We start from the raw sequence: 240,923 nt of genomic DNA on the forward strand, positions 1-240,923 counted from the left end.
CAAACACTGATTTACTGGCAGTTACATCATTTCAAAAGGTACACGATTTCTCAGGCCCTTCTGCACTCAAGAAAGGACATTCCTCAAGGCAGGTGTCTGGGATGTCAGTGTGCACATGTTTCAAGAGTACCCAGTGCGTGATCAAGCAATAAAATGGAGTCACCTGTTATGTCACTATCAGTTCCCATAGGTGCTTTACAAATTCCCTCACATCTGCCATGGCTAGTGGATATTACTGCCGAAGTAAATCCCATGCCTTGCAATGACCCACAGCTGACCAATCAGAAGTCACCACACCACCATCCCTATCATTGACTGTATGATCTGCAGAGAACACAGGCTCAGCACAGCCAACTGTCAGCCCAATGTGCCACCGTGGGGCTGGTCATCAATCTGAGGTTTCCTGTGTGGAAAGCCTTCGGGTCATGTCCAAGCCCTTCAGTCTGAGATGCCACACAAAAACTATTTGTTCTGTAAATACTGTGGATATAGGCTGCACCTTGGATTAGTAAGACCTGATAAATGATCTCATTTTAATAATGGCTGCCTGCCATTTTCAAGTCAGTTAATAAACCCAAGAATCATGAATGAGCAAAACAATTTTTCATTCTAAGGGACTGGCTCACCTGGTAGGATATTTAGAATCCGTGGTCCCCTCCCTTAAATGCCTCTCTGGCATGTATACACACACATTTCTGAACACCCCCTGGGTGGGTAGAGGTGCTGCGCTGGTTAGAACCACTGGCCTATACATACTGTTGCTTGTCACCATCCTGGGGGCACATGGTATAGCGAATGAACCCTTCAATACTAGTCGATCACAAAAGTGGCTCTGACGATTGCCACATTCCATCCACGGTCTCCTCTATGATTGTCTCCTGTGGTCCCCACAAAATTCTCAGATCGTTCCAGTCATTTAAGAAACTCTGGTGGCTGGAGCTTCATCTTTAAGACATAAAGACCATTACATGCAGAAGAGTGACTTCCTGTCTTTCAACTCTCTTGAGAAGGCCAGAGGACATGCATGTATAGCTCAGCAAGAGAAGCTTGGATTTTACATAAAGCAGAAATAATACCTTGGCAATGTGCATTTGAGCAGGTTCCAGAGAGAAAGGCTGGATTCTAGAGCCACAACAGGACCTTCCCCTTGGCAACCTCGCTGAGAAAAAGCTCTGTAAAAATAGGTGGCCGTGCAGCTGCTTCTTTCCATAGCTGGACCCAAACATGTGCTCTGCTTGATATTTATAACACTGTGGCTTCTCCAACCTCTCATCCATGCCACCCTCTCACTAGACCCAGTGCAAGCCTCATCTCCAGCCATCCTACCTCTCAATTCCTAGTCTTTGGTCTGGCTACATTGACCCCTGGTAAAATAATGTAAATGATTACAAGTCCCAGGAAACTCCACTTGTTGGGAAACCCATCAAGTGCCTAGTGTCCTGCCATTTCAGAGTCAATACCTCTGTGTGTTCCCATAATATGTTGTTCATGCCTCTACAGTAACATTCATGTCCTCCTGCTTCTTTGAGTATGTTATAGTCTCCTGTTCCCAAATTACAAACTCCTAGGAGCAGGAATAGTGTTTTATACATCTCCTCGCTACACCAAAAACAGGACTCTGCATAGAGTAGTTGTTAAATCAGTGTTTGTTAAATGCATGCATGCATGCATGAATGAATGAATGAATGAATGAAGGTATACTCGGGCTGCTGGATGCACATGCTGGAAATAAAAAACAGAGTTTTTAAATGAGGATTACCTTATATTTGACCTTTGAAGTTAGAGGTGATTAAAAGTTCAGCAATTTAAGAAAAAAAATTCATATTTTCTGACTGAGAGCTAAGCCTGATAACGCATCCAGCTGTGTGGACCCACATAGAACCGAGTAGTGAAGGGATGGCTATCACAGACCACCACTTAAAGGTGTTGAGAACCAAAGCTTTAAGGAAAATTACATTCGTTGCTGATAAATTCCATGACTTTAGAATCTCTGCTCAAAGCCACCCTCTATGATTAGGAAACAAAGATACTTACGATCAAAGACCAGATGCCAATTTAGTTTCTGCTGACTCTCAAAGGCAGTTGTGAGTAATCTGCCTTTTCTGGTTCCATTTATATAATAAATTCCCAGGTCCTAACAACGAAAGCCAGCCCTTGCAAGTGTTCTGAAAGACAGACTTATCAAAATGTGACCACTAATGGCAAAACAATCAAACAAAAATCCACAGTCCATGCGTAGGGTTGAAATCAGGAATTTCTTTTTTATTGGCTACTACATATCCTAGTAAGTTTCTGACAGAAGCAGAGATAGAGAGTGGACACAGATTCCTTCCTGGGAACATCTCCCTGCTTGCGCTCATCCTGACTACAGCAGTACCACCTTGCTTCACAAAGAGCACCACGTCATCTGTGCTAACAACAGGGTAAGTGAGAGTGTCGTTCCCAAGGAAGCAAAACATACACAAACAGGTCCCACACCGAGTGTCCCGGCTGAGTGCAGATAAAGGCTGCTAGAGCTGCAGTATCCTTCTCCTGGGCAAAGAAAGCCAGTTGTGACCTTCTAGTTTCTCACAGGGGTCCCACCCTCCCTTCCCTCTTATCAAGCCCTTAACTACCACCAATAAGGTCTTCTTCCAACAAGTACTCTATTTTTCCAGCATTTCATCATCTCCTTCTACAGCCACTGCTATTAAGATCTGAACTGTGTCCAAATGATTACTTTAAACTTGGCCCTTACTGGGAGATAAGAGAGTGGAGAGAAAGTCAGAGAGACAGCAGATATGGTGGTATTTTGTCTTCGAGGGAGGAATTAATATAAACCCCTGTATCACCCTCCATGATGTCGTCAAGGGAGGGCTGCTGAAATGGGAGGCATTCATCTGCAGAGTCCTGCCAAGAAACTGCTTCCCACCTGTGCCCTGAATGGCTGAATCTGAAGGAATGCAGCCAGCTTAAGAGCTAAAATAATATTATTTACAAAATAAGAGAGGAAAACACCCTTTGATATGTTTCATTGAAAGTGTGCCATGGTGATCTGCAGAATGCTTCCAAAGATGTGAGGGAAGGTGGCACAGGGACTCCCAAGAGGTCAGAAGGTGGGGGAGTGGGCCCTCCAGTGGCTAGCAGCCATGAGGTGCGCCCTTAGGAGTTGCACAGCCTTCCCCCCCGGGACACCTGACCCAGGATGAAAAGCTAGGTCCTCCACCATGCCGAGGAGGACAGTCTTCCTTGGTCTGCCCAGCAGCACCCGTGGCTTGGGGTAAGCTTAATTCTGGTGCTGCGCTCTGTGCGTGAGTTCAGAACCTTTCTCACCTAATGCCAGCGATGCGCAGATGCCATGATGGACATGTTCCTGGCCTACTTACTCTTTCTCAAAAGGTGAGGTTCCATTGTGTGATAGAATATAGATACCAAATGATAGTGCAGCTTTAACAGGCAACTGAACACCCTGTTGCATTTGGAGGAATTGACCCAAACCTAAGAAAACAGATTTTTTTGTTCTCTTCCCTCCCCCCACCCACCACCAGCAAATTATCGTGTGTGTGTGTGTGTGTGTGTGTGTGTGTGTGTGTGTGTGTTTCAAAGTCATAAAAGGCACAAAAAGGTAGCAAGAAGGCATGGGTGAAGTGTCTCCCGCCAAGCGCTCTCTTTTGGCCCTGGTGACTGATCTTTCCTCCATTCAAGTGATGACGGTGGGGCCCCTCCGGCCAGTTCTCTCATGAATCTGGGATATTTTCAGCGCGATGGCAATAAGAGGACTCAGCACAGCCTGGAAAAGGAAGGGAAAAGTCTGTGAACAACTCACATCAGTCACAGGAGGGCCACTGGGATTGGTTTCTGTTGCAGTCATCTGGATTCAACTCCAATTTGCAGCTGAAAGGCAGAGTTACTGCTGGTGAGACACCTGTTCCCTAGACCCTGGTTCCTCATCCATAAAAGGAGAGAGAAATGGGTAGGGTGGGGTGGGGGGTGGTTAGGGGAGGAGATGGTCTCTGGAGGTTGTCCAGCAACCCCAAAACACTGATCTCAGATAGGAATCTAGCAACCCCGGCTGCCAGAGCATCGGGGCATTTCATGAACAAAGCTTTATGAACTAAGGAAGTCCAGAGAACCCCACAGGCTTCCTCTGCTACTCTACCCCCACAGTATGTACACCCCACCCACACATGTATATGCACAAGAACTTAAGGAAACACACTCATTCTCCAGCCTAGGACCAGAGGCCTGCAGAACCTACTATCTTGACTTTCAGAGAAAACAGACCAACCCATTGGCTAATGCTCAGAAATATCTACTCATTTCTTCCCATCAAATAACATTAGTGTTCCCCAGAAGGAGGGCAGTTTAGAGGCCTAAGGAGTAGATTCTCAAAAAAGCAAAGGACATGGAAAGAATAATTTCTTGCCCTCCAGTTGCTTCTCATTTCATGAGAGTAAAGCATTGTTTTTCAAAGTGTGGAACACATACACATACAAATTAATGATACAGGAGATTATTTTAGATGGTTCATGGACCTGGCATTACCTACAAAAGAATGAGAACGTCACCCCATTTTCCATTCTTCTTTCACCCTCCTAATTTCATCAAGGAGAAACTCTGTTGGTGGCCAATCTTTAACATATGAACCGGGGATCCCTGGGTGGCGCAGCGGTTTAGCGCCTGCCTTTGGCCCAGGGCGCGATCCTGGAGACCCGGGATTGAATCCCACGTCGGGCTCCCGGTGCATGGAGCCTGCTTCTCCCTCTGCCTATGTCTCTGCCTCTCTCTCTCTCTGTGACTATCATAAATAAATAAAAATTAAAAAAAATAAATAACACATGAACCAACACAGAGCATGCCACAGGCAAGCATCACCTAGCTAGAAGGTAATATCATTGTATATCTTATTGAATTCATTTTTTGTCGTGAGCTTTTATTTATCAAGGGATATCACGGTTTTTTTTTTTTCATGTACGTGCAGGCTTTCTATAATAAATAAATAGATTTAAGTGAAAACAATGTAAGTCCATTTAAAGACAAGGATACTGATGGAAGAGAAGTTTGGGAAATATAGCATAAGGGAAGAAACAAAGATATCATGTTGAGGAAAAGAAAGCCTGTTATTTTTGGAAGGGAGGGCGGGAGTGGAGTGTAGATACACGGCAGTCCTGAGTAATAAGTGAGCAAGCCTTGTCTGGAGAGATAGAAATGCCAGTGCAAAGCGTAAGGATTTAACTCATTAGGCAAGGAGAGATGCTGGAGTTTTCAGAGTTAAAAGGTGACACTGTGAGACCTGTGCTTTGGATAGATTGTTCTAGAGGCAAGCCCAGTAGTTTCACACATTAATGGCTAAATGTATGAAATCATCTTACTCTATGAAGATGACTAGATGGAGGAACTTGAATATAATCTTGGAAGCTAGAAGGGAGATGAGAATCTTGAGCCATTTCATTACAAGTGCACAAGCAAACTGTATTTCCCTCTGGTTCTGCATCCATGAACAGTATATACAGAAACAGAAAGTTTTATTTTCTTTTAATAACCCTCCTGGTGCCCAGAAAAATTTCCTATACACATTTTGCAAGGCCATATTCCATGTGATGCCTACATAGGGGCATCTGGATTCTTTAGGAGCCAAGCACTCATTGGGTGTGGAAATCAGATTATTGGCTTTCGTTCCCCATCCTCTCTTCTCTTCACCACCCCTGCCCCAGCTTTTGGGGGAGCTATATAACTCTTCATTAACATCTATAAAAGAGGTTAAATGAGGATGGAGAATGAGAATGAAGTTAAAAACCAATCACTTTAACTGAAGTTCTGGAGGGCAAATAAAAAGATGAACTTTATCCCATCTATTTAAGAAAATGCAATGAAATCGAACTTGAAACTTCAAGAACTGAAAATTAAGACACAATTTGTTTCACATCATTGTGTGTTTCAAGATCAAAGACTTTAAGTGGCGGTATCCATTGGCAAGAGGGTAAGGAAGCACAGTTTTTTTTTTTTTTTTAAAGATTTTATTTATTTATTTATGAGAGAGAGAGAGAGAGAGAGAGGCAGAGACACAGGCAGAGGGAGAAGCAGGCTCCATGCCAGGAGCCTAATGCGGGACTCAATCCCAGGACTTCAGAATCATGCCCTGGGCCAAAGGCAGGTGCTAAACCGCTGAGCCACCCAGGGATCCCCCTGGAAGCACAGTTAGTTAGTTAGTTAGTTAATTATTTACTTACTTACTTACTTACTTACTTACTTACTTACTTACTTACTTACTTATTATTTATTTATTTATTTATTTATTTATTTATTTATTTATTTATTTATTTATATTTTTTGGAAGCACAGTTTTAAACAATGTTGTAAACCCTGCAGAAGTTCTCTTAAAGGATTTCCACTGAACTTGGTAGATAAACCTCTGCTTTTCATTTCTTCTGTAAAACATCCTGATTGATGTCCACAGCACAGGAGCTGTCTGTGAACCAGTACATCACTTTCTAATACGCTCACCTACTTTTGCCTCCAGCAGTTATGTGCTTTCCAGGAGTCAGTTAAGTTTGTGCCTAAATATGTTAACACCTGTTACACTAGTTATTCAGAATATGTAATTAAATGATACATAAACCAATGAGATGTGAGTATACATAGGAAGAGTTCTTTCTATGGAAATTAAGTCGAATGTTCTGAAAAGAATCTAGATAATGGCAATTAGCTAATCCTGTGAAATTAATGTGAGATACAGTGAAATATTGAGGAGGAATAAAAAAATGTCTAGAAAATTCTTTCTTCAGATGACTTCCCAAATGTCTTTAAATTACCCACTCACTATAAAGACATTAAAGGTGAACATGACTGATGAAATATGAGTGGGAATCTATTCAAGAAAGACAATCACAATACCAAATAGTGTGCTCATATTCAAAGAAAAGGTCTTGGGTCAACATTAAAAGACTGACAAATAAGTATACATTTATATATGTTTTGTGCTGAAAATACAATGATCAAAATAGGCACTTAGTTACCTCTTTTAACTCTTTCTGGATTCATGAATCAAGCACTTGTCCTTTGCCCTGATCATGTCAGAGAAAAAGGTTTGGGTGGGACTTACGTCCATATGAGAAAGACTGAACATGGAACTTCTACTCTGAGCACAGAGCTCCAGGCCAACACAGCACAGAAGCTGTGGTGCCATCTGCCCTCCAGGGACCATGAGGGATTGAGAAGAAGGACATCATTGATGATCACCATGGAATGAACACTAGTGAGGTCTTTTCACCATTATCCAGCAACCTAGAAAGTCTTCAGATATTTGTTTGACCCTAAGGAGTTCTGGGACAGGTCCCTAAAAATGCCCAAGATTAAAATTTTCATCAGCCTTGTGGAATGGAAACTTCGAGTTAGAATTAAGTTAAGGATCATTAATCAATGTCTTTTTTTTTCTTGCCTGAGTATATAAAGTAAATACTAGAATATTTGCAAATGTATATAAATGCTAGAGTAAGTGGTTATGCCACCAGGGCAGGAATTTTGTTTAATTCAGGCCTTAGAAAGGTGCCTGCTACTTAGGAGGTATTCAATGGATATTGGTTGAATAAACGAATGCTATTTCAGCTTGGTAAAAAGAAGCTGAGGAGGCAGACAGAGACTTCTGTGACCATGCATGCAGGGTGTGCTGGGCAAGTGGAAGGGTCACTGGATTTTTGCTGTCCTGTTTTTCTTTAGAAATCACAGCTTTGGCGATCCCTGGGTGGCGCAGTGGTTTGGCGCCTGCCTTTGGCCCAGGGTGCGATCCTGGAGACCCGGGATCGAATCCCACGTCGGGCTCCCGGTGCATGGAGCCTACTTCTCCCTCTGCCTGTGTGTCTCTGCCTGTCTCTCTCTCTCTCTCTGTGTGACTATCATAAATAAATAATATAAAAAAAATAAAATCTTAAAAAAAAAAAAGAAATCACAGCTTTGGGGGCACCTGGGTGGTTCAGTGGTTGAGCATCTGCCTTTGGCTCAGGTCATGATCCCAGGGTCCTGGGACTGAGTCCCACATTGGGCTCCCAGCAGGGAGCCTGCTTCTCCCTCTGCCTATGTCTCTACCTCTCTCTCTCTCTGTGTCTCTCATGAATAAATAAATAAAATCTTAAAAAAAGAAATCACAGCTTTGAGTACACGTGAATCCCAGATGCTCCTTTCCTATCATTCACTACGCACCATGGAAAAAAGTGAGAGGAGATTAATTTCCCTGAAACAACTGGAAAGGCCCTCAGAATCCGGAGTGAGATGAGGAGCTAAAAATTAGAAACCCGTGGAAGTGAGCTTTCTGAGGTGGAACCGGAAGCACAGATCTTGAGAAGCAGAGAGGAAGCATGGGATGATCTAGTTTTGAGTTCTTCTTGTCACAGATGAGGAAACCGAAGCACCAAGAGTCATGATGAGCCCAGGACCACACGTCTGCTTGGCAGCTGAGCTCAGAACACACTATTACCTCCTCTACTGCTCTTTCCATCCCACAATCCTGAACTCGAGGAATGTCAGGACAAACAGAGTGGATAAAAGGAGCCAAGGAGGAGAAATGACAGAACAGTGGGATTGTCACCTGGGACACCAGGCAGGTCCCACCTCAGACAAGGGGTTAGACAGGACTGATTAAGAACAGAAGGACAGGAGGAAGGAGTGCATTCCTGGTTATGTGAATGTATTAGAAGTCCCAAGATGATTCTTCACAAATTAGGAGAATACACTAATAGAGACTTTAATCAATTAGGAATATAGCATCTTTTTTCTAGGAAGTACTTGACCTAGTTTTTCTACACTCAAGAGTAGGAAACAGTGAGCACCCCTCTTGGGGCAAACTGAGTTGGCAACGTATCCATCTGGCACTGTGCCTCTGATGTCCTTCCTCTGTCTTGGAGAGTCGGGTGGATATTTATTGTCATTTCAACTTAACAAGCCTAGCAGTCTGAATGAAGAGGGAATTGGAGCCTGCCTCTGTTTAAAATTTGGATACTTTGTTTATCATAGCTTTTAATTGTATGGATTTTGATTTTGATTTTATTTTAGTTTTTAAAGATTCTATTCATTCGAGAGAGAGAGAGAGAGAGAGAGAGAGAGGCAGAGACACAGGCAGAGGGAGAAGCAGGCTCCATGCAGGGAGCCCGATGTGGGACTCGATCCCGGGACTCCAGGATCACGCCCTGGGCCGAAGGCGACACTAAACCGCTGAACCACCCAGGCATCCCTGGATTTTGATTTTTTAATGGCAATACTTGTTTTGATTGCTGAGATTTTTTTTGGTGCCTCATTAAATTTTGTACCTAGCTGACCTCACCCTAAGCTCTGTCCTGTATTAGGTTTTAACCTGTTCCTGCTCCCTGGAAGGACAGAAAGAGTTCTTCCTTTCACTTTTTCTCCCATCTCCTCATACTTTATGTTGCTGTGGTGGTGGTTTTGATGCATGTGCATGTAAATTAGGGCCATAAAAACAAACTCCTAACCAACTGAACTTCTTCCCCTAATGGGCAATAGACAAGAGAGGTGTAAATGATCTGAATGTCACAAGACTCAAAGTCAATAGTTAACTGATTTTTTTTTTTTTTTGAGAAAAACAAAACCCTAACTGGAAACACAAAACACAATCACTTATTAAGCCAGATTTGTCAGAATTCGTGGAGGGAGCCCAGGGCTGGGCTGGTCTTGAGGAAGGATGACCATTTGGACAATCAAGGAAGTAAGGGTGTGGGGAGGCGGGCATGGGGATAACAGCACTTATCCCAGTTCCTTGTTTGGGGTAGGTAATACAAGCGAAGAGAATGCAGATCATTCACCAATAGAAGACATGAATCTCCTAGTATCAATAAAATAGGAATTTATAACAAATGCCACTTTCTTTAGATTCTTAGGGGCAGCTGGCATCAACACCCTTACAGAATGGGCTGACCTCCTCTAATGATTTCACTCCAACATTTGGTTTTAGTCCCTGTGCTATTTGCTTAGTTTAAGGCAATGGTTCTTGAACTTGAATGTGCATCAGAATCACTAGGAGGGTCTGTGAAAACCCAGACTGCTGGTCCCCTCCTCAAGTTCCTGATCCAAGAGGTCTGAGGTCGGGGCCCCAAAATGTGCATTTCTAACAAGTTGCAGGTGATGCTGTGTTGGGGGTATTGGGAACACACTTCGCAAACCCTGCTCTAAGGTGTGCTGATTCTTGTACCTGTCAAGCCCTTTGCTCCAGCTCAAGGCTTGGTTTTCTTGCTTGCATCACACACCCCCTTGCCCCTGCTGACTGGACCAGAAGTGGGTTCCTGACCTTCAGGCAGCCATCAAAGTCTGGCCAGCAACCTGCCAGACAGCCTGGGACAAAACCTGAACCAGCTGATCAGATTCTTTCCCTCAGGGATTAAACTGATAGGTAATGAAAGAACGAGCCAGTTAGCAGTGGGAAATTAACCACAAGGTTATAATTAATTAACCATGAGGGTATAAGGGGCCACGGTAATCCAGGGGTTGTAAGAAAGATCACAAAAAGTTACAAGAAACTATGAAAAATAAAAAATAAAGAGACCAGAGGGAAATAATAAAGAGTTGGTAGAGAGAAAAGAATGATGTGAATCCCAATAATCTCTCAAGTAACTATTCACTCACTCCTGCCAGGGGGGCCTGAATCTATAACTCTGCTCAAGGTCTGGTCTCTAGGACCTGGCCCTAAGACAGGACCCTCCCTTGGATTTCTTGAGCTAACCCCAGTCTCTTTGTGCTCTAAAATAAATCAAAATTTTAAAACAAATCAAGACAAAATTACATTAATCCAATAAACTTAGCCCAAATGATGTTTTTCTTGGACCATTTTGAGGGACTATGGCTCAGCTTTTACCACCAGTGAGAAAAAGCATCTTTCCTTATAAAACAAAACTTCTTGTGAACTAAAATTAATTTCCTCACCAACTCAGCTCACAGCTGCACCAGCACATCCTACTAATCTCTCCAATGGCTGGGCCAGAAGTGCTCTTCGGTGAGTCTTTCTGTCTCTCCCCCACATTCAAGCAGTGGCCAAACCCATCGGTCATATTTCCACAGTGGCTCCCCATCCATTCACTGCTCCTCTTCTCGTTGCTCCCTCCTTAACACAGTCACCTGCCATCTCTGACTAGCAGGAGACTCCTACCTGTTCCCAGTCTCACTACACTAAGCTTTTCAGACCAGACTCATTCATCTGGTGCCCTGATGTAAAAGTCTCAGAAGATTGTGATGCCTGGGTTGCTTGGTGGTTGAGTGTCTGCCTTTGGCTCAGCGCATGATCCTGGGGTCCGGATATCGAGTCCCACATCGGGCTCCCTGCATGGAACCTGCTTCTCCCTCTGCCTGTGTCTCTGCCTTTCTCTGTGTGTCTCTCATGAATAAATAAAATCTTAAAAAAAAAAAAAAGTCCCAGAAGATCCCTCCAAGGCTATTCTCAGGCCCTCTTGGCATGGCTGTCAGACTCTTGATGGTTGGGTCTCCCTCTCTGTGGTGGGCAAAATAACAGCCCCCCAAGATGTCAGGCCTTAGTTCCTGGAGTCTATACATGTGACCTTTGAGGGAAAAGAAAAGGTTCTTTGCAGATGTGATTAAGTTAAAGATCTTGAGATGAGATTTTCCTGGATTCTCCAGCTGGACCCTAAGTGCAATCACAGCTGTCCTCTTAAGAGAGTGCAAGATCACATACCCACACACAAGAGGATCAGAGAGAAGAGGAGCCAGAGGTGGGAGTAACACAACCACAAACCAGACAGTGTCAGCAGCTGCCAGAAAATGGAAGAGGCAAGAAGGTGTTCTCTCCTAGGGCCTTCAGAGGGAGTGTGGGTTGCCAGCACCGGGATTTCAGAACGCTAGCCCCCCAAACCAAGAGAGAGCCGTTGCTACTGTTGGAAGCCACCTGGTGTGTGGGACTGTTAGAGAAGCCACAGGAAATGATGACACCCTTCCCTCCCTCCTGAATCTGCTCTCTGCTCCTGTCTCACACTGCTGCACCCCTGAAACTGTGACGCCTTGGCCTGAGGCAGCCCACCTACCTCTCTTCTCCACTTGCACATGTGTTGTTCTATCAGTTTAGAACCATGTTGCAATCTCACCCATCTCTTGAGGCTTCCTTCCTGAGATCTTCTGACCATCCCACCTGCCCAGGTAGGCTCTTTCCAGTCTCCAGACACTCACTTGCTTCTTTGATGATTCCTTTTATCTTGATTTACAGGAATTTGTAGACTTTGTTTCCCCCTCTCTCTTTCTCTCCACACTTCCACTAAACTCTAAGCTCTTTACAAGAAGGCAAAGCTTTTCTTACATATGTCTGTTTCCTCCACAATATGTATTTTGCTCATAAGAGTTGCTGAAGAAAATAGCAGGTTTGGGAAATTAGGTAGTCAGGTGAGTTGTCCAGTGTTTAATGCAGTGAGTGATTACTGAGAAACCACCTCATGCTTTGTGTCCCCTTCATTAGGAAGATTCACCAGGAAAAAATGAGACTGTCCATCTATCCCCCCACCTGCCTCCTCCTCAACCCAAAGAAGAGTCCAGGCTTCATGTTTCTTAGGCTGGGAACCCCTCCCCATTTGGGAAGGGTTACTAGGTTCTTGGGGGATTCTAATTAGCACTAAGTACTAATGTAGAGCAAGGGCTGGGGTGACGGCATCATCATCCAGAGTTGAAAGGAAAGGAAAGCTGTCCAATCCAGGGAATGGCCTCTGTATTCTGAAAATGGTGGGAACCTAAATCTTGGATGCAGCAATGCTGAGGAGGGAGGGAGGCCTGTGGGCAGTGGCAAGGACCATCAAGGAAAAGAACCTGTGCCCCTGACCAGAGCAGTGCCCCAGATAGATGGCAGGAACAACACACAGACATGGTGCACAGAGCAGCAGAGGTACGGCCAACCACACAAATCTGCATTCCCCCCAGGATAGCATGCACCTCTCCATGCCTCTGTCCCTCCTGTGTGGTCTTTGATGCTCAGGAAAAGGGAGGGAGCTCCAAATAGGCACTATGGAGCTTTCTGGCAACTCAGGCTGAGATGACCAACTTAAAGATAGCCTGATCCATGCAATACAGAAATGCAACATTTCTTATGCATCCCAGGAGTCATAGAGCAACCCATACCTGTCAGGATTATAAACTCAGAGTCATCCTCTGACTTTGTTTCCAATATGTCTGGGCATTGGAGACAGTATCTGATTACAGTGCCCTTCAAATCCTGAACATGCACACAATGAACAGAGAGAGTTAAGTCAAGGACAAGGACCTGTCGCCCTCAAGTCCACTTTATAAGGGCTCCTGCCCAAAGCGGTGAGGGGAGTGGAAACCCATTCCAAGCCCATCTCAGAAGATGGCAAGGGGTGGCATCTTCCTAGAAGAAGGGGTGCCTGGTCTTCCCACAAAGATGCTGTCCACCAGCCTCATCATCCTGCCCATTCCCCAGACACTTTTTCCAGTTCTCACAAGGGTGCCCTATAGGCTAGATGCCACTCTGGTTACCATAAGCCACATTTTAGGTAAGAAGGATGACTGACTATTTTAAACGCATTTGGGAAGCATCTAGAATAGGAATTATTACTGAAAACAAAGTCAAATACTTTTTTGCTAATAAAAATTAAGTGAAAATGCTAAACGCTGCAGGATTCTACTCTTTATTACAATCCATACAACCACAGCCTTGACTTTTAAGTCCCTTTTCATGTGACACATATACCTGTCTTGACCTACAATATAACTAAAATTAGACAAAATGGAGACTATGAAAAATGACCACATAAATCTGAATTTTGAGCCCGCACTGAGGGAACCATCCATCTTGTCACTATCAGAAGCCCGGCCTCCAGAAAAGCTCTCTTCTGAGGGGTGGAGAGCCATCCCAATATATAAGCTGATGAAACGCTTCCAAAGAAGCTCAATCAAAACAAAAACTACTCCCAAAAACTTTGGGATGACAGCGACAAGCCTATTAAAAACCACACTGACCAGACAGGCCAGGCCCAGTTCTCCACCACCCTCCCCACTCCTGCCATTGACCAGGGACTTTAGGAGGTGAAAGGTAGTCCCTAGATTGCAAGTGCAAGATAGAACAGAAGTGTCATGAAGCCAATTTTCCTATTTGTTCAAATGTGAGCTCCTTTTGGGTCCACACTCAAAAATATCCTGGAAAGATGGGGAAGGGGACAGAGCAACTCCACTGGCCAGCACCTGCGGGCACCACTGATGGGCATCGGGCAGAGTCCCAGTGCCCTGTCATTGTCCTGTGGTGCAAACACAGACCAACCTGCAAGATGTGACAGCTTACTTTCATAGAACTGCCCCCTGGTCACTCTTTCCCTCCTCCTCTTCCCTCTCCTGTTCCTTTCTGGCCTTCCTTCTGTTGTCAAAAACATTGTAACAGGATGGGCAATGACTAGCTGGGTTCAGATCACCATAATTTCCGCCCACCCTCCTCAAATGTCCCTACTGTGTCTTCCACATTTCTCTTCATGGGTAGATTCACAGCAAACTTCAGAAGTTTCCTTGATGTGGAACACATCTGCCAATTCAGAGGGAAAGTATGGTCACCCACCCTGCTACCACCACTCGCAGAATTGTTAGCAGAAATACAACTGCACAATTGAAAGCAGAGGCTACAAAAAAGGACCACTGTCCAGGTGGTGTGGCTCAAAGGACTCTCCTTGAAAACATTGACCTCCTCTCTTTTTCCCTCTGTTCCAACCACTTCCAAAAGCCATGGTCTAGGGAATCAGTTACTTTTTAAAAACATGTTTCCTAGAGTTGGAACAATAATGAGATTCAGTTTGGCTTTCTGCATGTGGATCCCAGGAAACCTTGCTTCTTAAAAACAGGTTAAAAGCTTCAAAAGAACAATAGCCAAAACTGTGGAAGGAGCTTTGGTGTCCATCGAAAGATGAATGGATAAAGAAGATGTGGTTTATGTATACAATGGAATATTACTCAGCCATTAGAAACGACAAATACCCACCATTTGCTTCAACGTGGATGGAACTGGAGGGTATTATGCTGAGTGAAGTAAGTCAATCGGAGAAGGACAAACATTATATGTTCTCATTCATTTGGGGAATATAAATAATAGTGAAAGGGAATATAAGGGAAGGGGGAAGAAATGTGTGGGAAATATCAGAAAGGGAGACAGAATGTAAAGACTGCTAACTCTGGGAAACGAACTAGGGGTGGTGGAAGGGGAGGAGGGCGGGGGGTGGGGGTGAATGGGTGACGGGCACTGAGGGGGGCACTTGACGGGATGAGCACTGGGTGGTATTCTGTATGTTGGCAAATTGAACACCAATAAAAAATAAATTTATTATTAAAAAAATAATAAGATTTGAAAAAAAAAAAAAAGCTCCAAAAGAAATTTCCGAAAGGGTGGTCAGAAGACTGCTACCCTAAGGTTGAGGGAAGAATCGGAAGGATGTGACTGCAGGCTCCTGTCATGGTGATGCCGTTTCGGTGAATCTGGGGGAGCAGTCAGGGAGGGGATAGCCCTGACAAGCTCCCAGAGTGATTCTGATCCAGTTCAGGTATGAGAATCACACTTGCAAAGTACCATGCTACTTATTCTAGAAGCAGTGGTTCTAGAAGAGTAGTTACAAGCTTGGACTCTGAAGCTAAACTGCCAGGCCCTGTCCCTTGTGAGCTGTGTAAGCTTGGGTAAGCCACCTACCCTCCATGAGCCTTAATGCTCCCTACACAAAATAGGGGGACCTGACCTCATAGAGCCCCTGTGAGGATGAAATGAACTAACGAACAGGAAACATTCACAACATGCATGGCACACAGTGGGGGTGGGGGTGTGCAAGCACAGCTGTCATCCTACAAACCAGGAACTGAATGGAATTAACACTGAAGCACCTTCAATGCCTCTCACAAGGCTATATTGGGGTATGCAAAGTGGAGATCCATGGCCACCCAATCTACTCTGTCATCGCCTATTTTTGCTGGCACAGAATTTATTTATGTATTTTAAGGATTTTATGTATTTATTCATGAGAGACACAGAGAGAGAGAGAGGCACAGACATAGGTAGAGGGAGAAGCAGGTTCCATGCAGGGAGCCCGACATGGGACTTGATCCAGGGTCTCCAGGATCACACCCTGGGCTGAAGGCGGAGCTAAACCACTGAGCCACTGGGGCTGCCCACTGGCACAGAATTTAGATAGATAGATAGATAGATAGATAGATAGATAGATAGATAGATAGATAGATAGAATAGATAATTTTATTAAAAAAATATGAATTGAATGCCTTTAGATGGCACATCAGTTCTAATCAACAACTTCTGTTTTTGTTTTTATTTTTTAAGATTTTATTTGAGAGAGAGACAGAGACAGAGAAAGCACAAGCAGGGGGAGGGACAGAGGGAGATAGAGAAGGAGACTTCCTGCTGAGCAGGGAGTCTGATGTGGGGTTCAATCCCAAGACCCTGAGATCATGACCTGAACTGAAGGCAGACACTTTGAGCTATCCAGGTGCCCCAACTTCCCTCTGTTTTATGACTGGCTGTCCATTCACCTTGGTGAATGATTTGCCTGTCATTTGAATTTCTGACTCCAGGGTTCTTCTTTGCCATGGGGTGCATGCTCTGCAGTCATCTATGTTTTGTCACAGGAAGCTGGCTGCTATAAGTGATGTGGTGGGTGGTTGGTAGGTGTGTAGGTGTGAGGGTGAGGCACACCCACAAGGCTGCTTCTGAGCCTGGCTTTTGTTCCAGAGTGTGTCTTTACATGGAGAAGAGACCTATGGGTGCAAAAAAATTTACTTTTTTTGCAGAAAGCTTCCAACTGTGCTTCAAGGTACACTCCACCCAGATCTTATACCCTCTCCACCCTGCGTTTTATGGCTATACAACCTAAGGCCCAATATGGAACCTCTACCAGGACTATGAGAGTCTCCCTGAAAACCAGTGATTTCCTAGGGAAAGGCAGTCATGGGTTTTTCCTCAAGGTGCACTTTAGGATCATGAAAACCCAGCCAGCTGGGAACCCCACCTGGCCTCCCCACATCTCTTCAAATGTGTGGTGTTCGGTGGACTTTCAAATTTGGTTTATATAATAGAATCTGAACACATTCACATACTGGTTCATATTCATCCAAACTAGCTCACATTTATATGCTTCAAAAAGATTAGTTAACAAATATTTGGTTTCAAAGTCTTCACAGGTCTAGGCTCAGAAAAATTATTCAAAATAACAAATGTAAGCTCTTTTTCTTTCATGGCATTAATCAGACTTTGGTAGCCATTAATGCCACACACTAGTTCCTAGCATTCTTCTCCTCCCTGACCAGAAGGCTGAGCTTCCAGGTCCTTCTATGGCCAGGTGGGGCCTTTTGACAATTTCCAGTCATTGGGTTAAAAGTGGAGAAGATGTGGTCACTTTCAGCCAAAGCTCTTCTGATTGGAGTAACCAGCAATGTTCCAGATGCCTGGACACTAGAGGACAAGCAACATGGAGGAGAGCACCCAGCCAAGGTGTGGCACATATATAATGTGAATAAGAAATGAACCTTAGGGTTTTAAGACACTGAGATTTTCAAGTTACTGGTTATCATGACATTATCTAGCCCATTCTGACTGATAAAAACACTAGTCACTAATACGAAGTGGGGAATGCATTTCAAAAACAATTTCCAAATTAGAAGGTAGGAAGAAGCTGAGTGAAGTAAGTCAATCGGAGAAGGACAAACATTATATGTTCTCATTCATTTGGGGAATATAAATAATAGTGAAAGGGAATAGAAGGGAAGGGAGAAGAAATGTGTGGGAAATATCAGAAAGGGAGACAGAACGTAAAGACTGCTAACTCTGGGAAACGAACTAGGGGTGGTAGAAGGGGAGGAGGGCGGGGGGTGGGAGTGAATGGGTGACGGGCACTGGGGGTTATTCTGTATGTTGGTAAATTGAATACCAATAAAAATAAATTAAAAAAAAAGAGTGAGTGCTGAAGAATAAAAAAAAAAAAAAGAAGGTAGGAAGAAAAATAATATGCCTTGGAAACTCTATGCTGCTGAACCATCTTTAGCTTTTAGGTGTGAGACCATCTTCATTATATCTGATATCCTGAAGCCAATTAGGGTAAGAATGAGGTAGTGGTTTTAAACTATGACTGCAAATCCTTTGAAATTCTCTCCATTAATAGGTGGCAGGGTGGGGGCAGGGGGTCTAGTCCCTCTTCCCTTGAAACTTTGGCAGCCTTGTTCAGCCAATAGAATTTGCAGAAGGGCTAGTATGTGACTTCTGTGCGTGGATCACAGAAAGCCCTGCAGCTTTCCCGTACTGCCAGGAGTAACCCTATGTACAAGAAGTCTGACTCTTGTGGCCAAAAGGTGAAGAGGCCTCTAAAAGATTCCAGATCCCAGATATCTGTGTTCCTCTCAATCCTTCTAGCCTTCCCACGGAAGACCCCAGACATCACGGAGCAGGGGTAAGCATCCCACTATGCCATGTCCAAATTGCTGACCTATAGGGACTGTGAATGGGCTGAAATCAGTGTTGTAGGGTGCTGCTAAGTTTGGAGGTCATTTGTTTTTTTTTGTTTTTTTAATTTTTATTTACTTATGATAGTCACACACAGAGAGAGAGAGGCAGAGACACAGGCAGAGGGAGAAGCAGGCTCCATGCACCGGGAGCCCGATGTGGGATTTGATCCCAGGTCTCCAGGATCGCGCCCTGGGCCAAAGGCAGGCGCTAAACCGCTGTGCCACCCAGGGATCCCTGGAGGTCATTTGTTAAGCAATAACAGGTGACCAGAGCAAAAAGGGAACAGCCTAAACAGTGCTTCAGGCTGATTCGTTGCTTGACTATTCATTAAGTGGGGAAAGAAGCTCAGGTGTAAGTGAAAGGAGGCCCCACACAGCATGTGGGTTGGATGCATGAATATCAGGCTTGGGTTTAGTCCATTTCTGGCACTTACTAGACAAGGTTCTTTGTCTCTCTGTGCCTCCTGTTGGACATTGAGATGCTAATACCAATTCCTGATCCACAGGGTTGTAAGTAACCATGGAAGAGGATACCACACGGCCCTCGGCAGCATCCTCAGCCCTGCCTTCACAGCTCTGTCACCAAGGGTGGCCATGAGACCTCGCCTGCAAAGTACGCAGCTTGTACATGGGAACATCAAATCCATGCCTGCTCTTGCTTCAGCAGTCTTGGAAGCCAGAAAATCTTATGTTTCCCAGCTGGGTTTAGGTCACAGGCAATAGAATTGGCTGGACAGCCAGATGGAGAATTGAGTCAGTGGCTTTGCCTAAATCTTGGGAAGAGGAAATGTCTCCTTTTGCCTGCATCTATCTATAGTTTGTGTCTTGGGTTCTAAAGTTTTGATTCTTCTTCAGCAATTTTTTTTTTTTTTTTTTTTTTTTGGTAAGTAGGCTTCATGCCCAGCCTGGAGCCCCACACGGGGCTGAGGACCCTGAGATCATGACCTGAGCTGAGATCAAGAGTTGGACATTTAGCCAACTGAGCCATCAAGGCACCCCTAAGAGATTTTTCATAGCTGGCACTGAGTACCCACTACGTGCCGACCACGACTCCAATTCATGTTTTGAGTTAATTTTCTTTAAAGTCTATGAGGTAAGTGGTATGATCCCCATTTTACAGATGAGGAAACAGAGGCTCAGAGGCATTACATAATGTGCTCGAAGTCACAGAGCAGACAAGGGGCAGAGCTGAGATCTGAACCAAGTCAGTGCCTTGATTTTAACTGCAAAGGTGTGCTGTATCTCACTACCCTAGACTGAGCTTCTCATTTTCAAAACAATTTGTCTTTATGCCTTTAAAGTTTTCTCTTTACAGGTACACTATCTGAAAACTGCCTTTCTAAATCTTTGTTTTTTTTTTTTTAAGATTTTATTTATTTATTCATGAGAGACACACACAGAGAGAGGCAGAGACACAGGCAGAGGGAGAAGCAGGCTCCATGCAGGGAGCCTGATGTAGGATTCAATCCTGATCCCGACCTAAGCCAAAGGCAGATGCTCAACCACTGAGCCACCTTGGTGTCCCTGGAAACGGCCTTTTTAAAGAACAATGAAACATAACAGTCACAGGGAAGCACACACACAAATTATATGTAAAGCTAATGCTTGTATTTCTGGTGCCACAGCCTCTCTGAGCTCTAAGTGAATTCATCAAATTCACCATGCTTAGCGCACCTCCAAGATTTTTCTTTAGTTAAAGGACTCTCTCTGGATTCCTCTCTGCAAAATTTTTATCATGAATAGATGATTTAAAAGTGCATACTACCAAATGCCTTCTGCTATTTTAATTTTTTCCTGCTTTCTCATTTTAATTGCCCTTGTGATAGCACTCTGTATTATTTCATTCCTAGGCATATAGCTAATTTTTAGATGTGTTCTGCGGCATGCAAAAAATGTATGTGGTGATGCTGTTTGGTGTAGTATCTACATATGCCCATTAAGTTTGTAAACTATGCTGTCCAAATAGTCTATAGTTTTACCAATTTTTTTTAACCTACTTGTTCAGTAATGGCTAAGAGGAGTGTTAAAAATATTCCAGAGTGATTGTAGATTTCTCTATTTCTTCTTATGGTTTTGTTAATTTTTTGCTTTGGATTTTAAGATTGTAAGGTCTAACTGGGAGAATTAAATCTGGGTCATTATAACGAGTCCTTCTTTATCTTTATTTATTTATTTTTTTACGTTCTTTATCTTTAGCAATACTTTTGACCTTTATCAGGAACAAACAAAGCTAAGTTTTTGGTTATCATGCGTATATGCCTTATATTAAAGCACGGGGACAGGACCCATGGGCAGAAAGAGCTGCCCATTTGTATGTATCTTTTAACATGTTTTTGAACTTTCAAATTTTCTATTTTTTTAAGATGCATCTCTTATAATGAGCTTTTAGTTGTCTTTTTAAAAAATCCACACCCCATTTTTTTCCCTTGGGCATTTATTTCCTCTACATTTAAAGAAATAATTAATATAAAATCATTTAAATCTACCATCTTACATGCCTTTTGGGCCACCTGGTTTTCTTTCTTCTCTTGGACTGATTTTTTTTTACTGTTTTTTTTTTTGTGATTTCCTCTCTTAGGTTGGAAGTTAAGCCCTTCTCTTTTTATATTTTATGGATGGTTACCTAGAAATTGCAAGATGAATCCTTGACTTATCAAAGTCTAATGATCATCTGTGCCTTCACTTCCTCCCAGATAAGCAAATCCTCAACCAGGATTACTTCCATGATGCTTATAGCTATTCTGGTTCTATATTTTACTTCTCTATAATAGAACATGATAAATATTTTCAGCACCAGAAGGCATTATTATTAATGTTTTCTACAGCCAATGTTTATACAAATCAACCCGTCTATACAAATCAATTCAATCTTTTAAGATTGAATATTTGGACAACCCTATATGAACCCTTCTTTTGTATAAATCCTGTTTATACAATCAGCCTCTCTTTGCTTTTCACTCTTCCAACTGAAGGGTGTCCTTGAGAACTTGCTTTTGTGTGGGCCCGCTGGCAATTTTCTCAATTTTTCTTTGTCTGAGTGTCTTTATTTTGCTCTCACGTTAGAAAGACCATTTCTAATTGTCAGCTCTTTCTATCTTCTGATTTTCAGTGTTGCTGTTGAAAAATTAGTTGTCATACAACTGTGTCTTTGATTTTTCTACAGTTTTAGTCTGACATGTCTAGATGTGAATTGACATCTATTCATCCAGCTTGGGCTTCTAGAACCAGTGGGTTGATTTCTTTAACTGGTTCTGGAAATCTTTAGCCATGATCTTTTCCAGTTTTACCAACATCCCAGTCTCTCCTCTCTTTTTGAGCTTCCTTACCACATCCTTCAGGTGGCTTACCCTCTCTTCTGAATTTTCTATTGATTCTAGCACACATCACTTTGTCTCTTCAAGTGCCTAGTTGTCTGGCCATTTTGTTCAAACAATTACTTCTAGAAATAACGTGAAACTTAGAATAGCTTCCTTCATCTTCTGAGGGAGGTAGTAGTTCAGAGTTGTGGATTTATAACCCTCTGGACTGTGGTCTGCACGCTATGTACGGTTTTGGAATGATTCCTTTTGAGTTTGCAATGTAAAACAGGGCTTGGTGTGCTGGGATCTCTGCCATTGGTGAGTTTTTAACACTAACCATTTTTCCTTTAGCCACATGAATCTGCCACACGGGTGTGCCTCTTAGCTGGTTAAGTCCTTTGTGCAGAAGAGGCAGGTGGCAATAGACCAGGTTTTCCACCCGAACCTGAGGCCTGTCACCCACACCTTATCTAATTTGCCAAAAGCAGCTGTTCTTAGCACTTCTCCTAGATAGACAAATACCTTAGCATAGAAAGTGCTCTGGCTCATTTCCCAGAGCTCCAACCTCTTCTCTGTTCGTCTTACTAATTTATTAGGTCATTGGTCACTGATGCTTTTCACAAAATGCTTTTATCTATTTCTTTCAGCATCTTTTTTTTTCTACCCCAGAGGGAGGGTAAGATTGAATCACCTAGCTCACAAGTACTAGGAGCCCTTCACACAGGGTTTTTTGTTTTGTAATCATTTTCCTGCCAGTACTTAAAAGTCAAATTTCATCTGAAAACCCAGACTTCTAAAAATCCAGAAAATCTGGCCACCCCAGACTTATATATTAATAAGGCAATACCCAGAGAGAGCAGAGCATCATCAAAGTTCCTACTGTGCTCTGAGGTCTTAAACTAGCCCTAAACTAAGATTTGCTGCCTATTCTGGTAGCATCTGAATTTGCTACCCCTGAACAAGCAATAATGGAGCAGAAGCAGTGAAACTATTTTGATATCCATGAGTATACGTTTTACCTGGATAGTTACATATCCAGGAATCTAGAACATTCTAATTTAAATTTTCTCTTTTTCTGAAATAGAGATTCTCATGGTGAGGAGCTTGAAGATGGTGAGGGAAGGCTGGCAGATTTGCACGAGAAGCCCAGGAAACTTATGGGGAGTGAAGGGGCTGAGGTCCCCTCACCACCACTCCTCCTTACTCCTTGAGACTAGGTTATTCAAATTCTCAGCATGGACTGTACTGATCAGGGCTAAGATGAAGGAACTGTCTATAATCTAGGAACTGTCTCCTCTCAAGCCAGTCCTCACAGGCTACCCCAGGGCCTGGCAAAGCAGCCGTGTGAAGGAAGCTACAGAGCAGAGCCGCTGAGACGCCAGGCTGATTTGGGCAGGAAGAACTCCCAGATGAGGGAGCCTGGAAAGGATGAGTTCTTGTCCTCTCCCTGCTGGGGAGCCGCCATGGCCTAGGAAGCTAGATGGTGGAGCCCAGTGCCACCCCAACTTCCAGGCCCACCCATGCCCACAGTGAGGCCCACCCTGAGGTGATGATACTGTTTCTCCTGGGAAAAGTGAAAGTCTCTCTGCACTTTCCATAGCTGCCACTGCACACCCCACTGGATGAAACTGGTTCCAGGTATTCCTTAGCTTCTAGAAGGTAAGCCTTCTAAGAGAGGACTAGCCCCTTGGAAAGGATTTGGGGACATTATACGGGATAGGAAGTCGGAAAGAGAGACCAGACTTCCCACTACTCTGGAGCTGTGAGACTCAAGGATTGCATTTGAGAACTCTCAGAGGACACACTGGGCCGGGGGGTGGGGTGGGGTGGGCAGGGACATTGAGGGTATGCCAGACCAAGGATGGGTGCCCTGGTTACTCTATTTTACATAGATGGGTGTGCATCCCCAAAGTTTTGGACAGCACATAGTATAGCACCCCAGTGAAGACTGTGGTCTCGGGGGACAGAGTCTAGGTTCAAATACCAGCCATACTCCTTAGAAATAGTAGGTTATTCAAATTCTCGGGGCTAAAGTCTTCTCATTTGTAAGACATGGATGAATGAGTACCCATCACATTGGATTATGGTGAGAATAAGACATCAGATACACCAATACATACCTTTCTACCTAACCTTTGTATGTGATACACGGGATACATATAATGAGTGCTATTATTATTTCTGAAGCAGGAAGCCTGGCTTGCTAGAACAAGATGGAAGTGAGTGAGTGGACCAGCATCTAGCCCCAAAAGGTTGACCTCTGGTAGGAAGACAATCATCTCTCTGACTTCTGCTTCCTTGCCCATAAAATGAAATTCATATTATCTTTCCTGATGGAAGATCAGATTAAAAACAAAGGATTAAGAATATCAGAAGTGTCCTCAGCTCTTTGAAAGAAAGGCACCCAAAGTCACTCCAGTCAGAAGTAATATTTCTCTGCCTTAGGGAGCCAGCCCAGCCCCAGGAAAGCTTGCCTTGCCTGTGTTTGTGTCCTCCATGGCCCCATCTATGCAGCCAGGGGGAAGGCAATCAGCCTGCAGTTGGACAAGATGATGCTGAAAGCAGAAGGAACAGACGTCACTGTGCTTGGAACATACTCCTCAAGGGTGTATTGGTTTCCAAAGCAGCTAGTTTGCAAGGACTGCCACACTGAGCGTGAACAGCAGAAGTAAAGTGGAAAGAAAATTTCTATGAGGCTGCCTGAGTCATATAGTAGAGGCAGTATAGAAGAAAAACCAATGCCAAGCACTAAAAAACTAGGAATGACCCTCTAGAGACACCTGGGTGGCTCAGTGGGTTAAGCGTCTGTCTTTAGCTCAGGTCATGATCACAAGGTCCTGGTATCGAGCCCCACATCAGGCTCCCTGCTCAGCAGGGAACCTACTTCTCTCTCTGCCCCTCCCCCTGTTCATGCTCTCTCTCTTGCTCTCAAATAACTAAATAAAATCATTAAAAAAAAGACCCACTAACTTAAGATTCTTTTTCGTGTTATAAAGACTTCTCAGTGGAATTTATGGACAGCTAATATACATTTTATGAGCTCAGTGACTGAGCATTTCTTCTACTTTTGACAAAAGAACATGTTCTTTTGGACTTTGCCTGCAAGACATAGCTGCCATATAACCCTTAAGTATTTTAAGTACATTATTGACCTTTACCTAGTAATTGAAATGGTGCTAGACTGTCTACCCACACTTTTAGCAAGTCTCCCTATCTTGGTAAAATCAAATTAGAACTTTCTTTAGTTCAGCCCTGGGTTATTTTGAATCGTTCAGTTCCACTGGTATAACTGTGTGAAGAAAACATAGTCTAACACTGTGGAGTTGATACTGAGGCAGTGTTTCTATGGAGATGCAAAGCGAAACTGATTTTCTTAGTTCTCTTTTTTGTTAATTATCTGAGGAGCAGAAACAGGTCTTCAAAGGTCTTGGGATATTTATCTGAGTTCTATTCTGTACTTTTTGTAACTTTCTAGAAGGAGGAGAGAAAAGCAGAGGTGAGTCACTCTGCTTCCTAGTAGTTCGGCATGAGGGATCTTTCTGCTCTAGCAGAGGTGGAAATAAGCATCATGAAGGTCTTCCTAGCAGGACTTCTAAAACTTGACTGTGCACCGGATTACCTGGGAAGCTTGTTAAAATGCAGAACCAGATTCAGCAGGTGTGGCGGAGGGTAGAGGGTGGGCAGTGAGTCTGCATTTTAAGAAGCAACCAAGTGATACTGATGCGGCTGGTCCTTTGGGTAGCAAGAGTTTGAAATGCTGATAGAAACAGTCTACATTATAGCTGCTTTTAAGCTTTTTATCAAATCTTGTCCATTAAAAGGATGATGACTGCAAATTCTGAGCAATATCGGAATGAAACATACCATGTGACTGTAAGTCGAAATTGGGGGTTTGGATTCACCAATATCAAAATGCCCACATGGCTAAACATAGTATAAAATATACAGTTGGAAAATCGTAGTAAATCATCCAAGCATCTTAAGTTTTGTTGAACACCCATACCTGCCATCCTAAATGTAATTTCTAGAGATGTAACTAACAGCAAACAAAGAATAAAAAGTAACAATAGACTGGTTGCTTCCTATGGGATGTGGGACTTCTTTGGAGAGTGGATTGGAGGATCACTGATAAAGCACCTCAAGTGCAAGAGCACCTCTGACCAACTCCTGGAAGCCCGTTCAGCCCCAGGATACAAAGTCCAAGCTCTCCTGGCTTTGTGCACCTGTGGAAATGCTTCTCGTATGTTCCAGCTATTCACCAGGGCTCTCTCTTGTGCTTTTCTTTTTTATCCCATTTCTCCACAAGTTCTTCCTTTATATTTTTCCTTTTTCTTCCAAAATATAATGCTGCTCATCTGAAAATCATTTGTAAGCAACTGCTTTTAATAGGAAAAAGAAACTTCCTTCAAAAAAATCAAAATCCTAAAAAAAAGGAATTTAATTTCATGAACACAAACATGTTCTAAGTAAGACATTTTCCTCTCATGTTTCACTGCAACCAAAAGCCAGGGAGTTCAATCTCAGTACGTCAAATTGGGGGATTTCCAGAGATACTTGATACTTTTTCTGAAAACTTGAAAATTCATCTCCACATATAAGCAAACACACACAGGAATATAAATGTAACTTTACTTTTTACAACATGTATTGTTTAGCCAAACTCATTTTGATGTATGCTTCACTGAATGTAATCAGAAATCATGCGTAATGTTTTAAAACCTCTAAGGCAAGGGTCAGCAAACTATCGTCCTTGTCTGGCCCATGACCTGTTTTTTTTCAGCCTGTGAACATGAATGGTTTTTGTGTTTTTAAACAGTTGGAAAATATCAGAATATTTTGTGACATGTGAAAGTTACATGAAATTCAAATTTCAGTTTATGAATAAATTTACTAAATGATTTACACATCGTCTAGGCTGCTTTTGTGCTACAATGGCAGTTGAGAAATTGCAACACCGACTAATATATTATGACTAATGTTATGAGTTTGTGACCCCCTCTCAAAATTCATATGTTGGAGTCCTGAATCCCCCAGTCCCTCAGTAAGTGATCTTCTTTGGAGATAGGGTCTTTACAAAGGCAATCAGGTTAAAATAAGGTCATCGGTGTGCACCCTAATCCAATATGACTGGTGTCCTTCTAAGAAGGAATAGTTCGGACACAGACATGTATGGAGGGAAGATGATGTGAAGAGATAGAGTAGATGGCCATCCACAAACCAAGAAGCAAAGTCACAGATCTTTCTCTCTCAGCTCGCAGAAGGAATCAACTCTGCTCACACCTGGTTCTTGGACTTCTAGCCTCCAGAACTGGAAGAGAGTCACTTTCTATTGATTAAGCCACCCAGTCTTTGATACTTTGTAATGTCAGCCCTAGCAAACACATAAAACGGGGAAACTTAAAAGTACTTACTACCTAGCCTCTGATAGAAAAAAGCTTGTTAACACCTCTTCCATAGGACTAATGTTTCTCATTTAATACCTTGAAGCCAATAAGCACCTCATAACCAGCAACAGAGATTCCAGAATCTTCTCTCCAATAAGCCTACACTTTGTCTCACACTTGTTCTTGTCTTTAAATCATTTCTCTCTGGAAAATGAGCTGGGAACAGCCAGCCAGTTGTATACCATCTTGGATAAAATAGGATTAATAAATAACTCCAACTCAGTATCTTGTTTCAAACCAGGAGGACAGCAAATTTTTTCCATGAGCCCCATCAGGGTAGGGATTCTAAAGAATGGGAGGAGTAAGAGGAGGGATTAGAAAGACAGGTAGAGAATCTCAACTTCATTTTTTAACCTTTCTAGAAAGTATGGCATATCTAAAATACCATGTCATAAGGGCCTGGGAACCCTCTTATAAGACCAAGTCTTTAGAAGCTGACATTTCTCTTAAGACATCATCTCCCAGCAATACAGGTGGCCTTCAGAGAATTTAATGGGAAAAGATAGGACAAGACAGGTTAATTCCATTATAAAACAAGTTACTAATTAGTCTGAGACTTTTTGATCCTCAGGTGATTAGAAAATTGGTCTACACTGCGAGTAATAAAAATAATGACAAGAACAATGGTATTAATAACAACTAACATTGAGCACTTTGTATGTGCCAGGCGTTGTCCAAAACACTTTGTATGAATGATCTCATTTAATCATCACAACGATTCTATGAAATAAAAAGTATTTTGATCTCCATATAATTGGAGAGTAACTGAAACTTACAGAAGTTGTCCAAGATCACAGAATACCTAGGGCCCAAGACCAAGGATGTAGGATACCAAAGCCTAACCTTTGAACAATTGGACATCGTGCCAAAATCTTGGAGCAATTTTATCCACCTGAGAAAGTGACTACAGTTTTCTTTTTTCCTCTCCATATTATGCATGTCTTTTATTGTGATGCTTTGACATCTTAGGGCCTTGCTGATACTGCAAGGAACTGCCCTGTCCAGAGTTAGCTAATTTCTAGAGATAGCAAATAAGTACCCTAGGAACATGCCTTTCATGTGCAGACCAACCAATCCAAAGTCCAATCTCCAACCATCTCCCCATGGGGCCCTCACATTCTAGGCCACTCTCCACCATCCCTAATCACTCATGGGCCAGGTATCAGATAACCAGGGACAGCCTCTCTGCCCCAGAGCCTGCTGAAATTATTCAAACTAATTAATCCTAAACCTAATTACACTGTCTCATGTGTTCCTCTCTATATAAACCACAATAAAATCTCTTGCCCACATTTCCCCCCACTCTTCCAGCCTCAAAACTAATCACAGTGTTTCCCATGTGGCCCTGCATAGAGTGGCATGCCTCTCCTCTTGGGAACAGTGACTAACAAGCTATCCTTTCAAGCCCAATCGTCTCCTGTTCTGTTGGCCTCACCATACCTGAATAATAACAAAACCTACGTATTAAAATACTCCCATGGCCTCCTTACGTCCCATACCGCTATGATTAAGTCTAGAAACACAGGCCCCAACAAATATCTCACACGATGATTTCTTTCTTTTTTCATTTTAAGATTTTATTTATTTGAGACAGAGAGACAAAACAGGAGAAGAGAGAACACAGAGGGAGAGGCAGACTCCCTGCTGAGCCGGGAGTCAGACATGCGGCTCAATCCCAGGATCCTGGAATCATGACCTGAGCCAAAGGCAGACAGACACCTAATAAACTTAGCCACCCAGGTGCCCCTCAATATGATGATTTATATGAACCAAAATGTTTGGAAATAAAACCCAAGGCAAAAACAAACAAACAAAAACCCATAAAGCAATTTCATAAAATCTTTCACTGTTTTTTCTCCTGCCTAAGATCTAAGCATTCTGTACTGAAATGCTGCCCTTCTGGAGGTTGCCATACCTCCTAGCTTTCCTGGAAGGCAAAAAACAAAGGAACGGGGAACTCCCTCACCTGCGTCTGAAACAGGGTTTCTCTTCCTGGGATCAGGAAGTCAAACTTAGGGACACCTGGGTGGCTCAGCAGTTGAGTGTCTGTCTTTAGCTCAGGGCATGGTCTAAGAGTCCTGGGATCGAGTCCCACATGGGACTCCCCTTGAGGAGCCTGCTTCTCCCTCTGCCTGTGTCTCTGCCTCTCTCTCCATGTCTCTCAAGAATAAATAAAATCTTTTTTTTAAAAAAGGGATGTCAAAATTATCCAAGAACAGACAGGAAAGCTAAAACAGCCACATTCCTTCCCTCAACCACCCAGATCGTATGTTCCCCAGGAAAAATGCATGAACCATGGTGGCCAGCCTAGGCAGTGTCTCCTCCTGATGCTGCTTGAGTGCATGGTCTAGTCTAGAGCCTTCTCCTGAAGGTCACAGCCAGTCTCCATCTTCACCATCAGTATTCATTTACCAAGATACACTCTTATTTATGAGCAAAGGAAATGATTTACTCTCCACCAGAGAAGGGCACTGCTTCAAAGGAAGCCTGAATCACCGCCAGCTGATGAGCTTTGAGGAGCTTTCTGCTGAAGGGCATGGAAACGTGGTCGGGCTGTGTTTCTGGGGTGGAACAAAGAGGATGCTGGGAAAGCCAGACTGTGCTTGCCACAGTTGTCAAACCCATTCATCTGGTGAGAGGAGTTATGGCCAGTGACCCTCTGTACTTGTGTGACCAAGGCAAATTCATTCATGCTCCCTTTTCAGGCTGAGTAAACAAGATCCAGCAAGACTCTGTGATTTGTGGACATAAACAGTGCCAGGTTAACCAGTAGCTGGTTAGGCATGTGCTTTGGGCACAGCAAAATAAACAGCATCATAAGGAAAAAAACAAGAATTGTGTTGGATTTCTTTACCTTTATTAACAAAGTTAATTTTGTTTTTTTGGGGGGCACCTGGGTGGCTCAGTCGGTTGAGCTGTCTGCCTTCAGCTGGGGTCATGATCCCTGGTCCTGGGATTGAGTCCCATGAGGCTCCCTGCTCAGTGGGGAGCCTGCTTCTCTGTCTCCCTCTGCTGTTCCCCAGCTTGTGTTCTCTGTGTGTGTTGTGTGTGTGAAATAAATAAAATCTTTTTTAAGTTTTTGTTTATATTTTTAATTATGTATAGGGAAGTAGGGAGGGGAAATATACATTTTTTCAGAGTTTGGGGTCTCTAAACCTTAATTTAAAATTTACTCAAAGCCAGGATCAAGGCACAACTTTTAGTTCTTCTGCTTCTTAGGGCCACCAGCTTCTTGGGATAAATTGGTAATGTCAGATAGCCTTAAAATATTTGGAGTAAGGGTCTCTTTTGTGCTTACTGCCAAAAAGAGGGATTTGAACTAAACTCTATGGGTTCAACATGAGTGGTTTATAGCAGCAGTCAGATCTCATCAGGCACACACTTTCCCACAAATGCTAGAACACCCACTCAGGACCGTGAAGGGAGTTCTGATCCCAGCAGAGGCAGGGAAAGGCCCATTGTCATCAAAACCCTAATCATCCCTGTACCATGACAGACACTAGCCCCTGCGAAACACCTGCCAAACTTCCAGTCCAAGGGAGTTTTTTCACACACCAACAGATGATCATCCCCAGTTCTCAGTTCCAAGGAAAAAACAATCCATAGTAATAGACCGTGAGTCCAGATTGCAATAGCTAAGGGAGAAAAAGAAGAATTGTTCTGCTCACCCTTTTTAGGAGGCTAGTCACCTAGGTGAGCAGAAATAAAGAAAATCCCTACATCTTTGCTTCTTTCTCAAGTTTCATCCCGCTCCAAGTGACACTGATTTGTGAACACACAGCTGTACTAAATTCCTTTCTACGCCACTAGAGGGAAATCTAACCCACCTGACCAGACCTGTTCTGTTTGCACAGAACCCAATTTTAAGATTCTAGAAAATGTTGAGACATTACCTTGTTCCATTCTTTCCATGCCTGCCTATATTTAAAAATTATTTGAATCTATGTGATCATAGAGACTTGTAGAAAAGCACAGACCAGCCATCTTAATTGGGCAGGCGCCCTCACAGTTGAGAAATTGTCCTAACAGTCAATCTGAATCCCTTCCAGTTCAGCTTGAGTTTATTTCATCAAATTACATATTCATTAGTTATGGAGAACAGCTGGTCATCTTTCTCAGCATATTATTCTTTAAATTCCTCAAGACCTCCAGGTCATGCCTCTCTTACAAGCAAAATGAGCCAGCTCTTTAACTTGTCCAGAGAGTGTACATCCCAACCTTTTAACCACGTGTTTCTTTTCTAAATTCTCTCTACATCACTCCACCCTCCGCCATGTTTTAAAATTACAGCAAATACAGACTAAACTCTGAGGCGAAAAAAAATGAACTATTTCCTCATCTTTTTTGTGTATGGCTATTAATAAAATCTCTGTGCAGATTTTCTTTTTAAATAACAGCATAATGTTTTATATATATATTTAGTATGAATCCAAAATCATGTGTGTATATACATATGTGTGTATATACAGACACATGTACATATGTAAGTATATGTAAGTATATATATATACATATATACATTTTCATCTGGTCATGAGAATTGAATACCTGAGTATCCAGTTATGTGTCATTTTTGAATTCCATTATTTCTAGCTCTTCTCCATTACATATATGATTTCAATTTCTAATTTTATTCTCCTAGTTAACTACTAACTTTAGAATCCCTGTTGAGTATAAATCCTAATAAGTATGTATTTAGAAAATTGTTTTTAAAATAACTTTTAAAACCCATTCACTGTTAAGGGAGAGAGAAATAGTTATTTTCAAAGCACTCACATGTATCTACATCCGTAAGTGTGCTCTAAAAAAACCTATATATTTTTGGTCTTTCTGTCTGGTTCCAGGCACAGAGCTCCCCAAATCCTTTGAACTTCCTAAGTGATAGGAGTGGATTCATTCATCATAAGTCCCTTTCAACCACACCTGATTTTATGCTGATGAGGTGACTCTTGTGAACCTCTAGTGGCTTCAAAATGAGGGCTGTAGCCTGAGGAACCAATCAGGGGATTGGAGGGCTGGAAATCCCCACTTCCCAGGAAGGGAGAAGGTCTGGAGGTTGGGTTCAATCACCAATGCCCAGTGATTGAATCAATCATAGCTATGCGCTGAAACCTCAAAAGAAAACTCCTAAATGGGGTTCAGAGAGCTTCTGAGTTGGTGAAGACTTTAACATGCTGGAAGGGTGGCTGGCATGCCAGGAGAAGCCATGGGAGCCCTGAGCGCTCTTCCCTCTATACTTTGTGCTATGAATCTCTTCCATTTGGCCATTCTTGAATAGTATCTTTTATAATAAACTACCAATAATAAGGAAAGTACTTTCCTGGGTTCTTTAAGTCATTCCAGCTAATTACCAAACCTGAGGAGATCATGGGAACCCCTACATTTGTATTCTAATGGGTAGAAATGTGGGGAGCCTGGACGCTCCATCTTCCACTGGTATCTTCTTTATTTTAAGATTTTTAAAAATTTATTTATTCATGAGACACAGAGAGAGAGAGAGAGAGAGAGAGAGGCAGAGACACAGGTGGAGGGAGAAGCAGGCTCCTGCAGGGAGCCCGACATGGGACTCGATCCTGGGTCTCCAGGATCAGTGCCTGGGCTGAAGGTGGCGCTAAACCACTGAGCCACCCGGGCTGCCCCTTTTTTTATTTTCTTTATTTTTAATTCCACTAGTATCTTAGGTGGGAGTAGTCTTGTGGGACTGAGCCCTTCATCTGTGGGGCCTGTGCTAACGCCAGGTAGTTAGTGTCAGAACCGAATTTAACTGTTTGTTATCCAGTGGTATATAGAATGAGGAAGTTGGTTGATGTGAGAAAATATATATCTCAATAAGTAAACACTGAACTAAGGCTCCAGGGTTCAAGCACAGGTAAGAGGAAATCCTCTCTCCTTGGACCTCAAGGATTAGCAGGTTTTATTAAGACCTAATTTGACTCTCCAATCTAGAAATTACCTGCTCTCTGAGTATTAATGGCTCCCCAAATCAGTTTACTCACCTGCCAAAGCAGGATGGTAAACCTACTGGATGGGGGGTGGTATTAGAATGATAAGCACAATAATGATGCATCAAAAAGAATCTAGAATGGTGCCTGGCACAGAACCTTACAAATGACAACAGATTTTATTCAAACTCTCAAGCATAGGAGAAAACCCAATAGTAACCAAGGTTCATACTGAGTACAGAATATTTCAGTCTCCCATGTGATATAATCAGTCTGAGATATTCCAAAGTAATTAACACTGAATATTTTACTCATTTGGCAAAATTATATTGGGCATTTACCATCTGCCAGGTAGTACTGTATGTACTAGGGATACAGTGAAAAATACTAAGAAAGTCCTAGCCTCCTGGTGTTTACATTCTACTGGGAGAGACACAATAAAACAAGTAAATATATGTGTGAGGCAGGGATAAGCACTATGGGGAAAGTAAACCTGGGTGAGAAAGATAAGTGCTACTTGAGTGTCAGGGTTATTTTATGCAGGGTGAAAAGGGGAGTCCTCACTGAGAAGTGGGAGGGCAAGCCATGCAGATATTGCAGGGAAAGGCATTCCGGGCAGGGGAAATAGACATTGTAAGTGTCCTGAGGCAGAGTGTTCTTGGCACATACACAGAACAATGGCTGAAGCACAGAAATAGGACAAGAGATAGGAGATGTGGTCAGAAAGAGAAGGGGGCCATTTCCAGTTGGGGGCTTGATACCACGGTAAGAGTTCTGGCTCTTCTCTGAGTGAGCTGGGGAGCCACTAAAGGATTTTAGCAGAGCAATGAAGGGAATCTATCTTTTTTTAAAAAAAGAATCATTCCGGTTGCTGTGCTAAGACTAGGGTATGGGCAGGGAGTGGGCAAGTGTGGAAGGAGAGAAACCAGGTAGGACACCAAGGCAATAATCTGGAGGCCAGAACACTAGCTTGGCCCTGGATAAAAACAGTAGGGGTGGCAAGGTGGGGCCAGGCTCTGGTCGTGCTTTGAAGGTCATGTTGGTAGGCTTTGCGGTTGGGGGTGGGATGTGAGATAAGGGAAAAAAAAAAAAAAGAATAATGATGATTCTTAGCTTTTCAGCCACTTACTGAGTTGAGGATGCTGAAAGAGGCAGGGGTCTTCTGGAGGGAGTAGGAACAAGGGGGAGGCTGACAGGCGATCACTTTTACACAAGTCAAGTTGGGTGAGCTACCAGAGAGAGATCCAGAGGATAGAGGCCCATGCACGCAAGGGCTCTAAATACAGGTGTTGCTTTTACAATTTTAGATTAATTCAATGACGTGTCATTAGGGGTTAGCAATTCATCTAACTCTTTGCTATTCCAAGTATGGCTCCAAGGAGTCTATTAGAAATGCAGACTCCTCTGGCCTTCCCCAGTCATAATCTGCATTTTTTAGCAAGATCCCCAGGCAAAGTAAATAAACACTAAAGTTTATGAGCACTCACCTAATTAGAATCATCTGGGAAGCTGTTCAAAAATGCAGTCCCTACCCCAGAATAATTAAGGTAGACTCTGGGAGTGAGGCCCAGGCCCAGATATCTTTACCAAAGCCCCCAAGTGGTCCTGGTATGTAGCCTGGGTTAGAACCACAGATCCAACTCTTCATTCCTGGCATTCCCTCTGTACTACTAGACTTATACTACTAGTGCTCTCGGAAGCCCATCTCTAAAGAAATGGGAAGATCTAGCATAGCATGAGGTATGTAAGTAGAATAACCCAATGTTCTGGTTTACTGGGGACAGTCTCAACATAATTATTATTGGTGCCCCCCTTTCACTCTCAGATGTATCCTGGTTTAGGTGAGAAATTATGTTCTCCCAGCATAACACAAAATGGCTCTGTACTTAACATTTCTGGATTATAAAGTCATAATAAGAACAAGTAGAGCAAGATGGCCACCAGCCCTTGGTTGGATAGATGAATTCCATATATGACTCTCGGTGCTGAGATATTGGTCCTTAAAGTATTCTATATACAGCTTATCAGAAATACATAAATTCCCTCAACTGTAAGGAGGGTTGGGGAAAACTGGTCTCCTTCCAAAGCTTGGGGTGAGATAGGGTGTGGCTTTATTCTGCAATTAAAGTACCAAAGCCAACTGTTGATTAGCCATGAGCTGATTATCAGGCTGTGATTATCCAGCCCTTAACAAAACTTCTCCTTCCTTTTCCTTTTGGATCTTTTATTGTTCATTAGCTACTCCACCCTCAGGTTCAAAAGGAAAAGGAGACAAGGTAAATAAAAAGTTAATTGAGCAGTCCTGCTAATAAGCTTGGTGGGAAAGAAAGTTGAAAACAAATAGACTATTTCTGGTCACCGGTGAACTTAAATCCTTTGGCTCATCCCTTTTTCCAAATTATTACCAGCTGGTTTGAGGGCTGTTGAAGGAAGGCCTACTGATTGCCAGTAAAATTAAAGTAATCTTGTATTTTCAAAACTATGTGATCCTCCTGAAACAGGCCTTGAAGGCTTTCCTTCCTGATTAACCAAGGACCAGAGCAAGGGCAAGGCAAGTACCTTCTCCCCTGTCTAGGGCCCCCATCTTCTTCCTCCCCTCACCACCCAGTCCTAGGTCTAGATGGATAGAATTCTTAAAAAACATTTTTGATGTAATTAAGAAATTATTTTACATCATTTAAAACAAATAGCATAGTAAATATTGTAAAAATGGACTCAAATCCACAGGCAGGAGCAGGGATTTTTATGGATATGGATTATACTACAGGTTTTCCTAGGTACATCCCTAGGATGGTTACAAATGCTTTTACAAAGCTACCACAGTATTAATGCTTAAAATATGTTCACATATCTTTAAAATGTCTGGACAAGGGATGCCTGGGTAGCTAAGCGGGTGAGCGGCTGCCTTTGGCTCAGGTTGTGATCTCAGGTCTGGGGGATCAAGTCCCACATCGGGCTTCCTGCATGGAGCCTGCTTCTCCCTCTGCCTACGTCTCTGCCTCCCTCTTCCTGTGTATCTCATGAATAAATAAATAAAACATTTTTAAAATGTTAGGACAAAAGTGTCCATCAATTGATGAATGGATAAAGAAGATGTGGTGTATATATAGACACACCGAACACTACTCAGCCATCAAAAATAATGAAATCTTGCCATTTGCAATGACTGGATGGAGCTAGTGAGTATCATGCTAAGTGAAATAAGTCAGGGAAAGACAAATACCGTATGATTTCACTCATATGAATTTAAGAAATAAAGTAGCAAAGGGATAAAAGAAAGAGAGAGGAGAGGCGAACCAAGAAACAGGCTCTTAACTATAAATAACAAATTGATGATCACCAGAAGAGAGAGAGGGGGGAGGGGGGGAGGGGGGAATAGGTGATGGGGATTAAGGGGAGGACTTGGATGAACCCCAGGTGATGTATGGATTTGTTGAATCACTATATTGCTTAATCACTATATATTTGTTGAATCACTAATATAACACTCCATGTTAACTAACTAGAACTTAAATAAAAACTTTTAAAAAGATATATAGACAAGGAACTACCCATCCAAAGTAAAATAGCCAGATGCTGAGAAGCCAGTTGAAGAGAACTCTCTACTCCTCTTGCTATTAACTGGAATGCAGTGGGTCTCAAGTTAAGGCAAGTTAAACATTAATATCTGTTGAATTGGATAAATTTATCAATGGAATCTCTAGACATTCGAGAAGTACTTGACTGGGTGTCTGAGTGTGTGGGGTCGGGGGAGATGGGTATTTGTTCCTGCTTTCTGGGCTGCAAATCAGAACAAGCTAGAATGGAGGAAGAGGTCTCTGCAGCTGAGGAAGCAACATAGCTGGTCTTTTGCCATCAGGCCCCGGATTATTAATACCCTGAGGAGCAAGCATGCCTTATCTTTGATCTCTGTTAACAGTTGGCCAAAGGCTTTTTCTTCCAGAGCTCTTCAAAGGCAGAAGCTGGGGTCCTGGGAAGCAAGGCAATAAGGAGGCCCCAACAGTCAAACTTAAGTTCCTAGGAATGATTCAGCAGTATTGAGACAGGTGAGCCTGCTGAGCATCTTCTTCTTCCTTAGGGGTATAGATGTCTTTTAAAACCTCATTCTAAATGATACCTTGACTTAAATGTATTATGCAATAGGCTGTCAGTTGGTGAGTCAATGATACAAGCTATTTCAATGAAGAGTTCTATTTTAATGTAACATTATGAGCTGGATCATGAGCTAAATATGGCAAGGCCCACCCAGCCAGGTTTGGGAAGACCCTCGCTCATGATTAAAAATGGAGGGCCAATTACTGATCAGAAGAACAAGATCAATGAAAGGATTCCCCAACCATTCAAAATGGCAAATTCTTTAAGCCAACAGGATGGAAAATACCCCGTATGGGCTGCTGAAACAAGCATTACTTATGTTTTCTTCACCCACAGATTGAAGTATATACTTAACACACAATCCTCTAGCAGGAGGCCTATGGAGGTTTTCAGCTTCAAAGGAAGCTTTGGGGGAAAAAAAAAGTGGTACCACTTGGCTTTTGCGGAACATAGATCGTTTTCATACGTGTCTAAAGGCCTGGACATCATATGCCTGCAGTCAGTGTGGAAGGTAAATAAAAATAAGCAAATAATCATAACCACTTACCCTGTGCAAATAGGGAAAAGAATGTTGAGAAAAAATAGCCTCAAGTCAGAGTGAGTCAGAGTTGGTGAGGCCAGGAATATCATTCCTCACCCTGTATGTAGCTCTGGACTTTTAGGCTCTTGCTTCAATCTGGTTTCCCAACATGAGAAGTAGAAGGGTTTTTATATGGAAAGAGAGGGTAAGCCTCCAATTCTTACATGATTTGGTACTATCTTGGGTGAAATGTACTCACTGACAAATTATGTTGGCAGAGCATGGCCCGTCCTTGCATGGAAAGCCTGTGATTCTGATGGGGAAGGGCTGAGGACTTTATACTAGCCTCATGCTCTGCTGCTTCATGCTCTTGGTGACACTGACAATAGCTCTCAGCCTCCCAGGCCTCTCCTTCTGCATCTAAGATGATGTGACTTCAAATGGATCTTCTGGTTACAGCATCAGCTGTAAGGATCAATGGCACCCTATCTGTCAAGTTCTTTGCGATGCTCCCAAGAAAGATACCATTTTAAGAAAAACACACTAAACCACTGACAAAGAAAACCCTTACTTATATCATTCTAGGGCACAAGGATGGCAGATTATTATTGGAACTCTAAAATGAGCAGCAGCGAGTTTTTCTTTGCTTCTCTACTTCTCCACAAAAGAAGCATTGCATATAGAACTACTGGTTTCACCTCAAGAAATCACTTCATCAAGGACTGTGCTTCAAACCCCAGGGTGAAGTAGAGACCAGGGGGCCAGGGTCAGCCAGCAGTGTAGTTTGGTGGGTCCTTTCTGCTATTAATTAACGTTGCCTGCAGCTTTAATGAATGTGAGAGTGGGGATGCTTACGGTTGAGCTATTTATAATTTTTTTCTGAGTTCTTAATTAGCTCTATTGTTGACAACATAAGGGGCTTTGCCAAACACAAGGCAGCCCGGCCTTGGCTGGTCTACCTCAGCCTCCCTTAAATTTAAATACAGACCAGCCGTCGCCCCTCAAGAGAAGCTGGGCTCTGCAGTGATCTCAGACAGGAGGCCCATCCACGTTCACACCTCAAGGTCATGATCCAACTCAGAGTCTGCCAAACACCTGGAGATTCATTATCTACAAGCGCAGAGTCAAGGCTCTGAGGAATTGGACCAGCTTGGCTCTCACCAGAAATTTCTTTATCTGTACAAGGTGCTTTTTCTTGATGTCACCCCGATTAACAAACTGCAAAACCATCAAGAAGGGAAAGTCATTTGGGAAATGCTGGTCTACACTCATCAAAGAATCCAGAGCCGAACTTTTCTGTTCCAAACACTGTAATGAATGAATGAATACAATCTGCCTGGAGTTACTGCAAGCTTGTCCTTCAGCTGGATCTATCAGTACAGAACTTACTTTCCAGAACTTAACTACGAGCTCACAAGAGCTCCCTAAATTTTCCAGAAGTGATAGGACACACAGGGCTGAAGATACCTGGGGCTCCTGGTCATGACCGCTGGGGTCCCTCTCATAGCTCTCTGCATACAGTCTGATGGTGGCCCGCATGCCGCTGGAGGAGCTGAGCCGGAAGATGAGCCGTGATGCGTCCGAGAAAATGATCCTCAGGCCCTGGAACACCCAGAATGGATCAGTGAGCCAATGAACACATAGGGAGTCACAATGAATACCTACTTGTGGTTAATGCTGGGGGAGACCTAGGGGCCAAACTATGAGCAGGTGCTCAAGTTTCTTTGGTCTGGAGATGTGGGAGCCAGAAAGAGGTGGAGGGACAAGGAGTAGATGATATTTAATAAATGTCCCTTAGAAGCCTACTGGATGCAATGGGAGTAGGCAGTTTCTCTATTACAGTAAAGCAAATTACCTGTGATAAGCTTACCCCCATGTGACCTTAGGCTTAGCAAAGTTAAGTTCATCTGTTCTGATTCACCTGACGCCCACATTCAACTGAAGCCTACAATGAAAGGCTCAGGTCTGGAGCCTCAGCTGGGTTCTGGGGTTCCTGGGTACAACCTCATCCCCTTGGCTCTGTCCTTCCTTCTTGCTCTATGACCTGGCCACCAGGGTGGCATGGGGGCAGAGCTGTGGCAGCATTAATTTGCTTTTGGCTCACAGTATCTCCATTCTCTACGGATCTGTTTTCATCAGTGGTGGGGATATTTGAAAAATAAAACGACCATAAGATCATATTGTAACATTTGTTGAAGGAAATGTGTTTTCTTAAGTCAACTGATAAAGCCCTTGTTATAAATAAGCATACTGGCAGGGGCCAGAGGAAAGAAGAGGAGGAAACAAAATAATTAAGCCTGGCCACTTATTTCTGAAAAAGGAGAAGTCTCAGGCAGCTCTGACATCAGACATTTTCCCTAAGAAATTTGCCCTTGAAACTTGTCTGGCCTTAAATCTTGGTTGTTAAGAATAAGCCATGATTAAAAATATACCTGCCATATAAATCTGACTGCCAGTCCCTTACCCTACTCCCATATCTGCTGGGGTGGGGTGGGGGCCACTGTGATTCTATCTGAATGGTTTTCTGCTTTTTACATCTTGTAGACATATTTTGTTCCAATCCCAAAACAATAGCCTTAGTCTCTTTTGGAGTGATTCAATGTCTGCCACGATTTGTGTAACAAAAAAAGGAGCCAGCTCCCTTCCTGGCAGCTCCTCTCTCTAGGATACTAGCTTTGCAAACAGGATGATACTGACCAGGATTCATTCACTGGGCAAACATTTTAGAGCAGCCCCTGGGGATTGGGTCCTGGGTTAAGCCCTGGGGATAGGGAGATAAAGACACAGTCCTTGCTCTCCATAAGCCTGGACTAGTCATTGCAATATATTACAAGCAGCAACCATTTTCCTAACCACTTCCTGCTGCTGGAGGAGTGAACAGTTAGGAAATTCCAAATGGAGTAAATGCCCCAATTCCCTACTACTCAGGAAGGGTTCTAGACCAAATTATGTTCAGACGACGAGGTCCCAAAGGTTCCACAACTATACCCACAGTCATGTTTTTGCAAACTCTTTCGAAGCTGTGTCTTCTTAATAAGCTTCCACTCACCTTGTCACCATATATGGGACACATGAGTAGGTAATTGGTCGCTCAGGACTATGGTTTATGCATAAGTTGGTTAAAGCAATATTGAAGGCTAAAGTCCTGAGCCACCTGTTCTTGTAGATTCCAAACCACTTGAGGCCCCCTTTTTCTGATGACCTCTCAAACTCAACCCTTTCCTGTAGCTCCCATGACACCTATTAATGTAATTAACCAAGAATTAATTAATAATCCCAGATTTGTATACACCCAGTGGGAGGTATTCCAGAATTCAGGCCATAACAAACTGTCAACATGTATTATTAGGGACACCTGGGTGGCTCAGTCATTAAAGGGTCTGCCTTTGGCTCAGGTCATGATCCCAGGGTCCTGGGATTGAGCCCCACATTGGGCTCCCTGTTCTACTTTTCCCTCTTCCTCTGTTACTCCCTCTGCTTGTGCTCTCCCTCTGGTGTGCACTCTCTCTCAAATAAATAAACAATATGTATTATCAGCTCACAACTAAGCTTTTTTATACAGCAAAATCATGTTATTTTTTTCCCTTGTGGGTCACCATATCTTTGGCTGTACTTCTAGAAGACTAGTTGGAATCTACATGTAGTAGCCTGGAACAGATTTTGCGCTTGAACAGCCGATAAAGGCACACATGAGGTGCTGCTGATAATTCCACCTCTCCCCTTCTTAAGAAACCACCCCTAAGATCTTACCAGAGAAATCCTGTTGCTTTGTGAGACCTCCACGTGAGAACCACCCCATGTCTCCTCCACATGAGAGGACAAAAGTTCTAGACTCAGTTCTGTGCTGCAGAACTGTGCCCCAGATCCATGCCTGTTGAGTGTCACTCTGATGTATGAAGTTGTATTGGATTGCTTTGGCATCTGCATGTTCCTTCAATGAATTTAATGAACTTCAATGAACTACAATTAATACGTACCCTGAAAGGGAGCCATATTCTTGCCAGCGTGCATAATCACCTACTTTCAATTAAATTACGAGGTCAGAGTCACCACTGGCCAAGACCTGCCAAGTTTCTCAATGTTCTGTGATTCCAACAAAAGCATCCCAAGAATCCATTTTGCTTTTTTTTAGTTTTCAGGTTAAATCAGGGGTTGGCAATATAGTTTGTCAGCCAAATTTGACCTGCCACCTATTTTTATAAATCAGGTGTTACCAGAACCCAGCCAGCCCTGTTCACTTATGTTTTCTCCACGTCTGCTTTTGTGTTATAACCGAAGAGCTGAATCATTAGGACAAAGACAGTCTGGCTCATAGGGGCTAAAATATTTACTATTTATTATCTTTTATGGGAAATGTTAGCTAACCCCTGTAATAAACCATTACATTATCCACAACACAAAATACTTACCCTTCAACTCTACCCCAGGAAAATATTTTATCTATGTGACTTACCAAAATCCCAATTAGAGAAAAATAATGAAGAGTATCCAATCCATGCACTTCTCTGGGTATTTTAGCCATAGATTCATCTGGACCTATATGTGACCTGATTCAACTTACTTCTGACCAACCACTCATGACAAAAAATAGATTTATTAAATTGCATTTTCATTTCACATCCTCCCTTTCCTTGTAGGGCCTACAAGGTACTGCCTTATTCCTACAGTGACTGCAAAAACAGGTTTTATATTATTGGAGATTGTATAAAATTCCACATGAGACATTTCCTTAAGAGCCAAGTGTTAGGAAAGCCTTTCCTTCCCTGAGGAGCTGGCATTTTTTGTCTTTCTGACAATAATAATTAACCATAGTTCCCCTTTCCAATATGGCTGCCAGAACACTTAATGCCAAATTTGAGGTTCAGCCCAAGCGGATCCTTATGATTTGCATAACTATGAATTTTTCTTCTGTTCTTGACTTTCTACTCTTATTTATATTTTCTCTAGTCTTGATTTCTGTTTCTTATTTACATCCTAACAACTTCATTATGTGTGTTTTTGCTGCCACAAATCCTCCTCAAGAAACAAGGCCCAGTTAAAAATGAATAAAATAAGTTCCCATCTCAGCCTTAACCCTAAAGTGTTGGAATTGCTGAATTATGTCTTTGGGTCCTTCATTAGCTGATAAGCTCTGGTAGGGCAAAGCCTTCTGTTCCTTGTTCACCATTTATCCCCACAGCCCAGGAAAATGCCTGGCACACAATAGGCCCCCTGCAAACACTTGAGTGAATGTCACTGTGTGTTTACAACTAGAGTGAGCATTCACTGGAATGAATGCCTCCTTCCACATTTAAGGAGGGGCCACAGGCCAAATGAAAACATACTTATGTTCTCTGTCTGTGAACTGGGGTAAACATATTACCCTGAAGTGTAGTCATGAATGATGCTGTATCTACTCATCCTTCATTTTTAAGGCAAGGGTTAGTTTTGGCTAAAAACAATGGAGTTTAACCATTGTAGGTTCCTGTCCCCACTTGTGTGATGTTAGATAAATCATAAGCCCATTAGTTGCAAAAGGTGCAATGCACTGGAATCAGCTGGGGTCTTTAAAAAATATTGCTATCTGACTCTTAGCCCCAACACTGTAATTTAATTTGAATAGGTTATGACTTGGGCACTGGGATCGTAAAAGCTCTCCAGGTGATTCTACTGTGTAGCCATATGTGGACACCCTAGTAGTAGCCACTTTTGTCTGGGTCATCTGCCTCATGTATCAAGTGACTGACTATAGTACATGTCAGTCTTAAGGAAGATCCCTTTGAGATTTAAGGTTTCACCCATATACTCCCAATGGACTGGAACCTCAGGAGAGCCATAACACAGTGAGGGGGTGCCAATAAAACACCTTGCTGCTGTGTCCTGAAAGCCTCCTCCTACCACCTTGCCAATAGCAGAACTATTACAAGAATCTCCTCTTGAACCATTTGACACTAAGAACCTTTAGCACAAGTCTCCTAGGGAATTCCTAAAGCAACTGTAAAGGAATCCATGGCACCTCTGTAGTCACTGCAGCAAGAGTGGCCTGAATGTCCAGGATGACACAACAGCCACAAACCCAAAGAAGGGCTTCGAAGAGATGCCCTCTTCTGTGCTAAGATAATGTTAATCACAGAGTAGGGTATCAAAGGGGCACTTTCAGTTCCAGCCTAGCATTTTCTTCCCATTGGGTGCCTGTTGTTGTATGCCTCAAAGATAAGAGCTCTGTTTTGCTCACCCTAGCCTCGTCCCAGTGCTGTTAAAAGGCCACATTTTTTGCAGGTATCTCCACCCCAAAATCCACCAATGTGCTTCCATTTATCACTAGATCTTTTCTTTTTATCCCCACATTTGCCCCTCTTTGCTTTGGACATGATAAAAGGATAACAACTGGAGAACCCCGGGCTGGCGTTCTGGCTCAACTAATCAGGAGGGGTCTTGAGCAAGTCACTTTGAGCTCTATAAGTCTTAGTTTCCTAAAAAGGGATGAAAAACAATGCAGCCTGGCTTACTTGGTTGTTGTGAGCATCAGATCAGAGAATATATGTGAAAAGTGCTTTGAAAATAATAAATCAGGGCAGCCCCCGTGGCGCAGCGGTTTAGCACCACCTGCAGCGCAGGGTGTGATCCTGGAGACCCTGGATCAAGTCCCACATCAGGCTCTCTGTATGATGTCTGCTTCTCCCTCTGCCTGTGTCTCTGCCTCTCTCTCTCTGTCTCTATGAATAAATAAATAAAATCTTAAAAAAAAAGAAAATCATAAATCAGTCTATAAATACTATTCGTATGTTAAGCTTTTAATGAAAATGGTACTATGCTCTAAGGCATCCAGCCTTCCAGATTTTTCAGAAGACTGCCAAAGAAAGCCTAAATGGTGATGGTTTATGGCATATTTATTTTTAAATTAGGTGGAATTAAGATTAACTTTATTTTAAGGACTATGCCACGTTCTCTGAAATCACTACTAAACTCACAGATCTGTTACCATTTATCTTCTCCACGACTCCCACTGAACTGGCTTCTTTGACCATGAAATGTCCCTTCTAATTTGGTCTATTTAGACCATTAGGTCCTGAATGAAGGACCTCAGAGTCATCCTGGCCACTTTCTCCCTTTGCTGGAAAGAAAGGGAAGAGTTAAAAACCACTTAAGGTAATAGCTGGTCACAAGAGGAGCCAGAACTTTAGGTCTTCTGACCCCAGGTTTGTAATTTTAGGTTCAACCATATGAGACTGCTGATTGTCACACACTGCTTCTCATGAACTCTTTAAACAATATCTCATATGCCTTGTATGGTGCCCCAAATGGGTACAGGGCCTTTTGTACAGCAGGTATTTGATAAATGTTGGATAAATACATGTTGGGTTATTTTTTTAAGCCCTTGTGTAAATCGATGCAGGGAAATCTGCAAGTTGCTAAATACACACAGAGCTGCCAGATGTTCATTTGGAGACTATAGGACATGTTGCAGCCAGGCGGGGAAGGAGGAACTGTACATTACCAACAGTTATTTGGCAGCACCCAATCCAGTCAAATAAGAACTTAGGATGAATTCCAGGGGGAAAACGGCATGTGGCCCCAAAATCTAGTAGAATGTCACATATACAGTCAGTTGGCCACACCAGGTATGTGAACCTAGAGACAAGATAGGCACGGAAGAGAGAGACTCGAAGCCTAACTCACAACTTATCTCCCATAGGAGATCCCAATGATTTATGGAAAGCTTCAAGGTGAAAATACTGCTGTGTAACATCTGAACCATATTTTGTGGAAGAAAGCATGCAGCATATAAAGCAGAGGATTTGGATTGGACAGACATCTCTCTCCATAAAAAAAAATTAACTAGAATTACCCATTTTTCTTTGTTTAAGTCATAGAGTTAGCTGCAAGCATGAGTTCAAAAGAGGTTGAGCAGGGCAGCAGCTAACTAGTCCATACTGTGCCCTTATAGAGATTACGAGCAGGAAGACAAATTAGAGAAAAGTATCTTTTCTCTTGGCTAGCCTGGACTTGAGTTTCTCCTCCCCCATTAGGCCGGGTGCCTTTGTGCAGTGCACTGACTGCACAGCCACGACTGCCTTACTTTGGGGAGCAAATTCTCATCTAGTCTTTTTCACAACCAACCCAGCTCGCTTGGAGACCAATAACTGCAAATAATTATTTGGGGGGAATCAAGATCCAATGGCTTCCTAAGTGCTCTTTTAAAAACACATATCCAGCAAAAGCCACATTAGGTGTTGAGAGTGCTGCTTAGAGAGTGAAGGCTTAAAAATTATCCGGATTCCAACTATCAAATTTGGAACAATGGAACTAGGTCACACATGTTCCATTTTCCCTCATCTTTGGCCAAAATGGCTGTTGATCCCCATTCACTCAACACCAGCCCCAGTTCTGGGATATTTTGGAATCAGACACACTTTACCCAGACAACAGGGGTGGCTTCCTCCCTCAGTTCCTGTGATAGTCCACAGTTTTTTCCTTTAATATTTATTTTTCCTGGTGACGGTCACCCTCCTGACTATACACAGACATTAGTAGTTCAGTAGGAAGTACCTGTGATGTCATTCATTCCAGAATGCTTAGATTCTTATCACACATCTTAGCAGGATTCAACTACCAGCATTTTAGAAAATAGTCCCAAAGCCTTCATATGATGCCTCCAGAAACAAGGGCTAAGGATACTTCTATCTGTTGACCAGGAGTTAGTAGCACTGCAGTATATATTAAAGCATTAATTTCAAGATTGCCAATTTACTTGCTTCATTATTTCTGAATACTGAAATTAAAAAGGTCAGACACCTTCCTATATATTAAAACAACAACTCCAAAAGCCTAATTGACTTTGCAATCAGTCTTCAAAGTGTGCTTTTTCTCTGAACTAATTTCAAATGGTTCTTTTTTCCAGGTTGAGGACAACATCAAAATGTTTCCACACAGCCTGCATAACTTGAAGAGGTATTAATAAGCTCAGAGTTAGCCTGACATAATCAAATTGGATTTGGTTTTCCACATCAGCTAACTGGTATGCTTTTATTTACATCAGGTTTTTTAATATCAGCTGAACTGTTACTGGCAAATGACTTCAGCACTGGTGGAATTTCACGATTTTTTATCCTGTTAAATAGAAATACAGGCATGGGACGAATCATGAGGAGAGACTCAGTTCCTTAAATTTTGCTCCTGGTGTCAAGATTTCATTCATTTGAGAAATATAAAAAATAGTGAAAGGGGAATAAAGGGGAAAGGAGAAAAAATGAGTGGGAAATATCAGAAAGGGAGACAGAATGTGAGAGACTCCTAACTCTGGGAAACAAACAAGTGGTGGTAGAAAGGGAGGTGGGTGGGGCATGGGGGTGACTGGGCGATGGGCACTGAGGGGGGCACTTGGTGGGATGAGCACTGGGTGTTATTCTATATGTTGGCAAATTGAACACCAATAAAAAATAAATTTAAAAAAAAGAAAGCTAATTTTCAAAATACAAGTCATGGTTCTGGATCGATGCCCATCCTAGTGGCAATATGCCATCCCTTGATGCTGGTACCATCTGTCATATCATCCTTCTTTCACACCACCAGGATTGGAGTATTCCTTCTATCAGAGCTGGGAGAGTCTCATAATCAAGGTGTACTGACTCCAGGAGATTTGGGCTACAAGGAGATGGGGACGATAATGCTAAGGGGTAATCTGGTGCTGATGATGTTCCTTGGGATGCTAATGGTTAAGGAAGAGACAGAGCACCTTGCACCATGGAAAATCTTCATGTTTGTACAAGGAACTCGTCCTTGAGAAAGAGTGGTCCACCAAGTGAAGCCTTAAGGAACTGCCTACCTTTCCCTCATCTTTCCCATATCCTTGCAAGGCATAAAGTGAGAACATCTTAAATTAGTCAGCAACTGGATCAAACTGCTTCCTACTCTCAGAGGAGCTACTGGCTTATTTTTCCCACTCATATTTGAAGAAGCCATCATCATTCATTCATGTGACTAGACTTTTACCTGAAAATAACAGTGACATACCCTCATGGGACAAGGATGAGAGGATGAACTGCAATTGTTGAACTGTGCCTCACTAAATTGGTATTTCTAAATCAGAGTTTCTCTTAGGTCCTGTTTAACAGAAGACACACATCAACTTTTCTCTTGGTACCTGACACCACAAAAGTATCAGCCACTTGGAGGCAGCCACAGTAAATTCCATGAGACCTGGACAGGCATGGGAAGGCCAGTGAGGTCCTTGGGAATTCACGTCAGGGACTGAATACTTCAGGGTCCTTAAATGACCTTCACAGGGTCTCACAGGCAGGACCGACTTTGCTGAACACTTCCACAGCCGTGAAGGGGATGGGGGTGGGGTTTATCACCAGAATAGGATTTTAATTTCATTTTGGATGGACGAGCATTTCTTCTTTATCTCTAGAGATATATGTGAAACTGCTTTTTTTTTTTTTTCCAGTCTGTTTCCTGACTCTGACCCCAAATCAAGGACAAAAAAGGAGATGGAGTTGCCTTAAAAAACCTTTTCCTTTCTGAAGCAAAGTGGGATGGAAGAGATGGGGGAGGAGGAGACTTAGGGAAGGCAGAGAAATGTGACTTTGAATCAACTCAGGAACTGAAGAGGCCTTCCTGTGTCTCCACATGACACCCTGCAAAGTTGTATGCCATTCAGCATTGTGTTCCTTGCTTTTCTCATCATATAGAGTTCGTTAAATGTCAAAATCCTTCTTTCCAAAGGATGCTCTTTTAACATAACTTCTTTTAGCTAACCATTTATTAGTGGTTATTACATGTCAGGATTTTATGTGTAAGTGAATTCTCCCAATAGCTGTATGAGGTTGCCACAATGATTATTCCTATTTTCACAGATAAGGAAAGCCACAGGGAAGTTGAGTAACTTCCTAAGATCACCCATCAATGAGAGAGTAATGCTGATTCAAACCCAAGACTTTCTGGTCTCAAGCCTGTACACTTGAACACCACTCACACTGTTTCCTCAAACTGATATGCAGTCAGGTTGAGGATTCTGGTAAGGGAGAAACAACCGATATTTCTTGAATATCAGATGGATACCAGCCATTGTGCCTGACACTTTATAGGACTTTCTCCTCAAACCTCTGTAACCCTACATGATGATTATTACCAACATGCCACCTGCCTGACCCAATAAGTTGAGAAAAGAGGAGTTAAGTAATATGCCCAAAGTCACAAATCTAGGCAGTGACAAAGCCAGCCTTCAAATCTATGTCTGCTTGACTCCAACATAATACAACACTTAAGAGGCCATAGCAATCTGCTTCCCACAGCAAACAGAGACGTTGCCTTGTTATGTTTCCTTTGGGTTTTGCTAGGCAAGGCGTACTTTGTTTGTCCTTATAGATCAAATCTCTTCCATCTTAATTTTAAAATGACACATAATTTAGTAGATTATTTTAAATTACAGTGTTCTCTAACCAAAAAGACAGATAATAACAAAGGTTGGCAAAAGTGTGCAGAAATTGGAACCCTCCTACACTGCCGGTGGGAATGCAAAACAGTGCAATTGCTTTTGAAGACCATGTGGCCATTTCTTTAAAGATTAAACCTAGAGTTACCATTTGACCTAGCAACCCCTCGCCTAGCTACACACCCAAGATAACTGGAAATCTATGTCTGTAAAAGAAAACTTTATGTGAATATGCACAGCAGCGCTGTTCATAATAATCAAAGACTGGAAACAGCATGAGGCTCCTGGGTGGCTCAGTTGGTTAATTGGCCAACTCTTGATTTCTGCTCAGGTCATGATCTCAGGGTCCTGTGATGGAGCCCTGCATCAGGCTCCCTGCTCAGTGGAGAGGTCTACTTTAGGATTCTCTCTCTCCCTTTCCCTCTGCCCTTCCCCCTACTCATGCACACTCTCTTTCTCTAAAGATATATATATATCTTTTTTTTTTTTAAGTAGAAACAGTGCAAATGTCCACCAACTGAAGAATGGATAAACAAAATGTGGTCTAGCCACTGATGAGACATTATTCATCAGTAAGAAAGAAAGAAATATCGATATGTGGTATCACATGGATGAACTCTAAAAACACTCTGCTTAGTGAAAGAAGCCAGTCACAAAAGACAACATAGTGTATGGTTCCATTTATGTGAAATACCCAGAATAGGCAAATCCTGTGAAATACCCAGAATAGGCAAATCCAGAGAAACAGAAAGTAGGTCAGGGATTGCTGGGAAATGGAGATTATAGCTAACAAGTACAAGTTGCTTTTGGGGGGTGACAAAAATGTTTTGCAATTGATTGTGGTAATGATGGCACAACTTTATAAATATACTACAAACCATTGAATTGTACACTTGACATGGTGAATTATATGGTGTGTGAATGATATCTTGGTAAAGCTGTTATACATTTATATTTGAAAACTGTTCCAGGGCACCTGGGTGGCTCAATCAGTTAATTTCAGCTCAGGTTGTGATCTCAGGGTCATGAGATCGAGCCCCATGTCGGGCCCATGCTGGGAATGGAGACTGCTTAAGATTCTCTCCCTCAGCCCCTGACCCCCCTTCTCCCTCTCAAAAAAACAAACAAAACTTCATGACAAAAACCAATTACACATTTGGCATGCTCTTCAGAAATATCTGTTGAGGGACATCTGGGTGGCTCAGTGGTTGAGCTTCTGCCTTTGGCTCAGGTTGTGATCCCGGGATCCTGGGATTGAGTACTGTACCAGGCTCCTCACAGGGAGCCCACTTCTCCTTCTGCCTATGTCTCTGTCTCTCTCTCTCTCTCTGTGTCTTTCATGAATAAATAAGTAAAAATCTTTAAAAAAGAAATATCTATTGAATGAAGTGCCAAAGTACTTTATGGCTATTTAAAAATAATACATGTTCATTTAAATTCAAATATATCTTTCAGGAGTAGATGGTGCTTGCTTTGCAACAGTATCACATGAAATGTGCCCAGACTCAACCATCCCTGGAACAGAATGCTGATGACTACTGACTTCATAGGAGTGCTGAGATGTGGGCCTCGGTGGTGGAAGTTTACCAGCAGCCCCACGATGCAGGAACTCCCTACTCTGCACTGACAGGGCCAATGGTGGTACAAAAACCATCCATGACTCGCTGACAATGTGGATGCCACTGAATGTCAACTGTCTCCCCAAACCCTCAGTGAGCCAAACCGAGTGTATGGAAAAGTTCTGGGGTGACTCAGGACCACCAGCTAATAAACTGTCACTTGGGTCCTGGGATCTGGGAAGATGAATGACAACCTTCCTTTCTTTCTAGAGAAGCTCCCCAGAACAGCTTCTGGCAGCATTTACTATTTATGGCCACATTGGAGCTAATATGAAAGAATATGGAAAGAAAAAAATAATAAGTTCCAGAGTAAAAATGGAAACCAATATTCAGGGTTGCAGGGGAGTGGACATGGAATAAATAGATGTCTGAACTTGAGATCTAGCTGAGGAATTAGCGTGATGTGAACTATTAAAAGAGCCAAGAAAAAGGGATACAAATGGTGAATGCTTTGGGGAAGAAACAAGGTAAGGTATTAGTGGATTTAACAGCAAAACAAATTAGCTCAACAGACAAGCTTCTTTTGAGCAAATAAAGTCCAGAACCTAGCATCGACTAGATAATCTTTTCAGGGAATGGTTTTCAAGCCTTCCCCACCAGGGAACAAAAACCTCCCAAGAATAATTTAGAAAGCACATATTTTATGAGACTTGGATTTGCAAAATGTTTGTTCTGCGGTTCCTTTGCAAAATGGAAGTAGGAATATGGGACCCAATTGGAAAAGATTCATCTAAGGCCCTGAGGCTCTAAGATGCCATGTGCTGAGCTACCGACTTCATATCTCCGGAGATCACTAGTGTAATTTTGGAAAGGATTCAATCTCATCTACCAAGAAAAAAAAAAAAAAAAAAAAAAAAATCCTCATGTGAAACAAAACACAACTACCAAAAACGTAGTGTATACTCTCTGTGTAAAGGATAGCTGGGCTTCTGTATCTTTTATTTCATTGCCTTTCTAAAACAGTTCTGTGAAAAAAATTAAAAATAAAAATAAATAAAACAGTTCTGTGAGATTTTTACAAACAAGGAAGAAATCAGGCAACTTTCCTGAAGTCATATAACTGGCAAGTGAGACAGGGAGAGGATTTGATTCTGGGTCTTCAAAATTATTTTTAACTTTTAAAAAAAAATATTTATTTGGGAGAGAGAAAGCATGAGCAGGGGGAAGGGGAGAGGCAGAGGGAGAAGAAGAATCTCTGCTGAGCAGGGAGCCCAACATGGGCCTCGATCCCAGGACCCCAAGATCATGACCTGAGCTGAAGGCAGACCCTTCACTGACTGAGCTACCCAGACACCCTTGCATCTTTATTTTTTTTTAATTTTTTTTTTTACCCTTGCATCTTTAAACTTCTTAACCACTCTTATCTCCAGTACCCCACATCTTCCCAAAGTAAAACAGTAATCAATTTGTCCAGCCATAGAAGGCCTTCTATAATGAAAGAATAATGACATTTTGACAGAGATTCCAGATCACCATGAAACTCAGCAGACAAGGAGAATACTAAGAAAATAATAGGGCTTCAGGCTTTGGAACATCTGCAAGTCAGGGACCCTAGGATAAGGACAGTGTGTGAAATATTAGTCAAAATAAAAATATCAGTAACTACCACTATATCTAGTCTACCAAACCCTATAGCTTATGATTTATTTTGTTGTCTGTTCTTGGTGAAGAATGTCTATGAAGGGGGATCCCTGGGTGGCGCGGCAGTTTGGCGCCTGCCTTTGGCCCAGGGCGCAATCCTGGAGACCCGGGATCGAATCCCACGTTGGGCTCCCAGTGCATGGAGCCTGTTTCTCCCTCTGCCTATGTCTCTGCCTCTCTCTCTCTCTCTGTGACTATCATAAACAAATAAAAAATTTTTAAAAATGTGTATGAAGATAAGAATTTGGGTATTTTAGAATGGAACTTTTCTTAATATTACTCAGTGTCTTATTTGAACTATAAATGTTGAATTGTGCTCCTAGAGTGGTCAATTTTTGCCATAGTCAATAAATATACAAAATCAAAAAGATAAATGAATGTAATAGGTTCCAACCTCTCTTGCACAATTCACAAAGATGAGACTGTGATAGAAATTGTTAAACTTGTCACTTACCTTTTGTAATAATTCTCAACCATAAATCTTCCTTTTGGGTTTTGTGGGACATATTTTCTAACTGTTTTTTCCCCCATAACCCATCTGGTTAAGCTCCTATCATTCTCAATTACATAAGGTAAGAAAAGGTGAAACATGCCTGCACCTGAGGGGGGTGCCAAGGAAAAGGGATATTTTGCCCTTGGAACCTTTTCTGAATCTGTAATGACCACCATGCAGAGGGCCTGCAGGTTGCAAACATTTCAGAAGGAAATACTGGTTTATATGTAGTATTGGCCTGTCAGTTACAAGTATAAAGAATGCTGGACAGACAGTCAGGGCCCTGTGTTCAAATGCATCCTCTACCATTAGTTAACTAGGTAGGCAACCTTCACCAAGGGCTTTCTTCTCTCCTGGCTGCAAGGCTCTCATCTGTATGATGAAGCCCTCAGAGTAGATCATCCCTAAAGACCTCTCCAACTGCTGGATACTTCAGCCCCTGGCTTTGCCTGTTCTGGTGATTTCCTAGCCAAGTACCTGTTTCTTGGTCACTGTGCCATCCACAGGGTCCACATACTCAAAGCAGTCTGTCTTTGCCACACTGTAGACATGGTTTCCCACGGCGAACTGCTGGCCGATGAAGGACTTGTCTGTAACCAGGGCCTCCAGGTCCCTCATGATGTAATATGTTGTCTTGGGCTCTAGTCCTTCGTAGTCAAACCTGGGGAGGGAAGGCAGGACACAGGGTGAAGACAAACCTAATCAGAGAGCCAGTAACTGGGTGCCCCCTCAAGATCATCGAATCATCGGTTTGGTTTTCATGGAAGAACTGCACAGAAAAGCACTGGTCCCTACTCTCTCCTACCTGGCCCATATAAGCCAGGTCCTGCACAGGAGCCAGAGTGAACTTGTAAAAATCGTATCAAATCATATACTTTCTTTTAAATCCCTCCCCAAGGGCCCATCACATTGAGAACAAGACTCTAGACCCAGGCCATAAGGCACCATGGGATCCTGGCCCCACCCACCCCCTTCAACTTTGTCCCTCTCTCACCCTTATTCCCTATGCTCCAGCCACATGGGCCTCCTGTCCAGTCCTCAAAGACAGTTTGCCCTGTCCTGCCTTTGAGCCTTTGGCATTGCTGTCTCTACCCTCAACCTGGGATACTCTTCCCTCTGACTACTCAATACCTGGCACAGTCTCTTCCATCACCTTTCAAACTTAGTGTCACCTCCAGAAAGTGCTCTTCTCTGACCATCCATTCAAGATACTTCCCTCTGTCTGCCCCTCTCTCACACCACTCTTAATATTTTGTTTGTGTATTTGTTTACTTATTTCTTATCTGCCTTTGTCCACAAGAACCATGAGCTCCAGGAGGGCAGAGACCTTATCTGTTTTGTTCTCTGCTGCTTCTAGTAAGTGATTTCTAAGCAGAGGGATGAAAGATGGGAGGAAGGAAGGAGAGAGAGGAATCAAGGGAGGTGAAGAGAGAAGGAGGAAGGGAACTCAGTGTATCATAAATCTCTCTTGGAAACTTGGAAGAAATACCACCATTGTTCCATTTTAAAAAGGTCCTTCCAGCCAAGATCATCAAATGTAACAATGGGGCTGGGAGGTGATTAGAAAAAAAAAGACTAAAAATAACACCTATCTCATTTGTTGTTGTAGGGTTAAAACACCATAATGCATATCAAGTAGTCAGTCCAGTTCCAGACACCGTTGCTTAAACCTATTAATTGATTTTATTCTTAGTCACAACCACAAAGAAATTGTAGAGTCTTTCCCAATGTCAGAGAGTCTTGACCAAGACCTAATAGCACACTTGGGCAGGGTGGGGTGCTCCTCGAGAAGGAAGTCCTCAAGGGGTATCTGTGCCCAAATGGCTACAGTGGGATCTCACACTGGGCTCCATGTAACCCAAGGACAAGATGTGGGTTCCCAGCAAACTGGAAGAAGGAAGACTTGCATCATTGTTACTACTTTCTCTTCACCCAAGATCTCTTAAGACTTTTAGTAAACATCAGGGTGTTAGCCAAAATGGGAAACATGGAATGATGCCATTTCTAGCAGTGGGTCCCCTGTCTCTGTATCGTTTAACCTCTCCCTCCTACCCAGATGTGCCCTCTTCAGCCTCAGGAACAAAATAACCAAGAATTCTCTCAGAACATTCTCCGTAGTGGATGTGTTCTGAGCCTAAATTCTCTTTAACACTAGTCTTTTGGGGGAAGATAAAGACCCAACCAAGCCAAGAGGGGGAGGAGGCTAGGATAAGAGGATTTATTAGGATACAGAGAGGTCCTGAAAGAGAACAAGAAGTTGAGGAAATCCACTAACGTGACAGATCACATTTGGTCTCTGGCTGATGGTCATCAGACCAGCCTGCCCAAATGCTCATCTTCATATACAAGCAGACTCGGGCATTTCTACCCCTTTCCTACCATGAACCACATCCCCTGACCCACCACCACAATACACTTTCAAGAAATCTTTCAATGGAGAGTTCCTTCTGGGGTCCACTCATACAAGGAAAATCATCTGGGTTCCCAGCTATGACTTTAGGCTCAGAAATAGTTAAACCAAAACTGTTTTATTATCTCTTCCTCCCCACCCCCAAAAAAACTGGATAGGAGGCATTTTATTTCACAAGGATCTCTCAACTTGTATCTGCTGGAGACTGAAAAAAAGTATTTACCTTTCATTCTACCTATTCCCTCCTCCCTTTTTATCTCTGTGATCTTTTTGGACAGAAATCTGAAACATTAGTCAATGTTCTACAAGAATTTAAATCTCCATTGCATTATATTCTCTAATATGGTATTTGTTATGAACAAAGTAATTATCATGTAAGCTCTTGGCCACAAAAAAAATGAACTATATTATAAATACACTTATCATAACACCATGTCTTCAAAACACTGGCAGAAAGCTAGATAATCATTGCACACATTATGAGGAACACATCCCTAACTCAAAGTGATCTCACTAAGCCAGAGATTGGCAATCATAACATATTTTATCAGGTTGGACTTTTTTGGAACTGCTTTGTGCAATAGAAAGGTTTGTTGTGCCAATTAGTTCCCTGGTATGCCAAAAAGGCCCACAAGAATCAGGATTTTTTTGGCACTTGTTAGAAATACTAGTACGTAAAACAAATTCCCACCTGCCTTGAGAGTATTTTATGATACAAGGAATAAGTTGAGGTGGTTTTCAGGCTATTACAACCTTTGTCTTCTTGACAAATGAGGAGCAAAGAACATGATGGCACTGTCAGCATTTCCTAGAGTACTGCAAACTGTTTTGAGCCCTATCACAGGCTTTCTTATTCTCTGATATTTATCTAAGTAAATGAGTTTTTTTAAGAGAAGAAACAATCACCTTATAAGGGAAGTCTAAAACATTCTTTCTGTGTCTTAAGCTCTTGAAATATAACCAAACATCCAAAGTAGTTAGCTGTTCATAAACAAAAGGAGGCACAATTTCTGTTTTCAATATGTAGAGAGTCTCTGAGAATACTCAAGAATTCCTTTGTCCCATAGCTATTTTCTCTACAGTTGACATCCTTTCCTACTATTGCTTCCCTCACAATCGTGGCTTGGTACTAGGAACACAAACCTAGCATATCTAGGTATATGTTTCTAGCAGGCAACCATGCCCCCCTCCCTTACTTCAAAAACAGGAAAGTGATATAAACCCCCAACGTTGAGCTCTTAGCCAATAAGCTTTTCCCTTCCTCCCTCCCAGGATAACAATTCCTTATTCTAGTCTCCTTTCACAGGGACAAATCTTTAGCAAAATCTGGGGCTCTTGAACCATGTGGCCCCTTCAGAGGGCACCTTAGACATTGCTGGGCCATTAGTGGGAAAGTAAAACAGAGGTAAGGAGAGGATGACAAAAGCAGACTGACCTGTCACAGCTTTGTCTCTGCCTCTCTTCCTTGATAATTATGGGTGCAGAACTAATAAGCAAAGCCTCTGGTTGGACTATACAACTCTCAGGGGCACCAAAGGGCTTTTAAGGTTCTTCAGTTCAGATTCCCTCTTGGAATGGCTGCCCACCTTACAGTCACTGATGAAAATATTACAGAGGAATGTCGCTAGGGGAGGGGAAATTGATGCCTTCTGGTTTGGACGTCCTTCACAGGACCCCCAACCACATCTCAGGGGTTCCAGCCTCTCTGTTCCTCAGATCGTTCTGAATGATGCCTCCTTCTGAAGGTTCTAGTCTGCCAGTTTTCTCTAAGAGCAGTTCCCCAGGGTCCTCACCCTTCTCACCTGCAATAATAGTGGCGGCCAAATTTGGCCCAGTGATCTCGGACGATTTCCTCCACACTCTGCTTCCGGGCAGCCAGAATGGAAAGCCAGACCAAGACAGCCCAGAGGCCATCTTTTTCACGAAGGTGATCAGAGCCTAAGAAAGAAAAAAATATTCTTGTATTCTTCTGAGGATCTGTTTTCTGGGTGAAAAGTAAAAGCTAAATGAACTATGAAGACCAGTTAGCAATTGAATGTTGAAATGGTTGGATATATTTATCCGTTGTGATAAATATATGTCCCATAATATGCTTGCATTTCCAAAAATTTCCAACTAAAATTCAAATAACACAAAATTACATCAAAAAATAAAATCCTGGAGGTTGTTGAAAGTACCAAAGAGCCAAGCTGACATCACATTTGCCCAGTGGTATCATTCATTCAGTCAGTATTTGGGGATCCTTAAAATATTCCAAGTGTTGGTCTAGGTGCTAGGAATACAGCACAGTGAACAAGAGAGCTCTTTATTTGTAAAGCTTGAATGCAAGTAGGTAGGGATAGGCAACAGAAAAGTACACAAGAGGAAAAGATGCATTAAATAATAACAAAGGCTGTGAAAAAAAATAAACTAGGTGATAGTGTCACAGAGTATGACAGCAGCAAAAACTATTACCTAGAGTAGTGTAGTTTATCTACAGCAGGGCTGGTGGTGGCTTTCCCAAAAGACATGTTCACCCACAACCTGTGAATGTGACCTTTTTTGGAGAAATAGTCTTGTAGATATAATTAAGGATCTTGAGATGAGATCATCCTGGATTATCAAGGTGGACCTTAAATCCAATGACAAGTGTTCCCCAAAGGATAAGAGAAGACACAGAGAAGAGAAATACAAAGGATTGGCTTATGTAAAGACAGAGATGAAGATTGGAATTATGCTGCCACTAGCCAGGGAACGTATGCAGCCACCAGAAGTTGAAAGAGGCAAGTAGGTCTTCTCCCCTAGAGTTTTTAGAGGAAGAATGACCCCACCAACACCGTTACTTTTGGATTTCTAGCCTCTAGAACTATGGGAGAATAAATTTCTGTTGTTTTAAGCCACCCAGTTTATGGTAATTTGCTATGGTAGCCTTAGGAAATGAATACAGGTAGTCGTGGTCAGCTCCACTGTGATGATGACATCTGAGCTGACAAGTGAGAGTCAGCCATGCTGAGATGTAGGGACAAAGCATTCCAAGCCAAGGAACAGCAACTGCAAAGTCCTTGATGCAGGTAAAATTGGGAAACTTAATCCTATAGCTACTCTATAGAAAGAGAGGCAGTTTATATTGTGACATTCAAACGAATGATGAGTGCCAGCTGGACAGGTAGGTTTCTGTGCAAAAAGAACCAGAAGAAAGTATGGGAGGCCCACTTAAGCACCTGTCTGTTGGCCAACTCTAAGCTCTCTTAGAAGTGAAGAAGGCCCTGAATACAAGGCACTTGCAGCAGTGTGGGGAATATGGTGCAATGGGAAAGCATGGGAAGGCTTTGGAACGAGGGTTTGAAACCAAGCTCTGCTACTTCCCACCTGTGTGAGAAGTTGTTGCAAAGTTATTAACCTTTCTGAGCCTCGACTTCTCATCTGTAAAATGAGGATATGATCAACAATCTTGTGGAGTTGTCCTACCAATTTAACCCAGTTCAGAGGGCAGGCTCGTGAGTCAGTTTGCTTATGTTCAAGTTCTAGCTCAACTACTTCCCTTTGTGTGACTTTTGCCATTCTCATTAGCAACACAGAGACGATGATGGCTCCTACCCCACAGAGTCACTGTCTGGATGAAGAGATAAAACATGATTATGTATTTAGAACACTGACTGGGTTGTCACGAGTGGTTGTTGTTGCTGTTAATCTTCTCTTTGGTAATTCACACAATAGGCCAACATGGTGCTGATTCCTTAATGCACACTGTAAAGCAGATTATTCTCCGTTATTCATATAATTTTATCCTGTGACACTAGCAATAACCATTAACATGAGAAAGGGGACTGGGACCAGGCGGTGGACCATCTCTTCTTGCAATAGAGCAATGAGAATGGACAAGAGCACTCTTCAGCTTCGGGTCTATGAAACACATATAGAAAATCAAAACGGGAGATGTGATGTCACAAAGCTGTTTAAACCTTGGAAATGGGATGAAATAACACATTCGTTAAGTTAAACATTTTTGACAACCACTCAGTGAAGCTATGAACCACTTACTCCTCTTGTAACATTGACAGTATTAAATGTTAAATGCTTTTCCTTGAAAACGAAAACACATACAACCTTGACAGGGCAGTGAAGATATTTAAAAGGAAAAATGATCAGTTTTTGGTTCTTCCTATATGCTGATCAATGATCTGCTGACGACACTTTTAGATGTCTGGTTGCAGCTGCCTCTAGGTTGAGAGGACCCTAGGCATTAATCATCACACCATGGGGTGACTCTCATCTTATCCAGCGAACTTTTCACACTGCTACAAAAATGGAAGAAGTTTGGAAGATGCTAGGTTGGCTCCATGGCTAAGTGCCAAAAAAACAAGTCTAGGAAACCCTGCCCAGTGGGATAATTTCAAAACCTTTTGTCCTTTTATAGCTAAAAAATCACTTTTATTTACTGGCTAGAGAAAAATACTCTTTTGTTTCAAAACATGGGCTTCACATACCTTGCATTTCCAGCTGGATTACATTACCTGGAGATAGAACCATTAGGTGCTATTAACTCTGTGAGATAAGATGTCATAATTCAGTGGTAGAAGAGACATAAAGTTCTTTTAGCAGGATTTAAAAAAATCTCAACCATTTGTAGCCAACTTCATAGTAGATTTGTGAGTTGGCTTGGATATACTTGCCTACAAGTTAAACATTTGCCAAAATTCATAAGGACCAATGGTCTAATAAAATGAATTGTGAAAAAGAAAAAGAAAAATAAATAAAATGAATTGTGCTCTTCACAGCTCTTGGAGGTAAGGATAGAAACACTGAGGATATAGCATTTAGATACATTTCCATCAGATGCTTATAGTATGTTGTAGAGAGAGTTTGGAGGATACAACCTTCCTTTCAATAATTCTTTAAAGCAAATGAACTATAATGCTATATCAGTGACAGGTAAATTAAATAAGAAATGCAGAAAACACAAAGGTATCAAATGAATAAACCTCACCATAAACAGTAAAAACAGAGGGGAGAGATGTTCACATTATATATTACAGGCTAATATATTTCATATTTACAAATATTTTATGAGCCAATAAGAAAAAGAGACACCCCCACAGAAAATCGTGGAAGGGCACAAATGGATAATTTTCAAGAGAAAAATATTAATAATTAAAAACATGAACAAATCTTCAGTCTGTGGTCAAAATTCATAAAATGGGGTAATATTTAGAGACTGCCAAATTAGCAAAGATCAGTTAGGAGAAGGGGAATACCTAGTACCAGTAAAGTATTAGTATAATTGTGTAGAATTTGATAACATAATCTGGCAGTAATAATCAATAGTCTTTAAAATGCCACTCAGCTTTGGTCCGAGCTCTTCTATTTTTTTAACCTTTTAGCCATAAAGACTGAAGTAGCTAAGGGAAGAGAGGAAAATTGGAAAAATAAAGGCTAATCGTTAAACATCAGGATAATTGTGGAAAATCCATCCAAAATCTTGTTTAGATGCTCATCCAATTTTCACAAATGGAATAAATCAGTTTTCCAAGGAGGAATTTTCAGTATGTTTTTGTAGCAAAATATATGTAGGTATGTCTATCTGTATGTGCACAGGTGAACAAGAGGAGGACCACCTAACCACTACCAATAGTTATCTCTGAAATGATAGAATCACAGGAGTTTTCTTCTTCTTTTGATCTATTTCCAGAAGACACATGTATTTTTTCACTATAAGACAAAAAGTTGGAGATCCTTGGGTGGCTCAGCGGTTTAGTACCTGCCTTCAGCCCAGAGTGTGATCCTGGAGACCTGGGATCGAGTCCTGCATCGGGCTCCCTGCATGGAGCCTGCTTCTCCCTCTGCCTGTGTCTCTGCCTCTCTCTCTCTCTTTCTCTCTTTGTCTCTCTCTCTCTCTCTGTCTCTCATGAATAAATAAATAAAATCTTTAAAAAAAAGACAAAAAGTTTTCAGTGGTGGGTAGAAGTTCCCATTTGAGGCCATTCAATTCCATTTATCAAAGAGCTAGTTGGGATATTAAAAGGATCGCTACCACTTATAAACAGGTGATGAACTTTGAATCTATCAATCATCTCATTTCTTCCACTGAGTAATAGCTTTTTAGAGCATAGAGACTGAATATGACCCCCATCCTTGTGGGTCTCACAGGACTTGCGATTAGGATCAGGAATGTCCTGTAAGGTTTTAGTAACTAACAAAAGGTGAGAAAAGGAAGAAGATGTGCAGCTGAACTGTCAACTTTGGCCTTGGGGGAAGCTTATTTTGTAGCCTACCTTTAGCTTCACAGCAAAATGGAATGAAAAGTATGGGGAGTCCCTGATACTCCGTGTCGTCACACAAATACAACTTCCCCCACCATCAACATTCCCCACTGGAGTGGGACATTTGTTATAACTGCTGAACCTACACTGACGCATGATTAATTCCTGAAGTCCATAGTTTATGCTAGGGTTCGCTCTTGGTGTACATGCAATGATTTTGACAAACATGACAAACTACTCTACTTTTTCCATCTTCATAGTTATGCCTTTTCCAAATTATTATATAGTTGGACTCACACAGTATGGAGCCTTTGCAGTCTGGCATCTTTCACTTAGTAATACGCATTCGAGTTTCTTCCATGAATTTTCATGGCTTGATAGCTTATTTATTTTTAGCACTGAGTAATACCAGTACAATTTTTGAAGCTTGTTCCTCTGGAAACCTGGCCACCTGGTTGAGGACCTCGCCAGGAGCTTTTAGCCATATTCCCAAAGCTCAGAAGTACCACTCTCCTTGCCTTCCTCCATCCAGGCCAGCCCAGCCCAAAGATTGGAGAAGTTGCCATCCCCACCCAGATACTAGAAAGAGGGCACTCAGGTCTATTTTTTTCTCATCAGAAATATCCCTATCCTCTCCTCCACTCCACTCAAATTCAACTTTGAATTTTCTCATTTTAAAACCATACTGCTACTTTCAGGTAGGCAGACACCAGTAAGACTAGTGGCTTCATGAAAGACAAGGGGGAACTAAAGAGCATACTCAGTCTTAAAGGGATTGTCTTTGAATGGAAATCCCAGCATAGGCAAATCAACTCAATAAAACGTCACACAAGTTCCTAACAGATTAAGTCATCTCAGCTGAGACTCAGATCAGGAACGTCCGAACTTGTCAATTAGGAAAATAGATATCATTTGCAATTTGCTGCAGGCCCCAAGCTAAAACGGCTGTTATGATTCTTAATCCAGGCTGCAAATTAGAATCACCTAACTTAAAAAAAAAAAAAAAAAAACCAAGTACCAATGCACAGGCGTCGTTCCTGACCACTAAAATGAGAATTTTTGGCAATGGGACCCAGGCATCAGTATTTTTTTTAAAGTTCCTCAAGTGATTCTCATGGGTGGCTGGGATTGAGAGCCACTATTTTAGGAGAAGAATAGTCAAAATAGGACCATGTTAGGGGCAGATTGCTTAGGGGTAGTGGATTAGGCCTCTTCCTCTATTTGTTCAAATTTGGTCCTAAATGAAAGTGACCACTGGTCTGTAGTTTGGCGGGTACCACAGGCCTTGCTCGGGTGGGTGGCTCTTGCTGAAGCATGTCAGGGATTTTCGTTTCTCCCTGCCCTTTTTGTCTGGAAAACATGTGAGGGTTTTGCCAATTTTGGGGTAACCAACTCGTCCCAGTTTGCCCAAGATCTTTTATAGCAGTAAATGTCCCACTCCCCAGAAAACCTCTCAGTCCCAGGCACGCCAGGATGGGTGGTCATCTCCTAAGAAGGGCCACTCACTTAAATAGGTCCCTGATGGTTTTTAGGATTTGTGCAGGTTCAGTACATGCACCGTTCCCGGAATCATAAATGACAGGAGGTATATGCCCTTGCTCTTGAAGGAGGATTATGAAGCACGATAAATTCCAAAATGGAATAGCAGCAAGGCACCAGACACTACTAAGTATCTCACACATCTATCATCCAATTTTCACAACTGCATAACTCCTTTTATACAAATAAGAGATGGTAGTTAGACCATTTGTATGAGGTCACACAGCAACTAGTGGCCAACCCTGTGCAGTTTGACTCTGACACCTGATGGACTTCGCTACAATCAGCAAGCCCAGGTACGATGGTGGTTCTCAGGGCTGCAGTACGCCAGAGAAAACACCCCATGTGGCCAAACTCAGGCAACCATCCTGAGGATGTGGGTCATGAATGTGCACTTCCTCCTTCTCACACAGTCAGGAAAAGTTGCCAATTTCCCTTTGCTTCTTTTCTCAGATCAATTCATCCTTCCCATTTACAAACAAAGTTTCCACTAGTTTGCCATGAAATTCTTCCCATCCTCTTTTCAGCCACTCAAGACAAGGATTTGTCTTTTTTTTTTTTTTTAAATAGTGGAGTTATAAGGGAAAATTGGGAGACACTGCCTAAAGGTGAATCTGAGATTTGAAAACCTGCTGTTGAATTGTGATGGGTTGGTTTTGGGGTTTTGCTTTTCTTCATGTCTCAAATCGCTTACTTTCAGCTTTTTAAATCTTGCCCAAAAGCAAGTCTCATGGAAAAATATCACTTTCCAATGCTTAAAAAATAAATGCTTTCAAAAAACAAATGCTCTAAAATTTTCACCAGGTGGAGAACAAAATAATTCTGTATATAAGCAGGCCAGGATATGTATATCCAGTAACAGGCCAGCTGTCTGCTCAAAAATGTAGGATGGCAGTAACTGACAAGTATAGCTCATCTTGTGCTGTGGCCAACATAGATCCCAATGACTAATACTATGTGGCAATAAATTGGATGATGATGATGATGGTGGTGGTGGTGGTGATGACAACAATGACAGTCTTTGACACAAATATACTGCAGGGCATTTGACTAATACCCTAACCATGGCAATACTCAATAAGCTCCATGAGGGAAAAGACTGTGTCTGAAATTATTCATCATTCTCTCCCTTGCCCTGGCTCATAGAAGGCATCCGATAAATATCCGCTGAATGAACAAATCAATGACTGAGTGAAACTCTAGTATGTAGCTAGATCTAATTCATCAGATTCACTTCTCACTAAAAGTAGCTAGCTAACTAGAAGCAACCTGGAAGGTTATATTGGGAAAAAAAAGTGACAGATCATCTGACTGAACACTCATGTTATAAATGAGGAAACTGAGGTCCAGAAAAGTTAAACAATCTAAGGTGGCTCAACCACATATAGAGGGGGTCAAGGTTGGAGCTAGGCTTGTCAAGTCCTAGGATTGTGCTGTTCACATGACACCATTCTCCCAAGTTCCTCGGTATTCATCCCATTCCCATCTAAAAGAATAACCTCAGGGGAGTAAATGATCCCTCTGCCTGTCTTCAAACAGGGGTAGCAGGGTCTGTGGAGCCAGTGAGATTGGGCTTGAATCCTGACTTTGTTACCTTGATCATTGGCTTGATCTTCTTCCCTAAGCCTCAGTAAGCTTTTCTGGAAAATGAAAGACCATAATGGTCCTTACTTCACTGTTGAGAAGTCTCCATGGAATAATATATAGGAGGGGTATCTATCACTTGGGAGGTGCTCAATAAATCATACATACCAGCAATATTTCATTAACATGTGCCCCCAGGGCAATCAAGCCATTCATCCGGACAAGGTGAAAGTGTAAACAATATGGTGGCCAGCCAGCTGACACAACTCCCTCACATGAGCACACCAGCACTGGAAGGTAAGGGACAATGGGACCTCCTAACTCATACATCCCACCTGTTTTTTTGTCACCGGCGCTGATGAAAACAACATGACTCCCTGAGAACTGCTCCTTGACAGGTCATAAGTTGAACCAGAAATCTCTCCAGTGGATTTAAGGTTGGCACCATATCACTCCAGGTGAGTGAGGACCTGTCACTCCAGAGTCATTACACTTTGTTTCCGTGGGGTTACCTAGTAACTAGGAGATAGCAGTTGGGGAAGCCTCCAAACACAAGTCTAAGAATTGCATCTTAAATGCCAACGGATGGGCCCCCTTGTAAGAAGTCCTTTGTAGACCTTGTGGACAAAGAAACTTGGAGTCTGTCTGTGATCCTTCATCTGTGGCTAAGTACCAGGATTTCCCGAGGATTCTCGGTCTCAAAGTGCCCTCGTTTAAGCATGCACACAGCCTCCGAGGCCCACTCTGCAGACTCAGGCATTCACACGCACCCTCTCTCACCACTTTTCAACAGCTTGGAGGATGAATTGAAGGGTCAGTGCAACTAAAACTGAGGAGGCCCCAAGAAAAGGATTTTATGTGCTGGAGACATTCTTCCCACTCCAGGTGGAGCTCTGTTTTTCCAGCACAGGGATAAGATAGTTTGTGGAGGGCCCAGAAGGGAATCTCAGTTTTCAGACTTTATGAGGAGGCTCTTGGGGATGCCAATCATGGCACCTCTGCACTCTGGCCTAGCCTAGATTGAATTGCACATGTGCACATAGCCTGTCTCAACTAGCTGGGCAGAGAAACTGCTCTCCCAGCACTGATAATGCTGTCACCACAGCCTTCTCACATCACATCTGCTACCCAGACAAATTTACACAAATTGGCCATGAATAGGAGAAAGAAATGTGATAGAACCTCAATAATCTGCAATTCACATGTCCATGGGCCTCTTTCTCTGCCCTAGAGAACAAATGTAGAGTTAGTGATCATCTAGATAGGGAATTGGCTAAAGTTTTCCTTTATTTCATCTTTTTAAAAATATACAATATTTAGTGAAATCATTATATAAAAAAGGGACAGTTAAATCTATTCAATATTTGCTCAACAGCAGTCCTGTGAACCCAATCTTGAGTTAGGAGGTACGTGGGTCACATGTAAAATATAAACAAAGGAAAAAGCATGGCTGTGAAAAATGTTATAAATTATATAACTATTAGGGGAAATAAAATGTCCTTTCATAAAGCAACTGGAGAATAAGTCAATAATATAAAACATAAGACTATACAGCAGAGAATGCCTATGTTGAAGGCTGTACGAATTTAGTACACACAAAAGATCCCTAAAGCTAGAATCTGGCCCACTATTGAACATGTGGCTCTTTACAGGTAATTGTCAGAAACTACACACACAGGAAATGAACAGGTAAATAAAACAAATTACAAATCCTTAACAGTACTTAAAATTTAAAATCTGCTCATTAACACAGACTTTGGGAAGGAATCTTCCTAGAAGCACTTTGTTAGCTATTTTTTTAATATTTTATCTATTTATTCATGAGAGATACACAGAGAGACAGGCAGAGACACAGGCAGAGGGAGAAGCAGGCCTCCTGTGGGGAGCCTGATGCGGGACTGGATCCCAGGACCCCAGGATTGTGACCTGAGCCAAAGTCAGATGCTCAACCACTGAACCACTCAGGTGCCCCAACTTTGTCAGCTATTAATTTTTTTTTGTTAGCTATTAGTTTGAGCTAGTAACTGCATGATGACTGAAAATATTAAAACTTTAGTTTAAATTTTATGTAACTCTGATTTTACTATAATTCATAACATCCCTCCTCACTCCCTTCCAATTGGTCTATATTTGTGTGGGTGGGTTTGTCTTTATAAATCCTCCCAAATCCTGGGATAGAAATATCCAGATCTCCAGAAATATATCGACTCAAAAATGCCAAAAATATAACTACTAATAATGCAAAGAAGAAATAGCAAAATGGAAATTCTTTGTTTCTTCCTTACTTTCCTTCTATCCATCCACTTTCCATCTTTCCAGCCTTCCTTCATTTCCTCTTCTACCTTAACTTACCTCCATTCTACCATCCCTCCCTCTCTCCTTCCATCTATCCAGCAAATAGTTACTCAAGACCTGCCATATATCAAAGAAACAAAGCTGAACAAAATAGTCATGGCTCTTGTCCTCAGGGCATTGATGATTTCTGCACAGCAAGCAGAAAGATCTAACCAATCTCAAAAATTTGAAATTTCTTGTGACATGGAATGCATGCATACACTTGGTCTCTCCCTTTTGTACTAGAGACTGGGCAGATGTAAAAATAGCCAGCTTCAAGAGTACCAGGCTGTGCTCCAAAGTTGACAGTGGAAAAAGTTGGTGTGACAATGATGGACAAGTCATGTTGGTGCCAGGAGACGTGGATTCAATTCCAAATCTTCAGAGAGAGATGGACATATACAGAAGGTTTAGCAATGCCCTGGCACATACTAAGTACTCATTCAAAGAGATTATTATTGTGAAAAACTCAGCAGGGAGTACTTTCTTGTCATGTTGCTTGATTTTATTCAACACATTTGTATGGCTATTAACATGAGCTTTTTAAGAATACGTGATAAAAGTAATAGTAATACTCAAGGTGATGGTCAAGCTTAGAGTTCATCCAGGCTTTCACAAACACGCCAATTCTTCAGTGTTGCCTGTAAAGGAAGACTCTTTGGGCTGTGACAATTCATACAGTCCCAAAATGGTATGACTTAGAAAACTGATGTCAATAATGGAAACCAGAAGAGCGTCATCCACCAATGTCAAACTGCCTCCCCCCCACCCCCCCCAAAAAAGGAACTTCAACATTTTTGGTTTATAGATCTAAGGTTTAGCTGTTTCATATATCCTCTTTTGTGTATGGGAACAAGTCCAGATCCCTTCAAATTTGGAACCTTAGAAAAGTAGCCAGAATGCCATTTAGATGACCAGTTTTCTTCTTTTTATATCTGAGAATTTATAAAACCTTCTTCTTTCTCTCTGTAAGGTAGTTTTCCAAGGCTCTTCCCAGGAAGTAGGTGAATACCTGGTCCTAGCACAAAAGATGATCTGGCTTCTTAAGTGATTTTGGTTCTTTGACAGAACCATAAATACAGGTTTCCTATTGTTCAGGATCTGAACCTTTCCTAGGAGAGAAGTCTGAACTCTGATCCTATAACTGGCTTATTACCTTGGAAAGTTCTAGGAGCTCAAGAAGCTGGCAAGGGAAACTTCCACTCAGGATATATCTTGCCTGTCTTGGAAAAAAAGCTTGACATTTTTAGGCCTGAGTCAGATCCATATTTTCAAGCTTTCTTGGCACTCAACAATGCATTCCTAGTTGGTACACAGCTTCATGCCCTAGGGATGCGGGAAAAGGCCTCCACTCAAGAAGCTTGGGTACATTTTAGGAGCACTTCCCCAGTTTCAGATCTAAAACCTTCCTATCTGTCCTTTCCACTTTCTCTTCCCTTAGTGAGCTCACTTGCCTCTGAAAATCATATTTCAAGATAGATAGGGAGCTCCTATAATCAGCTGACTTTTACAGATTGGAACTGGGGGTCACAGAGGTCATGAGGCTTGACCTTGAAGCTGGCAGTTAAGAATTTTGTACATACTCATCAGCCTCACGTTTCTAGGCCTCTGGACTTCCCATACCATATCCCATGGCACCTCAAGGATACTCTCTTTACCACTTTCTTTTTTTTTTTTTATTTCTTAAAGATTTTATCTATTTATTCATGAGAGACACACAGAGAGAGGCAGAGACACGGACAGATGGAGAAGAAGGCTCCCTGCAGGGAGCCCAATGTGGGACTTGATCCCAGGACCCCAGGATCACACCCTGAGCCAAAGGCAGACACTCAACCACTGAGCCCAGGTGCCCCTCTCTACCACTCTCAATGAAAAAAAATTAGAAATGACAAATACCCACCATTTGCTTCAACGTGGATGGAACTGGAGGGTATTATGCTGAGTGAAGTAAGTCAGTCGGAGAAGGACAAACATTATATGTTCTCATTCATTTGGGGAATATAAATAATAGTGAAAGGGAAAATAAGGGAAGGGAGAAGAAATGTGTGGGAAATATCAGAAAGGGAGACAGAACGTAAAGACTGCTAACTCTGGGAAACGAACTAGGGGTGGTAGAAGGGGAGGAGGGCGGGGGGTGGGAGTGAATGGGTGACGGGCACTGGGTGTTATACTGTATGTTAGTAAATTGAACACCAATAAAAAAAAATGAATATAAAAAAAAAAAAATACCTGGTTTTCACCAGAGCAATATTTCCTACTTCTGAATGCACATCAAAATCACACAGGGGGACCCTGGGTAGCACAATCGGTTGAGTGTCTGAATCTTGGTTTTGGCTTGGGTTGTGATCTGAGTCATGAGATCAAGCCCTGCATGGGGCTCCAAGCTCAGTGAGGAGTCTGCTAAAGTTTCTCTCTCCCTCTCCCTCTGCCCCTTTTTGTGCTTGCTCACACTTTCTCTCAAATAAATAAATAAATAAATAAATAAATAAATAAATAAATAAATAATTTTTTTTTAAAAAATCACACAATCCTTATATAAAATGCAGATTTTTCAGGCTGGGCCCTTCCAGAGATTCCAAGTAAGGATAGGATAGAAAACATGTATATTTTTAGCAAGTTTCCCAGGCGATTCTGACACACCAGCTCAGCACTACTCAGGAACTGGCACTAAAGCCCAGAATAAGAGCAGGATGAAGCTACTTTTCTCTTTGCAAGACTGAGTGGTCCAGCTTTGCTGGCCTTCTAACAGTCCCTTACTATTGAATGTCTGAAAGATGGAGTTAATCACTTCTTTCATTGGAAAAGACTGATGATCAGCATGGTGGAAAAACAGCACACAGTGTAAGGCAGGAGACCAGTCTTTAAGTTCAATGGTAAGGTAATTCAAGTGGGGACCTTTGCTAAGCCGTGAGGCCCTGCGTGAGTCACTCAACTACTTCTTGGGCTCAGGAGCTTCATCTGTCAAATCAGGCTAATAAAGCAAATGTTACCTGAACCAGAAGAACAGTGAAAGACATTACCTGGTACTCCTTTAAAGGAAAATGATAAACAAGTAAAAATGGTGAGACTTAAAATTTCCACCTAGGCCAACCTACAAGTTGCCATTAGCATCACTGTCTGAGAGCAAAGTTTGCTGAAAGGTGTTTGCGAGCAGACCTCCCTCCAGTGCAGACTATGGTCCCCTAGGTCCCCGTGAATCATATACCCATGTCAAAGCTAGACAGGTGAAGGGCTTCACAAACTGTCCCCTGCTCACTTATATCTCTGGCACTGCTTCTTGATAATCCCTCCTCTAACTTACCCTATATGTTAGTAAACTTTGGCCCATGGACCAAATTTGGACTTAGGTTTATTTTTGTAAATAAATTTTTATTGAGGGACTCCTGGGTGGCTCCGTGGTTAAGCATCTGCCTTTGGCTCAGGTCATAATCCCAGGGTCCTGGGATTGAGTCCCACATCAGGCTCCCATCTGGGAGCCTGCTCCTCCCTATGCCCATGTCTCTGCCTCTCTCTGTGTGTGTCTCTCATATATCAATTAAACAATCAATATTTTTAAAAATAAAAATAAATTTTTATTCAAACACTGCCATTCTCATTCACTGACATATTATCTATGGCTGCATTTGTGCTACAGTGGCAGAACTGAGTGTGAAGGAGACAGTACATATTCTCTTGGTCTGCAAAACCCAAAGTATTTATTATCCAACCCTTTACAGAAAAAGTTTGCTGACCTCTGTCTGCTTTTTCAGACATTTTTGGCCATCACCCACAATAAACACACTTGACAATGAGACCTAGTACACACATAGATACTTGTGTGCACATTTATATGTACATATTTCTCAGAAACATTACCTTTACTAAACACAATGCATTCTAAGAGGTTTCCGGTCTAATCAATTTGTTTTTCAAAAGTTGCTCATGACATTTAATTAATCTCATGACTCCAGAGGAGTCTTGATTTAGAAAATACTGCTTTAGACAAACTGAACAACTGGCTACTTGCAACACATGTCCCCTGCTCTCCAACCTCTATTTCTTTCTTGGCATTGTTCCCTCCATCTGGCATGGTCCAGTCCTTTCATCTCTTATGAGATGTTTTATGTTTATGTGTCATAAAACACATAAACATTTTTTTCTTTTCTTTTCTTTATGTTTCTGTGTCATAAAACAGTCATCTATGCATCTTTCTAATGATGTATCCAGAGATCTTGAGTTCCTTAAGAGTACATCATAGCATTTTGTATTCTAAGTATCATGCAGTATAATATCCTGTACTCTGTAAATACTGAATAAGTGTTTATTAAATTGAAGTAAGCAAATATTTGTTACTAATGGTATAATATGGTTTATGCATGTAATATTTTATCCTGCAATGTTAAAGCCTATAAATATATGACATATTGTAATGCTCAATAAATGCTTCTAAAGACAAAGAGAGAGGGAGGGATAACCTGAGCTCACCACTTTCCATTCCACTTGTTAGATCTGTGTTATTTTAATAACCAGAAGAATTACTATAAATTAAATATAATCCCTGATTTTTTGAGTCACAGTCACTGGTTTAGACATGTAGAATACCAAAAAGGCAAGAGCCTGTTGTATGTGTTAGGGCCTCAACAGGAAGAAGGTATCACACTGGACTGACTCTGGACTGACCTTAGCACAACTACCAGCCATACATTCTGAGTCTAAACAGTAGCACTTGAGAGAGCTTGATATGGTCTCTCCTTTCCCAAGGAAACAAAAATACACACCATCTACCCACTAGAGGGAGTAAGGAAGAAAATTCTCCAGAATGAAATTTCTTCAGGAATCCTGAAATATCTCGAAATGCTATCTTATAACCAGTTAAAGTGGTTTTACTATATTCTGTTTAAGCATAGCCAAACAGGACTCATTTTCAGGAATTCAAGGATGGTTTGATATCAGCAAATCAATCATATTTCATTACATTCATAATAAAAGAGAAAAAAAAGACTACCATATCACCTGATTCTGAAAGGACACCTGATAAATCCAGCAATGGTTTCTAACAAGGTTCTGAGTAAAATGAAAATAGGAAAAAAATACATAGACCTGATAAAGATTTCACCAACAGTAAAAAGCAATCACCGGGGCGCCTGGTTAGCTCAGTGGGTTGAGTGTCTGTCTGACTCTTTCTCAATTTCTCTCAGGTCATGATCGCAGTGTCATGAGATCAAGCCCAGGATAGGGCTCCTTATTCAGCATGGAATCTGCTTGAAATTCCCTCTCCTTTTACCCCTCTCCCTCCCAAATGAATAAAATATTTTTAAAATTTTTTGAAAAGCAATCACCAAAACAGACAGTAAAATATTAAGTCCATTTCCATTAAAATCATGAATTATAACAATTATTGTTATACCTAATGCAATAAGAATATGACATAAAGGGTGTAAATATTAGAAAAGGAAACATAAAAAATCTTTTAGTCACAAATCATATGACCATTTACCTTTTAAAAATCACAAGAGATTATAATTTTTAAAAAAGAAAATGCTGTAATTAATACTAGAATGTGCTAAGGTGGTTGCAAAGAAGAGAAAAGGCATATTAATCAATAGCTTCACCTGATGTAAGCACCAAATATTTTAGAAAGAAAAATGGAAATATCAACATTAAAATCAAAGCTTTATAGGACATATGACCCAATTTCCTTAGTTAATAAATTAGAAAAAGAACATGTAAAAGGGAGATTTGCAGGTAAAAAGATACTTAGGAGACATCAACCAGTTATAAAGTAAAATCTTTTGGATCCCAAATGGAAAAAAACTATCAAGGATGGAGTGAGAATAGGAGAAATTATTTAAAAATTACTCTTGGAATTCTACTTCTGCATTTCTCTTTAGGGTATGGAAATCTATAAGAGAATACCATTCCTTTCCCAGTAATAAGCAAAGGCCAGGAAACTTACAAAATCATAGCTTTTCTTGAACTCATTAGAAATATGAAGTCATAAGGCAATAAAGTAAGTAAATTCCAAAAAGTGACAGGCCTCTTCAAGGAGAAACAGGACACAAAACCATCTCCCCTTTGGTAGATCAGAGAAAAAGAGGATGCTTCCATACAAGTAAAAAATAAGTTGCTTAAAAGTTTCAAAAATTGTTAAAGGCCAAGTATAGCTTATCATATTAGTCTAAAATTGCTTAGAGTCCTGAATATAAGGAACACATTTCCAAGTTATTTCCCACAAACCTTCACTGGGTGCTTATAGAAAAGATCGGAAAACAGAGAAGGAGACTTTCTGGTGCTGGCATGCAGGCAATGATCAGTTGCTGAAAGACAAGCATGAAGCCCTTCCAGCTCCCCAAATCCTTCTTTGATAGAAAACAAAAGGCTTAAACTTTTGGATGTATGACTTGCAAACTTTCTCATCCTAAGAGCCCATGCAAAAATCCATTGCTAATGAAATAGGGATTGAAGTAAAAACCCTCTGCCCTTGGAAATAGCATAGGTAGCAAACACCAATACTAAGCAGATGTCTGCTGCCATTGGAGAAGGGTCAAGCACCTGACCATAGAGGTCTATCTTGTATCACAGACATGCAGTAACTTTGAAAGCTGCAGATGAAACAGACACACTGAAAAATCTCTTCTAGCACCCTTTGCTTTTGGCACACAGTAAAAATATACCACTTCTGGAAGAATTTGAACCCTATGCAACACTAAAAATTATAATAGAAACAATAAAATCCAAGCCCAGTTCAACTTCTAACTACATTAATTTAACCTTGCACAGTAGTGGCCTGATAAAAGAGGTGTGCCCATTTCTGTGTATAAATATTGCTTACCTGAGTCTCTACTATTCTTATATACATACTGTCCAGCATTCAATGAAAAATCGTGAGATGCATAAAAAGCAAGAAAGAGTAAGCCACTGCTTTATCAAGAAATAAAACAATCAAGAGAACCAGAATCAGAGATAAACCAGATTTTAGAAATAACAGGGAGGGAGTTTGGAATAACTATGTTTGAATGTTAAAATGATCCAATAGAAAAGATAAGCAACATATATAAACATATGGAGAATTTTTTCACCAAGATAAAAATTATAGGAAGAGTTAAAGAGAAATGCTAGAAATAAAAAAGAATATCAGAGATGAAGAATTCCTTCATTAGGCTCACCAGAAGATTGAACATAGCTAAGGAAAGAATGATTTAAAGACAATGACAATAGACACTATCTAAACTGAAACACAAAAGAAAAAGGAAAACAAAACAAACAGAACGTGTAAAGAGCTCTGAGACAGCCTATGGTCACAAATCAACTAACGTGTATAATCAAAACCCCAGAAGAAGAGAGAGACAATGGGGAAGGAGAAATATTTAAAAAGGTAATGGTTGAGAATTTTCTAAAATTAATGAAAGACAATAAGCAATATATCCAAGAATCCCTAAAACCCCAAGCAAGGTTAAAAAAAAAAAAAACTAGATATATTATCATTAAACTGTTGAAAACAAAACATAAAAAGAAAATATTGAAGGCAGCTGGAGGTAGAGGTTGGGAAGAGTTTAAACATAGAGGAACAAGGACATGAACTGAAGCATCCTTCTTGGAAAATATGCAAGCCAGAAGACAATGAAATAACATCTTTAAAATACTGAAAAAAGAATAATTCTTAACATCTTAGGTGTGACAATGGTAATGTGGTATTATATATTTTTTTCTCAATAGCTTGTATACTTAATGATTCACACTAGGGCTTGTTTCACACACTAGAGAGGGGCACTCACCTTGCAGATGAAGGTAAAGATAAAGTAAGACTGATCATGAGTTGATGAAGATTGAAACTAGGTGATAGGCCCATGGGAATTCAATATGATATAGTCTCTACTATCATAACATTTTTTTAAGGGGCACCTGTGTGGTTCAGTGGTTGAGCGTCTGTCTTCAACTCAGGGCATTATCCTGGGGTCCTGGGATCGAGTCCTGCATTGGGCTCCCTGCACAGAGCCTTCTTCTCCCTCTGCCTATGCCTCTGCCTCTCTCGTTGTATCTCTCATAAATAAATACCTCTCTCGTTGTATCTCTCATAAATAAATAAATAAAATCTTAGAAGAAAAAAATTTTTAATTGCCATAATAGATAAAGAAATGGAAACTTTAAAATATTTTTTATTTGAGTACAGTTGACACACAATGTTACATTAGTTGCAGGTATACAACATAGTGATTCAACTTCTCTATACATAATGTAATGCTCACCACAAGTGTAGCTACTATCTGTCACCATATAACACTAGCACAATACCATTGACTACATTCCCTGTGCTATGCCTTTCATTCCCATGACTTATTCATTCCATAACTAGAAACTTGGATCTCCTACTCCTCTTCACTTATTTTGCCTATCTCTCCCCCGACCCCCATTGGCAACCATCAGTTTTTTTCTTTGTATTTAAGAGCCGATTTTTGTTTGTCTCTTTTTTCTTTGTTCATTTTGTTGTTGTTGTTCCTTAAATTCCACATATGAGTGAAATCATATATTACCTGTTCTTCTCTACTGATCTATTTGACTTAATGCTCTACCCTCTGGGTCCATCCATATTGCTGCAAATGGCGAGATCTCATTCTTATTATGGCTGAGTAATATTCCACTGTGTATATATACCACATTTTTAATTTTAAAAAAATTTTTTATTGGAGTTCAATTTGCCAACATATAGCATAACACCCAGTGCTCATCCCGCCAAGTGCTCCCCTCAGTGCCAATCACCCAGTGACCCCCATCCCCCACCCACCTCCCTTTCCACTACCTCTTGTTCGTTTCCCAGAGTTAGGTATCTCTCGTGTTTTGTCACCTTCACTGATATTTTCACTCATTTTCTCTCATTTCCCCTTTATTCCCTTTCACTAATTCTTATATTCCCCAAATGAATGAGACCATATAATGTTTGTCCTTCTCCGATTGACTTATTTCACTCAGCATAATACCCTCCAGTTCCATCCACGTCGAAGCAAATGGTGGGTATTTGTCGTTTCTAATGGCTGAGTAATATTCCATTGTATACATAGACCACATCTTCTTTATCCATTCATCTTTCGATGGACACCGAGGCTCCTTCCACAGTTTGGCTATTGTGGACATTGCTGCTATAAACATCGGGGTGCAGGTATCCCGGTGTTTCACTGCATCTGTATCTTTGGGGTAAATCCCCAGCAGTGCAATTGCTGGGTCATAGAGAAGTTCTATTTTTAACTCTTTGAGGAACCTCCACACCGTTTTCCAGAGTGGCTGCACCAGTTCACATTCCCACCACCAACAGCGCAAGAGGGTTCCCCTTTCTCCACACCCTCCACACCTTTATTGAAGAGACTGTGGATAGTCTTTCCTGCTTTGTCTAATATTAGTTGACCATAAAGTTGAGGGTTCACTTCTGGATTCTCTATTCTGTTCCAGTGGATAGGCTTTCCTGCTTTGTCTAATATTAGTTGACCATAAAGTTGAGGGTCCATTTCTGGATTCTCTATTCTGTTCCATTGATCTATGTGTCTGTTTTTGTGCCAGTACCACACTGTCTTGATGACCACAACTTTGTAGTACAACCTGAAATCTGGCATTGTGATGCCCCCGGCTCTGGTTTTCTTCTTTATTTTATTTTATTTTTTTTTAATATTTTTTTTTTCAATTTTTATTTATTTATGATAGTCACAGAGAGAGAGAGAGAGAGGCAGAGACACAGGCAGAGTGAGAAGCAGGCTCCATGCACCGGGAGCCCGATGTGGGATTCGATCCTGGGTCTCCAGGATCGCGCCCTGGGCCAAAGGCAGGCACCAAACCGCTGCGCCACCCAGGGATCCCTGGTTTTCTTCTTTAATATTCCCTTGGCTATTTGGGGTCTTTTCTGATTCCACACAAATCTTAAGATGATTTGTTCCAACTCTCTGAAGAAAATCCATGGTATTTTGATAGGGATTGCATGAAATGTGTAAATTGCCCTGGGTAGCATTGATATTTCACAATATTAATTCTTTCAGTCCATAAGCATGGAGTATTTTTCCATCTCTTTGTGTCTTCCTCTATTTCTTTCAGAAGTGTTCTGTAGTTTTTAGAGTATAGGTCCTTTACCTCTTTGGTTAGGTTTATTCCTAGGTATCTTATGCTTTTGGGTGCAATTGTAAATGGGATTAACTCCTTAATTTCTCTTTCTTCAGTCTCATTGTTAGTGTATAGAAATGTCACTAATTTCTGGGCATTGATTTTGTATCCTGCCACACTGCCGAATTGCTGTGTGAGTTCTAGCAATCTTGGGGTGGAGTTTTTTGGGTTTTCTATGTACAGTATCATGTCATCTGGGAAGAGGGAGAGTTTGACTTCTTCTTCGCCAGTTTGAATGCCTTTTATTTCTTTTTGTTGCCTGATTGCTAAGGCTAGGACTCTAAGGACCTCTAGTACTATGTTGAATAGCAGTGTATACCACATTTTCTTTATCCATTCATCTATGGATAGATGTTTGGGTGATTTTGCTTTTTGTCTATTCATTTGTTTTTTATATTCTACATATGAATTAAATCATATTTATTTATGTTTCTCAGTCTGACATTTCACTTAGCATAATGCTCTTTAATTCTGTCCATGTTGTTGCACATAGAATAATTTCATCCTTTTTATGGCTGTGTAATATTCCAACACACACACACACACACACACACACACACACCTGATATCTTCCTTATCCATTCATCTGTCAATGGTCACTTAGTTGCTTCCATATCTTAGCTATTGTAAATAATGCTGCAATGAACATAGAGGTGCATATATCTTTTCAAATTAGCATTTTCATCTTCTTAGGGTAAATACCCACCATGGACAAAAATAAACTTCAAATGGATTAAAGAACTGAAACCATAAAAATGTGACATTGGCTACAGCAACATTTTTCTAGATATGTCTCCTAATGCAAGGGAAACAAACACAAAAATAAGCTATTGAGGCTACATAAAAATAAAAAGTGTTTGCACAGGAAAGGAAACCATGAACAAAATGAAAAAGGCAACCTACTGAATGGGAGAAGATATTTGCAAATAATATGTCTAATAAGGGGTTAATATCCAAAATATATAAAGAACTTACGCAACTCAACACCAAAAAACCCCCAAACAATCTGATTTTAAAATGGGCAGAGGACCTAAATAGACATTTTCCAAAGAAGTACAGATGGCCAACAGACACATGAAAGAATACTCAACATCACCAATCATCAGGGAAATGCAAATCAAAACCACAATGAGATACCACCTCACACCAGTCAGAATGACTAAAATCAACAACATTCAAAAAAACAGGTGTTGGTGAAGATGTGGAGAAAGGGGAACCCTTGTGCAATGTTGGTAGAAATGTAAACTGGTAGAGTCATTATGGAAAATAGTGTAGAGGTTCAACAAAAAATTCAAAACAGAATTACCATATGATCCAAAACTGGAATTTTTTTTAAAAAAAAGAAAAAAATGGACATAAGAGATAAATGTATGATAGCACATATCCCACCAGGTTTCTCTGATTTTTTCCTCTAATTATCTCTTCCTGTAGCCTTTGATTCACGGTGGGGTCATAGGCCTCCAAACTGGGGCCACTCAGTGCTGCAGCCACAGCCACCCTCTCCAGTGACATCACCCCAGCAAAACCTACCAGTGCCAAAACTCTCTTCTCCACACAGAGAGCATCGTCCCGAGTCCATCAGATTTGAGAAAAATCTCCATCCCGCTGGGGTCTCATATACAGGGACCTTCATTGATTTGGCCACTCTGAAAAATTAAATTCAAAGCAACAGTCAACTCATGTATCTCTTTTCCTTTCTTTTATCAGCACAGAAGGAAATCTTTAGAACTTAATAACTCCATAACTAGATTTCAGAACATTCTGGACAGTGTTGACATTTTTCAGGATGTTAAGCCATAGGCAGAAAATGGTATATAGTCTATTCCAGTGGTTCTTAGTTTTGCTCTCCCCATAATATAGAAAATATTAAGTTAATATATAGGATATTCTCACATATCTGTTTCCCTTCTATTAATGTTCCTTTATCTTCATGGTAAGATCCTACTTGGGGATCTCAGAATCTTTTTTTTTTTAAGATTTTATTTATTTATTCATGAGAGACACACAGAGAGTGAGAGAGAGAGAGAGAGAGAGAGAGAGAGAGAGGCAGAGACACAGGCAGAGGGAGAAGCAGGCCCCATGCAGGGAGCCTGACGCAGGACTTGATCCTGGGACTCCAGGATCACTCCCTGGGCCGAGAGCAGGTGCTAAACCACTGAGCCACCCAGAGATCCCCTCTCAGAATCTAAATTAAGAGGGAGTTTGGGTACAAACGCTTTGGAATATTGTTTGACAATATCTATTAAAGATGAATATGCACATATCTCATGAATCAGCAATTCACCTCCTAGAAATTACTATTAACATGTAGTAGACACTGAGGTGCACATCTCTGCTTCACTGTCAACACGCACACACACAGTAGGACTTTTAGGATTGGAATACTCATTCTACCAGTTCCTAGAAATGTTGATGGCTAACAGTTCACAGATGTGGCCTGCACTCTCTGCCAAAGAGAGATGTCATACTCAAAATCATGCTTTCTTTCCTGGGTCAATCCACATCCAATGACTGGTAAATGAAGGGTGTATAAAGGTCTAGCTTCCTTGCCCCTATTTGGCACAACTCTGTGGGACCATTTCAGCTCTAAAGCTCCCTACAGGTTGGCTGAGTCCTTTGCTGTGACTGTACTGCAGTTCAATTTCTCTCTGTGTGTCCAATTCCTCCTTTGCGTCCATATAGGTGCTGCTCTTGAGGACAACTTCGGCCTTGATGGCAAAAAAGGAACAAATTTCTTGCAAACAAAATCTCTCTGACGGCTGATACCTGGGAACCCAGTGTGTGACATTACTCAACAGAGAATGTACACAAGATTTTACAAAAATGATCATAGCATCACAATTCATAAGAACTGAACAAAGCAAACATCCACTGAGTAGAAAAGGACAGATGATTTGTGACATACAATGCACTCTCATAAATTTTATTGAACAAACTATTGCTACATGCAACAACTTGGATGAATCTCACAAACATTATAGCAAGTAAAAGAAAGTGGGAACAAGAAAATATACACTGTAGGGGCACCTGGATGGTTCAGCTGGTTAAACATCTGCCTTTGGCAGGTCATGATCCCAGAGTCCTGGGACAGAGCCCCACATCAGGCTCCCTGCTCAGTGGGGAGTCTGCTTCTCCCTCTCCATCTGCCTCTTCCCCACTCATGCTTTCTCTTTCTCTCTCTCTGTCTCTCTCAAATAAATAAATAAATAAAATCTTAAGGAAAATAAATACTGCATTGTGCCACTGAGATAAACTTCAGGAACAGCTAAAACTAATCAGTGCTGTCTCCTTTCAGGCTCAGAGGATCAGAGAGGTCAAGTGTTCCGTTTACGGTTTCACAGAGGTAAGAGGCAAAGCTAGAATTTGGACACAAATCTGCTTAATTGCTGCTCATGTTCCACTCCACTATACCATGTTGTCTCCCCAAACGTTGTAAGAGGTATGTAGATCTCAGGGAGTATGTTGGGGAACAATCTAGTACTGTACCATTGACCTAAAGAGCTTCCTCTTCTCCACATGCAAGCAGCCAAAACGCAAAACACCAAATGCCTGCCACCAGCAAAATTTAGTTTTTCCAAGGCTGTAAGTGCAGCTGATGGCCAGGGAGAGGAACCAATGAGGGTACCTTGGTGAAGAAGAGGAAAAAAAGTATACAGAGGACAAAGGACACAATGAAATAATGATTTCTTTAGCTTTGCTTAGTGGCCAGCTAGAGAAAAAAAAATACCAAGAAACTCTTGCCACAGGAAAGCGAACACCTTCCTTTCCATAATATCCAAATATAGCCAATGTGTTCAGGACTTTGAAAAATTATATACTAAATCTCTTTCAAGTTTGCTTTGAAAAGAAGCACTTTTTAGATATTCGGATATTATATCAAAGGCTTTGTTGTTGTTGTTGTTTAATGGTCTAAGAAATATATGCAATCATACTTATATCCTGGTAGGAACAATGAAAGAAATCCTTCCCAAATTTTAGATCAAAGGTGCATTTTCATAGCCATCAATTTCATAGTCAGAAGCTGAGGGAAAGAGGATTAATTCACACAGAAACTTCCAGAGTCAGCAGATAGTGAAGCCTAGGTCAAAACTAATTTAGCAAATATGAATGCATATTATTAGAATGTGCAACATGGAGCAGATGTAAGGGTAAGAAAAAGGGTAGAGAGTGTGGGGACACATATTTTCTGGCTAAAACATTCTTGTAGGTTCAAAGCCAAGTTGGCAGATCTGAAGGGAGGGGAAAGGATTTCCCTCGCTCCCACCCTTCTCCATTAATCACTGTCAGGAGGTCACTGGGCTGAGGGTTGAGGCTGGATTTTAAAGGACCGGATACTTCTATAACTATAAGCCACAGTTGCAGCTATGCAAGCTAAGAAAACAATGTGGGTAATTAAGTTCAGGGATCCTGAGCATGAGTCGATTGTGCCCTAGAGTCAGAAAGGAATTCCCCTCCCTCCTCCCTCTACTGAACTTGGGATCCATCCCAAACACAGCACTCAGCAGATACCATGCTCTAGACTGGTTTTTGGCAGGAGATCCCCTGGAGAGTTTCTGAAAGCTTAAAATGAAGCTGCTCATGCTGAGGGTCTTCACCTCTCTTAACCACTGCCACCATGTGCTGGAGACAAACAGAAACTCACTTTCTAGGGAAGACTAGAGTATAAAGAAAAAGAAAGAAAACAAGTCTCAACAACCATTTTCCAGCAAGTGGGGGGTTGAGATCTGGAGTTAAAAAAAGAAAAAAGAACAGGGATGCCTGGACAGTACCCTCATTAAGTCTCCAAATTTTGGTTTCAGCTTAGGTGTCAGGGTCTGCACACAGCATGGAGTCTGCTTAAGACTCTCCCTTGGCAGGATCCCTGGGTGGTGCAGCGGTGTGGCGCCTGCCTTTGGCCCAGGGTGCGATCCTGGAGACCCGGGATCGAATCCCACATCGGGCTCCCGGTGCATGGAGCCTGCTTCTCCCTCTGCCTATGTCTCTGCCTCTCTCTCTCTGTGACTATCATAAATAAATAAAAATTTGAAAAAAAAAAAAAAAGACTCTCCCTTGGCCCCTCTCCTTATGTGCACATGCACATGCACACTCTCTCTCACACATAAACAAATCTTTAAAAAAGAAACAAAAAAACCCCATAGTGGATGTAAGCTTCTCAGTTTGATTTTTAAAACCTCTAAAAATGTGCTTCAGGTTGGAAACAGCCTCAACCTATCTTTCCAACAATTTCTCTCATGAAAGTCACTATAAGTTCCTAATATCTGGACCATCTCTTATTTTCCAAATTTGCTCTTTCATTTTTGCTGTTGTTGACTGCTCCTGAGTCCTTCTTCATGCTTTTCATTTTACCTGGATTAATCCTTTCCAATCTCTGTCAAAATACTTCATGTTGTTTCAAGACCTTTCTTTCTTTCTTCTTTCTTTCTTTCTTTTTTCTTTTGTTTTCTTTTGTTTTCTTTTCTTTCCTTCCTTCCTTCCTTCCTTCCTTCCTTCCTTCCTTCCTTTCTTTTAGATTTTATTTATTTATTTGAGAGAGAGAGACTGTGTGTGTGTGTGTATGAGAGAGAGAGAGAGAAAGAGAGCACAAGCACGGGGAGGGGCAGAGGAAGAGGGAGAAGCAGGCTCCCTGGGGAGCATGGAGCCTGACATGGGGCTCAATCCCAGGACCCTGGGATCATGACCTGAGCCAAAGACAGATGCTTAACTGACTGAGCTGCCCAGGAGCCCTGTTTAGACCTATCTCAAATGCCCTGCCACCATGAAGCCTGTGGCAAAGGCTGCTAGGTGACCAACAAATCCATCTCTTCTCCTGGACACACGGTGGACTACACTTCCCACCCTCCCTCCCAGTCAGCTATGGCCACATGGTGGAGTTCCAGCCAGTGGAACTTGAGTGGAAATGACATATACCCTTTTTAGATCTGGCTATGAAAACTTCCCATCCCCCATGTTCTTTCTTCTTCTGCCAGCTTCAAGTGGACAAGCCCAGCAAACCTGGAAGCTATACACTGAAGACAGCAGACTCACAATGTGGAAGAATCTAGGTCTCTAAATTGCCAGTTGGAGCAGAATCAACCATCAATCAGGAACACCTATTTTTAACTTTTGATGACTGAGAATATTGTATTGTAGTAGCAGCTCTATTTTCTTAATCAATATGACCCTTCCTCATTATTACAATCAAACCAAAGTAACCCTTCCTGCTATTATGTTTCCTTTCACTTAGCATAGGTCTTTATGTTCATGTTGTCATTGATGTTGTCACATCCTTAACACTTTTCTTCTACACACAGATGCACACTACCATCACTACCAATGTATTAGACGTTCTTTGATGCAGAAACTAAATCTTACATACTTTTATAGCTCTTCAGTGTTTAAAATAATATAACAGCTTATCAGATCTGCCCTTAATAAATTCTGTATGATTTCAGTTGACTAATTCCTATTATTTAATGGCTGTTATTGGATAGCAGGGAATAAAGTATCTCTATTTTATGGTCTTTTTATCTTGTAGTTTCCTAAAAATAAAAATATAAAAAAATGTCATTTCTGCATGTTTCATTTATTTTAAAAGATTATTTATTTATTTATTTTTCAGAGAGAGTGTGAGAAGGGGAAGGGGCAGAGAGAGAGGGAGAGAGAATTCCAAGCAGACTCTGTGCTGAGTGCAGAGCCCCACGTGAGGCTCAATCTCATAACCCTGAGATCATGACCTGAACCAAAATCAAGAGTCAGAGACTCACCAACTGAGCCACTCTAGGTGCCCCATTGCATGTTTTATTTAAAGTAATCATTTTAAGAAAGAGAATTTCACAAGATATTAATTAGTAGGGTTATCAAGATGAGACAAAGGCATTTCTTAGAAATAAAGATCTCATATAATTAAGGCAGTGACTGACTGAAAACCAAAGGTTTGAGGATCAGGAGAATATCTTTTTCTATTTCATCTGGTCATCACCCTACCCACATATGATCAAACAAGATAACAGATACAAAAGCATCCTAACAGTGCCCTACAAGCTCACCAAATTAAGTGGTGCTGACATATCCATCTTTGTGTCTCCAACACAGTGCATGGCCAGAGTAGTTATTCAAATATCTATTAACTCAATTATACAGTATTACATCATTATGTGTGATATACTCTACTGGAATATCAATGATTAATGACTCCCTTTTAGCACGTGAGAGAACAGCCAAATAAACAATGATTGATTATATCAAGCATATGAAGCATATTCAGCTGCTCTTAGAATTCTACTTCAAGAAAGCTACAGTAGACTTAAAGAGAACAAGATCCAGATTCCTCTTCCTTCGATTTCCCTTCAAATGTTCACTTTCTTGAGAGCCTAGTAGGGCTCATGATCCTATTTTCTACACTCTGAATTCTCAGCTCCCTTTTTAAAAGCCCCCAACAGCATGGAGTAGAAGATATTTGCCTTCCATATATCCAACAAAAGGCTTACATGCAGTTTACATTTTATTTTATTATTTTTATTTTTTAAATATTTTATTTATTTATCCACAAGAGACACAGAGAGAGGCAGAGACATAGACAGAGGGAGGAGAAGCAGGCTTCATGCAGGGAGCCCGATGTGGGACTTGATCCCTTGACTCCAGGATCAGGCGATGTTCAGTCACTCTGCCACCTAGGCATCCCTGCAGTTTACATTTTAAAACTCTAAACCAAAATGAGATACCACCTCACACCAGTGAGAATGGGGGAAAATTAACAAGGCAGGAAACCACAATTGTTGGAGAGGATGCGGAGAAAAGGGAACCCTCTTACACTGTTGGTGGGAATGTGAACTGGTGCAGCCACTCTGGAAAACTGTGTGGAGGTTCCTCAAAGAGTTAAAAATAGAACTGCCTTACAACCCAGCAGTTGCACTGCTGGGGATTTACCCCAAAGATACAGATGCAATGAAACGCCGGGACACCTGCACCCCAATGTTTCTAGCAGCAATGTCCACAATAGCCAAACTGTGGAAGGAGCCTCGGTGTCCATCGAAAGATGAATGGATAAAGAAGCTGTGGTCTATGTATACAATGGAATATTACTCAGCCATTAGAAACGACAAATACCCACCATTTGCTTCAACATGGATGGAACTGGAGGGTATTATGCTGAGTGAAATAAGTCAATCGGAGAAGGACAAACATTATATGGTCTCATTCATTTAGGGAATATAAAAATTAGTGAAAGGGAATAAAGGGGAAAGGAGAAAAAAATAAGTGGGAAATATCAGAAAGGGAGACAGAACATGAAAGACTCCTAACTCTGGGAAACGAACTAGGGGTGGTGGAAGGGGAGGTGGGCAGGGGTGGGGGGGTGACTGGGTGGCGGGCACTGAGGTGGGCACTTGATGGGATGAGCACTGGGTGTTATTCTACATGTTGACAAATTGAACACCAATAAAAAATAAATTTATTTAAAAAAAACTCATACAAAAAAAAACCTCATACATCAGTTAAAAAGGCAGATAACCTTTTTAAAAGTCTTGAGCAAAAATTTTGAACAAGCACTTTATAAAAAAGGATATCCGGGATCCCTGGGTGGCGCAGCGGTTTGGCGCCTGCCTTTGGCCCAGGGCGCGATCCTGGAGACCCGGGATCGAATCCCACGTCGGGCTCCCGGTGCATGGAGCCTGCTTCTCCCTCTGCCTGTGTCTCTGCCTCTCTCTCTCTTTCTGTGTGTGTGTGTGTGACTATCATAAATAAATAAAAAATTAAAAAAAAAAAGAATGTAAAAAAAAAAAAAAAAAAAAAAAAAGGATATCCAATTGACCAATTAGCATATGAAAGGATGTTCAGGATCAGTAGAGATATTTAACTGCAAATTAAAAACACAATGAGATAATACTACACACCCATAAGATTAGCTGAAAAGAGTGGTATTGCCAAGTGCTGGTGAAGATAGGGAATTCATGTATTGCTAAAGGAATGCAAATCAGTACTGACAATGGTATATTTATTTATGTGACATATTTCCACAAAACAGAAGCATAGAAAAGAGAAAATGAACAAACTATCACTACACAGAAAAATATGAATGCATCACATAAATATAACATTGAGTTAAAAAAGTCAGCATAGATGAATATATACTGTATGATTCAATTTTACATGTAGTTCAAAATAGACAAAACTAACCATTGACATTGGTCTAGGCAATTTTTTTAATATAACACTAAAAGTACAGGCAACAAAACCCAAAATAAACAAGTGGGACTACATAAACCAAAGAGTTACTGCACAGCAAAGGAAACTACCAACAAAATGAAAAGACAACCTCAGAACAGGAGAAAATATTCACACACCCTATATCCAATGAAGGATTAATATTCAAAATACATAAGGAACTCTTACAACTCAACAACCAGAAAACAAACAATCCAATAAAAAAAAATATGTGAAGGATCTAAATAGACATTTTTCTGAAGAACACATACAAATGGCCAACAGATATACTGAAAGATACTCAATATTACTAATTATCTGGGAAATGCAAATGAAAACCACAATGAGATATCACCTCACATCTGTTAGAATGGCTATTATTAAAAAAGACAATAGACACTGGGGGTTATTCTGTATGTTAGTAAATTGAACACCAATAAAAAATAAATTAAAAAATAAAAGACAATAGATAAGAGCTGGCAAGGAGGTAGAGAGAAGGGAATCCTTGTGCACTGTTGATGGGAATGTAAATTGGTACAGCCCCCATGGAAAATAGTATGAAAGTTCCTCAAAAAATTAAAAAATAGTTAACTACCATATGATCTATCAATCTGACTTCTGGGTATATACCCAAAAGCAATGAAAATAGGATCTCAAAAAGATATCTGCATGTCCATGTTCATTACACGATTGTTTACAACAGTCAAAATATGGAAACAACCTACATGTCTGTCAATGGATAAACGGATAAAGAAGATGCAGTATATATGAATATGTATATATACAATGAATATTATTCGGCCACAAATAAAAGGAAATCCTGCCATTTGTGACAACATACATGAACCTAGAGGGCATTCTGCTAAGTGAAATAAGCCAGGCAGAAAACAAAAACTCCCTTATACATGGAGTCTAAAAAAAAAGCAGACTGATAGAGAATAGATTAGTGGTTGCCAGGGCCTAGGGGATGGGGATAATGGGAAGACATTGGCCAAAGGGCACAAATTTTCAGTCAAGATGAGTAAGTTCTGAGGATCTAAGGTACAGCACGGTGATTATAGTTAGGAATACATACGGTATACTGGAAATCTGCTGACAGTAGCATTCTCATAAAAAAAAAAAAAGCAATTATGTGCTGTGGTGAATGAGTTAATTAACTATGGTAATGTTTGTGATCATCATCGGTGACAGAAGTCAGGATAGCAGTTGTCTCTGGGGAGGGAGGGAGGAAGTAGTACTTGACACAGAAAACAGGCTTCAGGAGGGCTGCTCGGCTACTTGATCTAGATATGAGTTACGTGGGAATGTTCCCTTTGTGAAAAGTCCTTGGGTGACTTAAAAGCTGTCCTTTTCTTTATATACATTTATACTTCAACAAACATTTATTTAAAAGAAAAAGCCCGCTGTAGTAGTTATGACTAAATACATGTTTGAGTCAGCCATGTTTACACAATCCCAAGAAATAAACTACTGAAGATGGAGTTTAATAGCATTCTGGATACCTTGGGTAACGTCTAGCAGACATTTAACAAAACTACCCTAGAATTAGCCCTTTAGTATTTTCACATCGATGAGTTCACTCCCAGATCCCTTCTTTGATGTCTGGCACTGCTGGCTGGAGCTGCTCTGAGGTAAAAAGCTTATGTGAAGTTTGCATTTTAAAAGCATTTCTATTTCATGATTGGACAAACAATCCAATCATGAAATGGGCAAAAGACATGAACAGAAATCTCACAGAGAAAGACATAGACATGGCCAACATGCACATGAGAAAATGCTCCACATCATTTGCCTTCAGGGAAATACACATCAAAACCACAATGAGATATCACCTCACACCAGTGAGAATGGGGAAAATTAACAAGGCAGGAAACAACAAATGCTGGAGAGGATGTGGAGAAAGGGGAACCCTCTTGCACTGTTGGTGGGAATGTGAACTGGTGCAGCCACTCTGGAAAACTGTGTGGAGGTTCCTCAAAGAGTTAAAAATAGATCTGCCCTATGACCCAGCAATTGCACTGCTGAGGATTTACCCCAAAGATACAGATGCAATGAAATGCCGAGACACCTGCACCCCAATGTTTCTAGCAGCAATGTCCACAATAGCCAAACTGTGGAAGGAGCCTCGGTGTCCATCGAAAGATGAATGGATAAAGAAGATGTGGTTTATGTATACGATGGAATATTACTCAGCCATTAGAAACGACAAATACCCACCATTTGCTTCAACATGGATGGAACTGGAGGGTATTATGCTGAGTGAAATAAGTCAATCGGAGAAGGACAAACATTATATGGTCTCATTCATTTAGGGAATATAAGAATTAGTGAAAGGGAATAAAGGGGAGAGGAGGAAAAAAATGAGTGGGAAATATCAGAAAGGGAGACAGAACATGAAAGACTCCTAACTCTGGGAAACGAACAAGAGGTGGTGGAAAGGGAGGTGGGCGGGGGGTGGGGGTGACTGGGTGATGGGCACTGAGGGGGGCACTTGATGGGATGAGCAATGGGTGTTATGCTATATGTTGGCAAATTGAACTCCAATTAAAAAAATATGTTTAAAAAAAAGGCATTTCTAAGGCAGCCTACTCAACTCACAAATACGAATTAGTCAGAATTCAGCTAGGCCTGGTTTTCTAATAACCATCTTAAAGTCTACACTTTTTTTTTGTTGTCTGTTTAGTAAATCTTGATTGATTGTTCTTAAGCTACTATGCCAAGCCCTAGGGACAGAGTGATAAGTCAAACACGCGTGGCCCCTGCCTTATGTGGCTTATGGTCAAAGACTAACCAATGTATATAAAGTTGTTATTGGAATGTTCTATGAAGGAAAGGCTCTCACCAAGTGAAATGGAAGGAGAACTTTCCATAGTTAGGAATTCCTAAGAAGTGACATTTGACCTGAGATCTAGAGAATGAGGACTAGCAGTCTAGGTGTCTTAGATGGGAATTCCTTAGAGGCGGCTCTGAGACACAGATTCCTCTACTAGAGATTTAACAAGGAGAGATGGGTAAGGGCTAGGAGGGTAGCATGGAGAAGGGGAGGAAGCCAAGCCATGGTGTGATCTCAGGCTCCACTGTGCAGACAGTAGTTGCAGCCAGACCCTTCCCTGGGACTTTGGATTATAATCCTTGCCTCAGAGTTGTCCTGATCTATGACAAGTTTGCTGGTCTTTCAAATTCTCACTTAGAGCTATTGGTTAAAAGCCCCTGTGGGAGAAGAGCTGAAACTCATGGGCATTAAAGTCTACTCTTAAACTCATCTTTTGGATGGAGCAACTCACACTTTCAGGTAAAATAAATATTAAGTGGGAGGCTGTCATAGTAAGAGGACCATAAAAAGGTTTCCGACTATATATAAACTTGAGCAAAATGCTGCTTGTCCCTGAGCCCTGCAATTTCTCAGCCTGGTCTAAACCCCAAAACTCACTTATTAAATAACACCTTTCTTGCTTATCCTATGAGGGAGGTTGTAAAGATCAAATAAGATGGTCAATGATGAAAAGAAGGGGCTCTAACAACCAAAAAATGCCCTACAGAGCTACCACATGATCACTGTTCTTCATATGGGATCTTTCATTTAATTCAAAGGGAAATGGACGTTTCATTTAAAGAATATTTATAGGGAAAAAAACCCAAAAGATATCTACATGTCTCATGTTCCCTTTAAACTTCTAGATTTTGGCCAACTATAAAACAAACAAAGGTGGAACCCAAACCCAAGGGCCTTTGCTGCTTTATCTAGAAGCTTCTGCACTTTGATTTTAGGTTAAATGTTACAGTGGAAGAATAGACTCTTAATTAGATTTTAAATTTTGTTAAGAAACATAAGGCAGGCATATTTCTGAGGATCTTGACATCGTTTAAAAGAAAAAATTTTGGCTTTGAGAAATTGACCAAAGATCCAAGAGAAAAATATGTAAAACTGAAAAAATCACAGGTTCACTCTCCTAAGCTAGGAAATTATCTGGAACCCTATGTCTGGGAATTAACAAGTGTCTGTTTACAATCTTGATGCTTGAGCACTTTGATGTAAACTGCTTCTGGTTCTAATTATTTTCAAAGAAGAAAAATTGTTGAAAGGCAAGGGCTGGTGAATTTTAAGCCCCAAGAGTTCCAGCTAAGCTGAGGGATAAAGAGACAATTGTCAGCAGTCCTTCAGATTCCCATGAGATTGTTCCCCGAACACCAAAAAGTGAATTATCTCGTCTTTTTGTTTTGCTTTGAATTTTTGGTTATGTAGACACCTTCCTGAAGCATTTTAAAATGTCTATATAATACACTTGGAAGATTTAGAATCAATCCACTCACTCCTATAGATAAACAGTAATAAGAAATGATGTGACAGCTCAAACGCAGGAGATAACATATCTCAGTAAACAAAACTTGTTCTCTTTCTCAAAGCCTTTTCTTTCTTTTCTCTTCTGGATTCAACTAGTATCTTTTCCTGGAGGATATTATACAAATCTTATCGATCCCATGTCATAAAACAGGAGAGAAGAGATATCTGGATTTTGGACATTAAATAAATACACAGTGACTGTAAATGGATAGTCATTCCAAAGGGAGACCAAAACCTAGAGTAAACTAGTATTTGTACAATGCTGCATCACCATTCTGTGGATAATGCCATGAGCACAGGTAAACACTGAAATAGGAAGGCATTATCAGTTTTCTCAAAGCAAACAACCTATTCCTTGCTCTGGTATTTCATGCTGGATTCACTTTCAGCAACACCACTGGGACCTCAGTGCTTGTCCCCAGTGTCCTATGAGCCTATTTTGACCCTAAGATGGTTAATTTAAACCTTTTCAGTCTAACTTTGACAGAAGAGTTTTGGCAATCTATCCCCATAGGTAATATCCCCATTCTTCATAAGAATGAGCAGAATATTCCATGTGTTGGGGCTAAATACAAGGAAAAGATTAATAAACTTAATTGCATTAAAATCCATAAAAATTTCTATTAGTCAAGGACACCAAAAAAAGGAGGCAAGCCTTAGACTGAGATAAGATATTCGCAATACATAACACTGAAAGATCAGTAGCCAACCTAAATAAAGAAGTCGTGTAAACCAATATGAAAAACTCAACTGACCTAAGCCATTCACAGAAAAGGAAGATTAATTGGCCAGTATGAAAATATACAGTAGGTACGCCTGGGTGGCTCCACGGTTGAGCATCTGCCTTTGGCTTAGGGTGTGATCCCGGGGTCCTAAGATCGAGTCTCGCATCAGGTTCCCTGCAGAGGATCCTGCTTCTCCCTCTGCCTATGTCTCTGCCTCTCTCTTTCTGTGTTTCTAACGAATGAATAAATAAAACCTTTTAAAAGAAAGAAAATACACAGCAGGGAAATGAAAATTTTAAAACAGCCAGACATAAAATCAAGCTCATTGTGTAAAAAAAGAAAAAGATCTTATAATACCAAGTGTTGGTGGGAATGTTACAGGAAAATGGAAACCTACACATTGATGGCAGAATTATAAATTAGTACACTCACTTTATAGGGGAATTGAGATATCCTAGTGGGAGTTAATCATACTCCAAGACCCAGCAAGCCCATCTCTTGGTATCTATTTTAGAGAAACTGGTATAAGTACGCACAAGGAGACATGGTTCAAGGATGTCTATCACAGCACTGTTGGTGAGAGAGAAAAAGAGCAAAACCAGAAGCTACTCAGTGGTCCATCAGTAGGGGACCTTGACAAGCTGTGGCTTGTTTATACAGCAGCAAATAAACAGCTGTGATTCAAGGGTCCCAATGCATAGGTTGCAAAAACATCACAAAGTAGGAATTAAATGTGTATTTCTGCCTTGCAATATTATCTTGGATCCCTAGTATTCCAATTACTATTTCTCCCTCACTAGTTCTAATTGAAAACCTAATGGGATAGCATTCCTACTTCTAATAATAGGTTTCAGATATTTGTAACCAGGAAGAATGAATGGAACTGAATTACTAAATGAAGAGCCCCTACATCATCAGGTTCAGAGAATCATCCAGAACCTGCCAATGCTACCAGAGCACGGCATAACTAGGAAGATCTTCCTTGACCCATAACTATGCCTCTGAAGGCAGAGAGCAAGTCCACATACACCAGCAGCAGCCTGCCATAATTAAGTGGCTTGCACATTTCCCAAGATTCTTATTCAGAGCTTTCCACTTGCGTGGATAGAACACAGAACCAAGCCAACTTCCTTTCTCCCTCCTTTTTTTTCTTCCTTTTTAATTAAGAGATGGGGCTTATATTCTGTGTAGTATAAGCATTTCCCCCTCCCTTTTCGCTTGCTAACCCATCCATCAACATCACAGAGAAGATTCTACTGGTTCTGCATGTGTTTCTTAATAGAGATTGCCATTTTCAGCTCCCTGTAGGGACTTAGTTCTTGGTTCTTTGACAGAAGGAAGACAAAGAACCTTCTGGACCACAGCACTCAAAGTTCCAAGAGGCAATGCCTGCTCTGAAACACAAAGACCTTTAGATTTGGTGGGTTTCCCTTTGGGAATGTGAGCTGCAGCTGCCCATGCTGGTTTTAAAATATAATAGACCACACAAGACATTCCTCTGGTGTGTTAGCCCATGGGGAACTCTGACCTGTGGATAATGGATGACCCAGGTTGAAGTTTCCTGGGAAGCCAGAACAAGTCATGGGACAGCCCTCTCTAAATGGGCTCTGAGAAAATAAGCACTCATCAAAGGACACATAGGCAGCCACCCACCTAACGAGTACCCCGTATTGGAGACTGTGCTTATCCTTCCAGCATTTCCATCCTTTCCTCAGGACTGAGTTTAATTTTGCCAATAAGTATAAGGCAAGTCCATGCCATGTTCATTCTGCTCTAACACTAATTTGTCCTTAAAAATGTTTTTGGCTTAATGAGAAATGGTCATGAGGAAAGAAATGACTGAAAAAGTTCCTTTTGTGGGAAATAAGTTTCATGGCATGGGGTAAAACTGAGTAGACATGAAAGGTAGGCAAACACGTGCTGCCTATGTGATCAAGTCCAAACACCTTCCCAGGGATGAGAGGTGGGCTCTGAGTTGTGACTGCCTGGGTCCCCACCCAGCTCCATCCTTCTTGGTCCTGTGACCATGGCCAACTTACCATAATTCCACAAGCCCAGCTCTTTCACCTATGAAATGGAGTAACAGTAAAACTCCTTACTTAGAGAGGCCTGAATGGGGTGATGTTTGGGAAGCCCCAAACATCCAAAGGAGTGCATGGACATCAGCAACAGCTTCTAGCCTTGTAAGCTCTACAGCTGCTGCTTCTCCCTCCCCCCTCATCTTCCTGCCATACCAAACTAGTATTCTGCTAGTGCCTCCCAAAAATACCTTGCAGCTTTGGATCCTTGCATACATCCCTCACTTGGGTGCAGATACTCTTTGTATCAGTCAGAGTCCCAACAGGAACAGATGACCCACTCACGTGGCATACAGGAACTATTTACACAGGTGTGGGAAGTGGAGAGGGGGAACATAATGAACAGTACAGCACCCCCAGGGCAAGTAACACAGCATTGCCCCACCCTCAGATCCATTCCTGGAATCCAGACCCAGAGACAGAGCTGGATGGACAGGACTGCTTGACAGGAGCCATGACCTTCAGAAGAGGCACGTTGCCAGCACACAGACTCCTTGTGCACTCTCTTACTCTCTCTCTCTCTCTCTCTCTGTCAAACAAATAATAAATTTTTAAGAAGGTTCGGGATAAGATTAAGTCATAGTGGATGAATTTCCAAAGGGAATTGCATATGGAGGGTTGGCTGAAAAGACTGATTATCTTACTTCTAATCAAATGTCTGTTAGTTTAGCAAGTCCAAAGCTCTAAGTGTACTGTGAACAGGTAGGAGATTATAGTAAAAGTGGCCAGTCTTTCCTTTTGTGGGATTTCTCAGAACTAAAGCCTTATTTTACTGTGACACTTCAAAGAGGGAGTAGGATACCCATTTCTCATGTTTACAAGGAGCACCTCATGGGGCTGATGTCTCATTTAGCATCTGTTGGAAAACACTAGTTGAGATGAACCAAGAAATATATTCCTTACATGACGGTCACAGGGCTGTCTTTCAAAAGCATATACTCCCACTGAACACTTTTGAAGAGCAAAGGAGAAGGAACATGTCAAACGGCCTTGAGTCATGTCAAGGATCCGCAGCAAGATGCCTTTCCCAAAGAAGCCTGAGAGATGAGAAGTTGGAGAGGCATCCAGGGAAGCAGAGACACTGGTTCTCTAGGTCTTGGATTACAAAAAGCTTGGAGCTGGGCAGAGAGAGGTAGCCCAGGGGCATGGCTAGTGCATGTGGTTGACAGCAGGGATCATGGGGATCTCAGGGAGTCCTGGGCTCATCCCCTGAGCAGTCAGTCCCAGGGAGCCAGTGGGGGAAGAGGAAGGAGGAAGGAAAAGCAGCTGTTAGCATTCAGGGTGTCCCATGCAGTGCCGGCTGTAGCTGAGATGAACTCTCCCCTCAGAGAGTTGTCTCTAGGGGGCAGAGACCAAAATAGGTTGGCGAGAACACACAGTTCCTGAAATTAATTGGAAAAGCAGAGACTACCCCAGGGAAACAAGGAGGCCAGTCAACTTCTCCCGAAGGGGGGCCTTGTCCCCGCCACTTCTCTGAGTTCAAGTCGCGGGCATATTTACTGTTGATGTGTGTGGATCCGTTCTGTATGAAGGCCCCTGCTGGGCCTACCTGGGGGCTTCGAAACTTCATCACAGAGGAAGGGCAGGGTCAAGAGAAGACAGGATGGCTTCTGGGCACTGAAACCACTGCAGGGGCACAATCTTGTGGGAGAGGAACAGTTCTCTTCGGGTCAAGATCCCACAACCTACGGCAAAGGGATGACAAAGATGAATGGAGCAGTAGGAGCACCACTCTCTGTGTCAGCCCAGAGCCATAGCCCAGGAAGTGCCCTTGTGCTAAAAACACACCCCCTTAAAAATACAATCATTTCCAGCTGTCAAAAGTGTTGTAGTACACTGCTTTTCTTAGAAAAGAGCACTTTAGGGATCCCTGGGTGGCGCAGCGGTTTGGCGCCTGCCTTTGGCCCAGGGCGTGATCCTGGAGACCCGGGATCGAATCCCACGTCGGGCTCCCGGTGCGTGGAGCCTGCTTCTCCCTCTGCCTGTGTCTCTGCCTCTCTCTCTCTCTCTCTCTCTCTCTCTGTGCAAATATCATAAATAATAAAATTAAAAAAAAGAGCACTTTAATGCCATCTGCTGAAACACTGTCATAACATATATTCAAAAGGAGGTATCCTCAATATGAACACTGCTGCCTCGGACTGTGGAGTCCTTACACAGTGCACATCTTGTGCAACTGTATGCAGCAGCTGTCCATCAACCTCACCTGAATTTAGGCAGAGTAGAAGCAACTGTTATTAAGTCCCTTAAACCACGTTCCTGGTGTAGCAGGAGGGCGAGGAGTACATCATACCCTGATCAATGGTCATATGACTGGGAGTAGACCTAAAAGCCTTTCACAGTCTTGGCATAGTTGAAGACACAGCTTTGAATGGCACATTTTATTTGTCTCCAACCATATGGCCTGCCCAATAGCATTTGATGTGAGGAACTCTGGGAATGTATATGTGTGTATGAGGCCTCACTCCATATAATACCAAACATATTAACATACACCCACATCTCATATAAAAATCTTTTTGCTCCGAAAGAATCTTGAAAGGATTTTTCTAATTCTGTTTTTGAAATGATGAGGCAACAAGTCACTCATTTAATTAGCTATTGACAATCCTTTCTCATTGATCATGCACATTCAGGAATCCTTTCAAAAGGAGAAGATACACTCTACAAATGATTCTTCAAGCATTAGGATGATTTCTTGGATACTGAGTTTGATGACAAAGTGACAATATGTCGCATTTTCTACACGTTACACTAGGCAGTTAATCATGTTGATGCAGCAGTTTTCTTGATTTTGGAGCTAATAATTGCTTTCAGGTCTGTAACTTTAGGCTCACAAAGGCTGAAGGCCTGAGGACTGGGACTGGGACTGAGAATGCTGGGACTGAGAATGCTGAAGAGGGATGACATGACCCTGGGGTACGTGGGCATGTGTGTGTATGTGAGCGTGTATAGGCATGTATACTGTGTGTATGTGTGCAAGTGTGTATGAGTGTGTGTATGCATACATGTGCGTATGTGTGTATGCATGTGTGTGTGTGTGTATGTGTGTGTGTTAGGAGTAAGGGATCTGGAAAACTGTGTGGAGGTTCCTCAAAGAGTTAAAAATAGATCTGCCCTATGACCCAGCAGTTGCACTGCTGGGGATTTACCCCAAAGATACAGATGCAGTGAAACACCGGGACACCTGCACCCCGATGTTTCTAGCAGCAATGTCCACAATAGCCAAACTGTGGAAGGAGCCTCGGTGTCCATCAAAAGATGAATGGATAAAGAAGATGTGGTTTATGTATACAATGGAATATTACTCAGCCATTAGAAACGACAAATACCCACCATCTGCTTTGACGTGGATGGAACTGGAGGGTATTATGCTGAGTGAAATAAGTCAATCAGACTTATTACAATTATATGGTCTCATTCATTTGGGGAATATAAAAAGTAGTGAAAGGGAATAAAGGGGAAAAGATAAAAAATGAGTGGGAAATATCAGAGAGGGAGACAGAACATGAGAGACTTCTAACTCTGGGAAATGAACTAGGGGTGGTGGAAGGGGAGGTGGGTGGGGGGTTGGGTGACTGGGTGATGGGCACTGAGGGGGGCACTTGATGAGATGAGCACTGGGTGTTATTCTATATGTTGGAAAATTGAACACCAATAAAAAATAAATGTATAAAAAAAAGAATAAAAAAATAGGAGTAAGGGAGGGCACTGTAACTTATCAGAACCATAGGTAGTTTCCTGCATAATAAGGTTTCAAGAACAATCCTTCATCTTGTCTTCCACTCAACCCCTACAACAGTCTGTAACCCCAAGGGTCCCAGCCAGTTGCCTCCTAATTGTCCTTCAAGTCTCAGCTCCTGGGAAACACCTGCATGGCCCCTGGAGGAGGAAAGTCCCCTCCTGAGGCTCCTTAAGGGCAGCATGAGCACCCACCATGGAAGTCCTCTTGTGCTCTCCCATCCTGCCAGGTAACCCCTCCCTCACAGCCCTCTCCACAAAGTGGTCTGTGTCTGTTTCCTCCATGGACAAGGGCTGTGTCTTTCTCTGAATTTCGACTCCTAGCATAAGACCACATATGATTATCAGAAACTCAGGGGAACCTGGGTGGCTCAGTGGTTGAGTATCTGCCTTTGCCTCAGGTCGTGATCCTGGGGTCCTGGGATGGAGTTCCACATCAGACTCCCCAGAGGAAACCTGCTTCTCCCTCTGCCTATGACTCTGCCTCTCTCTCTCTGTGTCTCTCATGAATAAATAAATAAAATCTTTTTTTAAAAAAGGAAACTCCGAAGTGGGGAGATTCTAATATGCAGACCCCCACCTGCTTTGAGAATCCCTGCAGGTAGCAGCAGATGTTCCTCATGGAGAGGGCTATGCCTATGAACAGGAAAACACTTTGAGAACCCATGACCTTACCAAGACAAAGAGGGAAGTCCCAACCGACACAGGTGTCTTAATGAAATCACTGGGAGGCTCCTGGGTGCCAGGTGGAAACCGTGAGTGAGACCAGGGCTCTACCTGAAGGTGTGGGGACCTGGAGGAAGGTCACATACAAACTTCCCTAAGGGTCTCCCCCAAGTCTTCTTGGCCTAGAGGATTCAGCAGCACGGCTGCTGCTGGACCTGCCAGAACAGAAGGACAGGACTCATTCTGACCTGTCGTGCAGGACTTTTGTCTTGTTCACTGGGAAATAAAGCTCAAGAAGGTGGAATTCAAAGAAGGGAGTGAGTGTAGGATAAGAAGTCACTAGAGGAGACAACCTCCGTACCTATAGGGAGAAGCCCCTTCACCCTTCGAAGCCTTTCCTTTTCCCTATTCCCCAGCTCAGCTGTCCCTCTCCCTTTGGATTTTAACCCAGAATTGACAACAATGCTCTCTTTCTGCTCCCCCTTTCTGGTGCTATAGCTCTAGGAGGGGATATTCACTCTCAAGGAAGGGAGAAGAGAAGGAACATGACTCAGGTTTGGTGAGCATCTACCTAGTGCCAGGCACGGGCTGGGTGTGTTCCCACATTGATGCATGCATGGACACGTCCCGGCCAGGCCCCCAGGTCAGCTTTACTATAATCCTCCTGGGGCTCTATTCCTGTTGCCCAGCCCAGGGAAGTACCCCTGCCCAGAGGCCCCACGACAGGGAAGGATCTGAAGGCTAGATGGGGGTGTCCTCCAGGGAAACTGAGCCATACCAGACCTGAGAGAGCACAAGGGCTGCTATGTCACTCATGGATGGCACTGAGCAGCCTTAGAACCACAGGTCATGTCCATGGACCCTCTACAGGTTTGCAATAAACCCTTTGTTTGCCTTTGCTCTAACGTGATTCATTTCCACCCCTGGCAACCAAAATGCCTGGTTTTACTTTATTTTGTTAATATTTAATTTATTTGAGAGAGAGAGAGAGCACAAGTAGGCAGAATGGCAGACAGAGGAAGAGGGAGAAGCAGACTCCCCACTGAGCAGGGAGCCTGACATAGGGCTCGATTCCAGGATCCTGAGATCATGACCTAAGCCGAAGGCAGACGCTGAACGAACTGAGCCACCCAAAATGCCTGGTTTTAAACAGCCATTATCACCAGACTACAGACTACAAAACTGAGGTACCAACAGATTAAGCAGTTCATCCAAAATGCCGTAAACTGATAAATGGCCAGTCAGGGATTCAGGCCCCGACTTGCCTGATTCCAGAACCCATTCCCTATACAATGAATTGTGCCAAGACATTCTTCGGGGCCTTCTGGATGTGTTTTGCCTATTGAAGAAAATCTGTTCATAAAGCCTACTGGATTCAGAGCAGCGGGAATCATTGAAATGCCGCAAAGAGCAAAAGTATAGCGCTCTTCTGACAGTAACAGTAATGATCGCAACAGCTAACATTTAGTAAGTGTTTACTATGTGCCAAGTACTGTGCTAAACACTTTAAGGTGGATTTGATCCCACTGATGTTGCCTGTTTTTGGATGAAGACATTGGGGCTCTGAGAGGCTATGTCACTTGTCCAAGATCTCAAAGCTAGGAAGAGAAAGCCCTGTGGTTCCAAGCCAGCTCTCTCCAGACTCGAGACCTCCCACAGTACCAAGCCAAATGCTACAGCCAGACAAGACTCATCTGAAAACTTCAGGAGGCCGTGGTCACCTCGCTGCAGCCATCGTAAGTATTTATAACCAGGAGGGGGGCTAGGCAGGTGAACACCAAGGTGCTTTAGTGGTGAAGTTCTCATTATAAGTCTGCAGGCCAAGCTGTGAGATGGGCTTTTAGGGAAAACAAAGATGCCAACAGCTCTAGGCAGCAAGCATGGTTGTCTGAGGCTTCCTCCCTCAAGCTCGGTGCCAGCAACCCCCTGTGATTTATGCTTCCCAGTGACACGCAGCTTGCAGGCACCGAGTCTGCAGTAGCAGAGAAAATGGATGGGCTGCCTGGGGATGTTTTCACTGCACGCACCATGTTCCCTTAAAAGGCCTGGAGTGTATATACAGTTCTGATATGCGGGCAAAACCACATAACGGCGGGGCCTCTCTTCCCCTTATATGGTCAAGTATTACAATGGCACCCTCCCTGCTAATTTATGAAGCACAAGAGTGGAGGAATGTCGATCAGGAGATGTGGGGATGTTTCAGCAGGGAGTAAAATCTAAAGCTCATCTCACTGGCAAAAGACTTACAAGAGCAAGTGGAATAGAATGCATACTTGCTGAGGGTTTTTTGTTTTTTGTTTTTTAACTCTGAAGAATAAACATTTTTGTTCCTCTCTCAAATATCAACACGTTTTGAAGCCAAGAGTATGCAGAGCCCTACCGCCCCCCCTCCAAGTATTGGAGAAAGAGAAAAAGAAAGCAAGAATAAAAACATGTAGAATTTATCCTTCATACATTTGCCCTCTCTCCTGGCCTAGGCTTTGTTTCCCCAGTACACACACACACACACACACACACACACACACACACACACATACACCCATACTGCATATACACAACCAGTTGAGCATCTGAGAAGAAAGGACAATTTCGTTTGAAATATAATGTAGAAATAGGACAGAGGACCAGTCAGCTATGATGAGTTCCTATCTCCTATCTATAAAAGGACTTAGCCATGTTGTTAGAAGCCACAGATCAGTTTTTCCCATCAGGCCTCTGTCCTGAGCCTGGAACCAGCAAGGACAAGAGGGTGTATCAGATTAGAATGTACAGGAAAATGCTTTGTACATTATAAATCATACGTTTACAGTTAAACACTATGGTAATGTCCTCTTAGACTGGTTGTTTTTAAGTTACATTTTTTAATTTATTTATTACACGGGTAAGTTTCTTGGATATATCCAAGTATAAGTTATATCACTACTTAAACTATGTTCACCCTTGCTATAATTCACTTCATTGGGTCAGGACTGTGAATTTATCCAAAGTGCATGCTGGTCCAAATGACCGAATTCCTCTATCCAGCCTCAGAATGCCAAGGAATGCTTGAGTGGCCACTATGGTTTTTATTTTTTTTTTATTTTTAAAGATTTATTTATTTATGATAGACAGAGAGAGAGAGAGAAGCAGAGACACAGGAGGAGGGAGAAGCAGGCTCCATGTCGGGAGCCTGACGTGGGACTCGATCCCGGGACTCCAGGATCACGCCCTGGGCCAAAGGCAGGCGCCAAACCGCCAAGCCACCCAGAGATCCCCACCACTATGGTTTTTAATGGCACATTATACAAGCTAGTAGAGAAAGATTCAGGCTCATCATGCAAGCACGTAGACCTTCACGATTTACAAAATGCACATGTGCATGGAGATCCCTGAGTGAAACGAAATACTTTAAAAAAGCAGTAAGATGAATCAGGAAGGGAAACAAACCATAGGAGACTCTTAACTCCAGAAAACACTGAGGGTTGCTAGAGGGGACAGGGGTGGGGAAATGGGGTAACTGAGTGATGGGCATTAAGGAGGGACATGATGTGATGAGCACTGGGTGTTGTATGCAACTGATGAATCACTGAACTCTACTTCTGAAACTAATAATACACTGTATGTTAATAAATTGAATTTAAGCTTTGCGCAGTGGCAGTATCGTAGCCAATGAGGTTTATCCGAGGCACGATTATTGCTAATAAATTGAATTTAAATTAAAAAAAGAAAAACACTTGGAGATCCCAGACAGAAAGTGCAGTACAAATAACACTCCAGAAAACAGTGGACCACACTTCCTTCAACATAACTCCCCAGATGAGATGTATTTAATGTGAAAGTGTAGCCCAGAGGTTCAACTTCTTGAAACCAGAAATTTAGAAACCACACCCTACTGATACCAAGTATGTGTACTCACCTGAAAAGGTTCTATTTAAGATCCTCATGTAGCTCACATAATAAAGGAAAGCTGTCAAGGTACACATGGCAGTCTCTCTACCCCACAGCTTTGTCACATGGCCACATTTGAGGCAGAAAGAGTAAGCAGAGATGAGGAGAAAATGCAAGAGTCCTGGGGTGTTGTGTCTTTGTGTGTGTGTGTGTGTGTCTTAATACATGGGCAAACAAGCACCTGGCTACCATAGCGTCCAGTGTCTCCCTAGCATCTCCACATTGCCTATGGGGCTGAAGCGGGAGCTTTTAGAAGCATGCGGATTACCCAACTTTACACATTTCTAAGTACCTGTGGCTTCCACTGAAGAAGTTCCCTTCAGAGATTGAGAACCAAACAGGTAAGCAAGTCTGTAGGCTTGACCACCTGCAGCAGAATTACCTGGCCATTTTGTTTGAAATGCAGATTCTTGGGCTCCCTTTAGCCTAACTAAATCCAAATCTGGGGATGATGCCATGGAATCTGCATTTTAACAAGGACCTCTCTACCCACCCAACCCCCATAAGATTCCTATGCACATTTGAGAACCAATGCTATAAAAACTCAAAAAATAAAATAAAATAAAATCCTGATGTCCTGAACACTACCTTATACCCAAGTAAAAAATATAATCCCAAAGTATACTTCTCCTAACGTTTGTAACAAAAGGGGATCTTAGGCTACAGTTAGTACAACTTCATTCTTTAAAAAAAGCAAGCAGAGCTCCTGGAAGAGTAACTGACTTGCCCTGGGGTCTCAATACCAGCTGATGGCAGGGCCCTCAGGGACCTCCTGTCCAGGCTCTGCCGTCACACCCAACATCTTTCTCCACCTCTCCCTGCATCACACCCATACCCACCCACACATTCTCCAGGGGTGATCTGGAAACTGCTGTTTCTACCCGTCCAATATCCAGCCCCTTTTCAAGGAAACAGAACTTTGCTTTTGCAGAACCACCCCCTTCTCCACTGCATGGTCACTCAAGGTGATAGATCCCCACTTCCCTGGCCAAAGAGCAAGCATGTGACTGAACAAAGAATGAGCACAGGCTGAATCTTACTAATGTGAAAATGGGGACAATGGATTGAGTTTCTTCCTTAATCCAGAGAGAAATTCTCTGAAAGAGATTGCCCATACATAATTCCCACCACCCAGGTTCCTATTATTTTTAAGACTAGTTCTTCCTCGGATTCTGATAATTACCCCTTATCCTTCCAGGGCATTCTTTTTCAGTAACCTAAAATTGGTTTTTTTACTTATATGCCAAGAACCCTTCTTGACCTCTGCTTCCTTAACCCCAAACCTTGCATGTGTAAGCATTTGATTCAATTTGATAGAAAGGGAAGCTGGGGTTAAGTATCTCCTTTTCGGGAGCAGAGAATTTGTTTGACTTTGCAGTTGGATGCGTGGGGATACGTTTCCAAAAACCCGGTCTCCATCAATACCCACCACTCTACTCGTTCCAAAAAGCCAAGTATTTTGCTTTTGATCCCCAAACACCTCATCCCCAAACTAAAAGGCTTAAGATACTATCTGTGCAGCTGAAAACAGAAATAGTCATGAACCCACAACAGCAAAGTAATCCAAACGACGCTTCTAAGTAGTGTACGCAATCTCAAGATCCAGTGCCAAGAAGTTATTGGGCTCACCCCCTCTGCACAAGTAGACAGATTCGCCTCCTTGTCAGTCTGGGTTTTATCTTTAATGTCCTCTCCCCTAGGCAGCACTGTGGTCCCTGACATGCAGTACATCTGTGTGCAATTTCCACATAATAGAAGCAAGGCTCAGTTATTTTAAAGCCACAAGTGCCATTAAGAGGTCTTTCTGCCAAAACACATATGGCTCTTTTGTTACAAAGCTATACAAATATTTGTGTTTTCTATTTGACTTGGCAGCCATGCAACATTTAAGACCCTTTACTTCTCTTGCTTTGAAACCATTGCCTATCTCCTGCTGCAAGTTATTTACTCCTTATTGTGATTCTTCAAAATAAGTTCTTTTTGGAGGGGTGTTCCAGAACTCTGTTCCTTAAGAGGCCTACCATTGGGTAGTTGCTGCAGAGATGTGGTATGCAGCCCAGACAGCACCTTAATGGTAAGGGTGAAATTTTAAAATGTGTTTTAATGTTCTAAAAACTTACAGTAAAATGGGACGTTTTTGGTATGTTCTGTTCTATGAATTTTAATTTATGTATAAATTCATGTAAACTAGCTTCACAATCAGGAGACAAACATTTCCATCACTCTCAAGAAACTCACACAGACACACTTAATACACGGGCAAATCAGCACCTGGCCACCGAGGCATCCACGTAGTCCCCCACTCCCAGCCCTGAGTAGCCACTGCTCTGGTTTCATCTCTAGACTTTTGTCTTTTTGAGTACCGTATAAATGGAGTCACACAGTTATATGACATTTTGAGGCAGGCACCTTTCACTCAGAATAATCCCTTGAGATTCATGCAAGTTGTGTATAGTAGGGGTTCCATTTTATTGTCAAGTAGTATTTCATTGTAGAGGTATATCACACTTTGTTTATCCATTCACCTGTTGAAGGACTTTGGGGTGTTTCCTGTTTGGTCAATATTATGAATAGAGCTGCGATAAATATCTGTGTCCAGGTTTTTGTGTGAACCTAAGGTTTCATTCTCTAGGGTAAATACATAGCAGTGGGATTATAGAATCATATGCTAATAATCTCTTTAATAAGCAACTTACAAACTGTTTTCCAGAGTGGCAGTACGTCCCATTTTGCATTCCCACCAGCAGTATATGAGATGCTGCTCCAAATGATGTACATCTTCATCAGCACTTGGTATTTGCAGTATGTTTTATTTTAGCCATTCATTCAAATTATTATGTAGTTATAGCTCATTCTGGTTTCAGTTGGCAGCTCCGAAAAGCTAATGATGTTGAATATCATTTCATGTCCTTATCTGACATCCATATATCCTCTTTGGATCCAATTTTTAATTGTATTCACAGTTCCGACTCTTCTAATACATTGAAAATATTATTGTTTCTCCTAGGAGTTACTCAGCACTTTGGTCAAAAATCAACTGGTCATATTTATTCAGTTCTATTTCTGGACTCTCTATTCTGTTTCATTCATCTATATGTCTATCCCTTTGCCAATACCTACTGCTTTCTGCTAATCAAAAAATGTGACTCCTCCTGCTTTATCTTCTTTTTCAAAATTGTTTTACTTGCTCTAGTTCCTTTGCCTTTCCATATAAATTCTAGACTTCATCTGTCTGCATCTACCAAAATCTTATGGGAATGTTTATTGGAATTGCATTACATCTGTGGATCAACCATAATCAGAAGATGACACTTTTGCTACATTGAGTCTTCCAAACCATGGACATGGTATATCCCTTCATTTTGGTGTTTTGTTTTGTTTTTTTAACAATGTTTAGTAGTTTTCAGAATATAGATCCTATGTTTAGTTAGGTTTATAGCCAAGCTTTTCACTTTCTTTGAGCAATTGTAAATAGTATTGCTTTTTCTCATTTCAGGTCTCATTTCAACTAAATATTGATAGCATACAGAAATACAATTGGTGGGGTGCTTAGGTAGCTCAGTCAGTTATATGTCTGCCTTCAGCTCAGGTCATGATCTGAGTCCTGGGATCGAGCCCTGCATAAGGCTCCCTGCTTAGCGGGGTGTCATCTTCACTCCTCAACCCCTATCCCCATTCTGTGTTCTCTCTCTCAAATAACAACAAAAAAAAAACCTTATCCTTAAAAAAATAAAAAAAGAAGTATAATTGGCTTTTGAGTGTTCACTTTGTATCTTCTGATTTTCCTTTACTAGTTTTAGGACTTTTTGGGGGATTCCTCAGGATTTTCTATGTAGACAATCATATCAACTGTGAATAAAAATTGCCTTATTTCTTCCTTTCCACTCTGTATATGCCTTTTAACTCCTTTTCATGCCTTGTCATATTGGCTGTTACTTCCAGTATAATGTTAGATAGTAGTGATGAGAGTGGACAAACTTCTTTTGTTCCTGATCATAAGGGGGAAGCATTGAGTGTTTCACCATGAAAAATAATTTTAGCTGTACGGTTTTTTTGTAAATGCCCTTTAGTAGATTGAAGAACTAGTTGAAATGATTTTGTCTCAATTCATATATGAGTGTGTGGTTTTTCTTCTTTAAATTGCTAAGATAGTGGATTGCCTTGGTTGGTTTGTGAATATTAAACCAGTCTCATATTCTTAGATAAACCCCAGATTTTTTATTTTATATATTGCTGGATTTGTTAATATTTTGTTAAGGATTTTTACACATGTTTATAAAGGATATTGATCTATATATTTCTCTTCTTATACCATATTTGTCTGCTTTTAGTGTCAGAATAATGCTGGCTTCATGAAAGAAGTTTGGAGTATTTCACCCTTTTCTGTTTTCTGGAAGAGATTGTGTAGAATTTATTTTAATATTTGGAAAATTCACCAGTGTATCTGTCTGCACTTACAAGTTTATTTTGGGGGAGGTTTTAAATTATAGATTCAATTTATTTAGTGGCCATAAAAATGTCCAAATTATCTACTTCATTTTGGATATTGACAATGTGTATTTTTTGAGAAATCAGTCATTTCATCTAAGTTGTTGAATTTATTTACGAAGAGTAATTTGTAGCACTTCCTTTTCATCCTTTAATGTCTAAAATCTCTGTAGTGATTTTTCTTCCTGATACTCATAATTTGTATATTCTCTTTTTCTCTTTGTCAATCTTGCTGTATTATCAATTTTATTCATCTTTTCATATAACTAACTTTGGGGTTATTTAATTTTTCTTATTGTTTTACTGTTTTCAATATCATTGATTTCTGCTGTGATCTTTTTACCCCTTACCTTTGTATTTATTTTGCTGTCTTTTTTCTAGTGGAAAAATGTGGAAGTATAGATTACCGATTTAAAAATTGTCTTCTTGAAATGGGTAGGAAGTATCAGAAAGGGAGACAGAACATGAAGACTCCTAACTCTGGGAAACAAACTAGGGGTGGTGGAAGGGGAGGAGGGCGGGGGGGTGGGGGTGAATGGGTGACGGGCACTGAGGGGGGCACTTGGGATGAGCACTGGGTGTTATTCTGTATGTTGGCAAATTGAACACCAGTAAAAAATAAATTTATTATTAAAAAATAATAATAATAAATAAATAAATGCAAATAAAATAAAATAAAAATTGTCTTCTTTTTCAATGTAAACATTTGTTGCTATAATTTCCCCCCCTCAGTACTGCTATATCTGCATCCCACAAATTTTTATGAGTTGTATTTTCACTCTCATTTAGTCCAAAATATTTTCTAATTTTCCTTGAAAGTTTCTTTTTGACTCACAGATTGCTGAGAAGCATGTTGTTTAATTTCCACATGTTTAGAGATTTTTGTTATTTTTCTCATCAATATTTAGTCTAATTCCTTTACAGTATGGGAACATATTTTGCATGACTTCAGTTCTTTTACATTTTGTTATTTTTGTTTGTTTTAATGACCAACTCGGGATATGATTTACCTTGGTAAATGTTCCATGCACTTGAAAAGAATACATATTCTGCTGATGATTAGAGTGTTCTATAAATGTCGATTAGATCCAGTTGATAATGTTGTTCAGTATTTCCATACCCTTGCTGATTTTCTATCTAACATATCTGTCTTTGTCTGTTTTATAGGTTTCTGAGAGATCACTAATATCTCCAACTATAATTCTAGATTCTCTATTTCTTCCTCCTGTTCTCTCCATTGTTGCTTCATGTACTTTGAAGTTCTGTTATTAGGAGCATATACATTTAGGAATGTTATATCTTCTTAGTAAATTAACCCAATATAATTTTGGTTTTCAAAGACTTTACAGTAGAGTTCTCAAAGTCTATATATACAATTTAGGGTCAGATCCATGCATGCTCAGCTAAGGAATAAGCCCAGTAGTTCATAAATAACTTTCATAATTTCCCCTGATTCCACCCTCTCTTTTGATACTTTCCAGCTTCCCTGGGGTTCTTTTTGGTTCTCTGACATGAAAGTTGGGGCTTTATTTGCTCTATTCTGTCATACACTTCCCATACCTGCCCCTTTCTGTGAGGATGGAGAGTCAAGTAGTGGGAAGACGGGGGAGGGTGGGGGGAAGCAATGATGTTTTTCCCGACTGTCTCACAGCCACTTCAAGTTTGGGGTTCCTGCCAGCCATCTTACCCCTACTGCTACTACTACCCCAGGACTGCTTGAGATCTATGGCACAACAGATGGAAAAAAAGAAAGGGGAAAAAATGGGAAATCTCCTGACATATTCTCTCTAGGAACTACAGAACTTCTCCTGGAGTTCTATCCATGCTGGTGTTGACTTTTAGGTTTCAGATCACACTGACGTCAAGCTGGAAGATGGCAGACACACATATAAGGTGAACTCACCACTAGTTTGATGGTACTTTAAGTCCTGGACTTCTTCCCCTATCTGCTACTATTTGTTCTTCAAAATCTCAAAATCCTCAAACAGCTACTCCATGTGTCCTGTCCAGGTTTTATAGCTGCATTCAGCAGAAAGCAGAGGGGATGAGGTGGGCTTTTTCCATCTTACTCAAAACCAAGGGGAACCAAGAGGGTTGTTTTTTAAACATTCAGATTCCCTGGCTCCACACCAGACTTACTGGATCTACCCCCAGTTGGGGAGCTGGGAAGTAGGAGACCAAATGTAGATTTGGGGGAAGCACCCCAGGAGATATTAGATGCACATCTGCAGTTGGGAGAAATTTCTCAGAATAAAATCAAGCAGCTGAAGATTACCCGCAGCTGCTCAGATTCTATCCTAGATCACTCTGATAATGGCCAACACTGAAGAACTCTGGGTTCTTATAAATCAAAACCACAATGAGATAACACCTCATCCCAGTGAGAATGGTGAAAATTAACAAGACAGGAAACAAATGTTGCAGAGGATGTGGAGAAAGGGGAGCCCTCTTACACTGTTGGTGGGAACGCAAACTGGTGCAGCCACTCTGGAAAACTGTGTGGAGGTTCCTCAGGAAGTTAAAAATAGACCTACTCTACAACCCAGCAATTGCACTACTGGGTATTTTACCCCAAAGATACTGATGTAGTGAAACACCACGATACCTGCACCCCAATGTTCGTAGCAGCAATGTCCACAATAGCTAAACTGTGAAAGGAGCCATGATGTCCTTTGATAGATTAATGGATAAGGAAGATGGGGTATGTAGATACTATGGAATATTATTCAACCATCACAAGAGATGAATACCCACCATTTGCTTCAACGTGGATGGAACTGGAGGGTATTATGCTGAGTGAAATAAGTCAATCGAAGGACAATCATCATATAGTTTCACTCATACATGGAATATAAGAAATAGTGAAAGGGGTTATAAGGGAGAGGAGGGGAACTGACTAGGAAATATTAGAGAGGAAGACAAACCATGAGAGACTCTTAACTCTGGGAAACAAACTGAGGGTTGCTGAAGGGGAGGGAGGGGATAAGCAACTGGGAGTGTTACACTATATGATGGCAAATTGAATTTAAATTTTAAAAATGTAAAAAAGAAAAAAAAGAAGTCTGGGTTCTTAATCAGAGATTACAAACTCAAATGCCTCCACTGGCCACATATGTAATGTATATGTTAAGCATCAGTTGGACCTATGACACCAGGAAATGATGGGGACAGTGGTGAGCTAGAGAGTCTATGTTTGTTGGAGGCAGCCTCCACTATGCTCCAAACAACTATTCCTATAGGAGAATACAAGCCCAGTAGCGCCAGATGGCAATTTTTCAATAAAACATTAACAATATCTTTTTTAATATAAAGTCTCTCAATTTCTAAATGTCAGAAAAATAATTCAAAAATAAAACTGCAGGACACCATTTTGCTATTTTTGGTCTGGAGAAAAACTGGTAGCCCTTCTAGAATTTGGTTGTGCACATATAGTATACACATTCATGTGTAGAAAAGCCTCTTCTTTCAACAAGAACCAGAGTAAATGAAACAAGAGAAGGAAATTAGTAAAAGAGAGATAAATCTCAAAATTTATGATTAATTTCTGTTGCCAAGAATTTTTAACTTGCAAGTTACTGAAGAGTATGTGACATGTCTCATTTGATTTTAATTTCAAAGTGATCTGACCTCATGGGGATAATGAAATGAATGCTGTAAACATTTCATATACAAACCAGTTCTTAATTATTATCAATAATAGGAAATCATAAGTTAGTTATGCATATATACAATACCATATTTTAATTTTAGTGAAGAAATTCATTAATACAGATGGAATATCATTTAATTTACACTTAGTTCCAAAGTAGTTCACTTAACTGGTGAGAGCGTATTGCTGTCAAAGTTAAACACCTGAATGTGTCTGAAAATATATCATGTATGCCACAGAGTTAAAAAGTTTGGGCCTTTGAGTCATATAAACACAGACTTGAATTCCAGCCCCTTAAGCAACTAGAATATGACCTTAAGCCTTGGTTTCTTCACAGTTAATAATGTAAGTTTTTAACTTAGCTTTTCCAGTTGCAAGGAACAAAGTCTTGACTCAAGTTACCTCAAATAATAAGGTAGGATTTTGCAGGATGAAGTAGCTTGTAAGAATACACTTGAGAATGAGAACACAGAAATTTCAACCATGAGGCCAAGGCCTAACAGAAATCTAGGGAAATACTGACCACCTAGACTTCAGGAACTTGTGTTGTTCAGAATCCAAGGAGGGTATACAGCTAGTCATGACTCGTCACCACCCTAACCCAGCCTCTCCTTCTCACTGACTTCCTCATCTTCTATTCTATATGCATATTTAAATTTTACCTTTGTAGGTTCTGTTTTCTCATTATTCTGGCTTACTTGCAACTTCCACTCACTTATGACCATCATTACTCCACTAGATTCCTTCTATCTCAGAACCTACAAACTGTTCCTGCTCAAGGAAGATTCTTATCTGGTTCTCACATATTGAAATGACGAAACTCAAGATCATTAAAAAAAAATCTGATAGTGTTGGTAATTCCCTGCTTGCGAAGAGCTTTTTGCTCTATTTCGAAGGATAATGACTAGTCTGTGAATAGGCCACATTGAACTGGTTGTCCATCCTTTAGCTAATCTATTAGGCCTCAAGTTCATTTATAAAAATCAAATTACTACCACTCTTTGGCACAGAAGTAGTAATAACTTATTTGTGATGCGTACTCACCCTGATTAGGATGTGATATCACAGAGGGATCAAAATATAACACCAGGTTTTGTACATTGGCTAATAGCACAAATTATTTATATAATCTTTTGTATAGTTGACCTAAAAGTAATCTGCCAATGCATATTCTAAACCATTCTTGTATTGGTTTGAATAGATTTCAGATTTGCACTTTGATATTTACTGTATTGAACCAGGATTGTTTTCTTAAGAGACTCTTAAGAGCTGGTAAATACTATATTTTACAGAGAATGGTTCCAGACATCTACAGACCTGTTCAGCTATGCAAGTAAATAGTAAAATCCCTATTGCTCTATGTTTCTCCTTTTCAGTAAGCAGAGGTTGAAAGAAACCAAAACAAGTTCTTTCCCAATCTCTTCATTTTATTTATATATTTGATTTTCCCAAGGTTCAGTAAGGAAAACGTAGACTTTAAATGAAAGAGCACTATCACATGAATGCTATATCTTACTTGGAACCTGATTAAACCAAATCTGTTAATTGGCCAACAGGTCAAATGTACCCTATCCAAATACTGGGGAATGTTTAAGTGCACACGTAAACATGCAGCCATCAAATTGATGTGAACTGGACACATAAACAAAATCTGGTCAAATTGAAGTTTGTTCAGTAGTGTCTTTCAGCTTTCAAAAAATCCTACAAGAAAATTTTATAGGGGGTGTCTATGTGGCTCCATTGGTTAAGTGGCTGCCTTTGGCTCAGGTCATGATCTTGGGGTCTTGAGATTGAGCCCCACCTCTGGCTCTCTGCTCCGTGGGGAGTCTGCTTCTGCCTCCCTCTCTGTCTCCCCCCGCCCCTCCCCCTGCTCAAATGTGCATGTGCTCTCTCCCTCTCTCTCAAATAAATAAATACAATCGTTAAAAAAAGGAAAAAAAAGAAAAGAAATTACAGCTTAAATGTCTCAAAAGAATCTTCCATGGGTCAATGGATTGTCCATTAATCAAACTCAATCAGGACAACTTAAATCAGTTTGTTGCTAGTAATCTTTTGAAGAGCAGATTTTTATATTGGTTTGGAACAGCCCTAAATCTCTGAAACTGGGCAACATCAATTTGTCAATGTAAGATTCATGGTCCATTGGAACTCAGAAATCATCATCTGTTCCACTTTCCTCACTTCACAGGGTATTCACTGCACCATTATTTGTAAAATGAAAAGTTGGAAGTAACCTACATATCCAACAATAGGGGAATTATTGAGTACAAGATTCTACAATCATGCAATGAAATAAACAGTTGTTAAAAGGAATTCAGTATACTTAAATATTCTGACATGGATATTCACGACAACTATAAAATGAAAGCAAAGAAATTTTCAAGTCTAAGAGTGGGTATGATCTCATTTTTTGTTTGTTTAAAACACAAATTAAACCTCTGTGTATGTTTGAAAGGCCACAGACCACTCTTAATAGTGCTTATATAGAGAGAAAGGGATTTTTAAAAACAAAAGCATCACAACAAAAAGACTCCCTCAAGGATAATAAAATAACCCATGCAGTATGCCAATAACCTGAGGCACAATGCATGCAAGAAAGGTTCTTGGGCTGCAAACAGCTCATACATGAGCAATGGGAGTTCCCAGGGGTGCACTAGATGGGGAGGCTCTGGCGTTCTGTGGACCTCCAGCAGCCACCACCACCCCTCTACTCTTTGATGTGGAAAATGTTTTTCTCTCCATCTTCCATAAAGTGCTGTTCAAACCCAATTTTCATTCTCCCTAGCACTTCCTTTCCAACCAGCTGCCTCTTTTAGCTATTCCTAGAGGGAAATTCTGGAAAACCACAGCAACATCCTGGAAAATCCACTCTCCTCATGAAGTAGAATAGACTCAGACTCTTCATTGTGCATTTTGTCCCTATATCTGTTATAATTGTAGAAGAATATTCTAAGTGTATTATCTGAGTTTTCTCCAAGCTCACATTCCAATGCCATGGGCTTGAGAACTATGGACAGGTTGCCTCCTTTGAAAAGCTTACACTAAGTTAAATAAAGCAAAAAAGAACTTTAACAACTGCATTAAACTGTCATGTTCTTTTTTAAAATGCTTTTGAGATACATGCAAAATGTATTATTATTTGAGTATTTTTAGTCTCACTTGAACACTTGAGGTCTCTGCTCCCCAATAAAAATAATATTGGCCCTGCCTGCTTGGTGTCTCCTCTTTGCCCCCCCTCCAAGGGATCTTTTTTCTCTTGCCAAATTAATTGCTGGGTTCCTATGATGCAGAATCAAGACTAGAAGGACTGAACCCAACAGGTGAAAAAGGAATGGAGAACAGTGGGAAGTAGTGGAAGAGAGAAAGTGGAGAAGAAAAGCTCCTTATTCCCCAGCAATAAGGAAGTAGTAGGGCAATAAGAATCTTACGCAAGATGGCTACGATCTGTTTACTGATCCCTTTTAATGTGTTCTGAGAACTGCAAGCAAAATTTAGAACCCCCACTTTTCATTTGCTTTTTGTTATTTCTTTGAATGTCACACTGCCCTAACACTTAGTCATATAAGGACAAAATTTATTCAGGCTCTAATACATTCTAGGAGAATAGGCAGGTATGATACTCACAAAACTGTCTTTAAAAGAGCCAAGGTAAGGATCAGTATGAAAACAGCACATTTGAACACAACTGTAGACCAAATGGACCTCACAGATATATATAGAACATCTGATCTAACAGCAGTAGAATACATAGTCTTTTAAAGCACACACAGAACACTTTCTAGGACAGATCGTGTTAGGCCACAAAACAAGTCACAATAAATTTAAGAAGATAGAAATCATATCAAGTATATTTTCCACAGTCACATGGAATTCTAATGAATAAAATAAGGAAAGCTGGAAAATCCATAAATACAAGGAAATTAAACATACTTTTGAACAACCACTAGATCAAAGAATAAATCAAAAGAAAAACTTAAAAATGTCTTGAGACAAACAAAAATAGAAACAACACATAACAAAATTTATGGGAAGCAAAAAGAGCATTTCTAAGAGGTAAGTTTATAGTTATAAATGTACACAACTAAGGAAGAAGAAAGCTCTCAAATAAAAAACTTAACATTATGCCTCAAGGAACTAGAAAAAGAAGAGCAAAGAAGCCCAAAGTTAGCAGAAGGAAGGAAATAATAAAAATTAAAGCAGAAATACCTGAAATAGAGAATAGGAAAACAATGGAGAAGATGAACAAAACTAAGAGTTGCTTCTTTGAAAAGATAAACAAAATTGACAAACCTTTAGCTAGACTCACTAAGAAAACAAGAAAGAGGACTCAAAGTCCGAAATGAAAGAAGTGTGGGAAATTGAGTGGGAAATATCAGAGAGGGTGACAGAACACGAGAGACTCCTAACTCTGGGAAATGAACAAGGGGTAGTGGAAAGGGAGGTAGGTGGGGGGATTCGGTAACTGGGTGACGGGCACTGAGGGGGGCACTTGACGGGATGAGCACTGGGTGTTATACTATATGTTGGCAAATCAAACTCCAATAAAAAAAATTTTAATACCAAAAAAATGAAATGAAAAGAGAGACATAACACCTGATACCATAGAAATACAAAGGATCCTAAAAGACTACTGTGAATAATTTTTTTTAAGATTTTGTTTATTTATTATTAGAGGCACACACAGAGAGAGAGGCAGAGACACAGGCAGAGACACAGGCAGAGAGAGAAGCAGGCCCCATGCAGGGAGCCTGACGTGGGACTCGATCCTGGGTCTCCAGGATCAGGTCCTGGGCTGAAGGCAGGTGTTTAACCGCTGAGCCACCCAGGCTGCCCTACTGTGAATAATTTTATGCCAGCAAATTGGACCACTTAGAAGAAACTCCTAGAAACATACAACCTACTGAGACTGATCCATGAAGTCATAAAAAAATGTGAACAGACCAACAAGTAAGGAGATTGACTCAGTAATCAAAAGCCTTCCAACAAAGAAAGCCTAGGATCAGATGATTTCACTGGTGAATTCCATCAAACATTTAAAGAAGAATTAATACTAATCCTTCTTAAAGTCTTCCAAAAAACTAAAGAAATGGGAATACTTCCAAATTCATTTTATGACGCAAGCAGTGCCCTGATGCCAAAGATGGAAAAGGACACTACGAGAAATAAAACCTCAAAGAGCCCCTATTAAAACAGATATAAAAATTTTCAACAAAATGTTAGCAACCCAAAATCAACAGCACATTGAAAGGATCTACACCTTGATCAACTGGGATTCATCCCTGGGATGCAAATGCAAATCAATCAATATGATACATCACACTTAAATAACGAAAGATAAAAAATAATGTGAACGTCTCAATAGATACAGAAAAAGCATTTGGCAAAATTCAACATCCTTTCATGATAAAAAAAACTCTTAACAAGTTGAGTATAGAAGAAATATAGTTCAACATAATACAAATAAAAAAGGAAGAAATAACATTGTCTCTACAAATAACATGATCTTATATATCTAGGAAACTCTGAAGAGTCAAAAAACTATTAATCAAAAAAACTACTAGAACTAATCAATGAGTTCCGTAGAACTGCAAGATACAAGATTAACATGCAAAACTCAGTTGTGTTTCTACATATTAACAACAAATTATCTGAAAAATAAAGAAAACAATTTGTTTATAATAGCATCAAAAGGAATAAAATTCTTAGAAACAAAATTTTAACCCGGCAAGTAAAAACTATAAACGAGTACACTGAAAACTATTAAACAATGATGAAAAAATTGAAGAAGATACAAAAAGAAAGATATTCCATGATCATAGATCTGGAGAATTAGTATTGTTAAAATATCCATACAACCCAAAGCCATCTGTCGACTCAGTGAAATCCCTGTCAAAATTCCAATAGAATTTTTCAAAGGAATAGAAAAAACAATCATAAAATTCTTTAAAAAAAAAAAAAAAAAAAAACACAAAATACCCTGAGGAGCCAAATAATCTTGAGGGGGGAAAAAATCCACAAAGATGGATGCAGCACACTTTTTGATTTCAAACTATATTACAAAGCTATAGTAATCAAAACAGTATGGTCCTGGCATAAAAACAGACACATTAGATCAAAGGAACAGAAGCAAGAGCCTAGAAGCCCAGAAATAAACCCATGCATATATGGCCAACTAATATTGGACAAGAGAGCCAAAAATACTCAATGTGAAAAAGACAATCCCTTCAATAAAAGTACTGGGAAAATTAGAAATTTACATGCAAAAGAATGAAACTGGACACCTATTGTAAAACACTCACAAAAATACACTTGAAATAGAAGACATGAAACCAAAAGGGAGACAGAACATGGAAGACTCCTAACTCTGGGAACGAACTAGGGGTGGTGGGAGGGGCGGGGGGTGGGGGTGACTGGGTGGCAGGCACTGAGGTGGGCACTTGACGGGATGAGCACTGGGTGTTATTCTGTATGTTGGCAAATTGAACACCAATAAAAAATAAATTTATTAAAAAAAAGAATAAAAAAGAAGACATGAAACCATAAAATTCCTAGAATAAAACACAAGGAAAATGTTCCTTTACATTGGTCTTGGCAATGATTTTTTTTTTTAACTATGACACCAAGAGCATAAACAACACAAGCAAAAATAAACAAATGAGAATACAGCAAATCAAACCATTTCTGCACAGCAAAAAACAAACAAAAAACCCATGAACAAACTGGAAAGGGAACCTATGGAATAAAAGAAAATGCTTGCAAACTATGTATCTGATACTGTGTTAATATCCAAAATATGTAAGGCTCTCATAAACTTTGATAGCAAGAGAGAAAATAGCCCCATTAAAAACTGGGTAGAGGCGCTGAATAGACATTTTTCCCAAGAAGATATACAAATGCCAACAGGTACATGAAAAGTTGCTTGACAGATACCACTAATCATCAAGAAAATGCAAATCAAAACTACAGTGAGATATTACCTCATACTTGGTAGAACTGCTGTTATCAAAAAGACCATAGATAACAGGTGCTGGGAAGAATGTGGAGAAAAGGGAACCCCTGTACTCTACTGGTGGGAAGGTTAACTGGTATGTCTACTATGGAAAACAGAATGGAGTTTCCTCAAAAAAATAAAAATAGAAATACCATCTGATCTAGCAATTCCACTTCTGGGTATTAATTGGAAGGAAATGGAATCACTATCTTGAAGAGATATCTGCACTCCTATGTTCATGGCAGCACAACACATGGGAACAATCTAAGGGTCTAATGACAGATACATGGATCGAGAAAATACACACACATGCAATGGAATATTATTCAATCATAAAAAAGTAGGAAACCCTGCCAGTTGCAGTAAGATGTATAAAACTTGAGGATGTTATGCTGAGTGAAGTAAGTCAGAGAAAGATAAATATTGTATGATCTGACTTATACATGGAATCTAAAAAAACTGATCTCATAGAAACAGAGATAGATTGGTAATTGCCAGGGGTGGGAGGGGTGAGGAGGTGGGATGGGTGAAGGTGGTCAAAGGGTACAAACATTCCAGTTATAAGATGCATAAGAGGGATCCCTGGGTGGCGCAGCGGTTTGGCGCCTGCCTTTGGCCCAGGGCGCGATCCTGGAGACCCGGGATCGAATCCCACATCGGGCTCCCTGCATGGAGCCTGCTTCTCCCTCTGCCTGTGTCTCTGCCTCTCTCTCTCTGTGTGTGTGACTATCATGAATAAATAAATAAAATCTTTAAAAAAAAAAAAGATGCATAAGATCTGAGGATATAATGTACAGCGTGGTGACAATGGTTACCAATACTCTGTTATATATTTGAAAGTTGCTAAGTGAACAGATCTTAAAAGTTCTCACCACATACACAAAAAGTGGAAAGTATGTGAGGTCATAGATGTGTTAACCTTATTGTGGTCATCATTTCTCTATATATATGGATATCAAATCATCACTCTGTATACCTTAAGCTTACACAATATTACATGTCAATTATATCCCTATAAAACTGGAGGAAAAAAAGAGCCACTGTATAAAATTTATTGCAAAAAAACAATATAATGAGCAGGTTTAAATTTTTGATGCATACATGCAAATTAAGGTTGACTACTCTAATTTCAATTAGCAATAATCATGCCTCAAATAAACCTCATTGGGGCAGCCCAGGTGGCTCAGCGGTTTAGCGCTGCCTTCAGCCCAGGGCCTAATCCTGGAGACCCGGGATCAAGTCCCACGGCAGGCTTCCTGCATGGAGTCTGCTTCTCCCTCTGCCTGTGTCTCTGTCTCTCTTTCTCTCTCTGTGTCTTTCATGAATAAATAAATAAAAATGTTCTTTAAAAAATAAAAATAAACCTCATTGGTTATGATGCTACCTCTGTGCCAAGCTGAATACTCTTAAGTTCAAAAGACAAATTCAAAGAAAAAATTAAGTGAGAAAGTAATCTTCTGATTAGAAATTGCCTAAAAGTTTTCAAACTTTCTGGCTGTCTTTGCTTCTGATCATAAAGAAGAACCCAAGTACATACACTTCTAGATATAGGAAAGGAAATCTGAGAATTCCTTTATAAAAAGAAAATTGGGGCACCAAACTGGGTGGCTCAGTTGGTTAAGCATCTGACTCTTGATTTTGGCTCAGGTCATGATCTCAGGATAATGAGATGGAACCATATCAGGCTCTGCACTGGGCATGAAGCCTGTTTAAGATTCTCTCTCTCTCCCTCTCCCTCTGCTTCTCCTCCCTTTCTCTCTCTTTCTCTCTCTCTCTCTCTCTCCCCCTAACTAAAAAAAAGAGAGAGAGAGATAATAACAGAAGTTTTTCAGTTGGGTTTTGTCTTTCAAGTAAAGCCCAAAGGTATTAGGAGAATAAAACCAACAATAACCAACCCAGATACTGTTCATCCTCCCAGCAACACAAATACTGAGTGGCAGTCTAGATCACTGGCATTCTTTGTGTGACAGGATTATGAGGTTCACGTCCATACTGGGCTCTTATCCATAGGATGAGTGGAAAATAGGATAAAAGGAAACTGTCTTAAATTGCAACAACACAGATTATCTGTAAGAAAGATTTTAAGCAGGGACAGCTATTAAACTCTGGGAGAAAAAAATAAAAAAATAAACTCTGGGAGAGAGGCCTGAAAAAAACTGTGGCCTGTTCTTCTCCAGATGTAGGGACAACCAGAATGAGTGCTCTTTAATATAAGACAGTGTAACTCATAGGAACCAATGAAAATTGTACATGGAGGCCATTTTTCACCACATTGTATATTATTCATTCCAAGATACACTTGTTTCTTTTAACTTTAAAAAATACTATCAAAAACCGTTGTCAGGGATCCCTGGGTGGCGCAGCGGTTTGGCGCCTGCCTTTGGCCCAGGGCGCGATCCTGGGGACCCGGGATCGAATCCCACGTCGGGCTCCCTGCATGGAGCCTGCTTCTCCCTCTGCCTGTGTCTCTGCCTCTCTCTCTCTCTCTCTCTCTGTGTGTGACTATCATAAATAATAAATAAAAATTTAAAAAAAAAAACCGTTGTCAGGCACTGAGTTTTGCCTTTTGTGGGATATAAGAGCAACAGATACTTCTTCAAGAGAGAATATTAACTGGAAGTTTGGATCAACTCCCTGAAATAAGTTTGTGTTTTATGAATTTTGTGTTTGCTTTAGAACCTGAATTGATATTTTGGTTGGTTGATTGGTTATTTGATTGGTTGGCTGTTTTTGACATGCAATTGTATTTACTGCTCTAGAAATGAAAACAAAACAAAACTTCACACAGTGGGCATGCATTTAGCTTAATTAGAGCTCAGTCTCCTATCAGAGGCAGAGAATTAATATTTTCTTGAGATTCTTAAGGTAATAATGGTAAATAATGCACATTAGAAGCTTGCTATGTGCAAGGAACTGTTCAAAAAGCTTTAGAGTATTAACTTCACAAAAAACTTATAACAAGGCTGCTATAATCCTTATAATAGTACAATTACTAGAGCAGACACTGAAATATTGCACCCATATGCCCTTGGATCACTGGAAGAACTGAAACCAAGACAATTTTCATCCTCATTTTACATATGAGGAAAGCAAAAGACAGAAAGGTTAGATTTGCCCAAGATCACCCAACCAGTATTTAACAGAGTTGGCATCTGAACCCAGCCCTGTACCATGGACGCCACCTTCCCAGTAATGCAGCAATGATTTTATGGGGAGCACTCCCCAAAACACAAAGACTCATAGAAATTCCATAAGTTTCAATGGATGCATGTGCATATGAGATTGTAGAAGGTGAAAAGATAGAGAAAGCAACTTCCAGAGGAACCTGGGTCTCTTGCAGTTGATTTGAATGAACATTAAGAGCCAACATTTAAACATGAGAAGCATGGAGCAGAGTTTCCTCTCTCAGGCGCTCTTAGAAATCCTGATTCTGTGCAGAATCACAAACTCCAGATATATATTTCCATACTCCTGACAGGTTATTAGCTTGCAGCTGAAACAGAAGACATGATCTTGGCTCAGGGGAAATGGGAATTAGCGTGCCTGCCTAAAAGCCAGTCGACAGAGGCAAAGTAAAAATTACACCCAGGCACTTTTTAAAGAGGAGCTGAAATGGAAAAATTTGAAAGAATTTGGTCTTCAATATAAATTTGGGATAATGAAACCAGCTATGGGTGGCCAAAAATAAATCAAACACTTACCAAAACTCTAACTATATGTGCGCATGTGGAATTATGACCAATAACCCATGCAACACAACTGTGCTAGATCCATCTCCTGGTTGACATTTAAAACTTGTGGATCATTCACACTGTGTCTGAAATAGAAAAATTCCTTAGTCCCCGAGATGATTCACTGGTCAAGTGGCCATGGTGGGCAGATAATATTTTTATGATCAAATAAGAACAATTAGGGCAGCCCGGGTGGCTCAGCGGCTTAGCGCCGCCTTCAGCCCGGAGTGGGGGTGGGGGTTGTGATCCTGGAGACCTGGGATCTAGTCCCACATCAGGCTCCCTGCATGGAAGCCTGCTTCTCCCTCTGCCTGTGTCTGTACCTCTCTCTGTGTCTTTCATGAATACATAAATAAAATCTTTAAAAAAATAAGAACAATTAATAAATGCTAACAAATTGAGTTTCATCTCTTGGTAGGTTCAAGTGCATTTATTTTTACTAAACTATGCAGATAGGTTCAAGTCCATTTATTTTTACTGCAATGCACACCAAAAAGTGTGTAGATTTTTAGCCAAATGTGGGGAACTCTTTAACAAACCATTGTAAAAGGAAAGCCACAGCGTTCTAACTCATAGAGCAAACTCCAAGTCATTGCTCAATAGCGCAATGGCCAACATAAAACAATCTGGGATCTGAAAAACTTGTCAGGGTTCTCTGAGAATTTCTACAGAAAACAACAGTAATTAGAATTTTGGATCAGAGCTGCCCTATTTGACAATCTCTTCTCTCAGACTTCAAGCTTAGCCAACACTACAAGAGGCTTCATAGTAGAACCAAGATTGGCTTTCAGTCAACCTTCAATAAATTACATAGACTCCCAAGGAATCAGTTGCAAAACAACCCAGAGTTTGAGGCCAAGGAAAACTTTTCAGAACTATTTGCTCAGTTTCTGTTCCCCTTATCAAAGTTGTGCAGCAAGAGGCAAGGAGGATACATAGAGTGTTTAGACATGGATTCATTCATATGCAAGTCAAAACCTCAGAACTCAGATCTTTCCTGAATTGGCCAGTGGCCCCTAGCATCCATGCCCACAGCAGGTGGCCTCATGATGCTCAATAGGATCAAACAGGGATTTTCTGCTCCAGAGGGGATTTGGAAACCCTCCCTACCCCTGTTGTGTCAAGGAACTCTGTTTTCACATCCTGGCTCTTACAACACAGTCTGGAGTTTTTTGACATGGGATATAGTTATCCAACAACATAGCAGAGACCCCTTCTGTCATCCCAGCCTCTGTTACATGATCTTGGTTACAGAATGACAGATATTCCAGGGTGGATGATAAAAATATTTGACCAAAGGGAGAGCCTTCCCTGAAATCACATTACATGAGTCAAGCCAGCTCCACCCTTTAACTCCAGATTGAAGACCAAATTGAAGAGCAAAGTCTTGTACTCCCACTGGGGACTCAGCTCTTAGGGCAATGAGACCACCTATGCTCCATCTGCCTCTTTGTCTCCAGTTTCTAAGACCAGGGCCTAGCATGTTTAATAACTCTTTGATGAATGAAGGTTTCAGTGAGTCAGGTGACTATAAGGAGACTATCCTGTACTAGCCATCTGTTCAGATTATCTGCACTGAACAACCACTCATTGAGATCTTATGACAGGCCAGACCACAGGAAGATGCAAAGGTGACTGGTAGTCTTGACCCAGAGGACCATGCAGTCTAAAGGGAGGCCTCGTGGTTTGTTAGAGCTTGAAGATGGAAATATGGCCACCAAATGCAGATGCTGAATCTTGCTGGATGCCTTCAAGAAGGCATTTAAGCATTCTGTGACAGTCTAGGAAAGTTACCAAAGGGAAGGGTTTTTGGATGAAGGGGAAAGCTCAAAAACCAGGATAGATAAAAAATGTTCATTCACTTTGACTGCATAATCTCTCCTCTGGAACTCGTCCCAGAGAAATTGGTCCAAAAAAAAAACAAAGGCCTAAATGTACAAAGACATTTTTCAATGTATTATTATAATAGGGAACAACTGTAAACCATTTAAATGTCCATCAATAGGGGGAAGGCTGGTAAATTATAGCATAGCCATAATGTCAGATGGAAAAAGTAGAACACAAATTTGAATGAGGTACTGTGATTGGAACCATATATATGTGAACAAAGATCAGAAAGGAGCGAAAAATAATTGCATGTATGTGTAAGGAATCTGAAGGTTATGAGTTTCTTTCACATATTTTCTTACTGGATACTTATAACCACCCTGGGAAATAAGTATGATAGTATGACAGTGAAGGCACATTTTTTTTTATACATGAGGAATGGAGATTCAGGAGAATAAGTGACTTGTTCAAGGGCAGTAGAAAATGTAAACCCAAGAAAGACATTTGATCTCAAATTCTTTCTTTCCATCATACTACTCTGCTTCTGGAGAATGAAAATAGTTTGGGGCTAGTGCAGATGAAACTTTTCCTGTTTTTTGAGTTTTTAAAAAATATTTTATGTATTTATTTGACAGAGAGAAAGAGCACAAGCAAGGGCAACAGAAAGCAGAGGGAGAGGAAGAAGCAGGCTCCCCACCAACAAAGGAGACCGACTTGGGGCTCAATTCCAGAACCCTGGGATTATGACCTGAGCCAAAGGTAAACACTTAATCGACTGAGCCACCCAGGTGCCCCACGTTTCCTAGTTTTTAAACATCAATATGCTTCTTTAAATATTTTAAAATGCTTTCACCAATTTTTTTAAAATATAGCTTGAGTAGGACAGAGAGGGTTTACACAGCAAACATAAAAATAACCTTTGCTGCGAACCAAGTGTTATTTTTTGTTTGTGTGTATGTTTATCTAAAACAGAAAATCAAGAAAATGTGAATCTTAGTCTGTTTGCAATGCAAATTCATTTTGATCTCAGCTATAGAAAGCCTATTAGACATCCCTTGTCACTTTTTGTGAACTAATTTTACTCACAGAAGTCAAAACTTTTAGTTTATTAATCAAAAAGGTGTTATCGTACTGCTTGACCTTTGAACACAATTGCTTCAAGATGGTTTGCCTCGTACATGCCAAGCAAACAAGCATTTAATCAGAATGTTCAGCACTGAGCTATTCCAGATTAAAGATACTGCTAAAATTTAGGTATCATAACTCCAAAATAGGACCATGCTTAGGACAGTATTTGATCCAACCCCAACATTCCCTGAGAGTTCTCTCTTGATTTGCTTTCTCTCCACGATGCATATTAAGAAATACAATAGCAAACGTATATTTGCAAAATGCCAAGGTTACTTCCTCCAAGATAGCTAAACAACAGAAAGCCGCCACAACTCTCCATTTATCAGTAATAAAACCCTGAAATCTCCATTACTCTAAAATGTACCCCTCTCTCCCCTTTTCATAGTGGATTGGACTGTTACATTCTCACCAACCAGATGGGACACTTTGGCCATGAGCCTTGCTGGCCATTATTTGAAAACAATTCTGCTACTTGGGTGTCAGCAGGCAGGGGTTGGGGGGAGTGCCTCCTTTGCCTTCTTCTTGTTCTCTTTTTTTCCCACTACTATGGAAGTTTTGATAATTCCTGCTTGTTACTGAACCTGTCGTTTTGCCTGCCAAAGGACAGAAAACAAGGCTGAGGTTACTTACACTAGAAGGCGCATAAAGAAAAATTCTCAGGAAAGATCCATTATAATTCTTAAATTATTTCTTTTGAATAAGAAACTTCACTTTTTTAATGAACAGCAAATGAATAGCTAGAGACTTATATAAAATTGGCCTTGCTAGAAATGTATTTAATCACATAATTATATTAATTTCAGATAAGAGGGAAGAAAGTCAATTTTGAACATCATAAGACAGGTCTGAGCAGGGATTGTAACTCGAAATAGTATCAGATTTGGAAGAGATCTTTAAAATCAAATAACTTCAACCTCCTTCCTAATATAAAATCCCTTCTGTAAAATCTATAACAATGGAGCTGACTGGCTTCTCTGGGCTTCTGAGCTTCCTTTTCAAGGATGCCCATTTAATCCCTTTGCAGAGCAGCATTAATAGTTAAAGTTTCTCTTATATTGAATCAAATTTTCTCTCTCTGTCTCTGTCTCTCTCTCTCTCAAACTTCTACCAGCATGCACCCTCTAATTAAATACAGAATAAACCCATTGTTTTTCTGTTTGATGGCTTAGGTTAAGATTTGGTTCCCAAGGAACCCTAGTGCTCTAGGAGATGTTAGGAGGTGCACCTGGGTTGGGGTTCTTTGTTCATGCAAGTATGAGAAAGACTTCATTCAATAGCCCTCAACTGGAGAATCACAGTTCAAGGTTGTGAAAAGTTTTAAAGGAAAACGATCTTTATTTCATCCCTCTTCAAATGTATTTTGTCTATGGGACCCCTGTGCCTTGTTTTAGAACATATTAACATTTCTTTTTTAAAAGATTTTTATTTATTTGTTTGTTTATTTATTTATTCATGAGAGACACAGAGAGAGAGGCAGAGACACAGGCAGAGGGAGAAGCAGGCTTCCAATAGGGAGGACTTGATCCCAGGACCCCAGGATCATGCTCTGAGTCCAAGGTAGATGCTCAACCACTAAGCCACCCAGGTGTCCCATCCATTAACAGTTCTCAACAACAGCATTCTGAGAAACACTTTGTGGGAAATGCAACACTGATTTTTTTTTTCTAGCCTCAACCTCTCAGGTATTGTCAACAGCTCTGCACAGGAAAAATTTTCAGGCACTTCCCCATCCCTGTTCATCATGAGGTCAGGAGTGGCTGAAGGGTGAGCCTGGGAGAGCAGACAGGAGAAGAAGAGCTCTGAAATGAAGTGAGAAGAAAATGGCCACAGATTGTGTCTGCTTCTTATTTTGTCAAGGGACATGACATCTGCATGGGTTCGAAAGGAAAGCTCAGCTCCTGAAATTCAGCCAAGGCTTCTCCTTCGAGGCTAATTCTGGGTCCCTAAGGCTATCCTGTTTCCCTACTGGGTCCCTGTTTCTCCCATGCCCGGGGAGAAGAAGGAGAAGAAGGAGTGATGTATATGCACCTGCACTCCTCCCACTCAGACTGTGAGGTGGTATTGCAGGCTGTCTCTTCGTTTTCATGGAATGCTCAGGAGTCTTTAAGGACCTCAGCCTCCAAAGAGCAGAGAGAGAGAAGTGGCCCTGCCTGAAACTGCTGTCATTTCCCTGACTGTCCCCACTACAAACAGAGACTGTGCAGAGCTTCCTGGATCCTGTGCCTTCCAGCTGTCTCCCTTCACGGCGGCTCCTCCAGCCTAGGACGTTTACTCTTTGAAATTCAGATTACTGTGTGCTCTTCTATATTTTTGCCTTTGCAAAATGCTTTTATCCTGCTATTTATTTTCCTGTGAGTGTGCCAATTTATTTTATTTCCCTTCATTATCTCATCTACATGTTTGCTTTTCTCTTCTTTTCTAAATGGGACAGAGGGAGCATGGGGAGAACCTTGAGGATCAGTGGTGTAACCAAGAGGAAGGAGGTGGAGGCCTGTAGCCCCACTCATCACCGGCTTCAATCTCTCCCCACAAACTGAACCAAACATAGAAACTGAGTCCCTGCTACACAAACACGGTTTCAAGACAATTCCTCTAGACCACCTCCAAAAAGATTATGATGCCTAAAACCCCCCTAACAAAAACACTTTGGAACCAATTAATGTTATTAAATATCTCATCAAATCCTCAAATCATTATTTTATTGTTGTTGGGGATTTTTCCTCTTACTTGCTCTGTCAAAAGTTAGGAGAATTGCAGTAAGTTCTTTCAATACTATAGAGTTTCTTTTAAAAAAATGAATTATTTCTTTATATATTTTGATACTGTTATTTGATACAGAAATATCCATGAGTTATAAGAATTAATTAAGATTATCTTCCTGGATTTATCTGACATTTTCTCACCTTGATTTTGCTTTTTTATTTTTGCTCGTAAGTTTTCTGTTTCCTTGCCTGATTTTTTTTTATATTTATTTATTTATGATAGACATAGAGAGAGAAAGAGGCAGAGATACAGGAGGAGGAAGAAGCAGGTTCCATGCCAGGAGCCCAACGTGGGACTCGATCCCAGGACTCCAGGATCGTGCCCTGGGCCAAAGGCAGACGCTAAACTGCTGAGCCACCCAGGGATCCCCTCCCCCCTTTTTTTTTTACTTTTAATCATTTAAACTCCATTCTGAGAGCCTTTGCTTTTACTGAAATATTTTAATTCATTTATGTTTTTAATATATGAACACAAATCAGGGACTTTTTTCTGTCATTTTACTCTGTACTTCCTGTACTTTATACTTCCTTGCTAATTCTGCCTCTTGCTATAGTGTCTTAGTTTTATTGTTTTTATTTTCTTCGGTGACTTAGAACAAATGCATACAATTCTTATTCTACTTATGGTTCATTCATTCAGTACATATTTGTTTAGTGCTTAGCAAATGCAGGTATTGGACAACTCACTTTGAACTCCAAACAAATTATCAGAGTGTGATGTTTTATATACCGCTAAGAATAATTTTGCTTACACACTAACATTTTAAAAGGTTGGTGTTTTGCTCACTTAATCAACGGCCTTTTATTGTTTGTTTCCATCCTTAATATAGATAGTGCAAACTAAGTTAAAGCTCATCACTTGACTCTCATACTCATTCTGAACCTCAATACAGATGTTTCTAAGTCTTTCCACAGATGTAACGGAAATGTTAAGATCTGATGGACAAATAGGCAAATGGAACTTTGACATCTCCAATCCTTTGACTAACTTCCTAAGATCCAAAGAATTCTTAACATGAAATTACAACTGCCTTTTGGAACTGGAAAGCCCTTTGTTTACCTAATACAATGCAGTCATTTAAAATCACCCCTGACCTTCCATGATTGAGAATTTAGGAAATTATATCCTACCCTTAATTTTATCAAGACAAACAATGACTCAAATAAGATAACACACATAGGAGAACTCAGAATTAATCACATGGAAATGTAATAGCAATGAACCCAGATTTAGATTCCAGCCTCTCTCCATATGCTTTCTGTAAAAGCAAGCTTGCGTTTCTTTCACTCATGTTTATTGCATGATGATAATGATCTTATCCCATTTTATATGCCAGGACCTGGCAAACTCAGACACTATAAAACATCTGGTTGGTTACTCTAAGATTTAAAAAAGGATTTTAGGAAGAAAAAGCTTTTGTTAAACAAACTTTTTAAAAATTTTCCTTCAGAATATTAGATCTCAAACTTTACTGAACTGCTTATTTTTTTTTAAGATTTATTTATTTAAAAAAAGATTTATTTATTTATCCGAGAGAGAGAGAGAGAGAGAGAGAGAGACCAAGCATATGTGAACAGGGTGAGGGGGTGGGGGCGAGGGGAAGGGCAGAGAGAGAGGAAGAGAAGCAGACTCCCTACTGAGACCAGAACCTCACATGGGACTCAATCTGATGAATCTGAGATCATGCCCTGAGCTGAAATTAAGAGTCAGATGCTTAAATGACTGAGCCACCCTTGCACTGCTCATTTTAAGTGCTCAAGTAGATTCAGTGTACACTCAAAATATAGCTACTTTGTTTTAAAATAAAGTAACCAAATTTACAGGCCTTTAAGTTTGCTCAACATTTGTTTAAAATTCTCTATCATCTGGCAGCCCAGGTGGCTCAGCAGTTTAGCGCCACCTTCAGCTCAGGGCCTGATCCTGGAGACCGGGGATCAAGTCCCACGTCAGGCTCCCTGAATAGAGCCTGCTCTCCCTCTGCCTATGTCTCTGCGTCTCTCTGTCTCTGTCTCTCTCTCTCTCTCATGAATAAATAAAAATCTTTTAAAAAAAATTCTCTATCATCTTTTATCTCTATAAATTGCTGGTAGCCATGTCTCCATCTAATACCTACCTATGAAGTAAACATCTTGTATCAGCCCGGGTCCAGTGAAGAAAGCAGGATCAATTCTAGGTATTTCAAACAGAAGGAATTTAATGCAGAATTTAACGTAGAATCAGTTCTCCAGGAGACAGAAGAGTAAGCAGCCAAACAGAAGAGGTGAGACCACAAAGAGATTTGCAAAGTCAGGAAATGGTCAGAACCTCCAGAGCTGCAGGGACAAGAGAAGCCCAGATGCCTGTACCATCTGATGGAAAGTAGTTCCACATCTCTGGGGTAAGTGACAAAGCTGGCAGGAGACAGGGACGTGGGAGGGGGTGATGCTCTCTGAGACAAAGGGCAGGGAAAAAGTAAGGCAGAGACAATCTAAATGCAAAAGAAAATGACCATAACACATCTAACATCACACATGTCACACTATGCACCCCAACGTGGGCACTGGTGCTCCCACCTGAGCACATTGTTCATTCAGCTACCTTTCCTTACCCTCGCCTTCCAGAGAAGAAGCTACCTGTGACCAAAGCATGGATCCCAAGTTCATATTACTTCTTTCAGAATGTTTATGTCATCATCATACCTTATGCTTTTATAACAGTGTACTGTTTCACAGCACATTCAAAACCATTCATGCATTTTTATGTTAGTGTCACAACCACCACACAGAGGGAATCCATGTATGAGTGTCCTCGTTTTACAAATAAGGACATTCAGAGAGATTGAGGCACCCAATGCATGTATCACAGAGTCAGGTCCAAAGTTTCAAAGACTCTTCAGGCACCAAGACCAGACCTGTTCTGTCCTGCCTACTGGCGAATGCCTGAAGGTCACAGCTGTGCAGACTAATCCCTCAAGGCTTTAAGTCGCCACATCTGGCCATAGACTAATAAATGAGGCAACACTAAATTAATCACGGGCAATAGTCTCTCAATCAGCTTTGTGGCTTCAAGTTACCCATTTAAAAAACAATTCATCACAGCAATAATGCGTATAGTGCATGATGGCTTACAAAGTGCCTCCCTTCCCCCCATTTGATCTAATTATATTCCTGAAATACATCATAATAACAACCAGGTATCCAACTTAACCGCACTGTGAGTGACTAAGCTCAAGGTCAGTGGGGTCCCTTTTTCATTCCTCATCGATAATATGAACCTGGAGGCCCGTGGCATGAGTTCAAAGGAGTCTGTTACCCTCATTTGCGTTCAGGATCACAACTGGAGGACTCTTCTCCAGATGTGACCTATTTCTCTTTGCCCAACCACAAAATCACAGACAGCAAAGTAGCTCTGACTCTACATTTGGAGCATGGCACACTTCAGAGGTTTGCTGCTGAGAATCACACAGTTCCAGGGCTCCTAGAGTTCTGAGCTATGCCTGCCCCCAGTACAGAGGGAACAGCCAATTCCTATTAAATAGCTGGGATTCCTCTAGGGGTACTTTTGCATAAAGAGCTTGATGGTCACTTGATTTGGCCTGCAAGTAGTGACAGCTCCAAACGCTGGGGTCAAGGCACTTTCCCCACATTTGGCAACTGTCTTTAACTGGGACTACAGATCAAAGACAGCCAGGCCCTTCAGGATGGAGCATCACAGCCTAACTGGAATTTGACTGCAACCATCATCCAGCAGAGATGGTGCTCAGAAGAATGAATAGGATTTCTCAACAATGACAGGCGTTCACAGAATTCTCACGAGGGGGGAAAGGCATCTCCAAAGAGACATAAAGCCTGCCCTAGGAGTGACACTAAAAATGCTCTCCTTTCTACCACGAGAATGTTTCTGTTTTGGCTCAGAGAGTATGCATATGGGTGATGACCTCTCTAGACTGGGAACATTTAAATGGGAATTTCGAAAACCAATAGAGACTAGTTCCCATGAAATGCTTCTAAGGAAAGCTAAGTGTGCAGGAGAAGGATGTGCAGAAGAGCTTAGGGACATTGTCTCTGGTCCCACCCTCATCCCCTCACATACAGCTTTTCTTCCCCCACAGCTTCAAAATGCCCAGCTGCATCCGAAGCAACAGCCCCCTCTGGCCACGGCCAGGTCTCCCCAGGAGCATCTGTGCCTACCACCTGCTCTTCCCAAACAGGATCCCCTTCTCTTTCTAGACATCTGGCTGGTGGTGGAAAGGGAGAAAAAGGAGCAAACAAGTCTTGGAGCTAATCATTAAGCCTATTTGTATTTGCTGTTTTGTCTATAAAATGTCCAGTAATGGGCACTCTATGAATTTACTGAAAATTACCAGCAACCACATAAATTTAAAACTTAGGAAAAAAAACCTCACAGGGGCACCTGTGAGTCTGCCTTCAGCTCAGGGTATGATCCCAGAGTCCTGGGATGGAGTCCTGCATCACGTTCCCCGCAGGGAGCCTGCTTCTCCCTCTGCCTATGTCTCTGCCTCTCTCTGTGTGTCTCTCAGGAATAAATAAAAATAAAATCTTAAAAACAAAAACTTAAAAAAACACAAAACTCAAAACATATTACCTTCTATTTACCTTCTCCCTCAGACAACTGAATGTTCATGCCCCAGCATCTGTATCTCCCACTTAATGCAATAATAATAATAAGCTATGGGATTGAGATCCATGGTGTTTTATTAAATCAAATTGATTTCATAAGACTTCTTTAATCTGACTTTTCCATCAAAATTCCAAAGTGCAAGGTCATTCCTACACATACATAGGGGTGGAGGAGGAACTTGGAAAAGTATTAAAAGCAGAAGTTACAACCATATAAAAGAGGCCACCTGTTCCTTACCATGTTCTCTTTTTTTCGATTGACCCTAAAGCTCCCATAAGCCTGGTTCCCCACACAGTATTGATTTCCCCCCTGAACTTTATCCCAACACCTCCTTCCTCCCTTCCATGCTGACACCCAAGCACAGATGCTCTGGGGCCGTAGGAGGAGTTCAGATGGGTGCCAGCAGGAGGGTGCTGGGGGAGCAGCGGGGGACCTGCCAGGGTGCAGGGTCATATCAGAGGCCCAGGCTCATATCAACTCCCAGGGCTCAGCAGGGGTTAGTGAGGTGCCAGCAAAGGCGCAGGCCCTCACGGGCTAGGTGAGGCATCTGGACAGAGTGGAGGCAAGGTGAGAACACAGAAGCCTGCCACAAGAACCCAGGGCCTGAGTTTTCTTCTTTCCTGGATACAAAGCATCCTTTCTCCTCTTGTCCTTTTGGTCTAGGATGAGCTATCAGTGACGGGGTCTGATTTCCAAAGAGCTTCTCTCTCACACCCTCAATGCGGCAGGATGTGAGCGGAAAGGTCTGCAAGCTAAAAATAACAGCGCTTGTGTGTACTTGGGCAGAGTCAGGTGCAGGATGCCTCTGCGTGAGCCCCAGCACAGAGGGAGGCGACAGAGAGCCCCCCCTGACCTCGGGCAAATTCTCAGGGGACTCCTTCCTGCCAGTTCACAGAGGTAAATACAAAAGCATTCCAATTCTTTGGCCCAGGGAAATAGGGGCACTTGGACTGAGCAGACGCCTTTGGTCAAACCCAATAAACGAAATACAGGATCCTACAAGCAGGAGAGTGTGAGAAAACTGTAACATGGGGATATAAGGGGAAAAGGACAACGTGGACAGAAAGGCCCTCGGTGACCCCCTAGAAGAGCTCTGGCTCTTGTCAGGATACAAACAGCAAAAAGGAGACTGAAGGCAGGAAAATGAAGTTGCCTGCTCCCTGGTGGTACCAGACGGGGCTGTGGCAACCGTGTGTCCCAAGTGACGTGTGAGCCAGGCAGGGACAGCTACTGCCAGAGGCTTCCAAAACACAAACATGAAACTGAAGTATCCCAAGAGGCCAGCAACAGGGAAGAGACCTGGTCCAACTGAGGCAGAGCTAAGAGGCTTTTCTTGGCTTCCTCCCAGGTCTGGAGCGGGCCACTGAGCCAGGGAAGATGTGGGCGGCCACACAGTAGAAAAGTCTTTCCTGACAGCCAGGAAAGGTAAAGAGTCTGAGGTGAATAGGTTTTGAAGACAGGTGTTGGCCCAAAATCTGGCAGCCTTTACATGCTGTCTGGCCTCTTCCTGCTTGACCAGGTGTAAAATGTTCTTCTTTCCAGCATTAATTTCTCTTCCTCATACAATTGTGTGCTCAAAGAGGTCTGTCGTATAGTTTGGATATTGTCATGAATGATGGAACTGAGAGGACGTGTCTCTCAGTGTCCCATGAAATGGATCACGCAGGGCACGTGAGCCAACGTTTTCACAAGTGGAGACACAGCACAAGCATTTCACTCTGTCCTCAGGGCTCCCTGTTCTCTGACTCTCAATACTGCTCTCTGAAGGTCCCTTGGGTTTGGCAAGGGTCTAGGGGAGAGAGAAGAGGAGTTTCATGGGGCCTTACCACTTGTGCTTCTCAGCATGATTCGTCTAAAAGCTGAAAGCACAAACCACTTTCAATCAAGGAACCGCCAAATAGAATCCTGTCACTATCTCTCACTTTTTATTTTGGCCAAGAAAACTGTATTGCATGGGACCTTCTGCTAGCCCTAATTTAATGAAGCTGAACCTCCATCAGCCAGCTTTGCTGCAGACACTCTAAAGATACCCAGCAGACCCGTATCCATCAAGAGGGTGGCTGCCTTATCAGGCTGAAGAACTTAGCAAAGGAATGGTGTCCTCATTGGATCTGAGCTTGCCTGGTCTTCACACTTCCTGCTGGTATTTGCTCTTGGCTTTCCAGCCAATCTGCTAAACCCCACGAGGACAGAAAGAATCTGTCAACATTCAGAGCTGAGGAGGAAACAGCATTTTTGAGATAAAATTCCCTTTGTGGCAGATGTTTACTTAGCCTTATCAAGTGTCTTGCCCCAACAGGGTTGCACTGCAGATTTCATAAAATAACAAAATCACACATAATCGTGAAAGCTAGAAACACCTCCTTTCAGATTTCCTGCTTAGAGGGGCCCAAGATAATGCCGTAAAGCTGGACACATTTTTGGACACGCATGTAAAGTTTCTCTGCGTGCCTTAATTTTCTTATTACCTACTTTTCATAAGCCAGGCACAAATAATTGGATCTGCATGTTACGGGGAAATTGTTGGGGCCTTAAAATATATCCACACCAAATGAGAAGAAAGAGAATAAATGTACTGGATGGCTTAGTTTGGTTTCCCTAAAAACAGACAGAATCTGCTTGACAAGGAGTCAGGTGCACATGGTTGGGTCTGTGGGGAAAAGAAGGAAGAGGAAGGAGCCTAAGTAGGGGAGAAAGAAAGGAAGACAAGGTAGGGGAGAAAGCTAATAAAGGCCAAGCTCTCAAGCCAGTTACCACTGTAGGTGACTGAAACTTAATCCTGCACAGATACTGGGAGACTGTGAAAACACATGCCCTCAGGATCCTACGGAGATGCAAGGGAGCTGGGGTACTTATGCAACACTTCTCCTCAGGCACTCACGTAGGAATCCCAATAGAGTTATCCATAACTCCTTGGGACTCAAAGCATTTCACCTAATATTTCATTTTCTTTTATTATTTCAGGGTTTTTTTGCATGTGTGATAGGAGGGCATCACTGGTTAGCCAGTAATCAGATAGGCAGAGCATTTGTGAAAGGAATTCTCCAGATCCTGCATCTCCCCATAAGCATGGACAATTTACTTCTGCTCTGATAGCAGTTCCACTCACTTTGGGTGTGGACACCATTCAATGCACACCAGCCCACATCTGCATCTGCCAATGCTATGACCTGAATGTTTGTGTCTACTCCAAACTTATATACTGAAATCTCAATGCCCAAAGTGATGGTATTAGGAATTGGGGCCTTTGAGAGGTGCATCAGTCATGAGGGTGGAACCTTCATGAATGGGATTATTGCTCTTATAAGAGACCCAGTGAGCTCCTTAGCCCTTTTCCCCAGGCGAGGACACAGTGAGAAGTCCACACTCTGGAAGGGGGCCCTCACCTGACCATGCTAGCACCCTGCTCTCAGACTTCCAGCCTCCAGAACTGTGAGAAATAAATTTCTGTTGCTCAGGGTGCCTGGATGGCTCAGTTGGTTAATTGTTCGCCTTCAGCTCAGGTCATGATCCTGGGGTCCAGGGATCGAGTCCCGTATCATCGGGCTCCCTGCTCAGCGAGGAGTCTGCTTCTCCCTATCCCTCTGCCTGCAGCTCCCCCTGCTTGTGCTCTGTGTCAAATAAATAAATAAATAAATAAATAAATAAATAAATAAATAAATAAATAAAATCTTTAAAACAAATTTTGTTGTTCATAAGCCACCCAGTGTGTATATTTTGTTATAGCAGACTGAATGGAATAAGGCAATCAGTCATTTTAAGATCTTAGCAACAATACTGACTTCTTCTGTAATCACTTCTAGGTACCAGAAAACACAATTTCTATTCAGAAAGATGAGGGGGCAACAAAAGTGTATCTATGTATTTATGTATTCTCTGTCCAAAATACTATTTAAAGCATAATAGAAATAAAGTTGAAAAAAACATATTCCCTGACTTAACAAATTTATAATCAAGAGTTGACTCAGAAATGTACAGAAATACTGTGAAACAAGGCATGACAAAATTACTTCAACGCATAAATAGAGGGGCACCTTGGTGGCTCAGTTAAGAATCTGCCTTCAGCTTAGGTCGTGATCTCAGGGTTCTCGGACTGAGCCCCATATTGGGCTTCCTGCTTAGTGGGAAGCCTGTTTCTCTCTCTTTCCCTCTGCCCCTCCTCCCTGCTTGTTCTCTCTCTCTCTCTCAAATAAATAAATAATGTCTTTAAAAAAAAAAAAAAAGCACAAATAGAATGTTCTATACCACCAAGGAGGAAGCAATAAATTCCAACTGGGTGGAAATGAAGGAAATGTTCTGGAAAAATTAATATGAGTCATGTGTAAGCCAAGTTGTTTCCTGCATCTAACAACGACCTCTCTGCCTGTGGTCTAGGGCATGGCCTCAGAGGCCCACATTCATGTGGCTCAGAGGATTCCTCCAGGTTCTAGACTGTGCTCTGAATGCCCCAACTCTGGCCAAGTGAGTCTAGTTCCAATCCTAAAGCTCTTACCTGAATTCCCTTGAAGGACTTTATCCAGTTGGATACCTACCTGCTAGTCTTTGGGTTCAGTGTCTCGCTTACCACTACCTCTTGGAACAAGCACCTCAGTTGCTCTCCCTGAGGGCTGTCACACATCCCACACTTCCCAGAGGTCAGCCTGGGTCCCTAGGTCTTCACATTTGATTTGGCCCATGGTTTTCCATTCAGGCCCCAGGTTTTGCATGTGAGGAGTAACTGGATACTAGACAGTGGTAGGTCTTGAATAACCAGCAAATAAGTGGACAAGAAGCCAGACAGACTTCATAAGGAACATAAGAAGGTCCAGAGAACTGTTTCTCCACTACAGAATGAGGCCCCAGCACACAAGATAGTGGCCTTTCCTTATCCAGACCTTTGGCTACATTTCCAGCATTATTCTTTACCATTGGTTTATTTCTGCATACCTCCCTGAGTCCTGCAACAAATGCTCCAGAAACATCGTGCTTATCAGTCTCCTCATGTGTCTTGATTATTTATGCCTCACACCCTTTTACTGATTGCTGTCCACTGTCTGGAATGTCCTTCCAATTCTCCTTCCTTCCTGTCCACCAGACAAACTCCTGTTCTCCAAACCTTCTATTCAACCTTCAAAACACTCTCCAAGCACCTCTGCCTCTCTGAAGACCTCTTCCCAGCATCCTCCAGTCTCAAGCAAAGTTGATTCATCACTTCTTTGTGTCATCAATGTGCCTTGTACCGCTCATTTCCATGATTATTAGTTTAGTCATCTGTATCTCCTCTCAGGCTTTGCGATTCTTTAAGGCAGAGAATGTGTCTTATCATTTCCTTGGGGACTTCCCCTCCATGCTATACACAGTACCTGACACAGAGCAGTGCAGACACCGGCCTGGCCAGGGAATAAGATGCTGGAAAGAGAAAGGAAGTGAATCCGTCCACATGGGATGGGACCAACATCTGGAATACATATACCATCAGATCATCAGGTAGAAAATAGGAGAGAGATAGAAGAGAAAGTAACCAACCACAGATCTTTTCATTGACCTTCATTTGGGCCCACTGCCAGAGTCAACAAAAAAGAACTTGGAAGCTCCTGGATTTATTACAACTGGTGGTGTGAGTGGGCTCTAGCAATATCTTTGATTAATCAACACCAGAATGGGTATAAAAGGACCTTGATTATATCTGAATGTAACTGAGGCTTTGTTGTTATTGTTGTTGTCGTTGTTGTTGTTGTTACAAAGATTATCAACACTAATGTTCCTTTATTAGTTGTTCACAATGCCTAGGACTTTATGGCAGTAGAATTTAAAAATAATCATGGAGAAAATGTGGGCTCAGCTCTATGAATCCACACTCCACATCTTATTACCAGTGCAATAATTTTTTGAGTATTAGTATTACAGCTGCACTGATACAAGAAGTGTACTTTGAATTCCCTGAATTCTCCAGAGGCAAATTTTAGGTGTCAGGTACCACCTTTACTCTTTCAAAAAATGAAAAATGAGGGGCACCTAGGTGGTCCAGTCAGTTAAGCATCTGACTCTTGATTTCAGCTCAGGTCATGATCTTGGGGTCATGGGGTTGAGCCCCGAGCTCTGGAGTCAGAGTCAGGCTCCATGCTCAGCAGGGAGTCTGCTAGAGATTCTCTCTCCCTCTGCCCCTCCCCACACGTGCATGCACTCTCTCAAATAAGTAAAATAAATCTAAAAAATGAAAGAAAAAAAAAAATAAATAAAAATAAAAAATGAAAGAAAGAAAAGAAAAATGAGGCAGGTTTCTCTACAAACCAATTCTATAATGCTAATGTAACAGAATCTTTCATTAATTCTAGGTAGTGACTCTGGAGGTAGGGAGAGGAGGAAGATAGGCCTTCAGGATTAGATGACAATCTCTAAGGTTTTGTGAGTGTGAGTGTGTGAGAATCTGCATGTTTGCACACTTGTTTCCCAGATATTCTGATACCCGTGGGGAGAATCATCCTCCACAGGAAGCTATTCTCACTCATGGGAGAGGATGCAGTGATAGAGTTAAGGTTGAGAAGTGTTCACTCATAATTGAAATCCAGAATGGAAATGTGCCAAGAGAGAGAAAACATAAAGGAAAAGAGATAGAGAGACAGGTTTGGAAGGAAAATAATTCCCTCTATATAGAGAAATAGCCCCAGGATACTCTCAAATAATGCTGCCTGTTATGTCCATATTTTGACAAATGGGACCATATTGTGTTGCCTGTCCAAACAGCCCTGATCTCAGGCACAGCTCTGGCTGGAGAAATGGAACCCACACAGTAACAACAGGCTTCCTACCACATCGATCGTGTTGATGTTGGAGCAAATTAAAGCAGATGTTTCCTGTCTGAATCTCTCCCCAAAGAACACATCAGCATCCTCAATCTCTTCAAGCCACACATAAGACCAGGGGCCTCCATGAGACTGGATTTCTCCCTAACCTCACAGTTCCATTTGTTAGGTCAGTTATCCCAAAATAACTTCACGTGCTCTGGAATATTGTGTTCTTCTCATAAATGGAACATGGCATATAGTTTTATAAAAGGAAGAAACTATTAAGAAAATGGTCCCTCAGGCCAATTAGAGGAAATATCACCTCTGACATGCGGCTGCTATGACTGTCAGGATACCTCACATCACTTGTTGAAGGGAGACTCCAGAATGCGAGCCCTGAGAAGACCTAGAAGTTCCCATGTATGCGGGTCCCATCAACACAGGATGACTCATCAATTAAGGAAAACCCAGCCAGCCACTTGTAAAGAAAATTTGGCAACGCTTCAACAGTGCACCCTTTCCTATTTTAGGAAGTAGAGAACACAGAGTAAACGGAATGTAGGAAATACTAACATGTGAGATTCGTCAGAATCAGACTATAAATGTCTGTTAACTCTAGAGATTCTCAACCAAGACACCATGAAGTATCATCTGTGTGAGGTTCACTTTGAGTTGCCAGAGACTCTGTGACTTAGAGAAAGCACTTTCTTCAACAAACAACTTCATAAAATTGAAGTTTAGGGGCGCCTGGGTGGCTCAGTCTGTTAAGTGTCCAACTTTTGGTTTTGGCTTAGGTCACCCTCTCAGGGTCCTGGGATCAAACCCTGCACTGGGCTCCATACTGAGAAGGCACAAGTGAGAAGCCTGCTTGTGCCTCTCCCTCTGCTCCACCCCCCCCCCCCCAGCTCTCTCTCTCTCTCAAATAAAATATTTTTTAAAATTTGAAGATTGAGAAAAGGTACAAGTGAGAAGCCTGCTTGTGCCTCTCCCTCTGCTCCACCCCCCCCCACCCAGCTCTCTCTCTCTCTCAAATAAAATATTTTTTAAAATTTGAAGATTGAGAAAAGGGAGGGGAAAATTAGGTAGACTATAAAATAGCTAATATCCATTGAATGCTTATTCTGTGCTGATCGCTTGACCAGTTGCATGACAACCTGATGAGGTTAAGAACTCTAATTTTCATTTAACAGATGAGAAAACAGACACAGAGAGGTTAGATAACTTCCCTACATTTGCACAGCTACATAACAGCAGATCTCACACTTGAACTCAGGTCTTTGTGAATCCAAAACTCACGGTCTTTTCCACCACACTGGAGCACTTTCTTGCACACAATGGGTAGTTTTTCCAGAATGTTTTCTCTTTTCCTGACCTGACTCATCCTCCTTACCACACTGAACCACTGTGATTAAGCATTATATTCAGTTTAAAACAACAGAGGTATGGGCAGCCTGGGTGGCTCAGTGGTTTAGCACCGCCTTTGGCCCAGGGCCTGATCCTGGAGACCTGGGATAGAGTCCCACGTTGGGCTCCCTGCATGGAGCCTGCTTCTCCCTCTTCCTGTGTCTCTGCCTCTCTCTCTCTCTGTGTCTCTCATGAATAAATAAATAAAATCTTTTAAAAAAAATAACAACAACAGAGGTAAAGAATAAAAGGTGCCCCTGTTCTCAAGGAGCTCATTCAAAGGCTTCCCATGAGCAACACTTATAACCCAAAAGAATAAAAATTCTATTAAAGCCACAAGTCCTGATCCCAATCCAGATCAATGTAAATGCTTCCCTCTCAGCACCTTCATGGCCCCTATTACTGCATTCCTCACACTGTATCATAAGTGTAGCTCAGGATATTGGTCTTTCTCACTAAACCATAAAATTTTTTTGAGGGTAAGCATGAACTGTATTCCATAAATGTTTGTTGATGAGTAAGAGAAAAACTCACTGACGTCAAAGACAATGGCATCTTCAGGGAAACATCCATAATTCTAGAATGTTCTTTAATGGTGGGCAATAATTTAGGGAACCCTGGGTGGCGCAGCGGTTTGGCGCCTGCCTTTGGCCCAGGGCACGATCCTGGAGACCCGGGATCGAGTCCCACATCGGGCTCCCTGCATGGAGCCTGCTTCTCCCTCTGCCTGTGTCTCTGCCTCTCTCTCTCTCTCTCTCTCTCTCTCTGTGTGACTATCATGAATAAATAAAAATTTTTAAAAAATGGTGGGCAATAATTTAAATGAATTAGCAGGTACTGACAGTTGCCCACTCGAAGTCATTCACACTGATTTCCTCATTAACAGAACCATGACTTCATTACTCATCATCAGTGAAGGTGAACTTGAGTATTGTACTGGACAGCTTCACAGAAAAGATTTTTTTTTACCTCAAAAAGGCACATAAATAAAAGACTCCCTTTTTTGCAGTTTTGTCTTGCAGTTAGGCATATAATTTAAGTTCTGGCTAGTAGGATATAAGCAAAAGTATCAGGTGTCTGCTTCATGAACCTCTTTCAAAGATAGAGGGTATATCTATCTTTGCTCTTCTCTTTACCCTTCTTCTATATCCTTTGCTCCAGTAGCTGCCTAACATGTAAACACGGTGGCTGGAGCTCTTACTATCCTAAAACATGAAGGCAAGGGCTATCCCCAAAGGAGGCACAACAATGACCTAGGAGGAATGTGGGCCCCTGAAAGCTCTGTGGGGATGAGCCACTATCCCAGCCCTGACCATTTCCTTTCTAGATGGGGCAAGCCAGGCTTTGAAAAGTAACAAGGACTCATGGGTAAAGTCAGATGTACCAGACCCTCAGACATTTACATTTCCTTTTTTGTTCTTTTTCTTCCATGAGCTATCTCTCTCTAGTCAGCCACACCCTGGCTCAATGTCAAGCTGACCCAGAGCCACAACCCAGTCTGCCTCTGAAAGTGGTCCTCAGATGGAAGTTTCCTCTACAAATCCAATGACCTTGTCCAAATCAACTCTCATTCTAAAATTTCTCCTGGCAGCTATCAGCTTTGGTAAAATTCATGTAAACAAACCTCATTTGGGGAAGAATATCTGCCCTTCCTCCTCCTAAGTCTCTCCCTAGATACCAGAGAAATTAGTGGCTTTGCAAATAAAGGGACTACAGAGGAGTTAATGATTTTTTAAAAATGATTTTACCTATTTATTTGCAAGAGAAAGAGTGAAAGCATGCATTGGAGAGAGAGCATGAGCCAGGGAGAGGAGAGGGCAGAGAGAGAGGGAGAAGCAGCCTCCCCACTGAGCAGGGAGCCCAAGTCGGGGCTCAGGACTTGACCCCAAACTCTGGGATCATTACCTGAACTGAAGTCAGATGCTTAACCAACTGAGCCACCCAGAAGTCCTAGAGCTTATGACTTTTTAAAAAGTCACTATAAAAGCTTGAAAAGACCATGACAACAGTAAATCAGGATTGAATACTATTTGAAAAGGAAATGGCTGATGTTACATTAATTTTAAAATAGCCATTTTTTGTGAATCTCTCTTCTGTCCTCTCATCCCCATGCATGGGTATATCACAGGACAATTCATTTGGTAATGGTGGCTTTTTTTATTTTACCTTTTTAGCTTTTGGCTGAACTACTGAATAGATTATGGAATGGACAAGCACTTACAATATGCACAGAAATCACATTATATGCTTTAATGGGATGTGTATACAATGCAAAGTCAAAATCCTATCATCAGAATTAGTGGCAGAGAAAAAAACTTGAGCTGTGTATGGGGATTTAATGGTTTGGGCCAGGATACAGAGAGTCACAGGTGTGTTTTCAAAGAAGAAAAAGAAACTCTATGTTTTCCCAAAAGGACAATTTTTCTAAAGAAATAAGGCTTCTGGGGATCCCTGGGTGGCTTAGCGGTTTAGCACCTGCCTTCAGCCCAGGGCATGATCCTGGAGTCCCAGGATCGAGTCCCACATCGGGCTCCCTGCATGGAGCCTGCTTCTCTCTGCCTGTGTCTCTGCCTCTCTCTCTCTCTCTCTTCCTCTCTCTCTGTCTCTGATGAATAAATAAATAAAATCTTAAAAAAAAAAAAAAGAAAGAAGGCTTCTAGGGTCCAATATGTATTCTAGAGAAGCACTTGAGAGCGTGAACAAAGATCTTCCAATTTTTAACAGCTTTAAAGGATCTTAATAAGCTGCCTATAAGAGACTCACTTTAGACCTGAAAACACACACAAACTGAAAGTGAAAGGATGGAAAAAGGATATTCCATGCCAAAAGAAGTGGACAAAGGCCACAGCTGCAATATTTACATCAGACAATATTGACTTTAAAATAAAGACTGGGGGGCAGCCCTGGTGGCGCAGCGGTTTGGCGCCGCCTGCGGCCTGGGGTGTGATCCTGGAGACCTGGGATCAAGTCCCACATCAGGCTCCCTATGTGGAGCCTGCTTCTCCCTCTGCCTGTGTCTCTGCCTCTCTCTCTCTGTGTCTATGAATAAATAAATAAAATATTTTTAAAATAAAATAAAATAAAATAAAATAAAATAAAAAATAAAATAAAATAAATAAAATAAAATAAAATAAAATAAAATAAAATAAAATAAAATAAAATAAAATAAAGACTGGGGCAGCCTGGGTGGCTCAGCAGTTTAATGCCGCCTTCAGCCCAGGGCATGATCCTGGCGACCTGGGATCGAGTCCCAAGTCAGGCTCCCTGCATGGAGCCTGCTTCCCTCTGCCTGTGTCTCTGCCTCTCTTTCTCTCTGTGTCTCTCATTAATAAATAAATAAAATCTTTAAAAAATAAAATAAAATAAAATAAAATAAAGACTGTCAGAAGAGACAAAGAAGGGCACTGCATTATGATAAAAGAGTCAATCCAACAAGAGTATATAACAATTGTAAATACCTATGCACTCAACATTAGGCCACCTAAATAAATACATAAAGCAAATATCAACAGACACAGAGGGAGAAATTGAGAGTAAGACAATAATATTAGGAGACCTTAACACCTTATTTACAACAATAGATAGATCTATGCAGAAAATCAATAACAAAACCATATCTTTGAATAACACATTAGACCAGATGGACTTAACTAATATATATATATATATATATATATACATATATATATATATATGCAGAATATTCCATCCAAAAACAACAGAACACACACATTTTTTTCAAGTGCACATGGAAAATTCTCCAGGATAGATCACATGATAAGCCACAAAACAAATTTCAATAAGTTTAAGAAAACTGAAATCATAATGGTATTTCATCTTTTAAGACCACAATGTTGGGCAGCCCCGGTGGCTCAGCAGTTTAGCGCCTGCCTTTGGCCCAGGGCCTGATCCTGGAGACCCAGGATCGAGTCCCGCATCGGGCTCCCTGCGTGGAGCCTGCTTCTCTCTCTGCCTGTGTCTCTGCCTCTCTCTCTCTCTCTCTCTCTCTCTGTCTCTCATGAATAAATAAATAAATAAATCTTTAAAGAAAATAAGACCACAATGATATGAAACTAGAAATCAATCATAAGAAAAAACTGGAAAAATACAAACAAATGGAGGCTAAACAACATGCTACTAAACAGCCAGTGGGTCAGTGAAGAAATCAAAGAGGAAATAAAGGATGCTAATACAAAGGCAAAAAATCAAAAGCAATGGGTCTAATCCTGGATACCTACTTAAAAGTTTCCATATACACATAAGAAAGACCTAAAGAAAGTTAACAATCATTAGGGGCACCTGCTGGCTCAGTTGGTGGAGCATGAGACTGTTGATTTCAGGATTATAAATTCAAGCCCCATGTTGGGTGCAGAGATTACTTAAAATCTTTCTTAGAAAAAGAAAATTAACAACCATTACTTAGAAAATATTCTGAAAAACACCAAATACACATACTTAAAGCTCATAGAGCAGTCTTCTAAAAGCTTTGTTGTACTGGGAAATGTGAGGTACCCACAACAAGGAGCACCACCTAATCACTGTTACTTGATGAGTCAGATAGGATCTAAGTGTAGCCACTGATTAAGTCCTACCCTCTTAGTAGAAGAACTGGAGACTGATCATTAGAATCCACTGTTCATTCTTGAGTTTGTTATCTATAAAACTCCACCATTGTGTTAATAATAGCTAACATTCATTGAGCTCCTACTGTAGACTGGCACTGCTCTAAGCACTACCCATATATTATCTCATTTAATCCTTAATAAGAGAGATGCTCTTATATTCTCATTTAGTGATGAGACCCTGATCAGGGAACCAGCCCAAGGTCACAGCCAGAGTAAAGGAGTCAGAATTCAAAGTTGGATAAGTCTGAACATAGAGGCCAATCAAAGTCAGAAAGTACCATGTTCCATTTTGTGCATGAGCTCATTTAAGTATGCTGGCAGGCATACATGTTTGCACTCCTTAACTTATGTTCTCTCTCTCCTTCCTACTCCAAAATATAGGTAGTAGAATCTATGTAAGGCAATCTGCAGGATATGTCATCATCAATTATTTAAAGACTCTCCAAATCTACCATAACATCAGATTAAAGTCATGAATTTCTCTAAATCCAGCAGAATACTTTACACGGAGAATTTTTATAAATTTTGTTGACAATGAAGTTTGACAGAAAAAGAATGGAGGCAGAAGAGAAGGTGAACTCCATTAGTTATATCCAGAACCCAGCAGTGTGCCTGGCATACAGCCGGTACTAAAAAATGTTGTTTGAAAAATGGCAAAATAGAAGGCAGGTGAAGAGAAAGGGAGGGGCAGTCAGAAAGAAAAGAAAGAGGGAGAGGTCAAAAGAAATGGAGAAAAGAAGGGAGGAAGAGGGAGAGAAGAAGAGGAGAAAGAAGGAGGAAGGAAGGAAGGAAGGAAAGAAGGAAGGAAGGAGGAAGGGAGGGAGGGAGGGAGGATGGATGGGAGAGAAGGGCAGATGAATCCATGAGTATATTATACAAGGATCATAGGCAAGCACTGCCGTTCTAATTCCAATACCATTGTCAGTTACTGGCAGGGGATTGGCAGGGGCATGAGGGATAACAAGAAGGGCACCTTGAGTTCTTAGCTGGGTCCTGAGTTCTCCTTCCAGAACTGTACCCCAATGCCCTCACCTAGCTTCCATCATTCTGTATCATGAATGGGGTCCCAAATGGCTGCAGTTACTACCCCCTTTTGGAAGGAGAAAAGAAACATCCTGCTTTTGAGAACAACTACATCCATTCTTGGTCATTTGGTTTGGGAAAGAATGACGGTCCTCCCAGCTCCACCTGATAAGGAGGAAGGGGCTTAAGACCGTCAGCCTATCCTACCAGTCATGGGCTGGTGAGTCAATGGGTCAGAGGTAGTACAAATCCCAAACAAAGTCAAGACTCCAGGAGATGTTTTTGGTTGTTTCTTTCTCAAAAAGCTTTGTCTCCTGGACAGGAAAGAAAAGAAACAAAGAAAGAAAAAGAAATAGAGAGAGAGAGTGGGAGAGAGAGGAGGGGAGAGGAAAGAAGGAAATCCTTCTCCTCATAGACAAGATTGTATAAGAGTGAGAAGTCTAGAATCCTGCAGGTATTTGCTCCCCAATAGGGAAAGCCTGGAGAGCCAGAGGCAGGGAGCCTGAGGATGAGAGTGATACCTTCTCTCTCTGACAGTTAACAGCGATATCCAGGTCAAGTGGAGGTATCATTTGAGCTGCTGGAGAGAGGTTCACCTGTGGCCACCTCTACTTATGTGGGCCAACACATTCCCTTTATTATTTAGGCCCTACTTCAGCTAGTTTTCTCTCATTTGCAGCACAAAGATCCTGACTGATAGAATCTCTCTGTGAGTCCTGGATAGAGATCTTGCATTCTTAAACACAAGCAACAGCTCACCAAAGAGTTTTCCTGCATGCTAGAATATAAAACCACTGATGCAACTGAGAACTCTAAGAGAATTTCGAATTCCAAATGACAACTTTAAACCTCATGCAGAAACCTGATCAGAGGCAAGATGAACAGATACTCAGATCTAGATTCCACCCTCACCTGTATAGGGCACACAGGGGCTGACAAGATTTCTTGTCTTGTTTTTTCTTCTAAGCACTGACATCATATACCCAACCCCTGACACATTATTTACTAAAAGAACCCATTTTACCTAGTTGGTATATTTTATGTCTCTGGTCATCGGTGTTTTCTGTCTGAGATCAAAAACTCTTAGAGAATTGTTATCTGCTTAACCCACTTTATCGAGAATGTGATAGAGGAAAGCTGTTGAAACCTGATAAATGTTTTTTCATGTAGCCACTGCTGATCTTACTACTTCAAGCAGATCCTGAGGCTATAAAATTCAAACCTTACTTTGAATGCCAGTCAACATTTTCCTGGAAGTCTTAAGTTAAAGCCAGGGACTGCTTCTTCCAGAGCTTTCCTAAACAGTAGTGATGTTCAAGGTTGAAATCAAGAGACAACTTGGGGTTGACATTAATTATGCTTATCTGATGTCATCTACCACTTTTTGAGCAACAAAGATTCTCTCACACACACCCCAACCTGCACAAATGATTTTCACTCAAGATACAATCAGAATGGGGCACCTGGGTGACTCAGCAGTTGAGCATCTGCCTTCAGCTCAGATTGTGATCCTGGGGTCCTGGGATCGAGTCCCGCACTGGGCTCCCTGCAGGGAGCCTGCTTCTCCCTCTGCTTATGTCTCTGCCTCTCTCTGTGGGTCTCTCATGAATAAATAAATAAAATCTATTTTTTTTAAAGATACAATCAGAACACCTTCCTGTTCTCAACAATTAGGATTAGTAAAAAAAAATGATTAGATTTAGAATTAGACAATCTGGTACCAGTATTCACTGCTTCTTTCTTGATGGGTGACCTTGGGCAAATTGCTTAACCTTTCAATGTGATACCTCCCTCAAAAATAAAATGTCAATAATAGCACCTGACAAATACTTCTGAGGATTTGGCAAAAATTGAACAAGATATTTTAATAAATTACATTGTAAATAAAAATGCATTTATCCTTTTACTCTATGCTGAGCTGGCAAAACTTTTGAGTAGCTTCTTGATTCACCCTGTGCATCTTTCTTAGATACTATTGTTCCTTTAGCTCAATGGGTAAAGTAAAATTGGTGATATTTAACAATCCATGTAAGCAGTATTCCAACAGGGCCAGCTTAACACTACCCTATGAGGTTGGGGTTTAAAATCCATTTTAAAACTTTTTGGCTTTTTTGGTTAGAGCTCAAAATCTATTTCAAAATATAAAGCACATAAAAAAGTACACAGCTTTTTCCTTCAACAGAATCTTCAGGTCTAGGACAATTGATCATTATGCCCCTTCATTTAAAATCATTGTTAAGTGCCAAACCTCTCTGACAGCTTGGCAAAGCATATGGCTCAGAATTATGGTGGGCTATCCTATCTTTCTTATACCTTTTATGTCAATAAATTTGACCAATGACCTTGAAATCTAAGAACCTCCAACTCCAAATATAAGTTGAGTCTTTTCCAAAGCAGACAACAATTGCGGGTAGTATATTGACATTCTGGCTTGCCAGAGAAAAGAGCAATGGGCAGAGATTCCAAAGGCCACTTGAGTCACCTGAATCTGGCCAATCTATGAAATGCCAGCCTCAATGCTGAGAGCAAGAGTTGATTTCTGACCCCAATGGTAAGTAAAGACCCAAGAGAGGTGCTTTGTTTTGTTTTTTTAAATAAATAGGGTTTGATTATTTTTATCAATTTTATCAGGTATAATTTACATAAAATAAAATTTATCAATTGTACAGATCCAAGAGTCTCGACATATACATAGTGTTTAATGATGTATGTATAACTACCACCATAATTAAGATATAGAGTCACCTCATGCCTCTCTGTAGAAATGAATGGGACAAGGGGCACTTGGGTGTCTCAGTCGTTAAGCATTTGACTCCTGATTTCGGCTCAGGTCATGATCGCAGGATTCTGGGACTGAGCTCTGTGTTAGACTCCACACTCAGCAGGGAGTCTGCTTGAGTCTTCTCTCTCCTTCTTCCTTTGCCCCTCCCCCGGCTCATGCTTTATTTCAAAATAAATAAATAAATATTGTTTAAAAAAAGAAATGAATGGGACTGATTTTAAAATCATATTAATATTTTAAGTCACAAAGGAGAAAAATGGAAGGAGGTTATTTAACCACACAAGCCCTCCAAAACCAAAACTGAGATTATAAATAAAGGCAGGCCATGAAGTCAATGTTCCCATTGCAAAGCAACTGCATGCCACTTAGTTACATGCTCCAGACCAGATGGAATTGAAATCCCTGCTTAAAATGGTCTTTAATCCCCAAATACCCAGGGTGGTGTTAAGGGGCTTCTTTCAGTACTGGATGGGTCCACCAGTGGTCAAAGTGACTAGCCAAAGGCCAAAGAGGGCCAAGAAGTGGAAGGGCTGAGGATAAGATGCTGGACACCCTTGGCAATGACCATGCCTTTCTAGAGATGATGCCAAAGAATGGCAAAGAGTCCTTGCAAATGTAGCAGGCAAGAGAGAGCCGACTTCTAAATATGGCTTGTCTTCCAGTTCACAAGGGAGGGTAATGATGACTATATATTTTGGAACTCAGGTCACTTAATGCTTATCCAAAATTGTTTTTCTGACCAACTCTAACAGCAAAAACTAAAGATGGCTCTGAACAACTGAACAAAAGATAGTTTATCCAACATCTCCAAAGCTCTTGCAGCTTCTAGTCTTAAAATGTTAACAATTTATTCCTTTCTCCTTAGCCAATTAATTCATAAATGCCCTTTACTAAATGTACATGTTATTGTGTGTTTATCAGGCATTAACACTTAGAAACACAAAAATGGACTTGAATCATTGTCTGCCTCCTTTCCAGTAAGTGAACACAAAAGCCATACAGGGGGGTAATACTAGGCATCTTCTAAATTCCTAGGGGAAAAAAAATCCATTCCTCATCCTACTCACTAGGGCAAGAAATAAATAAATAATACTGAGCTTTTGTTCAGGCTGTAGTGAGTTTTTAATTATTGAGTAGGAAATAACTACTACGTGATTGCTTCCTTTTTTTTTTTTTAATTTTTATTTATTTATGATAGTCACAGAGAGAGAGAGGCAGAGACACAGGCAGAGGGAGAAGCAGGCTCCATGCACCGGGAGCCCGACGTGGGATTCGATCCCGGGTCTCCAGGATCGCGCCCTGGGCCAAAGGCAGGCGCTAAACCGCTGTGCCACCCAGGGATCCCTGATTGCTTCCTTTTATCTCACCTTGATGAAGTTGTAATCAATACCTCTGTATCATTATTAAAAATCTGACTCACTACAAATTTACCTAGATGCAAATGAAAACCATAAATCAGGCACAGTTTTATTATACTCAAAGACCTCTGTGTAATTATACATCATTTATTTGCTCCTTATCATTCAGATACACTTCCTCATGCCACCAGGTGATAGCATCAACAAGCTTACGTTGTACAAAAGTCAAAAGAAATGTGTTGGTAGTTCACAGTCCTTAACTTTGAGAACTCTGTGATTAGATCTGTGGAGTTCTAGTTATTTTTTTTTCTTTCAAACAAAAGGTATCAAGGGAAAAAAATCCCATTCATTTAAGAAGTGTTTATTAAGAACTATTCTGTGCCAGGCACTGGATAAAAACGTTGCCCCTCAGGGGGCTCATTGGACATTAGGAAACAGACAAGTATATGTTTTCAATGCCTGTGACATTTGTGATAAAGCGATCTATGAAGAACAAGTTCCATACGCTGCTTCGGGGTGGCAAGAACACAACACCAAAGGAGGACTTATCAAGGAGGTGATACTTGACTTAAGCCTTAAAAAATAAGGAAGGATGGGGTGGAACAAAGGGAACATGTAAAAACATGGATTCAAGGAAAGACAGTAGCATGTGCAAAGATCCAGCAGTGTAAGAGGCCACTGAATTTGGGGGATTGTAAGCAACAGGACATACCTAGGAGGCAGAGTAAAAAATGGAGGCAGGAGCAAAATATTCATAATCAGGAAATTATGCACACTTTAGAATCCAGAAATGAGATATCATTGGGCAGGCATTTGATGCTAACAACAGATTTTAAGCAAGGCAGGGAGAAGCATGGCTTTCTTCATGGGGTGGTCCAGAATATGAATGTAGAAGAAGAGGTCTGGAGGCAGGGAGACCAGTTCATCTACTGAACTATTGCAATAGTTCAAGCAAAAGATTATGGGAACCTGAACTAGGAAAGTAAAAGCAAGTATGGAGAAGAAAGAATAGTTCAGGAGACATTTAAGTACCTTTTCTGACAGAACTCTGTTCTGACAGAACTCAGTGACTAATGGTACCTTGGGAATAAGGAGGAAGTAGAAGTCTAGGATTATTCCAAGATGTATAATTTGGGTGATAGATGATTCACACAGATAGTATCCATAAAAAAAAACAAGAGCAATTTTCAGGGAAAATCAGAAAAGTTGCTATTGATACATATGAAATTTGAGTTGTCCACATAGAGCTGTTTATTAACAGCAAATCTGGGTATAGAGCTCAGTAGCATAATTTTCTGTGAAGGAAAAAAAGTGAAAATTAGAAGTGCTTAAAGTTGACAAGGGTCTAATATCTCAATATGTAATGATCTCCTATAAATCCATAAAAAAAGAGGAACCCAAAATATAAAGATGAGCAAAGGACAGGAATGGGCAATTAATAAAAATACCCCCCAAATCTCTTAAGCATTTGAAGAAATGCTCAAATTCATTGCTAATATGAGATATGAAAAATTAAAACACCAGTAGGATATTTGACTATACAGTGGAAGGGGCAAACCAACAATAACCAGCATAACCAGTACACTGGCCAGTCATTTTAGTAATCTCTACTTGCTTAAATACCAGTCTCATCCTCTCCCCTCTTTCTATGCCTCAACTGAGGCATAGAGTTGAATTAATCATATTCACCCTCGAAATATCTTTTAAAAATTTGTCCACTGGAAGACCCATTTCATTCCATGGCGATCTTTGCCCTACTCTCTTCCTGTGGAGGCTAAACATCACAGATTTGCACTCCTGCTTCCAGTTGGGTTTCATCAAGAGGAATCATCAGCAGGAGATAGGAGGGAGAAAAAAGAGAGAAGTTGGGGTATTATACCTACGTGACAGGTTCAGTTCCTGTCCAACAGCCCACCTTCCACAACTCCAGATCTCATAAGAGGCTTATGGTTACTTAATCCCTCCCCCTTTGACACTTCAGTCCTGGAGGAACTAACAACTTTCTATTATTCTGAGTCATGGGTACTTCTCCATCTCTTCATTGTTTTGCTTTCCTTAACTTTGTCCATAATTTTGTATTAAGTTACTATTATTAAGTTCTCTTTAGTAAATCTCTTTTGAGGGTGCCATCCCTTTTCTGCCTTAACTCTGACTAAATCAGCTATGGAGAGTTTCAGGGAATAACTCCTATGATAAAGAGCTTGCCCCCCCCCCCCATTTTTTCCTTTAATTTTAATACAGGATGCACTTGAATATATTTATCTGCTGAAGCAAAATAATTCCCATTATTCTGTAGCAGAAACAATGTATGGGAGACTGAGTAATTAGACACTAGCTCAGATCACTATCTCTCCCACTACTCTGATCCATCATGACTGATCTTAGAGATAAAAGAGCACAGATCCAAAGGATGCAGTAAAAACCAATGTCATTGTAGATCAGTAGATACTTGCATACTTATAGGATTAACACTGTCTGGATTCCAACAAGCAGCTGAATATGTTCAAGATAAAGCTACAGTCCATATTTCAGATTGGGGATTGGCAACAAATAGCTATGGACTACATTCTGAAAAATAAGCATTTTCACATGTATCATGGGTCATTTCTAATCCTAGCATCATAGCCAGGTCCAGCTGAATGTTTCTGATCTTTGATCCTACCCATAACCTCCTCGGGGAGTCCTTGCCTGGCTATACCATCTAAGCAGCATGCTCCATACCCACCAATTATTACTGAGCCAAGTTCATTTCCCATGAGCATGTGCTACAATTTGTATTTATATTTTTCCTTTTACTTCCTGTTGTTTGTTTTCTCCATGAGATTGAAGTTCCCTCAGGGCAAGGGACCCTGTCTAGGACACAAAAGGCCCTTAATAAATATTCTTGAGTAAGTAAATAGTGAACAACAGGGGTGGCACAAATAGCCCATAGAAGGTAGAAAAGGATTGATTCCCTTCCCTACCACATTTATGGGTGGTGCGCCTCACATGGCCTCCCTTGTAGTCAAAACATACTTTTCAGATCTGGATCCCTTGCAGTGCACTCAAGGATGCTGCTAGCATTGGGTGAGGCTGTAAATATCTCTAACGAGAAGGGCTCAAGTCTGCGTGTGTTTGCCTTCTTTTGCACAGCACTCGGCACACTCCCAAGTGCAGATGGGCTCTTCATAAATATTATTAAAGGATGATGACACAGAGGATTATTTAATACTTCTGCATGGGGTGGAGACAGACCTCGGGCCACAAATCTACTTTGAATGTGCTTTACTTCTCAAATCATTTGAACTAAAATGATTTCAGCAACACCGACTTCTCTGCAACTACAAATCAGGCACATTCAGAGTGACAAAGCTTAAAAAGAATGCCATTTTCAAGGCTGAAACTGTATTATTCTGAAGTAAATGGAATCCTTGTTTCAGTGACACTGTAAGAGTAGAAATTAAAGAAACTGAAAGTCTTCCCTCAGGGAGCAATGATTATCTGCAAACAATGAAATTTTGCCCTGAATAATTCATCAGTTTCAAGGGTGCAGGGCCCCTCACACCCACCTCTGATTCGGAATCCCAAGAGTTTAGGCAAGTGCACCATTTAATGCATCTCAACTACTGAGTTGTCATTCTTCTGGGTCCTGGCACTAAAGGGCACATTCCAATAATTTTTTTCATAAAAAAAATAAAACTTATATGGCAAACCATGGTTAAGATAAAAGTTTGAAGCTGTATTTATTTTACCAAAGAAAAAAGAAGCTCATAAAGTGTCCATCATGAGAATCCACCTGGGAACTACACAACAGATCAAATACCCAAAACAAATCACCACGTCAGAGCCCCACAGGATTCTGGATCCCAACCAGCAAGCATGAATAATCCTTTTAAATGGTCACTTACATATCAGAACAAGCTCTTTGTGAAATTTCTAAGCAAGGACTCCGGTTTCCGACTGAAACAGAGTTTTATTGGGAGGGAGGGGACAAAGTGAAATCAAGAACCACCAGGAAATGTCCGGGAGAAAAGAGGACAAATGGTTTTTGTTGTCAGAATGAAACCTGCCTCTCCTGGCCAGCATTTGGAAAGTTGCTGGCTATCCCCCAGGAGAGTTGGGCAATATTCTCCACTAGTTTCTCAGGGATCATCTTGATCTAGTGGTAGTTACTGGGCAGATGCAATTGTAAACTAGAAGACCTAGTTTCAAATCCTGGGTCACTTTCTGATTAGCTGTATAACTTTGTACAAGTCACTTAGCCTCTCTGATACTTGATTCAATATCTTTAAGATGGTGAGAATAAAAAATAAAAAAAAAAGATGATGAGAATAATGCCTCCCCAATTACCCACTAAATTCGTGCAAAGATCAAGTGAAATCAGATGTACCCAACTTCTTTCTACATTTTAATATCCTGTGTAAGTAAGGGAAAAGTATTATTAAATACATTCCCATAATATTAAGTAGCCTACATAGTAATCAGGTTTCTGTATGACCCTGAGTCCTCAATGTCTAAAGATGGCTCAATTTTGCACTATTCACAGTTTTACTGAATCCTTTTTTTTTTCTTTTTTTTTAAGGAAGGTTATGAGCAAAGGCAAATGGAAAAAAAATTCATTTTTTCAATGTGGGATTGAGTCCCATGTTGGGCTCCCTGCATGGAGCCTGTTTCTCCCTTCCGCCTGTGTCTCTGCCTCTATGTGTGTGTGTGTGTGTGTGTGTGTGTGTGTGTGTGTGTGTCTCATGAATAAATAAATAAAATCTTATAAAAAGAAAAGAAAATTCTTTTCAATGAACAAGGTTGGAACAATTAGATTTAGGAAGAGGTAAACCTTTCTCCCTGCTTTCACCATATACAAAAATTAATTGCAATAATATACCCTACTCTTTGGTGCTGCCCTGCACTGAGGTTGGATCATCACCATAAGCCTAAGGGAGAGAAGTAAAGTGGGGTCATCCAAAAGACTCTTCCTGGTCGAAGAATCCAAGGTCAAGTTACAGAAACCAGTTGTATTTTCAACTGTTAGCAGCACACAACTGGAAATTAAACTTATAAAACTATTCCATTTATCATAGCATCAGAAACATAAAAAATACTCAGAAATAAATTCAATAAAAAATGTGTGCGACCTCTACAGCAAACCACAAAATATACATAAGAGAAATTATACTACAAAGTATGTAAGGGAAACTGAAGAAAACTAAAATGAAGAGATAAACCACATTCATGAACTGGAGAGCTCAGTATTATTGAAATGCAATTCTTCTCAAATTATTCTATAATTCCACCCAATTCCAATCAAAACTGTAACAACTGGTAGATATTGACAAGCTGATTTGAAATGTGTATAGAAATACAAAAGACCAAGGATGTATCATCTTTTTAAATTTGGCCAAGAAGAAAAAAACACTTGGGGGATCTGATTTCAGTACGACTTTAAAAGTTTAATAATCAAGTCAGTGTAATATTGGCATAAGGATAGGAAAAAAGATCAATGAAAGAAAATAGAGAATCCTGAAATAGACCCAAACACATACGGCCAACTTATTTTTAACAAAGGTACCAAGGGGAAAGAAAAGTCTTCTCATGGGCAGCCCGGGTGGCTCAGCAGTTTAGCACCGCCTTCAGCCCAGGGCATGATCCTGGGGACCCAGGATCGAGTCCCACATCAGACTCCCTGCATGGAGCCTGCTTCTCCCTCTGCCTGTGTCTCTGCCTCTCTCTCTCTGTGTGTGTGTGTGTGTGTGTGTGTCTCATGAATAAATAAATAAAATCTTAAAAAAAAAAGAAAAGAAAATTCTTTTCAATGAACAAGGTTGGAACAATTGGATTTAGGAAGAAGTAAACCTTTCTCTCTGCCTTTCACCATACACAAAAATTAATTCAAAATCATCATAGACTGAAATGTGAAAATTAAAATTATAACAATTCTAGGGAACACATGTTTCTGACTTTTGGGATAAGCAGAGACTTCTTGCAGAGAACAAAAAGTACACACTAACTATACAAGAAAATATTAATAAACTAAACTTCATCAAAATGTAAAACATCTGGTCATCAAAAGGCACCACTAACAATATGAAAAGACAAGCAAGAAGCCAGGAGAAAATATTTGCAATACATATATCAGACAAAAGACATTATCCAGAATATATAAAGAACTTCTATAAGTCAATAACAAAAGACAACCTAATTTTTTAATTGAGCAAATGCATTATGAATAGCTATATAACAAAAAAAGTTACACAAATGGAGAATAAGCATATGAAAATGAGTTCAACATCACTAGCTATTACAATGATGCGAATCTCAGCCAAAAGAAAAGAGAAAATTTCAACACAAGTTTCGCTTGGCAGGAGCCTCCCAAGATATGTGTGCATTTGGGGCGTTTGTTTTAAGGACTACAGTATCTTTTTTACTTTTGAGGCCTGTGCAAAGCGCTTTTCCCCTTACCTTCATCAAAATGGAACCACAAACAGCCAGCCACTGCTTAGAGTGGATATCAAAGACTCAAGGAATCTCAGAGTGAGGTTCAAGAGATGCCTCTCCAGCCCATCCCATCAGATTTTGCATTATTTCCCTCTTCCGAAAGGTCTCCTTCTCAACAAGCTGCTGACACCCAGGGTCTTAACACACTGGCTGCATTCAGAGTCAAAGTGTACAAAGATTGCCAGGATATAAGCAATACGGGACTGGTTTCTCTAGTTGATCCTGAACCACAGAGTGATTAGACTGTGTCCACAATGCCCCTTCAACTCAGCTAGTGTCAACACCCAAATGCCACTTGCATTATAGAGAGAGGCCAGCAAAAGCATGTAAATGTCAAATTGATACCAAGGGAATTTGAGTGTAAGCATGCCAAAGGATGGGCTCTACTTGTTAAAAATGGGTAAGAAGCTTGAAGTGGAGCTCCAGTTTCAGCCTTAATCCCTGAGAATCTTTAGGAGAAAGATGAAGTTCCACTAAAAAAAAAAAAAAAAAAAAAAAAAAAAAATCAAGATCGATTAAATCTATATGAGGTGGCGAGAGAAACCTGTACATCACAACACCTCCTAGGAGGAGCAGCACCCCTAGTCACAGAAGCCAAAGGTTGAGGAGCAGGCCTGGGAAGCCCTAGAGAGCTCATGAGGACTCCTGAGGTGCTGGCTGAGAGCAGAGGTTCTCAGAGGGCAACAGACAAGTGCACACCCTTTATTCAACTGCCTGAAGCATCTGCCCCAACTTCTCTGGCTCCTCCTGCCTGGACAACCTCATGCTCCTCTTTTGTCTTCTCTCCTGAGGCCTGGAGCAGAATGGCCTAGAGCCCATGCCCTGCTCCACTGCCTGAGAAGCTTCATTTGCACTCCACCCCCAGGGGAAGGCTTGGCCAGTGGTCAGCCCGCTAGCCCACAGGCAGGCAAAAAGAGGAATGGATCCCTTGTCCTGCCTTCTCATTCTTCCCATGAAGGCTCCACTTCCTGGTGTGGAGACTGTGCTGTGGGCCCCTCTACTCATCCTTGTCCAGTCTCATCTCCTCCCTCCTGAAGATGGGACCAAGGACAACATGAAACAAGAGGGAGGACTTGAGGTTTGAGGGCATGGCCAGCATAGGCTCCCCCAGGGAGCTGTCACCTGGAGACCTGGGCAGCTGGGGTGCCACAGCTGAGAGAAAAAGGAACCCTCACACACTGTTGATAGGAATGGAGATCGATGCAGCCACTGTGGAAAACAGTATGGAGGTTCCTCAAAAAAATTGAAAATGCAATTGCCATATGATCCAGTAATTCCACTATTGTGTGTTTACTCCAAGAAAATGAAAACACTAATTTGAAAAGATACATGCACCTATTTATTTATTTAGAAGATTTTATTTATTTATTCATGAGAGACACACACAGAGAGAGAGGCAGAGACACAGGCAGAGGGATAAGCAGGCTCCATGCAGGGAGCCCGACATGGACTTGATTCTGGGTCCCCAGGATCATGCCCTAGGCTGAAGGTAGCACCAAACCGCTGAACTACCAGGGCTGCCCAACACCTCTATATTTATTGTAGCATTATTTATAAGAGCCAAGATATGGAAGCAACCCAAGTGTCCATCCACAAATGAGTGGATAAAGAAGTGGTATACATATAAATGGAGTGTTACTCAGCTATTAAATATAATACGATATAATGCCAAGTGAAGTAAGTCGATCAAAGAAAATCAAGTGCCATATGATTTCACTCATATGTGGAATTTAAGAAATAAAACAAGAAAATCATCACTTTTGCCCTTACTTATATTACTATAATAAATTATAATAATGGGTTTCTTAATATTGAATTATTTTTGTATTACTAGAGTAAATCTCATTTGAGCACATGTTTTGGATTCTGTTTGCTTTTATTAAGGATTTCTGCATTAAAATTCCTAAGTAAGAAAAAAAAAGAAATACTGGAAATATATATAGCAAAATTGATTACCACTGCATATTATAACTTGTTTTCTACTTTTTGTTTATCTGTGATTTCTAATTTTAATAATGCATATATATTTTTACCATTTAATGAAAAATGTTAAGAAACTACTGATATGCTTCGATTGAATTAAATAATCATTTTAGATTGTTTTTAGAAAGAAAGAGAGAAAGAAAGAAAGAAAGAAAGAAAGAAAGAAAGAAAGAAAGAAAGAAAGAAAGAAAGAAAACAAACAAGAGACAAACAGAAAAGCCGACTCTTAAAAGCAGAGAACAAAGTGATGGTTACCAGAGGGAAGGTTGGTGGGGTGATGGGTGGGAAAGGTGAAGGGGGCAGCCCAGGTGGCTCAGTGGTTTAGCACTGCCTTCATCCCAGGGTGTGACCCTGAAGACCCAGGATTGAGTCCCAAGTCAGGCTCCCTGCATGGAGCCTGCTTCTCCCTCTGCCTGTGTCTCTGCTTCTCTCTGTCTCTGCGTAGCTTGTGACATAAAATCAAGAAAAGAAAGAAAGAAAGAAAGAAAGAAAGAAAGAAAGAAAGAAAGAAAGAAAGAAAGAAAGAAAGAAAGAAAGAAGGAAGGAAGGAAGGAAGGAAGGAAGGAAGGAAGGAAGGAAGGAAGGAAGGAAGGAAGGGTGAAGGGAATCAAAAAGCACACTCATCATGATGAGCACCGAGTAATGTACAGATGTTGAAATCACATTGTACACCTGACACTAACAGAACACTGTATGTTAATGACACTTCCATTTTTTAAAAAGGAAATAATATTTTGCACACACTAGCATTGCTAAAATTAAAAAGACTGGCAAAAAAAGAATGAGGCTCAGAGATCAAATAAGTCTCTCGAGTTCCCACAGCTAAGAGGCAGAACCAAGAATGGAGTTCAGGCCGCCAGATTCTCCATGCTCCATACCAAGTGCACTATACATGCCTCTAAGTTCTCATACTTCCAACCATTCCCACCGGAGGAGGGGAGAATGAGCTACAGCTAATGACAAAGGAGACACTGATGTCAGAAACCTACCACACACACACAGTTTTTCACGGTGATATCATTGCTTACCTGTCCAGGGCCATGCTGGTGGGCATACTCCTCCCAAACCCTCGGACCCCCATCTGACGGAAATATGGAATGCAAGGGAGGTTGGCAGCAATGATGGCCAGGGAGTCGGAAGGGCTCACAAAGAAGCCATTTCGGCCTAGGATCATATAACGGTCCTGTCAGAAGGAAAGCGTGAAAATGATCGGACAGAGGCATGTGCTGCTGGCAATGCCATTCCCATAATCATCACAAGCTACTTTACTGCCATTCTGTATTTCAACAATCTAAAACAACTTGAATGAAGCCAAAGAGGACATGGGAAGCCTTATTTTAAATTCCTGAGTATAGTGGTGCTCAGCAGTTGTTGGCTCAGTTGGTTAAGCGTCTGCTTTCGGCTCAGGTCATGATCCCAGTCCTAGGATCGAGTCCTACATCGGGCTCTCTGCTCAGTAGGGAGCCTGCTTCTCCCTCTCCCCCAGCCTGCCACTCCACCTACTTGTATTTGCTCTTTCTCTCAATCAAATAAACAAAATCTTTTTTTTAACTAACTAAATAAATAAGTTCATTCCTGAGTACTGTAGGGCCCAGGACCTTGACACTGTTAAGAATGTATCCCACCTGTTGAAAGGTGGATGACTACCTCAGGCTTTAGTAGTCTCCATATACTTATCTCATACTTTCCCCAAAATATAATAGAGAACAAGAATTATTGTTGAACTACCTACCTACCTAGCTCCTTAATGCAGTTTTAACAAAACCAACTATAAATAAAGATTTATTGCATGAGTATTTTTTAAAAGAAATAACCTTTTAATAACATAATGCACTCTGGAACTAAGAAACATAAAGGCTGTTTAATTGCAGTACAGGAGAGCCAGTAAAAAGAAGAGCAGATGCGGAGCCAATTAGGGTTCAAATGCTGCATACATGTCAGCCAGCCCCATGAATTCTCTGGCTTCCAATGCTTGGCTTATGATATGGTAAAGGGGTTAGAAGGCAGGAAACATTCCTACTTACCCCATCAGCATCAAATGCAGCTCCAAATCCATATTCTCCTCCTTTCATTGCTTCCAGAAGGGTTGTTGCATATGTCAGGTTTGGGTCAGGATGCTGCCCTCCAAAATCTTCCAGGGGGACACAGTTTATTGCAGAATTGGCTGGAGCTCCCAGCTCATCACACAAGACTTTTCTCACGTAGGGTCCCATAACTGAAAAGAAATATGCAGCAATATGAAATCTTTGCAGAAACCCACAAGTGTGTTCTGTTCTGGTTAGAACAAGAGAGGCCATTTAATAGCAGAGAGAAAAAAAATTCTACAAGCCCTTTCAAGACACAACACAGAGTAACACTTACTTCAACTACTATCCATTGAGTATCTAGCATCCCTGACAGGCAAAATCAAAAGATGTTCACTGTTTGAGGGTTGTGTTGTATCAGTGAAAATTAAATGGAAAGCAATGCTTTACATATATTTCAGCCAACAGGATTACATAGTGGTCCCTAAATGTGCTGTAAGTTCTACCTCAGGCTCCATTCCCTTGTCTATAATGTCCTTTCCATTTGGGTGGCATCTCTACTCCCCATCTCTATCTAATTTATATTCTTTCTAAGAAATGCAGATCCTCCAGAAATGCTACCTCCTTCTTGAAACTTTACCTGTGGTAGTTTCTTCTTGTAAGCCATTGGACCTAATTATTTCATAAATATACATTACATAGCACCAGTCTTACCATCACTCACTCACTCACTCACCTATAGATTTGACTCATGCTGCTATTGTATTAAGAGCCCAATAATGCAGAAACTATGTGCTTTGCATCCCTTGATTATGATGTTTTTGTTCCTAACATATGATGATTCTGTTCCTAACACAGGAATTTATTTAGGCGCTCCATAAATGTGTGTTGAACCGGAAAATACCACTCCTTAGCACTTATTTTGTAAAACATGCTTAGTTTTATATACTTCAGTGGTTTACAGCATCTAATTATATAGTTGGTAGAGTTAAAATGATTGCAGACACAAAGAACATTGCTGTCCGGCACTTATTTCCCCTTCCTCTAGTAGCAATACTTTGGGTTTCCTCTGGAGAATAAATTCCTTCCCCATCTTAGTTATTATCAGGTGGATATGGCTAAATCCCACTTGCCCCAAGGCTGAGAAGGTGACCTAAGTCTGCCCAATCAACATCTTCCATCCCTCAGACAGAGTGATTGATTGGAGGATGGATATACAGTACAAACAAGGCAGTGAGGCTCAAAACCAGATATACTGCTCAAACTGTTAAAAAAGAGAAGTTGTCTTCCCTCTAGGCCAGATAATGCTAGGGCAAGAACCTGAAAGATCCCTTTCTGGGGAATATGATTGGGGCAATAAGAAAGAACAAAACAGCCCAACCAGATGACCTTAGAGTAAAGCCATGGAGGATGAGTGCTACACATGGGCTCAGACCTCCTAACAAAATTTTCAGTGCCCCATTCTCAAACATGCCAGACAGCCAAGGATTGCCAAACTTTTGAAAAATGCAGTCAATGTGAGACCAAAACAAAAAGAATAAAAAGCAACCTGGAAGAAACAGAAACTATACAGGGAGGGGACACCTGGGTGGCTCAGCGGTTGAACATCTGCCTTTGGCTCAGGGCATGATCCCGGGATCTGGGATTGAGTCCCGCATCAGGGTCCCCATACAGAGCCCGCTTTTCCCTCTGCCTGTGTCTCTGCCTCTCTCTGTGTGTCTCTTATGAATACATAAATCTTTAAAAAAAAGAAACCATATAGGGTGAAGAAAACTTTTAAAATATACAGTAATAGGGGCACCTCGGTGGCTCAGTCAGTTAAGCATCTCCTTCAGCTCAGGTCAGGATCCCAGGGTCCCCGGATCGAGTCCCTCATTGAGCTCCCTGCTCAGTGGAGAGCCTGCTTCTCCCTCTCTCTCTGCTCCTTCCCCAACTTGTGCATGCTCTCTCTCTCAAATAAATAAAATCTTTAAAAAAATAAAATATATATCGGTAATATTTTAATAGAAATCAACAAGATATGGTAGAATGGCTAAAATTAAAAAGACTGACAATGCCAAGTGTTGGTGAGGACATGGAAAAACTGAAGCCCTCATACACTATTAGCAGTGCAAATGGTACAGCCAATTTGGACAAGAGCTTGGCAGTTTCTTTTAAAGTGAAATGTGGACTTGACCTATGGTTCAGCAATCCCAGTCCTAGGTATTTATCTAAGACAAACAAAATCATGTAACCTATAAAGACTTATTTACAAATGTTTATGACAACTTTGTTTGTAGTAGTCAAACCCTAGAAATAACCATAATTATTTCAACTGATGAATAGATAAACAAACTGTAGTACATCCATTCCATGAAATACTCAGTGGTAACAAGAAATCACTATTGATATGGTCAACACCATGAACCCATCTCTAAAACTTTATGTGAGTGAAAGTAGCCTGAAGAAGAGGGCTACATATTTATGCTTTGATTTAGGTAGTTTTACAGAAAATGGCAAAATTATGCAGGCAAAAGCAGAAGAGTGATTGCCAGGAGCTAGGGGTTAAGATGTGGGGTATGATTACAAAGGGCCACAAGGAACTTGAAAGAGAGCAATATTCTATATCTACATTGTCAATAGTCATTACATGTATATATATGCTTATCAAGCCTCATCAAACTGCATGCCTAAAAGATGTCAGTTTTACTGCATATAAATTATATCTCAGTAAACCTGACTTATTTTTTAAAATATGGCATTCATGAAACATGAATATTTTAAAAAGTGATTATTTGGGGGTGCCTAGGTAGTTCAATCAGTTAAACGTCCAACTTTTTATTTCAGCTCAGGTTATGATCTCAGGATCCTGTGATTGATTTCCATGTCAGGCTCCAGCTGGCCATGGAGCCTGCTTAAGATTCTCTCTCTCCCTCTCCCACCACCCCTCTCCCCAACTCCCATGCATGCTTGTATAACCTCTAAAAAAGAGAGAGAGAGATTATTTGGAAAAGAAAAAAGTTTTAGGAAATTAGAAATATGATATGGAACTGAAAAACATAATGGAAGGACCTGGAGATAAAGTTGAGGAAATCTCAGAACACAGCACAAAACAAAGAAAAGGAAAATGGGTGGTGAGGGCAGAGGAGAGAATAGGGATAACTAAGGAATTAATCCAGTACGTTCAATACTTAAGCAATAACCATTCTGGAAAGAAAAAGAGACAATAAAAAAAAAAAAAAGAAAAAGAGACAATAATAGAGGAAATAACTCAAGAAGTAATACAAGAAAATTTCCCAGGATTTAAGGATGCAAGTTTCCAGATTAAGAGGATCCCCCAAGTTCCCAGCATAATAGAGGAAAATAGCCCCACAGTAAGACTCATCTTTCCAAAAGGAAGAAACACTGATAATAAACCAAAGGCCCTAAAGTCTCCAGAGAAGAAAAAAGAAAGATTTCATACCATGGACTAAAATCAGAATAGCATCAGACTTCTCAAGTTCAATATGATGGCTATAAGGCAATGTGGCAATGCCCTCAAACTTCTAAAGAAAAATAATATTCATCTTAGATTTCTGTATCCAGATAAATATCAGTTAAGAGCAAGGAGAAAAAAAAAAGGCATTTTCAGATATGCAATAACTAAACACATTTACTTCCCATCAATTTTCTCTCAGAGCTCCTGGAGAATGGGTTCCTCCAAAACACAGGAGTAAATCACAAAAATGGAAGACAAAGGATCCAGAAATAAGGATAGCCAACACCAGAAATTGTACAGAGAATATCTAGAATGATGATAAGAGCAACTCAGAGAACAACCAGTGCAGAGCAGAACAGAGCAGATCAGAGATTTCCAGGAACACAAGGCAGGAGGACTTAGACCCCTAGAGAGTATGGGGGCTAATACTGGTAAATCCATCTAATGAAAACTAAGCAATGAGAAAACAAGATGAAGAAAATTAAAATTTTCTGTGAGAAAATATAACTATAGTATGTTGCACGGCTTAGCAGGGATCTGATAATATAGACACTGCATACTGATCTCACCAAAATCAGAATATAATTAGTTGAGAGAAGTGTGCTTGGATTTAGTGAATGGAGAGGGTGAAAAAAAGCTATGACCTCATCTTCCATCGTCAAGTCAGTAAGACCCAAACTGAAACTCAGTACATTCATAGTATTTAATAATAGGGAGATATATACTTCCCCCAAAAAAAGTTAAAACTGTTATTTAAAAAAAAGTTCCCTTTGTAGAAAATTGGGGGGAACAGAGGGGTAGACTTTTTTATAATGAACTTTTAACTACTTGACTGTTTAAATTATATGCATGTACACTGATCAAAATATATTTTATCAAAATAGATTTTTTTAGTTTTTTTATTTTAATTTTTTTTTTAACTTACTTATGATAGTCACAGAGAGAGAGAGAGAGAGGCAGAGACATAGGCAGAGGGAGAAGCAGGCTCCATGTACCGGGAGCCTGACGTGGTATTCAATCCCGGGTCTCCAGGATCGCGCCCTGGGCCAAAGGCAGGCGCCAAACTGCTGCGCCACCCAGGGATCCCAAAATAGATTTTTTTAAATGATTACAGTTAACTATCCTTCCCAAATAGGCTCCAACTCATTTGTTCACCACTATTTTCATTTGCATCAAGAGAGAAAGTGCCAGAGGGAGAGGGATCAAGGAGATGGGCAAAATGGAGGAAGGAGAGTGGGAGATCCAGGATTCCAGTTACAGAATGAACAAGTAATGGGGACGAAAGATACAGGATAGGAAATAGAGTCAATAGTATTATAATAGCATTGTATGGTGACAGATGGTAGCTACTAGACTCATGGTGCGCAGAGCATAACATGTAGAGCTGTCAAATAACTATGTTGCACACCTTAAATTATTATAACATTGCATGTCAACTACACTTCAATTAAAAAATGATATACATTTTTTTAAAAAACTAAGTAAGAAAAAAAGAGAGAAGAACTCTGAAATTTTCCAGAACATTCCAAATATCTGAACATCCACACATTGTGTGAATATCTATGAATCCAATCTTCCTCATAATCCAGAAACCCACCATGGGTAGAGCTCTCCTTAATATTTCTTTTTTTTTTAAGATTTTATTTATTTATTCATGAAAGACCAGAGAAAGAGAGAGGCAGAAACACAGGCAAAGGGAGAAGCAGGCTCTATGCAGAGAGTCTGACATGGGACTTGATCCCAGATCTCCAGGATCATGCCCTGGGCTGAAGGCAGTGCTAACTCGCTGAGCCACCCAGGCTGCCCTCCTTAACATTTCCTGTCCACCAACTGGGAGAAGACCACAAACTTACCTCCGTGCATCGCGTCAACCCGGATCTTCAGTTGGCCAGGCCCTGTCAGCAAACTCTTGATGGCATTAAAGTCAAAGATGGTCCGAAGAAGGTTGAGATAGATGTCTACTGGGTCCACTATCTCCACTAAGGATATGAAAGCAAAAGGAAACATCATTGACCATATCCATGAAGTCTACCTGGAAGTATAAAATGAATCACCACCCTCATAGGGTGACGTTCTGTTCACAATCCCATCATAACCCTACACATCATGCAGGAAGCCAAGTATCCATTTGTAGGCTAAGTCACAAATTAAGGCACAATCAAGATCCCACAGACTTTTCCAGTCATCTGTAGGTGTACTTAATACAAGTTATACACTCCTCTTAGCAAATGAAGAATCAACCACAGAATAAAGGTGTTAAAACTGTACCCTTTTATCCCACCTTTCTTCCACCACCTCTCTCCCAAAAAATGCACACACCTCAATGTCAAGAGGCATCTTGACACACTCATTCACTGTGGGGGTTAGACAAAGAACCACTCAGTGAGCTTGAAACAAATCAAGGAGTGACCTCAGTAGTGACCCTTATTTTCTAAACACCATTGGGGTCCACCAAATCTAGGGTTAGAATTGGTGATGAAGAATATAATCCTGAGTTTGTATGACGTCTCTGGTGTGCCCAATCCAGTACAGATTTCAGGGTGAATGCCAGATATTTACAAATCTTCATTAAACACAAATGTTCTTCAGTGTCTGGCACCACCCAGTGACCAGGAATCCAAAACTAGTCTTTTCCAGTTATCTGACATACACAAAACCCAAAAGACATTACATTTTTTAAACTTCACCATCAGCATATAATACTAAGAAAGTATTTTCCTAGAATAGTAAATATTTGACTCTTTAGACACTAAAATTTGTTCATAAGCCCTGCTTTTAAATTCATAGTTAAGTTTCGAAGCATATGTATGTTGTTTTTCAAATTTTTCAAATACCTACTACTTGGGAATTCTGAAATACTTAAACCTGCACTAAAGATATTACCAATCCACCTTTAATAATTTTCAGTAAATCCAGGTATAATAGTTAACAGATGGAATTTTAATATGTTATATGAAACTATCCCTTTGGTCAAATACACATCTAAAAATATTCTTCTTTACACCTAAATCAGTGTAGTATGTGTACTCATTCAAATATAATGCAACTATTTTTTGATGAACACAAATCATTTTTAATCCTTTGGCTTAAAAAAAAAATCCTTTGGCCTGAGGGAGATATTGATTTATACAATAAATTAGGAATTAATCTACATGAAATGTATACCTAAAAATGGTTAAAATGTTCAATTTTATGTTATATACATTATACCACAGTAAAAAATAACCTATAAAATAAAAGATTATATCCTGAATATGTTAGAAGACTTACTCACTCTACAATATAGGATAATTTTGGCAATTTCATTCTGGTTCTTTAGCCCTTGAACCATTTGCCTAAATGTACTTAGTATTCATAGAAGATAATACATAGTAAACAGAAATGTAAAAAACAAGGAAGTAGAATTCAGTGAAAATTGAAAGTTCACATCAAATAGTTCATGGTCTTGACCCTGTAAAGTGAAATGCCAAGGAATGATGTGTGTCCAGTTAACTCAAACCTTGCTCAACATTTAAAACAGCAAGAACATAGAATATAAACTATCCCCAGCGATTATTTCCAAATTCTTCTTAGGAACCAGGGAATTCTTCTAGCCGCTTCCTGGTATCCATAGCATTTTAGAAAACTCATCAAACTAGCAATGTGCCTGCAGAAAGAGCCTTAATCTGAACTCACCAAAGATGTGGGTCTCTTAGACAAGTATAAAAATTGTGAAAATGACCAAAAGTAAATAAGGCACTCATAACTTCTTCCTCATAGTAACGCCTAATTTTTCCCAGTCATCTTATTGTCCAATTTTTCCAAAATATGTAAATAAGCATATTTAAATACATTTGTTTCATATAATATATCCCTTGTTTATAGTTGTCAAACCACTGTGTGTACATGTGTGCGCATGCTTGCAACTAGATTAATAAAAGGAGGCACCATCGTTTCCAGTATCACATGGCTTTCAATTAGTTTCTGCTGATTAAACAAGCAATTGACTCAAAATTCTTCAAGAAAATGGTAGTAGTGTTGGCTTCATAGTGTGACCCCTCAACAATCCATTTCAGGCTCTTCCCTGTCCCTCAAATAGCATGTGGCTGTGAGCCTGGTACTTAATCTTTTTAGCTAAATTCATTGTCAAATAAGGATAACATCTTAACACCAATTGTATTTAAGCTAATAGGGAACTAACAGAGTAAAAAGTTGGTTTATGGCTAATTGTATACATTCTAGGAAAAAGCAATAAGACAAAAGAGAGGGGGAAATAACATGCATGATATTAATGATGTTATATGGTTCAATATTAATCTGTAAAGTTAAAGGTTATAATCTGAGTACTTTAAAGTTTCAGTCACTCTATAGTAAAGGCTAGTTGGGGGCAATTTCATTCTGTTCTTTGCCTAAATCCATTTGGTATGTACTGGAATCCTAGGAAAATCTCCTAACATAGTGCTTGGTATAGAAGAGGTGATCATTGGCACACTGAATCAAGTTGAACAGCGCTTTAGTGGCTTGGGAAAAAAAATGCCTACATTCCATGGGAAATTTTAATGATTCCATTATCTTGTTGGTTCTCTTCTTAATTGTATAAGATATTCCAGCTTTTTCACCTTAGTTAATTAAAAAAGTGAAGACATATCCTGGCGATTCACAATCTATTCTTGGAATGGAGTCAGCTATGACATTTTTCCTATGTTGAAAATGATCCTGGGCTTGGGAAGTCATTTTTGAAAGTTGCCAGTTCTGAGTATCTTGGCTTCTCTCACCTTCCTTTGCACTACAGTCATACTACATCTGTTTATGAAGTCACTCCCAAAATAGATAATCCAATCACTTTAATGTGCGCTCTCCCCTGCGGAAAGCAGTCACTCCCACCCACGGAGTTATTCCAACTTCTTCAAAATATAATCTATTACCTCTAAATGGTTTGAATTTGTTCTCCAGGTCAAATTCTTGTCTTCCAAGCCGAGATAGGTCAATTCGAAGATCAGGGCATATGGCGTATTCCTCGATTGTTTTGCTGATCTGATAGATTTTGTCTGAGACCACATCTGGTGCAGGACCTGCATTTGGAAGTAGCATACCACCAAAAATAAGTTTTTTAAAAAGTGCCTGCAACTTCAATCAAGGGAATGTTACCTCCTTCACCACCAAGCAAAAGAATGATTCAATCGTCTTCCAAACAATGGACAACAGTTGACAGTTCAATTAGCTTCCATTTTCCTTGTGCTGTATTCATCCAGTATGGAAGAAATTTGGTCAGCCTCACCTGTTTTATGTAGGCTAATAACCCACATGTTTGTTTGTCTGAATCCACTTCTGAGCAATGATACATCTTCCCTAAAAATAGTTTCACACCTGCTGGGGAGACCCGATTATGTAATCAGCTTTATTCAGGATATGAGACACCAACAGGATATGCACTTGACAGAAGTAAGGGATTCCAGATTTAAACTGCAGCCTCCCAAGTGCACCTAGAGAAAGAAAATACAACTTCTACTCCCTGATCGGCTGCCTTGTGGAGGCAGGAGCTTACCAGGGTAAACTATTTTCCCCAACTCACTCTCTCGAGTGACTTCCAAGGTTTTAAAATGAGGTTTAGCCAAAAATATTTGATGTGTTCCCTCACAAGGTCAAGAGGATAATTGTGCTGAGAGAGACTTTAAATGAACATAAAATCAACAGTTGTCCTCCTTTCACTTTCTTTTTAATTTTTATATCTTACTGCAAATCACTTTTGATTTTTTGCAACAAGTTTGGGAATCAAATGAATACACTGAAAGATCTGAAATATAAATGTTAGCCAATAGGTGGGTTTTGTATGAATTATACTCACCAACTCTATTGTAACTTTCAACTAAAAAGAAATCAAGAAATAATTTCTTTTCTATCCCAATCCTTCAAGTTCCCTATAGCCAGTACAGTAGTCATTGGCTATATGCAGCTATTGAGCACTTGATATTGGCTAGTGAAATTGAGAAGTATTGTAATTGCAAAATATACATCAAATTTTGAACAGTTCCTAGAAAAAAAACATAATAGATTGTACTTAATTTTTACAGTAACATGCTGAAATGATAGTATTTTCAGTATACTAGGTTCAAAATGGCATTGTTCATCTTTTTTTTTTTTTTACTTTTTCATGTAGCTACTAGAAAGTTGAAAATCATCTCCAACTCACAATATATTTCTATTAGACCTGTGCCTTGAAGCACAGCATGGTTTTTGTATCCCAATAAATGCTCATGGAATGTATAAAAAAAGGAACAGCACCCAAACACATTAAACTGTACATATTAAATATGTGCAGATCTTTTGTATATAAATTAAACCTCAAGAAAGCTATTTTAAAAATAAAGGAATAGCAATAGCCCCACTCTAGTGCATAAGAAAGAAGCCTAGTAGATTTTACCCATATTTCCTTGTCCTATAGGAAAACCAAAGACCGAAAAAAAAAATGACCCTCCTCCTCCACTCCTTAACATTTTTTGAACTTTTGCAAAACTTAAAGCAGTAAGTAGTCTTGTTCATGTCCGATTAGAGAATGCATGACTATCTCCCTGCTCCCTTAGGGGCCACCCTACGTTCTTTGGCTGTGTCCCTCACTTTTAAAAAGTCTGATTTCATGACCACATACACTGATTTCTAAATGTTAAACAACTTTAGCATGGTAGTTTTCTAGGATGCCACTCAACCACTCATGTTGTTAACTTCACAGTTCCTCAACAGCCTCTGCATCCATTGACAACTTCCAAGTTCTTTGACATCTTCCACTCCCATGACTTTCCTCTCCATTTTAGTCAGGGGCTGGTAGAGTCATATCTTAAGTATTACTGTCTCTTGCAATCCTTTCAAAAATGTCAAATTTGAGTGCCTTCAACCCACAAATTCCTTACCTGCCAGCTACCCTCTTTCATACCTCTGCTGAACCTGCTCATTCCTAGACTGATGCTCATCATCACTTGATTAATCCCAGGCTATCAGCCCATTCTAGTTTCACTGGTCTCCTATCCCAGGCAGGACGCTATGGGCCACCATTTGAGCCATTCCCTTGTTAGCATCATCACATGAGCCTATAATTATTGAAATTTACATATACCACATTTCACACTTTACTTGGTGTTCAACACTCACAAAAAGCAGATGAAGTAGGAATTAATATTACCCTCATTTTCCAAATGGGGAAACTGAAATTTGAGGAGGTGGAGATCCTTAATCAAAGTCCCCTCACTGGTGACAGACAGAGGCTGGATTCTGAATCCTAACTGTCTGAAGTCAGTCCAGACACCCAAAAAAAGCACAAGCCTCCTTGAGGCTGTGCCATGCCCACCCTGGGACATTGCCATCATCAGCCCCCATTGCTGCCATTTCTAGACTCCATCATATTGCTGGAGATAGTCACAAAATTACACCCCTTGGCTCCCCCTAAGAATGAATCTGCTTATTAGCTTTACAATGTGTTAGGCATGAATCCTCAACACATTTCCCAGTGTACCTCTTACAAAACATGTCCCAAGTCCCTCCTCTATCCTTGTCAAATTATCTCAGCAGACAACCTATCTTTTTACTTTCTTTTTGAACAGACACAGCAACTATTTCCCCAAACTTTCAATCCGCACCCCTTAGAGTTTCTTCTTTCCCCATCTTCACCTTCTTATTCAGAAGTTCTGCCCTCTTGCCAGTGGAATCTGGGCTCTAATTGAGCTTCCACAGCTTACTCATTCTGCAACACTGGTCAAATTTTCTAAACCAAAAAAAAAAAAAAACAAATTTTCTAAACCATTTTATTCCTCAGTGACTTCATCAGATTGGGATAAGGATTAAATGAGATAATACATGTAAAGTTCTGAGTATAGTGCAAGCACACTGTAAGATTCTGGAAAATCCAGTGTTTTTATTATGAATTCCATGTCCCCTCTAGCATCTTCCCCTCTACTTAAAAAAACATGCTCAGAATGGTCCTGTCCTCTAAATCCCTTTTAAAAACAACATAGTTCCAGATATGTTCCATATCCCTGAATGTGCCTACTAATTCTGTAGACACTTAGCCTTTTGCTTTTTTTTTTTTAAAGATTTATTTATTTGAGAGAGAAAGCATGAGTGGGGTGAGGGGCAGAGGAAGAGAGAGAGAGAGAGAAAGAGGTAAAACCATCTGCTGAGTGCAGAGCCTGATGTGGGGTTGACGTGGGGCTCAATCCCATGACCCCAAGATCACAAGCTGAGCTGAAATCAAGAGTTTGATGCCCAAACGACTGAGTCACCCAGGCACCCCAAGATACTTGGCCTTTTAATTCATTACAAAATGTATCTATATGACACACAATAAAAGAGAGGAATACCTCTTCAGGAAAAGAAATTATGATAAAGATTTATTCTACTTTCAGTAGGAAGAAACCAAGTGAATCTTTCTAGGCTATTAAGAATGTTAGCTTCATGAAGAATGCTGAGACATGCAAATATGAAGAATTAAGCACAAGAAAGGGACTTTCAAAACAGTTAAAGGCCAAATGATAAATTCAATGCCCCACTCTATGGCTGAATAGGTCTCATTTCCTCCTTTAATTTGGTCTACAAAATGGGTATTTAAAGAATATCTTCTCTCCTATGCTTCACAGGATATCATAGAGATGACTGAGATGTTCTCATAAGATATGAAATCAAATATAAATTCCAAATGCTTACTTGAAATCCATTGTTTAACTTGGCAACTTTTATATCCCATTTCTCTACAAATTCCCATTTTCTGAGCCCATTCGGTTTCCTGTGTTAACAGCATATAGAATACCTGAATATTGCCAATTTTTTCCTAAAATCCTCAGTAGCAAGACTAGACATGGGTCCTAAGTGTGCTTTTTAATGAAGCAGAACATCTCTAAGTATGGGACACTTCATAAGGTGTTTTTCTTTTTTAAACAGTTGACATGAGTGAAGTTCATTTGTTTGGATAGTGTCCAAAATGACTGCAAGGAGAAGGAAATAATGAATATTCTGGCCCAGGCCAGAAATAATTCATAAAGGTAACTGCTAATGGTTAAAATTTGCTCCTACCCACATATAAATGCAGACTCAGTGTTCTAGATTAAGATTAAGAGAATTAACAACCAAATGTAATGCATAGTTCTGGGATGAATCCTGGTTTAAATAAAACATTTATAAATAACATGTTGGAGGCAACTGGAAAAATCTGAGTATGGATTAGGTTTTAGATGATATTAGAGAATTAGGTGTGATAATGTAGTTATGTTGGAATATGTCTTCCTTTTTAAGAGATGTATTCAGAAAGATTTGTGTAAAATGTCTTCATGCTGTAATTTATCTTAAAATCCTTTAGGAAAATAAAGTGCAAAATGGAAAACCAAGATGATGGACACAGGCTACCCATTTATTTTCCCCCTTAACTTTATGTAGGTTTAAAAATTTGTTCATTTCACCCCTATACACATCTCCCACCCCACAAAGACCTCCAAACTATACATTTCTGTAACTGTAAGGAAAAGTGAAATAATTCTAAGCATGTCAGTGAGAGAAAGTCAACACTATAGGAAAGAGGGATGTCTACAAGTTATGCTAAAAAATCATCTGTCTGGCCTTGGGCAGCCATGTGAACTTGAGCAAATAACAGCCTCTTGGGGATTTGATTTCTTCATCTATACAATGACAGGAAGGGTCTAAATATTTTAGGGGGTATGTTCCAACTTTAAATCCAAAGTCTTTCCAGGTCAGAGAAGCATCAATTATTCAACCATTTCACTGTGCTAAGGAGGGAAGAGGACCAAGAGACCAAATGGTTTCAAGATCCCATCAGGCCACTCCTTTGTCATGTCACCTCAAGGGTTGTGATGGTTAATTTTATATGTCAACCTGACCGGGCCACGGGGTGCCCAGACATTTGGTGAAACCTTATTCCCATGTGTCTGTAGGGCTGTTTCTGGATAAGATTAGCATTTGAATCAGTAGACTGAGTGAAGGAGAGTGTTCTCTCCAGTGTGATAGCCTCATCCAACCCACTGAAAGCCTGGACAGAATAAGGGGCTGAATAAAGGAGAATTCACACTCTCTGCATGGCTTCAAACTAAGACACTGGTCCTCTCCTGCCTTCAAAGCTGGACTCACAGTGGAACTTACACCACCAGCTCTGCTGTTTCTCAGGCCTTGGGACTCAGAACAGAATTCTGCCATCAACTTTCCTGGGTCTATAGGTCTCAGGACTTTTCAGCCTCCATCATCACCCAAGCCAACTCCCTCTCTGGGCCCCAGTGCAGACAAGGAGGCTGTGTGTGGGCCCTTTAAAAGCCATCCCTCAGATCACCACAGCCCTGTGGGTCAAGGGTATGAACCAGTTGGTCTTCAAAGCAAATGTTTTGGGGGCTCACATCTCGGATGCCAGTCTTAAAAGCTGGAGTACTCAATGTAGAAGACGAACCCTCTCTTCCTCGGAGAGTAGCTCAGGGTTTTTACATTCTCTCCAAATAGTGAATTATTTCACCAGCAGTGAGGTTTATGGTAAGGTTGTATCCCAGCCTCTCCTACCCACTTGGACATTTTCCTCTCATGTGCCCTTTCTCTGTGTAAAGGGGCTGCTCTGCTAGTTTCTAGAGTTTTTTCAGAGGAAATTAATCCATATATCTGTAGATTCGGTGTGCCCATGAGGAGGTGAGTTCTGATATTCCTACATCACCATCTGGAACCAGAACCCAGCCAATTCCTTATTTTTTTTTTCAGCCAATTCCTTATTTTAAAAATCTCTTTGTAAGCCTACTGGCTCTGTTCCTCTGAAGAAACCTGTCTAATACAGCACCTCACTGGAACTTTCTGAGCCATTTCCCCTCCACTTTGCTTGTCTATATATCGGAGGATCATTGTAAGACTATAATAATAGGGCCACATGGGTGGCACAGTCAGTTAAGTGTCAGACTCTTGGTTTCGGCTCAGATCGTGATCTCAGGGTCATGAGATGGAGCCCCACATCAGGCTCCATGCTCAACCCAAGTCTGTTCAAGATTCTCCCTCTCCTCCCTCTGCCCCTTCTCTTGCTCTTGTGTTCTTGCTTCTCTCTCTCTCTCTCTCTCTCAAATATTTTTTTAAAAAAAGACTATGATAACATAAGAGAACAGAAATTATTATGATTAAGGTATATTCTAAGCTACATACCTCCATTGGCAACATTGAACTTCACTCCAAATTCTCCCCCTGGTCCTCCAGGGCAGTGGCTGGCTGTTAGGATGATCCCACCAGCTGCCTTGATCTTCCTGATAATGCAGGAAACAGCAGGTGTTGACAAGATGCCATTCTGTCCAATTATCAGGCGTCCAATCTAGATTGGCCAAGGAAAAAAAAAATCAATCCAGTCACATGGGATCGAAGCCTCTGTTAATACACAGTAAATCACTTGGCAAAAGGAACTGAGTGGGCTTTGGCTTAGGGGGTAAAGGAGAGCTCTGGCATTGTCTCTCCTGTCCTGTATCTCCAACACCATTGGGGCACCCACATCTAGCAGTCAATTATCAAGTTGTAAATTGGATCTGCTTCACTGATTTTTAGTCATTTGAAACATCCATGTTTGATGACCAAAGGGGTAGCTTGAACTACACAAGAAGTTCTTAATTTGTTACTGGCTTAGAAACTCTACACTCGAACATGCTAGAAATTATAAGAAAAAAGAAATGGAGGCTTCTTTGTTTCACCCACTTCTTCTCTCTTCCTCAGCACGAGCTCATACAGGAGGGACATGGCTTACTGAGCCTCAGCAGCAGCAGGTGTATTTAACCACACTCGGAATGACCACTCTTAAAAGGCAAGAATTTTATTTCTGCCACTGGTAACATGTGTTGGGGATACAGGGAAAACCATCCAGCCATGGTAAGCAGAGACCTGGAAGTCATCCATGGGTGTGGCCAGAGTCTTTCTATAGCTACAAAACTGACTTTTAAAAAAGAAAGCCACATAGCCCTGCAGAGTATTACCCAGGATGCTTCATCTTAAAATAGAGACCAATGTCATCCAGTCCAATGGTTCTCGAATGTTACTACAATTCAGAATCCTAATGAAGCCTTAAAATTACCAATATTCAGACTAATTATACTGGAATATCTCGGGGTAAAATCAAGGCTTTGTGGTCTTTAAAGCCCTATGGGTGATTTCAAATTTGGTGATCAAATCTCCTTGTTTCACAAAGAATTACAGCAGCATGGGCATCACTAAAGAGCATGGCAGAAATGCAGAACCTCAAGGTCCACTCAGGACCCACTGAGGAAGAATCAGTAAGTACCTTAACAAGACCCTCTCCCCCCCTTCCAGCTAATTCATTTATCCATTAAAATTTGAGAAGTACTGCTGTAGCCCATAAGCCAAGGCGAGCTCTAGCATCCAGCCCAAACAAAAATTACCCTGGCACCAACTAGAGCATTGCTAGAAGTAGGTAACTGACCAAACATGACAATGAGGGAACATACAGGAAAAAATGTACAAAAAGCAAACACAAGAGCTCCAAGAATAAAGCCGTCCTGGGATGATTTAGTATGGAAAGACCCAGAACATCCCCAGAGTATACATTTTCAAGTGATGGAGGCAGACTATAAACAAATAAGCCTAATAATAATATTTACTAGTTAGATACATATTAGGAAGGAGATGAGCAGGGTTCTGTGAAATAGAATAATGAAGTGTCAATTTTAATAATAAAACAAACAATAATAATAATAACAAAGCAAGCTTGGATTTTATCCTAAACACAATGGGAATTCATGGAAGAGCTTGAAGTAGTGGAAATGAGCATTTACATTCTAAAAGATCACAGAATGAGCAGTCCAAATGATCTGTTCAGAAAGCAAGTCATATCACATCAGCAAAATATATGTCAACAACAAAGCCAAAGTAAAGCCAAAGTCATCATTGTCCTAATCTACAAGGCCCCAACATGACCTAACCCCATGACCTGACATCTTCCACATCCCTCCTTCCTCTGCTCCAGCTGCACTGGTTGGTTTACTGTTCCTCAAACCTGTCAAGCATGATGAGGGACCTTTGCATTTTCTCTTTCCTCTGCTTCAGATACATTTACCCAGATATTTATATGCCTGCCTCCTCCTATCCTTTGGGTTTCTGTCCCAAAGTCAACTAATCAGAGAGAGCACCACTGACTGACCTGTATAACACAGCACCCACACATCCCTAGGAATAGGAAGTTTCCTATTTCCTGTTTTAATCATCCCTATTATACATATTACCATCTAACATTTTCCATATTTGTTTATTTCCCAACTATGTAGAAGCTCTAACGGCTTTGTTTTATCAACCACTATATTTCAAGAACCTAGAACAAACCTGGTACATGGTAAGACCACAGTATTGAACTGATTCATTGAGAAAAATGAATCAGTGGTTAGTTTGTGAGAAATGTGTTAGAGAGACAAGAGCCAAAAGAGGAAGATCAGATGGAAGGCTAGCAGAGCTGAGTGTGGACGGTGTCTTGGATGAGGCTAGAGACAAGAGAAATGAAGAGAAGGGATTCTATTTGAGGTGGTTTGGTTTTTTTTTTTTTTTTTTTTTTTTTTTTTTTTTTTTGAAGGAGAATGAAAAGAATACATAGTTAGAATGAAATGTGGAAGAAAGAAACTCTGGTAGCCTGCCTTCAAGATGGCCCCCGATGATCCTTGCCTTCTGGCATTTGTGCATTCCCGCCGTTCCCACCCACACTGAACAAGGCAGGACGAGGTGATTAGTAGAACACTGTACAACAGAGAGTGTGTCACTTCCAAGGTGAAGCCATAAGTGACACTGTTGCTTCTGCATTGCTGTCCTGGATGGTTGACTCTGAAGGAGACCAAGCCACTCTGTCAGGAAAACACACAAGGAGCCCTACGTAGGTACCCAAAGGGAGAGGAACTGAGGCCTCCAACAGCCCACAGCAACTTTTTAGCTGTGTGAGTGGGCCATCTCCTGATGGATCCTCCAGCCCCCACCAAACCTTCATATGACAAAGCCCCCACCAACCCGCGACTGTGACCTCATGAGAGTCTCCAGGTCAGAACAACCTATCCCCTTGAGTAAAACAAATTTTTGTTGTCATGTTTGGCCATAAGTTTTGTCTTAATTTCCTGCACAGTAATGAACAACTAATACAAGGGCAGCGAGGAAAAGAATCTACTCCCAGATTTCCACCTTTAATATCTTAATGGATGATGGTGTCATTTATCAAGATGGGAAAGGCATAGGACAATAATTACACTCATATTGTTTTCCATAGCCATAATAAATTATGTTTCACATGCTCTTGTTAAAATTTATTTACTCATTCAACTCATTTTATTGAGTATTACCATGAAACAGGTATGTCAAAGACCCTGCAGATATAGTAATGAAGATGGTTTAGTCAATGCCCTCAGAGAATAGGTTTGTAGGTTCATGAATCTGAAAAAAATATTTGTAACTTTCAGTGATATTTTTCTGTATTTCCCATTTTTTTTTAAATTTTTTTTTTTAATTTTTATTTATTTATGATAGTCACAGAGAGAGAGAGAGAGAGAGAGGCAGAGACACAGGCAGAGGGAGAAGCAGGCTCCATGCACCAGGAGCCCGATGTGGGATTCGATCCCGGATCTCCAGGATCGCGCCCTGGGCCAAAGGCAGGCGCCAAACCGCTGCGCCACCCAGGGATCCCATGTATTTCCCATTTTTTACAATTGCTTGTAGAGAAACAGGCACCTAGGTGGCTCATCCACCTAGGCATCCAGCTCTTGGTTTTGGCTCAGGTCATGATCCCAGTGTCCCGGGATCAAACCTCACATTGGGCTTGTCCCTCTCCCTCTGCTCCTTCCCTCTCTTTCTCTCTCTCTGGAATAAATAAATAAAACCTTTAAAAAAAATAAAGGGGGAAGAGGTATGTGTGTGTAGATAATTCCTACAGCAGTATTCATTAAAAGTGAAAAATCCAAAGCAATCTTTATAAATAAGGAACAATAATAGAAAGACCTGTTACATGGAGTGTGATGTACCAACTTATAGAATACTCCTCAGCCATTTTATTTTTTAAAAAATGTTATTTGTTTATTCATGATAGAGAGAGAGAGAGAGGCAGAGACACAGGCAGAGGGAGAAGCAGGCTCCATGCTGGGAGCCTGACATGGGACTCGATCCCGGGACTCCAGGATCATGCCCTGGGCCGAAGGCAGGCACTGAGCCGCTGAGCCACCCAGGGATCCCTCCTCAGTCATTTTAAAGGATACTTAAGAAAATGATTTGGGGACCTGGATCCAGTCCCACATCGGGCTCCCTGCATGGAGCCTGCTTCTCCCTCTGCCTGTGTCTCTGCTTCTCTCTGTGTCTCTCATGAATAAATAAATAAATAAAATCTCTAAAAAAAAAAAAAGAAAAAGAAAAGAATGCACCTGTGGCACACTTGGTTCAAAGTCCACAAAGAGCACTGATCCCCCCCCCTTCCAAGTGCAGACTTCTCATTGAGGAGCAACCTCTAGCCCCCAACCAGAGGCCACATTTCCCAGCCCACCCTTGCATCTAGTGGGGCCGCATGACTAATTTCACAACAGATGATGAACGTGAGAATGCGGACAGAAATACTGCATGTAAGAAGCAGATGTGCCTCCTCTACACTGTGTATTTCCTCTTCCACAAACTCAGTACAGGGCAAATCACTTCACTTTTCTGAGACTTTGTGTCTTCATTGGCAAAGCCAAGAATCTTAAGATGAGATCCCATAAATAAAAACCCTTTGTGAAATTAAGCATGACATAAGTTATGTTACTGCTCCCCAAATTCCATCACTCTCCTCAAACATTTGAAATTCATTTTTTAAAAAGATTTATTTCTCTATTTTGAGAAAGATAGAGCAAGCATCTGGGGGGTGAGCAGGAGGAGGGGTGGGGGAGAGGGAGAGAGAATCTCAAGCAGACTCCCCACTAAATGCAGATCCTGGAGTGGTGCTCCATCTGATGACCCTGAGATCACAACCTGAGCCAAAATCAAGAGTCAAACGCTTAACTGTGTCACCCAGATTCCCCTAAATTCCCTTTTTAGACAATAGTTTATCCCTTAAACTACCATTTCACTCTCCGAAAAAGTCTCAGAAGTACTACCCCTTGCCTATGTAGCAGACTGCTACCTTGCAAGGAGAAGATGGTCTACTTGCACAATCAGTGTGGGTCTTGGTTAGGGCATTGCAGCAGGCAGCCTCTGCCTTTCATTCCTGAGTGAACCCCAGGCTGAGACCCAGGGGGGCCCAGGGCAAGGCACCCTGTGACCTCCTCCCTGACCCTCCCACGGGGCCACCAGAGGAATTGCCGTTCCTTTCCCATTCAGTCCGGCTTTGGCTGTTGGAAGGGGAAACAGGGTGGCCTTCACCACCACTGAGGAACATTGTCATTCCGTTCCCACTCGTGGAGAGGGGTTAGGTGGCCCCTAGTGCCCTGTTACTACACACACAGTAGGTGGTATACAAGTACGGATCCACAGGTAGCCACATAAAAACTATCACACAGGCACCTGCAGACACCCGCAAGGCCGACACTTTCCCAGACCCACAGATACGCCGACAGACCCAGCTTGAGCTTGTTCTTCCCTGGTCAGCACTTGTACACACTTGGGAAAGAGTGGACATAGCAGGGGCCAGTGTGCAATTAGGCACATTTTGCAGGGTGCCATCACTTAATCGATCCTCTGTGTCTGGTCTAATTTGATGTTGGTACCTCCCATCGACTCTTAAACCTCACCTGGATTGCATCATTACTGCTTGACCCCTAAATGGGCATAGCAGGTGCGAGGGAATCAGTGTGCCCCTCCACATGCCACACACCAGTGTCCTGAGAAGAGAACATTTTATTTCGTAAAGCTTTCTCCCAGCCCTGCCATTTCTTTACATTGCGTACCAATAAAGCTAATTTTTAAAATGATTTTCTTTCTCAGGGCACGGGGGTGGCTCAGTCTGACTCTTGATTTTGGCTGACTCTTGATTTTGCATCTGACTCTTGATTTTGGCTCAGGTCATGATCTCAGGATCTTGAGATTGAGCCCCACATTGGGCTTTGTGTTCAGTGGAGAATCTTCTTGAGATTCTCTCTCTCTTTCTCCCTCTGCTCCCCCCTCAAAATAAATAAATAAAATTTTTAAAAAGTAATAATTTGGGCAGCTTGGGTGGCTCAGTGGTTTAGTGCCACCTTCAGCCCAGGGCCTGGTCCTGGAGTTCAGGGATCAAGTCCCACGTCGGGCTCCATGCATGGGGCCTGCTTCTCCCTCTGCCTGTGTCTCTGCCTCTCTCTCTCTCTCTGTCTGTCTCTCATGAATAAATAAAATCTTTTTTTTAAAGTAATAATTTTCTTTTTCATGGCTCCCTCTCTTCAGAACACTAACAACTATTCTTCTAAATTAGATTTAGCAGTGAGTTCGGTTTCTAACTAGCTCAAAGCCCTACAGACCAGTGACGTGCAGTTTAAACCCCCAGGCTAGGGTCTCAGAGGAGAGGCAGATATTTTACTCCAACTGAGTTCTTCCCAGTAACATAACACTAATGAACCAGGATTGTTTTCATCTGTGAACTCCCTTAAATATGACTCCCCCTCCCCCACCCCCACCGATGATTTCCTTTTGGCTTTAAATAAGTCTTTTTTTTTTTTTTTTTAAAGAGTCCCAAAGAGCTAGAAAAAGTAAGCCTGGCATTCCCCAATATCCTCCACTCACTGTATCCTATCCCTGTAATTCCCAAAGTGGATCAGAAAGAAAAGAGAGCAATAAACAGAAGCTTCCTTGATCGTTCCCAGAAAGAGTGTTCTGCAGGACCACACAGCCACCACCATGGCCATCTCCAAAGTGCACAGAAAGCCATATACACAAAGATGCCTGTTTCCTGTCTTCTCAATTAAACAAAAACCCAAACCCACAAGGAAATCCCAAAGCCAAGCTGCCATGATGGGAGGGACTCAATCTCTCAGCCCCCACTGTCAGGGAGACATCCCAGGCTTTGCACAGTGCGGCTCATGAGTAAGCAGGAGATGGCTAAGTGGAATTTTGAGAAATCACAAACTCAAGTCATGGATGTGGTTATCCAAACATCAAGGGAATTCTCCATTTGCACATAGATAATGATGAGATTGGTTATAGGCTTTGTTATGTGGAGACCAGATGGGAGCAAGTGAGCCCATCCTCAGCTTCATGTCCCCCTGGAAGTCTCTGTGCACACATTTCGGGGCTGGAAGGAGAGATGGGAGTGCACTAGAATCCAACCAGGATGGATTTCACATTCAGTCCCTGATGTCTGAGCAGGTGCAGAAACGTCACAGGCATGCAGAAGTTTGGCCTAAGTTCTATCCCTCAACCAGCTCACCAATTCTCAAGATCTCATTGAGAATCAGGCAGTCTAGCTCTCCTCGAGTGCAAAATGGGAGTGGTGATATTAGAACCTGTGTCCCTCCTGGTAATTAGGTAATTCAGCACTTGGAAAATCCTGAAATCTTTGAGGTTCAGAACTTGGCACACTGAAACAAGAAAGGGCCTGTCTGCTGCTATTTTATGAGGTGCTCAACCCAACTGAAGACGCTAATAGGAAACACTGGATCTACCTGGGTCAAGAAAGCAGTTGAGTGCCCTGAGATAAAAGCTGAAATTCCAGGGATGGCTGGGTGGCTCAGTGGTTGAGTGTTTGCCCTTGGCTCAGGTTGAGATCTTGGGGTCCTGAGATTGAGTCCCACATCAGTCTCCCCACAGGGAGCCTGCTTCTCCCTCTGCCTATGTCTCTGCCTCTCTCTCTGTGTCTCTCATGAGTAAATAAATAAAATCTTAATTTAAAAAAAAAGCTGATATTCTGGTATCTAATGGGCAAGGATATAGAAACTGACTTTGCCACCTACTGGCTATGTGACTTCAGGCAAGATCCCTCTGTGTCTCAGTTTTGTTATCTAAAAGATGGAAGGTAAGAGGAGGTAATGTAAGCAAGCTGTAGTTCAGTGTCTGGCACCAAATAAATACTCAAGGAGCTTCCTTTGCCTTTCTTCCTCTTCCCCCAGGCCATTTCTTAATTCTTAAATATGAGTTCCATAATTCATAGTAATTGAATGAATCTTTTGTTGTTTGCTAACCTACAGTGGTTTTTCTATCTACAAATATATATATGTGTGTGTGTGTGTGTTCCTCTTTTGAATATTTAGGGAGTACACATAAACAAGAAGAAAATAAGAGTCATCTCTAAAACTGAAAATGAGCACTGTTCACATTACTGTGTGTAAACTTTGTGTCTTGGTATCTCTGTTTCTCTGTCTCTGTCACTCATTTACATACGTCCATATTTTTACAAAAGGGATTGTTGTGTCACCTATGTCTTTCACTTAATATATCCAGGCCTTCCCTGGTGTCTACATTTCTATGTCACTGAATATCCTTCCACAACATGATTCTAGTATGTGTATAGTCTTCCCTTATTTAAATGTACCATCATTACTGATCAATATAAAAGAGTTCTTTTGGGGAACTTGGGTGGTACAGTCAATTGAGTGTCAGACTCTTAATTTTGGCTCAGGTCATGATCTCAGGGTCATGAGATTGAGCCTGCATCTGGCTCTGTGCTTACCACAGAGTCTGCTTGCGAGTCTCTCTCTCTCTCCTCCCTGCCTGCCCCCATTTGCATACATACATTCATGCTCTCTTTCTCTCACTCTCTCTCTTTAAAATAAATAAATTTTTTTAAAGTGTCCTTTTACTCAAAGTGAAACTAAAAACTGAGGACTAAACACAAGCTATCAAATAAATTAAACTGAATATAGTTTGGCAGCAATGAAATAGCAAATTGGTTTTAACATGCCTACATAAAAACAATGTCTTCTTCCTTCTTTAACCACCAAGCCTGTTCACTGAGAACCACTGAAGTCCATGGTAAGGAGTGACAGGATCACATCTGTACCCTCGTCTTGACCTGGATCATTTCATTTTCATATCCATGCCTCTGATCTGTACTATCTGTTGGTATGTGCTATGCCGACCTGCTGACTTACCCATGTTGTTGAGCTCACTGCAGAGAGCTGTCCTTGCAAGACAGACTCCTGCCTAGAACAGTATGATTTCTTCTACTTATATTTCTTAATATCAGCCCATCCAACTCCAACACAATTCTATTTATTACCATAGAAACATAGGTCACTGGGGAACATTTAGCCACCTCCTTTGGTTCTACGTAGCCTTCAAACATTTCTGACATCTGGTCTACTCTTCTTTTGACTATGTCCAGGAAGAAGATATATATTTGGGGGAGGGAGTATCCTGTGCATATGTGTGCATAAATATGTTACTTGATAAACTCTCTAAATGCTTAAAAACACTTTCCATCTGGCACCTTTATAGGTAGACAGAAAAAAAAAGTTATATATAAAAATATATACACACACACATAAACAAAGCTATATATATATATAAACTCAGTATCTTTGGAATCTTTATAGATAGAATATATATATATATATATATATATATATATATATATATATATATATATATATATATATAGCAGCCCGGGTGGCTCAGCGGTTTAGTGCCACCTTCGGCCCAGGGCCTGATCCTGGAGATCTGGGATTGAGTCCCGCGTCAGGCTCCCTGCATGGAGCCTGCTTCTCCCTCTGCCTGTGTCTCTGCCTCTCTGTGTCTCTCATGAGTCAATAAATAAAATCTTAAAAAAAAAAAAAAAAAAAAAAACAGGGCAGGCCCAGTGGCTCAGCGGTTTAGCACTGCCTTCAGCCCAGGGCGTGATCCTGGAGATCTGGGATCGAGTCCCACGTCAGGCTCCCTGCATGGAGCCTGTTTCTCCCTCTGCCTGCCTGTCTCTCTCTCTCTCTAATAAATAAATAAAATCTTAAAAAATATATATATACTTATACACACGTATTTATGTGTATGCCTATATATTCCCCCCAAAAAAAACTCAGTCTCTACAGCCATGTGTTTTTTCCTGAGTAGTTGTCGCAATCAATTAAAATGCATTTACGTGGCTTTTTAAATGAATTCCATTAGGCCCATTCCTGTCTGGTGGGGAAATAATCACTGCCCATTTGCAAAGTGCCCCCACTCCTTAGACTGTGTTCCACTGAACTAAAGACCTCTGGCAACAATAGATTTACAACTCAGCAAGATTAAACAATTTACCATTATTTATGACAGTAAGGCTGGGTCTTCTGTATTATATTCCACATTAGCATCTGTCACTTTACATTTGGGAGATCCTGTCCAAAAAAAGATTATGCCTCCGAACCAAACATTCAGCAAGGCTGCAGGAACAGGCACCCTGACAAACATCCTGACAAAATACTTTAATGCATTTCCAGTGCTTGCAGCTGTGCATTTTCAGACGACTCAGCAGATTAGTGTGGAGTCTCTTAGCCTCTGCTGGTCTGTTCCTCCCAGTAATCTCTCACATGGCCCAGTCCATTAGGCTTGAAAATCCTCGTGAAATGAGCAGATTAAGATCTGGCTTCAGAAGGGGGGGGGGGGGGGAGCTGCTTAGACAGCCGGAGCTGCAGAAAGGTTTAAGGTGGAAAAGCATGGCATTGACTCAGCTCATTCGTACCAGGGAATAATGCATAGACCGTGCAGAAAAGTCCTTTGAGTTAAAGTGTATGTCAGAACAGCTGTTGCCACCTCAAGTACCATGGCAGGGTGTGTGCGCATGAGTGAGAGTGTGTGTGCGTGTGTGTGTGCCTGTGGAAATGACAAGACAAACCTCAGAAAGCCAGGTGACGACTCCATGCTCACACATGTTGCAAATGGTAGAATCATAATTCACATCCAGAGCTTGGATCCTGGTGTGCTTAATCATCAAAGCAATGTGTATGTGTGTATGAATATTTAATAAAGAGAAGTATATGAAGTAGAAAGGGAAAGGATTCTCCTTCCCCACCATACATACAACAGACGTATTCACTGTTGACTAGAGTATGTTCTTCCAACACTATGGCTACATTATAGATTTGTTTAATGTGTCCAGAGGCCCAGAGGACATTTTTAACTAAGCTGCTTTATTAAATCTTGTGATACAGCACAACAATGTTTACAGAAAAGACAGACACACATCAGCAACATTATGTGTGAAACCTGCCCTAAGAATTTTCTATAAAACATCTGTTCCCTTTGAGCCCTTCATGAACTCTGGAAGTTTGATCGTTTCTCTTCAGACTTGAGGGATAGAAATTGGAACCATATTCTTCTTATTCTATTAATTGCTTTGTTTCACTGAACAACCTATCATTCACATCTTTTTCATGTACCATATAGATCCACCTCCTCTGTTTATGGGTTTTGATGCATCGGCGGTATGGTTGTGTCATAAGTTAGGTACCCGTTCACCACTGAACATATACACTATTTCAACATTTTTCTTTTGCAAATGCTGTGGCAAGTATTCTTGTACACAGACGTTTCCACATTTGTCTTAGGAAATTTACAAGACAGATTCTTGGATTAAGGGATTCCTGGATTATTGGACAGGTACTTCATTAACTTCAATACACACTGCCGAACTGCCTGGACAAAAGGTTATATCAATTTAACTTCCAATAACATGACAATTTTCAAACATTCACACCAACTCTGAGTACTTTAGAGTTTTTTCAAACTGATGGATTTTGTTTATATTTCTTCAGTTATTACTGAGGATGATCTCCAGTTCATGTGTTTGTTATTGTAATTGACAATATTTCTTTTGAATTTTTTACTAATTTGGAAAAGGTTTTCATATATTGCAGATATTAACTATTCGTTATAAAACTCTTCCCTGTATTCCATGGCATCTTTTGTCAAATAGAATAAACTCTGGTCTTCTGGTTTCAACTTCTTTTCTCTTTCTGTTAGAAAGCCCTGAATACGAAACTAGATACCCCTAGCTACAAAAGAGGACTCTTATCAGAGGAAAACAAAACAAAAAAAAAAAGGCAATAGTTAAATGTAACATTAAAAACACCTAGAAGTAGCAACTTGGAAAGGGAAAGAAAAATTTCTGTGACTTGGTGTCAAGAAGAATTTCTTTGAATCTCCTGAACATTTTCTCTTCATACAAATACAATGCAACCCTCCAAAATATGACGTCACTAAAAATATAGATGAAAGATAAAGATTCAGAAAATGTGGATTTTAACAAGTCTTGTGTATATGCTAGATATCCTCTTATTCATAACTAATGAGAGTCAAGTCAGATGAAAGGACCTAAAATTTCTCTCTTGGCTCCCCCAGTATAAACATTAAGGGCATACTGGCCAAATCTCAAGTGTTTGCAAGTAACTGTCAAAGCTGTAGGCTAACAAGAGACATTGAGTTTTCTACCTTCAACTTAAAAATCGTGGGAAATTCAGACCTTCCTCTCTACCCCACCTATTATTTTTAAATAATCCCATCCAAAACCTATCACAGTATTTGTTTACATTACTCTTGTCTAACATAAGAGTGGTTAGAGCCCAAAACATGAAGGTTAAGGTCAGCGAAGCCATTACCTATGCTTAGATTCCTCAAAAATAGGTTCCAACTTCTACCCCTCAAGTCTGTACAGAAACGATCAAACTTCCAGAGTTCACAAAGGACTCAAAGGGAACAGATGTTTTATAGAAAATTCTTAGGGCAAGTTTCACATATAACGTTGCTGATGTGTGTCTGTCTTTTCCATAAACATCGTTATGCTTTATCACAAGATTTAATAAAGCAGCTTAGTTAAAAATGTCATCTGGGTCTCTGGACACATTAAACAAAGCTTAAAATAACCCACCCCAGCAACTGGGAGGGCCCAGCTGTTCCTAAAACCTCTCCCATTCCTTTTCCTTCCCCATAAAAACAGTGAATGACAACGTGAGGCTAAAAGTTTCAAGAATGAACTGACCGGACAGAGAGACAGAACCACGGGGAACCTAAACTTTGCTGTTGCTCATGTAATGGATTTCCCATTTCCACAGTTCAGGGATGGGGATTTGTGAAGGGAAGCAAGACAAAGTTATGGCAGGCTCTCTAGGGCTTTTTTGTGTATTACAAACCTGCCCTTCCTAATGTCTGGGCCATAGAACTCATTCCATTCACCTATTCTGTAGTGAACACCAGTAGAAAATACAGAACAATCACCACCCAGTTCTTTTTCCCTTTTAGAGATGAGACCTGAAGTCAGCCAATCCCAGACTTCCAGATCCATCCCAGAAAAGAAGCCTTATGTGTTCAAACACAGGCTAGCCTCCTTCTTCTTCCCTATGTTCCACACCCCACCATATCCCACTCTGCCTCCCTTCCAAACCTGTTCCTTCTCTTTGGGATCACATCAAAATTTGATCCCCAGATAGCTCTAGTAAATGTCAAGCCAAGTGCACTCCCATTCTTTGGAACAACCACCTCTGCATGGCCCATTGGAATCAGACAAAACTGGTACAAGCATCCGTCTGGAAGGCGCACCCAAGTCCCTTGCTGACTCAGCCTTCTTCATACCATTGCCCTTTGACCTCTATCTCCAGAAGACTTCATAAGGCATTGAGGAGTTCTTGTAAGCTGAACTGATTCTGTAAGCTGAACTGTATGTTAATAATATTATTACCACTGCTGATCATCATATGGCCAGTAGAGTGTGTGGCTCATCAGCAAATGGATTTTCTCTTGGCTAAAACTTGCAACAGAGTTATAAGTTGTTTTATTCAATACATGCAGCCAAATAATTATTTTATGATACATAATCAGTTGACCATAATAATATTCCTTTACATTTCTTAATGGTATGGATGTTACATAATGCTTTCATCTGATTGCCAGGATAATTCAGCCATGCTGTCATACCCAATTTATAGGTGAGGAAACAAGTGGTTTTTAGGTATTTCAAGAGGCGAAGCATTTGCTCTGTGGCTTATGTGGCAGAGCTAGGAAAAGAAAGCAAGCCTTCCAGCTGCTGAGAGATGCAGTGCTTTTTCTACCATACCTCACTGTCTCTTGGGCTGAAGTCAAAAGAGAGTGTGGTTATCACATGAAGAAATCTGGTTTGCCTTTGCCAAATATGCATTTGTAGTGTTTGGTGATTTACTTTTATTTAACTTATAATTGCTTTTGGTTGAACAATCTGGCCCCATAAAAAAAAAAATTCTACTTTTTAAATGCTAAATTATAGAGCTGTGTTATCCAGTATGGTAGCTATTAATCACTTGTAACTATTTAAATGTAAATTTTAATTAATTAAAATTAAATAAAATATAGGATTCAGTTCTTCAGTCACATTTTGTACATTTCAAGAACGTTTCAGGAGTTTGATAATCACATGTGGCTAGTGGCCAGGGTAGATTACAGAACCTTTCCATCATCTCAAAAAGTTCTATTGGACACTGATAGTATATAGTGTCATCTCCAGAGATAAAAAAGACTTTGGAAAAAGTCAACTTCAGGCAGACACAGTGCTGCCATCTGCCCAATATTAAAGGTATTTTAGGAAAAAATAAAAACAAAAAAGACTAGAACAAAGAGGAGTAAGAGAGAGATACCCTTAGTCACAGATAGATCCACCCAGAAGAAAGCAAAGGCATTTTTTCATAATGTAGCCATTATTTGCATTGAGACCCTGAAATCTTTAAGAGATTAAAATAAATGTATACGTAGAGAATCTAAACCTCTGGAAAGGATCTGAAGCAGATGTGGAAAAAACAGGATAAAAAATCACTTAGTTACAAACTAAGTTTAAATTAGTAACAAATCACATTTCACAATTCATTTAAACCATGCTATTTACTCTCCTACTTAGTAGTTTTCTTTTGCTCTATATGGGATGATACAGTTTGTATCTTTAAAGAAGCATTAAAATACTTCTGGGGACTTTTTAGATAAGTTCACACAGCTATATAAACATCACAAAAACAGGTAAAAATATCTTCTCATTTATTTATGAATCCACTCAAACTTATTATATAAATATTCAAGATTCCACAGTGATACACAAAAGAGCATAAGCAAAGCAAAACAAAACTCATGTGTCAGCGGTGGACGTGGCTATTTCACCAAATCCTTACTTTGAAAATTGATAATTTAAAAAGAGAGAAATAAACATATTTTCTTCTATATTCTGCTAATATAGAAGAAACTATACTCCAAGATAGCCCAATAGTGAGGGAAATGCCCAATCTTTAGAAAAATGCTAGCTGAAGCATGTAGATGGAACTAAAGAATCCAAAAATCATCTGAAACCCCTAACGAAATAATCCATTCAAGCCAGGATCACTAATGGATGCTAAAACAACTGAAGAAAGGTTGACAGGAACTGAATATTCACATGGTACAAAGCTCACCCCACAGGCTACTGACCAGTTCCAAGGGAGAAAATACTGGAAGACAGAGGCAATCACCACAACAGCCCTATAATCCTCTCAGCATCACGAACAATGGATCACCCAGAGATTGTTCTCTAACATGATACAACATGAATATACACCATCACCTGTGAAATAGTCTTGCAAAAATAAAAAATAAATAAATAAGTTGAGCCTGAATCTGATTAAGCCTCTAGAACTAATTCCTAGTACATACATATATACACAGAAAATTTAGCGAAAAGTTAAATGACACCATAAAAAGAAAATCAGAAAATTTCAGAAAGGCAAGTAGAGGGGGAGCATTCATTCTATAGGACAGCCAATCAACCTAGTCTCTTCAACGAGTCGATTTCATTAACAAAAAATAAAAATAAAGAGGAAGAGATTTTCTAGGTTAAAGGAGACTTAAGACAACCAAATCCAATGTGTGCTCCTTGATCAGAAGAAACTGGTTTGAAAAAACAGCTATAAAAGACATTTCAGAATAACTGAGGAAATCTGAATGTGGACTGGGTAATAGATGTATGAAGAAATCCTTTTTTATTTTGTTTGGGATGATAATGATATAACTATCAAGAAAGTTGTTCTTAGTTTTTAGAGATCCATACTGAATTTAGGGATAAAATGTCACTTTTAATATATTTCAAAATACTTTAGAACTCAAAGAGGAAACAAATACAGAAAAAAATGTTAAGTCTAAAGTATGGGCACATGGATGCCATTTATCTATTCTCTCCACTTTTTTGGAAGTTTGAAATTTTCATAATTTTACAATAAAAAAATTTTTTGCCCAAATTGTACAGGTATATATCTGAGAATCTATTTCAAACTCTATGACATATTAGAACATAAGTAGCGCAGTTCATCATTTTGGAAATTCCAAACTTCTGTTCTCCTCCAGCAATTATATAATCAAAGAGCAGCTACAGTTTTCTTTTATATTAAACTGCTTAGTAAAATCAACTTTTTCTATCACAACACAACCAAGATTTTTCAGATATAGAGATGCAGCCCACCCAGATTCAAGTCAGTTTGAAGAGCATAATTCTATTTTTCTCCCATTTTTCTAGCCTGTTTATGAATATCCAGTGGGAAGTCAAAAGAGGCAAAGTTTTTGGAATAAAGCAGTTTCTCACTCCTGAGTATAACTCCACAGGTTAAGTGAGAAGAAAAGTGCATTCCTATCAATTTACCATCATTCAAGACCAATTTTGCTCATGGTAAAACCACCTGTCTCCTGAAGCCAGCCTTCTGATTATCCATGTGCTTTAGCAAAAGCCCTCAAGAAGGCAAATGAAATGAGGAAAATATTGGTTAAAATTGGCTGCCTGAAACTTTGGTAGATGTTGACCATTCCCTTCACCCATACCCACCCATTTTAGAAATAATACTTTCAGATTATTTAAGAGATGGTGCCTCCCTGTGGATTGTAACTTGTCATTCTGTCTCTTGCAACAACTGTGAGGTTAAGCGTGATTCTACTTTAACCATTTATTAACATATGCTATTTCCCAAAATAAAGTCCACCCTTAAAGTTAATAAAATGTGTTTATCAAAGAAGATCCACTGAAGTAAGAAGTTGATGGTAACGGGTGCCAAGAAATAAGTAAACATAATAATACCTTGACCATGCAAATCGACAACTGGAGCTTCAAAAATATCCTCACCCACAAAAAAATAAGTGGATGTTTCTCTCACTCCGTGGAAAAACTGGCCCAGGAAGGAGTACGAGAGCTGCCATAGCCTCCCAAGGCCCATTATTCTCCATCAGTCCATGGGAACAGCTTTGTCAGACAAGAGTAAAAGACCATTTGTCAACCTCTCTCCAACTCTCCAATTCAAGCCAGTTTTTATCAATCTCAAATAAGGAGCCAGAGAGAAACACAAGTCTTGTATCTCCAGCAGCATTGTCTGCAGGGGTTGGAAATCACAGCTCCACCACCACCAAAGTCAGCCCTCGGCTCTTTTTTCCCAATTGCTTTTGGGTTATTTTATTTGGGGGGAAAAAAAAAACAAAAAACAAAAAAAAAAATATCCACTTTCCCCATCCCTAAAACACTGAGAGAGGGGAATCAGAATACACAATTATAGAGCATGGACAACTCTAAAGATTAAAAAAAAAAAAAAAAAAAAAGGAAGGAAGGGAGAAAATTAAAAGAAGGGGATTGGGAAGGAGAAAGGGAATCCGTATGCCAGACAGTTGATCAGTTTCACTTTTTTTAAATGTTCACACTTATTTACACATATGCAGAGATTTTGCTTAAATGTGCTACATGTGTGAATCTGACTGTCCGCACAAGGCTGAAATGACTCTTTTAGACGCTTCCCACCAAGACCACTGAGGTGAGGTGTCCTGCTTGCAGAAGTCCTTGAGAGGCTGGGGGATTTGGGAAGGAGGGCCCTGGGGTACAGGGTGATGCCAGAAGGGGTTTCTAGTTGTAGGACAGAAACAAAAGAGGTAGAAAGAGGAAAAACCCAAAGTCTGGGTAGAAAGAGGAAAAACCCAAAGTCTGAGGAAATGAGGATGAAAAGTGAAAGGGAGAAGAGGCACAAAATGCTGTCAACCACCAGCCTCCTGCAGAGAAGTTAGGAATTGCTTTAAGAAAGGCATGGCAAGGGGGATCCCTGGGTGGCTCAGCGATTTAGCACCTGCCTTTGGCCCAGGGCGCCATCCTGGGGTCCTGGGATCGAGTCCCACATCAGGCTGGAGCCTGCTTCTCCCTCTGCCTGTGTCTCTGCCCACCCCCCTCTCTCTATGTCTAACATGAATAAATAAAATCTTAAAAAAAAAAAAAAAAGAGGAAAGGCATGGCAAGTCTCATTCCAGATCATGGAGGGATAACCCCTCCAGGGCCCCCCACAAGGAGACCCCAGGCTGTGTGGCATCAGATTGATCTCCACCCCACCCCTACCTGAATCAAATTAATAGTAAAGTAATTCCACTGGGTTAAGGAATCACCTTATATTAAAAATCTTTAGGGGCCACTTTGCCAAACGTGCCAAGGATCAACAGCGGAGCCTCGTGTGTGTGTGTGTGTGTGTGTGTGTGTGTGTGTACAGGGTGGGATGCACGCCCGTGCTGGAGACAACACTACCGTTAAGTCTGGCCAAGCCCAAATCTAGGGGGGGAAGAAGAGGAGTACAAGTAGGACACGGGAGAAAAGGGGGGGGCCCCACGATGTTGGTAGCCTAGGAAAGAAGGGTGGGGGGCAGTGAACGGGGTCAGGACAGACGGTTCTGAGGGCTGGGGAGGAGAAGGCCCGGAAGGAAGGCGGGCAGGTGCGGCCGGGGAGCTGGGGAGCGCTCGGGGCGCCGGGGCGGGCTCCCGGGAGGGGGCGGCCCCCGGGGGCGGCAGGCCCGAGGCGCCCGGGCGGGGGCGGCGGGGGCGGCGGGGGCGGCGGGGGCGGCGGGCACTCACCCCGTTGGCCGCGGCCATCTGCACCACGATCTCGGTGGCCGTCCTGCTGAAGTACCTGCCGTCGCTGCCCACCACCATGGTGCAGCCCTGGCGGTCGCGCAGGTCGATGGACGACAGCACGCTCTGGATGAAGTTGGGCAGGTAGTTGCGCTGGCCCTCGAAGAGCCCGGTGGGCCGCCGCAGCCCCCCGCCGCCGGCCGGCCGCTGGTCCTCGTAGGGCACCGTGGGCACCGTCAGCACCGGGATGGGGCTCCCCTCCATGGCGCCTGCTGGCCGGTCCTGCGCGGCTCCCGCGAGCCCAGGGGATCCGCGGCCGCCGGGCCCCCTCCCCGCCCCCCGGCCGGCCCCGCCCCGCCCCGCCCCGGCCCCCGGCGCCCTGCGCCCGCCCCGCCCCGCCCCGCGCCGCCGCCGCCGCCCGCCCGAGCCCGGCCTCTACCTTCCCAGAAACTTAGCTCCGCCCGACTCCCTCCGCCGCGCGACCGCCCGAGGCGCCGGCAGTCCCGCGCCCCAGCTGGGCTCCCTCGGGGTGAGCCCCGAACCCCGCTCCCGCGGCCGGGAGCCCGACCCCGGCCACCCCGGCGCCCCCCGCGCGCGCCCGCCCGAGCCTCCCCCGCGCCCGCGGCGCCCCGGAGCGCACCCTCGGCTCCGAACCAGACCCCCGAGTCCCCGGCCCTCCCGCCGCAGCCCCGCGCCCCGCGCCCCGCAAGTGAGCGCTTTAGGAGCCCGAGTTTCTCTTCTGGAGGAGGAGGAGGAGGAGGAGGAGGAGGGAGGGGGGACGGGGCTGAACCCTTGGCCGCCGGCGAACAGCCCCGGCCAAAAATAACCCTGGAGCGGCGAACTGCGAATCGTCCCCCCCGCGGGGCCGCCACTGGAGGCCGAGCGTCGCCTGCGCCCGCCCGCGCCCCCACCCCCACCCCCACCCCCACCGCTTGCTGCCCCGAGTCACGCGCCGCCCGGCCCTCCCGCGGCCGCCCCCGCCCCCGCCCCCGCCCGGCCCCGCGCAGCGCCGAGAGGTCCTTTCCCCTGGTCTTGCAACAACAGCAACGTAGACGACGCGTGTTTCTTTATCCTTCCTCCTCCTCTCCTCCCCCAAGCCCAGTCCATGCTTCCGACGGGCTGGTCCCACACGGTGTTTGTCCACACTGCTGAGCTCCTACTCGGGTTGATCACTTTCAGAGGAGAAGGGCAGAGCCCTCTCCAATATCCCACCAGGAATGAATGAATGAATGAATGAATGAATGAACGAACGAACGAACCCAAACAAGAGCAGGGTACCAGGACCCGTTCTGGGTCCTTTCCCTGCAACTTCTCGTTCTGCCCTGTGTCTCGATAAAGCCCATCTAAAATCCCAAACCAAGAAATCCCCCCCCCCCCCATAGAAAACAGAACTGAAGAGACAATGGACCAAAAGGATAAAACCCAAAGAAAGAAGGGACTATTTTTTTTTTTCATCTATCACCTTTCACCTTCCAAGCATTTTTTAACACCCTCTAAGGCTCCTGGCCTGAAATCTCCTCCTCCGTCTTCTCCTCCCCCAAATACTGTCCACTTGCTGGGACTGAGTTTGACCTCCTGCAGGGTTATAAAGTGTTTGATCCCAGTAAGAGGACTGTGAAACGGACTCACAACTTGCATGCTGTTCTGCAGTTGACAAAAGGCTTTGCATCTGTTTTCTCTGTGGAGGCTCAAAACGAAAGAAGGAGGAACGACATTCATATCATTCTGATTTTACAGATGAGGAAAGGGAAGCTTTCTGTGAGATTCAAGAATGGCTAAGGTGGCATTTGCAGTAGGTCTGAATTCTTGTATGGCCCCTCCTGTTTTTATTAATATCACTGAAGTGTGATGGGGAAACCACTGAAGCCATCAACTGAATCCTGTTGGACATTTTAGTTATTCTCTTAAACACCAAAGTTAGGTTATTGTTGTATCTTTTTAAAAATAGTTCTGTCTTTGTTTCTCCTTGGGCCCCCAAGAGCCCATTCCCCTGTAGCACCCAACAGACAGAACCTCAACACATCTAAGGATCTGTGTATATCCCCTATAGTGTAGGTTTTTTAAATCACTGTCTAGGCTTCCTTTCCAACTAGGGTCCAGCAGAATGGCTCCCGCAAAGAAGGGTGGCGAGAAGAAGAAGGGCCGTTCTGCCATCAACGAGGTAGTGACCAGAGAATACACCATCAACATTCACAAATGTATCCATGGAGTGGGTTTCCAGAAGCGTGCCCCTCGGGCACTCAAAGAGATCCGGAAATTTGCCATGAAGGAGATGGGAACTCCAGATGTGCGCATGGACACCAGGCTCAACAAAGCTGTCTGGGCCAAAGGAATAAGGAATGTTCCATACCGTATCCGTGTGCGGTTGTCCAGAAAACACAACGAGGATGAAGATTCACCAAACAAGCTCTACATGCTGGTTACCTACGTACCTGTCACCACTTTCAAAAATCTACAGACTGTTAATGTGGATGAGAACTAATCGCTGATTGTCAAATAAAGATATAAAACTGGAAAAAAAAAATCACTGTCTAGTAACTTTTCTTTTTTTTTTTTTTTGCAAGGAAGAACAGTGTCATTCCCAGAAGAAGAGAGGGTAGTAAATTCTCTGCCCCAATAAAGAGGAGGACTCAGCCTCCAAGCCTCAGAGTTAACCAGAAGATCTACTACTCCATCTCTCCACCTCCAACACCGATTCTCCTACCAAAGCCTAGCTCTTCCGCAGGGCTGCGGAAAAGGCATGAACATCTCAGAAAAGCTTCTACAGTTTTACCAGCCAAGGGGAAAAACCTCTTCCCTTGCTTCTTCTTCTTTTTTTTTTTTTTAAGATTTTATCTATTTATTCATGAGAGACAGAGACAGACAGACAGACAGAGACACGGGCAGAGGGAGAAGCAGGCTCCATGCAGGGAGCCCGACGTGGGACTCGATCCCAGGTCTCCAGGATCAGGCCCTGGGCCGAAGGTGGCGCTAAACCGCTGAGCCACCCGGTGGCCCTCTTCCCTTGCTTCTAATCGCCAAATTCCCAAAGACTCCAACTGGTCCAGCTTAACGCAATGTGCCCACCCACGGAGCCAGACCCCACAGTGAAACGCAAAAGAGTTCCTCCAAAGGAAGGGGGTGTTGTTCCCCAGAGGGAAGAGAGACCGGTGACCAACCATAATTGTCCACCACATAATTGATCAAGTCTTTCAAAACTTATTTTTCTTTTCACTAAATTCATACAGCACTTTGCATCACTCATAAGGAATGCTTCATGTGCTGCTACAACTTTCTATGTACATCTTCTCTCCTCCAGCTGTGTATGACCTTGGAATAATTCCTTAACCTCTCCTCACCTGGTTATCCTCAGCGCAAAATAAGAATTATTATAATCCTCACCTCATCAATTGTTGGGAGGATTAAAATACCTGGTATAGTGCCTGACAAACAGAAAGGCCTTCGATAAATGTTAGGTGTTCATGGTATCACCATCAATATCGTATTTATCATGATTATCGATGTCCTCTTTGGCAAGAACTATTTTATATCTTTGTAGACCACCACTCTACATAAAGGGTCTTTGGACATAGGTGATATTCCATATATGTTGTTGGTTGAATTCATCTGCGTTTTTTGACAATGGAAATTCAAGATATATATAGAGAGATTTCCCCTTGAACAAAAAAAGCAAAAAAAAAAAAGTTTATGAACTAAAGAAATCTCTCCAAAGCTGCCCTCAAAGTTGGTCAAGTTAGTTCCAATAAATGTGTTACAGTGATGGAGAAAGAAACCCGAGAGGGCCCCACAAGAAATGCCTTGTCCTTAGCTGCTCACTGGTAAAATGAGAAGGTTGGATTAGATCAGTGTTTCCCAAAGGGCTTTCCTCAGAACATGAGTGCCTCCCACATGCCACACAAAGCAAGAGCTGCATGGTCAAGCAACTTTAAAAATCCTGCACACACTACCTCATTCTTGAGCTTTATGGTGCACATTTTCGTATGAAAAGCTCTGAGAGCTTTCAAACTGGTGCTTCTCAACCTAAACTCAGGTGCCCAGTTTGTCTAGGGAAAGACTCAGATCAGCTTTGTGACTGTAGCCTGGAGACAGCCCCCTTCCACCTTTATATGTCCCCCGTGGGCTGGGTCAGAGATAAAGACGCTCTCCTGATTTTAAGAGGCTGGTCACCCCTTTGTGCTGGGTTCACACTTCTCTGCGGTGTGGCTCACAGTGAAGGGGAGGAGCCCCATTTGCCGGGGTGTCTTTCAGCTTTCACTGAGAATTCCTGCTCTGTAACAGGAACACCCCATCTATCCTTCCTTTACCTTGGGACTTCCTTGCCCTCAAAAAGGTGTCCACTACCATCTTCATAGATTGCAAGAGCTGCCTCAGCTAGACCTGCATTTCCCACAAAAGGAATTTGGGGTGGGGGGGTCAAATGAGTGTTGAAACACTTTACACTCTATCTTGTAGATTCACAAAGCACGTTACCATATTAAAGACCATAGAGGTCCACAGGAAAGAAACCTATTTAACTTTAAATTTCCAAATTTTGCCTGACCACGGTAAAGTAAGGTCTTTTGCAAGGACATGAAGAGCCCACGAAGCACTTTAGATCTCTGGGGTCCCTTCCAGCTACATCATTCTATAATTTGCATTTTTGCTTGTGAGGCATTAAAAGATTAATTTCTATCAGGCTTCTATGTTTGGACTTATCAGAATATGCAAAGGGGAACAGGTAAAATTGCCCAATTAAAAAAACATACCCTTGAGTGATTTTGAGACTTAAAATGAATTAAATATACTCATAGATAATTTTATTTTATATGTCCTATTCCTCTATATGCCCCCCCACACACACACATCCACATACCACCACCCCTGCCCCTGACCCCTGCTGGCAGGAAAAACTGGCACACATCTTTGACCCCTGGTAATTACACACTCCTGTTCAGTCAGAGGACTTCTGGCACATAGGGAGTGCTAAAAACATGCCGTTGGCTCACTAACGCTAAGAGTAGAAGAAATACCAATAGTACAAGACAAGAGGCAGAAAAGCAGGTAGAAAATCTCATGAGTGGACATCTCAGAAGCATGAATACTCTTTTTCATCTGACCAAAAAGCTCTGGTCATGGGGAAGTCAATTATATATTTCTCCTAAAACACACCACCTTCCACTGAGCCTTCTGTCCCCCAGCAAATGAAATCACACAGAATAATTCCAACAGAACTTGCTGCTTCTCCACATCTTTCACTAGAAGGCCACTAAGTGAGTGTTCAAGTGATGGAAAGGTGAAAGGTACTTGTAGCACGTGTGTCTTGCAAATGTTTGTGCGCAGCAGATCTCTATGTACTTGTATCTCAGGTTTCAAAACTGTTTCCTACCTTCATGGATGACTGCCTGTATGGCCTTGGACAAGTTGCTTACCCTCTTTAAAGCTCAGTTTCTGCATCTATAAAATGGGCATAATGCTACCACCTACCTCCCAGGGTTGATGATCATATTCAGAGAGCAAATATGTACAAATTGCTTAGCACGGCAATTTTTTCGTATTATGTAATTATTATTATTAAATTATTATAAGTAATTATTACTAATTATTAAAATGGTATTAACATAATTCCTATTACTATAATAATAATGATTCTGAATCTTCAGCCAGTATTATCCTTGATGGCAGCAATTATGTCTAATTAACCTTTTCAGCACAATATCCAGCATGACATCACTTGCAAATTAGTGAACTCGTATTAAGGGTGAAAAAAAATTAATTTTTTGTCCTAAATTTTTATCTTATTTTAAGTTCATTTAATTCACATATAGTGTATCATTAGTTTCCAATGAAGAGTTCAGTTATTATTCAATTGCATATAACGCCTAGTGCTCATAACATCAAGTGCCCTCCTTATTGTCCATCACAATCTACCCCATACGCTACCTACCTGCCCTCCAGCAACCCTCCCTTTCCTAGAGTTAAGAGTCTCTTATCCTTTGCCTCCCTCTCTGATTATGTCTTATTGTAACCCTTAAATACTTTGTAAACAATTGTGCAAAAAGAGCCATCAGCCTAATACATGAAAGCTCCAGTTCCACTGGAGTTTGTTTGTTGTTTTGGGTTTTTTTTCAAAGACTTTATTTATTTATTCATGAGAAACACAGAGAGAGGCAGAGACATAGGCAGAGGGAAAAGCAGACTCCCTGATATGGGACTTGATCCCAGGACCCCAGATCATGACCTCAGCCAAAGGCAGGCCTTCAACCACTGAGCCACTCAGGTGCCCCTGGGGTTTGCTTTTGGTGGTAGCCACGGGAAGCTTCGAAGCTATTAGGAATACTGAAGTGCTATTAGGAATCCCCTGAGGCCAGCAGGAGAAGTTGATGGAAAACTCTTGCAGGTGTGGTTTCCTGACTACTGCAGTGCTCTGGCCCCAACTCTGAGAAGTATTTAATGTTAATTGACTAACTTGTAAAAATTGTGGTTCTGGGAAAGCAAAAGGTTTCATCTTAATTCAGTTTTATGTAAAAATAATAGGCCACTGATCTGCCAAAAATGAATATTCCATTTCCAGGAGTCCCCCACAGCATCTAGAAGCATCAATGATACACCAATAACAGAATATTGACAGGCTTATAAGCAATCTTATAAAAGTCCTTTATTTCATAAAATGCAAAAGGTTGTAAAGCTATCTCTACACTTTTTTAATAGTTGAAATTTGTTTTTAAGGCTTCAAAAAGAAACACAATCTAAGTCTTTATTATAAAGGAAATGTATTTTCCATATTTCATTAAACTTACATTTGCAATCATAGCCTACATGGAATTTTTCTTGGGTGGTTTTTATGTCTTGGGTTTTAGGATCCCCTTCCCCCAATATATGGCCAATCTCTGAATAAATATTTAGCATTTCTATGTAATGTCATTTTTTTAAAGCTATTTATATCCATCTACATCATGGAGCTAAATACCAAGTATGTCATACTAGCAAGTATTCCTGCCTTATGAGTGGATTTTTTTAGCCATAAAGGCTGGGTCAATTTGCATGACTCATAGTGAAATACTGTCTTACAATAGCCAAGATATGGAAACAATGAAATGTCCATCACTGGATGAATGGACAAAGAAGATGTGATATATATGGATATATCCATATATATATATATATCACCTATATATTGCAATACACACACACACACACACACACACGAGAATATTATTCAGCCATAAAAATGACATCTCACTATTTGTGACAACATGGATGATCTAAACAGTATAATGCTAAGTGAAATAAGTCAGCCAGATATATATGATTTCAACCATATGTGGAATAAATAAAACAAAGAAAAAAAGAGACAAACAAACAAAAAACAAACTCTTAAAAAGAGAGAACAAACCAGTGGTTACTAGAAGGGGGATGGTTGAGATAAAGAAGATTAAAAGTACACTGAGCAATGAACAGAATTGTTGAAACATTAGATCCTACACCTGAAACTAATATAACACTCTATGTTAATTATACTTAAATTAAAAAAAAAATGCTAAGGCCCCAGGGTGTCTCAGTCAGTTGAGGGGCCAACTCTTGATTTCAGCTCACATCTTAGGATCCTGGGATCAAGCCCGAATCCAGCTCCACACTCAGCAGGGAGTCTGCTTGCAGATTCTCCCTCTCCCTCTGTCCCTTCCCCTGCTCATTCTCTCTCTCTCTCAATAAATGAGTAAACCTTTAAAAAAAAAAAAAAAAGGAAGAATAAATACTATGTCATCAGGACCAATCCCTTCTAGGTCTGGGAGCCGATGACATTGTCAGCCCCTCTAGGCCAGCCCAGGCCCAGCTCAGCTCTTACTTGTACATGTGTCAGGAACCACTGTCCCCAACAATTCTACATGCCTTGCCCATGCAGATGAGTTTCTCCCCAAGATTCCCTCTCGATTATTCCCTGGGAGCACGCCTACAAAGGGCGCACTGATTTGAAAATTAACTCAAGCAAATAGAGAAACAATACACACAACTGCCTTCTAACCTGGGGTTTTCTGAACACAATGTTTTAACCCCAAAGTGATGCTGATGATCAGGGTTTCTCGGTTAATTAAAATATAGCCATCAACTTCAACAGGAAGCCTATGGGCACCTTCATTGGTTAGCATTTTTCTCCTTCTTTGTTTCTAATGTTTCCTTGGAAGCCAGAAAAAGGTCATCTCATTTCTCATGGAATTGATTTTTCCAAGTTTCAGCAGGAGCTGAAATCAACCAGGTTTTTACCCAGTAGCAGTTGTCTCCATGTATCTTAGTGCCCCAAGGAGTGGGGACATCATTAGTGAGAGCAGCTCAGAGATAAATAACCTGCCACCATTAACCCTGCCAGGTATCCAATATAGGATGCTAGTCCCTTACGCTGCATCCAAACTTTTGATGGATATTAATAATAGTACTCAAGAATGAGGAAATGGAATTTCTGAGAATTCTCAGGGATTCCAGAATTCATGTTATTCCACAGGTTTCATAACACTTTATTTAGATGCTTTTGAAAAATAAGTAGTCACAGAGCGCCTGAGTGGCTCGGTCAGTTAAGGAGCTGACTCTTGATTTTGGCTCAGGTCATGATCTCAGGGTCATGAGATCAAGCCCTGCATCTGGCTCCATGCTCAGCCAGGAGTCTGCTTGGGATTCTCTTTCTCCTCTCTCCCTCTGCCCCTGCCCCCACTTGTATATATGCAGTCTCTCTCAAATAAATAAATCTTAAAAAGAATAATAATAATAATAAGCAGAGAACTATTTTTTCTATAGTAGGATTATATGAAAAGTTTCTGTGGTCCTCTTTTTATTTTTTTTTTAAAGATTTATTTATTTATTCATTCAGAGAGAATGAATAGCGCTGCAGGCGGCGCTAAACTGCTACACCACCAGGGCTGCCCTCTGTGGTCCTCTTTTTAAAAAAAGATATAATAGCAAATGCATGGCTTATTATTATGAACCTATATGTTATGACAAGATTATAAAATCCAGTAATATAAAAATGGTCTCTACCTAATACAGATGCAGGATAATAGAAAACATTCAAAAGAAATGAACATTCACACAAAATAAATGCTAAATAAAAACTGTTTAAAAATTGGAAAGTAGGGATACCTGGGTGGCTCAGTGGTTGAGCATCTGCCTTCGGCTCAGGGTGTGATCCCAGGGTCCTGGGATCAAGTCCCACATTGGGCTCCCCGCAGGGAGCCTGCTTCTCCCTCTGCCTATGTCTCTGCCTCTCTCTGTCTCTCATGAATAAATAAATAACATCTTTTTTAAAAATTGGAAAGTGATACCAAAATAGTTCAATGTTATCCTTTTCTTTAAATGAAATTTTTAGCACCACAAAGCATCAACTGTTCTCTCCAGTAGAATTCAAATAATTTAATATTCTGGATCTTCTGGTAAGGTTAAGAGCACTTCAGAGAGGCAAATGTCAGAATAGTTGACTTAAGGACATATTCTGCTTCCAAAAGCTGGTGTTTCTTAGCACAACATGCATGTAAAAAGTACTAGCTCATGAACTTATTAATGTTTATCTCTAAGACTGACTCACTATCAGCAAAGCCCTGAATGTCCACTTAGAGCAACAGATACAAGAAAGTCTCACTGATGCTTCTCTTCTACGGCTCCTGTCCTCAGCCCCAGAAATGTCAACCTTGACCTTTGATTCCATGCATCAATGTTTTCTGCTTTTGCTTTCAACTTGAGGTCAGTGGATTTCTTCAAACCAGTAAGGTCTCTATATGGACTATTAAGCTTTCATTCTCTCAGGAGAATTATAACACTTGTTCCAATTTTCCTGACTTCTCAATTGACTTTTCTCAGAATCCAGAATTCGAGAGTCCATGTAAATTTCCCAAGGAGTTCCAGGAAGGAATTCCCAAATGGAAACCCTTTCTTTGTTCTTTTTCAGAAGAAATCATCAACACAGAGCTTTCCTTCTCATCTCCACATTTTCTCTGCTCACTTATGATTATCACCTCTCTAGGTGCCCAGCTCACAATTTCCCCTCTGCAGGGAATAGCCCCAGCACTGTGGGATGGGTTCTCTGTGGTTATGGACTTACTACATAATCCTGCATTCCTGACCAAATATAGGGGGTTGGCCCAGGGAGGGCTATCTAGCCCAACTGGATTCTCTCACTGTCTCTGGAATTTGACTCCTGGAATCCAGACAGAGAGAGATTGGGGGTCACTGTGACTTGGCCATGTTGATAATGTGTGAGGGAAGGATTGAACCCATCGCTACCTGGTGCTCATGTCCCAAAGAGCTGCCCTGAACCTCCTGTTTTCCAGTCATGGATAGATAATTAAGATGCCTCAATATTCATCATTAAATCCTCCTCTGGTTTAAGCTAGCTAGAAGTAGTTTCTGTTGCTTTCCATCAAAAGAACCTTAGCTAATACATCATCATTCCCTGGTCAAGTTCCTTCAATTTTCCAGGAACAAGAGGGGAAAAAAATGCCTTACTGATTTAGGGATTTCATTTAAGTAACATTTAGAAACACATAATGGAATACTCTGTACAGTTTATGACATACACCCATGGAGTCCACGCACAGATCATGAACAGGTGTACATTTACATCAAGATGGTGGCTCCCTTGAGGGGCACGGGTAACATGGACCAGGAAGAAAGGCCCAAGTGGGGACTTCAACAGTCATGGTAACACTTAATTTCCAACTGACCCTCCAACCTAGTTTACCTGGGGCTGTTGAGTTTACATTTGCTACTCCAGCGTGATCCTCACCAGTATCCCAGTTTGGATAATAAATTCTATAGCCACCCCTAAGAGCATTTTATTTTATTTTTTTTTCCTAAGAGCATTTTAAATAATTATAGACAAAGACTTTTATTTTCTCATATGTTTGAAATGCTGTGTAACAAAAACGCTTTTTAAAGTTACTACATAGGAAAAAAAATTAAAAATAAAAAATTAAGTTATTACATAGGGATGCCTGGGTGGCTCAATGGTTGAATGTCTGCCTTTGGCTCAGGGTGTGATTCTGGAGTCATGGAATCAAGTCCCCCAACGGACTCCCCGCAGGGAGCCTGCTTCTCTCTCTGCCTATATCATTGCCTCTCTCTGTGTGTCTCTTATGAATAAATAAGATCTTAAAAAATAATAAAAACAAAGTTATTACATATATATAAGATAGCTGCCAAACCATCACAGTCTGATATCCCAACTATGAATCTCTCCAGAGCATCTTCTTCACATTAATACTCATCAGGATCAAGTGAAGTAAGTTCTAAAAAGCACTCATCAGTGGCCTGCACTGAGTACAAGAGAGCCGCTAGCAAAGTGACATGTCTTTATGTGAACCAAATTCCTAGTAAGTTATTTAGGAATGTTTTAATTTTAATATTTTATGTGCCTTACACATTTGTGTGGTCCAAAATTCCAAAAATAGGGAAGAGAATAACAATGAAAAGTTTTCCATCCCTATGCCTGTTTAACTCCCTGGAGGCAATCAAATGTTTCCAGATTTTTTTATTATCTTTAAAGAATATCCTATGTACATAAGAACAAGGGGATTGTGTGTGTGTGTGTGTGTGTGTGTGTGTGTGTGTGTGTTACCCATTTGAAGCTCACAAAAACTCTTTCAAAAGACTCTGAAAAGGGGCACCTGGGTGATTCAGTCAGCTAGGAGCAAGCTCTGATTTTGGCTCAGGTCATGATCTCAGGGTCCTGGGATGGAGTCCCCCATTGGCTCCAAGCTCAGCAGGGAGTCTGTTAGAGGATTCTCTCTCTCTCCTTCTGCCCCACTCCTTCCACTCGCACACATGTGTATGCTCTCTCTCTAAAAAACTAAATCTTAAAAAAAAGACTCTTTGAAAAGATATCATTATTACTTCTATTTTACAGAATGAAATTGAGGTTTGGAGAGATTAAATGACTTGCCCAAGGTCACACAGCTAGTAAACAGCAAAACTCTGATTCCATTCTAACCACTACATATCTTGTTCCAGATACTGGAGAAAGTGGGAGAAGAATTAATCCAGTAAACTGAAAGCATATTTGAAGCACTGAAGAAGTGGTCATTCACATGTCAGGCTCACTTGGAAAGCTAAGTTGCCCAAAACTATCTCTCCCTGTCATATGAAATTCCACCATTTCAAATTTTTGACTTAGGATCTTAGAATGGTCTGCTCTTACTGAAGAACTCCCTAATTAAAATAAAAACAGAACTCTTGGAAGGTTAAGCATATGCCAACAACCAAGAAACTTGCCAGCCACCCCTCTTCCTAAAGGCAAGGCACTGAAATAGAGGGTCAGAGTGAGCAGGGCCACCCTTGAACCATGGGGACAAGAAACCGAAAGGCCAGACAGGATGTGACAAAGAAAACCTACCTGGTGCCTTTCCCTTGAACCTCCCTAACTTTGTTCCACTAGGTTCAGCCACTGATTGGCCATCAGAAGACCAGTCCATCAAACTTCAATTAAAAAATAAATAAATAAATAAATAAATATAAAATAAAATAAGAAGATCAACCCATCTGTTTTTAATATGATGATGACTATTGATTTGGTTTCTTCATCCAACATGCGTCTAGCCCTTCTTTGGACACACATTGCCAGTCAGATGGTGGGTGGTTTTTTTCTCCCACGTGGGAACCTGAAAGTTCTGAGTTTCCCAGGATCAACCCACATTAACACCTGCCAGCTTGTATCCCAAGTCCTGGGCAGTCCTGCCCTGCCCCCCATGCCTCCAGCTCTTGGTATAACCCAGCCCTTAATACAACAACATCCAAGAAAGTCCCCAGTATCAGTATCCACAGGCAAGAAAACCCATGTGTGAACCCAGAAACAATGAGCCAAACTGTGTTTCCTGTCTAAAAAGGGTGTGAAGAACCTTGTTCAGGTTATATCAGAGCCAATCCACAGAACCAACAGGAAGTGGATTCCAACAAACAGAAATTACAAATGAATGGAGGGAAAAGAAAGGTCAGGCCTTACTTTGGAAAGGGCTGGTGATTGGCTCAATATGGTATAAAATATTTGTTTCAGAGACAAATATTTGCCTGATAATTTGGATATTGCCTGGACAACCAGAAAAATCAGTTATCAGTCAGGCGGGGAGAAATGCATTGCTGTGTGAGACTCAGCACGAAGCCATCTATAATTGCAAGGGAAGGCAACATTTTCATCCAGAGCGAGTGCCTTTGTCTTGGCTGGTTATAATAAAACAAACAGCTTTTAATAAAGTGGTGAGGTCCATAACCACCTCTTTCTGCATCTTTCCCATCCTCCCATAGGGTTTCCACTGCACAAAATCCACCATTAACAACCCTTTCTGCTAAAACCTGCCTCCCTGATGGAGAATATCCAGAAAGAGAAGACCCAGCTCAGGGAGGCTTTTCCTACTAAAAGTGCTTTAACTTGAAAAAGCTCACAACCAGCTCCTAATGAAAAACATCTGAACCCCCAGGTCTTCCCACAAGCAAGACAATGCTTACGCTCCCTGCTCGCTCCATTCTGCATGCAACCCACAGCTCACTTGCAAGAAACAGAGCCCGCCAGGAGAGCAACATTCCACCAGACCCCCAATTTAGCAAGACATTTCCATATCATACCCCCAGCCAGCTGGAAATCCTCCACTGCTTTTGTGCAAAGATCTAACTCATCTCGCTCAAGTTCCTGATTTAAAAGTCTAATTCATTTCACCAAAAGTGCGACAGAAGGAAACCAAGTGTACCAGCCCTCTCCTGCCAGACTGCCCCAGATCAAAACTCCTGCATTTTCATTCCGTTTTAAAAAAAAGGTACCGATGATACATTATGCAGGAGGTGCCAGTCCAGTGGTCACCCCCTTCCTAGGCCCACAGAACGTCTACTGATGGCACAAAGGAAAAACAACCTTATCAGTTACATCCACCACTGAGCTCCCTCCTCTTCGGAAAAAATAAAATAACAAGTCTAATGTCTCATGGTCTCATGAAATAAGTGCCACAGAATACTAAGTTTAAAAACGTGACACACACACACAAAAAAAAAATTTAAAAAAAAAAAAAAACCGTGACACACTTTCTCTAAGAGGCGAGCTACTTAGAGATCCAATGTTTACATGGCATAACCCTCCCTGAGCCAGGGTCATGAAGCTCAGCTGTCCTCTGGCATTCTGGAAAGAGGGAGAAGGTAACTAGGGCTGCCAGGGGTCAGTGACTTGGGGAAGGAGCCGCTGAGAGAGAAGGAAGTAAATCCATTTGCTGATTATAAAAGTAATACATACCTGCAGCTATTCTAAAATACGTGCATACCTACAAATGTTTTTTAAGTAAAAAAGCTTTAAAAATTGGACACATGGACTCAGCCCATAATGGTCTCTCTGGCTCATCATCAAAGCAAATCTTCTTTTTTCCTTTTCGTGCACTTTTCTGGGCTCCATCCCTTTATCCCCCCTCTTTTTCTTACTTCTTTTTTTTTTACATTTTTTATTCAAATTCAATTTGCCAACATATAATATCCAGAGCTCATCCCATCAAGTGCCCTCCTCATTGCCCGTCACCCTCTTACTTCTTTTATATAAAAATGATCATTCACTTTTTGCCATGTGTGATCCCCTCCCACACTTCTACACTGTCTGGTTACATCACCGGCTGCCGCTGCTGCCAGGGAAGCCTCAAAACCTTCCACTACCCTCTCAGTTTCCACTAGACAGGCATGTCCAGAAGGCACCACTACATCACCCAACCTGCTTTATTTAATTTTTTTAATCACAACAGGGTTGCAAGCTAAGAGGAGTCAGAGCTGCCTCCACGTAGGCTCAAAGTATCATAGGAAGAAAGTTCCTTTTAGTCATGAAGACTAGGCCTTTTGATAGCAAATCAGACTCTGAAGGCGGTGAGGGTACCGATGGCAAGTGCACACGAGGAAGGTGGTCCAACAGCTCCACTTACAGTGGAGAGATGTTAAGTGCAACGGAGCCCGTCTGCGTTAGCAGAGAAATGCAAGCTGGGGACCCGGCTCATTGGAAAGACTGACTCCTCCCTTCCCCCTGTCACCCTCCACCCCATCTCTGCAGGAAGATTGTGCTGGTGACAGGAAGCCAGTGCAATTAGTTTGTCATCACTTGAAGGGAACGCACGGATGCCAGCAAATCCTGGGGAGGAAATGGTAATATCAGGTTCTGCCCAACACGGAAAGACTCCTAATTGAGACGACTGATTCTCATCAAGAGGTTCCTGGTGCCTGGAAAGACGGAGCAGGGACCCCTGCATTCCATCTGGCATATATAAATAAAGCATTTCTTCTTTTCTAATCAAGGCCCTCCCCAAAACGCAAACAAATCCAGACCTGAGGAACTGCCTCTTCCAGCTTGTGACTGAACTGCTTTCAGGGTTTCCAGGTCAGAAAGAAATATAGCACAAAGACACTTTCCCCTTCGGGATCAGACACAAATTCACCCCGTCTGTTTCTCCTCCACACGGAGCAACAGAGCCAGCAGACTTCCAGCCTCCCTTTGGCTCCTCCTTGGTGCAAGTGAGATAAATCTCAGACCCCTGTCTCCAGATGGCAGGTTAGAGACGCGGGAGGCTTGGCAAGGGAGGCTGGCCTGACAGGGTCCTCTCCCTGCCTCTGGGTCTGAGCAAGCCACAATCGAGGGGCGAGAGGCGAGAGGCGCAAGCAAGGATGGCTGCATTCCAGTTCCCCAATCCCTACAATTAAAAATGGAGAATTTTTCTCCGTCCCTTTCTACACATATGTTGATGAAAGGGAGGGGGCTTATGTCACTCTTTTTATTGGCTACTTATTTAAACTCATCAGGTGGGGATCCCTGGGTGGCTGAGCGGTTTAGCGCCTGCCTTCAACCCAGGGTATGATCCTGGAGACCCGGGATCAAGTCCCACCTCAGCTCCCTGCATGGAGCCTGCTCCTCCCTCTGCCTGTGTCTCTGCCTCTCTCTCTCTCTCTCTCTCTCTCTCATAAATAAATAAAATCTTAAGAAAAAAAAAACTCATCAGGCATTGACTCCACCTTCACTTTCCCTAGATAGACCCAATTCAGGGCATGTTTTCAAAGCTTTCACACCCTCAGATTAAAGAGAAAAATCAGCATTATGAAGAAGTTCAAATAAAGTTGAGTTTTACCTCATTTTTATTTATTTTTGTAATCAATGGTTTTAGGAGATTAGCTTTTTAAAAAAATGTTATTTATTTATTCATGAGAGACACACAGAGAGAGGCAGAGACACAGGCAGAGGGAGAAGCAGGCTCCCTGCGGGGAGGGAGGGAGCCTGATCAGGGAGCCTGATGTGGGGCTCTATCCCAGGGCCCTGGAATCACAACCTGAGCCAAAGGAAGACGCTCAACCCTGAGTCACCCAGGTGCCCCCTCATTTTTATTTTTAACACACTCATTCCTCCAGGCACTATAATCAGGTAGGATCAGAAACCAGGGATCCCTGGGTGGCTCAGCGGTTTGGTGCCTGCCTTTGGCCCGGGCGCAATCCTGGAGTCTCAGGATCGAGTCCTGCATCGGGCTCCCTGCATGGGGCCTGCTTCTCCTTCTGCCTGTGTCTTTGCCTCTGTCTCTCTCTATGTCTATCATGAATAAATAAATAAATAAATAAATAAATAAATAAATAAATAAATAAATCTTAAAAAAAAAAAAAGAAACCTCGATTGGACAAAGACATTATTAGAAAATGCTATTCTTACAATTCATCGTCTAACTAAACCTTTCATAAGCCCTTGACTCCTCCCCTGTGTATTCTCCATTAGATATCCCTCCTCAAATGTAAAATCATAGATACCAAAATGTTATGTCTAAAGAGAACCTGGTGACTGTCCAATCCTGTCATTTCATGGGTGAGGACATTGAAACCCAGAGGAGGTTAAGTCATTTGTTCCCAAAGTGTTAAACAAATAAAACAGGAAATGACCTGTGGAAAATCCCCACACATGCTCAGGGGCAGAGGCCAAGGACCACAGGTATGGGTCAAATCATACTAGATTCCTTCCTGCCTCCTTATTTAGGAATCTTAGAAATTCTTATTTTGAGTCAGAGCCAGTGACTAGATTCATGGAGCTCTGTCCTCATGGGCTGTCACAAGGCATCCTTATAACATAACTACACAAAGACCATTGAGTTAGTTCAAGAAATCAGCCTGGCTCCTTTCCCTACATCTGGTAAACATGGCCAATCCATTAGAATTTGTCAGAATTAAAAAAAAAAAAAAGAATTTGTCAGAATTGAGACTTTTGACTTTTCCTGATTTTGATTTGTACATGAATGAATTATTATGTTAGGGCAACTTTCCTAGCTGTTAGTGAGCAAGACTTTTTTTTTTCATATGAAATATTAAATTAAAAAGAACATATTGGTTTATTTCATGACCTCTTATCCTCCTATAATTTCCTTGTAGACAGAGATGATTTGTTGTCTCTCTCCCCAGTGACCAAAAGAGTGAGTATCCAGTGCAAAGCAAGCACTCAATAAATATTTTTTGAATAATGAGTCCATCACCCCTGAGTGCAACATGAGTGTTGCAGAATGCCTATTCCATAAATGATCTAACATATAATCAAAATCAAGAGTTTTTTTGTTTTTTAGCTCTCATAGTTCTATATCTGCTTTCTCAGCATTTCCCAAACTTGACTCATTCCCATCCTGTCTTTATTTTGCTCTGTCAATGACCTCTACTATTATTTATTTAAATGGCCACACTTTCTAAGGGCAGATACATGTCTTTTAAAAGGTAGTTTTAGGGCCACTATATACTGAAGGCCATTATCACTGGTAAAGTGATAAGTAAAGTACTCTAAGTACTAATACTTTAGTACTCTAAGTACTCATAACAATAAACTCACAACTATTAAAAAATATTAAATGTTTCTCCACACACTCTCTAAATTCATGGGGTACGTGCACACACTTGGGAAACAATTCTGTGTTAGTCATTCAGTGTTCTCAACATCCCTATGAGATAGATAAGGAAGACAAACGTTGGCCCAGAGAACTGAAGTGGCAGTCCAAGCTGGATGACAGCCAGATAAAAGTAAACATGACCAGGAAGCCAGGTATAGGAGTGTCGACAGTATCAACCCCATCTTTGGCCTGCCGTCTTGGTTATGTGCTCTCTCGGAGCTACTTGTTCTGGGCCCCTTAGTGATAAATATATGTATCTTAGAAATGCCCACCAAGGGCAGCCCGGGTGGCTCAGGGTTTAGCACCGCCTTCAGCCCAGGGCCTGATCCTGGAGACCAGGGATCGAGTCCCACATCAGGCTCCCTGTATGGAGCCTGCCTCTCTCTCTGCCTATGTCTCTGCCTCTCTGCCTCTCTCTTTCTCTCTCTCTCTGTCTCTCATGAATAAATAAACAAAACCTTTAAAAAGAAAGAAAGAAAGAAAGAAAGAAATGCCCACCAAGGCTGGGATTGGGGGAGTCTCGCTTTGGCCTGCTATAAATTTGTTTAAAATGACATGGTGTTTCTTCTTCTTGACACAGAGACTGTGCCACAAGATCTAATGAAAGATTAACTGTCAATTAGGTGCACATGAACCCTTTGATCTCACTACAACACCCTTCTGCATGTCCCATTGCTCTATAACATCTGTGGACTAAGGTTCAGACTTTTTGAGAATAGCTGCATAGCTCTGGGTTGTCGCCCACATGATTCCCTCATCAGTAACTTACTCATTCAGTAAGTTATCCTGAATAAAACTACTCTACATATCCTGTAGGGAGTCGTCAGCTTTGTTTTCTGGTCTCAAAGTGCCTTCTCATTGAGAAGACTATCCCTCCTCTCCCACCTCCTAACACCAGATCTACTAACCCTCAGTTAATGCTCTTTCCTCTGCACACCAGATCCTTGTTTCTCCAAATGTGGTTGGCAATCCAGAAGTGGTGGTGTGCCCTGGAGACTTGTAAAAAATGCAGTAGCTCAGACCCCATCCCAGGCCTACCCACTCACAACTTGTAACATGACTTCCGTTGATTCAAATGGACAGTAAGGTTTGAGAAGGCCTGGTCCAGATCATTGGTTCTCTAACTTGGCAGCACATTAGAACCATCTGGAGAAATAAAAAATACTGATGTCTGGGCCCTACCTCCTAGATTCCAATGTAGTCCAATGCGGGACTTGATCCCAGGACCCCGGGATCACACCTGAACCACTGAAAAGGCAGATGCTCAACTGCTGAGCCATCCAGGCATCCTGGCCTGGGAGTTTTTAAAAACCCCTCAAGCTTATAAAAAGCTGGCAGGTTACTATGAGGAAAGTCTATACAGCCAAGTTTAAGACTTAGGGATCTAGATCAATGGTTCTAATGCTTTAACTGCCTCAGAACCACCTGGAGGGCTAGTGAAACCACAGGTGGTCTGGCCCCATCCCCAGAGTCTGTGGTTCAAGACATCCCCAAGGGGCCTTGGAATTTGCATTTCTAACAAGTTCCATGCTGGTGCTCCGAGGTCCAGGGACTGCATATTGAGAATCCCTGCTAGCAAGATGGACCATACAAGATCACACTTGATCTTAGCCAAAAGGCCGAGAAGCGATGACCATACAAGATCAAAGCTCAAACTCATTCCAAGAACTCTTCTAGGCCAATATACATGCTGAAGCTGAAGCAAGCAGACTAAGAGTGGGGGGAAAAAAGTCATAAAATATTTAAGGTATTCCATCTGTGCTCTCCTATATTCCTATTTCTCTCAATGTAAAAATGCCACGACGTAGTTCCCAGCTTGCTTGTTTTCATCCTTATCATTTCCACCAGAGCAGGGTCTAAGGGAAAGTTGTAAAGATATCCTGGGAGACAGCCCCCGAAAAATGCAGTAGGACCCAGGATTGCAGCCCAGGTGGGCCGGGGGCAGCCGTGTCCGCCCGTGTGAGGAGCGCCCCCTGAAGGCCAGACGCAGGTGGTGCCCTGCTTCTGACACTAGGCTGAAACCGAAGTTCTTTGGTTTTACCCTCTGGAAGCCAACACAACACGATCTCAGGAATCCCTTGAACCCCTTGAACCCCGTCACCCTTAGGACAGCATGTTTGCCTGAAATTTCTTTGCCTTTGCATCAGACTGACTATACAGCCAGAAGGAGAAGACCAATGGCTACAAGATTTCCATTTTTTTTTTTTTTAATCACAGTTAAGGGGCACCTGGGGATTCAGTTGGTTAAGCATCTGCCTTTCGGCTCAGGTGATGATCCCAGCGTCCTGGCATCAAGCCCCAGGTCAGGCTCTCTGCTCAGTGGGGGGTCTGCTTCTCCTTTTCCCCCTGCTTGTGCTCTCTGTCAAATAAAATCTTCAAAAAACTAAAATCATAGTTAGTTCATGGCTCTTTATAATTATCAATCTGTGCAAAGCCCTTCTCTTATTTTTTTCTTCCCCTCTTAACTCTGATCCTCACATACCTCTCCCCTACCTGTTAGGCAACCTCTCCAATATGTCAGATACATGTCCTTAAATGCATGCATCTCTGTAGAAGTTGGTAGGGCTATTGTCTATGCACATGTGGCTTTAAATTACATAATAGCATTAAATCAAGTCTTTTTTTTAATACCATTGCACTCACCATCATGTTTTTAAGACCTACTGATGTGCTTTATGTCCACCTAAGATGCACCCAACACACTTTGCTTATTGAGAAGTCATCTTCACACATCCATTTCTAACGCTGAAATCAGCGTGCTTTTGAGTTGGAGCATTTGGGACGAAGCAAGTCTGTTTGCTAGAGTTAATCTGACACCAGATGCATTTATCCCTCTTTTAGGGCTGTAACTAATCCCTTTCCGCCCCATGTGGCCGTGCTCACTGGCTGGCGTCACAGGTGTCTTCTTTAAAAAGAAAAAGATTTTGTCCCTTGGTTTCCTGACCATACCCCCACCCCACCTCCATTTTTTAGCTCTTTTTTTTTAAATGAAGTTTGCTCAAAAAAGCATAGCAATGGAGTACTTCAAGAGAAAAGTCTATCATCTGTGATTTACCCTTGCTTAAACATCATTCCAGCCTACCAAAAGAGTTTTCTTTTAATAAATAAAAATAGTTACCCCAATCTTGAATTACAGATCAAAATGAAAAACAAAACAAAACAAAACAAAAAACACCAAGCAGGGAATCCCTGGGTGACTCAGCAGTTTAGCACCTGCCTTTGGCCCAGGGTGTGATCCTGGAGACCCGGGATCGAGTCCCGCGTCGGGCTCCCTGCATGGAGCCTGCTTCTTCCTCTGCCTGTGTCTCTGCCTCTCTCTCTCTGTCTCTGACTCTTGTGAATAAATAAATAAAATATTAAAAAAAAAACACCAAGCAGCCAAATTGCTTATCAGAGTGTCCTGTTCTTGCTCTTCCTTACTCCTTTTGCAGATGTAAGTAATAAGTCCAAAACCAAATTCTCCCTCCAGAAAGGGAAACTCCCACCAACACCCATGAGGATGGAAGTTGGCTCATATAATAGCACTTAATTAAAATGTATAATTTCCACATGTACATGAGAGATTAAAAAAAATAATGCTTCTCTGGGCCTGTTTCCAGACCAATCTTTCAAAATATGTGAAATCTTATTTATTTATTTATCAACTTTACCCCCATAAAGTATTAACTATAAGATACCAAGATTTAAAATGTAAGCAATATTTTCCTCAAAATTCTGGAATGAGTCCTTCACAAATCTGTAGCGATAAAATATTTAAAATAACTACCACGTGTTATGTGTTTATAATGTTCCAGGCATCGTACTAAGCATTATTTGTGCATTTTACCCATTTAATCCTCATAAACCTATGACAAATTCTTTCTAATCCCTGCTTTAAAGATGATAAGAAGGAAGCCTCAGAGATGAAAGCAAAAGAAAACTTTAATCCCATTATGCAAGATTAGCTCATTCCCCCAAACCAAACAAGACTCCCTCCTAAAGACATACTCTGACTTGTCTCCCCTTCCAGGGTCCAGCCTCCCTCTCCTCCCAGACTCTGGCCAACATCTGGAATTATCCTCTGTGCCCACCGGCTCCACGTTGTCTCCTCCCCTTCTTGTCCCTGCTCTGCAGCCGTGACCATCACCAACTCAAACTCTGGGGGGATCCCTGGGTGGCTCAGCGGTAAAGTGCCTGCCTTTGGCCCAGGGCTAGTCCTAGGATCAAGTCCCACGTTGGGCTCCCTGCATGGAGCCTGCTTCTCTCTCTGCCTGTGTCTCTGCCTCTCTCTCTCTCTCTGTCTCTCATGAATAAATAAATAAAATAAAATCTTTAAAAAAAAAAAAACTCTGAAACTCCTTGAGCCCCCCTTTAAATCCTCTCCTGCCTTGGCTTCTCTGGCACCAGATGCTCTCACCCTCTACTGTCTCTTTTCTCACCTTCCTGGCTGCTCTGCTAATTCCTCTTCCTTTGTCACCTTCACACATCCAGGCAGAGCACAGCTCCTGCCTCAGTTTCTTTCCTTCATTCCAGTGGGTATCCCATGAGCTCCCTGGCCCCCAGACTGGAGCCTGTGTCCGGAGTAGTTCCCTTCCCCATCCATAGATCCCTAGCTCCTGCCACCAGTGGTTATCACAGGTGCCTGCCCGGTCCTCAGATCTGTCCCTCACATGATTTCCCAACATTGGCCATTTGTTACCTGTGTGAACCTGAGCTTCAGTTTCCTCCTGTATAAAGCCAGGCAGCATGAACCAGATTTCTCTCTAGGGTCGCCTCCAGGTGTGCCATGCTTGTGCTTAGAAACCTTTCCCCTCCCATTGCACGTGAGTGCTCTATCACAGCACTTGTGATGGTCTTCGGAGTGGCAGGGTCTGGTGGGTGTGTGCGTGCCCAGGCCACTTACCTGGGACACACTGAAGGCACTCACCTTTCAGAACATGTCATCTTTCAGCCACTGTAGCCTGGTCCAGATGTTCCTGAAGTCAAGAACACAATCCCATGCAAGCCTGTGACACTGGCATATCTGCTGAGAGAGAAACACACAAATAATTAGAGTCAGAGCAGGACCAGGAGAGACTCCTAAGGCCTATGGAAAACCGTAGAAGATTGAACACAGCTCTTTGTGTCAACTTTGTTCCAAAACCATGAAGGGGAGATTTGATTTGATTTTTGTATTGTTTTATTTTATTTTATTTTATTTTATTTTATTTTATTTTATTTTATTAAGATTTTATTTGGGCAGCCCAGGTGGCTCAGCGGTTTAGCATCGCCTTCAGCCCAGGGCCTGATCCTGGAGACCCTGGATCGAGTCCCAGGTAGGGCTCCCTGCATGGAGCCTGCTTCTCCCTCTGCCTGTGTCTCTGTCTCTGTCTCTCTCTCTCTCTCTCTGTGTTCTACCGAATGTCTTGAGGTCATCAAGACATCTGACTGTCGTCTTCTGATTCCGTATCTCACAGTGGTGGTATTCCAGGATGTCTGAGGTACTCTAGACCCTCATAACCTCCAGGGACCTGCTCCCAAAGTCACCCCAAATAAATACATGAAGGGGGTCAAAATGGTGCACCTGCTACACAGACACAGCTCTGAGACTACTCCCCAACCCTCCAGCCCTCCACACGAAATCACAGCTGTAAGCCCCTCTCCCTCCTGCATAAAGTCTGAAGTGACCACTGGGGTCACAGCTACTGATTCTTACTCCTTATTATTCTGCCTCAAGTTAGAATGAGAGCATCCTTCCCTTCTTTGAAAATCATTCTCATGCCCACTCTGAGGAATCATGCCCCTCGACGTTGTTAAAAGCTATCCCTCAGGCCCCCTGTCTCAGCCCTTCGTGGTACTTGCCATGGGAAGAGTACCTGGTGATACCATTTAAGGCCTCCTCTCGATTCAAGTGGAGGGCATCATTGTTAACATTTATTCTTGGGAAGGCTTTTCTAGAGTTGTATCTGACGTAACTTCATCAGAGATATGCCTTCTGAGGCTGTTGCAGCCTAGTCGGGGCTTAGGGAAACTGGAAGCCTAGAAGGTTAATACATCTATCAGACTGTCTCTCTCAGAAGTGTGGTGGCCGAGGGCTTGATTGCCGTCAGAGGGCCCCAAATGCTCCCGGAAGTGCTGCTGAGTAAATAGGAAGCCATGAACATTGTGCTAGGAAATGCAAACCTCAGAACTTAGATTTTGGTGGGAAAGTTTTGACTCCAAATTGTGCTAAGTTGCAGTGAGCTTATGCTGCATGATATGATAAAAAGAGCAAGAATTTTTTAAAATTTCTGGATAGGTCTTTGAAGCCCAAGTCTGCAAATTACAACCTGTGTGATTTGCTTAGCCTTCCCGGATTATAGTTTCCTTGGCTGCAAAGCCACAGGCAATAAAAGTACCAGCCTTGCAAGCTTGTGCCAAGAGTCAAGAGTTAAGGGGCGCCTGGGTGGCCCAGTCAATTGGGGGGCCAACACTTGGTTTCCGCTCAGGTCATGATCTCAGGGTCATTAGATCAAGCCCCACATTGGGCTCCATGCTTAGCAGGGAGGCTGCTTGAGATTCTCACTCCTTCTCCTTCTGCCCCTCCTAATATTAGTGCGCACACACTCATGCTCTCTTTCTCTCTAAATAAGTTCTTTAAAAAAAGAATCAATGGGGTGCCTGGGTGGCTCAGTCGGTTAGGTGTCTGCCTTCAGCTCAGGTCATGATCCCAGAGTCCTGGGATTGGGCCCCATGTCGGCCTCTTTGCTCAGCAGAGAGTCTGCTTCTTCCTCTCCCTCTGCTGTTCCCTCTCCTTGTGCTCTCTCTCACTCTCTCTCTCTCTGTGTCAAATAAATACATAAAATCTTTTAAAAAAAGAATCAAAAGTTATCATCATAAGAAAAAAATGCTAACTATGTATGGTGGTGGCTGTTAACAGGACATATTGTGGTGATCATCTCACAGTATATACAAATTGAATCATTACACTGTATACCTGAAACTAATGCAATGCTATTGTATTACCTTGACATGACATTTTTAATAAGTTAAAAATAGAAAATATATATGGGTCTTAGGAAAATAAATTTCCAGATTTAATAGCAAGGTAAAAACAAAACAAAACAAAAAAAAAAACCCAAAAAAACAAAAAAACAAAAACAAAAACAAAAACCTTTCTCCTACTTTATATAAACTTCCAAATGAATTATCACACTGATAATGGATGAAGACTGGATTGAAAAAAAAAAAAAAAAAAAGAATGTTAGGTACGCCTAGGTGGCTCAGTGGTTTAGCACCTGCTTTCAGCCCAGGGCGTGATCCTAGGGTCCTGGGATTGAGTCCCATACCAGGCTCCCTGCATGGAGCCTGCTTCTCCCTCTGCCTGTGTCTCTGCCTCTCTCTGTGTGTGTCTCTCATGAAAAAAATAAATAAATAAAATCTTTAAAAAATAAAGTTTTAAAAAAGAATGTTAAATATTATATGCAAAAGTGTTCAGTCCAATATGCATTGCACAGTAACTGCTCAGTGATGGTTTTTGTTTGTTTGTTTGTTTAGGGAACAGGGAGAGAGAATGTCAATCAGGCTCCATACCCAGCCCAGAGCCCAATGCGGGGCTCCATCTCACTACCCTGAGATCATGACCTGAGCCAAAAATTAAGAATCAGATGCTTAATCGACTGAGCCATCCAGGTACCCCACTACTGTTTTTATGCTCACTTGGCAAGTAAGCTTCAAGAGCACTTCCAGCAAAGTCAAAATTTTCACCAAAAAAATAGCTTAAAATCTTCTCATGCAGTTGAATGAATTTTGTTTCTACTGAGGTCCCTATAGTTCTAGTTCATAGCACAGAGAAAGGCAAAAAGTTAAAGGATCAAGAGTAGTCATCACTTGCCTTATCAAAACAGAGTCTCTGATTTCTTTCTTTCTTTTTTTTTTTTTAAGATTTTATTTATTCATGAGAGACAGAGAGGGAGAAGCAGACTCCCTTCAGGGAGCCTGATGCGGGACTCAATCCCAGGACTCCAGGATCACGCCCTAGGTCGAAGGCAGGTGCTGAACCACTGAGCCACCCAGGGATCTCCGAGTCTCCAATTTCTAAGGAGACTGATACCAACCAGGATGAGTTCTGTGCAAATGACTTTCAATCTTGGCTGCACCTAGAAAATACAAACAATTAATTTAGTATCGCTTGAAATGGAACCCAGCATCAGAGTACTTTTAAGAGCTCTTCTGTGACTCTAGTGCAGCCAGGATAGAATCCCACCAATCTTTTATTTTTTTTTTAAAGATTTTGTTTATTTATTCATGAGAGAGAGAGAGAGAGAGGCAGAGAAGCAGGCTCCATGCCAGGAGCCTGACACGGGACCTGATCCCAGGACTCCAGGATCACGCCCTGGGCCAAAGGCAGGCGCTGAACCGCTGAGCCACCCAGGGATCCCCCCCACCAATCTTTAAAAAAAAAAATGACCTACGATGAAAACTAAGAATTTACTCCTCTAGGGGCACCTGGATGGCTCAGCTGGTTAAGTGTCTGCCTTTGGCTCAGGTCATGGTCCCAGGGTCCTGGGATGGAGTTCCACATCAGGCTCCCTGCAGAGTCTGCTTCTCCCTCTCCTTCTGCCCCTCCCTCCTGCTCATTCTCTCTCTTTCTCTCTCTCTCTCTCTCCAATAAATAAATAAAATCTTTAAAAAAAAGAATTTACTCCTTTAAATATTTGAAATTTCCTCCAAATCACCTGAGTCTCAGAGTATTTGCCGTTAAATCACTTTCTGAAAAGTGGCCAACAACCTGGAACCAACAAACTCGTCCTTCAGTTGGGTGAGTGGATAAACTTCAGTCCATCCAGGCAATGGAATATGATTCAGCACTATAAAGAAACAAGCTGCCAAGCCATGAAAAGACAAGGAAGCACTCTAGATGCATATTACTGTGCTCACTTTGGCCCCACATATTCTAGATGCATATTACTAAGTGGAAGAAGCCCACATGAAAAGGCTGTATACTGGATGATTCCAATGTTCCAATGTCATACTATATGACATTCTTTAAAAAGGCAAAACTATGGAAGCAATACAAAGACCAGTTGTCACCAGGGGCCGGGGCAGGGAGAGGTAAATAGAGCACAGAGGATTTTCAGGGCAGTGAAACTATTCTGTGATACTATAAAGGTGGATACATATCCTTACATATTTGCCAAAACAATCTATAACACCAAGAGTGGACCCTCCTGTAATCTATGAACTTTGGGTGATGATGATGTGTCAGGGGAGGTTCACTGGAACAGAGGTCGACAGAAAAATCTGGAAGTAGAGCAGAGGCCAGTCTGACAGCAAGGCCTGAAGAGGGCGAGTAAGGAGGCCCAGCTGATGCCCCTGCCTGCTCAGCATCAGCGGCCCGAGCACTGCGGCCCGAGCACTGCCGCGGAGCAGACGACACCATGAACTTTAGTTTTAACTGCTAAGTGGTGGTTGTCTCTCTCCCAGGCACACAACAAACATGCACTTCCTTGCTTCCTCTGAAATGAGGCATGGGCGTGTGATTTGATTGGGCCGATAAACCATGGATGAGAGTGATGTGGCCACTTCCAACAGAAGCTTTCAAAGCCATCACATGCTTCACCACCCTGGGCCGCCAATGATGCCCCATGTTGAGAGCAAAAACTAAACTTGTTGTGACATCACAGGTCTCCAGATGCTTTATTACTGTGGCACAACTGGTATCTGCTGACTAATATGCTACAGCTTGAGACTAGACCTCTTTGGTCTCAGGGTTTCCCAAGCTCAGGACGAGTGACACCTGGGGTTGGGTGACACTGTGTGGTGGGAGTTGTTCTGTGCGTTGTAGGAGGTTGAGGGGCACCCTTGGCCCGCATGCCCTGGGGGCCCGCAGCACCCCCTCCCCAGCTGTGACTGTCATCACACAGTGTGTTCACTTGTGTGAGGGGCCTAGAGAAGTCCAATTCACAGAGGCACAGAAAGAAGAATGCGGGTTCCCAGAGGCTGGAGGGAGGAAAGAACGGAGAGTTACCTCTGATCATGTAGAGTTTCAGTTTTATGAAGATGTAAAGGGGTCTGGAGATGGACAGCGGTGATGGATGCACCACAGTGTGAATGCTCTTAGGCCACAGAGCCAACCACCAAAATGCGGTCAGAACGCTAAATTTTATATTATCTGTCGTCTGCCATGATTTTCAAAAATAGAAGGGGTGAAATATTCTCTGGACATTGCCAAATGTCCCTTGGGGGGACAGCATTTGCCCCTGATTGGGAATCATGGTTCTAGCTGTAGAGGCAGCTTGTTGAAATCCATGTGTGAAAACACAGGGCCAGGGCTCAGCTGCTTTACACCACCAAGGATTAGGACTTCAACTCCCCTAAAATGGTTTTCATCTGCTCAGATTTAAGGCCAGAGTTTCCACAACAATTAAAGAGCATGATCCAGAAAAGGCTCCTTCCTATGGACCCAAAACTTGATGCAGTGGGAATAAGCTCTGTGAAAACCCTTACACTGTTTCCAATTTTTCCCTGCACTTGATAAACACAACACATTTGGGATTTCCTTCGGAATAATTATTCCTCAAGCCTCCTGGCTCCTCTCACAGACTCTGAGATGAAGGAGCCAAGGGGGGTGGGGGTTGAAGCAAAAGAGAGATTGCAGGGCTCCCAGGTGTGGGATGCTGGCCTGTGACAGGTGTTCGTGAATTTCACGTCCGGAGCTGGTCCTAGGGACTGTCCCCTAAGGCTGCTGGTGGCTCTGCTCTCCGGGAACTGAAGGCCAGGCTGTCCTGGGGGCTGCACACAGCCTGTCCCACCGCTGCCAGCCCCTCCCGACCTGAGCTGTCTCACATCCCAGCCCTGGGGCTCCGCCCCGCCCCCCCCCCCCCATTCTTTGCCATAAGGACACCTCCAGATCGCCAAACCCGGGAGGGACCTTTAGGACGGGGAAGGCAGCAAGAGCAGGGGGTGGAGACTTGTCTTCGAGCCCCGGGCTGGCACCTCGATGGCAGGGCCTCTCCCCTCCCGCGTCCACGCACATTTTCCCAGTTGACGCCAAAGCTGTTCCCCTAAACCTGTGTAATAGGCACGAACAGACTCCCCTCCTCTTCTGGGTTCCCATGGCCAGAATCCTTAACTAATCCTCTCCCCACAGAGTAGGCCCAGTTTCTCAAGCTGTTGTTTCAGCTGCTCGCTTCAACATCTGCTCTTGATTTGCTGAACGAAGCCACCCCAACAGGCCGCGTGGTCACGCTGCACCCGCCCCGCTGGGTCCTCTCGGCCCCAAACGTGTCCCCATCTGGCTGCGGCACCTCGCCCCCCTTCTGCCCCTGCCTGCCCACCCTGGACTTACCTCCTGGGCTCCAGCCCCAGCCCCAGGGCCTTGCATCACCCATGACTTGCTCTCAGCTGCGAATCCTTGACCTCCCATCCCCAGGCTCCTTCGGTTATTCAACACAGTAGCATGTTGAAGACTCTCCTTTTGGGGAAAGAAAAGAATAATCTTCCCCTTATTCCTGTCTTTCTCCAACTTTTTTTTTTTAAGATCTTATTTATATATTAATGAGAGACACGCAGAGAGGCAGAGACACAGGCAGAGGGAGAAGCAGGCTCATGCAGGGAGCCCGAGGTGGGACTCGATCCCGGGTCTCCAGGATCACGCCCTGGGCTGAAGGCGGCGCTAAACCGCTGAGCCACCCAGGCTGCCCTCTCTCCAACTTCTTGAAGCAAAGTCCACACTCTTTTCCTTGATACTTGAAGATCAAGGAACTGCTCCAACTCCCCCAACACACAGTTTATGTTTTTCCCGGGAACCTCAGAGCGTGACCTTATTTGAAAATAGGGTTTTGCAGATATAATTAGTTAAGTTAGTAAATTAATGAAGACACTGGTCCAACATGACCAGTGTCTTTTTTTTTTTTTAAGATTTGATTTATTTATTCATGAGAGACACAGAGAGAGGCAGAGACCTAGGCAGAGAAGCAGGCTCCCCGTGGGAAGCCCGGTGCGGGACTCCATCTCACCACCCCGGGATCAGGCTCTGAGGTGAAGGCAGACGCTCCACCACTGAGCCACCCAGGCATCCCAGACCAGTGTCTGTCTTTCTTTCTTTCTTTCTCTTTCTTCCTTCCTTCCTTCCTTCCTTCCTTCCTTCCTTCCTTCCTTTCTTTCTTTTTCTTTCTTTCTTTCTTTCTTTCTTTCTTTCTTTCTTTCTTTCTTTCTTTCTTTTCTTTCTTTCTTTCTTTCTTTCTTTCTTTCTTTCTTTCTTTCTTTCTTTCTATCCCTCTTACATTTTTTAAAATTTAAATTCAATTTGCCAACATATAGTATAACACCCAGTGCTCATCCTGTCAAGTGCCCTCCTCAGTGCCTGTCACCCAGTCACCCTATCCCCCCACCCCCCTCCCCTTCCACAACCCTTTGTTTCCCAGAGTTCGGGATCTCTCCTGGTTTGTCTCCCTCTCTAATTGTTCCCCAGTCAGACCAGTGTCTTTCTAAGAAGAGGCCAGGAGTCGCACACAGCACTCAGGGAGAATGTCTCATGACGATGAAGGCATAGATTGGGACATGGTGTCCACAAACCAAGGAACCCCAAGGATTGCTGGCAGCACCAGAAACTAAAACAAAGGCATGGAAGAGACCTTTCTTAGAGCATTAAGAGGCCCTTTGGGCACCTTGACTTCAGACTTCTAGCCTCCGGGACTCAGAGAGAGGAAATGGCTTTGGTTTTAAGCCACCTGGCTTGAGGTGCTTTGTGGTGGCAGCCCCAAGAAACTGAGACACCCTATATGTCACGCTTATCTTCCTCTGGCTCCGAGAGTCTTCTGCATGTGACCTGCTAGTGCCAAATCCAGTGAACAGACTTCAAGACTTGGCTCCTGGGGATGCCTGGGTGGCTCCATGGTTGGGCATCTGCCTTTGGCTCAAGTTGTGATCCCGGGGTCCTGGGATCCAGTCCCATATCGGGCTCCCCGCACGTAGCCTGCTTCTCCCTCTGCCTGTGTCTCTGCCTCTCTCTGTGTGCCTCTCATGAATAAATAAATAAAATCTTAAAAAATAATAATAATAAACCTGTAAACCACCATGGAAGTGACAGCCACAGATGCAGACCATGGCAGGAGGTGTTACACCATGAATTTTTATTCAAATACCATACGTGGTTTTTTTTCTGGGGTGGGACTGTCTGGTATATTTCGGGATGTTCACTAACCCTAAATATCACCCAGGGGCACCTGGGTGGATCAGTCATTTAAGCATCTGACTCCTGATTTTGGCTCAGGTGAGGATCTCAGTGTTGTGAGATGGAGCCCTGCATTAGGCTTGGTGCTGGATGTGAAGCCTGCTTGAGATTCTCTCTCTCCCCCCCTCTCTGCCCCTCCCCACTCATGCTCTCTCTCTCTCTCAAAAAAAAAAAAGAAGACCTAAATATCACCTCCCAAAATTTTAGTAATGCCTCCCAATCACTGTGCCCAAAAAACAAAAATCACTCCATGAGTGAGGTTCCACTTCTTTGATAACCATTGGTCTGGAAAAGACCAGGGGCAGCAAACTCTATGGTCTGCCGTGGGTTGCCTTGGTATAGCCTATGAGCCAAGAATGGCTTCCCCTTTTAAAAGGGTTGTGAAGAGGTGGAGAAGAAAGAGGAGGGAGAGGAAGAGGAGAGGAGAGGAGAGGAGAGGAGAGGAGAGGAGAGGAGAGGAGAGGAGAGGAGAGGAGAGGAGAGGAGAGGAGAGGAGAGGAGAGGGGAGGAGAAGAGAAGAGAAGAGAAAAGAGAAGAGAAGGAAAAGTGGCAGATTACACATGACCCACGATGCTGAAGACAGGATTTTGCTGACCCCTGGTCTAGGCTCCAGAGGAGAAATGATGCCATATGGTCCATTTCCACCAGCAGTTTATAACCTAATGGGGAGTGCATCGCCTGGATTCAGAGAAGCAGAACCCCTGTAAGGGATTTATGATAGTGGCCAGGCCTTATACAATTATGAGAGCTGGTGACGAAGTCCACAGTAGGCAGATGCCTTAGCGTCTGGTGGTGGCTGGAAGTTCCTGCAGGGTGACGGAGCCATCAGTCAGGGAGCAAAGCTGCACCTGAAGCGTGGGGTGGGGGGTGCAGAATGGAACCCACCAGAACCAACTGGACCTGATGAAGATAAACCAGAACCCATGTCTCTCACCACCTCCAATCTCAGCGGGGAGAGTGACCTGCGCCCTCTGCCACAGGGCTGCACACATGCCCTCAACCCGTCTCCGTGTTCTCACAATACCCAGCATAGCATGGTCACCTGTGTCCTGGTCTGTGACCTCGGCCGGACACAGAGGCCCGAGGCTTCATCTGTCTTGCTCATCCCCGCATCCCGTGCTCCAAGCAAAACACTTCACACAGTCACTGCTCAATCAATATTTGAGGAATTATTGGGGAAAAAAATCCAGGAAAATATTGGGAAAAAAAATCTTCCTATGCAGTGCCAGTGAGTCTGGGCAGAAATGAGGCAGGTGATTCACTCAAGAGAAGGATGCCTCTGTCACTTCACGTGTGCTAATTCTAATTCTAGAGGTTGTGTACTTCACGTGACCATGCCAGGCTTGAGTGGTAGACAGGAGCAACTCCCTAGGCCAACAGGGAGAGCCCGCCCAAGGGGTGTCCTGGACTCTGCTCTCCTCGGGAAGTGGTGGTACACATGCTGGGTCCTCACACAGGAAGGCTGACCTCACCTGGCAGGAGCCTTGCGCTGGGCACCTTCTGGAAGGGAAGTAACAGGTGCACCACCCCTGTACGGCTGCAAATAAAGGATGCCCGCCCGTGTGAAGAGTGACCGGCACACAAAGAAAACGTCAGGCAAAATTCCACCAGGACTTTGCGACACATCATAGTTATTATCATCACTAAAGAACAGCTGACTTTTCTAGAGCATTTTATGCACCACTCTGCTAAGTGCTCCAGGTGCATTATTTCAGGTAAGCCTCGCAATGAAATCTACAATTATCACCACTGTACAGATGGGGACATTGAGGCTTTGAGAGGTTAGGTTGTTTGCCCAAGATCATAGAGCTAGAAGGAGGTAGAGCTGGAATGCAAACCAACGTATGCTTCGTCCAGAGACTGCAGACCTGGCTGCCACCTAGCCTCAGTCGCTGAGAAAACAGGAGCCTGGTGTTTTGGGGTTTTGTTTTTTGTTTTTAAGAAATAAAAACTGTTTTCTTGCAGTGGGTATGTAAACAGTTTTAGTAAACATTGGAAATGTATTCCAGGATTAAAGTTCCAAAGCTACTAAATATACACATCTAATATACACAAATATACACATCTAATAAACACATACACGTATATAATATACATATATTATATCATATCATATTAAGTGACAAATGCAGTGAATCAGGAAATTCAAGCAAACAAAAAATACCCAACCACATCATATAGAGCATCAACTGCTTACCAAACAGATATTGAATGGTCTGGAAATGTGACTTATTAGTTAAGGTCTTATACAGATCCAGCCTTATCTAAAATCCCTATCTGGGGATCCCTGGGTGGCGCAGCGGTTTGGCGCCTGCCTTTGGCCCAGGGCGCGATCCTGGGGACCCGGGATCGAGTCCCACATCGGGCCCCCCGGGCATGGAGCCTGCTTCTCCCTCTGCCTATGTCTCTGCCTCTCTCTCTCTCTGTGACTATCATAAATAAAAATAAAATAAATTTAAAAAAATAAATAAAATCCCTATCTGTTCTGGATGAATAATAATTTTCAAACACTGTTGGTAATTTGAATATTTAGATCCACCTAAGCTCAAATCAGAGCCCAATACTTCTGAACACTTATCAATATTATAGATACAACTGATTTAGATTAATTTAACATGTGTTTTTGACAATGTGCTGGGAATTGTTTGAAATATAAAGATCAATAAGACTCATAGGGATTTCAGAGAATGTATAACATAGAAACATCTGCAAAGAACTGCAGAATGAGACAAATGGGTAATAGAAGTCCAATACCCAATATCTTCTTCTTTTCCAGAAGAATGGAAATGGAAATTTTATTTAGTGTGTATACCTGTGAAAGTAAAAGAAACTCCCAAAAAGTTGGTTAGGTTCCTTTTTTTATGGATTTATTTACTTATTTGTAAGAGAGAGTGGGGGGAGGGGCAGAGGGAGAGAGAGAGAGAGAGAGGATCTCAAGCAGACTCCCCACTGAGTGCAGGGGTGGGGGTTCGAACCAAGGACCCTGAGATCATGACCTGAGCCCAAACCAAGAGTCAGAAATTCAACCAACTATGCCTTTCAGGCGCCCAGTTATTTTCCATTTTTATTAAACTTTTTATTCATTTTTTCCTGTCCAATCTAATTTCTTTCACACCCTGAGTCCCTTCAATTTAGAATTATCCTAAAATGAATTTTCTTCTCATGAGCACAAAATTTATGTTCCATAGTATCCTACCTGGGGCCTCATTGATTGTTACTACTTCTCATTCTAAAATACAAAACAATATAAAACAAAGTTTTGACACAAAGTGTCTTTGGGACTTGAAGGCATAAAGAGATTCATTCATGCCAGAAGAAGACCTGATTCTAATTTATTAGGTTAAAATTTTAGATTTAGAAATATTTGATTGGTAATTTTATATTTCTGTAAGTACATGGGAAATAATCTCTCTTATTTAACACTTTTAAAAGATTTTATTTATGAAAGAGACAGCACACACACGCATGTGTATGTGTGCACACGTGCACGGGTGAGTGGGGGCAGAGGGAGAGGAAGGACAAGTAGATCCCCACTGAGCCATTGAGCTTGGAACCCAACCCACGGCTGGATCCCAGGACACTTAGATCATGACCTGAGCCACCCAGGTGCCCCTGGGTTTTACTTATTTTTTATTTTTTAATTTTTATTTATTTTTATTTTTTAGTGATCTCCAAGACTTTATTTTTATTTATTTTTAAGTAATCTCTAAGATTTTATTTTTTAAGTAATCTCTATATCCAATGTGGGATTTGAACTCACAGCCCCAAGATCAAGAATCCTATGATCTATCGACCCAGCCAGCTAGACATCCTGGAATATAATCTCTTTTTAAAAATTATACATTTGGGAAAATTTAATATAAGCCGCCCCAGACCCATGCTTCCCCTAACAAAAATGTATTCTCTCAACAGCTGACTCTTCGAGGTATCTTGACGACTCCCTGCCCCTCTACAAACAGTACTATTATCTGCAAATATTCAAAAGTCTAAATAAATAACCTTGTACTTGAGAATATCTTACCAGAAACACGTTGCCTGTAACCACAAGATCCAGAATGTCAAATTCTTTAGGAGAAACAGTCCGGTTTCTGCAACAATGAAAATGCAGCACAATATAGGCGATGGAAGCCTCCTCACCGACACAGAAGAGATGGTATCAACCATGTATATGCAGCCCTTGTGTGTGTCCTAATCCAAACCAACCAACTATACAAAAAGTTTTGAGATGATTCAGAATATGTAAATACTGCCTGGAGAAGTTGACACCATTAGTGAGTTGCTCAGGTGTGCTAATGGTATCCCGGTTACATGCCACCATATGGAATTCTTATCTTTTTGAGAAATGTTCAAAAATATTTATGGATGAAATGACAGGATATCCAGGATTTGATTTAAAATAATCCAGTGGGGCAGAGAACTGTCAGAGGGTAAAGATGAAACCTGGTTAGCCTTGGGGAGGGGCGCGTGCAGGTTAATTATACTAATCTCCCTAACTTTGTGGATGTTTGAAAGTTTCCATTATATATATTTCAAAAAGACTTGAAATTTAAGGGAAAAATAGTCAGTGCTTGAAATATGGCACAATATCTTATAAAAGATGTTTCAGATCACACAGTACTAGTCATGCTAATTTTAAAAACTGTTGGTCAGGGGATCCCCGGGTTGCTCAGCGGTTTAGTGCCGCTTTCAGCCCAGGGCGTGATCCTGGAGACTCGGGATCCAGTCCCACATCGGGCTCCCTGCATGGAGCCTGCTTCTCCCTCTGCCTGTGTCTCTGCCTCTCTCTGTCTTTCATGAGTAAATAAATAAAATTTAAAAAATAAATAAAAACTGTTGGTCATAAATTTGACTTTAAATATAGACATAGCTATTCATAGCAAAATTATCTGGGAAAAAAAAGGATATCTCTTATGCTTAATTTAATCTCATTATTCTCTTTGCCTGTATTTTGGGAATAGAAACCCCTTCACTGGCTAAATAAGGTATAACTATCCCAAAATGTTCTTGACTACTGGTTTCAATAAACATACTCCTGCATCCCAAGAACAGATAATAAAATGAGGTCTATCTCCAGATACTTCTTTTATAAGCACCCATTTTGACATATAAACCTTGATTATGTTAAAGTAGTTGAGCAACAGGGAACTGATGTTGAACCGAATTTCAGGCAGGATTCTCAAACCCTTTTGCTTCTCCTACACCTATTTCTACGTGGTGGTTTTTTTTTGGGGGGGTGGTGGTGGTGGCAGATTTGGACATTACTAACTATCATCTATTGAAGTTCTTCGAATGGTGCATATGGAATCAATGGATCCATGAAACACACTTAAATTATTTCAGTGCTGATAATCAGGACAAAACAGCCATCAAGCCTAACCCATTTTTGTAGGAATTACAGGTAGTCTGGGTAAGATTACATACAGTTCGGGCTCGAGTCAGAGGTTCCTGGGGAAGACGTTCTGCTTTCTTCCTAAACGCTGGGGGGAAGGAGAGCCGAGGCCCTCCACCCCCCACCCCAGGCTTTCAGTGAAATGTGGAGGATCGGGGCAAAATCTCAAAGGATGAAATTCGCGTCGTCTCGTTCCCAGTCGTGTTCTTTTTTTTTTTTTTTTTCGTGTTAGTTCTTATTCCCGTTTTGCCCATATTCGCTTTCTCTCTTACTCGTTTCTGCTGTTTCTCTAGATTTTCTGTGCTCGTGGCTTCCACGGCCCAGGGACGGAGCAGGGGCGTCTGGTTCAGGCGACTGGAGACGACAGGCTCCTGACTCGCCATCCGTTCCCCCCGACGTTTCTGCGACCTTGGGCGCCCCAAGCATGCGGGAGCAGGACGCGAGCACCGGCACCCCGCCCCCAGCACCTGCCCGGGGTCCCCCGACGCCCCGCTCCGGGCCCGCGGGGGCTCCCACCCCACCGCCGCGCCGGGGCCCGCGCCTTCCGACCGCAGGGCGGGTTGAGCGCCCGCAGTCCCAGCGCGGCCTCGCAGCCCTCCCGGCTCCCCCCCGCGGGCGCCCGGCTCCCCCGACCCGCCGCGAACCCAGAGCCCCGCGCGGGTCCAGATTCCCGGGGCTGCGGCCCAGGGCGCTGCAGGCACCGGGCGGCGCGCGCAGGTGCACCGGGCTGCCTGGGTGCTCGGGCTCACCCGAGAGGGAGGACGGGGACCCCAGTGCCGAGCGGAACGCACTCTCCGACTGCTCTGCGTCCCCGCTGCCCGAGGACGGACCCTCGGGCGTAGCCGGGTGAGGCCCCAGCGCACACGCGGGGGGCGCACGGCCCGGCACACACGCGGGGGGCGCACGGCCCCGGCACACGCGCGGGGGGCGCACGGCCCCGGCACACACGCGGGGAGCGCACGGCCCCAGCACACGCACCGGGGGCGCACGGCCCCAGCACACACGCGGGGGGCGCACGGCCCCGGCACACACGCGGGGGGCGCACGGCCCCAGCACACGCACCGGGGGCGCACGGCCCCAGCACACACGCGGGGGGCGCACGGCCCCGGCACACACGGGGGGGGGGCGCACGGCCCGGCACACACACGGGGGGCGCACGGCCCCGGCACACGCGCGGGGGGCGCACGGCCCCGGCACACACACGGGGGGGGGCGCACGGCCCGGCACACACACGGGGGGCGCACGGCCCCGGCACACACGCGGGGGGCGCACGGCCCCAGCACACGCACCGGGGGCGCACGGCCCCAGCACACACGCGGGGGGCGCACGGCCCCAGCACACACGCGGGGGGCGCACGGCCCCGGCACACACGCGGGGGGCGCACGGCCCGGCACACGCACCGGGGGCGCACGGCGCGGGGACAGATGCGCTTTCCCGCACGCCCGGCCTGGGGCAGGGGGCAGGGGGCCGGGGGCCGGGGCCGGGGCTTGGGGAACCCGCTCGGTCTCCGCCACCCACCCGGGGCCCAGGCAGGAGAAGGTCGCGGGCGTCCTTAGGGTTAGTGGAAACCAAATGGGGCCCCGAGGCCACAGCCTAAGAGTCTCGGGGCGAGCGTCTCGCTTTCCCTAAGTCGCAAACTCCTAATCTGTGCGACGGGGATTCCAGGGTGTCTTCCCCCTGGGTGCTGGAGGGTGCTAAACCTGGCACACAGGGGGCAGAGGAGGACGGGGAGCCACTGTGGTTACTGTCATGGGACCCGACGGTGGAGTCGCTTTCCCCGGCCTCCGTCGCCCCAGCCGCCCTGCAAGCGTCCAGGGGGCCCGGCCTCAGAGGACGAGCGGGAGGAGGAGGCGACCCCGTCTCTCCGTGGCTCTGCCCACCTGGCAAGCGCTGTGCCCTGCGCGCCGGTGTGGCCCTGTCGGCAGCGGGGACCCGGGGGGGGGGGGCGCAGGACCCCCGATCCCCCTGACGCCCCCGTCACCACCACCGCCCACCCCTACCCCGCGCGCCCCACCGCGGGCTGGGAGGGCCTGGCCAGGGCCAGTCCTGGGCCGGGAGGGGCACCCCGCGAGCCCCATGTGAGGCCAGACCTGTCCCGCTGCGGCCAAGTTCGACTGGAGCCCAAGGTTTAATGTACCCTTCCACCCAATGGAGGCCTTTCTTGAAAATTCACGTTCGTATGGTTTCACTCATACGTGAAATATAAGAAACAGTGAAAGGGACTATAAGGGAAAGGAGGGGAACTGAGCAGGAACAATTAGGGAGACAAACCATGAGAGACCCTAACTCTGGGAAACAAACCAAGGGTTGTGGAAGGGGAGGTGGGGGGGGGGGGTCGGGGTTGGGGTAACTGGGTGATGGGCACGGAGGTTGAAGGGTTGAGCACTTGAGGTTATACTATATGTTGGCAAATTGAATTGAAATAAAAAATGAATTAAGAAGAAGAAAAAATTCATGTTGGGTATGGTTTCATCAGTAGGAGCAGGGCGGGTGGCTTGGGCCAGTTTCTGCCCCTCAGACACCCGAACGGGGGAGCTGGGGGTTCTGGACCCTAAAAGGGATTGTACTTGGCAGGAAACAAGCTCTCTTTATTAAGGCTTGTAGCCAAACAAAGGTAGCCCCAGATCTGCAGAACATGCTACATGGATCTGGATCTTAAAGCTGGGTGCGGAGGGTCTGGCAAAGTGAGAAGGGAAGGTGGCTGGATGGGGGGGTGGTGGGAGGGTAGAGGGGCTTTTGGGTCTCCCACAGTCAGAGCACAGGGGCCCTTGCAGGAAACTGGAGGAGGGAGAATGTAAGTTCAGTCTAGGTGGCCGTCGAGGGTTGGGCTTGAAAACTTTCCAGAAGGTCCTCAGAACTGCACTACTGCAAGCCTGGAGAAGGTGAGGATTGCAGCCAGGACTTGGGAAGAAGTTGCTTTTTTTTTTTTTTTTTTTTTTTTTTTTAAGATTTTACTTATTTATTCATGAGAGACACACAGAGAGAGGCAGAGACACAGGCAGAGGGAGAGGCAGGCTCCCTGCGGGGAGCCCAATGCGGAACTCGATCTCAGGACCTACAGTGGGATGATGCCCTGAGCCAAAGGCAGACGCTCAACAGCTGAGCCACCCAGGTGCCCTTGGGAAGCTCTAAGTGATGGGGAGGAGGGGAGACACGGGGGTAAAGGTGGACCAAATAAACAGCTATAAAAATGTGTTTGTCTTCTGTCCCGCCTGTAACTAGAAATGCACAGCTGGAACAGCTGTGGATGAAGGGGAAGGACCTTCTCACACTTACCAAGTGACTTTTCCTAAAGTGGCAGGGATGCAATTCTTTTGAAACACAATCCAGAGTATGGCAGAGTCTCTAGAAACTTGCTTTCTCTTGGGAGTATTTCCTGTTGGGCATCTTCCTCTGGTTTCCTTCCCATCTGGTCACCTGAAGCCCAATGACAGTGAAACTTTTCTGATTGCAAAGTTCTTTCAGAAATTCTTTTTGAGGGATCCCTGGGTGGCGCAGCGGTTTGGCGCCTGCCTTTGGCCCAGGGCTCGATCCTGGAGACCCGGGATCGAATCCCACGTCGGGCTCCCGGTGCATGGAGCCTGCTTCTCCCTCTGCCTATGTCTCTGCCTCTCTCTCTTTCTCTCTCTGTGACTATCATAAATCAATAAAAATTAAAAAAAAATTTAAAAAAAAGAAATTCTTTTTGAAATAACAACAGCAAAGTTCTTTCTGTTCTAAACAAAGGGACAATAAGCCCTTAGATGGCAACCATCTGGGGATAAAACTGATTTAATTGTAAATGTCCAGAACACAAATGCTTCATTTGATGCTTCCTTTTTAACCTGGCTTTTAAAATTCTAATGCTTTTTAAAAATTGCCTTTTATTTTCTCCTAGTAAATGTTGCCCACTACATTCTAAATTGATCTCAAATGATGCTCCACTTTATTCATATGAAAAACCAACGTATTTAGAAAAGTGAAGAATAGGGGATCCCTGGGTGGCTCAGTAGTTTAGCGCCTGCCTCCCGGCCCAGGAGTCCTGGAGTCCCTGGATGGAGTCCTGCATAGGGCTCCCGGCATGGAGCCTGCTTCTCCTGCCTGTGTCTCTGCCTCTGTCTCTCTATGTCTATCATGAATAAATAAATAAAAGCTTTAAAAAAAAATGAAGAACAAATGGAGAATATATTTACATTCCCCGCCAATTCTTTTTCTTCTGTAGGTTTCATTAAATACTGAATCTCATGTTTTAAAACCCAGGACTTTTTCAACTTCAACTATTTGGAAGGGTCCCCCCCCCCCCCCAACTATCTGGAAGTTTGAAAGCCATTTTGAACAGTTTCTGATACCTTTAAAGAACATGAACTGTAAAACTACATTATTTAACTGGGAGGAAAGAACTATGTTTTAAAAGAAGTTCCATTTTGACACCTGGGTGGCTCAGTGGTTGAGCATCTGCCTTCAGCTCAAGGGTGTGAGTATTGAGTCCCATATTGGGCTCCCTGGAGGAGCCTGCTTCTCCCTCTGCCTAGGTCTCTGCCTCTCTCTCTCTCTCTCTCTTTTACATTTATATACAGACTTTATTAGAGATCTAATGCATCACTGAGGCATTGCATCGACACCAGATTCATATTAAGCCGGATATAGAAAATAAGTTAATGCCAGATTAAGACCACCTAGCAGGGCAACTTGCAATTGCCATAAATGTTACAGCAAGTTTATAGCACTCTAGTCAATTAGTATTTAGTCCAAAATACAGGCTTTGCATTCTGTTTGCAAAGCCAGGTTATATTCAGTAATAAATAAGCTTTCTTAAAACTCTAGAAATTGAACAAGTTACAAAAGAATGTCCTCATAATGTTGTAGTTCATAGATCTGGGGGAACCAGAGGGGAGAGGGTGGGGTGTGGGGAGGGGACCGGCAAGGAGGAGAAGGAATAAAGAAATAAATCTTTAAAAATAAATAAAAGAAGTTCTATTTAGAGAGAAATCGAGAAGTGATATGAAACAATGTTACCGTAGTGATCTAGCATTTTATTTAGTCTATATAGCTAGCTTTAATTTTAACATCTTTCCACGGAAGATGGCACATCAAACACACAGATGGGAAACAAATGTCTTGCAATTAAAGTTCTATATTACACGCCGATTTCAGGAAAACATAAAGAACGTGAGTATTTTGCACTTGACTTGGGACCAGTATTTACGATTGCTAGGGAGCCAACAAGGGGAAACAAGTTGTGCATCATCGGACATTGTCTATGTGTTTTTGACCAGAACGAAATGCCCCACTCACGTTCCTCAGCCTCTGGACCCTGTCCCGGGAAAGGTGCTGGAAGCCACACCCGGAGGCTGGCAAAGAAAGGGCGAGAGTGGGCGCGATCCGGGGTGCACGTTCCGGTGGTCCGAGCCCGCTCCAGCTGCAGCCTTGTAGATACTTCGCGGCGACCCAAACGGCGGTTGGGGTAGTGGCGGTTCCGAGGGTTCCGCGTCGCCGCGTCCGCGCAGGGCCCCTGGGGACTCCCCGCCCGTCTGCGCTGCGGCTTGGCCGGTCACGCCCGGCGCAGGTGCGCTCCTCAGGATGAGGCTGGCCAGGTGCGGTCCCCGCCGGCAAGGCTGGCCGCGGCGGGGGCTCCGGGCTGGCACCCCAGCAGCGCCGCGGGGCCGGGCAGGTGTTGGCCCAGCACAGCGCGGGTGCCGTCCCGGGGCGGCGGGGGCGGCTGCTCTAACCGCGTCCGGGCGGCGGCGGCGGCGGCGGCGGCGGCGGCGGACACCTGCAGCAGGTGGCAGTAGCCCCACGGGGGCGGGGGCGGGGGCGGGGCGGGGCGGGCTCTGCGCGGCCCCGGGGGCCCCTCCGCGGACGCCGTGCATGATGCTGTCGATGCTGAAGGGGCTGCGTGGGTCTCCCGGCCCCCGGCCCTCCTGGCGAGGCCGGGCGCGCAGAGGGGGCTGCAGCTGGACGGCCGGCGCTGTCCGGGGCGCCTCGGCGGCGGCCGGGGCCGACAGCAGCAGGTAGCGCAGCGGGAGCGGGTGCAGCAGCGGCCCCGGGACGGGCTGCGGCGGGGCCGGGGGCCCGAGCAGCAGGCCGGGGAGCGCGCCGTGCAGGGCGGCGGGCGCGGCGGGCGCGGCGGGCGGCGGGAGCGCGGCGTGCAGGGGCGCCCCCGGGGGCGGCGGGGGGCGCTTGAAGCGCTTCCTGCGCCGGAGGAAGCTGCCGTTGTCAAACATGTCCTGGGAGGCGGGGTCCAGGCTCCAGTAGTTGCCCTTGCCCGGGTGGCCCGGCTCGCGGGGGATCTTGACGAAGCAGTCGTTGAGCGACAGGTTGTGGCGGATGCTGTTCTGCCAGGCGGGGAACTTGCGGCGGTAGTAGGGGAAGCGGCCGCGGATGAAGGCGCAGATGCCGCTGAGCGTGAGGCGCTTGTGCGGGCTCTGCAGGATGGCCATGGTGATGAGCGCGATGTACGAGTAGGGCGGCTTGGCGGGCGGCGGGGCCCCCGAGGCCGGCGCGGCCCCGAGCCTGGGGAGCCGCGGGCCCCCCTCCTCCCCCGGGGCGTCGGCCCGGCCGCCTCCGGGGTCCGCGCGCCCGAGGCCGTCGGGCTGGGGCAAGTTCATGGAGGCCCCGCTGCTCCTCTCTGCCGGCGCCTCGGTGTCCAACAGTGTCCAGCGAAGATGCGCGTCGCCTGTTACCGCGGCTTCCTCGCGCCCTCCTCCCCTTTATACCCCTTCTCCCCCACCTCCAGACTCCCACTTCCCCCCGACGCAGTCCAATGAAGAGGGTCCTCGGCGCGTTCCCGACAGGGCCAGAACCTTCCGCCGCCTCCTCCTCCTCCTCCTCCTCACGCCCACCCGCCCCCAGGGAAGATGCGCCCCTAAAGCGCTTCGAAAACGTGCGAAGGAAGAAGAGGTAGGAAGATACGGGACCCAACCACCTGCGGCCACCTTGACACCCAGGCCTCCCCCCTGGAGGATAGAAATGGGGGAGGGGGGGTCCTATAATCTACGGTGTTTGACTCTGAAAGAATGTTTAAATGCTTTAGTGTGTCATAGCTGGTGATTCACTCATTTTCACTGGTGGATTCCATCCTCATCCGGAATGAATGAAATATTCTTAATGTTCTTGGGGGTGGGGGGTGGGAGCGAGGCTGGCATGGTCCCATCTACTCCCTACCTTAGCTCCCCCAAATGTTCTCCTGCTCAGCTTTTCAGAAAAGGACGAAATGTCCTTGGCGTGAAGTTATGGAAGTTCAGGGTGAAAGGAAAGCAGGAGAGCTAAGGAGAAGTCCCCTTGCATCACTGATTCTCCAACTTCTTTGAACATTTGACATTAAATGTAGGATGTATATTTTACATCACTATTTTAGATAGACTTTGGTAACTAAAATAGATTTCATAAAACAAGTGACCACTGTTTTGCTTTTTTATTTTTAATATCCACAACCAACTACACTGATTTTGCCACATCCTAACCAGTACAGAGCCAGTGTGAAAAATCCTGTTTTCAGAAAAATAGCCTCACAACACCAAGGGATGCACCAGTCTGACGGTCAATCTCTCACACATGTATTCTCTCCCTCCTCCTCCCTCCCTTTTCAAAATCCAACATTAAGCACTTTTACTATAATAATAAATACTAAAGTTGAAACCTTAAATAAGGCAAAGGGGAGGTGCGGTTCTGGAGGAGTGACAGGGCAGACAAAGCTGTTTAACTCATCTGATGTCCTTGAAAGTCAAGGATTTTTAAATGGGGTTCATTTAAATCTGCTCAGAGACTAGAGTGGTGGGACATAGTATGTGTTATCTAAGGGGATCTTATGGTGAAATGCTGAGCAACAGCGCATATTCATAATTTAATATCCACCCACTAGTGAAAAGAATTTGAGAAGGCATCTAATAAAAACACAGTGTGAGGTGGAAGGGGAGAAGGGCGGGGGGTGGGAGTGAATGGGTGACGGGCACTGGGGGTTATTCTGTATGTTAGTAAATTGAACACCAATAAAAAATAAATTAAAAAAAAAACACAGTGTGAAAATATTGTATCATGCCACTGATTGTCACTGAGTGAATCTTTCATTTGTGCTTGTAAATGATAATGAATTTTCAGCAAGAAATCAGAGGTCAGCTAAAAGGGCAAAATATGACAAAAAAAAAAAAAAAGTAGCTCGAAGTAGCTAGTCCTTTCAGGATAAAATTTTGAAAACCGCTTCCTCTCGTGTCTTTTAAAAGCTTATCCTGTACTCCTGAGGTTCTCACCCTCAGGCCTCTCAGTCAAATGTAGCCTAACCTGGGACAAATGACCCAAGCTTCTGAGCCTAACAGATTTGTGTTTGAATCCCAGATTCACCAATTACTACTAGTGTGATCTACTAAACTAAGGCTCCAGGAGGGCTGACAGGTGTTGCATTCAAATTCAGACTCCCAGCTGCCTCCCCGTCAACCCCCTGCAGGTAAGGCACAGTTTGGCCAGCAGCAGAGGAATCTGAAGACCTGGAAAGGGAGTATTGTTAGTTTTCCTAGAGTCAACTTCTGTGGGGATTTGCGTTATTTAAAAATGAAAGGAGGAAAGGAAAGACAGGCAAAAACAAAACAACTGAAACCACCCCCATTGGTGGAGGTGTGTCAAAGGGGGCACAGGAGACAAAGAGCCCGTCCCCCACCCCAACCTCCGTGGCCCCAGCTTGGACAATTTGAGGAAGGAGTATTAGATTATAACTCAAAGTATAAGGTAAATATTCATGTGTCCATACTGATAAAAATGAAATGATCAAGTAAATTAATAAATGGGGGAAAGAGGGATACCTGGGTGGCTCAGCCAGTAGAGCATGTGACTCTTGATCTCAGGGTCCTGAGTTCAAGACCCACACTGGGCACTGGGCATAGAGCTCATTTAAACAAAACAACCCCCCCCCCCAAAAAAAAATAAATTAACAAAACAAAACCCAAAAAAATAAGCAGAGGAAAAGAAGCAAATCGCCCATGAAGAAGAATTCCAAATAATGTAGATACTCCTCAGGGAGGAAGAGCATATTTCCTTACTCCTTTACTGTGGTGGGCAGTGCTGAGTGGCTTCCTTCCAAAGAGTACAGTCTGGGGCAGGGGAGGGAAGGGGAATAATCTTACAAGTGGAGAAACTGGACAAACACTTCAGCCAGGTCATCAGGTGACCACTGTTAACATTAATAGTCATAAACCATGTTAATAGCATCTTGAGATGTGATAAAAATAGCACCCTGTGATCTCGCTCCCCAAAACCCATCTAAATCAGGAGAAAAACAGACAAATTCCAATAGAGGAGCATCTTATGTACCTAAGCAAAACCATTCTCAAACTATCAAGGTAACCAAAACAAGGGAAGTCTAAGAAACTGTCATAGCCAAGAAGAGTCTACAAAGACATGACAACTAACTTGTCTATCCAATTATCTTGCATGGCATTCTGGAAAAGATAAAGGAAACTATGTAAAAATTAAGGATATCTGAATAAACTATGGACTTTGGTTAATAATGTATCAATATTGGTTCACTAATTTTAACAAATGTGCCATACTATTTAACACCTTAAGTGTGTGTGTGTTGTGGGGGGGTGGTAGGTGATATGGGAACTTGTACCATCTGTACTTGTATCTTGTACGATCTGCTCAATTTTCCTGTAAATCTAAAACTGTTCTGAAAATTACATTCTATTAGTTTAAAAAATTAAACATGGGAAAAAAGGCCCGATAGCCAAAAAGTAGAAACTCAAAATGTCCATCGGCTGATGAACGAACAAAATGTGGTATATAGATTTTTGTTCAGGAACAAAAAGATACGAAGGGTTGATACATACATACTACACCACAAGGATGAATCTTGAAAACATTATGGTGGTGAAAGAGTCCGAGTAGACCAGTTATAGAAACAGAAAGTAGATCAGCAGTTGCTGGGGGCTAGGAGCAGGGACTAACTGCTGATCTGATGGATGGATAGTTTCTTTGCGGAGTGAGGAAAATGTTCTGGAATGAGATAGCAGTGCTAGTACTTGCTGCTACTTGTGGATATACTAAAGCCATGAATTGTACACTTTAAGAAGGTTAAGTTTAGGGATGCTTGGGTGTCTGCCTTTGGCTCAGGTCCTGATCCCAGGGTCACAAGGATAGAGCTCCGCATTGGGCTCCCTGCTCACGGGGAGGAGGGGTCAGCTTCTCCCTCTCCCTCTGCCATTCCCACCCTTCACTTGTGCTCTCTCAAATAATTAAAATCTAAAAAAATAAAAATAAAAATAACATAAAATATAGTACAAAATATAAATTAAAACAGTGAGATGCCATTCCACCCAGACCGCCAAAGATGAAGTGTATTAACTAGGTTTGGAAAAATGGGTACTTTCATACCCTGCTGTATAAACGCAAAAAGTTGCAGCCATTTGGAAGAGCAGTTTATCAGTTCTATTAAGCATTTCACATGTGCACATGCCGGAAGCTAGTGATTCCGCCTGAACCTTTTTTTTTTTTTTTTTTTTTAAGATTTTTATTTATTTATTCATGAGAGTCACACACAGAGAGAGGCAGAGACACAGGCAGAGGGAGAAGCAGGTTCCATGCAGGGAGCCCGATGAGGGACTCGATCCCCAGACTCCAGGATCATGGCCTGGGCCAAAGGCAGGCGCTAAACCACTGAGCCACCCAGGGATCCCTGAATCTCTGTATTCTAGAGAAACATTACATTCTCACCTGACAACAGAGAGACACGCTAGACAATGATGTTCACTGCAGCACTGTTTGTAGTTTTGAAGGCAGGAAAGGACTGGTTCATCTGTCACAAGATCACAAACCACAGGACTTCTCCAGCTACAACCCTTCAGCCACTTCCCAGGGCATTCAGAATAAAGCACATGTTGGCTGCTCCACAGGGAGCAATGAGGCTGGCCCTAGCTCACAAGTCCAACTGCACCTCATACCCTGGCTTTCCACCCTCTATGGCCCTGGCCTCCCGCCTGGTCTTGCATGGCGCTGCGTGGACTCCCACCTCAGAGGCTGTTCTACTGCTTGCTCTCTCTGTGTGGAACCTTCTTCCCTTCCAATGTACATCTCCTTTCAGCTCCATTCTCAACTCAGAAACCATCTCTTCTCTGGGAAGCTTTTCAACCACGCCCAGTCCTTTTATCAGCCTACTTATTTTCCTCATATTTTCTAATTTATTTATATCCTTCCACCAAAATGTAAACAGTGTAAGAACCTGGCCCTCATCTGTCCTGTGCAGCATCAGTCTAGCACTCACATGTGGGTGACTGGAAGCCTCAATAAATGATTTTTTAAATGAATGTATTCTATGCTATACAATTAATTTCTGTGCAGCAATTACAGAATAAGACATATTATATGCACTGCCATAGAAAAATCTAACACTAATAATTGAGTTTAGAAAAAGAAAAAAAAAAAGAAAAGCCAAGCTGCAGGGGTGCTTGGTGGCTCAGTTGGTTGAGTGGCTGGCTCTTGATTTCAGCTCAGGTCATGACATCATGGTCCAGGGATCAAACCCTGCGTAAGGCTCTGCCCTGAGTTTGGAGTCTGCTTCTCCCTCTCCCTCTGTTTCTCCCCTCTCCCAGGTGCACATGCACTCACACTCTCACTCTCTCCGTAAAATAAATAAAAATTTTAAAAGCAAACTGCATTATAATATATAAAGAATGATATTTTATCTAAAACACACACATTATAAAAATAAGACCCTTCCTTGAGGATATATTTATGGCAAGCTCCTCAATCTCCTGAAGCAGCAGCTTAAATTATGACTCTAATCACTGAAAATAATTCACTTTGGACGACAGTGTAAGCCATGTGTGTGTAAGTGAAAAGAAACACGTAAAAGGGCAGACATGAAGCTGACAACATTGCTTACCCCCAAGGAGTGACAGTGACAGAAGGAGAAAGGTCAGGGGAGACT

At 42.1% G+C, this 240,923-nt stretch overlaps 1 protein-coding gene, 1 long non-coding RNA gene and 2 pseudogenes across 2 annotated transcripts; 3 read left to right on the top strand and 1 right to left on the bottom strand.

Annotated features, from left to right (window-relative positions):
- Positions 1-2,236: 2,236 nt before the first annotated feature.
- On the bottom strand, positions 2,237-192,915 carry PGM5 (phosphoglucomutase 5). Its single transcript, XM_038527145.1, has 11 exons — positions 192,607-192,915; positions 174,046-174,208; positions 167,811-167,957; positions 164,760-164,885; positions 159,450-159,640; positions 158,454-158,608; positions 78,687-78,802; positions 57,144-57,279; positions 53,409-53,592; positions 39,230-39,364; positions 2,237-3,769 (listed from the first exon to the last, which is right to left on the bottom strand). Exons 1-11 carry the CDS (start codon positions 192,865-192,867, stop codon positions 3,680-3,682), a joined length of 1,704 nt encoding a protein of 567 aa, XP_038383073.1. The 5' UTR covers positions 192,868-192,915; the 3' UTR covers positions 2,237-3,679.
- Positions 46,313-51,682, top strand: LOC102156339. The gene is made up of 3 exons (XR_005354233.1): positions 46,313-46,528; positions 46,644-46,760; positions 50,634-51,682. It is a non-coding gene; the product is annotated as an uncharacterized LOC102156339 (long non-coding RNA).
- On the top strand, positions 101,508-101,620 carry LOC119869941 (annotated as a pseudogene).
- A 1,772-nt stretch (positions 192,916-194,687) lies between the features above and the next one.
- LOC609137 lies at positions 194,688-195,085 on the top strand (annotated as a pseudogene).
- The last annotated feature ends 45,838 nt before the right edge of the window (positions 195,086-240,923 follow it).

This window comes from Canis lupus, chromosome 1, assembly GCF_011100685.1.
Source record: "Canis lupus familiaris isolate Mischka breed German Shepherd chromosome 1, alternate assembly UU_Cfam_GSD_1.0, whole genome shotgun sequence".
Taxonomy (NCBI): Eukaryota; Metazoa; Chordata; class Mammalia; order Carnivora; family Canidae; genus Canis; species Canis lupus.

What these genes read in the sequence shown, in the direction of transcription:
- PGM5 (XM_038527145.1), bottom strand. Translation starts at nt 192,867, where the DNA reads ATGGAGGGGAGCCCCATCCCGGTGCTGACGGTGCCCACGGTGCCCTAC. An exon ending in GGTTGACGCGATGCACGGAG is followed by an intron (nt 159,641 to 164,759) that starts GTAAGTTTGTGG and finishes ATTTCTTTTCAG; the next exon opens with TTATGGGACCCTACGTGAGA. An exon ending in CTGCATTTGATGCTGATGGG is followed by an intron (nt 158,609 to 159,449) that starts GTAAGTAGGAAT and finishes TCCTTCTGACAG; the next exon opens with GACCGTTATATGATCCTAGG.